The 288,358-nt window shown below is 44.6% G+C and overlaps 1 protein-coding gene across 2 annotated transcripts; it reads right to left on the bottom strand.

The window, feature by feature from the left end:
* Window positions 1–78,285: 78,285 nt before the first annotated feature.
* HSPD1 (heat shock protein family D (Hsp60) member 1) lies at window positions 78,286–238,923 on the bottom strand. 2 transcript variants are annotated; one of them, XM_040439679.1, is made up of 12 exons: window positions 238,787–238,923; window positions 237,264–237,439; window positions 209,896–210,148; window positions 208,068–208,150; window positions 194,952–195,047; window positions 181,245–181,338; window positions 142,735–142,903; window positions 141,584–141,683; window positions 110,200–110,445; window positions 92,941–93,115; window positions 91,501–91,679; window positions 78,286–78,713 (listed from the first exon to the last, which is right to left on the bottom strand). In XM_040439679.1, exons 2-12 carry the CDS (start codon window positions 237,435–237,437, stop codon window positions 78,564–78,566), a joined length of 1,719 nt encoding a protein of 572 aa, XP_040295613.1. In that variant the 5' UTR covers window positions 237,438–237,439; window positions 238,787–238,923; the 3' UTR covers window positions 78,286–78,563. The 2 variants fall into 2 exon arrangements, with proteins under 2 accessions (XP_040295613.1, XP_040295612.1); XM_040439678.1 differs by having other exon boundaries at window positions 238,778–238,918.
* Between the last annotated feature and the right edge of the window lie 49,435 nt (window positions 238,924–288,358).

Below are 288,358 nucleotides of genomic sequence, written 5' to 3'. Positions count from 1 at the left end.
ACTTGCTTGAAATTGGTTATGCTATTTTTTTTCTGTGTATTCAAGTAAGCAAGAGTTCACATCTCCATTTCATTTTCGGTTCTTCTGATCCGTCAGAAGAACAGAAAAAAAGGATCCTGTAAACAAATGGATCCCATTGCATCCATTATGCACATTTGGCATCCGTTTGAGCCATTTCTACCTGAGATCCGTTTTTTTGGACAGAAAGAAAACTCCTGTACGCAGTACTTTTTTCCGTCTGATAGAACAGATCTCAGAAATGGCTCAAACAGATGCCAAATGTGCATAATGGATGCAACAGGATCCATTTGTTTACAAGATCCTTTTTTTAAATTTTTTATTACAAGATACATCCAGGTTTTTTTTTTTTTCCGTTCTTCTGACACATCAGAAGAACGGAAAATGAAACGGAAATGTAAACTCTCCCTAATTATATTTATTGGCATTGTATAGTGTGTATAGCTGTAATATTGTGAAAGGCAGGAGCGTACCTATAGTGGAAGCAGGGGACGCAGCTACTGCGGGGCCTGAACTCAAAAGGGGCCCACCTGAGATGAGGACTAAACTGTAAAAGGGCCCCCACAATAGTATTATATACAGTGACATAATATGCAGTATATGTGTGGGAAACGGACGAAGTCGCAGCAGGGCCTGGTCTGAGTGAGTGATTTTGACTAGCTGCAGGACTGGGGCCCATGAGGGGGGAGGGGGGGGGCATTCAATAATTTGGTGTGGGGCCCAGTCAGTTCTAGTTACGCCACTGATTGACTTTATATTAGAAGAAACCGGTCAGGTCACCAGATCCGACCATTCATAAATTTGTGGGGGATTATTATAGAGAGCCCCAGGCGACAAGGGCAGGGGTTGGGTTCTTCTCTCTGTCTGACTCTGCTGCTGAACTGTGGCCTGGGGCCATCACTTGCCACATTTACTAATCTTTGCTCAGGGGGGCCCTCATGGTGTGGACTGGACTGGTCATTTTCACTAAGGAATAGTTTAACCATTTATGTGCAAAAGAGAAAATAAGAAGTCAGCTCCAATCAGATATCTGCACATAGACCAAGACTCTTGGTCTATGTGCAGATATCTGATTGGAGCTGACTTAGTGACCTCTTTTTTTCTCTTTTGCACATAAATGGTTAAACTATATTCCTTAGAAAAAATGACCAGTCCACACCATGAGGGCCCCCCTGAGCAAAGGTTAGTAAATGTGGCCCCAGGCCACAGTTCAGCAGACAGACAGAGAGAAGCCCTTATGTCTCTCGTCTCTCTAATAATCCACCAGTAATTTAAATAACCCCATTAGTGGGGGATTATTATAGAGACGGGAGACATAAGTGGTTGGGTTCTCTCTGTCTGCTGAACTGGGGCCACCCGGCCGGCCACATTTACTAACCTTTGCTCAGGGGGGCCCTCATGGTGTCGTGTGGACTGGTCATTTTTACTAAGGAATATAGTTTAACCATTTATGAGCAAAAGAGAAAATAAGAAGTCACTAAGTCAGCTCCAATCAGATATCTGCACATAGACCAAGAGTCTTGGTCTATGTGCAGATATCTGATTGGAGCTGACTTAGTGACTTCTTTTTTTCCTCTTTTGCTCATAAATGGTTAAACTATATTCCTTAGTAAAAATGACCAGACCACACCATGTGACATGGTGTGGTCTGGTCATTTTTGCTAAGGAATATAGTTTAACCATTTATGTGCAGAAGAGAAAATCAGAAGTCACTAAGTCAGCTCCAATTGGATATCTGCACATAGACCAAGACTCTGGGTTGATTGGAGCTGACTTAGTGACCTCTTTTTTTCTCTTTTGCACATAAATGGTTAAACTATATTCCTTAGAAAAAATGACCAGTCCACACCATGAGGGCCCCCCTGAGCAAAGGGTGACACCAGCCCTAGCAACGCCAATGCCTCTATCTGTAAGTCGCTGGAGTGCACGGCAGGCTCGCTATTCTGAAGGAAGTGGAACTGTGAACTGTCTGAACTCTGAACGGCTGTACAGTCGGTAGTGGCATGTGACACATGTGGCAATAATAATGTGTCTGGTAAAGACCTGTGTCATGTGTGATGTGCATCCCAATTATGCCATACATACGTGTACAGATACTGGTCCTGTACTCCTGTGAGGCTGCAAGGCAGGGGTGTGGTGTCGACCACTCCTGAGACTGCATGTGCTTAGGCCTCATGCACACGGCCGTTGTTTGGGTCCGCATCCGTTGCTCCGTTCCTTGGCCCTGCCAAAAAAAATAGAACATGTCCTATTCTTGTCCGTTTTGCGGACAAGAATAGGCATGTCTACAATGGGATACCCGTTCCGTTACGCAAATTGCGGAAGGCACACGTGCGGCTTATGTTTTTTGCGGACCGCAAAAAACGTCACAGTCGTGTGCATGAGGCCTTACAGTCCCTAAATAAATAATACTGCAGTGATTAGCAACCATACACTACTGCTGCTCAATGTGCACATATAATATGTTGTGGTGGAGGGCGTGATTGCATGCTAGGGTGTGGGAAGGCAGGATCCAGGGGGCCCAAGGAAATCCTTGCCCAGGGTCCAATCAATATTAAAGACGGCCCTGCCTAGAGACGCTTATACAGGCAATTAGACAGAACAGAAACATTAAGGGTCTAGTGGTAGGGCCAGTGACCCACACGGTAGCAGCCTTCGCTGATGACATGCTACTGTTCTTGACTGCCTGGGTGGTAGCTTTCCCAGCTATTCTTCAACTGTTTGACGACTATGGACACCTGTCCAATTTCAAGATAAACCTATCCAAATGCACAGCCCTAGGCATTAAGGTACCCACCAAAGTAATCTCCATCCTCTCTAAGAAATTTCCTTTCCAATGGGCCACCTCCCATATCAATTATCTTGGGGTAAACATCCCCAGCGACCCTGCTATGTCTTTCAAATTAAACTACCCTGAGCTCCTTTCCAGCATCAGACTACAAGTTAATGACCTAAACCTATGTGTCATGGATAGGAAGAATGAATCTTGTAAATATGTATTTACTTTCCAGACTGCTCTACACAATGCAATCACTCCCCATAGTCCTTCCAGATTCATATTTGCTGTCTATCCGCAGACTCAGTTCCTCCTTCGTGTGGAAACGGGCAAGACCTCGTCTGGCCTACTCCATACTGTCATTGCCCAAACATAAAGGCGGATTTGGGATGCGGATGTCAAGTCTTATTACCTATCTATTCTAATGAGACTTCACGCTGAACTCACAAACCCTCGCATCACAAAATTAGGCTGCCAAATTGCCCGGGTAGTGATTCCCCCTACAGAGCTAGCCAACCTATGGAGGGTGAACACTGGGCCGTTGTCGGGCATTGGTGTCCCCCCCCCCCACGCAGGGGCCTCCTCTCTACCTGGTCCAAATTATCCTCCCTTTTTAATTTCCCTAAAGGTCCCTCACCTTTTATGCCCATGAGGCTTCTCCCCCTTCTTTTTACAAAAGGTTTATGTTGATAACTTGGGCATGTGGCCTGCTTTTGGGGATCACACGGTAGAAGATACGCTAAAGGGCAATGTGATCCCTTCTTTGAGTACCCTTCAGGAATCGCTCAGTATCTCGAAATGGTCGTCTATTCCTTACTCTCACTTCTACTCATTTTGCCAGAAATATTTGGCCATTGTTCAGAGTCATTTTACACCTTCTTGGTACGATGCTATTCTGGAGTCTCCAAATCCAAGGAAAAAGGATTATATATAACAAAATACACTGCTCAAAAAAATAAAGGGAACACCAAAATAACACATCCTAGATCTGAATTAATTAAATATTCTTCTGAAATACTTTGTTCTTTACATAATTGAATGTGCTGACAACAAAATCACACAAAAAAAAAAATATGGAAATCAAATTTTTCAACCCATGGAGTTCTGGATTTGGAGTCACACTCAAAATTAAAGTGGAAAAACACACTACAGGCTGATCCAACTTTGATGTAATGTCCTTAAAACAAGTCAAAATGAGGCTCAGTAGTGTGTGTGGCCTCCACGTGCCTTTATGACCTCCCTACAACGCCTGTGCATGCTCCTGATGAGGTGGCGGACGGTCTCCTGAGGGATCTCCTCCCAGACCTGGACTAAAGCATCTGCCAACTCCTGGACGGTCTGTGGTGCAACGTGACATTGGTGGATAGAGCGAGACATGATGTCCCAGATGTGCTCAATTGGATTCAGGTCTGGGGAACGGGCGGGCCAGTCCATAGCATCAATGCCTTTGTCTTGCAGGAACTGCTGACACACTCCAGCCACATGAGGTCTAGCATTGTCTTGCATTAGGAGGAACCCAAGGCCAACCGCACCAGCATATGGTCTCACAAGGGGTCTAAGGATTTCATCTCGGTAACTAATGGCAGTCAGGCTACCTCTGGCGAGCATATGGAGGGCTGTGCGGCCCTCTAAAGAAATGCCACCCCACACCATTACTGACCCAATGCCAAACCGGTCATGCTGGAGGATGTTGCAGGCAGCAGAACGTTCTCCACGGCGTCTCCAGACTCTGTCACGTCTGTCACATGTGCTCAGTGTGAACCTGCTTTCATCTGTGAAGAGCACAGGGCGCCAGTGGCGAATTTGCCAATCTTGGTGTTCTCTGGCAAATGCCAAACGTCCTGCACGGTGTTGGGCTGTAAGCACAACCCCCACCTGTGGACGTCGGGCCCTCATATCACCCTCATGGAGTCTGTTTCTGACCGTTTAAGAAGACACATGCACATTTGTGGCCTGCTGGAGGTCATTTTGCAGGGCTCTGGCAGTGCTCCTCCTGTTCCTCCTTGCACAAAGGCGGAGGTAGCGGTCCTGCTGCTGGGTTGTTGTCCTCCTACGGCCTCCTCCACGTCTCCTGATGTACTGGCCTGTCTCCTGGTAGCGCCTCTATGCTCTGGACACTACGCTGACAGACACAGCAAACCTTCTTGCCACAGCTCGCATTGATGTACCATCCTGGATAAGCTGCACTACCTGAGCCACTTGTGTGGGTTGTAGACTCCGTCTCATGCTACCACTAGAGTGAAAGCACCGGCAGCATTCAAAAGTGACCAAAACATCAGCCAGGAAGCATAGGAACTGAGAAGTGGTCTGTGGTCACCACCTGAAGAACCACTCCTTTATTGGGGGTATCTTGCTAATTGCCTATAATTTCCACCTGTTGTCTATCCCATTTGCACAACAGCATGTGAAATTGATTGTCACTCAGTGTTGCTTCCTAAGTGGACAGTTTGATTTCACAGAAGTGTGATTGACTTGGAGTTACATTGTGTTGTTTAAGTGTTCCCTTTATTTTTTTGAGCAGTGTATTAGAAACCAATGCTCCCACTAAACTGCATTTCATTCAAAAATGGGAAAAGGAGTTGGGATAGTCATTGTCTGAAAGTGACACTTCTAAGATTCTCAAAAATTCGCATGGAGCTCTGAGGTGTATCCGGTTACAAGAAAATTAATTTAAGCTAATCACACAATGGTACCGAACCCCCTCTCTATTGCATAAGATAAACCCCTCTTTACCCTCAGTCTGCTGGAGATGCCACATCAATCCTGGTACAGCATTCCATATCTGGTGGGCATGCCCAAAAATAACTCAATACTGGGAGGAGGTGTCAAAGGCTGTACAGCACATATGCTCTACTACTACCCCCCCTATCGCCCGTACTAGTGCTTTTAAACTTACCCTCAGTACATTACCCATTGAGTAGGCATGCACTATCTACTGACCTAATAGCTGCAGAAAAACTCATTCCTCTCCATTGGTTATCCGATCGGACCCCCTCTATATTAGACTGGACTTAAGTTCAGGAAATATATAGGTTAGAGGAGTTGTCCATTTAGGAAAATTTCTCACATGATCGTCATCTCGACTTCTGGTCCTCCTGGTCTCTAGGAGCAAGAATACCTGCCCTTCTTCCCCTCTTCATTCAATTCCATTGTCCTAAATGCTTCTGTTTTGCTTGCCTCCAAGTTCTGTAAAACGCATTCTTTATTCAACCTACCCATTATACTGCCATTTGTAACCGCTGACGTGATCCTAGGCTTGTGGCCTTTTGTGTTACGTTTACCAAAATATGATATCTGTAATCTACACATCATTGTAAAATTTATACCTTTGTCTTTATGAAAACCAAATAAAGATTTGTTAAAAAAAAATATTCAAATTGTTGTGTATTGTCAATCATATGAAATCGATATTATGAAGTGATGTACTAATAAAATATATTTTTTTATATGTATATGGTGTTGATATAATTCTTTACATGGAGACTTGGGTGTTTTTTGTAGGTTGTGTAGATCTATAACAAAGTCGATGGGGCATCCGGAACAGAAGAGGCAACAGCCCCGGTGGTTTGGTCCTGGAGACTTTATTCTGAGCACAGACGGTGCAGGCAGACACGTAATCACATCTATCCTTAGGCAGTGTGGACCACCAGTAGTGGCGAGACAAAAGTTCTAAGGTCTTGCAGATCCCTGGGGGAGCAGCCAGTTTGGAGTTGTATTCTAGTTTGGGGGCACATCTTCTCTTGACAGATAGCACGAATGTTCTCCTGGGAGGGATGTCTTTGACCAAGACAAGAGCCACTGTGATCATGCGTGCAGGAACTACAATGTACTGGGGCTCCTCCTGCTGGTTGGACAAATCAAATGACTGAGAATGAGTATGCGCCTTCTCGGCTGGGCAAAGATGAAGCTCAAAATTAAAACAGGAGAGGCGTGGGTTGAGACGCTGTGCCATCTGCAGATACGTAAGGTTCTTGTGGTCGGTGAAGATTATTACCGGAAGCTAGGCCCCCTCCAATAGATAACCCCAGTCCTCCAAGGCTAGTTTTATGGCCAGTAGCTCTTTATCTCCTATACAGTAATTCCTCTCGGCAGGGGAGAAGAGCTTGGAGAAAAATTCACAGGTAAACATCTGGCCCTTAGAAGCTTTCTGTAGTAAAACCGCACAGGCTCCTATGGAGGAGGCATCCACTTCTAAAAATAATTGGCCGGAGACATGCGGATGATGCAAAACAGGTGCAGAAGCAAAGGACTCCTTTAATTGGATCAAAGCAACTTCAGCCTCAGGAGTTCAGACTGTGGCGTTCACCCCTCTCTTAGTAAGAGTGGAGATTAGGGATGTAAGAGATGAAAAATGAGCAATGAACTGGGGATAAAAGTTAGCAAAACCTAGGAAGCGCTGCATAGTGCGAAGACCCTGTGGACGGGGCCAGTCCAATACTTCAGTCAGCTTTTCAGGATCCATATGCAGGCCGGCATCAGAGATGATGTATCCGAGAAATATAAAATAAGACTTCTCAAAGATATATTTCTCGAGTTTGGCATAAAGATGATTCTCTCTCAACCTCTGTAACCTACATGCCTACGGTGAGAGGTCAAATCTGGAGAATAGATCAGTATATCATTCAGGTACACAATCACGCAGACATAGAGCAGATCCCAGAAGATGTTGTTTATCAACTCCTGGAATACTGCGGGAGCATTGCACAGATCGAAGGGCATGACGAGATACTCGCATTGACCGTCATGGGTGTTGAATGCATATAAGGTTGTATGCACTGAGCAGGTCTAATTTTGTGAAGACCTAATTCAGACCTCGATAGTCGATACAGTGCCGTAAGGATCCATTTTTTTCTGCACAAAGAAGAACCCGGCACCGGCTGCTGAAGATTTCCGGATAAACCCCTTCTCAAGATTCTCCTTGATGTAATCAAACATCGCTCGTTTCTCAGGAAGCAAGAGTGGGTAGACTCGACCACTAGGAGGAGTGGCACTAGGCACAAGGTCAATCAGACAATCATATGGACGGTAATGAGGCATGGTCTCGGCCTCTTTCTTACTGAAGACATCCGCAAATCTGGCATATTGATGCAGAAGTCCAGGCAGGTCTTCATATACTGTAGGCAAGGAAGAAGGTCAGACCTCCGATAAGCAGGTGGACTGACAGGATGATTCCCAATGCAGAATCTGACCGGAGTGCCAGTCCAGAACTAGACTGTGCTGACGCACCCAGGGAAGATGGAGGATGACCGGATTCACGGACACTGGAAGCACAGAAGTAGATCATCACTAAATACAGAACTCCTATTTGCAACTTAAGGGACATAGTATTTTTTAAAGGACACAGTTTTTTATTCCCGTCAAGTGGGGGAAATTGGCTTTTACCTCACAGTTTTTTTTTTTGCCTTCCTCTGGATCAACTTGCAGGATGACAGGCCAAACTGGATGGACAAATGTCTTTTTTCGGCCTTATGTACTATGTTACTAGTAACAGAAAGCAAAGGTTCGGGAAGTAGTAGCCCATCTAGAGAGGTATTTCTAGACTGATGGTAGGGAGCAAGTACTGATGGACCAGAGCCTGCTGAATGAAGTTACCGGCTGAGCCAGAGTCCAAGAATTCAGGAACAGACAGTGTGACTCCCTTGAGAGAGAGAGAAAGCGGAACTGAAAGTTTCGAGGAGGACTTCTCCTTGTCTAGGACCACCTCTCCAACTGATCCTAGACATTGGCATTTCCTGGCTTCTGTGGACAGTCACGCAAAGTGGGTCTTGCCTCCACAATACAGACAAAGGTTCTCTGTTTTGCGGCTTAGACGTTTCTGGTCAGATAATCGCAGGCGCTCCATTTGCATGGTCTCTTCAGATGGGGTGGACACTAGAGAAAGAACTGGCCTCCGGAAGGATGGAGCCAAGCGAGGTGGTCTTCTAGTGCATGTGACCTACTTAGAACGTCCCCTGAAACACATTTATTCTTGTGGCCCGGTGTTCAGGTCATTCAGAGTAGACGAACAGTCTCGACTAGCTAATTCATCCTTAATCCAATCAAAAAGGCTAATTGGGCACAATGTGGCCTTTTTTACTTACGGGTGTACTCACTCGCTTTCGTTGCCAATGGTTTAAACATTAATCGCTGTGTATTGAGTTATTTTGAAGACACACCAAATTTACAAGCTGTACTCTGACTACATTGTATCAAAGTGTCATATCGTCAGTGTTTGATTTGTTCAGTTTGATTGGTACTATTTTGGGGTGCATGGGACTTTTTGATCGCTTGGTACACTTTTTGTGATGCAAGGTGACAAAACTAAGATTTAAAAAATGGATATAGGTGGCTCAACCAAGATCCCTGAGAATGACCAGGTGCACACCCCACGGTACCCCCAGTAACGGAATAAAAGAAATATAGTATTATATACAAGGTCTGGTGCTATGGTGTCGTTACATAGATGACATTATCTTCATATGGCAGGACCAGGCAGAATAATTAAACAGTTTTTTACAGGATATTAATATTAATTATAGGAATCTCAGATTCACCTTAACTATTAGTAATACTAATGCACAGTTTTTAGACATTAATATAAGGGTAGAAGAACAAAAACTTATATGTAGCACTTACCTTAAACCGGTGATGAGGAATAGTTATATCTTATATTCCAGTTGTCACCTTCCACGATGGTTGACAAATATCCCTCTAAGTCAATTTAGGAGACTTAAACGTAATTGTACCCACGACAAACAGTTTGAAAATGAGGTCAGGGACCTTAAGTTACAATTTTTGGATAAAGATTACCCCGTACATATTCTTGAAAATTCATGGGACAAGGTGAGGACGATAAATAGAAAATGTTTCATCCCTAAACGGGAGGTCAAATTGGATGAGTCCTTAAGAATGATTATGCCGTTTCATTCCCAACACAAAATAGTAGAACAGATTAAACAGCATTGGTATCATTTACTTAATGACAAAGTCATTGGACCCATACTTCCAAAGACTCCACAAAATACATATACGAAAGTTCCTAATTTGGGCCTAAAGATAGCTCCGTCGATTAAGAGGAAGATTAAGACCACTAAACGAAATTGGTTGTCATTTAAGGGGTTTCACAGATGTGGTAGATGTGTCAATTGTATGATCACCGCGTTCCCAAGAAAAATATTAAAAGTACATTCTACACAAAACGCATTTTATTTAGATATTAAGGAAGGATTAACATGCGACTCTACTGACGTTATTGATTTTTTACAGTGTCCTTGTCAAAAACAATATGTGGGCAGAACCAAAAGGAAACTAAAAAAGAGAGTAGCGGAACATATGTCAAATATCAGAAAGGGTTGTGAAGCACATTCCCTCTCCAAACAATTTAAAGATCATCATGACTGACCCCTCCTCACTCCTATATATGGCTTTAGAGAAAGTAAGAAAACCTTGGAGGGAGGAAACCACATTGCACACATGTCTAGGCGGGAGTCCAAGAGAACTTTCGATTTCGACACTTTGATCCCAAGAGGATTAAATGCTGAGATGGAGCTGTTTAGATTTTAGTAGAAGTACAGGGGCGTCGGGCTATCGGGGACGGGACATCGGCGTCCGGCTGTTTTTCAACACTCTAATTTCCCCTCCCTGGTAGGCTAAGGCCTCTTTCACACTTGCGTTGTCCGGATCCGGCGTGTACTCCACTTGCCGGAATTACACGCCGGATCCGGAAAAACGCAAGTGTACTGAAAGCATTTGAAGACGGAACCGTCTTCCAAATGCGTTCAGTGTTACTATGGCACCCAGGACGCTATTAAAGTCCTGGTTGCCATAGTAGTAGTGGGGAGCGGGGGAGCAGTATACTTACAGTCCGTGCGGCTCCCCGGGCGCTCCAGAATGACGTCAGAGCGCCCCATGCGCATGGATGACGTGATCCATGTGATCACATGATCCATGAGCTTGGGGCGCCCTGACGTCACTCTGGAGCGCCCGGGGAGCCGCACGGACTGTAAGTACACTGCTCCCCGCTCCCCACTGCACTTTACCATGGCTGTCAGGACTTTAGCGTCCCGGCAGCCATGGTCACCACTCTGAAAAAGCTAAATGTCGGATGCGGCAATGCGCCGAAACGACGTTTAGCTTAAGGCCGGATCCGGATCAATGCCTTTCAATGGGCATTAATTCCGGATCCGGCCTTGCGGCAAGTGTTCCGGATTTTTGGCCGGAGCAAAAAGCGCAGCATGCTGCGGTATTTTCTCCGGCCAAAAAACGTTCCGTTCCGGAACTGAAGACATCCTGATGCATCCTGAACGGATTTCTCTCCATTCAGAATGCATTAGGATAATCCTGATCAGGATTCTTCCGGCATAGAGCCCCGACGACGGAACTCTATGCCGGAAGACAATAACGCAAGTGTGAAAGAGCCCTAACACCCCCATTTTCCCTCCCTTATATTATTCCCCTTCTGGTATACTTTATACTATTCTCTTTCTGGTATACTTCTTATAGGAATATTTTTAACGTACCGAGGTTCCAGAGACCAAGATGAACATTTTGACATATTACACATGCACATTCAGGCATGTTCGTATGGGTGCTGAGGAAGAAGCATCATGCATTCAATATGTGAGAGACAATCTGTGCGGCAAAACCACCTAGGCCCTGGGCCCAGTGAGGGCGCTGTGTAGCTGCTGGGTCCCGTTGCCTGCTGGTGCGGTGTGGGGGCGCGATGGTCGCTGCACAGTGCCGCGCCAAAGTTAGAGTAGGTCCCCACTTGAAGAGGCAATCTTGTCGTGGTAAGTGGGCCTATGCTCTTTGATCAAACTGTATACCAATGCCTCCTAATAGTGCATAGCATAAGGTCATATTTATTGATAATAGTGCTATATAGCCATGTTTTATCATGCTGGAAATAAAAACAGTTGTTATATCAAAAGCATAGTAATGAAGATGTGCGATTTAGATTCCCTCTCACATATTGAATATATTGTATAGCCTTTCCTTTCCCCCCCTTCTGGATCAGCACTCCTCCCCATTCGGCTCAGGTGCTTTTAATTAGCAGAAGTCTGCAAAGGGTTTATAAATTCCTACCACCTCTCAGTTGGTGTTCCTGAGAGGCTGTGAACAGGTGAGCTCTTTGCACCTGTTCACATTATGCGGTGCTGGGCGGTGGCCGTTGCTGCTTTTGTGCTGTGCTGGTGGAGTGATTGGGCCCAGGGCCTAGGTGGCTTTGCCGCACAGTGAGGGCGCTGTGTGGCTGATGGGTCCCTTTGCCTGCTGGTGCGGTGTGGGGGGGCGCGATGATCGCTGCACATTGCCGCGCCAAAGTTAGAGTAGGTCCCCACTTGAAGAGTCAACCTTGTCGTGGTAAATGGGTATATGCTCTTTGATCAAACTGTATACCAATGCCTCCTAATAGTGCAGAGCATAAGGTCATATTTATTGATAATAGTGCAGTATAGCCATATTTTATCATGCTGGAAATTAAAACAGTTGTTATATCAAAAGCATATTAATGAGGATGTGCGATTTAGATTTTCTCACATATTGAAGAAGAATCATGCATTTATATATATAATAATATACACAAAGACATAAAAAGATATAAAAAGATAAAGACAGAAAAAGATAAAAGAAATATGCATTTTAGGTGCCTCAAGACTTTTATTTAGAGCATATTTATATGGTCTTGATAATGTTTTTATTAAAAAACAGCATCAAAGACGCATTGAGTACGCATATGCGTTTTATATGTAGTAACGTATTCTTTGGACTGTAATGCATCCATTTGTCTTCCATGTGCCTTTTGTGGAACAACTAACTTGTTTACCAATTTGTTTACATGTGGAGCTATTTTTTATCCTTGTGTATTTTTTATTTATTTTTTTAGATATATTTTTATTAATAATGCATCATCTCGTAGAAAAATAACATGCATGTTATATATGAAGCAAAACAGGATGCATTGTGTTTTCAAGTATATAAAGAAGGCATAAATCAAATACAAAATATTTGACATAGTTGAATACATGGCATATTCAAGATAAAAGAATAAAGGAACAATATTCCCACCCTCCCTACCCCACTAACACTTCCCAAAAGGATGTCTGCTCAAATTCCTCCCTCCCCAACCATTGAATCACATGTAAGCAGCTTCATGATGACGCTACCACTGGACAAGAACCCTGAGTCCTCAATTCTAGTTTTCCCAAGTTCCCCTTCAGCATCGACGTAGAGTACCATTCTGTGTATTTGAAAGCTGACATGAGCTAGTTAATGTCCGTCCGCGTGAGATGTTTTTCAATAAAGATCTTCCATTTACGAAAGAAACCTTTTTTTTTTTTCCTTCTGTTGTTCAGTGTCTAGTTTGTCTATGTACATAAATTGAGACATCTGGGATATCAGATCTCGTACCTGTGGGGTATTTGGCTTTAACCAATTGTTTAAGAGACCGCGGAGGGACACCAACAAGGCCACGTCTATTATCAGTTTTGGTTTGGAAGACTCATCAAATATATGAAACAACAATCCGGAGTTTGAGTTAATGTGTCCCCCCATGTATCTTTGATCCATTTGGAGACTGATTTCCAGAAAGTCTGAACATGCTCACAAGACCATATACAATGTACCAGATCTGCCTTATCAGACCCGCATTTCGAACATGCTGTAAGGTATTCTTTTACACTCGACTTTCTTGAAACATTGAACGCATATATTGCAGAGTGCATGAGGCAAAAATGTGATTCCCTCCACTTCTCTCATGGCACCGCCCTACACACTCTCATCCAACCCTGCAATACATCACTAACTTGTAATGTAATATGCAGTTTTTTCCCCCCATTTTTTAAACAAGTCAGCTTCTGTTTTTTTGTCCCTATGAGCTAGTGAGAATGCCAGTGACTGAGTCATGCACTCGCGGGATACATCCAACAATCTCGGTTTACAAAAGTGAATGATTTGTTGGTAAACCAGAAACTGGGACTCACCCAAGTCATATTTATTGCAGATCTCTGGAAATGTGAGATAATGGTTTCCAGAAACCTGCAACAGGTCCAAAAAGGTGTTTACTCCTCGATGTCTCCATTCCATGAACATCTTGTTTTGCGTACCCTGAGGGAATTCCGGGTGCCGCCATAGTTCCATGCCTCTTGATACTAGGAACGGCCTCTTAGCTAGTTTGCGCATCTCCTTCCACGCCACTATCGTGTCTCTCAGAACAAGTGAATGTTTTAGGTGAGGTGCTTGTCTCCTAGTATGTAATAAATTTATTAACGGCCATCTTGTGGACAGTTGTTGTTCTAAGGGGTAGTTTGAGTAGTACTGAGTCTTGTGTGTCCAATCTATGCAATGTCTAAAAAGACAAGCAAGATTGTAAAGTCGCAAGTTTGGCATATTAAGACCTCCCCTGTGCCTGGGTAACATTAATTTAGATAAAGCTATTCTAGGTTTCCTACCTGACCAAAGGAATGATGTGAAAATGGATTGGAGATCTCTAATGTCAGAGTGTTTCAAAAGTAGCGGTAATGTCTGTAGGGGGTAGAGTTTCGGAAAGCAAATCATCTTTATAAGATGACTCCTACCCGTTAATGACAGTGGCAGGTTTTTCCATGTCTCCAAATCCCTTTTAATGGCTTTAAATAATGGGATATAGTTCAACTTATTCAGCGACTGTTTTCCCTATCTTAATTCCTAAGTATTTAATATATGAGTCAGCTATCATAATTTGGCTACAAGATTTTGGTAGTTTAGGTTTGAATGCAGAAGTGCCCAACGGTAACAACATACACTTGTCAAGATTTATCTTGAAGCCAGAAACTGGGCCAAACGCATTCAACAGCCGCAACACCTTTTCTAGATCTTCCACCGTGTCTGCTAAGAAGAGAAGATGATCATCAGCAAATAGAGATGTTCTTACCTCCTGATTCCCTATTCTAATGCCCCGAAATACACTGCTCAAAAAAATAAAGGGAACACTTAAACAACACAATGTAACTCCAAGTCAATCACACTTCTGTGAAATCAAACTGTCCACTTAGGAAGTAACACTGAGTGACAATCAATTTCACATGCTGTTGTGCAAATAGGATAGACAACAGGTGGAAATTATAGGCAATTAGCAAGACACCCCCAATAAATAAGTGGTTCTGCAGGTGGTATCCACAGACCACTTTGCAGTTCCTATGCTTCCTGGCTGATGTTTTGGTCACTTTTGAATGCTGGCGGTGCTTTCACTCTAGTGGTAGCATGAGACGGAGTCTACAACCCACACAAGTGGCTCAGGTAGTGCAGCTTATCCAGGATGGTACATCAATGCGAGCTGTGGCAAGAAGGTTTGCTGTGTCTGTCAGCGTAGTGTCCAGAGCATAGAAGCGCTACCAGGAGACAGGCCAGTACATCAGGAGACGTGGAGGAGGCTGTAGGAGGGCAACAACCAGCACTGCCAGAGCCCTGCAAAATGACCTCCAGCAGGCCACAAATGTGCATGTGTCTGCTCAAACGGTCAGAAACAGACTCCATGAGGGTGATATGAGGGCCTGACGTCCACAGGTGGGGGTTGTGCTTACAGCCCAACACCGCACAGGACGTTTGACATTTGCCAGAGAACACCAAGATTGGCAAATTCGCCACTGGCGCCCTGTGCTCTTCACAGATGAAAGCAGGTTCACACTGAGCAGATGTGACAGACGTGACAGAGTCTGGAGACGCCGTGGAGAACGTTCTGCTGCCTGCAACATCCTCCAGCATGACCGGTTTGGCATTGGGTCAGTAATGGTGTGGGGTGGCATTTCTTTGGAGGGCCGCACAGCCCTCCATGTGCTCGCCAGAGGTAGCCTGACTGCCATTAGGTACCGAGATTAGATCCTCAGACCCCTTGTGAAACCATATGCTGGTGCGGTTGGCCCTGGGTTCCTCCTAATGCAAGACAATGCTAGACCTCATGTGGCTGGAGTGTGTCAGCAGTTCCTGCAAGACAAAGGCATTGATGCTATGGACTGGCCCGCCCGTTCCCCAGACCTGAATCCAATTGAGCACATCTGGGACATCATGTCTCGCTCTATCCACCAACATCACGTTGCACCACAGACTGTCCAGGAGTTGGCAGATGCTTTAGTCCAGGTCTGGGAGGAGATCCCTCAGGAGACCGTCATCCACCTCATCAGGAGCATGCACAGGCGTTGTATGGCGGTCATACAGGCACGTGGAGGCCACACACACTACTGAGCCTCATTTTGACTTGTTTTAAGGACATTACATCAAAGTTGGATCAGCCTGTAGTGTGTTTTTCCACTTTAATTTTGAGTGTGACTCCAAATCCAGACCTCCATGGGTTGAAAAATTTGATTTCCATTTTTTTATTTTTGTGTGATTTTGTTGTCAGCACATTCAACTATGTAAAGAACAAAGTATTTCAGAAGAATATATAATTAATTCAGATCTAGGATGTGTTATTTTTGTGTTCCCTTTATTTTTTTGAGCAGTGTATATCTCCCTCCTCCAGCAATCTTATCAAAGGCTCTAAGGCCAGGTTGAACAGAAGTGGCAAGAGGGGACATCCCTGACGTGTTACCTTTGCCAGTGAAAGGGGTGCAGATAAGAAACCAGGAATCGAGACCCTTTAGGAGCGCTATATAGTGCAGATATAAAAACTCTAAAGGGGCCAAGGATTCGCATCCTATCCAAAACCCTTTCTAACCAGTCCCATCTCACATTATCGAATGCCTTTTCTGCGTCAAACGCCACCAATGAGGGTGATATGAAGTTATCAATTTTCCAGTGTACTGCGTCAAGTACGGTCAGCACTTTGCGGATATTAGATACTGCTGCTCTGCCTTTAATAAAACCCGACTGGGATGGGGACACTAGATCAGGCATGATAAATGAAAGCCTATCCGCCATTATTTTTGCTATCAGTTTCAGATCAACATTGATCAGTGAGATAGGACGGTAAGAAGAAGGCTGCAGCATATCTTTCCCAGACTTAGGGATCAATTTGATATACGCCACATTATCCGTCGATGACAGAGGAATTCCTGTTCGGAAGCCGTTAAAGACCTCCGTGAGTGGTTCCGCTATCTCCCCTCCCAGGAGTTTGTAGAATTCACTCGAGTACCCATCCGGGCCTGGGGCTTTATGTAATTTTGAATTCTTTATGGCACTAATCACTTCTCACTCAGTAATTGGGGCATTTAAGCTCTCTAGCTGGGTTTGCAATTGAGATGGAAGAGAGGTACACTTTAGAAAAAATTCTAACATAGGATCCACCGGACCCGGGTCCTTATACAACGTGGCAAAGAAACCTCGTAATACAGATACTCTGGATTTTTATGGATTCCTCCCTGGGGGTCAGCTATGGTTGTTATGTCTTGCTGACGTTTGGAGTTTTTCACCAAAGTCGCTAGTAGCCTACCCGCCTTGTTACCTCCTCTAAAGAACTTTGCTGCTGAATGTGTCATATCCATTCTCGCCTTCCTCTCGTACCACAACTCATACACTTCCCTCGCCTCTTGCCACCTTCGTTTAGCCTGCACCGACGGTGAAGTCAAATATGCGGTGTATGCTGAACGAAGCGCTTGGCTATGACCCGGTAGTTCTTGCGCCACTTTCTTTTTTAGACCCTGAGTATACGCTAGTATCCGCCCTCTCAGGACCACCTTCGCTGTATCCCAATAAATGGAAGGAGAGTCCAAGTGTGTGCTATTATCCCCTTTAAATTCCCAATACCAACCCTTTAGGAGATCTGCGAAGTTCTCATCATTGTATAAGTAAGAGGGAAAGCGCCACAAGAAGTCTGTGCCTCTGGGCTGCTGCTCCAAAAGTGTCATTGAAAATGAGTTTCTTGTAAGAGGGTTATGTCAGCGCTGTCATATATCTTCTATATGAAAAAGAATCTTCATATAAAAGAGAGGATAAAAAAATATAAAAATATATTATCCTTCAGGCGGACATAAAAAAACGCCTCTAAGTTCTTTTTATCAAGTATCTTAATTTGATTTGTGCAAGCAGTGAAACAAAGGAACAATTGTATATGCAAAAATATATAATCGTTTATTATAAACACAAAGAATATAAAAACAATACAACTGCAAAACAAATGATGAAGTTACAACGTAACATCCAAAATGTACCACACGGTGGTGTTAACACACCCCTATCTGATCAGCACAGTATGATTTATTGATTTATGACAACCAGTGTCATACTTTTAACAAACGGACTCATATACCAAGAGAAACTTAGGATCTTCTGTTATCAAACAGGCTATAACAATAAAACATGGATTTACAGGAAAATAACTGTTATCCCTTGACTCTGTTTTCATATGACCAATCAAAAATATATGATATCAATATGATAAAATATTCAACTCGGCAATCAGACTAAGGAAAATAACTTTCCAAGGGTTTAGTCCTCTTTTCAAATAATGACAGATCTTCCATTAACAATATGCATCTTTACTAAGAGAATAATCAGCATTATGGAGGCACCTAACACTATGTATTCCCCCAATATATTGGAACTCTTGGCTATATACCGAGAGAAATATCTTATTAATATCACGAGTAGTAGACAAAATATACGTTACCGGGTCAAAGGTAGACAGAGTTCAGATGGGACCAGTTCTGAAGAACTTTCCTAATATTCCAAAAAGAATAATTCAAGTTTCTTCTGGTAAAGTTTTTCTTTTTTTTTGAATGAATGGACGGATCAATGGATATATGGATCAATGGATATATGGATCTTTTTCTCTAGCCTCTTTTTTTTCTCTTGCTAACTTTTTCATGCTACCCCGCACACGAGTAATTATTCCCCCCTTATCTAAGAATCATCCCCTTTAGATTATGGATTCCCAATCAGGTAGGGTGGGTGTATTCGCATGCTAATAACCTCATGACGTTATCTCAACTCCTAATATGGTATAGAACAAATAATGAAATAATATAATGTTGCCCATCTGCCTCCATATGGCACTGCGGTACTGTAGATGAACATCCCAACTTTCAAGCATAAAATTAAATATCGAATAATATGTTTACATGACTTTGTTGACCTTTCTTACCATAAATCATTGAGGAAGGTCTTTTCCTGACACTTTTAATTACCTATATCCTGGACTTGTTGGAGTTGACTGTCTTCTCCTATCTTTTTGAAATATAGTTTGACTTGATGAAAATTTAATATAGCGGCTTTGATGCTATGTACATTTCACTTATCTACGTCCATGAATAACTATTATTTTGAAATGGCATTTACTTCTCCCAGAAACCCAATTAACATAAACTTACTTGTTTCTGTATCTTCTACAATATCTTCTAAATGGTAAATACATGGTATAACATATATATAAATCGATACATTGTTACACATAGATAACACATTATATGAATTATTGATTAACATATGTTGTAAACTAAATATACCATACAGAGATATATATATAATATAATTATGAATATATAAATTGAACCTCATACAGCAGGTGTGTGATACGGACATGAGTCCTTATCAAATAACCTTGTTCCCTGCAGACAGACATGTTTTAGGGAGTTGACTTACTCCTTAACAGATGGTCTCATATCTTTAGCACTAACTTTTAATACAATGTTCGTTTATGTTCACAATTATAATTTTTTTATATAGACTGAACTTGCCATGAACTCATCTTGGCTTCCTCAGCCATATAATATAACTTTGGTTCAGGCTGATCTTATTCTTAAAGGCAATGAGATGAGAGTTCATTTTGATTATACTGTCATTAGATAATATTGTATACGTATGAAAATGCACAACAAATCCCCCTTCATTCCAAAATGTTCCATAACGTGTGAATGTGTTTGGAATGCATAAAAGGGCTTTTCATATGTCTTCTTCTAAATGTTGGGTGCGTGAACCTTGTTTGTACCATAACTTGGCCAAAATCTTTTTGAAGAATCTTATCCAACGCACCACTTGGATGGTCAATAAATTCAACCATCCCAGGATCCTGCAAAACAGTATATAAGTTTGATAAATGTTTGTTTTGATTCTCCATCTCCGCATGAATGTTTATTAGGTTCCTTTTCAATGAACCAATTTCAAGTTCCAATGTTTTGATAGAGATGGAATTGGCAACTGTTACACCTGTGGCAATGACAGCGCCTATTACGCTAAAAATTATAGCAGCTACGATTGCAGAAATGAATCACTTTGGTCTTTGGTTTGTAGAAAACGGCTCTCTGGTCAAAGTCTTTCTCGCTTGCTCCAAGATTTGTGTAATCCGTTCTTGGGAATATCCGATGTGCGTCTGGTACCAGGCTTGGATTTCCGGCGACATGATCTCAGACACGTTGAATTGTCTTTCAACGAAAACGCGTGGATCCAGACTGATGTAGATCTTTTGGGATAGAATCCTCTTGTTCGTCAGTATGAATCCTGCGGTATCCTGCAGCATGATCCCGGATGAAGGACCTGGCACAGCGTGGAACTCCTTCCCCAAGATTAGGATGATATAAACGATGGCGATCATCTTAGTCGGCATCTTGTACCTATAAAATTGTATGACACATATGAATACATACATCTTTCACTTTTTATCCTGCAAGAAAAGAGTTAATGCTATCATGTATCTTTGATTGGCATAGGTTCTTTTCTTGAACAGAGCAAGTTCTCAGTTTTTTAGAGATAAGTTAAGAGATGTTTAGTTACGGAGGAAACACACATGAGGATGGTTAGTACACATGTTTGTTCATACAATACCAAACCTGGTTTCCGTCTTTAGCTGGAACCATAAAATCTCTTCACCTCTCTTCATCCAACTCCTTCTATCTCGCAAAGTCGTGAGCTAGGATGACAAACACGTAACTGGTTAATGTGCACCCATTTTTCCACAATTTCATCTCCCTTAGGGATTTTTATCTTGTAGACCACAGGTGACAACTTGTCAGTGATGACATAAGGTCCTTTCCAGGAAGGTAAGAACTTTCTCTCCTTCACTTGATCCCGAGCGAAGTTATAGAGATAAACCTGATCGGAAATTTGATACTCCTTTTGTGTAGTCTTCAGATCGTAGTACGTCTTAGCACTTATTGCGGCTTTCTCTATATTCTTCTGGGCGAATGCAAAAGCATGCTGAAGGTGCTTGCATAGATTTTCCACATATTGATGAGATGTCGTAGCATTTATTAGATTGTGGTCTGTCGTCCGGTATAGCAAATGTTGGGGTAACACCATCCTTCTTCCTGTGATCATTTCGAAGGGAGAAAGTTTGGTTGCTGCGCTTGGGGTGGCTCTGATGGCCATAAGAACCAAAGGCAATTTGAAATCCCAGTCCTTACCGGATTCATTAACAAACTTTTTTAGAATGTTCACAATGGATTGGTTATAGCGTTCCACTCCACCACTAGAGGCTGGCCGATAAGCTATATGTAGCTTCCTTTTTACCCCCAGTATCTCCCACATCTTTGTCATCACCTCACTAGTGAAATGACTTCCACGATCGGACTCGATGCGTTGGGGAAGACCAAACCTGGAAAATATGTGGTTAATGAGAAGAGATGCACATACGCTTGAACTGCATGTTTTACAAGGCAAACATTCCACCCATTTTGTGAACAAGCAAGTCACGGTTAGCATGTATCTGTTGCCTTTTGATGAGGTTGTTACTGGTCCGATGAAGTCAATTTGGATGTCTGACCATGGCATGGACATCCCCCTTTTCATCAGCGGCGCTCGATGAGTGGGTGTCTGTGGCTGGAATTGAGGACAGATTAGACATCCTTGACAATACGTGCGAACATCTTGCAACATATGTGGCCAATAAGCGTAGTCCTGTAACAATTCGTACGTCAACTTCTCACCTCGGTGACCAGCTGTCGGGGCATCATGGGCGTGTTGTAGCATCAAACCTCGGTATGTTGCGGGCACTACCCATTGCGTGATACCATTCTTCGAGGTCCTAATTAACAATCTATCCTGCAACGAGAATTGGCACTTACCCTTCATCAAAATCTGCAGCTCCTCTTTGCCATCGCAATCTTCCGTATTTATGGGACAATTCTGTGGATCTTAAATGTGTTTATAAAAAGCACCAATAATTGGATCCCCCTTTTGGCTCATGATGAGATCCTCACTAGGGGAATCTTGGCTCCATTGCAACACATTGGCTTCAGTTCCTTTTTGGGCCTGACTTATTGTTGTTGCATCCACTTGAATAGTTCCCATGAGATCATCCACATCCAAAACTTCTCCATTGATGGCTGCTTGTTTAGCGAGGGAGTCTGCTAGGTCATTTCCTTCCTTGTCCATACCTGGATACTTTGAATGACCCTTTACCTTCTTCCAGTAAATTGTAAGACTGTGGGTAATAACCATTTCATCGATTTCACAAAACATCTTACCATGCTTGACTGGCTTGTTATTACTTCTCATCATGTTGGATCTTTTCCATATGGGGAAGTATTCCACAAAGCTATTACGAATATAATCAGAATCTGTGATTATGGAAAACTCTTTAATATCATATTTGATAGCCATTTGTACGGCTTTGTACACAGCAGTGAGTTCTGCGACTTGGCTACTTTTGGGGCCAATTTTGTATCCGACGGATATGTCCGGGAATATATTATTCCATGCAATTCCGACACCTGCAACCAGTGTACGCTCATTTCCTACATCCGTATGGAAAGAACAGCCGTCTACATATACATATGGTAATGATTTGCAGTACTCCTCTTCATAAGATTTATATGGGGATGATGATTGTTCCTCCAAGAAATCATTTTCTGGTGACTTACCTCAATGTTCTGCATTGGAACAATCATGTAGTTCAGCTAATCCTTGAGCAACTGGGTTCTTATTATTTTGTTTATACCTGATCTCCAATGGCCATCCCATTAAGGACATCGTCCAGGCGGTTATCCTGCTGTTTGACAGATTTCCATCCTTGATCCTGTCACTTTGCAAATATTGCAGTGGTTGATGTGCAGTTTCCACAATGATCTTTTCACCTTGAATGAAGCTCCTGAAATATTGTAAGGCCCACACAGTTGACAGTAATGCTTCCTCACAACTGTTGAATTTTACCTCAACCGGTGATAAGGATTTGCTGGCATAGGCGATGATCTTGTTTAGGTTTTCCTTTTTCTGGAAAAGGACTGCACTCATGCTTTTGTCGGTGAAACCTGTTTCCACGAAGAAAGGTTTTCCACCCTCTGGATATGCAAGGCATGGGGCCTGGACAAGCTTGGCCTTGAGTTCATTCACAGCTTGCTCATGACGCTCACTCCATTCCCATTTCACTCCTTTCTTCAGCAACTGCAAAAGAGGTTTTGTAATTTCGGCATAATTATCTATAAACTTACGGGAATAGTTCATCATGCCCAAGAAGGATCTCAACTCCTTGAGATTAGTAGGTGACTTGGTGTTGATCACTGCTTCCACCTTCTTCTTCTGTGGGTTGATTCCATCAGCAGTGATTTCATGACCTAAGAAATTTACCTTGGCACGACACCACTGAGCCTTCTGCAAAGAAAGTTTCACACCAGCTTTTCTAAGTTGGGTTAGTACATGCTTCAGTTCTACAATGTGTTCCTCAAAAGTTGTGCTTTTGATTAGAATGTCATCCACATAGGATAAGTTACCTCTTTCAGTGGCATCAGGCATTGCCTTATGCATGAACACAGCAAATTCATGGCCTGCATTTATGTACCCGAAGGGTAGTCGGGTCCATGCATATTGTGTCTTTCCAAATGTAAAGGCCAGTTTGTACTGATCCCTTTCGTCCACTTTAATCGTCCAATATCCTTGTGCACAGTCAAGGGCGGTGAAAATTTTGGATCCTTGAATTTGCGCCAAGCACTGGTCAATGTATGGCACGGGCGATCCGGACATGTAAACACGTTTGTTCAATTGTCTTAGGTCCGAGCAAAGACGAAATTGACCGTTGGGTTTGAGGACTCCAAGTATAGGATGGTTGAACGAGCTATGTATCGGACGGATGATGCCCCTCTTCTCCAGGTTTTTGACGATTTCCGATAGGGACTCGTAAGCCGCCAGTGGAAGTCGGTATTGTTTGACAAAGACAGGGGGTGCATCAGGATCTGTCTGGATTCTTGCGACATGCAGGTCTGTTTTCCCACAATCATAAGAATCCTTGGCAAACATGTCCTGGAATTCTGTGAAGAGCTCCTTTAGCTGTTGACGCTCTGACTCATTGGAGCACGCGTTAGCTATAGAGATTTGCTCTTCCACCCGTTCCTGAAATTCTGGAAAGATTTCAGGCTGACTTAACTCGTAAGTTTCTTCAAGCTCACTGGTTAAATCATTTTGGGTATAGCGTACTTTATCCTTTCCTTGTTGGCATGACTCGTACTCCTTTTCATCGATCTCCTGGTTGAAAACCAATGATGACTCTTCGATGTGGCATGTACCTTCTTCAGAACTGAAAGGATAAACAGAGTGGATATTGAATAACCCCTCAGGTGTTGAGGAAAAACATTGTTCCAATATTTGTTCTTCTGTTAGGTATTCATCAGGAATAAGTCCAATTACATCATTCTGGAACCCAAAAGTATAATATTCCGAATCCATAGCTAGACCAATCACTGTGTTTTTCTGCAGGGATATGCTATGGGGAGCCATGTTATGGATTATCATGTGCAATGGATCCTGATGGATGTTAATTATAGGAGTGGGTTTTACCTGTAGGCCGAGTTTCTGCATCCGGTTGGACAAACAGATCAAAGCGTCTGCGTTCTTCAGAGTTTGTCCCTTTTTCACTTGAATGGAAAGAAGAAATGGTTTACATCCTTCAGGGATTTTAACCTCCTCGGCAACCATGATACTCACGGCATAGGGCATCTGTTGTCCCACTCTCAAGGCTTGCTTCACATCCTGGAATCCCTCTGGGTCTCCCAGTAATCTGGACCAGAGGGTATTATTTACCAGATCCATCTATACGGCAAATCGGTGCAGAAGGTCATTACCCATATACATCTGATGCCGTGGTTCATTCAACACGATGAAAACGTGTTCTGTAGTCCTACTTCCTATGGAGATAGACAAAAGGCATTTTGCAATCACATTATGACTCTGGGAATCTCCATCCAGATCATGAACCCATTGTTCCTGTGGAGAGGAAATTTTTATCATTTTAGGATTGGTGACCTGTTTTAAGAGTCCTAAGCTTACGTAACTGGCTTCGGATTTCAGATCCAACTTGGCATATTTCACCCGGGCTATATTGTTTACCTGTATGGGAATCAATAAATTGTCATTGACCCTTTCAATCTGTACCATGGATTGAGTATATTTGGCCAGGTCCGCGACTTTGTGACTTCCCCCTTCAAGGGAAATAGTCAATACATCCTCATCCAGGGTTATCTTCTCGATTCTGTCCTTCTGGATAGTAATGATATGAGCGGCACCGTTGACGGCTTCCTTGGGATTACCATTTTTCAGGATCGTGACATCCGGCGTTTGACTGTTCCTAAAATGAACTTCAACAGAGTTAGGCCTTTCTTCAATCACATGACAACTACGTTGGGTTTGTGCATTGCAAGAATAATCATAGGCAATGGGTGCCTTTACCTGAGTCCAGACTGCTTCATTAATGAAGTCTATTATGGAGCTTAACCTTTTCAGAAGGTCAATTCCTATGATCAGCCGATCATATGGAAGGTCCACAATCAGTGTAGGGTGTTTAATTGTCTTCTTGCCAATTTTGAATGTCAACCATGAGGTACCTTTTACCTGCAAAGTGTCTCCACCTACACTTATCAGAGAGCCATCGAATGATTTCAATCTCGGTCTCTTTGCTGTTAAATTCATAACCTGTTGGAAATAACTATGTGATAAGATAGTTGCCTGTGATCCTGTATCAATTAAACCCCTGATCGACCCGATATGTTCATCTTGAAGGTAGGAGTCCACGAAATATCGGCCTTTGACCTGAAACAAATCACATAAGAAGTTAGGGTGAGTGTTCTTTTCCTGTTTTCTGAGAGCGTGACCTCTCTGCAGCGTTGCGACCTCTGGTGAATCCTTCACATTCCTGCTGCAGGGAGCAGGAGTAGTAGCCCCCACCTTAGGGGAAAGCTGGACTAAGTCACAGTTTATAGACGGTTCACAGCCTGACGCTGATACGATAGGATCACTTGTTGGAGAAGACATAGGATTGTATGGATCAACAAGATTAGTCTGCAAAATAGATAACATATTAGACACCTCCTCCCTGGCCCCAACTTTAGGGTCAGGAGCACTGCAAGGCAAAATATGATTAGAAGTCAATTTAGATTCTTCCTCAACCACCTTGATTACCTTGCGTTGGCCTGGGCTCTGACCCTGCTCTATTTGTTTTATGGGGCTGAGCTGGGACCTGGAGTTGCCCCTAAAAAAGGTTCAGGCTGTTTTCCTTGGGACCCCTGGGCCAACTTACTTACAATGTCATACAGCTGGGTCATTTGTTCAGCCAGTTGATCAAACCTGTTTGGTTTGCGTACATTTTGATTTTGTGGGGCGGCCTGGTTATTGGTGGGTGACCTACTTCTAGGTGAACTTGAGGGTTCCTGCCTATCTTCCCTTTGTTGTCTGGGCCTGTTGTTCCAGTTCCTGTACCCCTGGGAATTTCTATTGTTAAAGGGCCTAGATCCCTGGGGGCCTCTATTGTAATAGGGACGGTAGTTAGACCTTTCAGCACCAGAATTATCTCCCTCTGACCCATTGAGGTTTTGGGGTTTTATCTGTTTGGGTCCTACCTGTTGTTGCTGGGTTTGTTGGACAGGTCCTGTTGATTGAGGGTATTTACGTGGCTGCGTTTCAAATCCCAAGCTAGGGTTTACCTTAGCTTCAGCTACATTTTGCTCTGGGGACTTTTTGAACCTCCTCTCACCTGTTTCATGGCACTCACTGATATTATACATTGTGGTGGCAGCCGTCACCAACCTATCCAAGGGAGCTTCAATATCAAGATCTCTAGCTAGGCTAAGTTTGATTTGGGTTGGCATTGCATAATAGAACAGCTGCTTAAACTCTTCAGATTCCCAATTTGGGGACCTATATGCTAACCCATAGGCATTTTTAAGGACAGAGAGGAATTCACGGGGACTCTGATTGGGCCTACATGTAAGCTTATATATCTCACGTTTTGCAGCAGTAATGGTTCGGTAAGGTCCGAATTCTAGTTTAATTTCATGCAAAACATCTTGCCAATTTTGAATTCCTCTATCCCTAAAGGAAGTAAAATAATGACGGTACCTATCATCAAATGCCCATGGTAGGAATCTGATCCTGTCAACATCAGAGTACAACTTTAAAGAATCCATAGTGGATTCATACAGTTCTAAGTGGTTTGCTATTTGAGGAGAACCTTTCTTAGAGAACTTGGGTACAGTGGCATTCAGAAACTTAATGATGCTTGAGGAACTCTGATCTTTTTCTGAATACTGAGGATTTTTCTTCCTAGAGACCACTTCAGCATATGTTGGTCGCCTGGGACCCTGATCTTTCTTATGGGCAAACTCATGCTTGCATGGTAGGGAATAAGACACACGCTTTCCCGTATCACTGTCAGAATTATATGCACTTTGATCACTTCCATGAGACAAATATGGCGCAGGGGACTTAACCCTTGCATCTCTCTCCAGGGGAATGTGTGGAGAGAAACTTCTAGGGGCTTCTATATCGCTGGCACCTAGTAAGGTGGTTACAGTTTGGAATGCCCGTTTTAATTGGGTTAATGCCTCCTGTCTAATCATGCCATCATTTCTTGGTGGCTTGTGGTCTGGAATGCAGTCTACTTTAAGAGCATATGACGACATGTCTAGATGTTTGGGGCGTAAGATTTGGGGGGTCTGGAAATCCCTCAATATCAGACGGATTTTGATCAATATCAATTATAGTATGGCTTGATTTGTCTGCCTGCTGAATTTTGGAATGCCGGAGATAAGTCACTTTTTGCCCTTTGATATGCATCATGGCTAAGATCAAGGTTGTATTTTAAGTCCTTAATCTCGGTCTCTGCGACTCTGAGATTTGCTTCTAGCTGGGCTACATAGATCTCCATTTCCTGCACAGATTCACATCTCTTTTGTGAATGAGTACTGACCGCCAGTAATGCATATAATACAGGTGGCAATGTGCAAAAAAGGTGTTGGTCCTTTTTGTTTTTATCTTGCAACACATCAATATATGTCAGATATCTTTCAACCATGCCACCTAACTGCCATATATCCCCACGTTCTTCCTTGGCTTTTTCCTGTAGCTCATTAATCCATTCATTTATATCTTTATCAATTTTGTTTCGTGAGTGTATATATTCAACAACATTATGGATAAGCTGCGTTGGGCTGGGTGGACTACCTGCTGTAGCATAGTCACTACCCGGGTCACTGCCTGTAACACCCATCTTTCTGATCACTAATCAATACACAGATGTAACACCACACTGGCTAGCCAAGAAGAAATGTGGAATCTTTCACTATTTGCACAATCAATTAAAGAATTACTCGATCTCGGTGCGGACCTCCATTTATGTCATATATCTTCTATATGAAAAAGAATCTTCATATAAAAGAGAGGATAAAAAAATATAAAAATATATTATCCTTCAGGCGGACATAAAAAAACGCCTCTAAGTTCTTTTTATCAAGTATCTTAATTTAATTTGTGCAAGCAGTGAAACAAAGGAACAATTGTATATGAAAAAATATATAATCGTTTATTATAAAAACAAAGAATATAAAAACAATACAACTGCAAAACAAATGATGAACTTACAACGTAACATCCAAAATGTACCACACGGTGGTGTTAACACACCCCTATCTGATCAGCACAGTATGATTTTTTGATTTATGACAACCAGTGTCATACTTTTAACAAACGGACTCATATACCAAGAGAAACTTAGGATCTTCTGTTATCAAACAGGCTATAACAATAAAACACGGATTTACAGGAAAATAACTGTTATCCCTTGACTCTGTTTTCCTATGACCAATCAAAAATATATGATATCAATATGATAAAATATTCAACTCGGCAATCAGACTAAGGAAAATAACTTTCCAAGGGTTTAGTCCTCTTTTCAAATAATGACAGATCTTCTATTAACAATATGCATCTTTGCTAAGAGAATAATCAGCATTATGGAGACACGTAACACTATGTATTCCCACAATATGGGAACTCTTGGCTATATACCGAGAGAAATATCTTATTAATATCACGAATAGTAGACAAAATATACGTTACCGGGTCAAAGGTAGACAGAGTTCAGATGGGACCAGTTCTGAAGAACTTTCCTAATAATCCAAAAAGAATAATATTCTTCTGGTAAAGTTTTTCTTTTTTTTTTAATGAATGGACGGATCAATGGATATATGGATCTTTTTCTCTAGCCTCTTTTTTTTCTCTTGCTAACTTTTTCATGCTACCCCGCACACGAGTAATTATTCCCCCCCTTATCTAAGAATCATCCCCTTTAGATTATGGATTCCCAATCAGGTAGGGCAGGTGTATTCGCATGCTAATAACCTCATGACGTTATCTCAACTCCTAATATGGTATAGAACAAATAATGAAATAATATAATGTTGCCCATCTGCCTCCAGATGGCACTGCGGTACTGTAGATGAACATCCCAACTTTCAAGCATAAAATTAAATATCGAATAATATGTTTACATGACTTTGTTGACCTTTCTTACCATAAATCATTGAGGAAGGTCTTTTCCTGACACTTTTAATTACCTATATCCTGGACTTGTTGGAGTTGACTGTCTTCTCCTATCTTTTTGAAATATAGGTTGACTTGATGAAAATTTTATATAGCGGCTTTGATGCTATGTACATTTCACTTATCTACGTCCATGAATAACTATTATTTTGAAATGGCATTTACTTCTCCCAGAAACCCAATTAACATAAACTTACTTGTTTCTGTATCTTCTACAATATCTTCTAAATGGTAAATACATGGTATAACATATATATAAATCGATACATTGTTACACATAGATAACACATTATATGAATTATTGATTAACATATGTTGTAAACTAAATATACCATACAGAGATATATATATAATATAATTATGAATATATAAATTGAACCTCATACAGCAGGTGTGTGATACGGACATGAGTCCTTATCAAATAACCTTGTTCCCTGCAGACAGACATGTTTTAGGGAGTTGACTTACTCCTTAACAGATGGTCTCATATCTTTAGCACTAACTTTTAATACAATGTCCGTTTATGTTCACAATTATTTTTTTTTTTATATAGACTGAACTTGCCATGAACTCATCTTGGCTTCCTCAGCCATATAATATAACTTTGGTTCAGGCTGATCTTATTCTTAAAGGCAATGAGATGAGCGTTCATTTTGATTATAATGTCATTAGATAATATTGTATACGTATGAAAATGCACAACAGCGCAGAGATGTTTTAAGTGCCTGAGGACCTTATTGCGCTTTTGAGGAGAGTGCAAACCTTTAACGTTCCAGGATACTATCCTCATGGTAGATTTCCATGACTTGATATCTGATCGTGAAAACGAGGATTGGCAGACAACTTAAAAATACTTGCAATATCAAAATTCCCCTTAACAACCTCTAACAAAAAAAACCCATAAAATTAACAACTGAGCTCTAGGCACTTCAGATGACCCCAACGGCCACGTTTGAGCTCTACATGACTTCACTTTTTTCCGCATGTAAAAAAGAGTGATTTTGACACTAAATTCGCTGCTCTCGCCAACTGCCTAATTAACGAGAACAGAGCAGAGCAGGCCATAGTTATTACAACACATCATGACATAATAATGGACCGGACTCACCATCTAGGTTCGGGAAGCCAGGGCCCCGGGGAGTATACTGAACCATCTGCAAAACAGATACCCCTGCAGGAGAGAAAACGCCCCTAGCTTCCCCAACCCAGACGGCGATCCCCATTATGTACCATCCTTCACCACTTGTAGTCTACTCTTTTATCCGGACTCGTGTAGGAGGTTCTGCAAAATATCAGTCCTGAAGGTTCAGCGGCGCCATATTGTTGACCTTGACCGTCACGGCTGACAAATGGTCCCTCTTGCGCCCTTGGTGATACAGACTTCCCCACATAGTCTCGGATTCCTGGGCTGCGGTGCTGTAGCTATCCCCCTGGCCTCTGTGGAGACATTGAGTTGTTTTCAAGTGTACCAGATGCTTCTTCTGGGGTGTGGAATAATGAAGTTGAGCCACCTGGGTGATAAATTCTGAGGGAGGCCGGATAAATCAAGGAAAATCTGACGTTTCTGCGATGTAACTGCGTGCATATAGGTGAAAAGGCTTTCCGCCTCTTGGTAACCTCCGCAGAATAGTCCCCAAAAAGTAGTATCTTCGTCCCTCGTAATGTGATAGGACCTTTGCGTGCTTTAAAGACTCTGAGAATGGCTTCTTTATCAGAATAATCCAGGAACCTCATAATAAATTGTCTAGGTCTGCTTGTCTGGCGGTTATCACCGCGATCTTTGGGTCCCACTCTGTGTGCGCGTTCAACTTTGCAATGGCGCAAAATCCCTAATGCATGGGGTAGCTGTTGTTCACAGATATTTAACAGTTCTCCTGCCGGAATCGATTCTTGTAAACCGACTAGCCTCAGGTTATTGCGCCTGGAGCGGTTCTCTAAATCTTCCATCTTGTCCCAAAGTCACTTATTCTCTGTTAGGACATTCTGCAACTTGTATAAAATAGATTCTGTGGTATCCTCCACCACCTGTATTCTGCTACCTCCAATCGGGAGTCATGCTGTTGCACTGTTTCTTGTAGCTGCTGCATAACATTCGTAACGGAGGAAGCTAGAGTCTCCCGGAGATCCGGGGCTAAATGCGTGGCGACTTCCACAGCCAACGCCTTGTAGTCGATGTAGTTGACCAGGGATTCTGGTGTGGGGATTTGTGCCCCTTTCATATCTGCCACCAACACTGGCGGGTTCCGAGTCCCTTTACTCTCCGCCGTCCCTGGGTTTGGCGCCATGTTGGAAGACATTTTATCCTCCTGCAGTGGTGACTATATCACTCTGCTCTTGAGTTTTTTGCCCATGCTAAAAAGGTACCGGTCCATACACCGCTCCCGGTTCAGGTGTTCCCCCTTCTTATTCCGGAGGAGAGCGTGCACGGGCAGTATGTCACAATAAGTGTTAGGCAGCCGTGCAACTTTACATGCCGGCGCCGGAAGTCTATCCTTGTGTATTTTTAATTGGGTATTGTTTTTAGTGAATGGAAGCACTGTATGTCACTTTATGTAGGGATTTGAAGGTGCAGCCTAGATAGAATTATGTACTATAACTGCAAGCCTGACACCCCCTTTAGAGGATAGTGGAACCTTATCCTTACTAGGGTTGTTTTTGTGTATCGAACTTTTGATACCCAATCGGTACTTTTAGCCCGGAATCGATACAATACCCTGATTTGTCTTTTATCGATACTAGGCTGTGCTACTGCACAGCCCAGTATCAGAGAATATGGATTGCGTGGCTTTCAGCAGCACAGGGAAGAAGGAAGCAGTCTCTCCCTCCCCCTGTGCTGCTGCCTCCAATGAGAGCGCAGAGGGGGAAGGGCTGTGGCCACTGCGCCACCAATGATAACTAACGTTTAATACATTACAAATACAGGCGGCGGCAGAAACACATTGCCTACACTCTGCCTCTGACAAGGTGCTGCGATCAGCGGCAATTAACCCCTCAGGTGCCGCACCTGAGGGGTTAACTGCAGCTGATCACAGCGCCCTGTCAGAGGTCGGGTGCCAGCAATGTGTTTCTGCCGCCGGCTATATTTGTATATTAAACGTTAATCATCGCTCCGTTCTCCTGCTATGACCCCCGGTATCTTCGCTGACTTGGTAATACCGGGAGGAGCCTGCCCTTTTTCTCCTGGGCATCTCCTTCTTTCAGGCTATAGAGCTGTCCAATCGCAGCGCAGAGCTCACAGCCTGGGAGAAAAAAACCTCCCAGGCTGTGAGCTCTGCGATTGGACAGCGCTACAGCCTGGAAGAAGGAGACGCCCAGGAGAAAAAGGCTCCTCTCAGTATTACCAAGTCAGCAAAAATACTGGGGGACATAGCGGGAGAACAGAGCGGCGCCCCGGAATAATAGTTAGTGCAGTGAGATCCCGGGGCGCCACTCTACACAGCCTGATAGTTATCTTACAATGTTTGGACCGATGAAAGGTCCTCTAAGAATAATATGGTCATCTAAGACTTTTAAATATGGTTCTGCAACTGACAGGGCCTGAATCTCCCCTATTCTAAGGGCTGTGGTTATAGCCACCAAGAAAATGGTCTTGAGGGACAAAAATCTACCCGATATCTCCCCTAGAGGTTCAAAAGGTGGATCACACAGAGCATTTAAGACTATATTTAGATCCCAGGGGGAGAAATTCTGCCTTAACCTGTACCGATACGTCATGTTGTCCCGGTAGTTAACCACCTCCGGTCCGCCTAACGCAGGATCGCGTTCCGGAGGCGGCAGCGCTGCGCAGAGTCACGCATATACGCGTCATCTCGCGAGACGCGAGATTTCGCTCAAAGCCGGCCCGCGCATGCGCATCGCGGGCCGGCAAAAGTTAAAGGACAATTTCGTCACCAGCCTGCCAGCAACGATCATTGGCTGGCAGGCTGGCGATTTTCAAAAAAACTAATCACAAGCCATATAACAGATCATATTAGTAAATATGATCTGTTATATGGCTTGTCTGCTCCTCTGCTGGTCCTTTTCGTCGGTTGGATCCAGCAGAGGAGCAGGCTTCACAGTGAGTAGCACCAACACTACACTTTAGCCCCAGATCACCCCCTGCACCCCAATTAACCCTTTGATCACCCCTTTGATCGCCCCTGTCAATCACTAGTGAAAGGAAAAAAGTGATCAGTGTAAACTGTCACTTTCTTTTTTTACTAGTATTGGCTGTTAGGTTTTAGGATAGTTTAGGCCCCTTGGTTAGGTAGTTAGCGATTGGTTAGCGCCCAGCCCACCGCACCGCAGTCCCTTATTCGCTGTTTAGCGTATCGCTAATCAGCATTTGTACTTTTATAGTATCTGTAAGTGATCAAAACTGATCACGGTCAGATCTATAATAGTATTAGTGTCACTTTAGTTCGCCCTCCACCCAAAACGCAGTGTTTGCCCGATCAGGCCTGATCGGTCGCCCACACGCGCGTTCACCCACGCCCGCCCCACCACAGTGACAAAAAATATATTTTTTTTAATCAGTGCACATTCACTTTACAAGCACTGCGGCGATAAAAAAATCAGTTTTGATATTTTTTATCAACCGCAGCAGCCTCCGGTACTTCGCTAGCCTCCCCTTTGGAAGACAGGCTTACTTTTCTTCTTGGGTAGTCTCAGGGAATACCCCTAAATTTAGTAGTCCAAATGTCAAACAGGGGGTATTCTTCTGAAGAGGCCTACAGGATTCTGACCCAGTCGGATGAGGAATGGGAACCCTCATCTGACGAATCTAGCGGGTCAGAATATGAACCTATAGAAAGCAGTGGCTCTCTGACCCAAAGTTCGGACGAGGAGGCTGAGGTCCCTGATAGCACCAGGCGTACCCGGCCCCGTGTCGCTAGACCACAGGTTACGCAGGATCCGCTTCAAGAGCAGCAGAGTGGGGTTGGCACTGCCGGATCACGTGGTGAGGCATACACCAGCAGCGCAGCCCTCCCTGGACCTAGTACCAGCACTGCCGTACAACATGGTGACGTGGGGAGCACCAGAAGGGCAGTTGAACCTGGTACGGTGGCACGTGCAATAGTTACCCCGTCGCAGCCACCGCACAGACATGCCCGTAGAGCCCCTAGAATCCCTGAGGTGCTGGCAAACCCTGATTGGCAGTCACCAACTTCAGCCGCACCAGTAGTTCCCCCTTTCACCGCCCAGTCTGGAGTTCGGGTTGAGACGGCTCAGATCGGTTCGGCCCTGGGATTTTTTGAGCTGTTCTTGACTGCGGAGCTCTTGGACTTAGTCGTGGCAGAGACAAACCGGTATGCTACACAATTTATATCCGCCAACCCGGGAAGCTATTATGCCCAGCCTTTCCGGTGGAAACCAGTCCAAGTTTCCGAAATTAAAAATTTTCTGGGCCTTCTCCTCAACATGGGTCTAACTAAAAAGCATGAATTGCGGTCATATTGGTCCACGAACCTGATTCATCACATGCCCATGTTCTCTGCTGCTATGTCCAGGGCACGATTTGAGGCCATCCTGCGTTTCCTGCATTTTAGCGACAACACCAGCTCCCGTCCCAGAGGCCACCCAGCTTTTGACCGGCTCCACAAAATTCGGCCCCTCATAGACCACTTCAACCAGAAATTTGCAGATTTGTATACCCCCGAGCAAAACATCTGCGTAGACGAGTCCCTAATACATTTTACCGGGCGCCTTGGCTTCAAACAATACATCCCAAGCGAGCGTGCCCGGTATGGGGTCAAATTGTATAAGCTCTGTGAAAGGGTCACAGGCTATACCCACAAATTTTGGATCTATGAGGGAAAAGATCAGACCCTGGAGCCGGTCGGTTGCCCTGACTACCTGGGGAGCAGTGGGAAGACAGTCTGGGACTTGGTGTCACCCTTATTTGGCAAGGGGTACCATCTTTATGTGGACAATTTCTACACAAGTGTGGCCTTCCTAAGGCATTTGTTTCTAGAACAGATTTGCGCCTGTGGCACCGCGCGAACTAGTCGCGTGGGCTTCCCCCAACAGCTCGTTACCACCCGTCTTGCAAGGGGGGAGAGGGCTGCCTTGTGTAACGAAGAACTGCTCGCGGTGAAATGGAGAGACAAGCGTGACGTTTACATGCTCTCCTCCATTCACGCAGACACGACAATACAAATTGAGCGAGCAACCCGTGTCATTGAAAAGCCCCTCTCAGTCCACGACTATAATTTGCTCATAAGAGGGGTGGACTTCAATGACCAGATGTTGTCTCCGTATTTAGTTTCCCGACGCACCAGACGCTGGTATAAGAAGGTGTCTGTATATTTAATTCAATTGGCTCTGTACAATAGTTTTGTTCTCTACAGTAAGGCTGGGAGAACATGATCCTTCCTAAAATTCCAGGAAGAGATAATCGAGAACCTCCTGTATCCAGAAGGTTCCGTGGCCCCATCCACCAGTGTAGTTAGCCGTCTACACGAGCGACATTTCCCCAGTGTCGTTCCTGGTACCTCAACCCAACCGTCACCCCGAAAAAGATGTCGTGTCTGTAGCAGGAGTGGAATAAGGCGTGACACCCGCTATTTCTGTCCTGACCACCCTGCCCTATGCTTTGGAGAGTGTTTCCGGAAGTACCACACACAGGTACACTTAGCATAGGGATTGCATCTCACAGGACAGGCACACAGGGCTATTAGGGCCCTTTTACTCACAGCTGCTGCAAACCTCTCCTTTCACCTGGGATAAAGTGCATAACGTACTTCGCCACATCTTTGGGCGATTTGCGCTTTGCACATTGTCCCATGGGGAAGGAGAGGTTTGTTCTATAAAGGTAAAAAAAAACTAAACAAAAAAAAAATTACCGGTAAGTAAAAAAGTTAACGTTCAGTTAAAAAAGTTAAAAAAAGTTTATATGTTCTGTTCAAAAGTTAATAAATTTATTGCGTTGCAGCCTGTTTTTTTCTTTTTTGTTTTGTTTTTTTTACCTTCCAGGTGGACCAACCGATCGACTAGCTGCAGCACTGATGTGCATTCTGACAGAAGCATTGCGCTGCTGTCAGATTACACGCAAGTCAGTGTATGCGCCGCTGCAAGACGAGATTTCTCCTCTGCAGTAAAAGATACGTTTGCCGAGGCATATGAGCTGAGGAGGTGGCGGTGTTCATATACTTTGGCAAAGACTTTGTATATATAAAAAAAAAAATCCCGGCAAGGATTTATTCATCCACATCGATTGATGTGAATGGAGAAATCTGGTTTGCCAGGGCATACGAGCTAATTGGGTATGGATGTTGGGCGGAGCTCCTATGTCCTGGCAGACGCCTTTCCCCTCCTTTTTCTTTTTTTGGCAGAGATTTTTTCATCCACATTGATCGATGCGAATGAAGAAATCTATGCCGTTCATTTTTTCTTTCAGCCCAGAGGCTGAACGGAAAAGAAAAATCTCATTACCCGTATGCTCAATATAAGGAGAATAGCAGAAACTCCTAATGCTGGCCATACATGTAATGATTGCAGAGACCCTCAAATGCCAGGGCAGTACAAACACCCCACAAATGACCCCATTTTGGAAAGAAGACACCCCAAGGTATTCGCTGAGGGGCATATTGAGTCCATGAAAGATTGAAATTTTTGTCCCAAGTTAGCGGAAAGGGAGACTTTGTGCGAAAAAACAAAAAAAAAATCAATTTCCGCTAACTTGTGCCAAAAAAAAAAAAATTCTAGGAACTCGCCATGCCCCTCATTGAATACCTTGGGGTGTCTTCTTTCCAAAATGGGGTCACATGTGGGGTATTTATACTGCCCTGGCATTTTAGGGGCCCCAAAGCGTGAGAAGAATTCTGGTATCCAAATGTCTAAAAATGCCCTCCTAAAAGGAATGTGGGCCCATTTGCGCATCTAGGCTGCAAAAAAGTGTCACACATGTGGTATCTCCGTACTCAGGAGAAGTTGGGGAATGTGTTTTGGGGTGTCATTTTACATATACCCATGCTGGGTGAGAGAAATATCTTGGCAAAAGACAACTTTTCCCATTTTTTTTTATACAAAGTTGGCATTTGACCAAGATATTTATCTCACCCAGCATGGGTATATGTAAAATTACACCCCAAAACACATTCCCCAACTTCTCCTGAGTACGGAGATACCACATGTGTGACACTTTTTTGCAGCCTAGGTGGGCAAAGGGGCCCATATTCCAAAGAGCACCTTTCGGATTTCACCGGCCATTTTTTACAGATTTTGATTTCAAACTCCTTACCACACATTTGGGCCCCTAGAATGCCAGGGCAGTATAACTACCCTACAAGTGACCCCATTTTGGAAAGAAGACACCCCAAGGTATTCGCTGATGGGCTTAGTGAGTTCATAGAAGTTTTTATTTTTGTCACAAGTTAGTGGAATATGAGACTTTGTAAGAAAAAAAAAACAAAAAACATCATTTTCCGCTAACTTGTGACAAAAAATAAAAAATTCTAGGAACTCGCCATGCCCCTCACGGAATATCTTGGGGTGTCTTCTTTCCAAAATGGGGTCACTTGTGGGGTAGTTATACTGCCCTGGCATTCTAGGGACCCAAATGTGTGGTAAGAAGTTTGAAATCAAAATGTGTAAAAAATGACCGGTGAAATCCGAAAGGTGCTCTTTGGAATGTGGGCCCCTTTGCCCACCTAGGCTGCAAAAAAGTGTCACACATGTGGTATCTCCGTACTCAGGAGAAGTTGGGGAATGTGTTTTGGGGTGTCATTTTACATATACCCATGCTGGGTGAGAGAAATATCTTGGCAAAAGACAACTTTTCCCTTTTTTTTTTTTTATACAAAGTTGGCATTTGACCAAGATATTTATCTCACCCAGCATGGGTATATGTAAAATGACACCCCAAAACACATTCCCCAACTTCTCCTGAGTACGGAGATACCACATGTGTGACACTTTTTTGCAGCCTAGGTGGGCAAAGGGGCCCATATTCCAAAGAGCACCTTTCGGAATTTCACCGGCCATTTGTTACAGATTTTGATTTCAAACTCCTCACCACACATTTGGGCCCCTAGAATGCCAGGGCAGTATAACTACCCCACAAGTGACCCCATTTTGGAAAGAAGATGCCCCAAGGTATTCGCTGATTGGCATAGTGAGTTCATAGAAGTTTTTATTTTTTGTTCAAGTTAGTGGAATATGAGACTTTGTAAGGAAAAAAAAAAAAAAAAAAAAAATCATCATTTTCCACTAGCTTGTGACAAAAAAGAAAAAGTTCTATGAACTCACTATGCCCATCAACGAATACCTTAGGGTGTCTACTTTCCGAAATGGGGTCATTTGTGGGGTGTTTGTACTGTCTGGGCATTGTAGAACCTCAGGAAACATGACAGTTGCTCAGAAAGTCAGAGCTGCTTCAAAAAGCGGAAATTCACATTTTTGTACCATAGTTTGTAAACGCTATAACTTTTACCCAAACCATTTTTTTTTTACCCAAACATTTTTTTTTTATTAAAGACATGTAGAACAATAAATTTAGAGAAAAATTTATATATGATGTCGTTTTTTTTGCAAAATTTTACACCTGAAAGTGAAAAATGTCATTTTTTTGCTAAAAAATCGTTAAATTTCGATAAATAACAAAAAAAGTAAAAATATCAGCAGCAATGAAATACCACCAAATGAAAGCTCTATTAGTAAGAAGAAAAGGAGGTAAAATTCATTTGGGTGGTAAGTTGCATGACCGAGCAATAAACGGTGAAAGTAGTGTAGGTCAGAAGTGTAAAAAGTGGCCTGGTCATTAAGGGTGTTTAAGCTATGGGGGCTGAGGTGGTTAAGGACACATGATGTACCGGTACGTCATGTGTAGTTCCGATCACCGCTGCACGGTGGGCGGTGATCGGAACTGGGTGCCTGCTCAAATCATTGAGCAGGCACCCTGGGACAGTGCGCAGGGGGGGGGGTCCTGTGAATTCTCCTGTGAAGTGGTCCTCAATACAGACCTGCGGTTTGCTGCGTTTTACGGGTTATTCCGGTCTCTGGGGACCCGATAACCCGGAACAAGATGGTGATCGGTGGTGTGATAACACACCACCAATCACTATCCTAAGATCCTGAGAGGTGATGGTGACATCACCTCTCAGGATCGGCTCTGATTGGCTGCAGGGACGGGCGGTTCAAATTATTGCAGCGCTCCTTTCTGTGTCCGGGAGCGCTGCATCGATCTCCTGACCCAGCACCCCCTTCTGACCCTCCACAGTGCCATCTGGCACTAAAAGGTATTTAGGGAAAGGTTAGAGAAAGGTTAGGTTAGGCAGGGATATTCAGGGAAAGTTTAGTGAAAAAGAAAGTTTTTGGTTGCATCACCCTAAATCGGGTGTCTGGGGTCCACAGCACAGTGTGACCCTAGACCCCCCCAGGGGTGCTGCAGCTTGCCCCCCTTGCCCCACAAATTTTTTGGGGGCGCAAGAATTTTTTTTTTGTTGCGTACGCTGAATGTAGCCGGCACTCTTAGCGTCCGGCCACTGTTAGCGCATCGCACACCCCACCGCTGATCAGCTTCGGACGGCTGATCAGCGAGTTAGAATTTTTGTAAAAAATTTAACATTTTTGGGCCTTTTTATTTATTTTTTTCTGTTAGTTTTAGGGTAAATACGTGAACACCCGTGCCCCCACACACACGCACACCAAATAAAGATTTCCACGCACCCACACACACACACACACACTCCCCTATGGCCCGCCGGATGTTCTCAGCCGAGGAGGCATACGCCCAGCTTTCCTCTGAGTCCGAGAGCCCCAGTGAGGACGAGGATGACCCCACTTTCCTTTTGTCATCCGCATCCTCCTCATCTAGCGATGATGATGAGCCCCCAAGGACGGCGGAGACGCCACTAGGCGGAGCAAGGGGACCGCCATGCTAGGGACCCTGTGGCCCACACTAGTACAAGCAGCTCTGGGGCTCGTACTAGTTTTCCGGCCCACCAGTTAAGTCCACCGGAGCCCCCTACCGGTGAATTTGTATGGTGTACCCCAGAGCATTTTGAGCCTGCGATTCCTGATTTTGTTGGCCAACCAGGAATCCAGATTCCCACAGTGGGCTTCACTGAATATGACTTTTAGTCTTTTTTTAAGTGACCACTTTGTGAACCTGATGGTGGAGCAAACAAACCTGTATGCCCAACAGTTCATTGCTCAACACCCGGGCTCCTTTCTGGCTAGGGCCGGTGGCTGGACTCTGGTCAGTGCAGCCGAGATGAGGACATTTTGGGGCCTCGTGCTGCACATGGGCCTAGTCAAAAAACCCTGTGTCAGGCATTACTGGAGTGGGGACGTCCTCAACCAGACCCCACTTTACAGTACGGCCATGACACTCTCCCGTTTTGAGGCCATCCGGAAATGCCTGCATTATGCTGCGTATGACCACCTGTACAAAATAAGGACTGTCATCGATCACTTTGGGGCCAAATTTTTGGAGGCCTATGTACCTAGAAGGGAGGTCACGGTTGATGAGTCTCTCATTGCTTTCAAGGGGAGACTCATTTTCCGCCAGTATGTTCCCTCTAAGCGGGCGAGGTATGGCGTGAAGCTGTACAAACTTTGTGAGAGTAGCTCAGGGTACACTTACAAGTTTTGTGTGTACGAGGGGCGATATTCCCATATTGAACCCCCAGAATGTCCCCCCACTCTGGGTGTTAGCGGGAAACTCGTGTGGGACCTTATGCACCCACTGCTAGATTAGGGTTACCACCTGTACATGGATAACTTTTATACTAGTATCCCCTTGTTCCAGTCCCTCGCCGCCAGATCCACGTCAGCTTGTGGGACTGTGCGGAAAAATCTACGCGGCCTCCTTACCCTCCCCCTACAGGTACCTATCCCCAGGGGTGAGACCCGTGCCCTTACCAGTGGAAACCTGTTGCTGTTCAGATATAAGGACAAGAGGGATGTCCTTGTAGTGTCCACAATTCACGGTAACGGCATCACCCATGTCCCTGTGCGAGGTACCGCGGCAACGGTCCTCAAGCCCGATTGTATCGTCGACTACAATTGGTATATAGGAGGAGTTGATCTCTCTGATCAAGTCCTCAAGATCAAGTCCTCAAGCCATGCAAAAAACCCGGGCATGGTACAAAAAAGTTGCGGTCTACTTGGTACAGGTTGCCTTGTACAACTCTTTTGTGCTGTCCCAGAGCGCTGGCAACATAGGGAAATTCCTGCAGTTCTATGAAGCCCTGATCTTTTCTGACCAGGAAAGAGCAGGCCGGAGTACCTCGGGAACTAAAGGCGCCCGGATCGTCCCTGGCCAACACTTTCCAGGTGTGGTCCCCCATACTGGAAGGAAGGGACGGACCCAAAAAAGGTGCAGAGTGTGTCACAGGAGGGGGATACGGAAGGACACCACCACTCAGTGTGACACGTGCCCCGATCATCCGGGCCTCTGCATTATTGGTTGTTTCAGGGAGTACCACACTTCCATGGAGTACTAAATTTATAATCTCCTTCCCCAATTTTAATTCCATTTAGACACTGACAATCGGAAAAAATAACTATAGTTCTCAGACTTGAGACACTAAAACAAAATAAAAAAAATATATATATTTTGTAAAACTAAAATAAATAAAAAAGTTGACATATTAGGTATCGCCGCATCCGTAAGAATCTGCTCTATAAAAATACCCCATGCCCTAACCCCTCAGATGAACACTGTCAAAAAAAAAAAAATAGTGTAATAGCAAGCGATCAAAAAGTCATATGCCCCCCCAAAATAGTGGCAATAAAACAGTCCTCTCATCCCACAAAAAATGAGCCCCTACCTAAGATAATCGGCGAAAAAAAAAAAAATGACTCTTAGACTATGGAGATACTAAAATATATATATTTTTTTGTTTATAAAAGGATAATATAGTGTATAACCTAAATAAATGTAAAAAAGTAGACATTCGGTATCGCCGCGTCCGTAAGAATCTGCTCTATAAAAATACCCCATGACCTAACCACTCAGATGAACATGGTCAAAAAAATAAAATAAAAACTGTGCCAAAACAGCTATTTTCATTTTAAACAGTTTTTTTCAATAAGAAAGCAAGGGTTAACAGCCGAACAAAACTTAATATTTATTACCCTGATTCTGCAGTTTACAGAAACACCCCATATGTGGTCGTGAATCGCTGTATGACCAAACGGCAGGGTGCAGTAGGAAAGAAACGCCATATGGTTTCTGGAAGGCAGATTTTGATGGCCTTTTTTTTTGGCACCATGTCCCATTTGAAGAACCCCTGATGCACCCCTAGAGTAGAAATTCCATAAAAGTGACCCCATCTAAGAATCTACACCCTTCAAGGTATTCAAAACTAATTTTACAAACTTTATTAACCCTTTAGGTGTTATTGTTATATATGGCCGACGTAGCCAGTTTATAACTTTACTGTAACGTAGATAGTACTTTATCCAAGAAGCCTTGTCTTTTTAAAGAGGGTTTCTGTCAGCAGAAAAATAGGTATTAACCTGACTGACATTAGTGATGTGCTACTAATGTCAGCTGAACATAACTATATTAGCCCTATTTCATTATGTGCTGCCGTTATTTAGAAAAAATAACTTTTATAATATGCAAATGAGCCTCTAGGTGCCGGGGGTGGGGCGTTGCTCCTGCTCTTAGAGTCTCCGTTCTCCCACCTCTGGCCACTCCCTGCTACACTTGATTGACAGGGCCAGGCAGCGTTCACGTCCTCCTGCCTGGGCCCTGAGTTCGGATGAAATCTTCAGTAAGGAAGTCCATAGCCGGCGAGCATCCCTTCTTCACTACACCTGCAACACATACTAACTGGCTGAAGACTTCATCCGAACTCGGGGCCAGGCAGGAACGCTGCCTGGCCCTGTCAATCAAGTGTAGCAGGGAGCGGCAAGAGGGGGTAAAACGGAGCCTCTAGGAGCAGAAGCAACCCCCCCCTACTCCTAGAGGCTCATTTGCATATATTAAAAGTTATTTTTCTAAATAACGGCAGCACATAGTGAAATGAGACTAATATAGTTATGTTCAGCTGACATTAGCACATCACTAATGTCAGCCAGGTTAATGCCCATTTTTCTGCTGACAGAAACCCTTTAATGTCTGCCTCTCAGGATCCAAGCAGTTAGATTCAGCTTCTCAGGGAAGGGTGATTTAACGGACCCTGGAGCAGGAGATCCTGTCTCTTTGGCAGGGACAAAGGCTCTCCGATCGACATGTCCTTTAACATTGGAAACCAACTCCGTTTTGGCCAAGCTGGAGTTATCAAGATCAGTTTTACTGAGCTCCTCAACTTTTTTTTAGGACCGCTGGTATCAGTGGATAAGGGGGGGGGGGGGGGGGAACTCCTATCCCAGATCCATTCCCCATTAATGAGAAAATGCATCCAACCCCACCTCTGGCAAATCTGATCGAACACTTCACTGTTGAGCATCCACTCCCCTGGGTCGAACTTGTGATGGCTTAGAAAATCTGTTGTGGTATTGTGTATTCCTTTTAGATGCACTGCTGAAATGGATAGCTCATTATGTTCTGTCCAAGTAAAAATCTGATCTGCTAGGTCCTGGAGAAGGGGACTCCTTGTCCCCCCTTGACGCTTGAGATAGAAGACCGTAGTCATGTTGTCTGACAGAATTTTCAGATGCCTCCCAGACAACAGATGCTCTGCGGTCTTGTGTGTTTCCAGAACTGCTTTTATAGTTCTCTGAGGTTGGATGATCTGATACTGTCCTAGACTGACCACCTCCCTTGAAAAAAAGGAATGCCCTCCTGGCTGGAGTCTGTGGTGATTACTGCCACCGGAGTCATATTCCAGAGGATACTCCTCTGAAGGTTCTCTGGATTCAACCACCAAACAAGAAAATTCTTCACTCTCTGGAAGGATTATTTTTGAGTTTAGACGGTGAAGGTTTCGATCCCATCTTGATAGGATCGTTTGTTGGAGTCCTTGAGTTGTATTGAGCCCATGGGACTACCAGAATACAAAAATGCATGGTACCTAATATTTGCATGGACTCTCTTCAAGGATACTTTCCTTTTTGTTCTGAAATACATAGATTACACTTTGGTAATTCATTTTCCATGAGCCCATGACAGCACCTGAGAGAGATCCTCCTCCTTCCGGACAGGAATTAGGAACTTACCTGACCTTTAAAAGGGATCCTCCTCCCTCCACTCCTCAGTTTGTGACAAGATCCATAGGACTGATATAATTGTATATACAAGTGAAGCATTCACTTCTATTGCATACATGTGCCTAAATCTGCATGCTATATATATATAGAAGAAGGAAAGACACCGCAGCACATCCGTAGGTGAAAAATAGTGGATCTTTATTCACCCTTGCGACGTTTCAGTCCACTAGCTGGGACTATTATCAAGCTTGATAATAGTCCCAGCTAGTGGACTGAAACGTCGCAAGGGTGAATAAAGATCCACTATTTTTCACCTACGGATGTGCTGCGGTGTCTTTCCTTCTTCTATATCATACACCTTGGTAAGGTGCTTCCACCGCTGGCACCCATCTGTTTAACTTCGGGTGTGCTAACAAACAAGTGTGAATCAACTGAAAATATGTCATATTCTAGGTTCTTCAAAGTAGCCACCTTTTGCTTTGATTACTGCTTTGCACACTCTTGGCGTTCTCTTGATGAGCTTCAAGAGGTAGTCCCCTGAAATGGTCTTCCAACAGTCTTGAAGGAGTTCCCAGAGATGCTTAGCACTTGTTGGCCCTTTTGCCTTCACTCTGCGGTCCAGCTCACCCCAAACCATCTCGATTGGGTTCAAGTCCGGTGACTGTGGAGGCCAGGTCATCTGGCGCAGCACCCCATCACTCTACTTCATGGTCGAATAGCCCTTACTTTCAATGTTTTCCTAATTTTTCGGCTGACTGACTGACCTTCATTTCTTAAAATAATGATGGCCACTCGTTTTTCTTTACTTAGCTGCTTTTTTCTTGCCATAATACAAATTCTAACAGTCTATTCAGTAGGACTATCAGCTGTGTATCCACCTGACTTCTCCTCAACGCCACTGATGGTCCCAACCCCATTTATAAGGCAAGAAATCCCACTTATTAAACCTGGCAGGGCACACCTGTGAAGTGAAAACCATTTCAGGGGACCACCTCTTGAAGCTCATCAAGAGAATGCCAAGAGTGTGCAAAGCAGTAATCAAAGCAAAAGGTGGCTACTTTGAAGAACCTAGAATATGAAATATTTTCAGTTGTTTCACACTTGTTTGTTATGTATATAATTCCACATGTGTTAATTCATAGTTTTGATGCCTTCAGTGTGAATCTACAATTTTCATAGTCATGAAAATAAAGAAAACTCTTTGAATGAGAAGGTGTGTCCAAACTTTTGGTCTGTACTGTATATATATATATATATACATATATACAGTACAGACCAAAAGTTTGGACACACCTTCTCAAAGAGTTTTCTTTATTTTCATGACTATGAAAATTGTAGATTCACACTGAAGGCATCAAAACTATGAATTAACACATGTGGAATTATATACATAACAAACAAGTGTGAAACAACTGAAAATATTTCATATTCTAGGTTCTTCAAAGTAGCCACCTTTTGCTTTGATTACTGCTTTGCACACTCTTGGCATTCTCTTGATGAGCTTCAAGAGGTAGTCCCCTGAAATGGTTTTCACTTCACAGGTGTGCCCTGTCAGGTTTAATAAGTGGGATTTCTTGCCTTATAAATGGGGTTGGGACCATCAGTGGGGTTGAGGAGAAGTCAGGTGGATACACAGCTGATGGTCCTACTGAATAGACTGTTAGAATTTGTATTATGGCAAGAAAAAAGCAGCTAAGTAGAGAAAAACGAGTGGCCATCATTACTTTAAGAAATGAAGGTCAGTCAGTCAAAAAATTGGGAAAACTTTGAAAGTAAGGGCTATTTGACCATGAAGGAGAGTGATGGGGTGCTGCGCCAGATGACCTTGCCTCCACAGTCTTTTTTTTATCAGAGCAATTCCTCTTTCTGCAGTATCATTGACCACCTTAAGAGCATTCACATGGCTTCTTAGAGAATCACTGCAATATTCTGTCACGTTGTGGATCCCAAACAATTCAAAGAACGTCTTTGTTTCATTAGTAACAAAATGGCTTAGGTCTTTTCCTTCAAAAACAAGGTTTTTACCCTCTAATCATTTCATTTCCTTTTTCTTTGCAGGCTTGGTTTCAATTTTTTTTGTCAGATTTTCCTTAACAGCCGGAGTAATAAGTTCGTCCAAAAAAGCCAACCCTACATTTGTTTCTGACGGATACCAAATGTGTCTCTTAGCAACTGTGAGAACACTTTTTTTTACGTCTGCATCTCTGTAAGTGCTCAGAAGCTGTAGCATATCCAAATCATTCTTTGGAGCCATACATTGACTTACACTTGACACGTGCAAAAAGCGAACATATATGAGGCTGACAAAATGTGCAACCCGTTTCATTCCTTTCAATTCTCGTTGAGGAATATTCAACTGTTTAGTGAAGAGGACAATTTTAAGTGCATATATTACCAACCTCCTCGGTACAGGAGTAAGATTAGCAATAAAAATGATCAATGGTGGGCATATATATCTTTTACATCACTGAGACTCGGGGCGTAAGCAAAGTCATATGAAAATCACAACTTTGGAAATATGAAACTGTAATATAAATATAAATACACTGCTCAAAAAAATAAAGGGAACACTTAAACAACACAATGTAACTCCCAGGGCCGGCCTTAGGTGTTCAGGCGCCCTGTGCGAGCTAACCTTGTGGCGCCGCCCCCCCCCCCCCCCAAAAAAAACAAAAAAACACTGTTGCTGGCATCATGGCATAGGCTGGCTGACTATCCAACCAAGTAGTTACCAGCCCACACACCCCAAAGGCCGGTGTAATGTTATACTTCCCTACTTCGTGAGATTTCCCTACCCTCGTCACTTCCAGACGCACCGGACATGACGTGAGGAGGTGTGCAGCGCCGCGCAGGCGCACAACGACAGGTTAGGGAAGTTTCACAGCAGAGTGCGCATGCGCCAGGAGCCTCACCAGCGGTTAGGGAAGGGAAAAATTACGTACGGGCCAGTGCTTTTTCCCTACCCTAACCGCTGGTGAGGCTCCCAGCGCATGCGCAGTGTCGGCCGGTGTCCAGCTGAGAACATCCATCCGATCACCGCACCTGTGCACTGGCCCATAATTTTTCCCTACCCTAACCGCCGGCGAGGCTCCCAGCGCATGCTCACTCTGCTGTGAAATTTCCCTAACCCATCGTTGTGCGCAGTGCGTCCCCCCAATATAATAAACATTGGCGCAGTGCGCCCCCCCAATATAATAAACATTGGTGGCGCAGTGCGCCCCCCCAACACCCCAGTATAATAAACATTGGTGGCGCAGTGCGCCCCCCCAACACCCCAGTATAATAAACATTGGTGGCGCAGTGCGCCCCCCCAACACCCCAGTATAATAAACATTGGTGGCGCAGTGCGCCCCCCCCCCAACACCCCAGTATAATAAACATTGGTGGCGCAGTGCGCCCCCCCTCAATATAATAAACATTGGTGGCGCAGTGCGCCCCCCCAATATAATAAACATTGGTGGCGCAGTGCGCCCCCCCTCAATATAATAAACATTGGTGGCGCAGTGGGCAGTGCCAATGAGGGTTAAAAAATAATTAACTCACCTCCTCCAATTGATCGTCTTCTGTTCTTTCTTCATGACCTGTCAAAGGACCTGTGGTGACATCACTGTGCTCATCACATGATCCATCACCATGGTAATGGGTCATGTGATGAGCTCAGTGACGTCACCACAGGTCCTGAAGAAAACAGGAGACCGGCAGCTATGCGATCAACTGGAGGAGGTGAGTTAATTTTTTTAAATTATTTTTTAACCCTCACTGGCACTTCCCACTGTGCCACCAATGTTTCTTATACTGGGGTGTTGGGGGGGGGGGGCCGCACTGTGCCACCGTTTCTTATACTGGGGTGTTGGGGGGGGGGGGCCGCACTGTGCCACCGTTTCTTATACTGGGGTGTTGGGGGGGGGGGGGGGCGGTGCCCCCGTTTCTTATACTGGGGTGTTGGGGGGGGGGGGCGCACTGTGCCACCAACGTTTCTTATACAAATACAGGAGGCGGGTGCCGGAATCAAATAGCGGCACCCGACCTCTGTGACAGGGAGCTGCGATCAGCGGCAGTTAACCCCTCAGGTACCGCACCTGAAGGGTTAACTCAACTGCAGCTGATCGCAGCTCCCTGTCACAGAGGTCGGGTGCCGGCTATTTGATTCCGGCACCCGCCTTCTGTATTTGTATTCAGGTCAGTTATCTTCATTGGTGGCGCAGTGGCCACAGCCCCTCCCCTCCTCCTCCTGTCTCTTCTTATTGGCAGCGGCGGGGACAGCAGGCAGGTCAGGCACAGGGGAGGAGGAACGAATCAGGTCAGACAGGGGAGGGGGAGATGGAGGGGGCGCCCCGAGGGAGAACACAAGTTCAGCCTCGCCTGCCGCATATTACATTGCGAGCTGTCGGCCGCCCAGCGCCCCTGTTACTATGGCGCCCTGTGCGGCCGCACAGCCCGCACACCCCAAAGGCCGGCCCTGGTAACTCCAAGTCAATCACACTTCTGTGAAATCAAACTGTCCACTTAGGAAGCAACACTGAGTGACAATCAATTTCACATGCTGTTGTGCAAATGGGATAGACAACAGGTGGAAATTATAGGCAATTAGCAAGACACCCCCAATAAAGGAGTGGTTCTGCAGGTGGTGACCACAGGCCACTTCTCAGTTCCTATGCTTCCTGGCTGATGTTTTGGTCACTTTTGAAAGCTGCCGATGCTTTCACTCTAGTGGTAGCATGAGACGGAGTCTACAACCCACACAAGTGGCTCAGGTAGTGCAGCTTATCCAGGATGGCACATCATTGCGAGCTGTGGCAAGGAGGTTTGCTGTGTCTGTCAGCGTAGTGTCCAGAGCATGGAGGCGCTACCAGGAGACAGGCCAGTACATCAGGAGACGTGGAGGAGGCCGTAGGAGGACAACAACCCAGCAGCAGGACCGCTACCTCCGCCTTTGTGCAAGGAGGAACAGGAGGAGCACTGCCAGAGCCCTGCAAAATGACCTCCAGCAGGCCACAAATGTGCATGTGTCTGCTCAAACGGTCAGAAACAGGCTCCATGAGGGTGATATGAGGGCCCTACGTCCACAGGTGGGGGTTGTGCTTACAGCCCAACACCGTGCAGGACATTTGGCATTTGCCAGAGAACACCAAGATTGGCAAATTCGCCACTGGCGCCCTGTGCTCTTCACAGATGAAAGCAGGTTCACACTGAGCACATGTGACAGACGTGACAGAGTCTGGAGACGCCGTGGAGAACGTTCTGCTGCCTGCAACATCCTCCAGCATTACCGGTTTGGCATTGGGTCAGTAATGGTGTGGGGTGGCATTTCTTTGCAGGGCCGCACAGCCCTCCATGTGCTCGCCAGAGGTAGCCTGACTGCCATTAGGTACCGAGATGAGATCCTCAGACCCCTTGTGAGACCATATGCTGGTGCGGTTGGCCCTGGGTTCCTCCTAATGCAAGACAATGCTAGACCTCATGTGGCTGGAGTGTGTCAGCAGTTCCTGCAAGAAGAAGGCATTGATGCTATGGACTGGCCCGCCCGTTCCCCAGACCTGAATCCAATTGAGCACATCTGGGACATCATGTCTCGCTCTATCCACCAACGTCACGTTGCACCACAGACTGTCCAGGAGTTGGCAGATGCTTTAGTCCAGGTCTGGGAGGAGATCCCTCAGGAGACCGTCCGCCACCTCATCAGGAGCATGCACATGCGTTGTAGGAAGGTCATACAGGCACGTGGAGGCCACACACACTACTGAGCCTCATTTTGACTTGTTTTAAGGACATTACATCAAAGTTGGATCAGCCTGTAGTGTGTTTTTCCACTTTAATTTTGAGTGTGACTCAAAATCCAGACCTCCATGGGTTGAAAAATTTGATTTCCATTTTTTTATTTTTGTGTGATTTTGTTGTCAGCACATTCAACTATGTAAAGAACAAAGTATTTCAGAAGAATATTTAATTAACTCAAATCTAGGATGTGTTATTTTTGTGTTCCCTTTATTTTTTTGAGCAGTGTATATATATATATATATATATATATATATAGAAACTGTATGGCAGCACCAATTCACAATGATAGTCACGGGTGCTATGTCCCAGGGTGTAACTGCTTACCCAAAAATGTAGAAGGAAACGGACAGCACTTCCAAATAGAAAATCGTGATTTATTCAGCCACAGTGGCACAGTGAGGCAACGTTTCGGCTCGAACACAGAGCCTTTCTCAAGCATAAACCATAAGTGTAATATAAGCATGATTAGGGGGTGGATCAATCAATATAATCATTACAGTATAAATATATAAAAAAGTGAATACAATGTGATGTAACATGATACAGTGTATAGCAGTAGTAATACAACACATTGATTATTTGTAAATTACAAAAATTGATAATAAAGTGCAAGCAATGAATAAAATCCATAAATGACACCAATATAAGTCAGCTGCTGTGTATCATAATTAAATTAAAATAATAATTTTATTTTAATTTAATTATGATGATACACAGCAGCTGACTTATATTGGAGTCATTTATGGATTTTATTCATTGCTTGCACTTTATTATCAATTTTTGTAATTTACATATAATCATGTGTTGTATTACTACTGCTATACACTGTATCATGTTACATCACATTGTATTCACTTTTTTATATATTTATACTGTAATGATTATGTTGATTGATCCACCCCCTAATCATGCTTGCCTATTTATACCTTGTATTACACTTATGGTTTATGCTTGAGAAAGGCTCTGTGTTCGAGCCGAAACGTTGCCTCACTATGCCAATGTGGCTGAATAAATCACGATTTTCTATTTGGAAGTGCTGTCCGTTTATATATATATATATATATATATAAATATATATATATATATATATATATATACACTGCTCAAAAAAATAAAGGGAACACTTAAACAACACAATGTAACTCCAAGTCAATCACACTTCTGTGAAATCAAACTGTCCACTTAGGAAGCAACACTGAGTGACAATCAATTTCACATGCTGTTGTGCAAATGGGATAGACAACAGGTGGAAATTATAGGCAATTAATTAGCAAGACACCCCCAATAAAAGAGTGGTTCTGCAGGTGGTGACACAGACCACTTCTCAGTTCCTATGCTTCCTGGCTGATGTTTTGGTCACTTTTGAATGCTGGCAGTGCTTTCACTCTAGTGGTAGCATGAGACGGAGTCTACAACCCACACAAGTGGCTCAGGTAGTGCAGCTTATCCAGGATGGCACATCAATGCGAGCTGTGGCAAGAAGGTTTGCTGTGTCTGTCAGCGTAGTGTCCAGAGCATGGAGGCACTACCAGGAGACAGGCCAGTACATCAGGAGACCTGGAGGAGGGCAACAACCCAGCAGCAGGACAGCTACCTCCGCCTTTGTGCAAGGAGGAACAGGAGGAGCACTGCCAGAGCCCTGCAAAATGACCTCCAGCAGGCCACAAATGTGCATGTGTCTGCTTAAACGGTCAGAAACAGACTCCATGAGGGTGATATGAGGGCCCTACGTCCACAGGTGGGGGTTGAGCTTACAGCCCAACACCGTGCAGGACGTTTGGCATTTGCCAGAGAACATCAATATTGGCAAAGTCGCCACTGGCGCCCTGTGCTCTTCACAAATGAAAGCAGGTTCACACTGAGCACATGTGACAGACATGACAGAGTCTGGAGACGCCGTGGAGAACGTTCTGCTGCCTTCAACATCCTCCAGCATGACCGGTTTGGCATTGGGTCAGTAATGGTGTGGGGTGGCATTTCTTTGGAGGGCCGCACAGCCCTCCATGTGCTCACCAGAGGTAGCCTGACTGCCATTAGGTACCGAGATTAGATCCTCAGACCCCTTGTGAGACCATATGCTGGTGCGGTTGGCCCTGGGTTCCTCCTAATGCAAGACAATGCTAAACCTCATGTGGCTGGAGTGTGTCAGCAGTTCCTGCAAGACGAAGGCATTGATGCTATGGACTGGCCCGCCCGTTCCCCAGACCTGAATCCAATTGAGCACATGTGGGACATCATGTCTCGCTCTATCCACCAACGTCACGTTGCACCACAGACTGTCCAGGAGTTGGCAGATGCTTTAGTCCAGGTCTGGGAGGAGATCCCTCAGGAGACCGTCCGCCACCTCATCAGGAGCATGCACAGGCGTTGTAGGGAGGTCATACAGGCACGTGGAGGCCACACACACTACTGAGCCTCATTTTGACTTGTTTTAAGGACATTACATCAAAGTTGGATCAGCCTGTAGTGTGTTTTTCCACTTTAATTTTGAGTGTGACTCCAAATCCAGACCTCCATGGGTTGAAAATTTGATTTCCATTTTTTTTATTTTTGTGTGATTTTGTTGTCAGCACATTCAACTATGTAAAGAACAAAGTATTTCAGAAGAATATTTAATTAACTCAGATCTAGGATGTGTTATTTTTGTGTTCCCTTTATTTTTTTGAGCAGTGTGTATATATATATATATATATATATATATATATATATATATATAATCTCTATCTATCATGGGGAATAATGTAGGTGCTGTCATGGGCTCATGGAAAACGGATTACCGGAAAGTGTAACCTACGTATTTCTATCACGCCCCATGACAGCACCTGTGAGAGACTATAATAGATGCCTGGGGGGGGGGGGGGGGCCACTACAGCCTGCAGAACTTTTATTCCGAAGACCAAGTCCTGACTCGATGAAAGGTCTAACCTGTAATGTTTATAAAAAGTGTTTGGAGAGCTCCAAGTCGCAGCCCTACACATCCAATCAATGGAGCCACAGACTCTCTCTGCCCAAGATGATGCTAAGGCCCTTGTGGAATGCGCAGAGAACCCCGTAGGGACCTTGAGACCCACAGAATAATAGGCTAACCCGATCGCTGTCATAATCCACCTAGCAATCGTACAACTTGGGACTTTCAGACCCCTATTTGGATCCTGAAATTGAATGAACAACTGAGAGGCCTCCCTCCACTCCTTAGTTGACTAAGTATTTGCAAACACAACTTCTTACATATAGTTTATGGACCGAAAAAAAGGTGAAAAAAAAAAATGCCGGATCTATTTTTCCAGATGACACCGGAAAGACGGATCCGGCATTTCAATGCATTTTCTGACCAGGCATTTTTAAGACTGATCATGATCCTGATCAGTCTTACAATTGCCGTCAGTTGGCATATGTTTTGCCGAATCACTCTGCAGACTGCAGAAAAAAACACAGGTTATAAAAGTGGAACAGGAGGAGGATGGAGAAACCATGCAAGTCCCAATCATAACACAATACAGTGAAAGAGAAAGGATCTTTAACCACCTCAGCTCCCCTAGCTTAAACACCCTTAATGACCAGGCCACTTTTTACACTTCTGCACTACACTACTTTCACCGTTTATTGCTCGGTCATGCAACTTACCACCCAAATGAATTTTACCTCCTTTTCTTCTCACTAATAGAGCTTTCACTTGGTGGTATTTCATTGCTGCTGACATTTTTACTTTTTTTGTTATTAATCGAAATTTAACGAAATGTTTGCTAAAAAATGACATTTTTCATGTTCAGTTGTAATTTTTTTTTTAAAAAAACGACATCCATATATAAATTTTTCTCTAACTTTATTGTTCTACATGTCTTTGATAAAAAAAAAATGGTTTGGGTAAAAGTTATAGAGTTTACAAACTATGGTACAAAAATGTGAATTTCTGCTTTTTGAAGCAGCTCTGACTTTCTGAGCACCTGTCATGTTTCCTGAGGTTCTACAATGCCCAGACAGAAGAAAAACACCACAAATGACCCAATTTCGGAAAGTAGACACCCTAAGGTATTCGCTGATGGGCATAGTGAGTTCATAGAACTTTTTATTTTTTGTCACAAGTTAGCGGAAAATGATGATTTTTTCTTTTTTTTCTTATAAAGTCTCATATTCCACTAACTTGTGACAAAAAATAAAAACTTCCATTAACTCACTATGCCCATCACGAAATACCTTGGGGTGTCTTCTTTCCAAAATGGGGTCACTTGTGGGGTAGTTATACTGCCCTGGCAATTTAGGGGCCCAAATACGTGCGAAGTAGTTTGAAATCAAAATCTGTAAAAAATGACCTGTGAAATCCTAAAGGTGCTCTTTGGAATGTGGGCCCCTTTGCCCACCTAGGCTGCAAAAAAGTGTCACACATGTGGTATTGCCGTACTCAGGAGAAGTTGGGCAATGTGTTTTGGGGTGTCATTTTACATATACCCATGCTGGGTGAGTTAAATATCTTGTCAAAAGACAACTTTTCACTTTTTTTTTATTCAAAGTTGGCATTTGACCGAGATATTTCTCTCACCCAGCATGGGTATATGTAAAATGACACCCAAAAACACATTCCCCAACTTCTCCCGAGTACGGCAATACCAGATGTATGACACTTTTTTGCAGCCTAGATGCGCAAAGGGGCCCACATTCCTTTTAGGAGGGCATTTTTAGACATTTGGATCCCAGACTTCTTCTCACGCTTTAGGGCCCCTAAAATGCCAGGGCAGTATAAATACCCCACATGTGACCCCATTTTGGAAAGAAGACACCCAAAGGTATTCAATGAGGGGCATGGCGAGTTCATAGAATTTTTTATTTTTTTGCCACAAGTTAGCGGAAATTGTTTTTTTATTTTTTTTCTCACAAAGTCTTCCTTTCCGCTAACTTGGGATTAAAATTTTAATCTTTCATGGACTCAATATGCCCCTCAGTGAATACCTTGGGAGGTCTTCTTTCCAAAATGGGGTCATTTGTGGGGTGTTTGTACTGCCCTGGCATTTGAGGGTCTCCGCAATCATTACATGTATGGCCAGCATTAGGAGTTTCTGCTATTCTCCTTATATTGAGCATACGGGTAATGAGATTTTTTTTTTCCGTTCAGCCTCTGGGCTGAAAGAAAAAATGAACGGCACAGATTTCTTCATTCGCATCGATCAAAAAAAAGGAGGGGAAAGGCATTTGCCAGGACATAGGAGCTCCGCCCAACATCCATACCCACTTAGCCTGTATGCCCTGGCAAACCAGATTTCTCCATTCACATCAATCGATGTGAATGAATAAATCATTGCCGGGATGTTTTATTTATTTTTTATATACAAAGTGTTTGCCAAAGTATATGAACACCGCCGCCTCCTCAGCTCATATGCCTCGGCAAACGTATCTTTTACTGCAGAGGAGAAATCTCGTCTTGCAGCGCCGCATACACTGACTTTTGTGTAATCTGACAGCAGCGCAATGCTTCTGTCAGAATGCACATCAGTGCTGCAGCTAGTCGATCGGTTGGTCCACCTGGAAGGTAAAAAAAACATAACAAAAAAGAAAAACCAGCCCGCAACGCAATAAATTTATTAACTTTATAATAACTTTTGAACAGAACATATAAACTTTATTTAACTTTTTGAACTGAACATTAACTTTTTTGCTTACCGGTGTTTTTTTTTTTTTTTTACCTTTATAGGACAAACCTCTCCTTCCCCATGGGACAATGTGCAAAGCGCAAAGCGCCCAAAGATGTGGCGAAGTACATTATGCACTTTATCCCAGGTGAAAGGAGAGGTTTGCAGCAGCTGTGAGTAAAGGGGCCCTAATAGCCCTGTGTGCCTGTCCTGTGAGATGCAATCCCTATGCTAAGTGTACCTGTGTGTGGTATTTCCGGAAACACTCCCCTAAGCATAGGGCAGGGTGGTCAGGGCAGTCAGGACAGAAATAGCAGGTGTCACGCCTTATTCCACTCCTGCTACAGACACGACATCTTTTTCGGGGGTTACGCTTGGGTTGAGGTACCAGCAACGACACTGGGGAAATGTCGCTCGTGTAGACGGCTCACTACACTGGAGGTTGGGGCCACGGAACCTCCTGGATACAGGAGGTTCTCGATGATCTCTTTCTGAAATTTGAGGAAGGATCCTGTTCTCCCAGCCTTACTGTAGAGAACAAAACTATTATATGCAGCCAATTGAATCAAATATACAGACACCTTCTTATACCAGCATCTGGTGCATCAGGAAACTAAATACGGAGCCAACATCTGGTCATTGAAGTCCACACTTCCCATGAGCGCATTATAGTTGTGGACTGAGAGGGGCTTTTCAATGACACTGGTTGCCCGTTCAATTTGTATTGTCGTGTCTGCGTGAATGGAGGAGAGCATGTAAACGTCACGCTTGTCTCTCCATTTCACCGCGAGCAGTTCTTCGTTACACAAGGCAGCCCTCTCCCCCCTTGCAAGACGGGTGGTAACGAGCCATTGGGGGAAGCCCCGGCGACTAGGTCGCACGGTGCCACAGCAGCCAATCTGTTCTAGGAACAAATGCCTGAAGAGGGGCACACTTGTGTAAAAATTGTCCACATAAAGATGGTACCCCTTGCCAAAAAAGGGTGACACCAAGTCCCAGACTGTCTTCCCACTGCTCCCCAGGTAGTCAGGGCAACCGACCGGCTCCAGGGTCTGATCTTTTCCCTCATAGATCCAAAATTTGTGGGTATAGCCTGTGGCCCTTTCACAGAGCTTATACAATTTGACCCCATACCGGGCGCGCTTGCTTGGGATGTATTGTTTGAAGCCAAGGCGCCCGGTAAAATGTATAAGGGACTCGTCTATGCAGATGTTTTGCTCAGGGGTATACAAATCTGCAAATTTCTGTTTGGAGTGGTCTATGAGGGGCCGAATTTTGTGGAGCCGGTCAAAAGCTGGGTGGCCTCTGGGACGGGAGGTGCTGTTGTCGCTAAAGTGCAGGAAACGCAGGATGGTCTCAAAACGTGTCCTGGACATAGCAGCAGAGAACATGGGCATGTGATGAATTGGGTTTGTGGACCAATATGACCGCAATTCATGCTTTTTGGTTAGACCCATGTTCAGGAGAAGGCCCAGAAAAGTTTTAAATTCGAAAACTTGGACTGGTTTCCACCGGAAAGGCTGGGCATAAAAGCTTCCTGGGTTGGCGGCTATAAATTGAGTGGCATACCGATTTGTTTCTGCCACGACTAAGTCCAAGAGCTCCGCAGTCAAGAACAGCACAAAAAATCCCAGTGCAGAACCGATCTGAGCTGTCTCAACCCTAACTCCAGACTGGGCGGTGAAAGGGGGAACTACAGGTGCGGCTGAAGTTGGGGACTGCCAATCAGGGTTTGCCAGCACCTCAGGGACTCTAGGGGCTCTACGGGCCTGTCTGTGCGGTGGCTGCGATGGGGGAACTACTGCACGTGCCACCGTACCAGCTTCAACTGCCCTTCTGGTGCTCGCCACTTCACCATATTCTACGGCAGTGCTGGTACTAGGTCCAGGATGGGCTGCGCTGCTGGTGTATGCCTCACCACGTAATCCGACAGCGCCAGCCCCACTCTGCTGCCCTTGATACGGATCCTGCACAACCTGTGGTCTAGCGACACGGGGCCGGGTACGCCTGGTGCTATCAGGGACCTCAACCTCCTCGTCCGAACTTTGGGTCAGACTGCCACTGCTTTCTACAGGTTCATATTCTGACCCGTAGATTCATCAGATGAGGGTTCCCATTCCTCATCCGACTGGGTCAGAATCCTGTAGGCCTCTTCAGAAGAATACCCCCTGTTTGACATTTGGACTACTAAATTTAGGGGTATTCCCTGAGACTACCCAAGAAAAAAAGCAAGCCTGTCTTACAAAGGGGAGGCTAGCGAAGTACCGGAGGCCGCTGCGATTGATAAAAAAATATCAAAACTGATTTTTTTAGTTTCAAAGTATTTTATTCACAATGATAGAAATCGTGAACATCTTACAGCATACATAAAATGGCACAGAAATAACATGCTTCACGGAAATCAGATCATATATGCTGAGTAGATACCATTATATCCATACAGAATATGATAGAGAACAAATAATGAATAAAACATAAAAGAAAATAAATAAAATAAAATAATGCAACAATAACATGCGGAGATCACACCTGGGAGCCAAAGTAGACTAATTTAGTGCCTAAACATATTTAAAGACACACAATAACCCTCAGACAGGTACTATCAAGATATGTGCCCTAAGATTCGCAATCAGTAATAAGTCAAGTTACGTTGTATAGCCGTTGAATATGAGGAGGACATCCAGGGTTCCCACAACTTCTCAAAGGCTTCATATGTGTCTTGGCGGATAGCGTTTAGTCTCTCATAGAGCAATATTTTGTTAATTCTATCAACTACTGCTTGAAAGCTAAGATCCGCTGATCGCCATTTATACGCAATATGGATCCTGGCTGCTAATAACATGTGCTGAGACAGTTTAAATTTGGAATACGACATCCTTGAAGATTTGTCGCCAAGGAGGCACAAGGTGGGAAACAGAGGGAAGGCACAATCCAGCACAGAGGAGATCAGGTCACGGATCTTACTCCAAAATCTCTGCACAACTGGGCAAGACCACCAAATGTGGTAGACCGTGCCGTCCACTCCGCACCCCCTGAAACACAAAGGAGAGACTTCCGAATAGATGCGATGAAGTCTATATGGAACTAAGTATGTCCTATGAAGAACCTTGATTGAGGTTTCCGCTAAAGTAATTTGCCAAGAGGTCTTAGTCAGGGTCTGCGAACATTGATGCCATTTTGCAATAGTAAGGTCTTCCTGGATGTCCCCCTCCCACTCTAACATATATGGCAACTTAAGTCCCTCCGGTAATGTGTTTAGCAAACCATAAATCCTAGAAAGCAACCCCTGCTTGTACAGCGAGTAAGTAACAAATCTCTCAAAGGGTGTAAAATCCAGTTTCGTGTTATTAATCTTCAGGGATTGAAGGCATGAGAAGATTTGCAAGGCATTAAATGATTCACAATCTGGTAGATCGTATTTGGTTTTAAAGTCTGCTATGGACATAAGTTTCCCCCTAATCAAAAACCTATAAAGAGTGGTAAAGTTATTGGAAGTCCACCACCGGAATGTCCCTATCCGGAGGCCAGGGTGGAACAATGGATTACCAAATAAGTGAAAAAGCGGCGTATGTTTGGATTGGAGGCCTGCTTTAAATCTAACAGACCGCCATAGAATCAGTGAATGATGTGACAATGGTGAAGCTGTTCGTATGGCCGATGGCAAGGGAGTGGTATTCCATAGCAAGGATCTCCAGGTCCAGGGTGCACAAAGGGTCTGTTCTAGAGATACCCACAGGGGGAAGGCCTCCGGTTTTAAGTGGGTCAGGTATAATTGAGCCAAACCTGCTGATTTGTAATACTTGATGAAATCTGGAACAGAGAGACCTCCCTGAGATTTGTGTCTACACATTGTGGACCTGGAGATCCTGGCCCGCTTACCAGCCCATATAAATTTCATGGTATCCGCCTGCAAATTTCGGAGATCTTTGATGGGGACATGAACCGAAAGGGTTCGAAATAAATAGAGGATGCGGGGCAGGACCACCATCCTAACAATATGTATTCTCCCTATCCATGAGACTGGTAGTGCGCCCCAAGTTTTGTAATCCTCTCTAATCCTACGGTAAAGTGGGAGGTAATTGAGTTTGTAGGTTGAGGACAGCTTCGCAGGTATTGAAGTTCCTATTGAATATGGGTAGTTAGTTGGGAGAAGGGAAAATTTGGGGAAAGTGAAGATTGAAGGAATGGGGGAGAGTTACACAACAGAAGTTCCGACTTCTTGTGGTTAATTTTGAGCCCTGAGGCTAAGGAAAAGGCATTTAGCAGCTGTAGTAGGTTTGGAAGCGAGATAAGAGGGTTGGTCAGGGATAACAGGAGGTCATCGGCAAACAAACTCAGTTTATAATCAGTGTTTCCTATCTTAAGGCCTGATAAGTTGGGATCGTTCCTAATAGAGATAGCGAGGGGTTCCATGGCCAAGGCGAATAAAGCGGGGGAAAGGGGGCAACCTTGTCGAGTGCCTCTAAGAATTTGAATTGGTGAGGGGTGAGTTGTTGGGAGTTTAAGATATGCGACAGGTGCTGAATATATAGCGTGTACCGCTTGTAAGAAAGGGCCTTTGATGCCCATATTGAGCAACACTTTATACAAAAATTCACAGCTAACAGAATCAAAGGTCTTTTCTATATCCAGTGCTAAAATGGCCAGGGGGATCTTTCTAGTGTTCGCTACCTGAATCACATTAAGCACCTTTCTGATGTTATCTGGTGCTTCTCTGTCTGGGATGAATCCCACCTGGTCCTTATGTATAAGACCAGGGAGAAGAATTTGGACACTAAACTATTCACATCTATTTTAGCAAGACGCCTTAGTCTTGCTAAAATAGATGTGAATAGTTTAGTGTCCAAATTTAACAGGGATATCGGTCTGTAGTTAGTAGGAGATAAGTGGTCTTTTTTAGGTTTGGGCAGTACAGTGATGTTAGCAAAAAGAAAATCAGGATGGGGGGTACGGCCAGACATTAAATGGTTGCAGAACTGTACAATATGTGGGATTAAGATTGAGGAATATTTTTTGTAGTACATAGCTGACAGCTCATCCGGGCCCGGAGCCTTCCCCAGTTTCAAGGAGTTAATTGCATAGATTACCTCCTCGGAACTGACAGCTCTACTTAGATCTTGTAATGCTTCGGGGGTCACCTGGGGGAGTGGTATCGACGACAGAAAGTCATCTCTAGCTGGGACATGTCCATCATCCGGTCCTTTATAAAGCTGTTGGTAAAAAGCGTGAAACGTATCGTAGATGGTTTTAGGGTTAGAAGTTATATGACCTGAGCGTGAGCGGATTTGGAAAACCTGGTTGATTTTCTGTTTAGCCTTCAGTTGGCGAGCTAACATTTTATCAGGTTTATTAGCGTATCTGTAGAAATACGATGCAGTCCATCGTAGGGCTTTTTCCGTATCGTTTGACAATATTAGGTTTATTTGCATCTTGGTATCCTTAACTGCCTTAAGTAGGTATAATGAGGCTGACCTCTGATGCGCCTATACTAGTCTACTCAGTTTAGATTCATGCGTCAGGAGGGCCGCCTGTCTCCCCCTCTTTAGTTGCGAAGCTTCCTTAATTAGTCTACCCCGCATGTAAGCCTTGTGCGTAAGCCATGTAAGCATAGGGTCTATAGCCGGGTGTACATTTTCCGCAAAAAAACACTTCATGTCCTCCCGAAGCCTATCACGAACGGCTGGTCTCGTCAATAGTGACTCGTTAAGTCTCCAAGAGAATAAACGGTTTGTAGGTGTGTTTGGAGTCATCTCAATCATTACCATGTCATGATCGGACCAGGAGGACACGATATGCCTGCTATATGCCAGAAAGGGGAGCATAGAGATAGACAGCAATATGAGGTCAATACGGGAGTAAACACTGTGGGCCGGCGAATAATAAGTGTATCCCCTCTGCCTACCGTTATGCTCCCTCCACGAATCCGCTACTAAAAGGGACTCCAGAACTTTCCTGATGGTGACCTTACATGAGGCCGTACGTGATGTAGTGGGTGGAGCAGAACAGTCCAACACAGGGTCCATCACAAAGTTAAAATCCTCGCACCAAACTATTTTGTCGTAGGTAAGGGACTCAAGTTTACGCCGCATATGAGAGAAGAACATAATTGACTCAACATTAGGGGCATACATATTGACTAGACACCACACCTCACCGCAAAAATCACCCAGTAGTATGACAGAACGCCCATCCTGATCCACTATGGAACGAGTAACCTGAAGTGGGAAGTTATTCTTAAGCAGGATCATGGTCCCTCTGCATTTGGAATGAAAAGTGGACGAATAGAATCTAGTGTACTGAGGATGAAAGTATTTAGGGTGGGAGGTTGCGGTGTAATGGGTCTCCTGAAGACATATGACATCCGGTTTATTTCTACAATAGGATGAAAATGCTGTTTTACGTTTCCTCGGGGAGTTAAAACCCCGAACATTATGTGTTAGAACCTTGCACATGTCTTACTACAAAACAGGGTATGGTTAAAGCAGGTCATAGTGTGCAGTGTCATGTATCTCACTAGGCTCGAAGTAGGATCTCCAACAAAAATAAAAAAAGACATAACGATCATAGGAACTAATGCACTATGGAGTGCAGCATAACACAGTTCAAATGGGTGAATTGTGGTCATCAGGAGGAGATAAAACAATCCTGACTCCACAATAAACAATTGTCCCATAAGGACGGGCAACAAGCATGTCCGATCCACCGCGTCCCTTCATATAAACATGTGGACCATGAAGGGGAATTTTAGTGCGAGGAACATAAGCAGGAATAAAAGGAGAGGTCGCGAGTTACCCAGATTCAACAAGACTCTGTTGATCCGGCGCTTCAGCGCCCGTCTAAGGCATAACTATCAGGTCATCGATGATCTGGTTCCTGAAGGTGCAGCCGAGACGACCTTTGTCCATTCCCTCGCCGGGCGTTGGGGCCTAGGGCGCACGGAGGGGCCCTCTGGACGGTCTAATTCGATGCCGGCCTTCTGCAGAACCTCAATCCCTTCAGCCGGCGTTCGAATGGTATGGCTGCGTGTGTTCAGCTGAAAGGAGAGGGCGAAAGGGAATCCCCATCTGTACTTCACCTGCGCTTGTTGAAGGGCCTGTTTCACAGGTCTCATCTCCCTACGTTTCCGTAGCATGGACGGAGCCAAATCCGCGTAGAGATGTACCGAGGAGGGAAGTCCAGGTAAGTTGGACAGGTTCCGTGCGGCATTTAGAATTTTATCCCTCATTTCGGGGTGGTGCATACGGAGAACCACATCTCTCGGCATATCTGGTATTCTTGGTTTCCCCAAGGACCTGTGGACTCTGTCCATCTTCAGTTGGTCAGACTCAATGTCCGGCAATAATTCCGCAAATAGGGACCCCATTGTCGCAGGCAAATCTTGAAAAAGTTCAGGTAGTCCTCGAACTCTAAGGTTACCTCTTCTGGACCTATTTTCTAGGTCCTCAATTTTAAGTTCGAGTTCCTGCAGCTGGGCCGTATGCGAATCGATGTCCGCTCTGTCTGCTCGAATGGCGTCTGCTAGTTCATCGGCTCTAGACTCCATGTCCGACACCCTGTTGCCCAGGTCTTGTATCTGCCGAGTAAATTCAGCCACCGCTTGCGACAACTCGGTTCGGAATAGAGCTGCGATATTGTTATAGAGGTCAGTCGGATCTGGCTGAACCTCTTCTGGGACTGGTCACTGTCCACTATCAGTGGAGGAGACAGGGCTTGCCGGGAACGCGGACTGGTCCGCCATGATGGATTGGCGCGTAGACCTGAAATTCTCCGGTATTGTCTGGGACGGAGCGGGTGTAGCCGGCAATCTAGTCTTCCCTTTGCCGCGGGATGTTTGCTGCGTCCCCTGCATGACAGCACTTTTGCAGTGGAGCCATGATGACGGCGATTATAATGGGATTAAGACGGCGGTCGGTGCGGAGCTCACACAGGCATGTCCTCCCAGCGACATGCGCCCCCCAAAACAGATTTTTTTTTTATCGCCGCAGCGCTTGTAAAGTGATTGTGCAGTGATCAAAAATAAATACATTTTTTGGCACTGTGGTGGGGCGGGCGTGGGTGAACGCACGTGTGGGCGACCGATCAGGCCTGGTCGGGCAAACACTGCGTTTTGGGTGGAGGGCGAGCTAAGGTGACACTAATACAATTATAGATCTGACTGTGATCAGTTTTGATCACTTACAGATACTATAAAAGTACAAATGCTGATTAGCGATACGCTAATCAGCGAATAAGTGACTGCGGTGCGGTGGGCTGGGCGCTAACCGACGCTAACTACCTAACCAAGGGGCCTAAACTATCCTAAAACTATCAGTCAATACAAGTGGAAAAAAAAAGTGAGTTTACACTGATCACTTTTTTCCCTTTCACTAGGTGATTGACAGGGGGCGATCAAGGGGTTAATTGGGGTGATGGGGGGTGATCTGGGGCTAAGTGTGGTGTTGGTGGGTACTCACTGTGATGTCTGCCCCTCTGCTGGAACTAACCGACCAAAAGGACCAGCAGAGGAGCAGAGAAGCCATTTAACACCATATATTTATAAATATAAGGTGTTAGATGGCTTGTGATTTGATTTTTAAAAAAATCAGCAACCTGCCAGCAACGATCATTGGCTGGCAGGTTGCTGACGAAATACTCCTTGAACTTTTGCCCGCCCGCGATGCGCATGCGCGGGCCGGCTCTGACCGAAATCTCGCATCTCGCGAGAGGACGCGTATATGCATCCAGGAGGAATGAATCGACCGCCTCCAGGACGCGTCCCTGCGTTCGGCGGACCGGAGGCGGTTAAACAAATTGTTAAAAGACATTGAGACATCCTCAAGCAGGACAAAATTATAGGGGAAAAAATAACTACATACCCCATTTTCACTTTTTAAAAAAGCATGTAATTTGGCCAATTTAGTAGTCCCATCTGTACGTATAAGTCAAACATCAAAATTGAATAATAAAAATAAAAAAGGTTTTTTTCCCTGCAAAATGTTTAACAACTGCAGACTAGTAAAAAAATAAAAGGATGATTACAGAAATCAGGGATGGTCCAGATCAATATCAAATTGAGGACCATATAACATGCAACACAAAAGAGTAATAGATTACATAAAATGCTCCTGCAAGAAAATATATGTAGGGCGAACAAAAAGGGCCCTAAAAATAAGAATAAGAGAACACAAAAAATATACAGAAAAAACATGACGGCCACCCCATATCACGCCATTATATGGAGTATCATGGAGGACAGTTTTTAGGGTCTTCATTTGGAGAAATCAAAAAAAAATTTATGGACGCGAGTGGGGGTGACTATATAAAACAAATGTCACGTTGTGAAAGTAGGTGGATTTATAAGCTTAATAGCCTGACACCCAAAAGCCTAAACCAAGAAATTGAACTGTTTACCTTTTATTACTGTATTTCTGTTCTTGTGGAATAACAGATGAAGGGAAAACATTCAAGGACTCTACAATAATATGATTATCTGAAAAATTGACTGCTGGAGAAATTGGTGGGAATAAACAAATAGAGGCAGGTAAAGGGTCAATTCCATTGAATCATGCAGGAGTTGTCATGGGAACGGGACACACTTGGTCTTCTTGCTTACCCTCTTCTGCCCATTCCGCTCCGGCCAGCAGCTGGTGTACGTGCGGGGAAGCAGACAGGAGTTAGTCCGGGAGCATTCCCGTGTGACGTCACACTTGCAAGTACGGATGCCTCCAAGGGTCAAAAAACCAACCAACGCGTTTCGGAACATGCCTGTTCCTTAGTCAGGGATAGGAGGTAGTATCCTAGTCCTCCTGGACTAACTCCTGTCTGCTTCCCCACACGTACACCAGCTGCTGGCCGGAGAGGCATGCGCAGGAGAGCGTAAGCAAGAAGACCAAGTGTTTTTACACATAAACTCTGGAGGGAATAAGAAAATTACCTGCACTGTATCACCAACGATCTTAGGAACAGCAGTGACAGGTGAGAACTCATAATACACTAACTTTAACTAAATATATCCATAGGAGAAAGTAACTATTTATAATACATGAATGGTAATACCATATACCAATAGAAGGAAGTGTCTTTCAGTGCGGGGACCCAGTTAACTCTTTATTCTCTGTATGCATAATTTGGATTTTGATGCAATGTCCCCTTTCCACCCCTTTAACCATGGGGATCTTCTGGCGGAAATGGACAGAGCCGCTGCTCTGTCTGACAATCTTAACGCATCAGCCAATGAGTCTGAAATCAAATTAACTGCTTTCAGCATAGTAGGGATTTCTTCCAGCAGTTCTGTGTTTTACTAGCCATGTGCGATTCTAACTCCCCCAACCAAACCTTAAGTGACCTAGCGAAGGATGTCATAGCAATATTAGCTTTAAAGGAGGAAGTGGATGCCTCCCAATTTTTTTCTAAGATAGGTGTCAGCTCTTATCCATTAGGTCTTTAAGAGAACCCAAATCCGCAGATTTTTTTTATTGACTTTTGCCACAGGGGCATCCACCCGCGGTACATCTTGCTAGGCCGCTACTTCCTGATCATTAAACGGATAGTTCCTTTTAACTGATCTAGGAATAAAAAAAACTATCAGGCTTGTTCCATTCTCTTTTTTATCAATTCCTTAACAAAGTCCTGTATGGGAAACACCCGCTTTCCTTGGTCTCAGACTTTCAAACATTAAATCCTGTCTTGACCTGGATTCTTTTTAATCTTCCACTTCCATAGTAGATCTTACTGCTCTTAATAAAAGGTCTGTATCCTCTACCTTAAATAATGGCCTTCCGGCAAGGTCCTCAGAGGAAGAATCAGAATTTTCTATTAAGCCTTCTTCCTCCAAATTTGACTCAATAGAGTCCGATTCTACAACCTGAACTTCCCTCTGCCTAGAGGAGCTAGGAAGTGATTTCTTAAGCTGTTCTACCGAAGAATGGACTTCCATTTTGACCAGGTTTTGAATGTTCTGGAAGAGAGATGGGGATTTTTCCGCTACCACTCTGTCCAAACATGCTTGACAACAGGCTTTGGGGTATGATGGGTTTAACTTCTTAACTTTTGCAAATCCCACACACTCTGCCTTTTGTCTTGTAGGTTACCTTCTTTGGGGGCTCCTCAACCTGCATTAACACATAGCCCACAGTGAATAACATAAGAAACAATAATCTCCTAGCCAGGAGATAATGGGGTACAACCCCTCTTACCCCCCAGGAGTACCATGCCAGATTCGGAGTGCTGCTCCTGCCGTTCAGTGCGCTATGGTCCATCCCCCTCTTCCTGCATAATCATCAGTGGAATTACAGGCGGACTATGGAAGAGCACAGGTCCCCATACAGCAACCTGCCACACTGATGCTGCTCCCTTCCATGATAGCCGGCATCTCCTTTAGAAGGGTGCACACCAGCTCAACACGCACCGGAAACAGGGCCTGCTAGTACACGCCGTGCCAAAATGCAGGGAGATGACAGATTCCACCCCCCCTCCGGCACATCGCCCGGCCACAGGTAGAAGGGACATGAGGAAGCCAACAGGAATCCCACCCATGGCACAGAAAAGGAGACAGCACAGGCTTCACAGAGGCTCCTAGTAGAGTCTTAAGACATCAGGTACCCTCCACTAGGTACATAATTCAATCCTAGAGGTCCTGCAGTCTGCATAATCGATCCGGAAAAGATCCATACCCCTGTCCTATGGACAGGAAACAGTAAAAAAAATGAGGAGAGGAGGATCCCTTTTAACCGCCTCTGGACCGCCTAACGCAGGATTGCGTTCCGGAGGCGGTCGATTCATTCCTCCTTGATGCGCCGATTCGTCATCTCGCGAGACGCGAGATTACGCTCACAGCCGGCCCGCGAGGCAAAAGTTAAAGGACAAGTTCGTCATCAGCCTGCCAGCCAATGATCGTCGCTGGCAGGCTGATGATTTTCAAAAAAACAAATCACAAGCCAGTTAACACATTATATTTATAAATATAATGTGTTAAATGGCTTCTGTGCTCCTCTGCTGGTCCTTTTCGTCGGTTGGTCCCAGCAGAGGAGCACACATCACTGTGAGTACACACCAAACACTTCACTTAGCCCGAGATCACCCCCCATCACCCCAATTAACCCCTTGATCACCCCTGTCAATCACCTAGTGAAAGGGAAAAAAGTGATCAGTGTAAACTGTCACTTTTTTTCCCACTGGTATTGACTGTTAGGTTTTAGGATAGTTTAGGCCCCTTTGTTAGGTAGTGTCGGTTAGCGCCCAGCCCACCGCACCGCAGTCACTGATTCGCGTATCGCTAATCAGCATTTGTACTTTTATAGTATCTGTAAGTGATCAGAACTGATCACAGTCAGATCTATAATAGTGTTAGTGTCACCTTAGCTCGCCCTCCACCCAAAATGCAGTGTTTGCCCGATCAGGCCTGATCGGTTGCCCACACGTGTGTTCACCCACGCCCGCCCCGCCGCAGTGACAAAAAAAACATTTTTTTTTGATCACTGCACAATCACTTTACAAGCACTGCGGCGATAAAAAAAAAATCTGTTTTGATATTTTTAATCAATCGCAGCGGCTTCCGGTACTTCGCTAGCCTCCCATTTGTAAGACAGGCTTGCTTTTTTTTCTTGGGTAGTCTCAGGGAACACCCCCTAAATTTAGTTGACCAAATGGCAAACAAGGGGTATTCTTCTGAAGAGGCCTACAGGATTCTGACCCAGTCAGATGAGGAATGGGAACCCTCATCTGACGAATCTAGCGGGTCAGAATATGAACCTGTAGAAAGCAGTGGCAGTCTGACCCAAAGTTCGGACGAGGAGGTTGAGGTCCCTGATCGCACCAGGCGTACCAGGCCCCGTGTTGCTAGACCACAGGTTGCGCAGGATCCGCTTCAAGGGCAGCAGAGTGGGGCTGGCGCTGTCGGATTACGTGGTGAGGCATACACCAGCAGCGCAGCCCATCCTGGACCTAGTACCAGCACTGCCGTACAACATGGTGAAGTGGCGAGCACCAGAAGGGCAGTTGAAGCTGGTACGGTGGCACATGCATTAGTTCCCCCATCGCAGCCACCGCACAGACATGCCCGTAGAGCCCCTAGAGTCCCTGAGGTGCTGGCAAACCCTGATTGGCAGCCCCAAACTTCAGCCGCACCAATAGTTCCCCCTTTCACCGCCCAGTCTGGAGGTCGGGTTGAGACAGCGCAGATTGGTTCGGCACTGGGATTTTTTGAGCTGTTCTTGACTGCGAAGCTCTTGGACTTAGTCGTGGCAGAAACAAATTGGTATGCCACTCAATTTATAGCCGCCAACCCGGGAAGATTTTATGCCCAGTCTTTCCGGTGGAAACCCGTCCAAGTTTCCGAAATTAAAATTTTTCTGGGCCTTCTCCTCAACATGGGCCTGACAAAAAAGCATGAATTTCGGTCATATTGGTCCACGAACCCAATTCATCACATGCCCATGTTCTCTGCTGCCATGTCCAGGACACGATTTGAGACCATCCTTGCGTTTTCTGCACTTTAGCGACAACAGCAACTCTCGTCCCAGAGGCCACCCAGCTTTTGACCGGCTCCACAAAATTCAGCCCCTCATAGACCACTTTAACACCAAATTTGCAGATTTGTATATCCCTGAGCAAAACATCTGCGTAGACGAGTCCCTTATACATTTTACCGGGCGCCTTGGCTTCAAACAATACATCCCAAGCAAGCGCGCCCGGTATGGGGTCAAATTGTATAAGCTCTGTGAAAGGGCCACAGGCTATACGCACAAATTTCGGATCTATGAGGGTAAAGATCAGACCCTGGAGCCGGTCGGTTGCCCTGACTACCTGGGGAGCAGTGGGAAGACAGTCTGGGACTTGGTGTCACCCTTATTTGGCAAGGGGTACCATCTTTATGTGGACAATTTTTACACAAGTGTGCCCCTCTTCAGGCATTTGTTCCTAGAACAGATTGGCTGCTGTGGCACCGCGCGACCTAGTCGCCGGGGCTTCCCCCAACGGCTCGTTACCACCCGTCTTGCAAGGGGGGAGAGGGCTGCCTTGTGTAACGAAGAACTGCTCGCGGTGAAATGGAGAGACAAGCATGATGTTTACATGCTCTCCTCCATTCACGCAGACACGACAATACAAATAGAACGAGCAACCAGTGTCATTGAAAAGCCCCTCAGTCCACGACTATAATTTGCTCATGGGAGGGGTGGACTTCAATGACCAGATGTTGGCTCCTTATTTAGTGTCCCACCGCAACAGACGCTGGTATAGGAAGGTGTCTGTATATTTAATTCAATTGGCTGCCTATAATAGTTTTGTTCTCTACAGTAAGGCTGGGAGAACAGGATCCTTCCTCAAATTTCAGGAAGAGATCGAGAACCTCCTGTATCCAGGAGTTTCCGTGGCCCCAACCTCCAGTGTAGTGAGCCGTCTACACGAGCGACATTTCCCCAGTGTCGTTGCTGGTACCTCAACCCAAGCGTAACCCCCGAAAAAGATGTCGTGTCTGTAGCAGGAGTGGAATAAGGCTTGACACCCGCTATTTCTGTCCTGACTGCCCTGACCACCCTGCCCTATGCTTAGGGGAGTGTTTCCGGAAGTACCACACACAGGTACACTTAGCATAGGGATTGCATCTCACAGGACAGGCACACAGGGCTATTAGGGCCCTTTCACTCACAGCTGCTGCAAACCTCTCCTTTCACCTGGGACAAAGTGCATAATGTACTTCGCCACATCTCTGGGCGATTTGCGCTTTGCACATTGTCCCATGGGGAAGGAGAGGTTTGTCCTATAAAAGGTAAAAAAAAAACTAAAAAAAAAATCACCGGTAAGCAAAAAAGTTAATGTTCTGTTCAAATGTTATAAAAACTTAATGTTAATAAATTTATTGCGTTGCGGCCTGTTTTTTTCTTTTTACCTTTTTCTGATGAACGAGCTGCAGCACTGATGTGCATTCTGACAGAAGCATTGCGCTGCTGTCAGATTACACAAAAGTCGGTGTATGCGGCGCTGCAAGATGAGATTTCTCTTCTGCAGTAAAAGATATGTTTGCCGAGTCATATGAGCTGAGGGGCGCGGTGTTCATATGCTTTGGCAAACACTTTGTATATAAAAAAAAAAATCCCGGCAATGATTTATTCAACCATAGCGGGTTTGGATGTTGGGCGGAGCTCCTATGTCCTGGCAGACGCCTTTCCCCTCCTTTTTTTTTTGGCAGAGATTTTTTCATCCACATTGATCGATGCGAATGAAGAAATCTGTGCCGTTCATTTTTTCTTTCAGCCCAGATGCTGAACGGAAAAAAAAAAATCTCATTACCCGTATGCTCAATATAAGGAGAATAGCAGAAACTCCTAATGCTGGCCATACATGTAATGATTGTGGAGACCCTCCAATGCCAGTGCAGTACAAACACCCCACAAATGACCCCATTTTGGAAAGAAGACACCCCAAGGTATTCGCTGAGGGGCATATTGAGTCCATGAAAGATTTAAATTTTTGTCCCAAGTTAGCGGAAAGGGAGACTTTGTGAGAAAAAACAAAACATAATCAATTTCCGCTAACTTGTGCAAAAAAAAAAAAAATATATATGAACTCGCCATGCCCCTTATTGAATACCTTGGGGTGTCTTCTTTCCAAAATGGGGTCACGTGGGGTATTTATACTGCCCTGGCATTTTAGGGGCCCTAAAGCGTGAGAAGAAGTCTGGGATCCAAATGTCTAAAAATGCCCTCCTAAAAGGAATTTGGGCCCCTTTGTGCATCTAGGCTGCAAAAAAAAGTGTCACACATGTGGTATCGCCGTACTCAGGAGAAGTTGGGCAATGTATTTTGGGGTGTCATTTCACATATATCCATGCTGGGTGAGATAAATATCTCGGTCAAATGCCAACTTTGTATAAAAAAATGGGAAAAGTTGTCTTATGCCGAGATATTTCTCACCCAGCATGGGTATATGTAAAGACACCCCAAAACACATTGCCCAACTTCTCCTGAGTACAGCGATACCACGTGTGACACTTTTTTGCAGCCTAGGTGGGCAAAGGGGCCCACATTCCAAAGAGCACCTTTAGGATTTCACAGGGCATTTTTTACACATTTTGATTTCAAACTACTTCTCACGCATTAGGGCCCCTAAAATGCCAGGGCAGTATAACTACCCCACAAGTGACCCCATTTTGGAAAGAAGACACCCCAAGGTATTTCGTGATGGGCATAGTGAGTTCATGGAAGTTTTTATTTTTTGTCACAAGTTAGTGGAATATGAGACTTTGTAAGGAAAAAAAAAATAACATCATTTTCCGCTAACTTGTGACAAAAAATAAAAAGTTCTATGAACTCACTATACCCATCAGCGAATACCTTAGGGTGTCTACTTTCCGAAATGGGGTCATTTGTGGGGTTTTTATACTGTCTGGGCATTGTAGAACCTCAGGAAACATGACAGGTGCTCAAAGTCAGAGCCGCTTCAAAAAGTGGAAATTCACATTTTTGTACCATAGTTTGTAAACGCTATAACTTTTACCCATTTTTTTTTTTTACCCAAACATTTTTTTTATCAAAGACATGTAGAACAATAAATTTAGAGAAAAATTTAAATAGAAATGTAGTTTTATTTGAAAAATTTTACAACTGAAAGTTTGCAAAAAAAAATAAAAAATTCGGTAAATTTCAATTAATAACAAAAAAAGTAAAAATGTCAGCAGCAATGAAATACCACCAAATGAAAGCTCTATTAGGCTACTTTCACACTAGCGTTCGGGGCTCCGCTTGTGAGTTCCGTTTGAAGGGGCTCACAAGCGGCTCCGAACGCATCCGTCCAGCCCTAATGCATTCTGAGTGGATGCGGATCCGCTCAGAATGCATCAGTCTGGCGGCGTTCAGCCTCCGCTCCGCTCAGCAGGCAAGCGGATCCGTCCAGACTTACAATGTAAGTCAATGGGGACGGATCCATTTGAAGATGACACTATATGGCTCAATCTTCAAACGGATCCGCCCCCATTGACTTTCAATGTAAAGTCTGGACGGATCCGTTCAGGCTACTTTCACACTTAGAATTTTTTCTAAGTTATAATGCAGACTGATCCGTTCTGAACGGATACAAACGTCTGCATTATAGGAGCGGATCCGTCTGATGAAACATCAGACGGACCCGCTCTGAACGCTAGTGTGAAAGTAGCCTTAGTGAGAAGAAAAGGAGGTAAAATTCATTTGGGTGGTAAGTTGCATGACCGAGCAATAAACCGTGAAAGTAGTGTAGTGCAGAATTGTAAAAAGTGGTCTTGTCATTAAGGGTGTTTAAGCTAGGGGAGCTGAGGTGGTTTAAGATCTGGGAAGTTCCTGTTTCTTGTCCGGAAAGGGGAGGATCTCTCACAGGTTCTGTCATGGGGCGTAATGGAAAAAGGATATTTTGTTAAATCAATTTTTCCTGTTTTAGAAGAGGGAGAAAGGATCTCTGCTGAAGAGTTCCCAGAAAAATCTTTATGTCTGGATACAGATCAGATTTTTTGTAATTTATCATCCAACCTAGATTCTTTAGTTGAGATAAGGTCTCCTAAAGATGATTTTCTAGAAGGCCATTATCTCCAAAATCAGCTTAGTAAAAATTTGAGGGGCAGATGATATCCCGAATGGCAAGCATTGAAATTGGTAGTGAAATATTCCTTCCTTCGTTCATATGGCCAATTTCAGATATTGATAGTACTGTTGAATGGGTACATGGTAATATGCATCTTTTAAGTCTATGGTGCATATGAACCCCCCCCCCCGGACTTATCAGCGGATTGTTGATTTGATTGACTCCATTTTGAATTCGTGGTAGTAGATCCACCTGTTCAGATATTTTAAGTTTATAATGGTCCTGAATGACTCATCTGGTTTCTTTATTAGGAACAGTCTTGAATAATGTCCTTTGAACTCCTGTGCCTGGAACTATTGCTTACATTTTTGTACATCCCCTACCAGCTTTCTTGTAGCAAGGGGGACTGAAATTCTGTTATCTGGAATTTGTGAGGGTGAGAGGATCAAAACTCAAGCTTGAATCCTTCTTTAATTAAAGAGGACCTTTCACTAGAATAAAAAATGTAAACTAAGCATACAGACATGGAGAGCGGCGCCCAGGGATCTCCCTGCACTTACTGTTATCCCTGGGCGCCGCTCCGTTCTCCCAGTATAGGCTCCACTATCTTCATATGTTCGGCTCAACTGGGTGGAGCCTGCCGGCGTCTCCTTCTCCCAGGCTGTAGCGCTGGCCAATCGCAGCGCTCATCTCATAGCCTGAGAGGGTTTTTTTTCTCTCAGGCTATGAGCTGAGCGCTGCGATTGGCCAGCGCTACAGCCTGGGCGAAGAAGACGCCGGCAGGCTCCACCCAGTTGAGCCGAACATGTGAAGATACCGGAGCCTATACCGGGAGAACGGAGCGGCACCCAGGGATAATAGTAAGTGCAGGGAGATCCCTGGGCGCCGCTCTCCATGTCTGTATGCTTAGTTTAGATTTTTTATTTTAGTGAAAGGTCCTCTTTAAGTCAGTGATCCATTGATTTTTGGTAATCTGCGTCCATTCTTGCCAGAAGAAACAAAGTCTTCCCCCCACCGGCCTGGCGTCATCGTTTTCCTGGACTGCAACTGGAGTTAGGGTTGAGGAGGAAGCCTCTTACTCTACCGCCTTTGAGGTAACTCCATCTAGGGGTGGGCGATATAGACGATATGAATCTGTGCAACGATACAGATTTTGTCCATATCGCATATATCGCCAGACCACGATATGACCAGGAGCGGTAGTGACCTTCTCACCGCTCCGTGGCTCTGGCTTCCGACTCCGCACCGCGCTGTACTGTAGTGGCCAGGGCCTGGCGTGCACACAGCGTCAGCCCCCTGGCTGATGCTGTGTGTGACGTCAGGTCCTGCAATGCATGCTGGGAAGAAGACGCGACACCTGCGGACTGCCGACTCACCGAGCACCCTGCAGGAAAGTTAAGTATAGCGGTTCTTCTGGGGGGGGGGGGGGGAATCTATTTGCAAAGGATGGCCATCGGGCTGATGGCACTGGCTCTGGGGGACATATGGCAGGCAGATGATGGCAAATGCCACATGGGGCCGTTGGCACTGGCTCTGGGGACATATGCAGATGGCAAATGCCACATGGGGCTGATGGCACTGGCTCTTCTGGAAGACATATGGCAGATGATGGCAAATGCCACATGTATTTTTTGTATACATACAGAAGAAAATATATCGCAATATATTGCACATGCTTCAATTTATATTGCAATATAGATTTTAGGCCATATCGCCCACCCTTAACTCCATCTACCAGTTTTTCCTTTCCCCCTGGTCGCCGGATTCTGAAACTGGAGGGTTTCCAAAAGGGTTGATGTTTTTTTGGTTCGTCTTCCGAGAAACCTTTCTTCTTAGCTGCTCTCTCCAAAATAGTATCCAAAACTTGGCCGAAAAGACAAGATCCAGAAAAGGGAATTGCACATAGCTTATTTTTTGATGCAATATCCCCAGACCAGGACTTTAGTCATAGAGCAAGTCTTGATGGATTAGTGAGTGTCATACCTAGCTGAAAAAGGTTTCAATTCGGTATCTGCCATGAACGCCGTAGCTATCTTTAACAGCGGTAAGGATTCTAAAATTTCCTCTTTTGAGGTCTTTAGTCTGAGGTGATTTTCTAATTGTTTCAGCCAGAGACCCATTGCTCTGGCTACTGAAGTGGCCACGATGTTCGTATTTATGGAAATCGCTGCAGTTTCCCATGCTTTCTTCAATAATCAGTCTATTTTTCGGTCCATTGGATCCCTCATCTGAGAGGAGTCCTCTAAGGGGATTGTGGTCTTTTTTGCCACCCTAGGAATTTCATCCCAAAGTTTTGTTTCTTCTGAGTTGAATAATAGACGGCTCTTAAATTCACGTGGTAAGTATAAGGTCTTCTCCACGTCCTCCCACTCTTCTTTAATCATCTCTCTGAGATTTAGATTAACTGGAAATAGTATTTTCTTTTTCGCTTTTAGGCAAAATATCTCGTCCTGTATGGTTTTAGTCTGATCATCTTCCTCCACTGCCATAGTTTGTCTGACCGCAGATAACTGGGAATCTAGATCTTCATTAGAGAACAGGTATTTCTTTGCTTCCTCTGCTAAAATGGACGGAGATACAAAGTCGTCTTACTATACCTCACCTTTAGAAAACAATGAACCGCCCTTGTCCTGAGAGTGATTCCATCTGATCCTGGACCTCTTCCCTTATCACTCTTAAATTGGACAAAAAAAGAAGACTGTTCCTCTAAGGATTTTTGCAATACAGTCTGAGCAAATCTGCTTCTTGTAAAATTCCAGCAGTTTCTTTGAGCAGGTTGCATATTTCGTAGCTTTCTTTTTTGCCTATCTTTGGGGTCATCTGAAGGCAATTGTCTATGCTGTGAAGATACGAGATGTGCAGCACCTGAAACTACGGATACTTGAAGCCTGTGCTAGCATTTCTCCTGCAGTATTGCTATCAGTGTGTGAAGAGTGGGAGAAGCGGGTTGCATTGACAATCCAACACAATGGGCAGCACATTGAACACATTTTATAAGTGGTCAGAAACTTGTAAATAACTCATGAAAGAATAAAGTTACGTTAAAACCAAGCACACCATTGTTTTTCTTATGAAATTCCCAATAAAGTTTAATGTGTCACATGACCCTCTTCCTATTGAAAAAACAAAAAGTTGGATTCAAAATGTCCAACTTCAAAATGGCCACCATGGTCACCACCCATCTTGAAAAGTTTTCCCCCCCTCACATATACTAATGTGCCACAAACAGGAAGTTAATATCACCAACCATTCCCATTTTATTAAGGTGTATCCATATAAATGGCCCACCCTGTAGTTCTCAACCCTGGCCGTTACTGCTTTACTGGTCCGTGTCACCAGCCTGCACACAAAGTAAGCAATCCCCTCCCATTCTGTAACTTGAGCTCGCATCTGATTAGTCGGTAGAGTTGTCTGGCCTTCTGTTCTCAACAGTGGCTGTGATTCGCTATGACTCACTTCCAAACAGACTTCTCTTCCCAGACAACGGCACCTGTGATCAGTTTTTATGGAAACCTGGTGTAGGATCTGCGAGCTACTACTGGCTGATAAGGGACATGTGACCGTGGGTATGGCATTAGGATTTAAGTGAAAGGCAGCAGGTCATTTTTTAGGAATATCTCGGGAACGGTACGTCCTAGAGAGCTGAGACCACCACAAGATTTCTTTGCTGGTAGCAAGGGATGTGTATACCAAGTTTAGTTGAAATGGATGATTGCGTTTGAGTTTTCGCAGAACATACACACATGTATACATCCTTTTTTATATATTCACTCTTTATTATGATTTTTTTGTATTAATTGGATTATAATCATATAAATTGCACAGTAATTTTGTATGCTATATAAGCACCTGTGTTTGCACTGAATGTTATGGCTTGACAAAGGCTCCATAGAGAGCTGAAACATTGTCTTCACATGGGTGAATAAATACCCTCTTTTTTTTCACGGATACCTGTGTGCTGCCTTGGTTTCTTCTATACATATTTAAATCGGATCAAGTCCGTGGTCTGCTCCAAGGAATTGCACCTATTGAAAGAGAAGTGTGTGTGCTGCTCATCTATTTTTTTGATATATATATATATATATATATATATTTATTATGTGTTATGGGAAAGTTTTTTTTTTTACTTAAAAAGAAATTATATTGTTTCATTACTTCCTACTTTTGTCCCACTCTGGGACTTCAACTTCTGGGGGTATGATCCTCTTTCACAGTTGCCTGTGTATGCAGCAGGTGCCCAGCTGTCAGTGACTGCCGGGTCCATGCCGATGATCGGCAGCTCCTGCACCCGCCCGCTGTACATGTTCGGCACTGGTTCTTAAGTCACATCCACCAGTGCCGTACATGTACAGAGCGGGTCCTCTATGGGTTAATGTTGATGTGCATCACATAAATGAGCTTGTGTAACAATATTAAAAATTTTCTCCTTTTACCATAAGAGTATAATTTAGTGGAAAAAAAAAAGACAAAAACAATTTACATTTATAGAACAAAAGTTTATGCAGTAATGATATAGGTTTACAACACACATTAAAAGATTTTAATTCAAACAGCCATTCATTGTACAGAAGCAGATTTTATTTGGCTATAAATACAAATATTCACTTGACTATAATAGGGGTGGGGGCGTAGTTCCAGCGGCAGCACGGTGAGAGGCAGCCGGACTAAAAGTACGACATGCAGTACTTTTAGTCCGGCTGCCTCTCGCCGGGTGCTGCCATCGGAACTCTGCCCCCGCCCCCATTATAGTCAATGGGGACGGAGCGGCAGTCCGGGGGCACACGTGAACTAGCGGCAGGATGGAACCGACAGGCTGTTCACCCGCCGTTACAGCCTGCCGGACTCCCCTGCTGCTAGTGTGAAACTAGCCTTACCTATGTAAATTTAGAGAAAAAAAAATATATAAAAAAAATAATCGTACAAGCACCTATATCTAAGGAATGTACAAAGAGGTTTTGAAAAACATAAAATTATGTAAAGAGCATGAATAACAATGAGACACTTGCAAAATTCGATACACATTTTCAAGTCAGACTTCACTGATCTTGTACCAACTATATAATATTCCAAATCGACTTTTAGAACATTCCTCCTCCCATGCCACCCATGCCTCCCATACCACCCATTCCAACATCTTTCTCTTCTTTTGGAATTTCCGTAACGACAGCTTCTGCTGTTGTCAACAATGATGCTACACCAGCAGCATCCATTAAAGCAGTTCTTACAACCTAAAAGGAAAAATAAACTAAAATAAATGAATGAACTCTTAAAGGGGTTATCCCAATAGTTTCTTAAAAAAATAAAAATATCTGTAGTAATGCACAGTTATTTTAACTACATAAAGAACAAAAATGCTGCTGTACAGTTCAATTTCCACCTTTTTCTTTTTAGGCCTCATGTATCCGTTTTGCACTGCACAAATTGCAGATCTGCAAAATACTAATGCGGTCCGTGTGCCGTCCGCATTTTACTTGCAAACACATTGTTTTTATGATCTGTGTGCTTTCCGTTTCTGTACGTCCGTTCCACACAAGTACAGAACATATCCTATACTTGACTGCAAAATGCGGACAGTGGACCGATTGAAGTCATTAAATCAACAAAAAATGTGCAAAGCATCTATATTTTGGTGATCTATGATTTGCAGACCGCAAAACCGATACAAACATGTGCATGAGGCCTAACATTATCTGGAGGTTTTCCCACTTTCATTTCTGTGGCAAACAGCAGCTTGTAACACCAATCAAGCACTACATCGCCCAGCTGCAATCAGCCATTAACCACTTCCTCTCTTGCATAGAAAATAGTTCCTCACATACAGCCCCAAAGATGCATATGATATGCGTTGCTCCAACAATTTCCTGCTCCATTGTCTAGAAAGATAGAAATAAGTTTATATGAAGTAGAAATGAATTGTGTCTAGTCTAGGCAGATTCACTAAGATCACCAGAATTTTGGATGCAGAAGAAACTGCAGAGGACTTCCAGAGAAAATGCAATGTACATAAAAAAAATTAAAAAAAATCTATATTTTTGTCACATATGTGTGGATAATTCCTTTTAAATGCCATATTCATTGCAAAGTAATACCTTTTGTGGGATAAATAAAACAAATCTCCTTTTGGGTGATTTTACAGTTTGCAGAAGCTCCCCCCCACCAAAAAAAATAAATAAATAGGTTTTTGCAATCAGAAGTGGATCCAGCAGAAAGAAAAAGTACCAATCTTTTATATTTCTCATTCCTTTTAAATACTCTTTTTAAAAAGTCGCAGTTTATATGAAGTTATGTGCAAAATAATAGCAGTTTAACATCACTAATGTGTTTAACTACTGTTTTTGTTAGAAAAGATAATACAACATGGGAACAAATTAATGACTAGGTGTAGCTGAGTAATGGGCAAATAACCGAATCAACAGTCATGACATGCACACTACTACTTGTGTGTAACTGACATTTAATAAAGGGTGGGGGGTGGGTTCAAATTAATAGCAGTGTGGAGTTCAATTAGTGAGGTCATTCATTCTGTTTAGAAACTGGTGTCAATTATGGCCCTTATTTAAAGGAGGGCAGCAAATTTACCTGCTGGTTTTAGCTCTTGCTTGGTGAGTAAAATGGGTCGTTCCAAACATTGTAAAGAAAAAGTAAGAACTTTGATCAAGAAGTTGATTGGAGAGGGGAACACAGAAGTGCAGAAAATAATTGGCTGCTCAGCTAAAATGATTTTCAATGCTTGAAAATGGCAAAGAAGCATCCAAAGATAAGCTACATAGAAATCAAAGATCTTCAGTTACCTATGAGTAGAAACATAGAACATAGAATGTGTCGGCAGATAAGAACCATTTGGCCCATCTAGTCTTCCCAATATACTGAATACTATGGATAGCCCCTGGCCCTATCTTATATGAAGGATGGCCTTATGCCTATCCCATGCATGCTTAAACTCCTTCACTGTATTTGCAGCTACCACTTCTGCAGGAAGGCTATTCCATGCATCCACTACTCTCTCAGTAAAGTAAAACTTCCTGATATTACTTTTAAACCTTTGACCCTCTAATTTAAAACTATGTCCTCTTGTAGCAGTTTTTCTTCTTTTAAATATAATCTCCTCTTTTACCTTGTTGATTCCCTTTATGTATTTAAAAGTTTATATCATATCTCCTCTGTCTCGTCTTTCTTCCAAGCTATACATGTTAAAGGGAACCTGTCACCGGGATTTTGTGTATAGAGCTGAGGACATGGGTTGCTAGATGGCCGCTAGCACATCCGCAATACCCAGTCCCTATAGCTCTGTGTGCTTTTATTGTGTCAAAAAACCGATTTGATACATATGCAAATGAACCTGAGATGAGTGAGAGCTTGAAAATATGACTCTTCTCTGGTCACACAAGTAAGATATGACTCTTTTAGGTTAATTTGCATATGTATCACATCGTTTTTTTTACACAATAAAAGCACACAGAGCTATGGGGACTGGATATTGCGGATGTGCTAGCGGCCATCTAGCAGCCCATGTCCTCAGCTCTATACCCAAAATCCAGGTGACAGGTTCCCTTTAAGGTCCTTTAATCTTTCCTGGTAAGTTTTATCCTGCAATCCATGTACTAGTTTAGTAGCCCTTCTCTGAGATCTCTCCAAAGTATCAATATCCTTCTGGAGATATGGTCTCCAGTACTGAGCACAATACTCCAAATGGAGGTCTCACTAGTGCTCTGTAGAGCGGCATGAGCACCTCCCTCTTTCTACTGGTAATGCCTCTCCCTATACACCCAAGCATTCGGCTAGCATTTCCTGCTGCTCTATGACATTGTCTGCCTACCTTTAAGTCTTCTGAAATAATGATCCCTAAATCCCTTTCCTCAGATACTGAGGTTAGGACTGTATCACTGATTTTATATTCTGCTCTTGGGTTTTTACGCCCCAGGTGCATGATCTTGCACTTATCAACATTAAATTTTAGTTGCCAGATTTTTGACCATTCCTCTAGTTTTCCCAAATCCTTTTTTATTTGGTGTATCCCTCCAGGAACATCAACCCTGTTACAAATCTTTGTCATCAGCAAAAAGACACACCTTACCATCGAGGCCTTCTGCAATTTCGCTGATAAAGATATTAAACAATATGGGTCCCAGAACAGATCCCTGAGGTACCCCACTGGTAACAAGACCTTGGTCTGAATATACTCCATTAACTACAACCCTCTGTTGCCTGTCCCTCAGCCACTGCCTAATCCATTCAACAATATTGGAGTCCAAGCCCAAAGACTGCAATTTATTGATAAGCCTTCTATGTGGGACAGTATCAAAAGCCTTATTGAAGTCTAGATAAGCGATGTCTACTGCACCTCCTCCATCTATTTTAGTCTAACAATGTAGAGAAGCTACACCAGCAACCTACTGGAGCCCAGTCTTTCAGTTACCAACTGAAAACCAAGTAAATTCATAAAAAAACAATCAGACTGGCTCACAGTATTTTTGCATTTATTAAAATTTATTTACCCAATAAAATATTATACATATCCCAATTGCATATCAACATAAATACATAGGTACTTTTAATGCAGAGCTCACGCATATACCTAAATAACGGGAGTACTCCAAATGTGACCTCTTACTTTGCTATATGGTGTCCGTCTGCTACGTGTTATAGTTAGATCAAATGTTCGAATGGTTGTCTGTTAATTTGCCGGTGATCTGAACATAAGTTGTTCAAAAGATGTTCAGTTTTGGTCGCTGGTAAGTGGTCTCAGCATCCGAATATTACTTAATGTTACATTTAGACCCCCTTCAACTGGTGTTGGTTTCCTACCTCCTGGCTCCGCATTAGAAGTACCTATGTATTTATGCTGATATGTTGATATGCAATTGGGATATGTATAATATTTTATTGGGTAAATAAATTTTAATAAATGCAAAAATACTGTGAGCCAGTCTGATTGTTTTTTTTTAAATTATTTTAGTCACCCAATCAAAAAAATCTATAAGATTAGTTTGACATGATCTCCCTGAAGTAAACCAATGCTGTTTTTCATCTTTCAATTCATGGGATTTTAGATGTTTCACAATCCTCTCCTTAAGTATGGTTTCCATTAATTTCCCCACAATTGATGTCAGGCTTACTGGCCTATAGCTGCCCGATTCCTCCCTACTACCTTTCTTGTGAATGGGCACAACATTTGCTAATTTCCAATCTTCTGGGACGACTCCTGTTGCCAGTGATTGGTTAAATAAATCTGTTAATTGTTTTGCTAATTCACCGCTGAGCTCTTTTAATAGCTTTGGGTGTATCCCATCAGGCCCCTGTGACTTATTTGTATTAATTTTAGACAGCTGACTAAGAACCTCTTCCTCTGTAAAGACACATGCATCAAAAGATTCATTAGTCTTCTTTCCTAACTGAGGTCCTTTTCCTTCATTTTCCTTTGTAAAAACTGAGCAGAAGTATTCATTGAGGCAGTCAGCTAGTTCTTTATCTTCTTCCATATACCTTCCTTCTTTTGTTTTTAATTTGGTAATTCCTTGTTTTTATTTATGTATCTGAAGAATGCCTTATCGCCTTTTTTCCCTGACTGAGCTAATTTCTCTTCTGCCTGTGCTTTAGAAGCTCTTATAGCTTGTTTGGCCTCTCTCTGCCTAATCTTATAAATTTGCCTTTCATCCTCGTTTTTTATAATTTCTAAATGCTATCTTTTTGTTTTTTATGATTTTGGCCACTGCTGCTGAGTACCACAGTGGTCTCTTCCTTTTTTTGCTTTTACTGACAAGCCTAATGCAATTTACTGTTGCCTTCAATAGTGCCACTTTTAAGTAGTCCCATTTCTCCTGGACTCCAATGAAACTGTTCCAATCTGATAAGGGCTCGTATACCACTAATCTAATTTTAGAAAAGTCTGTTTTTCTAAAATCTAAAACTTTTATTTTTGTGTGGTGTGACTCAGTCACTGTACTTATAGTAAACCACACTGACTGGTGATCACTAGATTCTAAGCTTTCCCCTACAGTAATATCATATACCAAATTCCCATTTGTGAATACTAAATCTAAAATTGCCTCCTTCCGGGTTGGCTCCTCAACTACTTGCTGTAGAGATAATCCCAGTAGGCAATTTAGAATATCTGTACTCCTGGCAGAACTAGCTATTTTGGTTTTCCAGTTCACATCTGGAAGATTGAAGTCTCCCATAATGATAACTTCCCCCTTCAATGTCATTTCAGCTATTTCCTCAACTAGTAGATCATCTAATTCTTTGACTTGGCTAGGTGGTCTATATCACACCTACACGAGTTACCTTATGATTATCAAGCTGCAAGGTAACCCAAACTGACTCTAAATTGTTCTAGCTAACGTATCAAATTAGGGCTCTTTCACACTTGCGGCAGGACGGATCCGACATGCTGTTCACCATGTCGGATCCGTCCTGCCGCTATTTTGCAGTGCCGCCGCTCCGTCCCCATTGACTATAATGGGGACGGGGTCGGCGCCCCGGCGCAGCACGGCGGAAGCCGCCGGACTAAAAAGTCCTGCATGTCCGACTTTTTAGTCTGGCGGCTTTTGCCGTGCACCGCCGGAGCTCCACCCCGTCCCCATTATAGTCAATGGGGACGGAGCGGCGGCACGGCAAAATAGCGGCAGGACGGATCCGACGTGGTGAACAGCATGTCGGATCCGTCCTGCCGCAACTGTGAAAGAGCCCTAAGATTTTATGCTATCTTTCACATACAGGGCCACCCCTCCCCCTTCTCTTGCCTTCTCTGTCTTTCCTGTATAGAGAGAACCCTGGTATTGGCCTCCAGAGGACTGGATCGGGCCCGATGTACTACAGTGACTGCACCAGGGCCCGCTGTGAGTTGTCTCCAGGCCCCCCTCCCTCCCCGCACTGTGACTGATGTATCGCCGGCCACACTGTGCAGCATAGCGGCCGGCGATACATCCGTGTCAGCCCTGTAAAAAAAAGTCAACCATCGTTTTATAAGACGCACTGTCATTGTCCCCCCTCTTTTGGGGGGGAAAAAGTGCGTCTTATAAAGCGAAAAATACGGTATTTTTTTTTTTTGCATTCACACACACCTTCACATAATTTTTTGGCCTATATGTGGGCCTGTATGTACATATTCCTACATATATTTATTCATATACGTGATTAGGGTGGGAAACCTGTCTAGCCGAATCTTTTTTAGGACCCTGGGAATTAATTGAAAAAGGGGGAAGGCTTAAGCTAGTTGAAAATCCCATTTTTGGGACCGTGCATCTACCCCTATGTTTCCGTCGAACGGATTCAGAGAAAAAATGTTTTTTAGTTTTGTGTTTGAGGCTGAAGCAAAAAGATCTACTTGTGGGGTTCCCCACAATTTTGTGATTTGGAGAAAGACTTTTCTTTCTAGGCTCCATTCTGTTTTTAAGGAGGTTCTGCTTAAAAAGTCTGCTTCTATGTTTAGGGATCCTTTTAGATTGATTGATAGGGATCTTAAATGAATCTCTGCCCAGGAGAATATTTTTTCTGTTAGTTTGCCCAATGCTAAGCTTCTTGTCCCGCCTTGATGGTTCAGGTAAGCGACGACTGTTGTATTGTCCGTTCTTACCTGAACGTCTTTGTTTTGTACAAGGTGGGCAAACGCCTTTATCGCTTCCCAGACTGCCGCGAGTTCTTTTTGATTTGACGACAGATTTTTGAGTGCCAGACCACTCTCCTTGGGAATAGAGATGAGAACAATGCGCTCCCCATCCCCAAAGACTTGCGTCCGTGGTGATAACGACTAAGTGTTCGGGGTTCCAAGGAGCGACTGAAACACTGGTCCGGGAATTTGAATTATTTCCTCTAGAGACTCCGGGCTCCTGTTCCAACTCTCTAAAATCCATTGTTGCAGGATCCGGGTGTGGAACTGAGCCCATCTTACGGCCGGGATGCATGATGTCAGAGAGCCCAATAGTTTCATTGCTTCTCTGACCGTACATACAGGTTGATTTCGGAAATTTGTTACCTTTTCGCTTATCCCCATTACCTTCTGGTCTGTAAGAACTGTCTCTTGGTGGATCGTATCTAGACGAACCCCCAGGAAGGTTAGGTTCTGGAATGGGCAAGGATTTGACTTTTTCCAATTTATTAGCCACCCTGTATGGTACAGAGTTTGGCAAGTCAAAAACAGATTGTTTTTGAGATCTATCTCTGAATTGCCTACGATCAACAGGTCGTCTAAGTAAGGGAATATCAGGATATTTCGTCTTCTTAAGTGGGCCACTACCTCCAACATTACCTTGGTAAATACCCTTGGTGCGGAGGTAATTCCAAATGGGAGCACCTGAAACTGGAAATGACAATTTTTTTCCTAAGAAAACCGCTATGCGGAGGAACTTTTGGGATTCCTTGCAAATTGGGATATGGAAATAAGCGTCCTTTAGGTCGATTGATGCTAAAAAAATCTCCTTTTAGTAGGCTTATTATGGACCTTATTGTTTCCATTTTGAACCGGACTTGTTTTATTAATTTGTTTAATTTTTTTTAATTATTAGTCGCGATTTTCCATCTGGTTTTCTTACAAAAAAAACACGGTTGTATAATAACCTTTCCTCTGTTGAGAGAGGGGAACCGGGACAATGGCCTTTTGGGCCAACAAATCCCGAATCCCCCCTTCCAAATCTTTCTGTAACACAGCCGATCTTTGGATGGGGGTTATTCTGAATACAGTTGGGGGAGGAGGAAGGCGAAAGGTAATATTGTAACCTTTTGAAATGATGTTTAACACCCAGGGGTTTGTTGTGATATTTTCCCATTCCTTTGAAAATAACTTCAGTCTTCCTCCTACCTCTCTGGCGTCATTGTTTAGTGGAATCTGTATTTCTTGGGGTAAGTAAGAACCCTTTGTTACCACTTTTTTTTTTTCCCCTTTTGACCAAGGAGTGTTCCTATAGGTTCTCTTGGCCTGGAAAGAACTCCCTTTTTTATTTCTACGAAAGGGAAACTTCCTTTTATTTGTATCTTTGGGAAATGATTTTTTTGAGTCCGCGGCCTTCTCGAAGCTGGATTCAAGATCTTGGCCGAACAGTAGGTTCCCATGAAAGGGCAAACTACAAAGCCTTGTTTTTGAACCGGTATCACCGGACCAGGATTTTAACCAGAGAGCTCTCCTAGCAGCAACTGCTAGGCCCGAGGTCTTAGCGGCCATTCTGACTGACTCTGCCGTGGAGTCTGACAGGAAATCAACTGCTTTCACTAATAGGGGAAAGGAGTCTTTTAAAGTATCATAAAAGGCTCCTTATTTCAGGAGAATCTCTAACTGTAAGCCACTGTTTTAAAGACCTTGAAACAGATGTGGCCGCCAGATTAGGCTTGAATAGTGCTGTGCTGGCCTCCCAGATTTTTTTTTAAGGACCTGATCAGTTTTTTGTCCATGGGATCCCTTAAGGTCCCCATATCTTCAAATGGGAGAGCATTAGCCCCTTTCACTAGTTTGGATAAAGATACATCCACTTTGGGGCAAGTTGTTAATAGGGCCTCGTCTTCTTTACAGGATGGGAGGCGACGTTTCATAGTTTTTGGGACAAATCGTTTTTTATCTGGGGATTTCCATTCTCTTTTATTTAGTTCCATCATGTTTTTATGGACCGGAAATACCCTCTTTTTCCTTTGTTCTAGACCGCTATACATTTGGTCCTGGACAGACCTCTGCACTTTCTCGTCTGAGAGCCCCATAGTAGCCCTAATGGCTTTTACTAACTCCTTTGTGTCCTCAGAGGAAAAAAGGAAGTTTTTATACTCCGAATCAGACCCGGAAGAGATTCCGGAATCTTCATCCTCTGAATCAGACTCAGGCTCTGAGTCAGAGGATGGCACGGAGATGCTCAATTTAGGATCTCTGTGTTAAGAGCTAGATGTCCCAGGAGTAACGACCGGACTTTCTGCCATAGCAGATCTCATTTCTTCCCGTAGAACATCTCGTAGCTCCTCTCTAATTGACGGAACTAAGTCCTTCACCATATTAGAGGTACATTTTTTGCAAAGTTTTTTGTTATAATAGTCGGGCACAACACATTTTTTAGTTTTTGGACTAGCTTTTTTCTGAGCTATATCCTTATCACTCTGCATTCATACAGGGAGAGCCATAGAAGGGGAGAGAGAGAGATGAGAGGCACATACTGGGGTTAGCAAGGTAATACAACCAGCACTCACCCAACCCCCAGGACCTTACTTACAATAGAGGGTCCCTCAGAGGTTTCCATCTGGCCAGGTTGTTCAGACAAGTTGCAGCAACCTTATCTACAAAACCCCCCTTAAATACTCTCACCTGTAGACCTCAGATCAGTGGGCGACTTCCGCCATGATCAGCGTGCTGATTTGCTGCTCCGCCCCCACCGCGTGCGTTCCACAGAGCGGAAGTTCCGGTTGGAACGCACGTGAACCGCATAGGACTTCCGGTTGCGTTCCTTGCGAGAGCCAAAACTATCGGATCGCAATGCGGAGCTGTTGGACAGACCGGAGGGACTCCCTGAGTGTCCGGTCACACATGGACCTCCACGCCTGACACGCCATGCGGGAGGTAAGGAGCAGGGGTCCTGACAGTCTTTACAGCCCCACAATACCCAACTAGGGCACGGGTGCTGCCTGCTTCCCTCATGTGCTTAACCTCTTCAGGACACATGACGTACCGGTACGTCATGTGTTGTTCCGATCACTGCCGCCCGGCCGGCTGTGATCGGAACAAGGTGCCTGCTCAAATCATTGAGCAGGCACCTCGGCTAAATGCGCGGGGGGCCCCGTGCGATCGCAACAAACCGCAGGTCAATTTAGACCTGCGGTTTGCTGCGCTTTCAGCAGTTTCTGATCAGAAACTTTATATGCCTAAAATATTTTTTTCAACCCCCCCTGCACCCCTGAATGATTTTATGGTGGCGGGAAGTGCAGGGGGGGGGGGGGGGAGAGGGGGTTTGCGGGCGGTGCGGGAGGCAGAATCGCGATCCCCCGCCCGCCTCCCCTTGAATAATCATTGGTGGCCAGTGGATATACCAGGGTGTCAGCACATTGCTGACACCATGGTATAAACGGCTGACATCTGTGATGCGATGCCAGCCGTTTAACCCTTTCCATACCGCGGTCGGTACGGACCGCGGTATGGAAAAGCAGAGGTTAACAGTCGGGAGCTCCCTCCCTCTCCCATTGGGGGGCTGCTGTGCCTTTGCAGCCCCCAGACAGGATGGGGTGACAGAGGGAGGGAGCTCCCCTCCTTACCCAGTCTGCGCAGTTGTGGCCACAACTGAGCAGACGGGGAAGGTTCCCATGGCGACAGGACGCCTTCTCAGGCATCTTGCTGTCCATGGTGCTGAACAGATCTGTGCTAAAGGCATAGATCTGTTCAGACAAAGTAAGTAAAATACAGTACAAAACACTATATAGTGTACTGTACTGTATTATACTGACATCAGACCCACTGCATCTTCAAGAACCAAGTGGGTCTGGGTAAAAAAAAAAAATGTGAAAAAAAAGTGAAAAAAAAAAGTGAAAAAAAAAAGTAAAAATCAAAAAACACATTTATCACTGATTAAAAATGAAAAAAAAAATAAAATTTCCTACAAGTTTGGTATCGCCGGATCTCATCCCACAAAATGAGACCCTACTTAAGATAATCGCCCAAAAACTGAAAGAACTATGGCTCAAAAACGAACAGGAGACAAACTTTTTTTGTTTTAAAAAGTAAATCATTGTGTGGGACAGGAAGACACTGAGGAAGAGCTGGAGGAGGGTCTAATTTATACTTCCTGTCCCTACCTGGTTGGAGGCGGGTCATCTCTCATGGTATGCAGTCATGGAGGATGAAAGGGAAAATATGGTATTTCGAACAGCGTAACAGAAAAAAAATTATCAAAACGGCAAATTGTCATTTTTTTGTTGCGTCACTTGCCAAAAATAAAAAGTGATGGACCGCTGGCGGGAATAATAGCTGTAATTAAAAGGAGGTGATGGATCCTAAGTGGTGAGCTCTGCCCGGGGACATGGGCGAACATGGCGGCAGTGCAGCTGAAGTGGATTCAGGTGTGTTGGATAACTGCAGCCCAGCACAGACATGCAGTTTGATGTGTACTACAAGGTGTAACACCAAAAGAGAAAGAGGCTAGCACAAACGGCAATTAATATAATCTTTATTATAATCTCAAAAAAAGAGACAGAGAATCCGATAAAATACAATGAAAAACAATACAATGGTGGATGAAGGACACACAGGATACAAACGGACCACCACTAGGCAATGTGTACACCAATACTGGCAAGGTCAAAGAGATACTAAGTAATAAGTAAATAACCCAAAGTGGGCATATATAATACATGGACCCAGTCAGAGCCGTCAACACAATACTAAAACCAGATACAGTACATCAGTATAAAGTGCAAAGTACATGGTACAAGGATAATATAATGAACGGTTACTGAAAAAATAATGACAAATACCAGAGTGGTGATCCAGAGAGCCCCGACGCACGTTTTGCGTAAGCTTCCTCAAGGAAGCTTACGCGAAACGTGCGCCAGGGCTCTCTGGATCACCACTCTGGTATTTATGTCATTTTTTCTGTAACCGTTCATTATATTATCCATGTACTTTGCACTTTATACTGATGTACTGTATCTGGTTTTAGTATTGTGTTGACGGCTCTGACTGGGTCCATGTATTATATGCCCACTTTGGGTTATTTACTTATTACTTAGTATCTCTGTGACCTTGCCAGTATTGGTGTACACATTGCCTTGTGGTGTTCAGTTTTTATTTTGTGTGTTCTTCATCCACCATTGTATTGTTTTTCATTGTATTTTATCAGATTCTCTGTCTTTTTTGAGATTATAATAAAGATTATATTCATTGCCATTTGTGCTAGTCTCTTTCTCTTTTGGTGTTATACTTGGCGTGTAGGCTTAGCACGCGTACTCACGCTGTGAGTCATTTATTATTGGCGTCTATGTGTACTACAAGGTGACAGCGCAGCATGTTATATATAGATGTGTGTGATATAGGTAGTGCAGTGTGTGGTTTATGGATTTGCGTAATGTATGTACTGCAGTTTGTAGTGAGTACAGCAGGCTATTATAGCCAAGTGATAAAGTACAGGGAAGATGCACTATATTGCACTGTACTTTTATCACTTGGCTATAATAGCCTGTGGTGCATTCACTCGAGACCTTACTCAGGGGCTTATTTACCCTATGCTGGAGGGCGAGGAGTGATGTTATTTACATGGGACTTTATGTTGGAGGGGAGAGAAGTTATTTAGACTAGTAATGGGTCACATGCATAAATAACTCTTATAACATATCAACACCATTTATTTCTGCATTTAAGGCTTTTTGTCAGAATCTGTGACAGAGGCCCTGAATGTAGCCTCCAAAGCAGATGAACAAACCCTTATTATTTAGGCTTACGCATTATGCATTTGAATTACTGCAACTTTCATACTCCTCGGCTAAAAATACTTCTCAAAAACGAACAGGAGTACTTTTAATCTTCCAGAAACAATCATGTGCGGCCTCTGCTCACCCCAAATTGCATCAGTAAAATCTACAAATTGTAGAGCTCTCACACAGCTACATAAATGTAAATATAAAAATAGTTATGTGGGTCAGAATATGGCAATAAAAAAAAGAAATTTTTTTTTCCCCCCAGTATTCAAACATAAGAACAACTACACAAATATGGCATTGTTCTAATAGTACCGACATAAAACGAAGGTTATGGGTCAGTTTTACTGCATAGGAAACGCCATATACTGGCGATATGACCCCATTGTCTGAGATGGAAAGACCCCTTCAAGTTTTTTGCCGCATTTTCAACCTTTAGATTGTTTAGTTATTGGCACTGGTGATCTGTCCACAACCAGTTTATCATTAGGTTGTATTTTCGTTTTTTTAAATCAAGCGAGGCACAACTAAGTATGTATCGGCAACTGCATGTCAATTTTGCTTACTTATATCAATAAAAATGTTTTACAAAGCAAAACAAACTTCTTACTGCATAGAAAATAAACCTGTAAACACTCATTTTACCTTTGTGGGATCAATAATTCCCTTTTCTACCATGTTAACATATTCCCCAAGCATAGCATCATATCCAATTTCAGGATCACTCTGCAGAATTTTTTCCACCACCAATGAACCTTCTACGCCAGCATTCTTTGCAATTGTCATGGCAGGAATTTTCAATGTTCTTCTAACTATTTCAATTCCTTTAAAGAAAATAAAAATATATATTTTTAAAGATATATATATAGATATATATATATATATAGATATGTATATATATATACACACACATACACAAACATATATACATACACCTATACAGTCGTGGCCAAAAGTTTTGAGAATGACACAAATATTAGTTTTCACAAAGTTTGCTGCTAAACTGCTTTTAGATCTTTGTTTCAGTTGTTTCTGTGATGTAGTGAAATATAATTACACGCACTTCATACGTTTCAAAGGCTTTTATCGACAATTACATGACATTTACAGTACAGACCAAAAGTTTGGACACCTTCTCATTCAAAGAGTTTTCTTTATTTTCATGACTGAAAATTGTAGATTCACACTGAAGGCATCAAAACTATGAATTAACACATGTGGAATTATATACATAACAAACAAGTGTGAAACAACAGAAAATATGTCATTCTAGGTTCTTCAAAGTAGCCACCTTTTGCTTTGATTACTGCTTTGCACACTCTTGGCATTCTCTTGATGAGCTTCAAGAGGTAGTCCCCTGAAATGGTTTTCACTTCACAGGTGTGCCCTGTCAGGTTTAATAAGTGGGATTTCTTGCCTTATAAAATGGGGTTGGGACCATCAGTTGCATTGAGGAGAAGTCAGGTGGCTACACAGCTGATAGCTGCTTTTTTCTTGCCATAATACAAATTCTAACAGTCTATTCAGTAGGACTAAGTAAAGAAAAACGAGTGGCCATCATTACTTTAAGAAATGAAGGTCAGTCAGTCACCCGAAAAATTGGGAAAACTTTGAAAGTAAGGGCTATTTGACCATGAAGGAGAGTGATGGGTTGCTGCGCCAGATGACCTGGCCTCCACAGTCACCGGACCTGAACCCAATGGAGATGGTTTGGGGTGAGCTGGACCGCAGAGTGAAGGCAAAAGGGCCAACAAGTGCTAAGCATCTCTGGGAACTCCTTCAAGACTGTTGGAAGACCATTTCAGGGGACTACCTCTTGAAGCTCATCAAGAGAATGCCAAGAGTGTGCAAAGCAGTAATCAAAGCAAAAGGTGGCTACTTTGAAGAACCTAGAATATGACATATTTTCAGTTGTTTCACACTTGTTTGTTATGTATATAATTCCACATGTGTTAATTCATAGTTTTGATGCCTTCATAGTCATGAAAATAAAGAAAACTTTGAATGAGAAGGTGTCTCCAAACTTTTGGTCTGTACTGTACATACACACACACATAACCATACACATAATTAAACTGAAAATACCTATTTTCTGGTCTTCATTTGAAGGAGTCAAAGAATCCAGTGCTGGGATGCAACGTAATAAGGCACAACCACCTCCCAACACAATACCTTCTTCTACAGCAGCTCGGGTTGCGTTTAATGCATCAGTTACTCTGTCTTTTTTTTCATTAACCTCAACATCACTGGTTCCACCAACCTGTGGTACAAAAATGTGTATATAAAGCTAAAGAAATATGCAAAATATTATGGGGCATTTATTAAGACCCGCATTTAATAAGGCCCTGCGCTGGGGGTGGATCTAAAGTTATGTAAAGGCACCGGCCTCCACATAACTTTGGCAGGTCAACCACTGCTTCTAAAAGGTAAGACAGCTTCCTAGCTGGCTTACATTTACACAATTTTCTATGCCTAAAATAGGCATAGAAAATGGTAAATGGGACAGGCCTACTGGTCCATGCCGTACACCGACTTTTTTAGACCTGGTGTGAGCATGTAAAAGTCTCAGTTCCCAGCGCAAAGGATTTTTGCTCAGTAAACTGCGCCAGAAATACACCTAATTTAGGCACATTTCTGTTTAATAAATGACCACTATGACTTTAAACAACTATTAAAACTAGAATATGGCTAAAAGTAAAGAATAAATGCTTTCAAACAACCGGCTCTATGCAAAAAATTCAGGGAGCAGGATGAATTGTTTAACCCCTTAAGGACACTGCCATATTTCACCTTAAGAACCAGGCCATTTTTTGCAAATCTGACCAATGTCACTTTATGTGCTGATAACTTTAAAACGCTTTGACTTATCCAAGCCATTCTGAGATAGTTTTTTCGTCACATATTGTACTTCATGACACTGGTAAAATGGAGTAAAAAAAATTAATTTTTATTTATAAAAAAAAATACCAAATTTTTAAGTTTCAATTTCTCTACTTCTATAATACATAGTAACAGCTGCAAAAATAGTTATTACTTCACATTCCCCATATGTCTACTTCATGTTTGGATCATTTTGGGAATATTTTATTTTTTGGGGATGTTACAAGGCTTAGAAGTTTACAAGCAAATCTTGAAATTTTTCAGAAACCCTTAATGACCAGTTCAGGTCTGAAGTCACTTTGTGAGGCTTACATAATAGAAACCACCCAAAAATGAACCCATTTTAGAAACTACACCCCTCAAGGTATTCAAAACTGATTTTACTAACTTTGTTTACCCAGAATTTCCCATTAATTCTTGTGGAACACCTAGAGATACAATTTCAAAATTTCACTATTTTGGCAGTTTTTCATTTTAATATCTTTTTTCCCCAGTTACAAAGCAAGGGTTAACAGCAAAACAAAACTCATTATTTATGGCCCTGATTCTGTAGTTTACAGGAACACCCCCATATGTGGTCGTAAACTGCTGTACGGGCACACGGCAGGGCGCAGAAGGAAAGGAATGCCATCCGTTTTTGGGAAGGCAGATTTTGCTGGACTGGTTTTTTGACACCATGTCCCATTTAAAGCCCCCTGATGCACCCCTAGACTAGAAACTCCAAAAAGTGACCCCATTTTAGAAACTACGGGATAGGATGGCAGTTTTGTTGGTACTACTTTAGGGTACATATGATTTTTGGTTGCTCTATATTACACTTTTTGTGAGGCAAGGTAACAAGAAATAGCTGTTTTGGCACCGCTTTTTTTTTTGTCATTTACAACATTCATCTGACAGGTTAGATCATGTGGTATTTATTTATTATGTTTTACACAATGATTTCATTTTTTAAACAAAAAAAACAAATCATGTTTTAGCGTTTCCATAGTCTGAGAGCCATAGTTTTTTTTGTAGTTTTTGGGCGATTATCTTGGGTAAGGTATGATTTTTGCGGGATGAGATGACTGTTTGATTGGCACTATTTTGGGGTGCTTATGACTTTTTGATCATTTGCTAATACACTTTTTGTGATGTAAGGTGACAAAAAATAGCTTTTTTTTTTTTACAGTATTCACTTGAGGGGTTAGGTCATTTTTATAGAGCATGTTATTACGGACACGGCGATACCCAATATGTATCCTTTTATATTTGTGTAAGTTTTACACAGTATCATTTTTGAAACAAAAAATAAATATCATGTTTTAGTATCTCCATAGTCAGAGCCATAGTTTTTTCAGTTTTTGGGCGATTATCTTAGGTGTCATTTTCTGTGGGATGAGATGACTGTTTGGTTGGCACTATTTTGGGGTGCATATGACTTTTTGATCGCTTGCTATTACTTTTTGTGATGGCTTTTTTTTTTTTAAATGGTGTTCATCTGAGGGGTTAGGTGATGTGATATTTTTATAGAGCAGGTTAATACGGATGCGGCGATACCCAATATGTATACTTTTAATTTACTTACGTTTTACACAATAACAGCTTTTTAAAAAATAAAATAAAAAAAAAGCCATAGTTTAAATTTTTTGGGCGATTGTCTTAGGTAGGGATTAATTTTTTGCGGGATGAAGTGACTGTTAGATTGGTACTATTTTGGTGGGCATACACCTTTTTGATCGCTTACTGTTGTACTTTTTGTGATGTAAGGTGACAAAAAATGGTTTATTTAGCAGAGTTTTTATTTTTTATGTTTTACGGTGTTCATCTGAGGGGTTAGGTCATGTGATATATTTCTAGAGCCGGTCGATACGGACGCGGCGATGACTAATATGTCTATATGACTTTTTTTGCTTTTTATCTTTTACTTGAAACTTAATTTTTTGGGGGGGGAAAACTTTTTTTTTTTTTACTTTATTTTTTGTCCCACTTTGGGACTTCAACTTTTGGGGTCTGATCCCCTTTACAATGCATTCCAATACTTCTGTATTTCGAGATTTATAAGCAAGATTTCGCTCCAAGCCGGCCCGCGCATGCGCATCGCAGGCCGGCAAAAGTTACAGGACAAGTTCTTCATCAACCTGCCAGCCAATGATCGTCGCTGGCAGGTTGATGATTTTCAAAAAAACGAATCACAAGCCATCTAACACCTTATATTTATAAATATAAGGTGTTAAATTGCTTCTCTGCTCCTCTGCTGGTCCTTTTGGTCGGTTGGTTCCAGCAGAGCAGCAGACATCACAGTGAGTAGCCACCAAACACTACACTTAGCCCCAGATCACCCCAATTAACCCCTTGATCACCCCCTGTCAATCACTAGTGAAAGGGAAAAAAGTGATCAGTGTAAACTGTCACTTTTTTTCCCCACTGGTATTGACTGTTAGTTTAGGCCCCTTGGTTAGGTAGTTAGCGATCGTTTAGCGCCCAGTCCACCGCACTGCAGTCACTGATTCGCTGATTAGCGTATCGCTAATCAGCATTTGTACTTTTATAGTATCTGTAAGTGATCAAAACTGATCACAGTCAGATCTATAATAGTATTTGTGTCACCTTAGTTCGCCCTCCACCCAAAACGCAGTGTTTGCCCGATCAGGCCTGATCGGTTGCCCACTGCACAATCACTTTACAAGCTCTGCGGCGATAAAAAAAATCAATCAGTTTTGATATTTTTTTATCAATCGCAGCGGCCTCCGGTACTTCGCTAGCCTCCCATTTACAAGACAGGCTTGCTTTTTTTCTTGGGTAGTCTCAGGGAATACCCTTTAAATTTAGTAGTCCAAATGTCAAACAGGGAAGTATTCTTCTGAAGAGGCCTACAGGATTCTGACCCAGTCGGATGAGGAATGGGAACCCTCATCTGACGAATCTAGCGGGTCAGAATATGAACCTGTAGAAAGCAGTGGCAGTCTGACCCAAAGTTCGGACGAGGAGGTTGAGGTCCCTGATGGCACCAGGCGTACCCGGCCCCTTGTTGCTAGACCACAGGTTGCGCAGGATCTGCTTCAAGGGCAGCAGAGTGGGGCTGGCGCTGTCGGATTACGTGGTGAGGCATACACCAGCAGCGCAGCCCTCCCTGGACCTAGTATCAGCACTGCCGTACAACATGGTGAAGGGGCGAGCACCAGAAGGGCAGTTGAAGCTGGTACGGTGGCACGTGCAATAGTTACCCCGTCGCAGCCACCGCACAGACAGGCCCATAGAGCCCCTAGAGTCCCTGAGGTGCTGGCAAACCCTGATTAGCAGTCCCCAACTTCAGCCGCACAATTAGTTCCCCCTTTCACCGCCCAGTCTGGAGTTTGGGTTGAGACAGCTCAAATCTGTTTGGCACTGGGGTTTTTTGAGCTGTTCTTGACTGTGGAGCTCTTGGACTTAGTTGTGGCAGAAACAAATCGGTATGCCACTCAATTTATAGCCACCAACCCGGGATGCTATTATGCCCAGCCTTTCCGGTGGAAACCCGTCTAAGTTCCTGAATTAAAAAAATTTCTGGGCCTTCTCCTCAACATGGGTCTAACCAAAAAGCATGAATTGCGGTCATATTGGTCCACGAACCCAATTCATCACATGCCCATGTTCTCTGCTGCTATGTCCAGGGCACGATTTGAGGCCATCCTGCGTTTCCTGCACTTTAGCGACAACAGCACCTCCCGTCCCAGAGGCCACCCAGCTTTTGACCGGCTCCACAAAATTCGGCCCCTCATAGACCACTTCAACAACAAATTTGCAGATTTGTATACCCCTGAGCAAAACATCTGCGTAGACGAGTCCCTTATACATTTTACCGGGCACCTTGGCTTCAAACAATACATCCCAAGCAAACGCGCCCGGTATGGGGTCAAATTGTATAAGCTCTGTGAAAGGGCCACAGGCTATACCCACAAATTTCGGATCTATGAGGGTAAAGATCAGACCCTGGAGCCGGTCGGTTGCCCTGACTACCTGGGGAGCAGTGGGAAGACAGTCTGGTACTTGGTGTCACCCTTATTTGGCAAGGGGTACCATCTTTATGTGGACAATTTTTACACAAGTGTGCCCCTCTTCAGGCATTTGTTCCTAGAACAGATTGGCTGCTGTGGCACCGCGCGACCTAGTCGCCGGGGCTTCCCCCAACGGCTCGTTACCACCCATCTTGCAAGGGGGAGAGGGCTGCCTTGTGTAATGAAGAACTGCTCGCGGTGAAATGGAGAGACAAGCGTGACGTTTACATGCTCTCCTCCATTCACGCAGACAAGACTACAAATAGAACGGGCAACCAGTGTCATTGAAAAGGCCCTCTCAGTCCACGACTATAATTTGCTCATGGGAGGGGTGGACTTCAATGACCAGATGTTGGCTCCTTATTTAGTTTCGACGCACCAGACGCTGGTATAAGAAGGTGTCTGTATATTTGATTCAATGGGCTGCCTATAATAGTTTTGTTCTCTACAGTAAGGCTGGGAGAACAGGATCCTTCCTCAAATTTCAGGAAGAGATCATCGAGAACCTCCTGTATCCAGGAGGTTCCGTAGCCCCAACCACCAGTGTAGTGAGCCGTCTACACGAGCGACATTTCCCCAATGTCGTTGCTGATACCTCAACCCAAGCGTAACCCCGAAAAAGATGTCGTGTCTGTAGCAGGAGTGGAATAAGGCGTGACACCCGCTATTTCTGTCCTGACTGCCCTGACCACCCTGCCCTATGCTTTGGGGAGTGTTTCCGGATGTACCACACACAGGTACACTTAGCATAGGGATTGCATCTCACAGGACAGGCACACAGGGCTATTAGGGCCCTTTCACTCACAGCTGCTGCAAACCTCTCCTTTCACCTGGGACAAAGTGCATAATGTACTTCGCCACATCTTTGGGCGATTTGCGCTTTGCACATTGTCCCATGGGGAAGGAGAGGTTTTTCCTATAAAAAGGTAAAAAAAAAACAACACCGGTAAGCAAAAAAGTTAACGTTCAGTTCAAAAAGTTAAATAAAGTTTATATGTTCCGTTCAAATGTTTTTATAAAGTTAATAAATTTATTGCGTTGTGGCCTGGTTTTTTCTTTTTTTTTTTACCTTCCAGGTGGACCAACCGATCGACTGGGTGCAGCACTGATGTGCATTCTGACAGAAGCATTGCGCTGCTGTCAGATTACACAAAAGTCGGTGTATGCGGCGCTGCAAGACGAGATTTCTCCTCTGCAGTAAAAGATACGTTTGCTTAAGCATATGAACACCGCCGCCCCCTCAGCTCATATGCCTCGGCAAACACTTTGTATAAAAAAAAAAAACGGCAATGATTTATTCATCCACAATGATTGATGTGAATGGAGAAATCAGGTTTGCCAGGGCATACGGGCTAAGTGGGTATGGATGTTGGGCGGAGCTCCTATGTCCTTGCAGACGCCTTTTCCCTCTTTTTTTTTGGCAGAGATTTTTTCATCCACATTGATCGATGCGAATGAAGAAATCTGTGCCGTTCATTTTTTATTTCAGCCCTGAGGCTGAACGGAAAAAAATAATCTTATTACCCGTATGCTCAATATAAGGAGAATAGCAGAAACTCCTAATGCTGGCCATACATGTAATGATTGCGGAGACCCTCAAATGCCAGGGCAGTACTAACACCCCACAAATGACCCCATTTTGGAAAGAAGACACCCCAAGGTATTCGCTGAGGGGCATATTGAGTCCATGAAAGATTGAAATTTGTGTCCCAAGTTAGCGGAAAGGGAGACAGAAAAAAAAAAAAAAAAAAAAATCCATTTCCGCTAACTTGTGGCAAAAAAAAAAAATAAATTCTATGAACTCGCCATGCCCCTCATTGAATGCCTTGGGGTGTCTTCTTTCCAAAATGGGGTCACATGTGGGGTATTTATACTGCCCTGGCATTTTAGGGGCCCTAAAGCGTGAGAAGAAGTCTGGGATCCAAATGTCTAAAAATGCCCTCCTAAAAGGAATTTGGGCCCCTTTGCGCATCTAGGCTGCAAAAAAGTGTCACATGTGGTATCGCCGTACTCAGGAGAAGTTGAGGAATGTGTTTTGGGGTGTCATTTTACATATAGCCATGATGGGTGAGATAAATATCTCGGTCAAATGCCAACTTTGTATAAAAAAATGGGAAAAGTTGTCTTTTGCCGAGATATTTCTCTCACCCAGCATGGGTATATGTAAAAAGACACCCCAAAACACATTGCCCTACTTCTTCTGAGTACGGCGATACCAGATGTGTGACACTTTTTTGTAGCCTAGGTGGGCAAAGGGGCCCAAATTCCAAAGCGCACCTTTCGGATTTTACAGGTCGTTTTTTACACATTTTGATTTCAAACTACTTCTCACACATTAGGCCCCCTAAAATGCCAGGGCAGTATAACTACCCCACAAATAACCCCATTTTGAAAAGAAGACACTTAAGGTATTTCGTGATGGGCATAGTGAGTTCATGGAAGTTTTTATTTTTTGTCACAAGTTAGTGGAATATGAGACTTTGCAAGAAAAAAAAAAATATATAAAAATCATCATTTTCCGCTAACTTGTGACAAAAAATAAAAAGTTCTATGAACTCACTATGCCCATCAGCGAATACCTTAGGGTGTCTACTTTCCGAAATGGGGTCATTTGTGGGGGTTTCTACTGTCTGGGCATTGTAGAACCTCAGGAAACATGACAGGTGCTCAGAAAGTCAGAGCTGCTTCAAAAAGCGGAAATTCACCATTTTTGTACCATAGTTTGTAAACGCTATAACTTTTACCCAAATTTTTTTTTTTATCAAAGACATGTAGAACAATAAATTTAGAGAAAAATTTATATATGGATGTCGTTTTTTTTGAAAAATGTTACAACTGAAAGTGAAAAGTCACTTTTTTGCAAAAAAAAAAACAAAAAACGTTAAATTTCGATTAATAACAAAAAGTAAAAATGTCAGCAGCAATGAAATACCACCAAATGAAAGCTCTATTAGTGAGAAGAAAAGGAGGTAAAAATCATTTGGGTGGTAAGTTGCATGACCGAGCAATAAACGGTGAAAGTAGTGTAGAAGTGTAAAAAGTGGCCTGGTCATTAAGGGTGTTTAAGCTAGGGGAACTAAGGTGGTTAAGTACCAGGACATCTGGGCGTACCTTTACGCCCTATGTCCCTAACAGGTTAAGGGGTTAATGTATGAAGTATTGCTTAGGGACATGGCACGGCTAAGGATAGTGAGTGGCTGCAGTGATACATAAGCCCCTGTCCAGAAGTTTACACACCGCGACAGGATGTTAAGTGTTGGAATGGAGAGACTAACAAAAATTAGGGTTGAGAGCGGAAAACCCCTTGAAAAAGGGGTATGCCACGATTTGTCACTGATTGCCTAACCTCAGGGTAGGCCACAAATAACCAATTAAAAGGGGTTCAATAACAAACCCCCGCCAAATCGGCAGTTAGTCTTTTTATTGCCCTTTTTCTGCATATTTTTTTATTTAAAAAGGGGTTGTCCCACAAAAATTATTCCACAGTCCTCAAACCAGTACCTGGATCTGAATACTTTTGTAATTGCATGTAATTAAAATTTAGCATAGCCACAGAGTTATTCAATAAAATGCATCTGTATAGCTCCACCTGCTGTTTTTTTTTTTTTCTTATTTCTTTGTAATACTTACAAAGCTCAGTTTCATCTTTCAACTGTCTCCTGAGTTGTGATAGGGAGAGAGCTACACAACAAAGACACGCCCCCTGAGAAAAGACACTACCCTTGAGCTGCAAGCTTGATATATACCCAGCATAACAATGAATGAGATCTCTGGATCCATGTGAGGTACAGGGCCGGTTCTGGCTTTGTTGGAGAGAGATAGTCATGTACTATATGATTTCTGAGTTTCATTTTTTACATTAATCATGGGATAACCCTTTTAAGTTATTTTTTGCTGAAAAGAACACCAGCTCCAAGAGGTTAGCTGAAAGTCTATGAGGAATAAGAAATGCAAGATTGTTTGCAAAAAGAAATGCAATTTTTTTTAAATGTCTTATAAAAATATATATCTCTGCTCTAGTTTTTATAAGTTTGTTAAAATATGTGAATGTTGACATTGGCATAAGTGTCATGTAGAAAGTGAAGATCTTTAAATCACTTTTTATTTATTTATGCTAGTACTTACTCTTCCTAAATTTTTAATTTAACTCCCTTAGATTGTGAACCCCATTGTGGAGAGAGTGTGATGCTAATGTCTGTAAAGCACTGCTGATTATATAACTTCCCTATCAGTATTTCTATGGAAACCCACGCAAAAAGGGGAGTACATACAAACTCCATGCAGATGCGGTCCATATTCAAACCTAGGACCCCAACGCAGCAAAACACCAGTGCTAACCACTGAGCCACAATGCTGCTCCAATTCTTCCAAACAAAATTGTTGATGCATATCAAGATTACAAAAACACAATTAGAAAGAATAGAATTAGAGTTTTAGAATAATCTACCCATATATTTCGTTTATAACTGACTGCAATAAATAAAATTTATAATCTTAACCTCTTAGGGACACAGGGCGTACCTGTACGCCCTGATATCCCGGTACCTAAGGACACCGGGCGTACAGGTACGCCCTTGTGTATTTCCTGTGCAAGCGGCAGGGCCCGCCCTCCCTCTCATTTTTAGGATGGCCAAGCTTGTAAAGCAGAGTGTCAGCACGTTGCTGACACTCTGCTTGAAACTTCTGAAATCACACAGATGTCAGCCATTTAACCCCTTCCATGCCGCAGTCCGTAGGGGGTGGGACCGCTGTATGGAAGGGGTTAACAGGGAGGGAGCTCCCTCCCTCTCCCATCGGAGGCTGCTGTGCCTATTTAGCCCCCGATTCTTGATGGGATCACAGATGGAGGGGGCCTTCTTCCCTTCCCATCACCCGCTGCTCTGTTGCAGCGGGTGATGGTTACCATGGCAACCGGACACAGGCTTCCGGCTTTCCATGGTGCTGATCAGACTTCTGCTAAAGGCAGAAGTCTGATCAGACTAAGTGTAAAGTGAAAATACAGTAAACTATATAGTGTGCTGTATTGTATTACACAGACATCAGGCCCACTGGATCTTCAGGAACCAAGTGGGTCTGGGGAAAAAAAAAAATCAAAAAACCCCCTCACAATTTGTCACTTATTAAAAAATAAATATAAATTTGATATCACGTTTGATATCACCGCGTCCGTAACGACCTGATCTATAAAACGGTCATGTTACTTTTCCCGCATGGTGAACGCCATAAAAACTATTTTTAAATTTTGACCACCTTACTTCCCAAAAAAGGTAATCAAAGTGATCAAAAAAGTCATAAGTATGCCAAAATAGTACCAATCAAAACAGTCACCTCATCCCGCAAAAAATGAGCCCCTACATGTCTCACGGCCCAAAAAATAAAACTATGGCTCTCAGACTAAAACATGATTTTTTTGTTTCAAAAATAGTGCCAATCTAACCGTTATCTCATCCCACAAAAATGATACCAAACCTAAGACAATCGCCAAAAACTGAAAAAACGGACTCAGACTATGGAGACACTAAAACGTGATTTTTTTTTTTTGTTTCAAAAATAGAGTAAAACTTAAAAAAAATTCAGAAAGTATATACGTATCGTTACGTCCATAATGACCGGCTCTATAAAAATAAAATAGAGCCGGTGAACAGTCAAAAAGATAAAATAAAAAAAAAATGTAAAAATAAAAACTGTGCTAAAAACATGTGTTTTATCACCTTGTCACTAAAAGTGCAACACTAAGCGATCAAAAAGGCGTATGCCCCCCACAATGGTGCCACTCTAACAGTCACCTCATCCCGCAAAAAAATGATACCCTACATAAGACAAACGCACCAAAAATTTATGGAGACAAACATTTTTTATTTTGTTTCAAAAATGATATTATTCAAAACCTAAACAAATTTAAAAAAAGGTATACATATTAGGTATTGCCACGTCCGTAGGAACCTGCTCTAAAAAAATACCATAATGACCTAACCCCTCAGGTGAACACTGTAAAAAAAAAATTATAATTTAAAAAACTGTCAAAATCTATTTTTTGTTACCTTACATCACAAAAAGTGTAATAGCAAGCGATCAAATAGTCATATGCTCCCCAAAATAGTGCCAATCTAACAGTCATCTCATCCCGCAAAAATTATATCCAACCTGAGACAAACGCCTAAAAACTGAAAAAAACTATGGCTCTCAGACTATGGAGACACTAAAACATTATTTTTTATTTTGTTTCAAAAACGATAGTGTAAAACCTAAATAAATAAAAAAAAAACGAGATTTTGGTATAACTTAACAGTAAAATCTCTTTCTCACTCTTCATTGGGGGACACAGGAGACCTTGAGTATAGCTCAGCTCCCTAGGAGGCGTGACACTAAGTGAAAACCGTTAAGCCCCTCCTCCAGCAGCTATACCCTCAATCTGGAGAGAGAGACTACCAGCTGCGTGTCCAAGTAGTGAGAAAAAAGGCAATGACCAACAAAGTGGAAACCAAACAAGTCAATAACCCGACAGGGGCAACCAAACTGTAACCTGTAGAATAAACAATGATGGGTGGGTGCTGTGTCCCCTTAAGGAAGAGCGAGAAAGAGATTTTACTGGTAAGTTATACAAAAATCTCGTTTTCTCGCCCATTTCCTTGGGGCACACAGCAGACCTTGGGACGTCCGAGAGCAGTCCAAGAAGGAAGGGACCACAGCCCAAGGCGAAGCCACCGTAGGCATCATGAAACCGCCGCCTGCAAGACCAGGCCGCCCAAAGCAGCGCCCTCCAATGCATGAGTGTGCACCCTGTAAAACTTGGTAAAGATGTGCAAAGAAGACCAAGTGGCCGCCTTGCACAATTGTTCAGCCGAAGCCCGATGTCTCTGGGCCCAAGAGGCACCGACCGGTGGAATGAGCGGTGGAATGTCTCTGGTGGAATGAGCGGTGGCAGCGAAAGGCGGAACCCTGCCCTTAGCGCGGTAAGCCTCAGCAATAGCTAATTTGATGAAACGGGCAATAGCCACCTTGGAGGTCGCCAATTCCTTGCGCGGACCCTCTGGAACTACAAAAAGTCTGTGCGACGAAAGGGGTCGGTGATCTCCAAGTAAATCTTCAAGGCCCTAACCACGTCCAAGCGGTGAAGTTCCCGGGGGTGGGAACGTGAGCTTCCGCCCAGAGGAGAATGCGGGTAACCTCTCGCATTGCCCCCTGGTGGTTTATGTATGCCACGGCCGTGGCATTATCCGATTGGACATGGACGGGACGGCCTTTTAGCAGGGGAGTCCAGTGTCTGAGCGACAAGATCACCCTCAATTCCAGGACGTTGATCTGAAGCTTGGACTCCGATAGAGACCAAATGCCCTGGACGGACCGGGGAGGAAACTCACCTCCTCAACCCTGCAGACTGGCGTCGGTGGTAACCACCTGCCATGTCATTGGAAGGAAGGATTTCCCCTGGAGAGGGGTCCGCAACCACCAGCGGAGGGAGGCCCGAACTTGGGGAGGTGGTGGTGAAGAAGACTGCAAACCGACCGGTGGAGGGCCAGCCGCTTGTCCGTTGGAAGACGGACCTCCGCCGCCTCCGTATCCAGCATCATCCCCAGGAAGATCAACCCTCTGGAGGGAATCAGGGAGGACTTGGGAAGGTTGAGAAGCCAACCGAACAGTCCCAGGGTCTCCAGAGTGAGGTCCACGCTGGCGGACGTCTGAGGAAAGGAGGGCGCCTTGATGAGGACGTCGTCCAAGTAAGGCAGCAGAAAAACACCCTGGAAGCTAGGACAGGGGCCAGGACCTTGGTGAACACCCGAGGAGCCGTCGCCAGGCTGAAGGGAAGGGCGACAAACTGATCGTGAGCCACTGCAAAGCGAAGGAAACGATGGCGACACCGAGCGACCGGAACATGGAGGTAGGCATCCTGAATGTCGATTGATGACAAAGTCCCCCTTCTCCAGGGAGGCCACCGCGGATCGGAGGGACTCCATCCAGAATCGCAGAAGGCGGAGAAAACGGTTTAGCCGTTTTAAGTCTAGGATCGGCAGCACCGAGCCTTCTTTTTTGGGGACCACAAAGAGGTTAGAGTAAAACCCCTTGAATCGGTCCGCCGGGGGCACAGGGACGATGACTCCCTTGTCCAGCAGGGTGTGAACGGCTGCGGAGAAGGGGGCTGCGCACCCAGGGGGTCCCGCGGAGAACGGGACCGAAAGAAACGATCTGGGAGGGAGAGAAGCTACCTCGATTTTGTATCCGGATGATACAATTTTGAGCGCCCAGGCATCGGAGACGTGAGCCCGCCAGACGTCCCTGAAAAGAAGGTGGCCCCCCACCCAGGTGGGGGCGCACCTTCAGGCAGGGGGCTGCTTGGCCGTGGAGGGACGGGCAGCCTGTGACTTGCGCTAGGTGGGCTGAGCCCAAAAAAAGGGCTTCTTGCACCTATCCTGAGATGGGCTGTGAATCTAGACCTGGAGGACCGAAAACGAGACGAGCCAGCGCGACCCCGAGGGGTGCCTTTGGTTCTTCCAAATAGGTCCCGTGAATGGTAGCCCAGTAAGAGAACGGTTGGAGGCGGCGTCCGCCGCCCAAACCTTCAGCCAAAGTTCCCTTCTGATGGAAACGGCTAAGGCAGATGAGCGTGCTATGAGGGCACCCGCATCGAGAGAAGTCTCACAGATAAATTTTCCTGCCTGAACTATCAGTTGAGACAAGGATTGAAGGTCCTGAATGGGGATGTCAGATCCCAAATCCTGTTCAAGCTGGGAGCCCCATTCGGAGACCGATTTGCCCACCCAGGCGGAGGCAAAGACCGGTCTGAGGGCTGAACCCGAGGAAGCAAAGATTTAGAGACCACTGAAGAGAAGTCGGCGTGGAGAGGAAAAACCTTGGACGCCTGTTTGGAGTGGAAAAAAAAGACACGCCGGCCTGATCAGTGCTGGGAGGGTCATCGTGTATCTTAAAGGTATCACGAATGTTTATGATGAGGTGACCCACTGCAGAGGCTAGTTTGGACGGTAGTGCCAAGTCCATGTCCGAATCCGCCGGATCTCTCTCAGAGGGCGTGTCCAGATGGGAGGAGAGGCCCGACTGAGGAGGATGCACACTCTGTCCTGGAGCGCTTCTGAGAGTGCCGGGCCCTGTAAGATTCGCTGTGTGCGAGTGAATCAGTGGGGGCGGCAGAAGCGGTAAAGCCACAGGATGCGTGGCAGTCTGCGGGGTAGGCGATTTATCAACCAGGCGGCCTACTATGTGGGTGAGACTTTCCACGCCCTAGGACAGGGATCTGGCCCAGTCAGGCGGACCAGAGGGAATGGGGAGCAGCACGGCCGGTGGCGGACCCTGCATTGGGGCCTGGCATGCAGAACTAAGCGGATCGGATTGCCCACGTGGAAAGGGTTCTTTACAGGCGGTACAGGCATGATACCAGGGCTTAGATGCTCCTGTGGGATCCAACATGTTAGTCATGAGGGGTAGTAACTCAGGAAGAAAGGCCTAAACCCAGGCTAGGGCCACTGGCGCTGGAAGGGGGTTAACAGTCCTACCAGAAGTCAGGAGGAAAAATCTAGGAGCAGCAGGAGCGGTAGCACCGAGCGTTTTCTGTGCTGCTCATGCGGTCACAGATGAGGATGTAGAGGAGCGGCGGGAAGAATAGGCCCTGCACCCCGCTGCTGGGAAGTGGCACATGCACGCAGCCAAAATTGACTGACCCCACGCAGGCAAGCGCCGGGGCTGCGGTGGCGAAGAGCAAGCCCGTCGGAAGTCTCAGTGGAGTTGTGGAGGGGGGGGGGGGGGGGGGGAGGGCGCTCGACCGTCGCAGGGGGAGGCTGTAACAGGAGACAGAGCACTGAGGCCAGAGCTCCACGGCGTCTCCCTCCTGGAGTGCGGGGCTCCTATTGTAAAGACTGCAGAGGGAGAGAGAGATGCAGCCCCCCGCAGCGCCGGAGTTCCAGAGGTAATCTGCGGCAAATAGTTGGAGCATATTAGGTGCCGGCCAGTGGAAGATCCCAGGAAAAAGAAAAAAAAAAAAAAGGGAGAGGGGAATTAAAGGCCCCTAGGTTTAAGTGCTCCCTTATTCGTTTATATGTGCTGCCGGCCAGTGCTCCCTTATTCGTTTATATGTGCTGCCGGCCAGTTGAAGAGAAGGGGGGGGGGGGTTGGGCTGGAGCAGCAGCCACCTCTTAACGTCCTGCAGTTTTCACCCTTGGTCTATTCCAGCAGGGTCGCCCCTTCAGCGACTGGCACCGCAGTGGCAGTACGCTGGAAGAGGGACTTGGCGTGCTGGCGACCCTTACGCTGGCGGGATGCAGGGGAGCTAGGCTGCCCTGGTCCACCTTGTCTTCTGTGGGGGAGGCAGCAGTGCGGATGACTGGCACTGGCACAACTCGAACCCGGGAGAAACAGAGGTCTAGGGGTCTCTGTTGTCCCTGAAAAAATTTAAAAAATCTGTATTAAAAATAAAAAAAATTAAGGAGAAAAAACAGCCCTGCAAAGCAGGGAGTGTCTTGACTCCTTGGACACTAAGCAAATACTGGTAGTCTCTCTCTCCAGGCTGAGGGTATAGCTGCTGGAGGAGGGGCTTAATAGTTTTCAATTAGTGTCACGCCTCCTAGGGAGCTGAGCTATACCCAAGGTCTCCTGTGTCCCCCAAGGAAATAGGCGAGAAAAGGTACACATATTAGGTATCGCCGCATCCGTAAGAACCTGCTCTATAAAAAAAAACATGATCTAACCTGTCAGATGAACGTTTTAAATAATAAAAACTGTGCCAAAACAGCTATTTTTTTGCAAATTTTCCATTTTAATCCATTTTTTCCCGTAATAAAGCAAGGGTTAACAGCTAAACAAAACTCAATAGGTGGTCGTAAACTGCTGTATGGCCACACAGCAGGGCACAGAAGGAAAGGAACACCATATGGTTTTTGGAAGGCAGTTTTTGCTGGACTGTTTTTTTGACACCATGTCCCATTTGAAGGCCCCCCTGATGCACCCCTAGAGTAGAAACTCCAAAAAGTGACCCCATTTAAGAAACTACACCCCTCAAGGTATTCAAAACTGATTTTACAAACTTTGTTAACCCTTTAGGTGTTCCACAAGAGTTAATGGCAAATGGAGATGCAATTTCAGAATGTCTATTTTTTGTTACTTTGCCTCACAAAAAGTGTAATATAGAGCAACCAAAAATCATATGTACCCTAAAATAGTACCAAAAAAAACTGCCACCTTATCCTGTAGTTTCCAAAAATGGGGTCAATTTTATCAGGGGGCTTCAAATGGGACATGGTGTCTAAAAACCAATCCAGCAAAATCTGCCTTCTAAAAACCAAATTGCGTTCCTTTCCTTCTGCGCCCTGCTGTGTGCCCGTACAGCAGTTTACGACCACATATGGGGTGTTTCTGTAAACTACAGAATCAGGGCCATAAATAGAGTTTTGTTTGGCTGTTAACCCTTGCTTTGTAACTGGATTTTTTAAAAATTAAAATGGAAAATCTTCCAAAAAAGTGAAATTCAAATGGGACATGGTGTCTAAAAACCAATCCAGCAAAATCTGCCTACCAGAAACCATATGGCATTCCTTTCCTTGTGCGCCCTGCCATTTGGTCACACAGCAGTTTACGACCACATATGGGGTGTTTCTATAAACTATAGAATCAGGGCAATAAATAGAGTTTTGTTTGGCTGTTAACCCTTGCTTTGTTACTGGAAAAAATTGATAAAAATAGAAAATTTGCCCAAAAATTTAAATTCTGAAATTTCATGTAAATTTGCCAATAACTCTTGTGGAACACCTAAAGGGGTTAACAGTTTGTAAAATCAGTTTTGAATACCTTGAGGGGTGTAGTTTCCAAAATGGGGTCATTTTGGGGTGGTTTCTATTATGTAAGCCTCACAAAGTGACTTCAGACCTGAACTGGTCCTTAAAAAGTTTCGGAAAATTTCTGAAAAAGTTCAAGATTTGCTTCTAAACTTAGAAGCCTTGTAACATCCCCAAAAAAATAAAATGTCATTCCCAAAATGATCCAAACATGAAGTAGACATATGGGGAATGTAAAGTAATAACTATTTTTGGAGGTATTACTATGTATTATAGAAGTAGAGAAATTGAAACTTAGAAATTTGCAAATTTTTCCAAGTTTTTGGTAAATTTGGTATTTTTTTTTATAAATAAAAATGATTTTTTTGGACTCCATTTTACCAGTGTCATAAAGTACAATATGTGACGAAAAAACAATCTCAGAATGGCCTGGATAAGTAAAAGCGTTTTAAAAAGTTATTCACACATGTGACACTGGTCAGATTTGCAAAAAAAGGCCTGGTCCTTAAGGTGAAAATAAGCCTGGTCCATAAGGGGTTAAATATTAATTGTCCCAGCTGTCCATGGCATAAAACCTGCAGAAAAATATCAGTAATTAAATAATGGAAGGGAAGGGAAGGGGGGGGGGGGGGGGGGGGGGGGGGAGGTGGTCAGAATAACGAAAAGATAGCTACCTTTACAACAGCTACACCATCAGAAAGCTTAGCCAGTCTCTCATTTAACTTTTCCTTTTCATAGTCACTATTTGTAGATTCTAAATGCTCTTGAATTTCTTGAATTCGTTTCTCTATTTGAGACTTGTCACCTCTTCCTTTTAGAAGCATAGTATCATCTTTAGTAACAATAACTTCACCCACGTTTCCAAAGTCATGTGGTTGAATGTCTTCAATATTCAAACTTAAACCATCTTCTCCAAATACCTAATGGAAAAAATTTTGACAAGGATCATTTAATTTCATTGTTTAATTATACTTTGTATAGATGTAGCTACTTTACCAAAGTGGAAAACAGCACTCTTAAAATAAGGTCTTAAACTACTCAAGTCATTACATTAAAAGCTATGGACACATTTGACAAGGAAAATTAGGTTTTTGTTCTCATCTGTTAAATCTGTTTTCTCGCTCGTGTCATTGGGGGATGAAGATGACCGTGTTGCATAGCTGCTGCCACTAGTCGGTGACGTTAAGTGAAAAAAAGTTAGCTCCTCCCATCAGCTATACCCATCTTGCAGATATTCCACTAATCTGTTTGCACCCAAGCAGTACCCAGCTGAAGGTAAAATCGCAGAACTAGAGAAAAACTTCAGATGAAGTCAGAACCACAAACTGTGGGACGCATCCAAAGAAACCAGCAAAATAGGGTGGGAACGTTGTCCCTTAATTAATGTAGCAAAAAGATTATTTTACAGGTTAGAACGAAAATCCGATTTTATCACTCACATCATTGGGGGACAGACACAGAGGGATATTCCAAAGCAGTCCTGGGGGGGGGGGGGGGGGGGACGACGACGACAAGACTATAGCCTATCCAGTAAATATGGGAGCAGAGCCCAGGAACCTGGATGTATCTAGAGACGAGAGGATCCAAAAAGAAGAGGAGGTGGCCAGATTGGGGTCTAACAAATGTATAGAGTGGAATAATGAACAGCAGGCCCACAAGGATAACACATGCAGAACCATGCCTACTAAGCTAAGGAGATCAAATGCCGGCGTGTGTGTGATCCAGCCCAGGGTGCCTGTGGCTGGCGCACGCGTCCGGGTGGTGAAAAGCTTCTGGCAGCCCCAGCTTTGGAGTCCTGACACTGTGGCAACTCCTGACATAGGCGGTTGATGTTGGGGGTGCTGTCACCAGGGGAAAGGAGCTATGCAGTGCTGAGGGTGCTGTGGAGACCTCCCTGATGCTGGTGTTCGTGGGTTTGCTAAATTGGAGTGGCGGTGCCTGGTTGAAGATTGGAAATCCCCAGAGGTGGTGTCTGGTATGAGGTGGTGTCTGCAACTGCTGGATGGGCTGCTCTTACAAGTTTTCCTGGTCTGCTGCGGACTGCGAGGAGTGGTGAAATCCAGCTATACTGGTGTTGCGTGGTCTGCTGGCGTTTATTATCTGCATGAATATACAGCGAGGAGAGCGTGCTGAAATGTGTGCTGGTGATGCCAGGAAAGGGTGAACACTGCAAAAAAAAGTGGAATGCTATTGTTTCCTGGTTACTAATCCTGGATAAATTAGTGCCTTATTTGAAAGGAACTAATCTAATTAACCCAGTAACCAACAACTAATATAGCCCAGATAGCTAAGAGACCCAAAAGGTTGAATTTTGATATAGTAGAAAACCTTAATGATCTAATTGGAAACCTCTTGGATTAACCCTGCTAACTGATGTAATCTGCTCCTAAACCATTACAGTCTGTTATAATATATTGGATTTGGGTATAACCCCCAGCCATGTATCGTTTTGTTAGACATTTCTTGGGGTCCATCTCATGTTTTAAGGAGACCTATTGTGGCAATAGACAAGAAGGACGATAAAGAGAAAATGTGGGAGCAGAGGCGGTCAGGAGCATATGGTTCCACGAAAACAAAACTTGTCTAAAACAAAGGTGGATCAGGAAAATAAACTGGATAAATTTCTCCAAACCTCGACTACCGCAATAAATAATTGCCATGTAAGATCTAATACACAAAGTAAAATCGGGGCTGAGATTAGTGCTATTGAGGACACAGAGGTCTTGGAGGGTATGACACCAACTCAGACATCTCACAATCTTCCACATTAGAAGATATTACGTCAGCTATGAATAAACCTAATAATGTGTTGGAAATGATAATGAAGCAGATGGGAGAATTAAAATCTGAAGTGCAGCTGAGCTGATTAGAGATGATTGCAGGAAAGTCAGTGAGAGAGTAAATAAGTCTGAACAAAGAATAAGTGACCCGGAGCAGGGCTGTGGAGTCGGTAGATAAATGGTCCGACTCAGACTCCTCAGGTTTTTGGTACTTCCGACTCCTCTGTTTTTAATATGCAAATGTATTTTATACATTCCTTGAAGGAAAGAAAGGCAACATACATGTCATTACCACAGAACTACTGGCTAGGAAGCTGCTGCCTTCTCCTTTGTGTGCTGATCTTCTGCTGAAGATACGGCAGTGAGAGGATCCAGGAAGGGGCATTTATTTTAAAACATGATTTCCCTAGTAGAATCCCATAGTCATGTATAAAGTTTAAGCTAACAATCTGAGTTTATAAGCTTTTATAGTCTTAGCTGAATGACAGCAGTTTTTCAAATGGTTTACAGCTTCAGTCTTGAGCTATTGACTATCCATTCCCTTCACTTATACAAGTGTCTAGTCCTGCAAAAAACATATTTACTTAATCAGTTATCAGTGAGAGGCTAGGTTAACCATGGGCGTTGCGTTCCCTGTAACAGCGGAACACAACACAATGGAAAGTATAAGTATTGCCGCTCCTTAACTGTGCGATGCGTGCCATATAGTGAAGCATATGAAAAGCATGCTTCTTCACGGTCACTTAACGTGTTCGTTTTGTGGTAACGTGACGCACTGCATGCATTGACCTTTATTCTTACAGTAGAGAAGTACCGTGTTTTTTCGCAAAAGTGGGGGGGAAAAAAGCAGTACGTCTTATGGGGGGCAAATGCTGTGACCGTCCGGTGAATAGGCTGAGAGGGAGGAGGGGCTGGGGGCCGGCATCTGTTTCTGTAATGGCAGCAGGGCCCGATGCAGTCACTGTATTCTACTACACCAGGCCCCTCTAACTTGTGGGTATTGTTAAAGTAGTCCAATCATCTTAAATCTAGCGCTGTACTACTGACTACTAACTTCTCGGCAGTCAGGAGCCCGGGTGGGCGCTCGTAACGTAGCTCATTACGTCACGCGCCTGCTCCACCCACTTTATTAATGAAGCAGGCACCGGGCCCCGCTGCCATTATAGAAACAGATGCCGGCCCCCATTCACTACACAGGGACCCCGGTTTAGGGGGGGGGATCTGTGGATAACACATAAGATAAGATGCTATGTGTCATCCACAGATGCCCCCACAATGATCCCCCATAAGTGCCACCCACAGACCACAATTAGTTCAAAACCCACCAAAAGCACACCTTTTGGTTCAAAATATTTTTTTTCTTATTTCCTCCTCAAAAACCTAGGTGCGTCTTATGGGCAGGTGCGTCTTATAGGGCGAAAAATACGGTAATTAATTATAACTTTGTGAATTGTGACATTTAAACTTGCTTTTTTTTATTTATTCCAATTTAAATCTAGTAGGAGTCTGAGTCGGTTCATTTTTTGCCGACTCAGGCTCCAGGTACCCAAAATTGCCTCCGACTCAGAGACTCCGACTCCACAGCCCTGACCTGGAGGATCAGGTTTGTGAAGTTATAAAAGATCTAAAAGTTCTGAGAGTGGAGAACATTGCCCTTAAGAAAATTACAGATTTGGAAGATAGGGACAGGGGGTCAAATGTTAGGTTGATAGGAATACCTGAAAATATGGAGGGTTTAATTATACGCTTTATATTCATAACTGGATTACTGAGGTGATGGGGGTAGAAAACTTATCCAATCTGTTCAAAGTTGAGAGCACTTGGGATACCAGCTAGAAACTTGACGGGTAACTCTCCACAGACAATAGCGAAAATTATGCAGTTTAAAAAGGACAGAGATACTATCATGAGCAAAATAAGATCAATGGATTTTGTGGAAATTAACGGATCAAGGGTGTTAATATTTCCAGACTATTCTACTACTACTACTCAAAAGGAGAGAGAGAAGTTTGTTGATGTAAAATAGACGTCGCAGAGCTGACATTGCTGTTGTATCCTGACAAACTAAGAGTGGTGCATAAGAAAAGGACTTAAATGACTGAAATCATTGGGCAATTTCCTGGCTCTCCTTTATAATATTTAGTGGAAAGCAGTAAAGGGCAGTTATCGTCTATAGGTGCAATCTTGGTGGGGGTGGGGCGGCGGACCTCACACTAGGATATTAGGGTGTTAAGATTCCAAGGCTTGCGATCAGTACACTAAGGCCGAATGCACACGGCCGTCTTCCGTGGCCGAGAGCGGTCCGTGGTATGCCGGGCTGGATTCCTGTTCAGAGCAGGAGCGCACGGCGCCATTGGTTGCTATGACTCCATGCGCTTCATGCCGCCGCTGCTGTACAGTAATACACTCGTATAGTGTATTACTGTACAGCAGCAGTGGCATGAAGCGCATGGTGTCATAGCAACCAATGACGCCGTGCGCTCCTGCTCTGAACAGGAATCCAGCCCGGCATACCACGGACCGCCCTCGGCCGCAGAACACAGCCGTGTGCATTCGGCCTAAGTGGGGATTGGGGAAAGGGTGTATGGGTAAAAGAATGCAGTAGTTTTTTTTTTTTTTTTTAGGTTTAATTATAAATGAAGAGTAACAAAAAGAAAATATCTGTCATGGAATGTAAGAGGGTTTGGAGATAAAGGTAAAACATTTTGCTGTTTTTAGAGTTATTGGTAAATATCTCCCAGCTATAATATGTTTATTGAAGACTCGTTATGACAAGAGAAACTTTGTCTATTTAGAAGGAAATGGATAGCTCACCAATTCCACTCTGCTCACAGTGGTTACAGCTATACTTATTCATAAAGACATATTATGTTCATTAATCTCTCAAAAAGTGGATGCAGAGGGGCGATATGTCTTTCTGTATGGGCAGTTTTAGAGTATAAAATATGTAATTGCAGGGGTTCATATTCCACCACCTTACTTGCATGATGTGCTGTTGAAACTATACAAGTTCTTACAGGATAAATCTAATTGCCCAATTATTACTGATGGGCGATTTCAACTGTACTATGGATGAGGAATTCGATAGATTAACAAAAAGTGATAGATTGAGAACGGGAAAAACTCCATTAAAGAGGTTGGTGCAAGAATTTGGGTGAGGGATATATGGAGGATCCATAATCTGTTAAACAATTCTCTTACTATAGTAAATCTTATGATTCCTTTTCCAGGATCAATTTGGAATTCGGTAATTGGGCGACTCTTTGAATTAAAGTGGTGATCTCTTATGAGCAGAGAGGCATCTCAGACCATTCCCCAGTTTTGTTAAAAGGTATGTCTAAGTGTAGAAGGGGACAATGCTGCTCGTAAAAGCTATTTGATTAACCCTATATGGTTTGATCTAATGGAGCAAAAAGTTAAAGGTTTCAAGAGAAAGGAGAATGATTTAGCGACAATAATGGCAAAAGCCAAGCACCGGATGATTAATGAAAAAAACCTGAGGAAACAAGAGAAGCCTGGGTGATGGCAGCCAGTAACCATGATAATTATTTTACGGAAAAAGAGCAGAATATGGATTTATTTAATAAGTCTAAAAGATATTGGGATTGTGGTAGACCAGGTAAATACCTGTCTAAAACAGCTACAAATAAGGACGTGATCGCAAATATATCTTTGATTCGAGATACTGAGGGAATTATACAAAACGATCCAGATAAGTTAGTGGGCGTCTTTAGAGAATACTATAAGAATCTGTACTCCCCACAGAAACAGATGGATTATGGGAGTCTGTTGGGATTTTTGGGAGATATTAAAGGGGTTGTCTCATCAGACAATGGGGGCATATCGCTAGGATATGCTCCCACTGTCTTATAAGTGCGAGTCCCACGGCGAGAACAGAGCCCCACAAGGTGGTGGCTGGAGGACTCCGGTCTGGCCACCATCAAGCCGGCTCCCCCATAGAAGTGAATGGGAGCGCACCGTGCATGACTGGCCACCACTCCCATTCACTTCTATGGGCTCGACGGAAATAGCAGAGCAAGCGCTCTGCTATTTTCGCTGGCCCCATAGAAAATTAAGGGCGGCTGCGCATGCATCCTAGCGATATGCCCCTATTGTCTGTCATGAGACAACCCCTTTAATATTCCTAAACTTAGTACTATAGTATTATTCAAAAGGTGGAATTGCATCAACCTATCTCAATGAAGGTGGTATTATCGGTAACAGCTGAAACCCCATCAGGTAAAGCAGCGGGTCCATATGGCCTACTTGCAGAACTATATAAAAGAGTTTTGGGCAAAAAGGTTATTGGAGGTTTTCCTACAGGCAAAGGAAGTGGAACAATTACCTGTTTTGATGGGGGAAGCAACGATTATTTTAATCCCTAAGGAGTGTAAGGATAGTTTGGATCTGGGTTCATATAGCCCGATTTTGTTAATATATAATGATTGTAAGATACTGGTTAGAATATTGGTGAAGACTGTTAGCAATTTATTCATAACTTCTAGTTGAAATAATAAAGGAATGGCAACAACAGAGTCATAAGAATAAATGTTCCAGAATTGTTATTACATGGGGGATGCCTGAAGCAATTAAAATAGGCCTGTCAGGAGTGGTGAAAGGTCATCTTAAAGAAATGGAGAACATGTTTAATGAGTTATTATGGTCAGGTAAGAAGGTTAGGAAAAAGTTACTATGGTTTACAAGGGGTTATGATCAAGGTGGCTTGGAAGTACCTGATGTGAAATTATTATGTGGTGTCCAATATTGCATTCATTATGAATTGGGAACGGTTGGACTTTTTACGATATTTGGTGAGTAATAATGTGGGTTTTTTGCCTAATATTTTTGCACTACTTGAATCGGATTAGAGAGTAAGGGAGAGTATACGTTTCCAATGGTGAAATTATTGGTGGTGGTGTGGGGTAAAATGAATTATTTGCTTTTGGGGGGGAATAAAACTGACTCCCTTATGGTATAAACAAATCACTGGGGTAAGCTACATTTCTGGGTGAGCCACTGAGGAAGGTGGATAACCTTCGAAACGCGTCTGGCGTGGATGAATTGGACCTGACAATAAACCGGCTATCTTTAACTGCAACAGTTTGCCACTTGATGTTGGATTAAAGAAAGCGCTTTCTAGGATAAAGGAATTACGGCCTTCTAGCAGCCATATACGGGTGAGATCGCACCACAGACAGGTGGAACACTCATTCCAATTAAGGAAATCCAAGGTGAACCTGCAGTGGGACAGAGCAAACATTACAAAGCACCTCTACTCACAGTCGGACCTGACAAATCATAAGACCACACCTCACAGGACTTTCACCTAACAGCTAGGCAGCTTCTCTGTTTGCTGCCCAGGGGTAAAACTTACCCTGAATCTCTACTACGTGGGACGCCACGGTGAGGATAGTAGAAAGTCCGTACGTGAGTAACAAATCAATTCTATTATATGTGCATATATTGCTGCTTAACCGCTTCATTGCATATCTAATGAACTATTGCCACTGCAATCAAAGCCCGCTTTAACCAGAGATTTGCTGGACTATTGTGCAACATAGTACATTTCCTGGATCCAATATTGGAACATTAAGCTGATTTCCAGGAGCCTTTGCTACATTATTGCAGAAAGACTGAACTCTAGGATTAATCTCCACAGACACTTTTCACGGATACGTACGCTTCACATTCTCAACTAACACTCCAAATACATGTCCAAGATGCGGAAATAGTGACGCGGATATTATTCATATGTGGTGCCGTTGTCCTAAGATACACCATTTTGCCAGAACTTGATACAAATGAAAGGTGATATTTTTAGATTTAAATTAACTCCCATCGATTTTTATATGCCTGTTAGGGGAGCTTACTCAATTTGACAAAAGATAGCGAGTTTATGGTGCATAAACCCCTTTTTTGGCTTGATTAATTGCTAGAAAGTGGACGAGAAATTCTGTACCCACTGTGAAAGAGTGGATAAATCTAATGAATTTAAATAGAACGATTAAAAAATAATAATAATAGGTTATATTAAGCAAAACAAAGCGCACATTCATAGGAGGCTATGGCGCAAATGGGAGATCTTTATCCACAGGTCTTCAGATGCCTATCCTAACATAGGGAACAATAGTAGGCCTAAATTACAAGAGGGAAGCAGTAGTCTGTAGACAACAAAGAGGTCTCTGGGCACACATCCTACTATGACCAAGAGAGAAGAAAGATACCGGTAATCCAAATGGAGACTAGAAGTCTGAATAACAAAGGCCTGTATTCCTGAAAGATGGGAGCTAGCAGACCTGAACTTTGAGAGATATACTGGCGGCAAAAGAAACAAACCTTGCCGCTGGGACCAAGTTCTCTCCTGGGTACTGGGCTTTACGGGAAGCTAAGTGAGTAGACTCATACAGATAAACAGATTGTGCTCAGACTGATGCCAAGGAATGAGAGTAGATGGGTGCCTAAATGACATACTGGAACCAGGCAAAGAAAAAGAAAAAATAATAATAATAAAGCACGTTGTCTAATAAGGGAATATACTCTACCAACAACATGAGTACTACATAACAGTAAGCGATAATATAGAACATACCTGACAGTTATAGTGGTGTGTAGGCAGGTGATTCAAATTTAGGTTGGAACCTGGTTCAAGCCAGCAATGCTTTCCGAATTAGACCAGAAGAAAAATCATCCCTGGTTAGCTACAACACGTTAGATATATTGACAGCATGGCACCAGCAATTGTCCATTGTAATGGACTAAAAGAACTGGTAGTCCATGTGTTGCTGCCCTCTTGTCACGATGGTGCCAGAGCGTATCCGTGGCAATTATTTCAAACAAACATGTCCAGGTCAGCACATCATCCATAAAAAAAATCCAATCTTATTATTTCATTAAAAGGCAATACAGGGTAGTTCAGTCAACACGTTGCAGACAGTCACGCTCTGTCCTTACTCATGACTAGGTTTGATCGAGACGAGCTACGGATCAGACATTCAAGGTCAATTCATTCAAACATTTTGGTTTTAATACGGTCTGAGACCTGTCTCCGTACAGCATTAAAATGTATTGTCTCATATAGGCAAAATTCGTTTCACCCAAATTCGCGCGATACTTTGGTGAATTAATTCGGTATTCACTTCTGCATCTTTAAAAATATTTATAATTAGGAATAGAGTCGAGTTTGGACTACATTATTTTGTAGTCACCCGCCCTATAATAATATATCCCTGTAGTTCTATATCCAGGAATGGCATAGTATTGGCATTCAAACTGTGTGAAAACCTGAAATTGTCCCATTTATATACAGTTGTGTTCAAAATTATTCAACCCCCAATGCTGTAAAGGGTTTTAGGGAATTTAGTGTACATTTGTAATTGTGTTCAGAATGAAATCTTACAAGGACTTTTTAAAGAACCAAATGCAACTAAAATGACAATTGTTTTTGTAATACAGTATTAAATGTTTTTTTTTGTGATTTCTTCATTGACAATTATTCAACCCCTTAAAGACTACCACTCTTAAGAACAGAGGTTCATTCAAGTGTTTTCAATCAGTTATTGAAAACACCTGTAGATGTCAAGGAGCAGCAATCAAGCATAATAAGCACCAATTAGGCAGATTTAAAAAGGACTGTGATACTCAGCTCCTTCTAGACATTTACTGGTGTGTTTACAAACATGGTGAAGTCAAGAGAATGGTCCAGGAAGACAAGAGAAGAGGTGATTTCTCTTCACAGGAAGGGCAATGGCTATAAGAAGATTGCAAAGATGTTAAACATACCAAGAGACACCATAGGAAGCATCATTCGCAAATTCAAGGCAAAGGGCACTGATGAAATGCTACCTGGTTGTGGCAGAAAGAAGATGCTGACTTCGACTACTGTGCGCTACCTGAAGCGCAAAGTGGAGAAAAGTCCCAGTGTGACTGCTGAGGAACCTAAAGATTTGTCAGATGTGGGTACTGAAGTTTCAGCTCAGACAATAAAGGCGCACACTGCGTAATGAAGGCCTCCATGCCAGAACTCCCAGGCACACCCCCTTGCTGTCTCCAAAGAATAAGAGTCGACTGCAGTATGCCAAAAGTCATGTGGACAAACCACAAAAGTTTTGGGATAGTGTTCTGTGGACTGATGACACAAAATTAGAACTGTTTGGGCCCATGGATCAACGCTAAGTTTGGAGGAGGAAGAACAAGGCCTATGAAGAAAAGAACACCTTGCCTACTGTGAAGCATGGCGGGGGGTCAATCATGCTTTGGGGCTGTTTTGCTTCTACAGGTACAGGGAAGCTTCAGCGTGTGCAAGGTACCATGAATTCTCTTCAGTACCAGGAGATATTGGATGAAAATGTGATGCAGTCCGTCACAAACCTGAGGCTTGGGAGACGTTGGACCTTTCAACAGGACAATGATCCCAAGCATACCTCCAAGTCCACTAGAGCATGGTTGCAGATTAAAGGCTGTAACATTTTGAAGTGGCCATCGCAGTCACCAGACTTAAATCCGATTGAGAACCTCTGGTGGGACTTAAAGAAAGCAGTTGCAGCGCGCAAGCCTAAGAATGTGACTGAACTGGAGGCTTTTGCCCATGAAGAATGGGCGAAGATACCCGTAGATAGCTGCAAGACACTTGTGTCAAGCTATGCTTCACATTTAAAAGCTGTTATAACTGGAAAAGGATGTTGTACTAAGTACTAAGATTGAATGTCACTTGGGGGTTGAATAAAACTGATAATGATGTGAGCACAGAAAAGACATTTGTGGTCATTTCATTATAAATGTTATATTTGTCTGACTTACAAGTGCCTCTTTGATTTAATTGTAAACAAGATGACTGAAATGGGTATCGTATGGGACGTAAGATCACTTGTACGCAACATGAGGAGTAGTTTACAGAGGGGAAAGTTTTCTGTCTAGCTGCCTTGTAATATTTTCATGATGCATCCCCTCATATAATTGGTTCACAGATGTTTAATAGTTAGAGATGTTGGGACTCACCCGGTGACACCTGCACTGGGATAACACCTGAATACACCGTGCAGGTCCCCAAGTATACGGCCATGATTGTTGCAGACCTCGAGTCTGCCAAGTATGTGCATGTAATGTTCCTGATGTTAGTTATGTGTTTGTTTGTATGTTTATCATGGTGGTACATTGACTTCTCCTGGATGCAGATGAGAAAAAAAATCTGTGGAGTGGTGGGCATAGGTGGGGGAGTCGGAATATTATTTAAAAGAGAAATACGTATATGTTTACTTGTGCCTGACCTAAAATGGCGGAACTAACAGTTATGTCATGGAATGTGCGGGGACTGGGAGGACCGAGGAAAAGGATCGCAGTATTTTCCCATGTAAGTCTGTGCGCTCCACATATCCTAGGCCTACAGGAGACCCACTTAACACCCGAAACGGGCACCAGAATTAATAAACCCTGGGTACAGTGGAGTGCCAGCGCATATGGGAATTCATACTCCAAGGGAGTGTCAGTCCTTGTACACAAAGGGCTGAGGTGGGAAACTCAAAAGCTGGTTATAGATCCCAACGGACGATATGTATTTGTATTTGCACATATTAACTGTACCCCATGGGTAGTCGTCAATGTATACAATCCCCCGCCAGCCAGTGTCTCAGTGTTGCAAGCAGTGGTAAGCTTTGTAGTGCAGTACCCGAATGTCAGGCTGCTTTGCATGGGGGACTTTAATATGTTGATGAACCCTGAATTAGATCGCTTCCGGACCTCAGCGGGTGATGGAGTGGGGGTTTCTTCCACCTCAGTACTTTTTAAGATAGCTACCGAGATGGGCTGGTTGGATCTATGGAGGGAAAGAAATCCCCTAGTGATACAGTATTCCTGCTTCACCCCCTCTAGAGGGGCCTTGTCTAGAACAGACTACTTAATGGGAAACGCAATAACCCTTACCGAGCTGTAAAGTATTGAGTACTGTCCACAGGGTCCCTCTGACCACGCGCCACTACTAGCGAAATTTTCAATGCTGGGACCGGGTGAAAGAGGGAACAAAATGCGTATACACCCTGTAACGGACAGTTTCAGCAGACAAGGGGTTAAAATCCGTTTAGGCGATATGCCCCTTTCTGAGAGACAGGCACAGCTACTGCAGAACACCAAACTCCCGAACTGGATACCAAATAGCACTCCAAACTGGAACCTCACGAATAGCTGCTAGCAGACGAACAGGAATCAGCTTACACTCCTGGCAATCAGTCTCTAACAGCATACAGTAAATCCCCCCCAAGAACGAGACAAGGCTCCGTGTTGAGGGTCAAGCAGTGGTCTGAGGTGCTGTAACACCCAGCCTGTTCTTTATTACAGGTGTTGCAAATACAGGTTCGCCCACAGGGAGGTATAAAACAACCAAGCCCATCTAAGGTGTACATGCCCCTAGGGGACCAGAAGGAAGACTGGGACACAGGACAGATATGCAGCACTTCAAGATACACAGAGACAATACATCCCCAAAATATCCAGCAACGATCTTTGAAATATCAAAAATCAAACTAAGAAGTAACGCGAACACAATGTGAATGGATACCTATCTAACGCAGCGGATTTGCCAGCAGAGTTTTTTCCGCATTGTCCCTCTTCTTTTCATATTTTTTCATTTTATTTGTATGATATGCAATTTTTTATATGTTCGAAGAGTTAATCTGTACGTATAGAAACAAGCTTGTTTTTAAAGTAACTTTATGTAAATCTCTGTATGTCAGATATTCGATTGGAATGATTCTGATGCTCCAGGTGATAACTATTTGAGACATGTGTTGCGCAAAGAGGAGGAATTTCAATTGCCCCATGCTAACCTTTCTCCCCACCCTGTGCACAGTCACAGGTGGGAGTGACCATAGCGCTAATTATACACATTTGAGCTCCTACTTATACCTGAGAACACCAGACGCACACCACTGTTACGAATAAGAATCTTTCGAAACGCGTCAACAGCCTACACCAGAGAGAATTTGAGTCCTGTATTGTCTGTGCACAATTGCTAAATAAAGACGGAGAACTTGACACTTCAAAAAAGTGAGTGCTGGAGTCTGAATCTTTCCATTATTTCACAATACATCCCCACAATGCATCATGGTTTCCTCCTCTGTCCTGGAGACAACCGAGGAGCAATCCAATTATCTCTCAGGACAAAGGGAAATCGCCAATACACATGTGAGAACAACAGGACAGACATCACCATTTAAACACACAATGGGACAATGGCACAATGGGACAATAGAAACACACCCAGCATATTCCTCCCCTCTGTCTATCCACTCAACTATCTCCCAAGCTGACAAGCTATACTTATTATAAATTGTTACAACTTTGTGAGTTTACATTGTCCATACATATAACTTACATCAATTTAACCAGTATAACCTGGGGACAAACCTACCCAAAATTCACTTGAATAGGTTCAGGGGTTTAAAAAAAGTTAGTATGGGCCATAATCCTGAGGCAAGAGGCCAGCAGCCAGGCCCCTCCAAAACCCAGTGGCGAGGTTGGTTTCGCCACACACCCCTTCTGGCTTTCCCTCATGAAGTCCAATGATAGGATCCCGGATCAATTAAACATGTTTTATGAGATCCAGGGTGACAACAGACGAGCTGTTGCTATGGGAAACGTTAAAAGCCTACCTGAGGGGTTGCATAAAGTCATCCATAGCATTCATCAAAAGAGGCCCACCGTTGGGAGGAGGAGCTCCAAAACTCATGCAGAATAGCTGAAAATACCTTTACCAGTGATCCCACTGAATCCAACAGGCTGGAATGGCTCCTTAGTGGTAGACAGTATATGCATCACTTAAAGGAGAAGAGCAACAGCAAATTATTTTTCCTTAAGCAGCGGTACTTTGAGGTAGGAGGACAAGCAGGCAAGTTACTAGCGAATATATTGCCCGAAACAACGCCTCGGCGCCCCCGGTTATACGCATTAGAGGGGCGGATGAGGGCATAATAGAGACAGTGCCGGGCATCATGTCCAGATTCCAGGAATTTTATCAAGAACTGTATAGTTCAGTAGTACGCTATTCTACCAAGGAGCTAAGGTCATACCTGCAGGAGGTGACATATCCGCGCCTGAGTGATGAAGACAGGGCAATGCTAGAGAGCGACTTCACAGAGGAAATCCAGGATGCTACGGCTGGTAAGGCACCTGGCCCTGACTGTGTTCCGATTGAGGTATACACCAGATACATTAATATCCTAGCCCCTAGAATGGAAAAAATGCTACAGTCGGCTAAGGTTCAGCAGAGATTACCAGACTCTTTCTATGACGCCACCATAGTGGCGATACTAAAACCAGATAAGGATCCCTTGTCGTACAGACCCATATCTCTGTTGAACCTTGATTATAAAGTGCTCACGAAAATAATAGCCAACAGATTGAATAAAGTCGTAGGATCCATTGTGCACACAGATCAGTCCGGATTTATTCTGGGGAGGTCAACTTCCACCAACATTAGGAGAGCGCAGGTTATTACACAGGTAGGTGGAGCCCTGGACAAACCGTGGGCCTTGGCCTTTTTAGATACGACCAAAGCCTTTGATTCGGTTGAGTGGCCATATCTATTGGAAGTGTTAACATGCTTTGGATTTGGCACAGTATTCGCCCAATGGGTGCAGATGCTTTATAGGCAATCTAGGGCGAATATTTTAGTGAATGGTTCACACTCGAGCCAGTTTAACCTCGGCAGGGGAACCAGACAGGGATGCCCTCTGTCGCCCCTCCTATTTGCATTGGCGATAGAGCACCTAGCCCTTAGACTGAGGAGAGACGAGGTATATAAGGGAGTATCCTTAGGAAGTAGGGAGGATAGGATCGGCTTATATGCTGATGACCTAATACTTTTTATGGATGATGCATTAACTGGACCAAGTCAGCTCTGATGCCTCTTAAACCAACGGATTGGCCCGCGATATACTGTAACCTCCCAGTTGTAGATCGGTTTAAATATCTGGGATCATAATAACCAGAGATCCTTCCTTAGCATATACCTTGAACACTGAGCCCCTTATATCAACATTTGCTGGGAAATTTGCAACATGGCAATCCCTCCCCCATCTCGATTATGGGACGTCTGAACCTATTAAAAATGGTTCTTCTGCCTAAAGCGTTATACATACTAGAGCACGCCAGTACTACAATCCCGCGTAGGTTCTTTGATCGACTTCACTCAATGATGTCGGCCTTTATTTGGGGGAAAGCTAGAAGGAAGTCGGCGCTCCCGGACCGGTTCTTATATTTTTTGGCAGTTGCGCTACCTATCAACCTGGATGTCTTCACAGCCTCTCCCCAACGCAGAATTCTTTCTGCAACATTTCCTGCAGCTCCACTCGCTGTGGCCAGTGCTGGAGGATATTGGTTTGTTCTCTGGCAGAACTCTCCAATTGCATAAATTAGCCAGCCAGGTCTGGGAAGCAGCTAAACTCAAAACCTATAGGGACCTACTGGACGCAATACCCTTGTGGGAGAACCCCATGCTCCAGCACCTGGAACAACATGACGGAGTGGTGATGTGGAGGGATCATGGGGTCCTGACCTTGGGAGACATCTATGACCGGGGAGTTTTGAGGTCCTTTTCTCAACTTCAGGACAAATTTGCTATCCCGAGACACATGTTTTTTTAGGTATCTCCAAATTAGACATGCCCTTTCTGCACAGTTTGGAAGGAGTACCAGACAGATATCCAAATACCCATTGATTGGAGTCTTGTCTACACAGGGCCCCAAGGGTCTCATCTCGGCTGTTTACACATACCTCATTACTGCAAAGATTGACGCTTCTCCAATACGTGCAGAGGGCAAATGGAAGGAATGCATTCCCTCGCTATCTGAGACAGAATGGGAAGAAGACAGCTCCTACGAGAGTTTCTCCCTCAGTCAACAATAAGTTAGTACAGTTGCATATTCTCCACAGGAGTTATCTTACTCCCACCAGGTTATTTAAAATGGGTAGAATTGAGAGCAGTAGATGTCTCAGATGTCACCAAACTGATGCTAACTTTTGGCACATGATTTGGGACTGCAGACTTATACAAAAATTCTGGAGAGATGTAACATCCTTCCTGTCGGATTTAGTACCTGGAACTATCTCTCTCTGTCCCAAAATGTGTGTCTTGGGAATAGTAGAGGATGAGCAATGGTCCCACTACCATAGGATATTCCTAGAAGAGACCTTATTCCTTGCTAGGAAGTCGATAGCACTTCGATGGATGGCCGAAAGGATGCCCACTCTAAACCAGTGGAAAATGATAGTGAATCAGATAATACCAATGGAGAAAATGATTTACAAGCATAGAGGCTGCCCACAGAAATTCCAGAAGGTATGGGGAGACTGGTGTGCGTCCACAAATACGCTTTCTATCCGAACTGCCCCACACATCCCCTGAGTATGATAGGAGTTATATATCCCCTCACGGTTTTGTGATCCCTAGACTTAATCCCCTGAATTGTCATGCCTACCGCTGCGAGAAATACGCCTTTTTCTTTGTATAATGGAAACCCTGCTGCGTACAGGGATAAACTACTATGTACCATGTCTTTAGTTTTGTTCAATTTTTGATTTTAGTTTCTTTTTGCTTCTAATGTCAAGTAATATATGGCATGTATTCTGCTATCTGCACTATTATACTTCAATAAAACGAGTTTAAAAAAAAACAACAAATTTCCAAATTCTCTGCCGAAGCCTCCAACCTATCCAGATCTATCTATAGCAGTATACTGTCCTCTTGTGTGTTAACTACTTTACACAGTTTATTATCTTCAACAAAACTGACCTACTAGTGACTATGACCCAATATAACCAAGTATTCACCGTTCATAACCATCCTCTGTTTTCTATCAAGGAGCCAGTTACTTACAAAACATACACACATTTTCCCACAGGTCAAGCAGTCTCATTTTATGTACTAACTTTTTACGTGGCACTGTACCAAATGCTTTTGAGAAGTCAAGATATATGACATCCAACGACTCACCCATTCCAGTCTTGAACTTGCCTCCTCATAGAAACTGATTTTGTTTGAGAGGACGATAGCATCTCTTAGAAAACGTTCAGTTTTTTTGTTTACCCACAAAAGAGGTTAGACAAACCAGTTTATAGTTTCCAGACAGTGTTTTTGACCCCAGGGGCTGTCTATTACATTACTTGATTCGCTTAGAATATTGGGGTGTATTCCCAGTGATTTGTCTATTTTAATATTTTTTTAGACACTGCTGTACTTCTTCCTGGGTCAGGCAGGTCACATTTAAAGAGGACCTTTCACCACTCCGGACATGCCTGTTTTTATAGCTTCATGCATTCCTCATGTAATAATTCTGGATCATCTATTCTTATGGCTCTGTGTTGTTTCCTATGTTATTTCCTTTGTTTCCTTTATTATTTCTACTAGAAGTTATGAATGAATTGCTAGCAGTCTGCAGTAAGGTCACAGAGGGGTGGTAACCAGTTAGGGGTGTGTACCTGCACAGACTCACTATCCAATCAGTGCTGCCATTTTCAGACTATGCAGCCACACACCCCAACTTGTTACCACCCCTCTGTACCCTTACTGCAGACTGCTAGCAATTCATTTATAACTTCTAGTAGAAATAATAAAGGAATTGCACAACAGAGCCATAAGAATAGATGTTCTAGAATTGTTATTACATGGGTAATACATGAAGCTATTAAAACAGGCATGTCAGGAGTAGCGAAAGGTCCTCTTTAATGGGGAGTTTACTTTGAAAATCTACATTTCATTTTCTTTATTGCTCTCTACAACTCCCCCTCATCAAGCCTTAATGTGCCAACACTAAGGTTTAAACTCTTTAACCATTTATATCACTGAAGATTTTAGCGTTAGTTTTACTCTTTTGGCAATGAGCCTCTTTCTCCAGCTTAGCTGCCTTTATCTGCCTTATATATTCTATTTCTCCTTGTAGTTTTTTTCTTTTAGCACTTCTTCACTACATTCCTGTTTTAGTAATGTATATGCTTTCTTTGTCATTTATTGCCTCCTTTATATATTTGTATTTATCCACATTTTTTACTTTGTTCTTGACCCTTTTAATTCCTATAAGGTATGTATCTCTCACGATGAGAGTTTAGAATGCATTAAAAAATATTCCATTTTTTGGCTGTATTTTTATTTTTAACGGACATTGTCCTAGTTAGTGAGGCTTGTCAAATTTAGCTTTTCAGATGTTCACTGCTTTTGTGGCTCCTTTTTGAATGACAACTGGAAATTATTTATATTATGGTCACTACTTCCCAGGTGTCCCCCAACCTGCTTGTCTGTTGTTCTGTCAGGTCTATTAAGTTAGTACCAAGTGCAGTACGGCCGTCCCTCTAGTCCGATCCTGTATGGGTTGGGAAATAATTCTGTTTAGTTTTTGACAAGATCCACAGGTTTCATTTTCCCAGTCTATAGCTGGGTAGTTGAAGTCCTCCATAATAACAACCTCATTATGATTTGCCACCTAATCTAACCTTACTAGTAGATTTTCTGTGGACTGTTATATTAGGTGGCTTATAACAACTTAAACTCAAACCCCATCCCCTTTCTGTTTTTAAGATCCTTTCTAAACAGACTTACAGTTAACAGCCCAGCCATAGCCATCATCTAGCCATGTCTCAGTTATTCCCCCTATGTCATAGTCCAACTCTGACACTACAAATTCCAGTTCACCAATTTTATTAGTCAGGCTTCTGGCATTCATATACATACAATTAAGATGTTTTTGAATAAGGTTTTTATTCTAGTTTCTACCTTCATTCCAACCCCAGGATGCCAAATTTAAATATTCAACAGTTCTCCCTCCTAGCAAGTGAACCCAGTTTGTTTGGATGTCCTGAGGAGATCACTTCAAGGGGAGTTATGGTTAACAGGTTGGGATTGGATTTATGGTGGATAGAAAAGTGCCTGGACGCACTGTGCTTATTTTATTTTGCTCCTATAGCCCCTTTCACACGGCGAGTATTCCGCGCGGATGCGTGAGTTGAACGCATTGCACCCGCACTGAATCTGAACCCATTCATTTCTATGGGGCTGTTCACAAACGGTGATTTTCACGCATCACTTGTGCGTTGCGTGAAAATCGCAGCATTCTCTATATTCTGCGTTTTTCACGCAATGCAGGCCCCATAGAAGTGAATGGGGTTGCGTGAAAATCGCAAGCATCCGCAAGCAAGTGCGGATGCGGTGCGATTTTCACGCACGGTTGCTAGGAGACTATCGGAATGGAGACCCGATCATTATTATTTTCCCTTATAACATGGTTATAAGGGAAAATAATAGCATTCTGAATACAGAATGCATAGTAAAATAGCGCTGGAAGGGTTAAAAAAAATAAAATTATTTAACTCACCTTAGTCCACTTGATCGCGCTGCCCGGCATCTCCTTCTGTCTCCTTTGCTGAACATTCATTACAGGTAAAGGACCTGTGGTGACGTCACTCCGGTCATCACATGATCTTTTACCATGGTGATGACCGGAGTGACGTCACCACAGGTCCTTTACCTGTAATGAATGCTCAACACAGGTCCTGTTCAGCAAAGGAGACAGAAGGAGATGCCGGGCAGCGCGATCAAGTGGACTAAGGCGAGTTAAATTATTTATATATATTTTTTTAACCCCTCCAGCGCTATTTTACTATGCATTCTGTATTCAGAATGCTATTATTTTCCCTTATAACCATGTTATAAGGGAAAATAATAATGATAGAGTCTCCATCCCGATATCTCCTAGCAACCGTGCGTGAAAATCGCACCGCATCCGCACTTGCTTGCGATTTTCACGCAACCCCATTCACTTCTATGGGGCCTGCGTTTGGGTACCAAACATGTGCAATTTTTCTCACGCGAGTGCAAAACGCATTACAATGTTTTGCACTCGCGCGGAAAAATCGCGGGTGTTCCCATAACGCACCGGCACATTTTCCCGCAACGCCCGTGTGAAAGAGGCCTATGTGTATTGATAAGCTCTCGCAGGGATGGAGATAGGTTTGGGCGATATACCGGTTTTTCGATATACCGCGATATTAAAAAGACTGCGATATCGCCGTTTCCTAATACCGCGGTATATTTCGTGACGTCATAGCTTTAAAAACTGAGTCCGCGGCGCCGCTGCCCTCCCCCATCATTATCTATATCTACCAACGGCTCCTCCTGCTTGCTCTGAATGTGCTGCGACTGTCTCCGCCGACCGACGTCTAACGCCGGAATCAGGTGACGCCCCCAGGCTGGGACTAGAGCAGCGCAGTACATACGTACTACAGCAGCGAGTGGTAAAAGGTTTGTAATGTCACTCCAGTCCACTCTGCCTATTACCCCAGTTATATGTCTTGGCCCACAGCCCACTCAGTCCATCATGCCTGCCAGTGGCTGCATGCTCCGCAGTGAGCCATCATGAGTCCCGCGACTCCCTCCAGTACCTCCCGGCTCCCCCATGACATGATAAGCATGACCAACAAGAAGGTTATGGTGGTGGCAGCCTGGTAGGCAGGTGACAAGTCACAGTCACACAAGTGGCCATAAGACATGGGGGGGCAGCTGCTGCCCCCCAACCCCATACTCTAAGTAATGTCAGCAGCTGCCACCATACTGTATGTAATGTCTCCTTGTGGCTGCCCCCATACAGTGTAACGTCTCCTTGTGGCTGCCCCCATACAGTGTAACGTCTCCTTGTGGCTGCCCCCATACAGTGTAACGTCTCCTTGTGGCTGCCCCCATACAGTGTAACGTCTCCTTGTGGCTGCCCCCATACAGTGTAACGTCTCCTTGTGGCTGCCCCCATACAGTGTAACATCTCCTTGTGGCTGCCCCCATACAGTGTAACGTCTCCTTGTGGCTGCCCCCATACAGTGTAACGTCTCCTTGTGGCTGCCCCCATACAGTGTAACGTCTCCTTGTGGCTGCCCCCATACAGTATAATGTCTCCTTGTGTTTTTTTTTTCTTTAAAACTGGTATTTATCACGATATACAGTCCGGTCCATAAATACTGGGACATCGACACAATTGTTAAATTTTTGGCTCTATACACCACCACAATGGATTTGAAATGAAACGAACAAGATGTGTTTTAACTGCAGACTGTCAGCTTTAATTTGAGGGTAGTTACATCCAAATCAGGTGAACGGTATAGGAATTACAACAGTTTGCATATGTGCCTCCCACTTGTTAAGCGACCAAAAGTAATGGGACAATTGGCTTCTCAGCTGTTCATTATTCCCTCATTATCCCAATTACAATGAGCAGATAAAAGGTCCAGAGTTCATTTCAAGTGTGCTATTTGCATTTGGAATCTGTTGCTGTCAACTCTCAAGATGAGATCCATAGAGCTGTCACTATCAGTGAAGCAAGCCATCATTAGGCAAAAAAACAAAAAACAAAAAAAAACACATCAGAGATAGCAAAAACATTAGGCGTGGCCAAAACAACTGTATGGAACATTCTTAAAAAGAAGGAACGCACCGGTGAGCTCAGCAACAACAAAAGACCCAGAAGACTATGGAAAATAACTGTGGTGAATGACCGAAGAATTCTTTCCCTGGTGAAGAAAACACCCTTCACAACAGTTGGCCAGATCAAGAACACTCTCCAGGAGGTAGGTGTATGTGTGTCCAAGTCAACAATCAAGAGAAGACTTCACCAGAGTGAATACAGAGGGTTCACCACAAGATGTAAGCCATTGGTGAGCCTCAAAAACAGGAAGGCCAGATTAGAGTTTGCCAAACGACATCTAAAAAAGCCTTCACAGCTCTGGAACAACATCCTATGGACAGATGAGACCAAGATCAACCTGTACCAGAGTGATGGGAAGAGAAGAGTAGGGAGAAGGAAAGGAACTGCTCATGATCCTAAGCATACCACCTCATCAGTGAAGCATGGTGGTGGTAGTGTCATGGCGTGGGCATGTATGGCTGCCAATGGAACTGGTTCTCTTGTATTTATTGATGATGTGACTGCTGACAAAAGCAGAAGGATGAATTCTAAAGTGTTTCGGGCAATATTATCTGCTCATATTCAGCCAAATGCTTCAGAACTCATTGGACAGCGCTTCACATTGCAGGTGGACAATGTCCCAAAGCATACTGCAAAAGCAACCAAAGAGTTTTTTAAGGGAAAGAAGTGGAATGTTATGCAATGGCCAAGTCAATCACCTGACCTGAATCCGATTGAGCATGCATTTCACTTGCTGAAGACAAAACTGAAGGGAAAATGCCCCAAGAACAAGCAGGAACTGAAGAAAGTTGATTATGTTTATATTGTGGCTCACCCGTATCTGCTAATGTGGTTAAGGTGCTCTGTTTTTGGATGATTCACCTATTCATCCGATGTAACAAATGTAATACAAATGAGAAGAAAATAAAAACAGGCACTCACCAACTGTTATGTCTATAGTAGATTTATATAATAATAAAATCCCACATAAAATAAATATAAATGTAAAACACAGTATATCATAAAACAATATACACTGGGATCAGTGGTCTTGGTACATGTAGCTGACACGTTTGATATATTGCTAGATAGCGGTATACTTCAAAGAAATAAAGCTGTGCATATATAAGTGAAGATGAATAAAAACAATATATGTTCTATATAAGGAATAATATCCTGTGAAAAATATATAATGAATGTCCTGTGAAAAAATGAAGGTAGGATTAGATATCCTGTGAGAAATTCTGTGAAGAAAACTTGCAGAAACTTAATATCTTCTTATGGAGATATTGTATCCATACAATATAGCGCTAATGTAGCAATAGATTTGGTTTTCTTACATAGGAACTGTGTCCAATATCATGTAGCGCTGCTATGGCAATACAAATCCACCGATTTCACCAGCATGCAGAGTCCGCACTCAGGGTTCAGTAAGGCATATATTAGGGTATAAAAGGAAATCGGGTTTTATAAATGGGGCGTCCCCCTATTCGTCAACCCTCTTACCTTGCCTTCAGAATGCCTCTCGCAGTCTCGCGATAGCTTGAGCCAGTTTCTCTTTCACTGGCGTCCGGATCAACATAAAGATCTTATATTGACCGATAGTAAATAGGTCTTTGCTCGGGTTCAGGTGGGTAGTTTGTTGCTTGCAGGACCAGCCAGACGCGTTTCGAGGGGTCTCCCTCTTCCTCAGTGGCTCACTGAGGAAGAGGGAGACCCCTTGAAATGCGTCTGGCTGGTCCTGCGAGCAACAAACTACAGCAGGGGGCAGTCATGTACACAGTTCTTTTAGTATATTCTAACCTGAAGCGTCCCCATCACCATGGGAACGCCTCTGTGTTAGAATATACTGTCAGCTCTGAAAAAGCTTTTATGCAGACGGATCTTCGGATCCGTCTGTGTTAAAGTAACCTACGGCCACGGACACGGATGCCAATCTTGTGTGCATCCGTGTTCTTTCACGGACCCATTGACTTGAATGGGTCCGTGAACCGTTGTCCGTCAAAAAAAATAGGACAGGTCCTATTTTTTTGACGGAAAGGATACACGGATCACGGTCTCGGCTGCAAAACTGTGCATTTTCCGATTTTTCCACAGACCCATTGAAAGTCAATGGGTCCGCGAAAAAAACGGAAAACGGCCACGGATGCACACAACGGTCGTGTGCATGAGGCCTAAAGCTGACCGTCTGCAGTTAAAGCACATCTTGTTTGTTTCATTTCAAATTCATTGTGGTGGTGTATAGAGCCAAAAATTTAAGAATTGTGTCGATGTCCCAATATTTATGGACCTGACTGTATATCGTTATCACGATAATTTTTTTTATATCGTCTGAATATTTTTGATATCGTCCAACCCTAGATGGATATGCACATCCTACATACTAAAGTCCACATCGGCATTCTAGTACATACGCCCCATATTCTGAGAAGCAGTTTTCCTGCAGCAAAGGCATTTAGACACATTCATGGTGCTCCTTCTGTTTCTCAATTGCACCCTCAGAACAAACACTACATATAATTATCACATTATTTCTCTCATTGTGTTAAAAAAAAAAAAAAAAAAAGCCAGTGGGTTGTCTATATAATCATACTGATCCCCAGAAAACATCTTATTGTGACCTCTGTACATAGCCTTTAACATTCCCCATATGTCTACTTTCACACCTGCGTTTAGGTTGGATCCGTCTGGTATGTGCCCAGACGGATCCGCACCTATAATGCAAATGCTTAGATCCGTTCAGAACGGATCCGTTTGCATTACCATGAACAAAAAAAAAAAAAAAATTTTTTTTTTTTTGTTCATGATAATGCAAACGGATCCGTTTTGACTTTACATTGAAAGTCAATGGGAGACGGATCAGTTTGAAAATGGAGCCATACTGTGTCAACTTCAAACGGATCCGTCCCCATTGACTTACATTGTAAGTCTGGACGGATCCGCTTGCCTCCGCACGGCCAGGCGGACACCCGAACGCTGCAAGCTGCGTTCAGGTGTCCGCCTGCTGAGCGGAGCGGAGGACAAACGGAGCCAGACTGATGCATTCTGAGCGGATCCGCATCCATTCAGAATGCATTAGGGCTGGACAGATCCGTTCGGGGCCGCTTGTGAGCCCCTTCAAACGGAACTCACAAGCGGAGCCCGGAACGCTAGTGTGAAAGTAGCCTTATCTCGACCTCATTTGGTAAATGTCAATTTTTATTTTTTTAGGAAGTTAGAAGGCTTAGAATTTAAAGGTGAGAGAGGATAATGGGAATAGCTCACTCCTATGTGGCAGGGACCAGGTTCTCTAGTCCAAAAAATCTGTATCACCCGTACAGAGAAAGATATTGGAAAAAAAAAAAAGATGATATGGACTGGCACTCTGTATGTGTGGATACAAATCAAAAATATATACAATGTAAAGTGATCACACTCGTTTAATATCCTAGACAAAAACTAAAAAAACACTATATAAAAAAAAACATAAAAAACATATGTATATAACATACTATAAAGCTTGATGGTGGTAAATTAGGCCCCTTTCACACGAGCGAGTTTTCTGCGCGGGTGCAATGCGTGACGTGAATGCATAGCACCCGCACTGAATCCTGACCCATTCATTTCAATGGGTCTGTGTACATGAGCGTTGTTTTTCACGCATCAGCTCTGCGTTGCGTAAAAATCGCAGCATGTTCTATATTCTGCGTTTTTCACGCAGCTCTGGCCCCATAGAAGTGAATGGGGCTTCAGTGAAAAACGCATTGCACCCGCGCGGAAAAAACTGAACGCAATTGCAGACAAAACTGACTGAACTTGCTTGCAAAATAGTGCGAGTTTCACTGAACGCACCCTGAACGCATCCGGCCCAAAAACATGACGCCCGTGTGAAAGAGGCCTAAATGAGGGTCTGTGGTTTGGATCAGACGATCAGAACGCAAAAACAATCCAAGTTCCTTTTGAAACAAGTAAAAAAGACTTTATTGGGCAGTGGAATATAACACGTATATAGTTCCTCTAATCAAGATAAAGTGCGCTTGATTTGAATAAATGGTATTTGGTCATGTGTTTGTAGCTGACCTGCTACCAACAGACAAACTTAAATGGGGGTAAGTAGTCCTGTGTTTCGTTTACTGCTAAAATGTCCGGACCCGATTACTGTAAGTGGTAGCAGATGGAGTGCTGGTATGCACTATATGAAACAATGCACGGGTCTTACCTTCTCCTTGGTACGTAGCGGTATAGTGTATCCAAGATTACGGCTTTACATACCTGGTGATGCAGTCGCTGCTGTGTTTGATATCCCCAGCTCATTCAGATGCACGCCGGCATGTCACGTGATCTGTAACGGGATTCAAGCTTGTAATTCACAGCAGAAGTATCGCGGGAACTTGTGCCGAAGATTGGATGTGGAAGTCAATATTCTGTTTGGAGCGCTCCAATTATTCGAAAGTTATTAGAATTTTTTTTTGCAGATTTTTATGATAGTCCATGTAGAGGCCTTTTAAGTCCGGTGAGAGTTAGAAGCTGTTCACGCCAAACGCGTTTCGGGGACCTCTTACCCCTACCTCAGTGGCTGCCACTGAGGAAGGGGTAAGAGGTCCCCGAAACGCGTTTTGCGTGAACAGCTTAGGCTACTTTCACACTTGCGTTAGGAGCGGATCCGTCTGGTGTCTGTACAGACGGATCCGCTCCTATAATGCAAACGCTTGCATCCGTTCAGAACGGATCCGTCTGCATAACCAGATCAGATTTTTCACTTAGTGAAAACTCAGATCCGACAGTATATTCTAACACAGAGGCGTTCCCATGGTGGTGGGGACGCTTCAAGTTAGAATATACTAAAAGAACTGTGTACATGACTGCCCCCTGCTGCCTGGCAGTGCAGCCGGCCCCCCTCCCTCCCCTGTAGTTAACTCGTTGGTGGCCAGTGGGCCCTCCCCCCCCCCCCCCCCCCCCCCCATAATTAAAATCTCCCCCCCCCCATCATTGGTGGCAGCGGAGAGTACCGATCGGAGTCTCCCCCCCCCCCCCGTTTTTAAATCATTGGTGGCCAATGCGGCCGGCCCCCCCTCCCTGTTTTTAACTAATTGGTGGCCAGTGCGGCCTCCCCCCTCCTAATTAAAATGACCGACCCCCCATCATTGGTGGCAGCAGAGAGTTCCGATTGGAGTCCCAGTTTAATCGCTGGGACTCCGATCGGTAACCATGGCAACCAGGACGCTGCTTGGCTGCCATGGTTACTTAGCAATTTTAGAAGCATTATACTTACCTGCGATGTCTGTGACCGGCCGGGCGCTCCTCCTACTGGTAAGTGAAAGGTCTGTGCTATAAGCAATGCTCCGATCGGAACTCTCCGCTGCCACCAATGATGGGGGGGGTCGGTCATTTTAATTAGGGGGGGGGGGGGGGGGGGGGGGGCCGGCCGCACTGGCCACCAATGAGTTAAATGCCCCCTGCTGCCTGGCAGCACCTGCCAGGCAGCAGGGGGCAGTCATGTACACAGTTCTTTTAGTATATTCTAACTTGAAGCGTCCCTATCACCATGGGAACGCCTCTGTGTTACAATATACTGTCGGATCTGAGTTTCACGATCTAACTCAAATCCGATGGTATATTCTAACAGAGGCGTTCCCATGGTGATGGGGACGCTTCAAGTTAAAATATACCATCGGATTGGAGAAAACGCCGATGGTATATTAATAGGGACTCCTGACTTTACATTGAAAGTCAATGGGGGACGGATCCGTTTGCAATTGCACCATATTGTGTCAACGTCAAACGGATCAGTCCCCATTGACTTGCATTGTAAGTCTGGACGGATCCGTTTGGCTCCGCACGGCCAGGCGGACACCAAAACGCTGCAAGCTGTGTTCAGGTGTCCGCCTGCTGAGCGGAACGGAGGCCAAACGGTGCCAAACTGATGCGTTCTGAGCGGATCCGCATCCACTCACAATGCAGTGGGGCTGTACGGATCCGTTCGGGGACGCTTGTGAGAGCCTTCAAACAGAACTCACAAGCGGAACCCCGAACGCAAGTGTAAAAGTAGCCTTATAACTCCCACCGGACTTAAGAAAGAGGCCTATACATGGACGATCATAAAAATCAGCAAACATTTTTTCAAACAACTTTAGAATAATTGGAGCGCTCCAAATAGAATATTGACTTCCACATCCAATCTTCGGCACAAGTTCCCGGGATACTTCTGCTGTGAATTACAAGCTTGAATCCCGTTACAGATCACGTGACATGCCGGCATCCGTCTGAATGAGCTGGGGATATCAAACACAGCAGCGACTACATCACAGGGTATGTAAAGCCGCAATCTTGGATACACTATACCGCTACCTACCAAGGAGAAGGTAAGACCCGTGCATTGTTTCATATTGTGCATACCAGCACTCCATCTGCTACCACTTACAGTAATCGGGTCCGGACATTTAGCAGTAAACGAAACACGGGACTACTTACCCCCATTAAAGTTTTTTTTTTTTTTTTGTAATATCTTTTTATTAAGTTTCGTGAGATTCATACAGTGTCAAAGAAATAGCATGTCATAAAGCAATTAGGAAGTGTTACATTCTCTTCCATTCAGCATTGCATTAAATCAAATAAAGCAAAGATAAAGCAAATCACATATTACAATTGGAATCTCATTTTCCATTTTCGCCCCCCCCTTTAATCCCCCCATTGAAGTTTGTCTGTTGGTAGCAGGTCAGCTACAAACATGACCAAATTCCATTTATTTATTCAAATCAAGCGCACTTTATCTTGATTAGAGGAACTATATACGTGTTATATTCCACTGCCCAAGAAAGTCTTTTACTTCTTTCAAAAGGAACTTGGTTTGTTTTTTGCGTTCTGATCGTCTGATCCAAACCACAGACCCTCATTTATTTACCACCATCAAGCTTTAACGTATGTTATATACATATGTTTTTATGTGATTTTATATTGTGTTTAGTTTATTTGTCTAGGATATTAAACGAGTGTGATCACTTTACATTGTATATATTTTTGATTTGTATCCACACATACAGAGTGCCAGTCCATATCATCTTTTTTATTTCCAATTAGAATTTAAAGGGCCTATTCAGTTTGAGGGGCTTATATAATAGAAACCACCCAAAAATGACCCGGTTTTGGAAACTACACCCTTCAAATTATTGAAAACTAATTAAAAAAATTGAAGAAAGAGATATATATCACCCGTAGGTGATATAGGACAGATAGCGCTGGAGTACACAGTCAAGACAGCTAATCCTATAGATGGTAATATTAGTCAGTGCTGGCCCGAGTGACTAAACGGCTGGCTCTGAAAATGAGTACTGTGAAGGTATGTTTATATATTTGTTGGCATTTAGGCAAAAAAAACAGCAAACAAAAAACAAACCTGGTATAAGTAGAAATAGCGCTGTAGCTACCTTATTGTTCATCCAAAATTAGTCCTTCAGTTAGTGGTCCAAGTGTGGCAATCACTATGGGTTGGTTGCTGTAAAGTTCTTCTGGTTGTCCTGTTCTTTTAAAATCGCGGCGTCCTCCTGGCTCACCTACCAGCAGCAGCGCGGCCCCGGCCGGAAGCACGCGCAGCGCGAGGGAGCTTGTTGGTCTGTTGCCTGGGAAACCGCTTGTGGTGACGTCACCGTTCAGAGTACAGGAGCCTCCGTAGGACAAAAACTACCTACGCGTTTCGGAGCCTATCGGGCTCCTTCGTCAGGGTTAGTCTATTAGCTGTACCTAGGAGGTTTAAGTAGCTCCTCCGGTTCCCATGGCAACAAGCAAACATAGGTTTTATAAAAGGTGGAGATATCAATATGTTTCCATATATTTAAATGAAATTTTTTCTGCTGGTTTGTCTATATAGTTCTACAGTTGTTTATTTGGGTATATGTGAATAAGGTCGGATAATGGTGGATGAGTAGAGATAACGAGAAGGGGGCGGGGCTTATGATATCTTGGATTTGCTAAGTGTCCATTGGGCATGGTAAATACAATGTTTAGTTATTGTTAGTTATTTATTATTGGAATGCGAATCGTTCTATTTCTTGGTTTAGTCCTATTGGGGCCAGACTGTTACATCTAAATATCCATTTGCTTTCTGTTCTTGACATGGTTTTGATGTAGTCACCACCCCTCTTAAGACAATCGGCAACCAAATTCCTAATAACCCCACATTCATTTATAAAAAAGCCCCAAACTTGGCGAGTTTGGTGGCCCCTTCTATCAAGAAAGAGAAAGCGGACTCCAAAATATGTACCAAAAAGGGCTTCTTTCCTTGCAGACTATGTAATAACTGCAAAACCTTGAGGTACCATGTCAAACCCACACTTGAAATAGAAACCAAACAAGGCAAATATATAATAAAGGATTACATTACCTGCCACACCAAAGGAGTCATCTACTATATTTTGTCGCATGGGCACTTAATGTATGTGGGACGAACTAAAAGAGAACTCAGGGCGAGAATAAGGGAACATAACAACATAAATAAAAATAAAAAATCTGAAAATCACCCATTGTCCCGTCATTATACTGAATTTCACCAGGGAAAGTTTTCGGGATCAAAATTTGGGGGCATAGAGAAAGTCAAGGAAGATAAGAGGGGTGGTGACTACATCAAAACCATGTCAAGAACAGAAAGCAAATGGATATTTAGATGTAACAGTCTGGCCCCAATAGGACTAAACCAAGAAATAGAACTATTCGCATTCCAATAATAAATAACTAACAATAACTAAACATTGTATTTACCATGCCCAATGGACACTTAGCAAATCCAAGATATCATAAGCCCCGCCCCCTTCTCTTTATCTCTACTCATCCACCATTATCCGACCTTATTCACATATACCAAAATAAACAACTGTAGAACTATATAGACAAACCAGCAGAAAAAATTGCTTTTAAATATATGGAAACATATTGATATCTCCACCTTTAAAAAACCTATGTTTGCTTGTTGCCATGGGAACCGGAGGAGTTACTTAAACCTCCTAGGTACAGCTAATAGGCTCCGAAACGCGTAGGTAGTTTGTCCTACGGAGGCTCCTGTACTCTTAACGGTGACGTCACCACAAGCGGTTTCCCGGGCAACAGACCAACAAGCTCCCTCGCGCTGCGCGTGCTTCCGGCCGGGGCCGCGCTGCTGCTGGTAGGTGAGCCAGGAGGACGCCGCGATTTAAAAGAACAGGACAACCAGAAGAACTTTACATCAACCAACCCATAGTGATTGCCACACTGGACCACTAACTGAAGGACTAATTTTGGATGAACAATAAGGTAGCTACAGCGCTATTTCTACTTATACCAGGTTTGTTTTTTGTTTGCTGTTTTTTTTTGCCTAAATGCCAACAAATATATAAACATACCTTCACAGTACTCATTTTCAGAGCCAGCCGTTTAGTCACTCAGGCCAGCACTGACTAATATTACCATCTATAGGATTAGCTGTCTTGACCGTGTACTCCAGCGCTATCTGTCCTATATCACCTACGGGTGATATACATCTCTCTCTTCATATTAACCTGAGGAGAACAATAGCTCCTCACCAGACAGTAATCTTCCTATCCAGGTAGATCTACTCAGTTAAACAACAGGAGCGCAGGGGGGTCCTTTTATCTTTCTAATGAAAAAAATTATCCCCAGAAAACATGCATGATCCTTGTAGCCCCTCCACCAATGGGAAACTATATTCTCTAATATGAATGTGGTGTACAAGAGGTAAAGAACTCCATGAATCAAACATTGTATAACCTTTTCTGTGAATAGGGGATTTAGTGAACTACAGCTCCCAGCATGTCCAGTAAGCCCAATACTTTTTTCATAAAGAAAAAAAAAAGGGTAATGTGTACCCAAATTTAAAGATAACTTACAACTCCACCAGAAGAAACTGCCATGTCCTTTAACTGATTCTTTCTGTTATCTCCAAAACCTGGGGATTTCACAGCAACCACTTGAAGACCAACCTTTAATCTAAAAAGCACAGTAAAACACCATCACACAATGCATACAGGTATGGTTACTTTCACACTCACGTTTTGGGCGGATCAGTCCTTGATCTGCAAAAACGGATCCGTTACAATAATACAAACGCATGCATCCGTCATGAACGGATCAGTTTGTATTGTATTATCTGTAACATTGCCAAAACGGATCCATCATAAACTCCATTGAAAGTTAATGGGAGACTGATCAGTTTTCTATTGTGTCAGAGAAAACGGATCCGTCCCCATTGACTTACATTGTGTGCCAGAACGGATCAGTTTGGCTCAGTTTCGTCAAGCAGGCAGCAAAACGCTGCAGGCAGCGTTTTGGTGTCCGCCTCCAGAGCAGAATGGAGACTGATCGGAGGCATTATGGCAAAACTGATCCGTTTTGGACAGCTTCTGAGAGCCCATCACGGATCTCACAAACGGAAAGCCAAAACGCAAGTGCGAAAGTAGCCTATGAGCTGTGTAATATTTCTGCATATTTAAAATATATTTATGGATTAATACACTAAAACAGTATTACTTATTGCACAGTGTACAGGTTTTCACAGAGAATAAATTTTACATTATAACAGACACTGTTAGGCCCCTTCCAGACAATTCCAGTGTGGCAGCATTTTAGCTTTGAATCTGGTTCAGTAGAGCTTGCTGAATGAAGTTCCAGGTACGGGGGGCCATAATAGCACTAAATGCTGTTGCAGTCTTAAAGTGACCTTAAAGGGGCAACAAATTACTGAACTGCACTGTGGTGTGTTATTGTGTGAAGGACAATTTTTACCATTGCCAGGCGCGATATCCAGCAATCCCACAGAAAACGCATAGAGCAATACACACATGCTCAACCTGCCACAACATTCAGACAGGGGAACAGGATTGGTGGGGATGCAACAGGTCAGACCCCCACAGACCAGATAGTTAGCCCTCAACCTGTGGATGGTGTATAACTTAAACTTTGCATAACTCCTTTAAAATATTCAGTAACTAAAGTCGTCAAAAAATGAACATACGGTATTTGATTTTATGGTGATCTTTACCTGTTTAATACTAGGGTACTCAAAGCTTCCCCATCAACATCTTCAGCGATTATAACCAAGGGTTTGCGGTGTGCATTTGCAATCTCAAGAGCAGGCACTATTGACTGCACGCTGGAGATCTTTTTTTCACTAAGTAAAAGATAAGCATCCTGGAATTCACATTTCTGACCTGAAAACAGACAATATTCAGATTAAAACATAAAACACACACCTGAAAAAGTAAGTTAGATACAGCCCAGAACCAGAGGCTGTATGACCAATTTCTCTCCTTGTCACAGGAAAATGTTCAATTAGTTGATGCCCCGATTAGGCTTGAGATCACAGTGTGGCTAATGGTAAGGCCTCTGCCCCAGATTGTTTACCCCTGTAAACTATACCAACAACCCGATGACTATTTAGCACTTGTGCCACTTGCGTACCTATGTATGATGAGTTAGGCTACTTTCACACTAGCGTTCGGGTGTCCGCTCGTGCGCTCCGTTTGAAGGGGCTCACGAGCGGCCCCGAACGCATCCGTCTGGCCCTAATGCATTCTAAGTGGAGGCGGATCCACTGAGAATGCATCCGCCTGCCAGCGCTCAGCCTCCGCTCAGTGAGCGGACACCTGAACGCTGCTTGCAGCGTTCGGGTGTCCGCCTGGCCGTGCGGAGGCGAGCGGATCCGTCCAGACTTATAATGGAAGTCAATGGGGACGGATCCGCTTGAAGATGACACCATATGGCTCAATCTTCAAGCGGATCCGTTCCCCATTGACTTTCAATGTAAACGGATCCGCTCAGGCTACTTTCTGACTTAGAAAATTTTCTAAGTTATAATGCAGACGGATCCGTTCTGAACGGATGCAAACGTCTGCATTATCGGAGCGGATCAGTCTGATGAAACATCAGACGGATCCGCTCCGAACGCTAGTGTGAAAGTAGCCTTACTTATTTAAACGCCCAAACCACCTTGAAGGGGTTGTCTCACTTCAGCAAATGGCATCACAAAGCGAAAGTTGACAAAGCATTTACTAGTGTACCGAGATTGTTTCTAGCCAGCAAAGGAAGCAATATGGACATTTTTGTGTTGACATTATGTGATATGTTACAATCATGACCTGTTGAATAACAATGTGTGTGTATTTAACCATGCAATTCATGGAGTTTCAGTATTGTCTTAATATGGATTGTGCTGCATGTGGAGTTTTATTCATTCAAATCTGTATCTGGTTCCTTATAAAGATTTATAAATATCTAATGTGACCTTTGGTGTGCATCTACTTGGGCATGCACTTTCTTGCTTTTCTTTTGGTACTACAATTGCATGCAGTCTGCACCCACAAATATTTTAGTGGTACCCAGTGTTTTTCACTTACCTATCGTCTGCATAGGACATCAACATCAGATTGAAGGGGGTCTGACTCCCGCCACCCCTGCCGATCAGCTGTTTGAAGAGAAAGCAGCACTTGTACGACCCTTTTAAAGTGAATAGGAAAGTGCTATTCCGTTTAAGTGCATGGGATGGCTTAGGTGTAGGTGCAGCTCACTGCTGCAGTTCTGATGGCGAGCAGGTAAACAATTAAGAAAAGGCAGCGCTCATATAGGGTAGCTTTTCTTCAACCAGCTTAGCAGGGGCTGCCAGGTGTCGGCCCCACTCCGATCTGATACTGATGTCCTATCCTCATGATAGATCATCAATATTAAAAAAGCGCACAACCCCTTTAATAACACAATCATTTTAAAACCAGACAAAATCACGGAGGAGTGTTAGGCTACTTCCGTCAAACTCCACTGAAAAACAACGGTGATGGATCAGTTTTCTATTGTGTCAGTTTTGCGCCGCATTCCATGAAGGAAAGAAAACCACAGCATGCTGCGGTTTGCTCTCCAGTATGAGAACGCAATCAAACGGAACGGAATGCATTTTGGAGCATTCCGTTCAGTTACGTTTTGAGTGGGGACAAAACGGAAGCATTTTATTTATTTTATGACAACACCCATGGAGAACTAACAACTTAATATCCTAGGGAGCGGGGGGAACTACTGCCTGCAGGACTTTCCGCCCGAAAGCAAAGTCCTAGCTGGCCAACACATCTAGTCTGTAATGTCTGGCAAAAGTTAGGAAGTTAGACCAGGTTGCAGCCTTGCAAATCTGATCAATTGTAGCATCTGCCTTCTCTGCCCAGGAAGTTGCCATGGCTCTAGTAGAATGCGCCTTCAAATTTAAAGGACAGGTTTTCTCCTGAAGTCTGTATGCTTCTTTAATCCACCGTGCCAACGTCTGTTTTGAAGCTTTCAGGCCTCTATTCTTCCCACCAAATTGGATGAATAAATTACTTGATCTTCTCCAGGTACTTGTTCTGTCAAGATAGGCTAGAATCGTTCTAACATCCAGGCACTGGAATCTCTTCTCCTGTATATTTTTGGGAGAGGAACAAAATGAAGGGAGTGTTAGCACTTGCTCTCTATGAAAGGTTGAGACCACCTTAGGTAAAAATGCTGGATCTAGCTTCAGGATTATGCGATCATCCAAAATCCTTAAGTATGGTTCTTTAATAGATAACGCCTGAATTTCTCCTATCCTGCGAGCTGTGGTTATGGCCAGGAGGAATACCGCCTTGAAAGAGTAATTTTTGAGATATAAGATAGATTGGCTCAAGGGGGGGGGGGGGGTCACATAAACCTTCTAAGACTACATTTAGACTCCATGGCGGAATAGACTGTCTCAAGGTGGGTTTCAACCTAGAAGCTGCCCTTAGGAAACTCCTAATCCAGCTATGTTCTGCAAGGGGTGTATCTAGACAACAGCTGAGTGCCGAGATCTGTACTTTAAGCGTGCTGGGTTTTAGTCCTGCATCAAATCCCTCCTGAAGAAATTCTAATATGCAACCCTCCGAAGGAGATCTGGTATCCACCTGATTTTGCGACAACCAGGCCGAAAATTTCTTCCATATTTTATTATATATAGCTCTCGTGACAGGTTTGCGGCAGCCTTGTAGAGTTGAGATTACCTTATCTGAAAGTCCCCTGTTTCTTAACGTCTGCCTCTCTGGATACAGGCTGTAAGATTGTCTGTCCAGATTGGGATGTAAAAGCGGTCCTTGTGACAGGAGATCCTGTCTTTTTGGAAGGGTCATCGGTTATCTGATGGACATGATCTTTAGAACCGAAAACCAGGCTCTCTTGGGCCAAGCTGGTGCCACCAAAATCAGCGTAGTTGAACTCGCTCTCAACTTCTTCAGGATTAACGGTATAAGGGGAAGTGGAGGAAATGCGTAAGCTAGACTCATGTCCCATTTTTGGGATAGAGCATCTACCGCCAACGGTCTCCCTCTTAGGTCTAGCGAGAAGAAAAACAGTCCAGCTGAGTATTTCTGCTGGACGCAAATAAATCCACCTGTGGTCTTCCCCATTCCTGACAAATCATCTGGAACACTTCCTTGTTTAATTTCCACTCCCCTGGTTCGACTCTGTGTCGACTGAGGAAGTCCGCTGTGGAGTTGAGGGTCCCTTTCAGGTGCGTGGCTGTAATGGATAAGACTTTCTTTTCTGCCCACTTGAAGATAAGATCTGCTAACCACTGAAGTTCAGGGTTCTTTGTCCCTCCCTGTCGTTTTATGTAACAGACTGTCATATTGTCCAATGAGACTGACATGATGACCTATGAGGAGATGTTCTGCGGCTTTCAGAGACTCCCAAACAGCTTTCAGCTCTTTGTAGTTTGAGGATCTTAGGGAGTCTGTACTGGACCAACTGCCCTGAAAGAACCGATTGTTTAAATGAGCTCCCCAACCCCGGCTGCTTGCGTCCGTGGTTATTATCCTGAGAGGTATCATGTTCCAGGAAACCCCCCTTGACAGGTTCTCTGCTACCAATCACCAGGAGAGGGAGTCTACTGCTCTGTCCGAGAGAACTATAACGGAGTTTAATGATCAGTGATCTTTGTCCCAGGTAGAGAGGACCTCCCCCTGGAGAGTTCTTGAATGGAACTGGGCCCAATGTACTGTCGCAATGCACAAGGTCATTAGACCCAGGATCTGCATGGCCTCTCGCAGTGTCTGCTTTTCCTTTAATCTGAAGAGCTTATTCTTTCCCTTATGTTGATCTGCTTGTCCTGAGGAAAGAAAGAATGCTGAGCTACCGAATCAGAGAGTTCCCAGGAACTACTTCTTTGTTGCTGGCTGTAAATCCGATTTTTCCTGGTTTATCTTCCATCCCAGATTTGTGAGCAAAGAGAGTCTTTTTGTGATGCTCTAATTCCTGTTCTGACTCTGCAACAAGTAGAAAGTAGTCTAGGTATGGGATTATAGTTACCTGCCTCTGTCTTAGATAGGCCACTATCTCCGTCACTACCTTTGTGAAGATTCGGGGAAAGGGGGGGGGTTGCGGGGGGGTGACGACATCCCAAAAGGAAGGCACTGAAATTGGTAATGCAATATCTTCCCTCCTTTCTTAATCGCAAATCTCAAGTACTGCTGAAACTGATTGTGAATGGGGATGTGGTAATAGGCATTTTTTTAGATCCAGGGTGCACAGAAAAGCACCTGGACCTATCAGTTGAATCGTAGATTTTATTGACTCCATCTTGAAATGATCATGTGTTATCCATTTGTTTAAGAATTTTAGGTTGATGATGGTCCTTTTGGATCAGTCAGGTTTTGTTATGAAAAAAAAAGTTTTGAATAGTGACCCTTGAAGTCCTCTGTAGGAGGGACCTCCACTATTGACCCCATTTTCAATAGCTTTTGGACATCTGGGTAAAGTTGATCCTGAAGCGAAACTGACTGGAAATCTGTAGTCTGAAACAGCTGTGGTGGAGGGAAGTGAAACTATTCTGAACCCTTTCTGGATGGTCTCCAGAATATACTGATTCTTGGTTATTTGGATCCAATTTTCCCAAAAGAACTGGAGTCTGCCCCCTACTGGCCTGGCGTCATCCTCTCTCTGTCTTGGTATTGTGATTAAAGAGAAACCCTCCTCTGCCTTTTCCTCCTTTCGGGTAGCTCCATCTTCCCATTACTCCTAGGAGTGTTTTGGAAACTGCTGGCCGGCTTACGAAAGGGCAATGGTTTCTTGCTTTTCTCCTCCGGGAACCCTTTCTTTTTATCCGCCGTCTTTTCCAGAATTTCATCTAATACTGGGCCGAAGAGGTGGGATCCTTTAAGAGGTATAGCTTATTTTTAGAGGCTATATCCCCTGACCAGGATTTTTGACACCACGCTCTCCTAGCTGTATTTGTCAAGGAATCTGCCTTTGCTGAAAATCTTATGGACTCAGCTGAAGCGTCTGCCATAAAAAACGCGGCTAATTTAAATAAAGGTAGCGAACCCAGGATCTCTTTCCTAGAGGTGTCCTGTTTAAGATGCTCCTCCAGCTGATTCACCCATAAACACAGAGACCTGGCTACAGAGGTAGCAGCAATGTTAGTATTGATTGTGTTGGCTGATACCTCCCACGCTCTCGAGTAATCCGTCAATCTTTCTATCCATTGGATCTTCTAATTGAGCCGAATCTTCAAATGGTAGTGTGGTTCTCTTAACCACTTTTGCTACCTGGATATCCACCTTAGGGACCACATCCCACAGTTTTGTATCCTCAGGGTTGAAAAGTAACCCATTTTTAAATTCACGTGGTATATATAACTTCTTATCAGCATCAGCCCACTCGTCGATCACCAAGTCCCTTAAATTTTCGTTTACAGGGAACAACTTTTTCTTTGCTTTTAACCCGCCGAACATTTCATCCTGAACTGAACGAGTCTGCTCTTAGGCTACTTTCACACCTGCATTCGGGTGTCCGCTTGTGAGCTCCGTTTGAAGGGGCTCACAAGCGGCCGCGAACGCATCCGTCCAGCCCTAATGCATTCTGAGTGGACGTGGATCCGCTCAGAATGCATCAGTCTGGCAGCGTTTAGCCTCCGCTCAGCAAGCGGACACCTGAACGCTGCTTGCAGCGTTCGGGTGTCCGCCTGGCCGTGCGGAGGCAAGCGGATCCGTCCAGACTTACAATGTAAGTCAATGGGGACGGATCCGTTTGAAGATGACACAATATGGCTCAATCTTCAAACAGATCCGTCCCCCATTGACTTTCAATGTAAAGTCTGGACGGATCCGTTCAGGCTACTTTCACAATTTTTTTTCAAACTATAATGCAGACGGATCCGTTCTGAACGGATACAAACGTCTGCATTATAGGAGCGTATCAGTCTGAGCAGACATCAGACGGACCCGCTCTGAACAGTAGTGTGAAAGTAGCCTTATTCCTCAATATCCTGTCTTACTGCCGACAGAAGGGGGTCTAAATCTTCTTGTGAAAAAAGATCTCTTTTGATCATCTGCAAAATATGACGAACACTGATCTTCTTCCATCTCTTCTGAACGATACAACCCCTCTTCCTCAGACTCTGACTCCATTAGAACTCTGGGTCATTTTGCAGGAGGGGAACCAGCGCACGGTTTCTGAACCATATTGGAACTGGCCGCCTGGATCTCCTCTTTCACAATCACTCTTAAGTCTGACAGAAGAGACGACTGCTCCTCTCTGAGAATTTTCGCCAGTCACTACAAAAAGCTTTTTTATTTGACTCTGGCAACTTTTTTGAACATATAACACATCTTCTGGCTTTTTTAGGTTTTCCCAGAGATTTAACTGTAGAGCAGTGGCGTTGCAAGGGGGGGTGCGGACCGCACCAGATGACACCATTGATGGGGTGACACCAGCAGGGGCCGGCAGTTACGAGTCATTTGTATTGCCGTCCTCAGGAGAGGGAAAGATGTGTCTGGGATTTGAACCCCTGACCTTCTGTCAGCGATGCGATGCAGCCTCTTCCTGTGTCCCGCCCTGTATGTCCATATATGGAGTCAGTGCTTGTGTATTCTAATTTAGCCTGTATTTCAGAAAAGTTTCTGCTGGGATTCGAACCCACGACGTTCTGTATCAGAGGCAAAGCACTTACCCACACAGCTATAAGATAAGCCTTGCTACTGACTGAAAAAGTATGAGACTTCTACTGTTATAGCTGGATAAGCATACACATGACAGCTGCCCCAACACACCCAGCACTGCTATATCTCTATATGATAGCTGCCCCAGCACACCCAGCTCTGCTACATCTAATACACATGACAACTGCACCAGCACACTCAGCTCTACTATCCCAGCTCTGCTACATCTATACACATGACAGCTGCCCCAGCAAACCCAGCTCTGCTACATCTATACACATGACAGCTGCCCCAGCACACTCAGCTCTGCTATATCTCTATATATCTATCTACTGTATAGCAATACTTAGAGATATATAGATGTAGCAGAGCTGGGTTTGCTGGGGCAGCTGTCATATATAGAAATATAGCACTTTTTTGTGTGGGGGGGGGGGGGGGGAAAGGAGAGAGGCACTTTATACTGGCACTTTGGCATCATATATGATAGCTGCCCCAGCACGCCCAGCTCTGCTACATCTATACACATGACCGCTGCACCAGCACACTCAGCTCTGCTACATCTATACACATGACAGCTGCCCAAACACACCCAGCTCTGCTACATCTATACACATGACAGCTGCCCCAGCACACTCAGCTCTGCTATATCTCTATCTACTGTATAGCAATACTTAGAGATATATAGATGTAGCAGTGCTGGGTGTGCTGGGGCAGCTGTCATATATAGAGATAAATTAGAGCTGAGTGTGCTGGTGCAGCTGTCATGTGTATTAGATGTAGCAGAGCTGGGTGTGCTGGGGCAACTATCACATATAGAGATATAGCAGAGCTGGGTGTGCTGGGGCAACTATCATATATAGAGATATAGCAGAGCTGGGTGTGTTAGGGCAGCTGTCATGTGTATAGATGTACACTTAGCCAGCTATAATAGTAGAAGTCTCATACTTTTTAGTCAGTAGCAAGGCAGATCTTATGGCTGTATGGTTAAGTGCTTTGCCTCTAAAACAGAAGGTTGTGGGTTCGAATCCCAGCAGAAACTTTTCTGAAATACAGGCTAAATTAGAATACACAAGCACTGACTTCATATATGGACATACAGGGCGGGACACAGGAAGAGGCTGCATCGCATCGCTGACATGGAGGTAAGTGTTGTTTTTTTTTATACCCGACTGTTACTGCCATGGGGGGGAGGGGGGTTGGCACCTGATACTGGGACATGGGGGGGGGGAAGAGAGAGAGGCACTTGATACTGGCACATTGGGGGGGGGAGATGGCACTATGATACTGGCACATGGGGGGGGGGGGGGGGGGGGAGAGGCACTATGATACTGGGACATGGGGGGGGGGGGGGGAGAAGAGTGTCACGGCGGACGTGCACTCAGACTAACAGATAAACCACCAACCAGGCTCTAGGCGAGAGGCAGGGGAAAAGTCACCTCCTAGCTAATCCCTGACCTCTCTCCCTGCACTGCTCAGCCCACATGCAGACCTTGGTGGTAGGTATGTGTCGTCCCCGTGCCTGGGCTGAAACACCCTAAATTCCCTGAGATGAAGAGGGGAAATAGGAGCAGCCTGCTCGCACAGAACCTGGATGGGAGAGATGACACAAAACAACCAAACTTGAAACCACACTTATCTTTCTGAGCTGGAACAGACAACCTTCCTTCCTAGCTTCCTAGACCAAAGTGATTCCTATAATCCGCTCAGAGCACTGGGATGGAGTGCTATTTAAACTAATGACCCCACCCAGTGCACCTGATGAGAGGCGGATCCAGAACGAAACCAAAACAAAACCCTAAACTCGTGCTGCTATTCTGGCCGACCTCCGCACATAGTCAGGACGGGGCAGGACAGGGAGAGAGGCACTTGATACTGGCACATGGGGGGGTTTGGCACTATGATACTGGCACATGGGGGGTGGGAAGGAGAGAGGCACGTGATACTGGCACATTGGGGAGGGGGGGGGGAGATGGCACTATGATACTGGGACATGTGGGGGGGGGGGGGGGAGAGGCACTCGATACTGGTACATGATGGGGTGGGGTCTATGGGGACACTTACTGGCACATTATTGGGGGGGCCAGGGCTCCAGATGGCGACCAAAACGGTCGCCAATGCGCCTTAAAATTTGCAGATGGCGACAAGACTTTTTAGTCTTGTCGCCATTTGCGACTGTACCGCCGCTCTCCTGCGCAGCCTAAGTTCCCTTCAGTAGCACACCGCACAGTGGAGAAGGAAGGAGTCCCTCCCTCTCCACTGTGACGCGGCCGCCACTACCACCAATGGGGATATAGCAGGGAGGAGGAGGGGAGGAGCTGTCGCCACTGCGCCACCAATGATTGTAAAACATAAGTATAGGCAGCGGTATCACAGACCGGGCATCCGGCCTCAATAACAGGGCATGCGATCCGCGGCCATTAACCCCTCAGGTGCCACAAATCACATGCCCTGTTATTGAGGCCGGGTGACGGGTCTGTGATACCGCTGCAGACAATTGTATGAAAGAGGACCTTTCGTGGGTCCAAAGAATAAGAACTTATCAGCAGGCTGCATAGAGCAGCGCCCAGGGATCTAAGTGCACTTACTACTATTCCTGGGCGCCGCTCCGTTCGTCCTCTGTGGCCCCCGGTATTTTCAGCATTCAGAGGAAGGAGGAGACTCCAGTGTCTCTCCGTCTCCCTGACAGCAGCGCTGTCCAATCACAGCGCAGAGCTCAGAGCCAGGGAGGTTTTTTTTCTCCCTGGCTCTGAGCTCTGCGCTGTGATTGGACAGCGCTGCTGTTATGGAGACGGAGACACACTGGCGTCTCCTCCTCCTTCCTCTGAATGCTGAAAATACCGGGGGCCACAGCGGACGAACGGAGCGGCGCCCAGGAATAGTAGTAAGTGCACTTAGATCCCTGGGCGCCGCTCTATGCAGCCTGCTGATAAGTTCTTATTCTTTGGACCCATGAAAGGTCCTCTTTCATACAATTGTATGAATTGTATGAATAAATAATCAAGGGATATTCCAGTTACAACATGTTATCCCCTATCCAATGAATAACAGATCGGTGGCTGTCTGCCCACTGATCACGAGGGTCCTGTGTGCCCTCGTATGAATGGAGCAGTTGGACTGCTGGAAATAGCCCAAGACAGCCATTAAGAATACAGACCGACCAAACAGTGTGGTCTCATTAGACCTCGCCGTGCTCAAGTGCCACACGGTGGTCATACCCTTTATCTGGTGCAGCCTAAATTTACACCATCATATAAGCAAAAACGCCTCAAAAACACTAAAAAAATTCTGACTGAGTCAGGCATTTTCTGAGGTATTCTTTGGACCCACGAAAGGTCCTCTTTTTAATTACATTCATTGGTGGCGCAGTGCTCCCCCCCCCCCCCCAAAGCCTCTGCCCCCCTTCCCCATTATCACTGGCCACAAGTAGTCACCCCCCCCCCCCCCCTCCTTCATTGTTATATGGTGGCCACAGGGTCCCATCCCCTCCAGTGGTAGCAGTGGCAGATTACACTGCTGGGGCTCAGATCGTTACATGGCAGCCAGGACGCTACTGAAGCCCTGGCTGCCATGTTCAGCTCCCTGCTGCTATGTGCACAGAGCCCAGGGCAGCAGGGAGATTCACCCCGATAGATCTCTATCAGGGTGAATAGGACAAGGGAAGAAAAGATCCAGGTTCTAGTCCCTAAGGGAAGAAATGGTTATTAAAAAAAAACAAAAAAAAAAAAACACCAAAATACTAAAAGTTTAAATGGCCCCCTTCCCAGTTTTACATATAAAATGTACAAACAATAAAGAATAAACATATTACATATCGCCATGTCCCAAAAAATGTGAGCTATTAAAATATTAAAAAATATTCCCGCTCTGTGAAGGCCGTAACAGAAAAAAAACTCTAAACCACGCAATTCGCCATTTTTAGTCACCTTGTCCCCCAGAAGATGTCCCTGGATGTGAGAGGCATGTGGTGCTGTTTTTTCCTATATGTAGTGCACCTGCATCTCATCTTCTCAAAGTCCTTTTTTTAAAATTAAATGCATTTTAAATTTGGCGACTAAAAAATTTAATTTGGCTCCTAAATTTTTTAGTTTAGGAGCCAATGGCTCCTGGTAATTTTTTTTTGTCTGGAGCACTGGGGGCATTATGGGGGACACTAGGCCGGCAGCCTATCAAACGCGGGACACTGAGGGCATCTACTGGGGCACTATATATGGGGCATTTTATACTGGTACATTATGGGGGGCACTAGCAGGAAGGGGGGAGAGGAGCACTATGGGGGAATTTACTGGGGGCACTATATAGGGGTATTTTATACTGACATTATGGGGGCACTATGGGGACATTACAAGGGGGTATTTTTGCACTGTCACATTATAAGGAGAATTATTTCTACTGGGGGGGGGGGGGGGGATTATGGTGGGCTTTATTACTCCCCCATGGTATGACCCCCTAGTAGCAGCGCCAGCCTCTCTCTGCTCTGCTATCCCTTTGCCCCTTCTCCAAATCTTTATTATGAAATCTTTCTCATTAGGAAAAAACAAATCAGCTCCGCGAGCCCCGGCCAAAGTGTTGAAGTGGCGTCCGAGATCCCCAAGGCTCAAGCCAAGTAACTAAGTTTCATGTGGAATATGTTTGTAATACACATAGCATACACTGTGCCACACAATATACACCTCTACACTGTGCCGCACAATATACAGTATACCTCTACACTGTGCCACACAATATACAGTATATGATAAAACCGAAAAATACAGCGGCTCACCCCCTCACCGTATGGATAAGGTGCTCACCCTCTGGACCACAAAGAACAAATGAGGTGTAAGCAAATATGAAGGGGCACACTCAGGTGTTTCCCTTCTGAGTGTACCCCTTCATATTTGTTTACACAATATACAGTATACCTCTACACTGTGCCACACAGTATACCGCTACACTGTGTAGTCTGTTCTATAAGCACCATTGTTTTGTGGCGGCGGACAGAAAATAATCTGGAAGTGCCCCTCCCGAGACCAGGCTCTGACTGCTAGGGGAAGTCTGCTGAGCTAACGGATGCTCCCTATGGCAGTAGCACCACCATAGCCCCCATATATGGCAAAAAAAATTATTGCTTTGGGGAGGGGGGGGGTGTGACACCATTTTCTACTGCACCGGTTGACACCAGCCCTAGCAACGCCACTGCTGTAGAGTCTCTCTCTCCCTACAAGAGGAGGAGAGAGTCCATTAGCTGAATATGCACTGCATAAAAAAAAGGTGATATGAGCCACCTTACAGGTATTTACAAGACTCTGGACAGGGATATCTGCGCTAGTGTCCTGCATAGCTGACATCTGGACCTCCATGCCTCACACAAAGCTGGCCTCACACAGACAAAGCTGACCTCACAATTTATGTCCTACCTGGTCCATCCTGTCGCCGCCTCCTCTCTTCCTGGGGGGACTCATTCAAACGAAGAGTCAACCCCTTCTGCATGCAACCGCCATCCCGGTCTCTAGCGTTACCTGGGCGCCGCCATCTTCTTCCAACCATGTGATCGCGACTTCAGGTCACATGATCTTCCGCCCGCACGCCGAACAGGAGAAGTGCAGGAGCCGCAGCCAATCCCATAGCTCCCAACCGGAAGAAGCGGCCTCGGTACAGCGGCAAAAGAGGTACAGGGGTACAAGGTATTGGGGTCAGCTAGGGGACCTCTACCCCGAGAGGTGCTAGCGTTAGGCTTCCTGAATCTGAAGAGGAGAGGAAGGACCCCCCGACCAGATTCGGCCTAAATCCTTCTTATTCCCCAGAGCAGGGAACAACACCTTTTAATCTCTCTCGCTTCCTGTCCCTACAGAGACCAATAAGACAACCTCCATGGGTGCAGTCATGGAGGGACATCCTGAAAAAGGCGTATGCCCACCAAATAGTACCAATCTGTCACCTCATCCCGCAAAAATGAGCCTCTACTTAAAGAGGGCCTTTCACCAGAGGAAAGCCTCTAAACTAACTATACAGAAGTGTAGAGCGGCGCCCAGGGATCCCGCTGCACTTACTGTTATCCCCGGGCGCCGCTCCGTTCGCCCGGTATAGCCTCCGGTATGTAAGTAGTTAGGCTCCACCCACTTGATCCTGCCGGCGTCTTCTTCTCCTATGCTGTAGCGCTGGCCAATGGCAGCGCTCAGCTCATAGCCTGGCTATGAGCTGAGCGCTGCCATTGGCCAGCGCTACAGCATAGGAGAAGGAGACCGCGGCAGGCTTAACTGGGTGGAGCCTAACTACTTACATACCGGAGGCTATACCGGGCGAACAGAGCGGCGCCCGGGGATAACAGTAAGTGCAGCGGGATCCCTGGGCGCCGCTCTACACTTCTGTATAGTTAGTTTAGAGGCTTTCCTCTGGTGAAAGGTCCTCTTTAAGACGATCGGCCAAAAAATAAAAAAACTATGGCTCATAATATGGAGACACTAAAAATATTTTTTAGGTTTTAAAAAAAGCATAGCAGATAAGGCCGAAAAAAGACATTTGTCCATCCAGTTCGGCCTGTCATCCTGCAAGTTGATCCAGAGGAAGGCAAAAAAAAAAGAAAAACAAAAACAAAAAAAACACTGAGGTAGAAGCCAATTTTCCCCCATAAAAAAATTTCTTCCCGAGAGTTCCATAGTCTCACTGCTCTTACCGTAAAGAATCCTCTTCTATGTTTGTGTACAAACATTCTTTCCTCTAGACCAGGCATCCTCAAACTGCGGCCCTCCAGCTGTTGCAAAACTACAACTCCCAGCATGCCCGAACAGCCTACAGGTATCAGCCTACAGCAGGGCATTGTGGGATTTGTAGTTTTACAACAGCTGGAGGGCCGCAGTTTGAGGATGCTTGCTCTAGATGCAGAGGATGTCCCCTCGTCATAGTCCTGGGGATAAATAGATGATGGGATAGATCTCTGTACTGATCCCCGATATATTTATACATATTAATTAGATCTCCCCTCAGTAGTCTTTTTTCTAAAGTGAATAACCCTAATGTTGATAATCTTTCAGGGTACTGTAGTTGCCCCATTCCAGTTATTACTTTAGTTGCCCTCCTCTGGACGCTCTCCAGCCCTGCTATGTCTGCCTTGTTCATAGAAGCCCAGAACTGTACACAGTACTCCATGTGTGGTCTGACTAGCGATTTGTAAAGTGGTAGGACTATGTTCTTATCACGGGCATCTATGCCCCTTTTGATGCAACCCATTATCTTAATGGCCTTGGCAGCAGCTGCCCGACACTGGTTTTGCAGCTTAGTTTGCAGTTATTAAAATTCCTACATCCTTTTCCATGTCAGAGTTACCGAGTTTTATCATTTAGTATGTATGGGTGACTTGCATTATTCCTTCCCATGTGCATAACTTTACATTTATCAGTGTAAGGCTACTTTCACACTTGCGTTGTTCTTTTCCGGCATAGAGTTCCGTCACAGGGGCTCTATACCGGAAAAGAACTGATCAGGTATGTCCCCATGCATTCTGAATGGAGAGTAATCCGTTCAGTTTGCATCAGGATGTCTTCAGTTCAGTCGTTTTGACTGATCAGGCAAAAGAGAAAACCGTAGCATGCTACGGTTTTATCTCCGGCTAAAAAAACTGAAGACTTGCCTGAATGCCGGATCAGGCATTTTTTCCCATAGGAATGTATTAGTGCCGGATCCGGCATTCAGAATACCGGAATGCCGGATCCGTCCTTCCGGTATGCGCATGCGCAGACTGAAAAAAAGGTGAAAAAATAAATGCCGGATCCGTTTTTGCCGGATGACACCGGAAAGACGGATCCGGCATTTCAATGCATTTTTTCGACTGATCAGGCATTTTTAAGACTGATCAGGATCCTGATCAGTCTTACTAATGCCATCAGTTAGCATACATTTTGCCTGATCCGGCAGGCAGTTCCGGCGACGGAACTGCTTGCCGGATCTCTCTGCCGCAAGTGTGAAAGTAGCCTTAAACCTCATCTGCCACTTGTGTAAAACGTAAGTAAATATATAAAATAAAAAAATAAAAAAGTATACATATTTGGTATCGCCGCGTCCGTAATAACCTGCTCTATGAAAATATTACATGACCTAATCCTACAGTAAAAAAACAAAAACAATAAAAACGCAGTGACAAAAAAAGCCATTTTTTGTCACCATGCATCTCAAAAAGTGTAATAGCAAGCGATCAAAAAGTAATATGAACCCCAAAAAAGTGCCAAACAGTCCTCTCATCCTGCAAAAAATGAGACCCTACCTAACATAATTGCCCAAAAACTGAAAAAAATAAACTATGGCTCTCAGAATATGGAGACACAAACATGATTTTTGAAACAAAAAAAATCTTATGTAAAACTTACATTAAAAAAAAAGAGGAAACATTAGGTATTGCCGCATCCGTAATAACCTGCTCTATTAAAATATCACATGACCTAACCCCTCAGAGTTCGGAGACGTGAACGTGTATCTGACCATCAGGCGACCTGCTACCCCAGGTCCCCTGTTGTTGTGTGTCTTGTTTGTCTGGTAGGGGTTCTCTTCCCATCACTGGGACTTTTAATAACCCTAATAAAAAAAAGTTAGGTTTTAATATGTTACTACCCCTTTCTCTCACTTAGTTTCAATTAACGAGTAGTTTTTGGGGGGTGCCCGCGCACCACCCCTAAGGGACCACCCCTTCTATTTATTCATCTAACCTGTAAGATGAATGTTAAAAAAAAAAAAAAATAAGAAAAGTGCCAAAACAGCTATTTCTTGTCACCTTGCCTCACAAAAAGTGTACTATAGAGCAACAAAAAATCATAAGTACCCTAAAATAGTACCAACAAAACTGCCACCCCATCCCGTAGTTTCTAAAATGGGGTCACTTTTTTGGAGTTTCTACTCTAGGGGTGCATCAGGGGGGCTTCAAATTGGACATGGTGTCAAAAAACCAGTCCAGCAAAATCTGCCTTCCAAAAACCGTATGGCATTCCTTTCCTTCTGCGCCCTGCCGTGTGCCCGTACAGCAGTTTACAGAAACACCTCATATGTGGTCGTAAACTACAGAATCAGAGCCATAAATATTGTTTTGTTTGGCTGTTAACCCTTGCTTTGTAACTGGGAAAAAAATATTAAAATGGAAAATCTGCCTAAAAAAGTGTAATTTTATCTCTATTTTCCATTAATTCTTGTGGAACACCTAAAGGGTTAACAAAATTTGTAAAATCAGTTTTGTATACCTTGAGGTGTGTAGTTTCTAAAATGGGGTCCTTTTGGGGTGGTTTCTATTATGTAAGCATAAATGACCCCCAATGTTTTATTTGGCTGAAAGACACTTTGTGATGTCAGTGTGCCCTATCTGACAATGTGCACATATGATGGGTGCACTCTGAACAACCCACTCATCAGGGTTTTCTACTAGCATGTCCCATTGTCTATGGAAGTGTCAGAAATAGCTGATCACCGTCATCTCCAGCACTCCCATAGAGAATGAATGGAGCAGCAGGGCGTATGCCCAACAGGCCGCTCCATCAGATTGGGGGGAAATACAAGACGGATCCGTCTCTCCGCATGGCAAACGGCGAGACGGATCCGCACTTGCAATGCATTTGTCATGCGGTGTGACGGATCCAGCGGGACGTTACAGCCTGCCGGATCCTCACAACGCAAGTGTGAAAGCACCCTAAGTGCGTTTTTTTCCTCACAGATTTTCATACGTATAAGCCACAGCGTAATACAGTACCACCAGAGTGTAAATGAGATTACTCAAATTTCATTTACACTCTGCTTTAGGTGCAGAAATTGACCTAATCTGCACCATGTCGAACCACATACAAACTAAAAAAAAAAATCCCCAAAAGTGTAATAAACATCCTCCCCATTCACACAAGACTACATAAATATCAAAATGACCAACACAGAATAGGGAATCTATTTTAATTATGTATTATAGGGCACCTACAGATTTTGTGGCAGAAAATTCCTTGACTGAAAACCAGTTCCACCTGAAGTCATGGAAAAATCCATGTGCTTGCCGCCCCATTGAAATGAATGGAACTGATTTTCAGTCGCAAAATTTTCTGCCACAAAATCTGGCGCGTTAAAGCACTGTTAGTGTCAATTTGCAAGCTATGGGTACTTTCACACCTTCGGCATGGCTATCCGCCGGATCCGCCATGCCGCAATTACCCGTTCACTGCTGTGCTGCCGCTCCGTCCCCATTGACTATAATGGGGCGGGGGCGGAGCTATGGCGCAGCACGGCAGTGATCGCCACACTAAAAAGTTGGACATGCAGGACTTTTAGACCAGCAATCTGTGGCCGTGCCGTAGCTCCGCCCCCTGCCCCTATTACAGTCAATGGGGACGGAGCGGCAGCACACGGGCACTTGCGGCATGGTGGATCCGGCGGGCTGTTCACCTGCCAGAACAGCTTGCCGGATAGCCATGCCACAGGTGTGAAAATACTCTAAAAGACATTAAAAATCCTTTGGTCTTCCCCCCTGCAGGAAAAAAATAAATCTGTGATAAAACTTAATAACAAAGAAAGTGTCACAGAAAATTGAGTCATATAAAAATAAAAAAAACTCCAACATTATTTTGGCATCCCAAAAAATAAAAGTGGCCCCTATTACACCACCAAATCGCTAAATCACAAAAAAGTGTCTGGCCATTAAATGGGCTGTTCAGTTTGAATAGGAAACCAGACAACACTTAGGAATAGGATGCAATAAAGAACAGAGCAGTACCTACCTAGAAAATCCAGCACTGCTGTTCTGGTTCTCCCTACTAGGCTCTGTTTACTTGGGTGCAACAGCAACTTCACAAGTGACCGCTGCAGCCAAGAGGCCAGCTTGGCTGCAGTGATCACATGTTATGGACATGACATCACCATCGCAGCTGAGAAAACAGAACCCAGATTGGAAAACTTGAGCGCCAGTTCTAGAGTTGCAGGGTAAGTACCATTCTATTCTTTATTCAGGCTAATCTTCAGTGTTGTCCGGATACTTTCTGAAACTGTATAGAAAAGAAAATCTGTGCATCACTCCAATTAGACAATGTGGAACAGGTGCTCTTGGTCTAAGTGACCCACCCAGCCACAAAGGGGTTGTAAAAAATTTATAAAGATAGACCAGGCACTCTATATATGTAGCCAACAAGCGAGATATTTATTAAATATAAAACAATCAATTCACAAAATGACAGCATAAAATAGCAGTAGCACAATAGATAATAAATAGCAATAATATAGCAGCAACAGACAACAATATAGCAGCAATAATTGGCAGCAACAAGTGTCAGCAAATGTCAGCAGCAAAAGTATCGTTTAGTGGCAGTAAATTAGAGCAAGGGCAATGATGTGTTAAAGTCCATCCAGATGAACCACAAATACAAATCGGAAGCTCCTTTTAAACTGCAGTAGTATACTGCCAAAGTCTTTCTTTCAAATAGTAGTTGTATCACCCGAAGGTGACGTGAGACACCAGCGCTGGAGTGGCAAGACCCGACCGCTATCTCCCTCTTTGTCTTAGAGGTAGAAGTAAGTATAGGGGGGGAAAAAGGAAGGGGGGAGAGGGAACAGATGACTATACCAAGGCCACAGAGGGGGCAATCCGTAGCGCTCGCTGTCTATGCTGTAGGGATGCAAAGAAGGCAAGCACATTCGAATAATGGTGCAAATTTCCAGTGTGCAGTATAAAGTATAATGTGTACCTGGTATGTTCCTGCTTTATTAAATTCAGTGATGTGTCTTTTTCAATTATTTTTTTTTCTCCGTTCCTGTAAGTGTACTGCAATAAGTCCGTCCTCCTGGCTCACCTGCTAGCACAGACGCTGCCCCGGCCGGAAGCAAGCGTGGTGCGAGGGAGCTTGTTGTTACGGTCGTCCTGGAAACCGCTTCGGTGACGTCACCTCTGTGGATACCGTAGCCTCCGTAGGACAAAAAACCTCCAACGCGTTTCGGGGCCTGTCGGGCTCCTTCGTTCCCTGACGAAGGAGCCCGACAGGCCCCGAAACGCGTTGGAGGTTTTTTGTCCTACGGAGGCTACGGTATCCACAGAGGTGACATCACCGAAGCGGTTTCCAGGACGACCGTAACAACAAGCTCCCTCGCACCACGCTTGCTTCCGGCCGGGGCAGCGTCTGTGCTAGCAGGTGAGCCAGGAGGACGGACTTATTGCAGTACACTTACAGGAACGGAGAAAAAAAAATAATTGAAAAAGACACATCACTGAATTTAATAAAGCAGGAACATACCAGGTACACATTATACTTTATACTGCACACTGGAAATTTGCACCATTATTCGAATGTGCTTGCCTTCTTTGCATCCCTACAGCATAGACAGCGAGCGCTACGGATTGCCCCTCTGTGGCCTTGGTATAGTCATCTGTACCCTCTCCCCCCTTCCTTCCCCCCCCCCCCTATACTTACTTCTACATCTAAGACAAAGAGGGAGATAGCGGTCGGGTCTTGCCACTCCAGCGCTGGTGTCTCACGTCACCTTCGGGTGATACAACTACTACTTAGATTATAATTTCAAGGAGGACAACAGCTCCTTTTTTGACACCTAGCCGCGGAATCAGCCAGGCTTGGCTGATTTTTGCAAACCCACACGCCGGGAGCGCAAGGAGGTCTATTTCTTATTATAGATCTTTCTTTCAAATAGATTACCCAAATGGTGAGTCAGAATAATGTCTCATATTAAAATTCCACTCCTGGTTAGTTCACGGTATAACGGGAGAGACTAGAGGGTACAATGTAAACAGCAATGTGGCGTCTCACACAATTGTATTTGCTTATTCACTGTTACCTTACTCGTTTCATTCCAGTCTCTGAATACCGACTCGTTGATCTCAGCTGACTTTGTCCGGGGTCGTCAGCGATTCAGCGCTCGTTGAACTCTAGTGCCGTCAGGGTTTTTCGTTCCAGGAACTTAGTCTCCCCTGGATTTAACCTTTCTGCCAGCATGCCGGTGTAAGGTATAGACCACACGCATTTCGGGGACGTGGCCCCTTCCTCAGTGGTTACCTTACACCGGCATGCTGGCAGAAAGTCTCCCCTGGATTTAACCTAAGTTCCTGGAACGAAAAACCCTGACGGCACTCGAGTTCAACGAGCGCTGAATCGCTGACGACACCGGACAGAGTCAGCTGAGATCAACGAGTCGGTATTCAGAGACCGGAATGAAACAAGAGTAAGGTAACAGTGAATAAGCAAATACAATTGTGTGGGACGCCACATTGCTGTTTACATTGTACCCTCTAGTCTCTCCCGTTATACCGTGAACTAACCAGGGGTGGAATTTTAATATGAGACATTATTCTGACTCACCATTTGGGTAATCTATTTGAAAGAAAGACTTTGGCAGTATACTACTGCAGTTTAAAAGGAGCTTCCGATTTGTATTTGCGGTTCATCTGGATGGACTTTAACACATCATTGCCCTTGCTCTAATTTACTGCCACTGAACGATACTTTTGCTGCTGACATTTGCTGACACTTGTTGCTGCCAATTACTGCTGCTATATTGTTGTCTGTTGCCGCTATATTATTGCTATTTATTATCTATTGTGCTACTGCTATTTTATGCTGCTATTTTATGCTGTCATTTTGTGAATTGATTGTTTTATATTTAATAAATATCTCGCTTGTTGGCTACATATATAGAGTGCCTGGTCTATCTTTATAAACTTTCTGAAACTGGACAACCTTTTTTATTTGGTTCATTGGAGATGTTTAAAATGCAGTATGCTCCAAGTCATACTTTTTGACATTTTTGACATATCCGTTGTAATAGAAATGCAAGAACACATAAAAAAAACTAAAAAAATTTGTGAAAAACACGTGAAATCCATGGGATTCGCGAACCAAAAATAAAAACCACTAGAAGCAAGTGTGTATTTTTAATGGAGACCTTAGTGTACTATTATCTCATTCTGTTGCAATACTTAAAGGGCTTCTGTCACCCCACAAAAGTCTTTTTTTTTTTTGGATAGTTACATTCCTTATAGCGCGATATAGGAGAATATAATCTTATCACTTACTTTCATGCGGCCGTTTCTTTAGAAAACAAAGTTTTATAACATGTAAATCCGGTCTCTACCAGCAAGTAGGGAGTCTACTTGCTGGTAGCCGCAGCAGAAAACCGCCCCCTCGTCGTGTTAATTGACAGGGCCAGCCGCGATCTCCTCCTCCGGCCGGCCCTGTCAGTATTTCAAAAATCGCGCGCCTCTGTTCATTCGGCGTAGGTGCTCTGAGATGAGGAGGCTCGTTTCCTCAGAACTCCCTCAGTGCGCCTGCGCTGATTACGTCTTCTCTTTAGGTGATGTCAGAGGCGCGCGATTTTTGAAATACTGACAGGGCCGGCCGGAGGAGGAGATCGCGGCTGGCCCTGTCAATCAACACGGCGAGGGGGCGGTTTTCTGCTGCGGCTACCAGCAAGTAGACGCCCTACTTGCTGGTAGAGACCGGATTTACATTAGGGGTGGGCGATATGGCCTAAAATCTATATTGCGATATAATTTTAAGCATGTGCGATATGCGATATATATATTGCGATATATTGTTTTCTATATTTGGGGGGGCGTGTTTAAACTTTTTTTTACTTTTTATTTAATAACTATTAGTCTCCTTAAGGGCTAGAACGTAGAACCCTTGTCATATTCACCCTAACAGAGCTCTATTAGGGTGAATAGGACTTTACACTCTCCCTGCTGCCCTGTGCTTTGTGCACACAACAGCAGGGAGCTGATCCCCCTCCCCTAAATGGTGCCATCCACAGATCTCCCCCCCCCTCCCCTAAACGGTGCCATCCACAGATCCCCCCCCCTCCCCTAAACAGTGCCATCCACAGATCCCCCCCCTCCCCTAAACAGTGCCATCCACAGATCCCCCCCCCTCCCCTAAACAGAGCCATCCACAGATCCCCCCCCCCTCCCCTAAACGGTGCCATCCACAGATCCCCCCCTCCCCTAAACGGTGCCATCCACAGATCCCCCCCCCCTCCCCTAAACAGTGCCATCCACAGATCCCCCCCCCCCCCCTCCCCTAAACAGTGCCATCCACAGATCCCCCCCCCCCCTCCCCTAAACGGTGCCATCCACAGATCCCCCCCCCTCCCCTAAACAGTGCCATCCACAGATCCCCCCCCCCCTCCCCTAAACGGTGCCATCCACAGACACCCCCCCCGCCCTAAACGGTGCCATCCACAGATCCGCCCCCCTCCCCTAAACGGTGCCATCCACAGATCCCCCCCCCCCCCCCCCTCCCCTAAACGGTGCCATCCACAGATCCCACAAATCAAATTGGCTTCTCAGGAGATATATATGTTAAAGGCATCTCATTCAGTAGTACTGCCTATATATGCCTTTAACATATATATCTCCTGAGAAGCCAATTTGATTCTAAAGGGTTAATTTAATTCATCCTGTAATGTAAACTCTGTGTCATCTGTCCCTTCTCTTATCTCTCTGCTCCTTATCACTGCTGCAACAAGAGCCGACCGCCTCAGTGTAATGTAACCTGTTCTACAGTCTGACTCTCGGCTCTTCTAACTCAATGAATGGAATGAGTCACTGACTGAGTCGGATCTTTAGATTCTTGTGACTCATTCGATTCATTTAGACTCCCTGACCCTGCACTACTCCGAGGACTCGAGTCAGAGCTGCTACTGTGCTGTGCTGGCCTCGCCCCCTCAGCTCTGGTCGGTGATTGGTTGGTGGGCGGGGAGGGGTGGGGCTGGCAGAAGCAGCTTCCACTCTAAGATCATATTACTGACTCCTCCCCAGTCCCTCCCTCAGGCTCCTGCTGCCAGCGTGAGGTCTGTCTGCTGGGACTGAGAAGAGCCGTTTCAAACGGATCGGATCATTCAAGTGAATCGACTCCTCCGGTTCACTGAACTGAATCGATTCAAATGAACGATTCGTTCATGAACCGGACATCACTAGTTACCGGAGCTAAGACCTAGTAAGGTAATACAGTAAAGAGATCACCAATTAATAAAGTTAAAGTTACTGATTAGTTTTTAAATGTTCTACTGTCAGCGGCGTGGCCCTGTATGTTCTAACCCCCAGGCAAGCGTCCCTGTCACCATGGGAACGCCTGGGGGTTAGAATATACCATCGGATTTGAGTTTTCATGCGCTCACTGAGATCGTGAAAACTCAATGATTTACTGTCAGTCCCTCCCCGCCTCCTCTTGTCATTGGTGGTCAGCGGCAGCCGCGCAGTGGGGAGGGAGGGACTCTCTCCTTCTCCACTGTGCCGGCTCAGGATCATATCGCGGTCCGGCGATATAGGCGATATGCTCAAAATCCATATCGTGGCACAAATTTATATCGCATATCGCCTATATCGTCTATATCGCCCACCCCTAATTTACATATTATAAAACTTCGTTTTCTAAAGAAACGGCCGCATGAAAGTAAGTGATAAGATTATATTCTCCTATATCGCGCTATAAGGAATGTAACTATCCAAAAAAATAATGACTTTTGTGGGGTGACAGAAGCCCTTTAAAGATCAACAAAATTTTATTTTTAGGTCATATCATCCAGCCCTAGGCTTATGAGGGAGAGGATGTAGCCTAAGATAGAACACCAACGCTCAGACAGAAGGAGCAGGAAAGTTTCAGAGTAGCACAGTGCTTCCAGAGGGAGCAGAAGAGTATCAGAGTGCTGCCAGAGCGAGCATCAGAGTGCTGCTGGGGGGGAGCAACAAAGACAAGACAGCTCAGGAAACAACTTGAAAATCTAGCAGCAGGTCTGTAGGAGACAACAATTGTTGCCTAGTTGAGCCAAGCATTGCCCTACCAGTCAGGCCACACACTGGCTGAGGAGACTGGTATCCTCCAGCCATACATCACTGCCCCAGGCAAGATAGACACCACATTTGTCCACTGTTACAAACACAATATAATAAGCGATGGCTAGCACATCAAAAAAAAGAAAAGTAAAGTAGACTCAGAAAAATCGAGATTTCAAAGATGAATGGACTGCAAAATATTGTTTCATTCTTATGAATGTTGCCAACCCAAAGCCAATGTGTTTAATATGCAACGAAACAGCGGCCCTTATAAAAAGTAGTAATGTAAAACGACATTATGAAACAAAACATAAAAGTTTTGAACAGAATTATCCACAAAATTCTGAGATACGAAAAAAAAAAATTGCTTCGTTAATTGCATCATATCAAGCGTCTTGTTAGTTCAATGTCCCAGCAGGAAAAAACAACTGAATCATCACTGAGGGTTGCTTGGATTTTAGGAAGACACAAAAGACCATTTTCAGATGCAGAGATTGTTAAAGAATATATGATTGAAGTTGTAGACGCCATGTTTGAAGGTAAACAGAAAGAAGAATGTCAAGGGAAAAAAAAAAAAAAATCAAACAAATTCCCTTGTCTGATTCCACGGCAGCACGCCGAACTGAAATAATTTCAGAAGATCTGCTCTCCCAGCTTGAGGTGAAAATGAAAAAGGCAGATTGCATTTCATTAGCTGTGGATAAATCATGTGATGCAACTGATAATGCCCAGCTCATGGTATTTGTTAGATTTTATGACACACAAATAGATTTTTGTGAAGATCTACTTGGCATGACTGCCCTCCATGCTCACACAAGAGGTGAAGATCTTTATGGAGCAATTACAGAATTGCTGAAGAAAAGGGACATTAACTTGAATTCAGTTATTTCGGTTGTAACGGATGGAGCTCCTGCTATGGTAGGAAAAGAGAAAGGGTTGGTGCCACGCTTGAAAGTGCTCAATCCTAGTTTGATTTCTTACCATTGTATAATACACCAGTCTATCTTGTGTGCTAACCTTGGAGAAAAATATGCAAAGGTCATGGAAAATGTTATGAAGCTGATTAATTTTCTCCGAGCCTCTTCAGCACTTCAACATCGTCTGCTGAAAGACTTTAACTGATGTCAATGCTGCCTTCAGTGATCTACTTGTCCACAACAATGTAAGGTGGCTTAGTAAGGGCAGAGTTTTAGAACGCTTTTGGAGTATTCGGAAAGAGCTGGAAAAGTTTTTAACTGAACAGAAGACAGAAAAAGCAAAAGCATTTTTGACATTTATGAGTAACAAAGACAAAATGGAAATCGTTGCTTTCCTGGCAGATATTACAAGTCATTTAAATGCTTTAAATATAAAACTACAAGGCAAAAATCAAACTATTTTTGACCTTGTGGAAGCAGTGAGGGCTTTTCAGAAGAAATTAGAAGTTTTTCAGAGTGATCTTAAAGAGAACTTGCTTCATTTTCCAAAGCTTGATGAATATAGCCAACAAGAAAATACCAAAGAAAGTGTATTCTCCAACCATGGGGACTTCATGCAAGGCCTAATTGACAATTTTAAAAGTCGCTTCCAAGACTTCACAATTGTCCAAGAAGTTTTGCTATGTAATAAAAATCCATATCTGGTAAAAAACATTGGCCGTTTTGCTACTGAGGCCCATCATGCTTTTACCTGGGCAAATTCTGCTACCCTACAGATGGAGCTAATTGATCTGCAAGAAGATGCTGTTTTAAAAGTTCAGTTGAATGATTGTGACCCCGTTTTCTTCTGGACAAAACTGGTTATTCCAGCTAAATATCCACTTATACAAAAAATAGCAATCCATGTCCTTACTACGTTTGGTTCTACATACACTTGTGAATCTGCATTCTCCACTATGAATCTGGTGAAGAACAGATACCGCACTCAGATCACAGATGAGCATTACCAGTGTGTTCGAATGGCAGTCACCCCCTTTGTACCGAATTTCAAAGGGCTGGTGAAAGAGAAAAAATGCCAATTTTCACACTAAAAACAATTATAAATCTGAATGTAAATAGTTCTACAAAGTTTGCAAGACATTAAAAAGATGGCATCTTTACTGTTGGCGTTCAGCTCGGACCTTCACCTGACTGCAGACCCAGGTATGTGGACCTTTAATAAAACTAGTTGAGTACCCCTGCTTTAGGTGTTCCACAAGAATTAATGGAAAATAGAGACAATTAAAAAAATTTCAAATTTTTGGTAGATTTTCCATTTTAACCACTTCAGCACCCCTAGCTTAAACCCCCTTAATGACCAGACCACTTTTTACAATTCTGCACTACACTACTTTCACGGTTTATTGCTCGGTCATACAACTTACCAACCAAATTAATTTTACCTCCTTTTCTTCTCACTACTAGAGCTTTCATTTGGTGGTATTTCATTGCTGCTGACATTTTTACTTTTTTTTTTTTATATTAAATCGAAATTGACCGAAATTTTTGCAACAAAATGACATTTTTCACTTTCGGTTGTAAAATTTTTCAAATATAACTACATTTCTATATAAATTTTTCTCTAAATTTATTGTTCTACATGTCTTTGATAAAAAAAAAAATGCAATAAGTGTATATTTATTGGTTTGGGTAAAAGTTATAGCGTTTACAAACTATGGTGCAAAAATGTGAATTTACGCACTTTGACTTTCTGAGCACCTGTCAAGTTTCCTGAGGTTCTACAATGCCCAGACAGCAGAAACACCCCACAAATGACCCTATTTTGGAAAGTAGACCCCCTAAGGTATTCGCTGATGGACATAGTGAGTTCATGTAAGTTTTTATTTTTTGTGACAAGTTAGTGGAAAATGATTTATTTTTTTATATATTTTTTTTTCTTACAAAGTCTCATATTCCACTAACTTGTCACAAAAAATAAAAACTTCCATGAACTCACTATGTCCATCAGCGAATACCTTGGGGTGTCTTCTTTCCAAAATGGGGTCACATGTGGGGTATTTATACTGCCCTGGCATTTTAGGGGACCTAAGGCGTGAGAAGTAGTTTGGAATCCAAATGCGTAAAAATTGCCTTGTGAAATCGTAAAGATTCTCATTGGAATTTGGGCCCCTTTGCGCACCTAGGCTGCAAAAAAGTGTCACACGTGGTATCGCCGTACTCAGGAGAAGTAGGGCAATGTGTTTTGGGGTGTATTTTTACATATACCCATACCGTGTGAGATAAATATCTCTGTAAAAGACAACTTTTCCCATTTTTTTTATACAAAGTTGTGTGACACTTTTTTGCAGCCTAGGTGCGCAAAGGGGCCCAAATTCCAATGAGTATCTTTTAGGAGGGCATTTTTAGGCATTTGGATTCCAGACTTCTCACGCTTTAGGGCCCCTAAAATACCAGGGCAGGATAAATACCCCACACGCGACCCCATTTTGGAAAGAAGACACCCCCCCAAGGTATTCCGTGAGGGGCATGGCGAGTTCCTAGAATATTTTTTTTTTGGCACAAGTTAGCGGAATTTTTTATTTTTTTTTTCTCTCTTAGAAAGTCTCATATTCCACTAACTTGTGACAACAATTTTACATGAACTCGCCATGCCCCTCATTGAATACCTTGGGGTGTCTTCTTTCCAAAATGGGGTCACATGTGGGGTATTTATACTGCCCTGGCATTTTAGGGGCCCTAAAGAGTGAGAAGAAGTCTGGAATATAAAGGTCTAAAAAATTTTATGCATTTGGATTCCGTGAGGGGGTATGGTGGTTCATGTGAGATTTTATTTTTTGTCACAAGTTAATGGAATATGAGACTTTGTAAGAAAAAAAAAAAAAAAAAAAAAAAAAAATCTATTTCTGCCAACTTGTGCCAAAAAATAATATTCTAGGAACTCGCCATGCCCCTCAAAAGTGATCTTTATAGCGCCACAGCGATTTTACGGTGTTTTTGCAGTGATCAGAAAAAAAATAATTCTGTCACTGCGGTGGGGCGGACTGAACGCAAGTGTGCGCACAAGATCAGGCCTAATTGGGCAAACTTTTTTGTAGAGCCTATAGAACATGTCCTATTCTTGTCCGCAATTGCGGACAAGAAAAGGCATTTTCTATATAGTTCTGGCAATGTGCGGATCCGCAAAATGCGGAAAGCACATTGCCGGTGTCCGTGTTTTGCGGATCCGCAACACATACGGACGTCTGAATGGAGCCTTACAGGGGGGTGATCAATGACAGGGGGGTGATCAGGGAGTCTATATGGGGTGATCAGAGGTTAATAAGTGACGGGGGGGTGTAGTGTAGTGATTGGTGCTACCTGTGTCCTCTGGTGGTCGATCCAAGCAAAAGGGACCACCAGAGGACCAGGTATATCAGACACTGTTAACAAAACAGCGTCTGATATACCTTTCAGGGGTTAAAAAAAAAAATAAATCGCATCTACAGCCTGCCAGCGAATGATCGCCGCTGGCAGGCTGTAGATGAACTCGTTTACCTTCCGATCCTGTGAACTCGCGCTCCTGTGTGTGCACGTTCACAGGAAATCTCGCGTCTCGCGAGATGACGCGCCGATGCGTCCAGGAGGAATAACCCGGCCGCCTGCAGGATGCATCCCTCCGTTAGGCGGTCGGGAGGTGGTTAATAATTTTTTTTCCAGTTACAAAGCAAGGGTTAACAGCCAAACCAAACAATATTTATGGCCCCGATTCTGTAGTTTACAGAAATACCCCTTATGTGGTCGGAAACCGCTGTACGGGCACACGGCAGGGCGCAGAAGGAAAGGAATGCCATACGGTTTTTGGAAGGCAGGTTTTGCTGGACTTTTTTTTGACACCATGTCCCATTTGAAGCCCCCCTGATGCACGCCTAGAGTAGAAACTCCAAAAAAGTGACCCCATTTTAGAAACTACAGGATAGGGTGGCAGTATTGTTGGTACTAGTTTAGGGTACATAGGATTTTTGGTTGCTCTATATTACACTTTTTGTGAGGCAAGGTAATAAGAAATAGCTGTTTTGGCACAGTTTTTATTTTTTGCTATATACAACATTCGTCTGACAGGTTAGATCAGGTGATATTTTTATATACACACCAGGTTGTCACGGACGCTGCAATAAATAAAGTATACATATTAAGTATGTAAGTTTTACACAATGATTTCATTTTTGAAGCAAAAAAATAATAATCATGTTTTAGTGTTTCCATAGTCTGAGAGCCAAAAATTTTTCAGTTTTTGGGCGATTACCTTGTGTAGGGTATGATTTTTGCGGGATGAGAACGGTTTGATTGGCACTATTTTGGGGTGCATATGACATTTTGATAGCTTGCTATTACACTTTGTGATGTAAGGCGACAAAAAATTGTTTATTTAGCACAGTTTTTATTTTTTATGGTGTTCATCTCAGGGGTTAGGTGTTATGTGATATTTTTATAGAGCCGGTCGATACGGACGCGACAATACCTAATATGTATAGTTTTAATTTTTTATGTAAGTTTTACACAATAACACCTAAAACAAAAAAAAAAACGACACTAAAACATCATCATTTTTTTTTTTTAACATATTCTGAGCCATAGTTTTTTTTTTTTTTTTTTGGGCAATTGTCTCAGGTAGAGGCTCATTTTTTGCAGGGTGAGGGGACTGTTAGATTGCCCACCAAAATGGTACCAAACGCCTTTTTGATCGCTTGCTGTTGAACTTTTTGTGATGGGGATTTTTGCGGGATGAGATAACGGTTTGATTGGCACTATTTTGGGGTGCATCTGACTTTTTGATAGCTTGCTATTACACTTTTTGTGATGTAAGGTGACAAAAATATTGTTTAATTTAGCAGTTATTTTTTATGGTGTTCATCTGAGGGGTTAGGTCATGTGATATGTTTATAGAGCCGGTCGATATGGACAAGTAATATGTATAATCTTTTTCCCCCTACTTGTTACCATTTTTTTACTTTATTTGGGGAAAATGACGTTTTTGTTTATTTTTACTTGAAAATTTTTTGGGGGGAAAACTTCATTTTTTTCAACTTTCTTTTTCACTTTATTTTTTGTCCCACTTTGGGACTAACTTTTGGGGGTCTAATCCCCTTTACAATGCATTCCAATACTTCTGTATTGGAATGCATTGGCTGTATGAGTAATACTGTGTGTATTACTCATACAGATTACGGCCTGTGAGCTGCCTTCCATGCCATCGGGTCCCCCCTACAGCCGCATGGGGAGGGACCCAATGGCACCGCCGATCGCTGCAAGCACAGGTAAAAACCGCAGGTCTGAATTGACCTGCGGTTTGCTGCGATCGCCGAAGCTTGGGGGTCACATGACCCACCCCCGGCGTTGTGACAGGATGCCCGCTGAATGATTTCAGTGGACATCCTGTTCTGATTAACCTCTGCGGCGCCACAATGTAGTTTTAAAGTTAGGACATATCGGTACGTCATGGGTCCTTAAGGACTCGGCAAACATGGCGTACCAGTACGTCCCAAGTCCTTAAGGGGTTATCCTATCTTAGACAATAGGGGCATCTTGCTAGGATATGCCCCCATTGTCTGATGGGTGTGGGTCCCACTTCTGGGACGCGCACCTACAAGGAGAACGGAGCCGGGCAGAGTTGTGGCTGGAGGACCCCTGGTTTCCCCGGGTCTGTCCGCCACCAGGCGCAGTTCCCCGCCTCTCCCATTGAAGTGAATGCAGCCACCGCTCCCATTCATTTCTATGGGACAAACGGAAATAGACGATTTTTCGCGGCTCCATAGAAATAAATGGAGGACAGTGCCCTCCTCAACTTTCTCCGCTCCGTTCTCCTTGTAGGTGTGGGTCCCAGAGGTGGCACCCGCACCTATCAGACAATGGGGGCATATCCTAGTGATATGCCCCCATTGTCTAAGATGGGATACCACCTTTAAGGGGTTAAAGACGCCGGAACTCTTGCAAAACGTCAGTTCCTGCCCCCGGCAGAAGCACAGCCTCAGTCTTTGTTAAAAATATTGAGCCGTTCTGTCACAAAGGGTTAACTGTTTATCTAGCTGTATGAATAGTACTTTACTTTCACTTTGTGCTGGTGATCTACTACACCTTATCTCTAATTTACTAAGAGCCTAATAGGTCATAAACACTTAAAGGAAACGGGTCACCAAAAATTGTATCTAACAGTAAAAATCAGATAGTAGCACATGTTTCTTTAATCTGTTTTTATTTTCTGAATACCGGTAGAAGTTTAATTTATTTCCTGATTATTATTTTGGAGGCAGCTATCTTGCCCGAGCTGTTCTTAACAGTATTTACAAAAGCATAAAAAAAATTGCTTTACGGCAGCCCCATGGGCCATACACACAATGGACAGGAGGGGACCCTATCGACTTACATGGCAAAGTTTTCTAGGCATGCTCTGTGACAAGGAAAGACTAAATAAAGCTTTGACCATCGCCTACTGTGAATGGTGGATCCTGTCTTATCTACACCCAAAGATAATATCATTACAGGCAGTATTAGAATTAGTTAACTGCAGTAATCTGTACAAAACAAGAAGTGGCACCAATTGGTAGAAGTAGTGTCCAGTGCAAAAAACTGCAGGATTTTTGGTTTTAGTTTAAATAAATAAAAAAGTGACATGGCAAATTAAAAACATCATACATTTAAAAATATGTTAAAGCGATTTAAACAGCAGGTCATTTTCTGGTGGCATTTCCTTTAAGCCACATTCTTATCAGCATAGTGCCCTTTACACGGGCTGAGAATCCCAAAGAAAACGGTTCATAGGAACATTAGTTAGCGATTATCTGGCGGTGTAAATGTACAGCCGATTACCATTGTACAAGTGAAATGCTCTTCATCAGGTAATTTGTGTATCCAGACACAAAAACAATCTGCTGCCAGCAAATGAGTCAGTATGGGAAAGAGCAATGGCATTAGTGACTGTTCCTCCCCATACTGTGGAGAAGAACGCTGCATGTAAATGCAGCACTCTCCTCTGCTGACGAGCAGGCGAACACTTCCTTCCCGACAATCTGCTGTTCTGTCAGTCCATGTACAGGAACCGTAAAGTAAAAACTGAGCTTTAACCGCCTCCGGACCGCCTAACGCAGGATCGCGTTCCGGAGGCGGCAGCCCTGCGCACAGTCACGCATCTGGCAGGCTGGAGATGTGCTTTTTTTAACCCCTAACAGGTATATTAGACGCTGTTTTGATAACAGCGTATAATATACCTGCTACCTGGTCCTCTGGTGGTCCCTTTTGTTTGGATCGACCACCAGAGGACACAGGTAGCTCAGTAAAGTAGCACCAAACACCACTACACTACACCCCCCCCCTGTCACTTATTAACCCCTTATGAACCCCTGATCACTCCTGATCACCCCATATAGACTCCCTGATCACCCCCTGTCATTGATCACCCCTCTGTAAGGCTCCATTCAGATGTCCATATGATTTTTACGGATCCACTGATACATGGATCGGATCCGCAAAACGCATACGGACGACTGAATGGAGCCTTACAGGGGGGTGATCAATGATGGGGGTGATCACCCCATATAGACTCCCTGATCACCCCCCTGTCATTGATCACCCCCCTGTCATTGATCACCCCCCTGTAAGGCTGCATTCAGATGTCCGTATGTTTTTTACGGATCCACGGATACATGGATCGGATCCGCAAAACACATACAGGCGTCTGAATGGAGCCTTACAGGGGGGTGATCACCCCATATAGACTCCCTGATCACCCCCCTGCCGTTGATCACCCCCTTGTAAGGCTCCATTCAGACGTCCGTATGATTTTTACGGATCCACTGATACATGGATCGGATCCGCAAAACACATACGGACATCTGAATGGAGCCTTACAGGGAAGTGATCAATGACAGGGGGGTGATCACCCCATATAGACTCCCTGATCACCCCCCTGTCATTGATCACCCCCTTGTCATTGATCACCCCCCTGTAAGGCTGCATTCAGATGTCCGTATGATTTTTACGGATCCACTGATACATGGATCGGGTCCGCAAAACACATACAGACATCTGAATGGAGCCTTACAGGGGGGTGATCACCCCATATAGACTCCCTGATCACCCCCCTGTCATTGATCACCCCCCTGTAAGGCTCCATTCAGACATTTTTTTGGCCCAAGTTAGCGGAAATTATTATTATTTTTTCTACAAAGTCTCATATTCCACTAACTTGTGTCAAAAAATAAAATCTCACATGAACTCACCATACCCCTCACGGAATCCAAATGCGTAAAAATTTTTAGACATTTATATTCCAGACTTCTTCTCACGCTTTAGAGCCCCTAGAATGCCAGGGCAGTATAAATAACTCACATGTGACCCCATTTCGGAAAGAAGACACCCCAAGGTAGTGAGGGGCATATTGAGTCCATGAAAGATTGAAATTTTTGTCCCAAGTTAGCGGAAAGGGAGACTTTGTGAGAAAAAAAAAATATATATAAATTTCCGCTAACTTGTGCCAAAAAAAAAAAAAAATTCTATGAACTCGCCATGCCCCTCATTGAATACCTTGGGGTGTCTTCTTTCCAAAATGGGGTCACATGTGGGGTATTTATACTGCCCTGGCATTCTAGGGGCCCTAAAGCGTGAGAAGAAGTCTGGGATCCAAATGTCTAAAAATGCCCTCATAAAAGGAATGTGGGCCCCTTTGCGCATCTAGGCTGCAAAAAAGTGTCACACATCTGGTATCGCCGTACTCAGGAGAAGTTGGGCAATGTGTTTTGGGGTGTCATTTTACATATACCCATGCTGGGTGAGATAAATATCTTGGTCAAATGCCAACTTTGTATAAAAAAATGGGAAAAGTTGTCTTTTGCCGAGATATTTCTCTCACCCAGCATGAGTAAATGTGAAAAGACACCCCAAAACACATTGCCCAATTTCTCCTGAATACGGCGATACCACATGTGTAACACTTTTTTGCAGCCTAGGTGGGCAAAGGGGCCCACATTCCAAAGAGCACCTTTCGGATTTCACAGGTCATTTACCTACTTACCACACATTAGGGCCCCTAGAATGCCAGGGCAGTATAACTACCCCACAAGTGATCCCATTTGGAAAGAAGACACCCCAAGGTATTCCGTGAGGGGCATGGCGAGTTCCTAGAATTTTATATTTTTTGTAACAAGTTAGCGGAAAATGATGATTTTTTTTTATTTTTTTTCTTACAAAGTCTCATATTCCACTAACTTGTGACAAAAAATAAAAACTTCCATGAACTCACTATGCCCATCAGCGAATACCTTGGGGTCTCTTCTTTCCAAAATGGGGTCACTTGTGGGGTAGTTATACTGCCCTGGCATTCTAGGGGCCCAAATGTGTGGTAAGGAGTTTGAAATCAAATTCTGTAAAAATTGACCTGTGAAATCCGAAAGGTGCTCTTTGGAATATGGGCCCCTTTGCCCACCTAGGCTGCAAAAAAGTGTCACACATGTGGTATCGCCGTATTCAGGAGAAGTTGGGGAATGTGTTTTGGGGTGTCATTTTACATATACCCTTGCTGGGTGAGAGAAATATCTTGGCAAAAGACAACTTTTCCCATTTTTTTATACAAAGTTGGCATTTGACCAAGATATTTCTCTCACCCAGCATGGGTATATGTAAAATGACACCCCAAAACACATTCCCCAACTTCTCCTGAGTACGGCGATACCAGATGTGTGACACTTTTTTGCAGCCTAGATGCGCAAAGGTGCCCAAATTCCTTTTAGGAGGGCATTTTTAGACATTTGGATACCAGACTTCTTCTCACGCTTTGGGGCCCCTAGAATGCCAGGGCAGTATAAATACCCCACATGTGACCCCATTTTGGAAAGAAGACACCCCAAGGTATTCAATGAGGGGCATGGCGAGTTCATAGAAATTTTTTTTTTTTGGCACAAGTTAGCGGAAATTGATATTTTTTATTTTTTTCTCACAAAGTCTCCCGTTCCGCTAACTTGGGACAAAAATTTCAATCTTTCATGGACTCAATATGCCCCTCACGGAATACCTGGGGGTGTCTTCTTTCCGAAATGGGGTCACATGTGGGGTATTTATACTGCCCTGGCATTCTAGGGGCCCTAAAGCGTGAGAAGAAGTCTGGAATATACATGTCTAAAAAATTTTACGCATTTGGATTCCGTGAGGGGTATGGTGAGTTCATGTGAGATTTTATTTTTTGACACAAGTTAGTGGAATATGAGACTTTGTAAGAAAAATAAATAAAAATTCCGCTAACTTGGGCCAAAAAAATGTCTGAAGACAGCCTTACAGAGGGTGATCAATGACAGGGGGGTGATCAATGACAGGGGTGGTGATCAATGACAGGGGGGGTGATCAATGACAGGGGGGGTGATCAATGACAGGGGGGGTGATCAATGACAGGGGGGGTGATCAATGACAGGGGGGGTGATCAATGACAGGGGGTTGATCAATGACAGGGGGGTGATCAGGGAGTCTATATGGGGTGATAACCACAGTCATTGATCACGCCCGTGTAAGGCTTCATTCAGACGTCCGTATGCGTTTTGCGGATCCGATCCATCTATCAGTGGATCCGTCAAAATCATGCGGACGTCTGAATGGAGCTTTACAGGGGGGTAATCAATGACAGGGGGGGTAATCAATGACAGGGGGGTGATCAGGGAGACTATATGGGGTGATCACCACAGTCATTGATCACGCCCCTGTAAGGCTTCATTCAGACGTCCGGATGCGTTTTGCGGATCCGATCCATCTATCAGTGCATCCGTAAAAATCATGCGGACATCTGAATGGAGCTTTACAGGGGGGTAATCAATGACAGGGGGGTGATCAATGACAGGGGGGTGATCAGGGAGTCTATATGGGGTGATCACCACAGTCATTGATCACGCCCCTGTAAGGCTTCATTGAGACGCCCGTATGCGTTTTGCGGATCCGATCCATCTATCAGTGGATCCGTAAAAATCATGCGGACATCTGAATGGAGCTTTACAGGGGGTTGATCAATGACAGGGGGGGTAATCAATGACAGGGGGGTGATCAGGGAGTCTATATGGGGTGATCAGGGGCTAATAAGGGGTTAATAAGTGACGGGGGGGGGGGGTGTAGTGTAGTGGTGCTTGGTGGGACTTTACTGAGCTACCTGTGTCCTCTGGTGGTCGATCCAAACAAAGGGGACCACCAGAGGACCAGGTAGCAGGTATATTAGACGCTGTTATCATAACAGCGTCTAATATACCTGTTAGGGGTTAAAAAAAACACATCTCCAGCCTGCCAGCGAACGATCGCCGCTGGCAGGCTGGAGATCAACTCTCTTACCTTCCGTTCCTGTGAGCGCGCGCGCCTGTGTGCGCGCGTTCACAGGAAATCTCGCGTCTCGCGAGAGGACGCGCCGGCGCGTCCACCCAGAAGAGCAGGGCCGCCGCAAAGACGCAATCCTGCGTACGGCGGTCCTGAGGAGGTTAAGCTAAGGGGGCTGAGGTGGTTAATGAGTGTTTATAATGCAAGAGAGAAGAAGAGTTAAGAAGCCCAGGTGAGCTGGCTGATAGAGCAGAGAGAAAATTCAGATGCTACTACTAGAGCACCTCAACCACATACAGAAAAAAGGGATTGATATTTTTAATAAATACCAATAAAATAAAAAGATTTTTAGCTCCAAACGAGTACAATATAATAATACTAAAAACTGCCCACAAAAGGTGTACATTGCCCAAGTTATTATTTTATGTGGTATCACTAGCAAGCTTTTAAGAGGACCTTTCATCTGGCAAAACATTGTGAACTAAGTGTCATGATCTGTAGAGCGGCGCCCTGGGATCTCACTGCACTTACTATTATCCCTGGGCGACGCTCAGTTCTCCCGCTATGCCCTCCAGTATGTTCGGTCACTTGGTTATAGTAGGAGGAGACTGCCCTTGTTCTCCTGGGCAAAAATAACACATCCTAAATCTGAATTAATTAAATATTCTTCTGAAATACTTTGTTCTTTACATAGTTGAATGTGCTGACAACAAAAATCACACAAAAATAAAAAAATGGAAATCAAATTTTTCAACCCATGGAGGTCTGGATTTGGAGTCACACTCAAAATTAAAGTGGAAAAACACACTACAGGCTGATCCAACTTTGATGTAATTTCCTTAAAACAAGTCAAAATGAGGCTCAGTAGTGTGTGTCGCCTCCACGTGCCTGTATGACCTCCCTACAACACCTGTGCATGCTCCTGATGGATCTCCTCCCAGACCTGGACTAAAGCATCTGCCAACTCCTTGACAGTCTGTAGTGCAACGTGACGTTGGTGGATAGAGCGAGACATGATGTCCCAGATGTGCTCAATTGGATTCAGGTCTGGGGAACGGACGGGCCAGTCCAAAGCATCAATGCCCTAGTCTTGCAGGAACTGCTGACACACTCCAGCCACATGAGGTCTAGCATTGTCTTGCATTAGGAGGAACCCCTCCTACGGCCTCCTCCACGTCTCCTGATGTACTGGCCTGTCTCCTGGTAGCGCCTCCATGCTCTCGACACTACGCTGACAGACACCGCAAACCTTCTTGCCACAGCTCGCATTGATGTGCCATCCTGGATAAGCTGCACTACCTGAGCCACTTGTGTGGGTTGTAGACTCCGTCTCATGCTACCACTAGAGTGAAAGCACCGGCAGCATTCAAAAGTGACCAAAACATCAGCCAGGAAGCATAGGAACTGAGAAGTGGTCAGGTCACCACCTGCAGAACCACTCCTTTATTGGGGGTGTCTTGCTAATTGCCTATAATTTCCACCTGTTGTCTATCCCATTTGCACAACAGCATGTGAAATTGATTGTCACTCAGTGTTGCTTCCTAAGTGGACAGTTTGATTTCACAGAAGTGTGATTGACTTGGAGTTACATTGTGTTGTTTAAGTGTTCCCTTTATTTTTTTGAGCAGTGTATTAAGTGCAGTGAGAACCCTGGGCGACGCGCTACAGATCATGACACTTCGTTCACAATGTTTTGCCAGATGAAAGGTCCTCTTTAAAATCAGAGAAAATTAAAATTTTGAAAATTGCAAGTTTTTCAAAACTTTCTGTACATTTTGGATTTTAAGAATAAAGTGAAACATTGCGAGTCAAATTTACCACTATTATGAAGTACAATGTGTCATAAGAAAACAATCTCAGAATGGCTTGGATAAGTAAAAGTGCTCCAAAGTTATTACCACATAAAGCTAATTTCACACTAGTGGCACGGACCTCCAGCAGGCTGTTCCGGCGGGTAAACAGCCTGTTGGATCCGTCCTGCCCCTAGTGACCGTGTGCCTCCGGACTGCCGCTCCGTCCCCATTGACTAAAATGGGGGCGGGGGCGGAGTTCAGGCGAGGCACAGCAAAAGGCTGCCGGAATAAAACTACAACATGTCGTAGTTTTATTCCGGCAGCCTTTTGCTGTGCCTCGCCGGAACTCCGCCCCCATTTTAGTCAATGGGGACGGAGCGGCAGTCCGGAGGCACACGGTCACTAGGGGCAGGACGGATCCAACAGGCTGTTCACCCGTTTGAAAGTAGCTTAAAACGACATGTTAGATTTCTGAAGGGGTTAATAACAAAAAATACTTTCTGCATACCTCCCTTTCTTCTATTTTTCCCCTCAAACTTCCATCTGCCATTTTAGTAGTGGCTATTAAAAATTATACTGTTCAAGAAAGCAATAACTACCAGTGGTGATAGACCTCGATGAGCAGCCTTTTAAAGATACCTACTCTACATTGTTGTCTGACCATTAGAATATTTCATATGCAACACCTCTAATGTATCACCACTCATTTGATGTAATTGTAAGTTTCTATTTCCCCTTTGTTTTAACACAGTTAATAAACAGTTGCTGTCAAATTCTAAATCTGAGAATTTAAAAGGACTTACCTTTACTTGTGTTTATGAAGTATGGAGAAATGTAGCCTCTGTCAAACTTCATTCCCTCAATAATTTCTAGCTCATCATGAAGAGTTTTGCCATCCTATAAAATATTTAAAAAATAAAGTTACTAGTATGCCAACCTTTGCACAAGTTGTTTCTTGTACAGGTTCCCAAGCAGCTCAAAAAACAGCTGCTTTGAAATTGTATAACCTGGAACCCTTCCCTCTGTAAAAATATTATACTGATGGGACTCATGATGACCTGTATATTATTCCCTAATGCCTGCTATGAGAGATCAAGTGCCATCACCATGTGCAGTGCAGCTTGCAGGCAGGGCAATGGTCACAGAAGACATCGCACAGGGCAACCTTTATTTGTGACACCCGGGCCGTTAGTTTCTCACTCCTCTTCCCCCACCTTGGCTTGGACATTGACTGCTGACTGACTTTACCCGCCTCGCTCCTGTGCTCGGTCAATATCTGATTCCGACAGACGTCGGTAGGCGGAGACTTGAATATGGGAGCGAAGAGGAGCTGAGGGCGGCTGCTGCAGGAAGGGATATGTTATGTATAGTATGCATATGCACGATGGAGGTGGCCGGATGCAGATTTAGAAGAAGTGGTCAGCACACGTGACCGCTATCATGTTACAAAACAACGCGGTTATTAGGAAACAGTGATATCGCCATTTCTTAATACCATGGTATATCGTTGACACCGGTATATCGCACAACCCTAGGCTATTCCATGAATAATGTAAAAAGATTAGAAGAAAGAAATCACACTAAGTACAAGGCAATCTCTTTCTAACGAATCCAGAACCAGCCCTGTACCTCACATGGATCCAGAGCTCTCTATTCATCTGCTGTATTTCAAGTTGTGAAATACATATGCTTTAAAAAGGATATGTACACCTTCGGGGGCAATTTTTTTAATGACTGCATTCTACTAATTTTGGGGTAAAAATTATTTTTAATTGGTCTTTAATAAAAATATTGAGCCATTCTGTTACAACAGTTTAGCTGTGTGAATCATACATTCACTTTGTGAAAACCACATCTCCAAAGGGTGTAACAAAGCCTTTAACCACCTCCGGTCTGCACGTTGACTATAAATATCCGCTTCCTGGCGCTTCCTGTTCCGGCCGTCATGTGACCGCCGGGGCCGGGAGAGTGCAGGAGCTGTCGGGTCTTTCACAGACCTCAATCAGTCCTGCACTGAGGCTGCACAGCCCAGTATACCGCTGTACAGCCTCTCTGGGGGGTGTATTTCCCCTGTAACAGCCCCAGTTACAGGAGAAATCAATAGTGAGGAAAAAAAAAAAAAAAAGTAAGGAATTTAAAAAAAAATTAAAATTAAAAATAGAAAAAATAAAAATAGACATATTTGGTATTGCCACTCTATAAATATATCACATTATCCACCCAGTCTGATAAACACTATAAAAAAATAAAATAAAAAGTAAAAAAGCCATTTTTGTCACCTTACATCATAAAAAGTGCAACACCAAGTGATCAAAAAGGCGTATGTCCCACAAAATGGTACCACATTCCGGAAAAAAATAGCCCCTATATAAGAAAGTAGCTAAAAAAAATAAAAATTCTAAAACTATAGCTCTCAGAACATGGACACATTAACCACCTCCGGACCGCTGTACGCACAGACGCGTCCTGGGAGGTGGTTGATTCATTCCTCCTGGACGCGCCGGCGCGTCCTCTCGCGAGACGCGAGATTTCCTGTGAACGCGCGCACACAGGAACGGAAGGTAAGAGTGGATCTCCAGCCTGCCAGCGAACGATCGCCGCTGGCAGGCTGGAGATGTGTTTTTTTTTAACCCCTAACAGGTATATTAGACGCTGTTTTGATAACAGCGTCTAATATACCTGCTACCTGGTCCTCTGGTGGTCCCCTTTGTTTGGATCGACCACCAGAGGACACAGGTAGCTCAGTAAAGTAGCACCAAGCACCACTACACTACACCCCCCCCCCCCCGTCACTTATTAACCCCTTATTAGCCCCTGATCACCCCATATAGACTCCCTGATCACCCCCCTGTCATTGATTACCCCCCTGTCATTGATCAACCCCCTGTAAAGCTCCATTCAGACGTCCGCATGATTTTTACGGATCCACTGATAGATGGATCGGATCCGCAAAACGCATCCGGACGTCTGAATGAAGCCTTACAGGGGCGTGATCAATGACTGTGGTGATCACCCCATATAGACTCCCTGATCACCCCCCTGTCATTGATCACCCCCCTGTCATTGATTACCCCCCTGTAAAGCTCCATTCAGACGTCCGCATGATTTTTACGGATGCACTGATAGATGGATCGGATCCGCAAAACGCATCCGGACGTCTGAATGAAGCCTTACAGGGGCATGATCAATGACTGTGGTGATCACCCCATATAGACTCCCTGATCACCCCCCTGTCATTGATTACCCCCCTGTCATTGATTACCCCCCTGTAAAGCTCCATTCAGACGTCCGCATGATTTTTACGGATCCACTGATAGATGGATCGGATCCGCAAAACGCATCCGGACGTCTGAATGAAGCCTTACAGGGGCATGATCAATGACTGTGGTTATCACCCCATATAGACTCCCTGATCACCCCCCTGTCATTGATCAACCCCCTGTCATTGATCACCCCCCCTGTCATTGATCACCCCTCTGTAAGGCTCCATTCAGACATTTTTTTGGCCCAAGTTAGCGGAATTTTTTATTTTTTTTCTTACAAAGTCTCATATTCCACTAACTTGTGTCAAAAAAATAAAATCTCACATGAACTCACCATACCCCTCACGGAATCCAAATGCGTAAAATTTTTTAGACATTTATATTCCAGACTTTTTCTCACGCTTTAGGGCCCCTAGAATGCCAGGGCAGTATAAATACCCCACGTGACCCCATTTCGGAAAGAAGACACCCCCAGGTATTCCGTGAGGGGCATATTGAGTCCATGAAAGATTGAAATTTTTGTCCCAAGTTAGCGGAACGGGAGACTTTGTGAGAAAAAAATAAAAAATATCAATTTCCGCTAACTTGTGCCAAAAAAAAAAAATTTCTATGAACTCGCCATGCCCCTCATTGAATACCTTGGGGTGTCTTCTTTCCAAAATGGGGTCACATGTGGGGTATTTATACTGCCCTGGCATTCTAGGGGCCCCAAAGCGTGAGAAGAAGTCTGGTATCCAAATGTCTAAAAATGCCCTCCTAAAAGGAATTTGGGCACCTTTGCGCATCTAGGCTGCAAAAAAGTGTCACACATCTGGTATCGCCGTACTCAGGAGAAGTTGGGGAATGTGTTTTGGGGTGTCATTTTACATATACCCATGCTGGGTGAGAGAAATATCTTGGTCAAATGCCAACTTTGTATAAAAAAATGGGAAAAGTTGTCTTTTGCCAAGATATTTCTCTCACCCAGCAAGGGTATATGTAAAATGACACCCCAAAACACATTCCCCAACTTCTCCTGAATACGGCGATACCACATGTGTGACACTTTTTTGCAGCCTAGGTGGGCAAAGGGGCCCATATTCCAAAGAGCACCTTTAGGATTTCACAGGTCATTTACCTACTTACCACACATTAGGGCCCCTGGAAAATGCCAGGGCAGTATAACTACCCCACAAGTGACCCCATTTTGGAAAGAAGACACCCCAAGGTATTTCGTGAGGGGCATGGCGAGTTCCTAGAATTTTTTATTTTTTGTCACAAGTTAGTGGAAAATGCAGATTTTTTTTTTTTTTTTTTTTTTCATACAAAGTCTCATATTCCACTAACTTGTGACAAAAAATAAAAACTTCCATGAACTCACTATGCCCATCAGCGAATACCTTGGGGTCTCTTCTTTCCAAAATGGGGTCACTTGTGGGGTAGTTATACTGCCCTGGCATTCTAGGGGCCCAAATGTGTGGTAAGGAGTTTGAAATCAAATTCTGTAAAAAATGACTTGTGAAATCCGAAAGGTGCTCTTTGGAATATGGGCCCCTTTGCCCACCTAGGCTGCAAAAAAGTGTCACACATCTGGTATCTCCGTACTCAGGAGAAGTTGGGGAATGTGTTTTGGGGTGTCATTTTACATATACCCATGCTGGGTGAGAGAAATATCTTGGCAAAAGACAACTTTTCCCATTTTTTTATACAAAGTTGGCATTTGACCAAGATATTTATCTCACCCAGCATGGGTATATGTAAAATGACACCCCAAAACACATTCCTCAACTTCTCCTGAATACAGAGATACCAGATGTGTGACACTTTTTTGCAGCCTAGGTGGGCAAAGGGGCCCATATTCCAAAGAGCACCTTTCGGATTTCACAGGTCATTTTTTACAGAATTTGATTTCAAACTCCTTACCACACATTTGGGCCCCTAGAATGCCAGGGCAGTATAACTACCCCACAAGTGACCCCATTTTGAAAAGAAGAGACCCCAAGGTATTTCGTGATGGGCATAGTAAGTTCATAGAAGTTTTTATTTTTTGTCACAAGTTAGTGGAATATGAGACTTTGTAAGAAAAAAAAAATCATCATTTTCCGCTAACTTGTGACAAAAAATAAAAAGTTCTATGAACTCACTATGCCCATCAGCGAATACCTTAGGGTGTGTACTTTCCGAAATGGGGTCATTTGTGGGGTGTTTGTACTGTCTGGCCATTGTAGAACCTCAGGAAACATGACAGGTGCTCAGAAAGTCAGAGCTGCTTCAAAGCGGAAATTCACATTTTTGTACCATAGTTTGTAAACGCTATAACTTTTACCCAAACCATTTTTTTTTTTACCCAAACTTTTTTTTATCAAAGACATGTAGAACAATAAATTTAGAGCAAAATTTCTATATGGATGTCGTTTTTTTTGCAAAATTTTACAACTGAAAGTGAAAAATGTCATTTTTTTGCAAAAAAATCGTTAAATTTCGATTAATAACAAAAAAAGTAAAAATGTCAGCAGCAATGAAATACCACCAAATGAAAGCTCTATTAGTGAGAAGAAAAGGAGGTAAAATTCATTTGGGTGGTAAGTTGCATGACCGAGCAATAAACGGTGAAAGTAGTGTAGGTCAGAAGTGTAAAAAGTGGCCTGGTCTTTCAGGGTGTTTAAGCACTGGGGGCTGAGGTGGTTAAAACATTTTTTGGTTTCAAAAATGCTATTATTGTGTTAAAGTCAAATAAATAAAAATAAGTACACATTAGGTATCGCCGCGTCCGTAACAACCAGCTCTGTAACACCATAAAAAAAAAAAAAAATGTCAAAAAAAGCCATTTTTGTCACCTTACATCACAAAAAGTGCAACACCAAGTAATCAAAAAGATGTATGTCCCACAAAATGGTACCAATAAAACAGTCACCTCATCCCGCAAAAAATTAGCCCCTACATAAGAAAAGCATTTAAAAAAATAAAACTATAGCTCTCAGAACATGGACACATTAAAACATAATTTTTTTGCTTCAAAAATGCTATTGTGTAAAACAAATTAGAAAAAGCATACATATTAGGTATCACCACGTCCGTAACAATCTGCTCTATAAGAATGTCACATGAGCTCAGGTAAACGCTGTAAAAATAAATAAAAACTGTACGGGTGCATTAGGGGGGCTTCAACCAGTTAAGCAAAATCTGCCTTCCAAAAACCACACGGCACTCCTTTCCCTCTACGCCCTACCGTGTGCCCGTACAGTAGTTTACGACCACATCGTTTCTAAAAACGACAGAATCAGAGCAATAAATATAGAGTTTTGTTTGGCTGTTAACCCTTGCTTTGTTACTGGAAAAAAAATTATTAAAACGGAAAATTGAGTGAAACACAGCTGAAAATAAATTATATTCAATCCTCCAAGGGGAAGAGAGCTTATCGGGCTGAGGGCTTTGGTCAGGTCTGCAGACCTCCGGACGCTGTCCGAGTCACCTGGAGTAGAGAGTAGACATCTTACAAGTGCTTCTTTCTCCCCGGAAAGACTATGGGAATTGCTTCTTCCCTCTCTTTTTTTAAAGCGCTCGTTTCCTAGGGGAAGTATATCAGCTACAGAGGCTCATGATATCTCGAGCCCACTGAGATCTCGTCTGAACACGTGACCCGCCCGTCCTATCGCAATGACTCGCACGGATACTGCCCGGGTCTGCCTCCACCAGAGGACTTATGCCAGAGAAGCAGGAAGGGCTGCACCGCAAGCCCTGCGACCCTCTTCTCCGCTCAGCACACTAAGAAGTGCTCCTTGGAATAGTCAGCTTGGCGTCCAAGAAAACTCCTGCCGATGCATGCCCTTTACAGGAGGATCTCCACACATCCCAGAGGGACAGGAAACTGGAGCTGGTAAGGGGAAGGGGCTATTTAAAGATCTCCACATTGTTTCCTGTCCCTAGGGGAGGCAGGGTAACCTTTTGTGAATCCGTGCCGCTGTGGAGCAGTTTGGAAAATTAGAACGGATATATGCTGACCATACTTCAGCTTAATTTTTTAAATTTGGCAACAAATCAGGAAAGCTCTTGGACAGGTTGGAAAAAAGGCTGAAGACCACAACAACTTAGGTCGGCCTCGGGAGTGATAGAAGAGGATCCTAGAGACACCCTACAAATATTCAGACATTACTATAAGACACTGTACACTCAGGACCCGTATAACATGCAGCTAGGGAAAGACTTTTAGATGCTATAGACCTTCCATGAGTTGCAAAAGAAAATCTAGCCACTCTGAACAGGAAATAAACCTGGTAATTTAAAAAACAACAAAGGGAAAACCATGGGACCAGATGGGTTCAATGCTGAGTTTTGCACGGAAATAACTCCCACCCTAATGTTTTATGTTGTTTAATTCTATTCTACAGGGTCAAAGTATCATGCCATCAGGCAAAGTAGCTCACGTTAAACTACTGCCTAAACTTGATAAAGATCATATAGGCCAATTTCCCCGATTTAAAGATTTTATCCAAAATAATAGCTAACAGATTGGCACATATACTTCCAAAACTAGTGAATTGTATGTTTAAATCAGTCGGCACTGCAGGTGAAATTAGTGGTGCACGTGCCCTAGGGTCGGCGTCCCACACAATTATAATAAAAAAGGACCGGGACTCATGTGCATTTTTATGGCCACAATCCGTGTCTTTGTCAGATAGTAAAGACTCCCGAATACAAACACACTTAAAGAGGACCTTTCACCTGGAAAAACATTGTGAACCAAGTATCCTGACATATACAGCGGCGCCCAGGGATCTCACTGCACTATTATCCCTGGGCGCCGCTTCGTTCTCCCGTTATGTCCTCCGGTATCTTCGCTCAGTAGGTTATAGTAGGCGGAGACTTAGGACTCTAGGTTACAGTAGGCGGAGTCTACCCTTGTTCTGCTGGGAGTCTCCTCCTCCTAGGCTGTAGCGCTGGCCAATCGCAGCGCAGAGCTCACAGCCTGGGAGGTTTTTTTCTCCCAGGCTGTGAGCTGTGCGCTGCGATTGGCAAGCGCTACAGCCTAGGACGAGGAGACGCCCAGCAGAACAAGGGCAGACTCCGCCTACTATAACCTACTGAGCGAAGATACCGGAGGACATAACGGGAGAACGGACCGGCGCCCAGGGATAATAGTAAGTGCAGTGAGATCCCTGGGCGCCGCTGTATATGTCAGGATACTTAGTTCACAATGTTTTTCCAGGTGAAAGATTCTCTTTAAATAGCCCGCCCAACAACCTTATGATGATGTCACGTAACCGTGACGACCAAATAAACATTCTCATGGGAAAAAAAAAGAAAAAGAAAACAGAAAAAACATCTAGAATGATTAGATTGCTTAATGTCCCAGATAATGTCCATATACGTGGTACAGTTAATATTGCTTTAACGCCGCTGTTGGAGATATTATAAGTTAACCCCTTCAACTCCGGGCCTGTTTTCAGCTTCCTGCCCAGGCCATTTTTTGCAAATCTGACATGTGTCACTTTATGTGATAATAGCTTTGGAACACTTATTTATCCAAGCCATTCAGAGAATGTTTTCTCGTGACACATTGTACTTCATGATAGTCAAACTTGAGTCAATATATTTCAGCTTTACTTGTGGAAAAATCCCAAATATTTTGAAAAATTCCCAAAATTTAAAATTTCTCTACTTTTATAATAGAAAGTGATACCTCATATAATAGTTATTACTTTACATTTTCCATATGTCAACTTCATGTTTGGATCATTTTGAAAATTACATTTTATTTTTTGAGGACGTTAGAAGGCTTACAAGTTTGGAAGCAAATCTTGAAATTTTTCGGAAAATTTCCAAAACCCACTTTTTAAAAGACCAGTTCAGGTCTGAAGTCACTTTGCGAGGCTTACATAATAGAAACCGCCCAAAAAGGATCCCATTCTAGAAACTACACCCCTCAAGGTATTCAAAACTGATTTTACAAACTTTGTTAACCCTTTAGGTGTTCCACAAGAATTAATAGAAAATGGAGATGAAATTTCAGAATTTAACTTTGGCAGATTTTACATTTAATCCATTTTTTCCAGTAGCAAAGCAAGGGTTAACAGCCAAATAAAATTCAATATTTATTACCCCGATTCTGCAGTTTACAGAAACACCCCACACGTGATCGTAAACTGCTGCACGGCCCATACGGCAGGGCGCAGTAGTAAAGGAACGCCATATGGCTTTTGGAAGGCAGATTTAGCTGAACTGGTTTTTGGATGCCATGTCCCATTTGAAGCCCCCCTGATGCACCCCTACAGTAGAAACTCAAAAAGTGACCACATTTTGTAAACTATGGTATAAGGTGCCATTTTTTTGGGGTACTATTTTGGGGTACATATGATTTTTAATTGCTCTATATTACCTTTTTTGTGAGGCAAGGTAACCAAAAAAATAAAATAAACTGTGCCAAAACATTTATTTAATTTTTAAACAAAATTTATCTGACAGGTTAGATCTATTTTTATAGAGCAGGTTGTTACAGACTCAAGGATAACAAATATGTCTACGTTCTATGATGTTTGTTTCAGTTTTACATGAAGCATTTTTGAAAACAAAAATTAGGTTTTTGTATCTCCATTTTCTGAACACCCTATTTTTTTTATTTTTCTGCTGATTGTCTTGTGCAGGGGCTCGTTTTTTGCAGGAAGAGTTGACATTTTTATTGGTACCATTTTTGGGTACTTATGATTTTTTGATCATTCATTATTACACTTTATGCGGCAAAGTTACCAAAAAAATTGGTTGTTTTAGCGCAGTTTTTATTGATTTTTACAGCGTTTACCTGAGGAGTTAGGTCATGTGTACTTTGTCTTTATTTTAAGTTTTACACAATAGCATCTTTGAAACCGAAATAATATATTTTAGCGTATCCATAGTCAGAGCCATCGATTTTTTATTTTTTGACCAATTGTCTTCTTAGGTAGGGTCTCATTTTTTGCGGGATGAGGTGACTGTCTGATTGGTACCATTTTGGGGGGCATACGCCTTTTGATCACTTGCTGTTGCAATTTTTGTGATGTAATGTGACAAAAAAAGCTTTTTTTTACACCTTTTTATTATTCTAATTTTTTTATTTTTTACGGTGATCACCTGAGTAGTTCGGTCATGTGATATTTTTATAGAGCTTGTTGTTACGGACGTGGCAATACTTCACTTTAGCACAATAATAGCAGTTTTGAAACAAAAAATTAATTTACAAAATGATGTTTTATTGTCTCCATGTTCTGAGAGCTATATTTGTATTTTTATTTTTGACCAATTGTCTTAGGTAGGATCTAATTTTTTGCAGGATGAGGTGACTTTCATTGATACCATTTTGTTTGACATACGCCTTTATCGCTTTTGTGATTTAAGGTGACAAAAAAGGCTTTTTTTTATGGTGTTTATCGGACAGGGTGGATCATGTGATATATTTATAGAGCCTGTCATTAGGGACGCTGCGATACCTAATGTGTGTTTTTTTATTTTCTATTTTAGATTATAAAATAAGGTGAAAGTTTTTTTTTTTTCTTGACTTTATTTCTGATGTTCACTTTTGGGGGTCTGATCCCCTCTGCAATGCATTACAATACATCTGTATTGTAACAGGTTGCCTAGGAGACCCAGCCTGAGGCTGGATCTCCTCAGCATCCGTAGAAGGCAGGTCCCGATGCTGTGCAAGGCACCGGGCTGCCTTGTCACGTATCGGGTCCCCGTCACAGCAGCGCTGGGACTCTATGCGCTCACTCACCCGTCACAAACCCTTTCTGTCGCGGTCAGCACGGACCGTGGCATAGAAAGGGTTAATCCGCCAGCATCGGCTTTTACAGCGATGCCAGCGGATACAGCAGGGGACCGGCTACCAGGGACTGCCGGGCACTTGAAGTGATCGCGCGCCCGCACCGCTCCAGTGCCCGCCCTATCACCATGACGTATTATTACATCAAAATGCGGGAACACAGTGGTTTCCATTACGTAGTAATAAGTCATGGGTCGGGAAGGGGTTAAAGATAAATCAAACATTAATGAAAATAAAGAAAAATGGGAGAGAGAAAAAAAATATATATTTAACTCATAATTACGATTGAGAGCCATCGGCTCCAAGGTCTGAAGCCGATGGATGCAGAAAGCCTCACATTTCATTAACATTTTGATCCTGTCACCACCATGACGTGGCTGTGACACTCAATAATCTGAAAACTTAACTGAGCAATTGTATGTTTTGGTGAAAATGATAGGGTATAGGTAATAAATTGCCTTTCCTGATAGTAGATTTGTGTTTACAAAATCTGTCCTTCTGCGGGGGGATGTCTCACCCATATACAACAAGCCGCACGGACACTTAAGGATGTAAATAACAAATTTTCTATTGCATGTGAAGAAACCGCATATTAGTATTTTTTCGCCTGTGTAAGGATGAGTCATATGAATGCCCTTGATGGCGCTAGAACAATTAATACAACGGTGATTATGAGTTAAATAGCTTTTTATACAGTGTTTTCTAGGATATATTTTTTTTCTTTCCCTTTTTCTTTATTATTATTTCCAACAGCGGAGTTGAAGCAATATGAACTGTACCACGTATACAGACATTGTCTGGGACATTAAAGAGGACCTTTCACCAGAATAAAACATCTAAACTAACTATACAGACGTGTAGAGCGGCGCCCAGGGATCCCCCTGCACTTACTGTTATACCTGGGCGCCGCTCCGTTCTCCCGGTATAGCCTCCGGTATCTTCATAGTTAGGCTCCACCCAGGGGAACCTGCTGGCGTCTCTTTCTCCTATGCTGTAGCGCTGGCCAATCGCAGCGCTCAGCTCATAGCCAGAGAGAAGAAAAAAAAAACTCTCAGGCTATGTGCTGAGCGCTGCGATTGGCCAGCGCTACAGCATAGGAGAAAGACGCTGTCAGGTTCCCCTGGGTGGAGCCTAACTATGAAGATACCGGAGGCTATACTGGGAGAACGGAGCGGCGCCCAGGTATAACAAGTGCAGGGGGATCCCTGGGCGCCGCTCTACACATCTGTATAGTTAGTTTAGATGTTTTATTCTGGTGAAAGGTCCTCTTTAAGCAATCCAATTGATCCTTCTAGATGTTTTTTTATATTTTAGTTTTTCAGTTTCATTATTTTAATGAGAATGTTTATCTGGTCGTCACAGTTACGTGATGTCACCACAAGATTGTTGGGCGGACTATTTAAATGTGTTTGTATTCGGGAGTCTTTACTGTTTGACAAAGACACGGACTGTGTCGAAACGCATCACAGAATGAATATGTGGCAATAAAGAAATACTTTGCAAGACGCTACATGTGAGTGCCGATCCTTCTTTATTATAATACTTGCAAAACTAGTCTGTCCTGACCAGGTGGAATTTGTTAAAGGGTCGTCGGCTACCACCAATATACAACTGTATTAGCAGTAAAAGACTGGGTAGAACGAAAGGGAGGTGGGATGACCAGCGCTTTTAGTATAGAGCATAATTTAGCAGCTTTATTTAGGCACATTAGAGACTAGGTCTGGGGTATATACAATTTTTTAAACAGGGATCTGGAACAGGAGCTGGTTGCGCTATATGACTTAAATATAGTAATCTGCCCATGTATATAATCGGCATACATGCCCCTATGGTCGCTCCCAATCTTCCAACAGAGCTCCACAAACAAACTATTTTGAGAATGGAGACAGAGGGTAATTCTGACACTTAGGGCTCATGCACACGACAGTATTTTGAGTTCAGTATACGGAACATATACTGAACCATTCATTTCAATGGTTCAGCAAAAAATACTGAAGTGTCTCCGTGTGCATTCCGTTTCAGTATTTCAGTGCCGTGAAAAGATAGAACATGTCCTATTGTCCGCAAATCACGGTGCTTGGCTCCATTCAAGTCAATGGGTCCGCAAAAAAAAACTGAACACATACGGAAATGCATCCGTATCCGTTCCGTTTTTGCTGAACCATCTATTGAAAATGTTATGCCCAGCCCAATTTTTTCTATGTAATTACTGTATAGGGCATACGGAAAAACGGAAAGGAAACAAAAAAACGGAACAACGGATCTGTAAAAAACGGACCGCAAAACACTGAAAAAGCAATACTGTCGTGTGCATGAGGCCTTAGGGACATACTGGTGAAATAAGGGGAAAAGATGCTTTCCTGGACTTACAGAATAAATTCCAGCTTTCACCGAAACATTACTTGCAATATCTACAAGTTAACTCACTCTGCACTTCCGAGGCAAGTTCCTTTTGGGGAGAGGGAGGGGGGAAAAGTGAGGATCTGATACGTTTTGATAGCTTGATGGGCACAGCAGATAGAAGGGATTCACTTTCTTATATCTATAGGAGAAATTGCAACAATCAATTTGAGGGTATAGCGCAGACATTCTTTAACCTCTTCAGGACACAGGGCGTACAGGTACACCCTGTGTATTTCAGATTACCGCCGCGCAGGCACCTCGGCTAAATACTAGGTTTATAAAAAGAACTAGCCAATAGCTTGGGAAAATTGGCTATATGATCCATTGGTCTGGGGACCCCACAGTGAAAAGGGATGGGATTTAAATAAAGAAAAGGGGTCAGGATATATGGTTTTATAGTTAAAAACAGTGGTTATGATGATAGAATGTCTTCTGAAAAAAAACCTTTGGTGGATGATATAATTTGTATGACTTGTAAAATGTATACTATTTATGTGCTGTTTCAATGTGTGCATCCAGATCCGAATAAAAGTAAAAGAAATAAATAAAACCCGAACCCAGAACTTGTTAAACACATGTTCACTCATCCCCATCGAGTCATCTCGAGTCTATTGTGGCTCTGGCCCATGGTAAATACTGTACATCTCTCTAAATCAGGGATCAGCAACCTCCGGCACTCCAGATGTTCTGAAACTACAACTCCCAGAATGCTCTATTCACCTCTATGGAAGTTTTGAGAACAGTCAAGCATGTTTGCATGCTGGGAGTTGTAGTTTTACAGCAGCTGGAGTGCCGAAGGTTGCTGATCCCTGCTCTAAATAATGATAACAGCAAAGGCAAGATGGTTTTCTAATTGTATATTGCCAAGGTACAACCCACTTTATGACACAGGTCAGCACTACAATGAGCTTACATTATTTTAGTAATCCCTTCAAGTGTTTTGCCCATAATTGTTTTTAAATCCACAATCTTTTTATGTATTGCTCCCATTTAGAACTACTTTTTCAGTAACTATCACAGATGTTCACATATCTTTCAAATGTGCTTTTTTCAGTTTTAAAGGCGATACAAACCTTGACAGTTATAACTCCTTTACGGCCAACTTTTTTCATTGCATCTGAGATAATTTTGCCAATTTCTTGATCTCCATTAGCAGATATTGTGGCAACCTGCATATTAAAAACAAGCAATTGTGAGGAGAGGAAATAATGAGGTTAGACATAACCTTCTGATGTCCACAGCCAAGCAACTTTAAGGCAACTTTATTTTTTTGCAGGACAAGTTATAGTTTGTACTGACACCACTTGGTAGATATATTTATCTAGTAAAGCATAGTTCACAAGTCAGTCAGTGTTTAGGTGAGTGATTTTTACCACAGATTGATTGTTAGCCAAAACCAGGAGTAGAGCTTAACGCGATACCATATGTTCTGCTTGATTATTCGCTACTTCCCTTGATTTGCGTCATTTTAACGCCAAAGGCTCTAAAATGCGACTTTTTAAAACTAAAATGCGCCATTTCACCACCCCCTGCCAGAGCACACTTGAGACTTTTGAAACATATTTGCAACATTTTTACTGGTAAATTGAAACTTTTGTCTCACACTCGAGGCATTTTTGATATTGTTGAATGTAAATTTACTGACAAAACCCTGTTTAGTGAATTTATATTAGAAAAAAAACAAACGCATCCAGTTTTAATAGTTACATCACTGTTTTCACTAGGGATCGACCGATATTGATTTTTTAGGGCAGATACCGATAATTTGTGAACTTTCAGGCCGATAATTTATACCGATATTCTGGGAATTTTCATTTTTGAGAGAGAAAAAAATTTCCTACACAAATCTGCTGAAAATTAATGTTTATTGTTAATGTGTATTTTTTATTTTTTTTTGTAAATCTTTTTCATTTATACTTAATATTTTTTTTTCTAACTTTTAGCCTCCTTAGGGACTAGAACCATTGTCCCATTCACCCTGATAGATCTCTATCAGGGTGAATAGGAGCTCACAGTATCAATAGCAATGGGTGAAAGATAGACCGCCAACAATAAATTAATGGCAAGAGTAACAGACTTTGAGTGCATGAAACGGCGTGGGACGAGTTATATTACAGAAATAGGTTCATAGGCAGGGGAAATGGCGAGAAGAAATATATTACCGGACTGGAACTGATGACCCCCCATTCTCTGTGGCCATGCCCTCATATAAATAAACCTTCAATAACCTCTAAATAATTAATAATCATTATAACTAGTTCACATTAAATCGGATCTGCCCCTAGGAAGGCCCGAATCGACAGAATCGACATTAATTTAGGGTGTCTTTTGATTTAGATGCCCTTGTATGTATGTACGTTGCCCGGCATCAAAGTGATATATTGCTTAAATGTACTTGTCATATGTGCCTATTCTCTGTGACCAGATATCTTTTTGCATTGTTTTTATTTAAGAAAAAGCAATAAAGACATTTATAATAATTAAAAAAAAAATACTGGGGGGGGGCGCACTGCGCCACCAATGTTTTTACTATTGGGATTGGGATGGGGGTGGGGGGCGCACTGCGCCACCAATGATTAATACTTGGGGACTTGGGGGGGGCGCGCACTGCGCCACCAATGAAGATAAGTCTCTCAATCATTCATATACAGGAGGCAGGAGCTGGCTGCAGAATCACATAGCCGGCTCCCGACCTCTATGAGCGGTAGCTGCGATCCGCGGCACCTGAGGGGTTAACTACCGCGGACCGCAGCTATTGCTCATAGAGGTCGGGAGCCGGCTATGATCTGCAGCCAGCTCCCAGCACCCGCCTCCTGTATATGAATTAATGAAAGACTTATCTTCATTGGTGGAGCGGTGGCACAGCCCCTCCCCTTCTCGTCTTCTGTCCTCTTATTGGCGGCAGCAGCAGCACAGGGGAGGGAGACACTGCTTCCTTCTCCCCTGTGTTGCGGAGGGAACACAGAGAGCGCTGAGAGCAGCGCGTTCTGTGTTCCCAATACGTTATCGGTATATCGGCAAAATAGATGCCGATACCGATAACGTTCAAAAGCCTCAATATCGGCCGATAAGATCGGCAAAACCGATAATCGGTCGATCCCTAGTTTTCACGCCATGAATGCGACTAACAAAAAGTAGCATCTTATGCCATAAATGCGACTTTTTACACAAACCAGCACAAACTGCCTTAATTATCTGCAACAATGAGCCATTTCTGCCAAGAGGATGATAAATGAGGTGTAATATGCGCCAATTTGATAACGCCACCTACTATGACATTTATAACTCATTTCTGCCGTGATGCATTCTTTATGGTGAAAATACTCGAGAAAACAGTTGATACATTTGGCACAAATCTAACCACCATTCTATTTGGTGCATTTTACATCATAATTCTGGTGCAACATGCTTAGTAAATGTCCCCCAGTAAGTTTTTGTTTGTTCCTTTAAAACAGGGAGGCTCAACCTGCCGCCCTCCATCTGTTGTAAAACCACAACTCCCACCATGCTCTGCTGTAGGCTGTTCAGGGACGCTGGGAGTTGTAGTTTTGCAACAGCTGGAGGGCCGCAGGTTGAGCATGCCTACTTTAAAAGACTTAAAACACTGATCAGCTGTTCTACAATAAACGTGGAACAATGCCAAGGAACCACAACTGGGTTCTAACCAACACTGCCAGTATTGTTGTGGCCGGACAACAATACTGGGTGGGTGCTGTGTCTCCCAATGAAGAGCGAGAAAGATTTTACTGGTAAGTTATACAAAAATCTCCTTTTCTCGCCCATATTCATTGGGGGACACAGGAACCGTGGGATGTCCAAAAGCAGTCCACAGGGAGGGAAAAACCACAGACCCATGGAAGCAAGTGTCCCTGCAGGCATCCTAAGAAACTGCCGCCTGCAAGACAGTGTTGCCAAGCAGCGTCCGCCGATGCACAAGTATGCACCTGGTAGAATTTGTGAATGTGTGCAAGTAAACCTAGCCACCTTGCACAGCTGTGCGACCGAAGTGTGATCCTCCGAGCCGAAGCGCCCACCTCTCTGGTGGAGTGAGCCGTGATACCTAGGGGCAGAACACTGTTCCGGGCACGGTATGCTTCGGCCCTTGCAGACCGAATCCAACGTGTAATTGCCACCTTGGAGGCCGCCAATCCCTTTGCGAAGACCCTCCGGATGACAAAAAAGGGGTTCCGTAAGCCGGAAGGGACTGGAGGCTGCCAAATAATAATCAGAGCCCTGACAACGTCCAATGATGAACTCCCTTCCCTAAAGTGGGAAGGAGGGACAGTGAAGGAAGGACAATTTCTTCATTGATATGAAAGTCAGAGACAACCTTCGGGAGAAGGAATGGACCGGAGAACCGCCTTATTATCCTTCTGAAGAACCAGGAAGGGTTCTCTGCAAAGAGCGCCCGCACCTCGGACACCCGTCTGATGGATGTGATAGCCACAAGAAAAAAAAAGAAAAAATAACTTTCAGGACAAGAATCCTGAAGGAAGGCTTTCATGGCACCAGGGGAGCCAGAGGACGCTGGAAGCTGTGTCCCCTAGGATAGAAGCGTCAACACCTGACCCATCAAGGAACTAAGTGCTAAACCAAGGTCAACCCTGATTGTAGAAAGGATAGGACCGTGGGGAGAGAAAAAACAGTGAGGATGTCCCGGCTTTCACAGAAGCCCAGGAAGGACCTCCAGGTCCTACAATAGATCCTGGACTATGCAGGCTTACTCGCCTGACTCATAGTGCGGATGACGTCCGCCGAAAAGCCTTCTGCAGAATGGCGGTTTCAATAGCCACGCCGTTAAATGAAAAGACCTGAAATGCTGATGTAAGACCGAACCCTGAGAAAGAAGGTAGTCTCTGAGTGGCAGTGACCAAGGGACGTCTCCAGAAGGAGAACAAGGTCAGCGTACCATGCGTCCAGAAGGAGAACCTGTTGAGACCTATATTGAACTGGTCAGCAGGGATATTAAGACACACATAGATGGCATCAAGAGGGGTGAAATGCGGTTTACATCTAACATCACACCAGAAGAAAAGATGGCTATTAAATCATTAATGGAAGACAAGAGAATTGTTGTGAAGCCAGCAGACAAAGGGGGTGCTATTGTCCTTAGGGATAGGACAAAATATGTGACGGAGGTGTATCGTCAACTTTCAGATTGTGATACATACGAAGTGTTAAACACAGATCCAGTTTTTTGTATAAATCGTAAAATAATGAAAGTTGTGGATCACTTTACTGCATTGGGTGTCCTGGACAGTAATATGCACACCTTCCTGGTCAACCAAACACTGATAACACCTGTTTTTTACGTACTCCCTAAAGTACATAAAACTTTGAATGACCCCCCAGGTCGCCCTATTGTGGCCTCGGTGGGATCCATTTTGTCTCCCTTGGCAATAGTGCTTGAGAAAGTCCTTACTCCATTAATAAGAGGTATTCCATCATACCTGGCAGACGCACAGGACTTCCTGAACACTATTGCGCAATTGGGTCCAGTTCCACTGGACAGTCTACTGGTGACGATTGATGTGATCAGCCTGTATACCTCCATAGAACACAGTGGAGGTGTGCAGGCTGTCAAGTCATTCCTAGAAAGGAGTGATTACTCCCTTATAGAGCGAGAATTTTTTGAAGAGCTGCTCCACCTCGTCTTATATGAGAACTATTTTATGTTTGAGGATTCTTATTATTTTCAAAAGCGGGGGACCGCGATGGGGTCTAATGTGGACCCGCCCTATGCAAATGCATATATGTCTCAATTTGAGGATAATTTTGTATACAGCAGTCAGTGGCATCACAACCACATTTTAGTGTGGAAAAGATTTATTGACGACATCTTTTGCATATGGGCGGGGTCACAGGAAACCCTCGCGGTATTCGTTTCATACCTGAACCAGGCATGCACCAGCTTACAATTTACAGTCACAAGTGACAGTCGGATGGTTAGCTTCCTGGATACAAGGGTTATCAAGGACTTGAACGGTAATCTTTCAACTGATTTGTTTCGGAAGTAGACAGACAGAAATAGTATCCTCCACTTTACCAGCGCCCATCCACCTGCTCTTAAAAAAGCCATTCCAAAGTCCCAGTATCAGAGGGTTAGACGGATCGTCTCTGATGCCTCAGTACTGGGTTCTAGAATAGAAGAGATGACCACAAGATTTGAAGAAAGAGGGTACCCACCATCCATCCTAACAAACACCTTAAATGAGCTAGAAACTCCCCGTAGCCCTGAGAATAAACAAGACAAAAGTTTACGAGTGGCACTGATTCACAAATTCCACCCATTTAATTCTAAATTAGATAACATTGTGAAGAAACATTGGTGCCTGTTAGGTAAAGCATACCCCCAAATCAGGGAATTCCAAAATCCGCCCCTTATCTGCAACAAAAAAAACCCTAGTTATAGAGACAAGCTAGTGCGTGCGGATATTGGGAGTACCCGTGGTACTCTTAAACAGGGGGTCCTGGCTACACAGCGGAAGGGCACTTTTCCGTGCCTCCATTGTTTCCAGTGCTCCAATGTCATCAAAGGGCCTAATGTTTACCACCCACATACTGGACGCTCATATGCAGTTGATAGCTTTTTCACATGTGAATCAGCCAACGTTATATATCTAATAAAATGTCCCTGTGGGTTGTTATACATTGGCGAAACTATGCAGAGTGTCAAAGACCGCATTAGAAAACACAAATCCACTATTAGGACAAAAAAATTTACTTTTACCAGTTCCCTCCCATTTCGATAAGTTTAACCATACTATCGCTCAATTGAAATTCCAGGTCATAGAACAGATTTCTAGACCTAGGCGGGGTGGCGATATCAAAAAATTACTTTTGCGCCGGGAGGCGTACTGGATTCATACCCTTGATACCCTTTATCCGAGAGGCCTTAATCGCGACTACGAAATTATGCATATCTGATTTCTATTAGTGCTATTTTCTGTTCATTTTATTTATACTAATTTTCATAATTTCTTGCATTATTTTTTTCTAGACATCTACCATATAAATGAAAGGAGTACATCAGCTGTTTTGGTATTTAACATAATTATTTCATTGTGATTGACATGTATTTTGATACCTGTTGCGCTTTTGATTTTTTGATTGATTACCTTGATTTTGTTACCATGTGACTATGCATGTACCGCCCCTATTTTGGGCGTTCACGTCACTGGGAGGTTCCTTTCCTTAATCATTGATACGTGTATATATATATATATATATATATATATATATATATATATATATATATATATATATATATATATATATATATATATATATATATATATGAGCTGCTGACCATGTATATTTATCTGTTGAGAAAGGCAATTGAGCCGAAACGCGTCCTTTGATGGACTATTGTTACAGGCAATAAAACTTTGAAAGCATTGAAGACTCGTCTGCTGGGATTTTTCTTTTCAGCGTACCATGCGTGACGGGGCCAATCCGGAGCTATTAGGATTGTCGGAACGCCCTCCATCCCGATCTTCCATAGAACCCTGGGTAGGAGGGGGAGGGGAGAAAACACGTAAGGAGGGATTACTCCTGTGAAGATATCAGGGCGTCCACGCCGCATGCTTCCGGATCTCTTGCCTGGGAGAGAAAGGTTGAAAGCTTTAGTGTAGATACAGTTAGCACACCCGGGAACAACAGAAGGAATCCCTGTAGAGGAGAGATGTAGTGGGCGCCCCAGCCCACCAGACGAGACCGGAGCGCCACAAAACTAATACCCAATGCAAATGCAGAGATAGAAAGTTAGTAATGTAGGAGCTACCAAGGCTTGCAGGGTGGCTATGAACCAGAGGAGGAAAAAGACAGGAGAATAACAGGCTAGGTCTAAAGCCCATTCTCCATCTGAGACCGGCGCTATACAGAAGTAGCCAAGGATTAAGTGGCTGTGCAAAAAAAAACTCCACCTGATGAGGAAGCCAGGCAAGGGGAGTCACACTGTATTGCTAGCCCCATACCCCAGCAGGAGGAGAGGGCCACCCGCAGAGGCCACCGAATTCAGTGCTAGAAGAGTCCACCACCTGAAGAATGAGCAGCAGAACTGAAGCATGTAGTGGTAACGCCACTCCCACAGTAGTAGCCAGCGCTTGCCCATCAGCGCAAAACTGAGGGGGAGGCCTGAGACTATCCGTAGAAGCCACGTACAATACTGCCCCTGTTAAGTAGAGCTAACTTAAAAACTCTACCTGGAAGGGCGCTGAACAGGTGCAACTGCCAAAGCTAGCGCCAGGGTAGGGCCCCTAACTGAGGGGGATGTCCCACTGCAGCGACTACGAACTCAAGCATTAGCAATAAAGCTGCACTTTGGGAAAGTGGTTATGCTGGCACTTTTCCCCGAGAAGGAGGAGTGGTGGATAGAGAATACAGGGTCAGTGAAACACTTGACTCGCTGGATGGAACGTACTCACCAAATATGTGCAATGGTGTACACACTACGCATTGATGCGGACAATATCATGACTGACAGAAATGGTGGAGGCCCATGGAGATTTGGGGGGGGGGGGGGGGGAGGGAGGAAAAGGGGTCTCTGGGACACAAGTGATGCTAGGCAACCCCCTGAAAAGACAGGATTAGCATGTCCAAAGGCACGCCAAAAGAAAGAAGGAATAGCCACCGTAACCACTGGCGGCACCTGTATACCACTAGAGTAAGTGTACCGACTGTTGCCACGCCCCCTTGTGAAAGCGAAGGCACCTAGAGCCATGGCGTAGTTGAATTGCAGCATCCCAAGATGTTTAGTTATTCCCCGCTAGTGGATCACTCGCGGAAGGAGTTAATGCAACAGGAAGCACAGTGAAGGGCAACACTCAGCCTATGGAAAGGGATAGCGCGACAGTCGGGACCGTATGCAATGGTAGTGCAATTACTCTACCTTTGGAAGGTGGAATGCAAGTACTTAAGCCAGTGGTAGGAAAAATACTCCACCTATGAAGGGGAGGTTAATGCCCCACAGCGGGAACTAGTGGATATGGAGAGTCCTGTACCCCGTGGGAGTGCAATTATTGCACCTAAGTAAAGGGGGTAATGCCTACAGCACACAATGTAACCAGAGATAATGTCATCGTGCCACCTATGGAAGGGGCTAATGCATACGGCAGGTACTGAACCCAGTGGAGACACAATTCCACCACCTACAGAAGGGGGAATGTATACGCCCGGCACTGAAACCAGTGTTCTGGTACTTAGTCCACCTATGGCAGGGGACAATGTATAAAGCAAGTACTGTATGCCAAAGTAGTGCAATTACTCCGCCCATGGAAGGGGGCAATGCATACGACAAGTACTGCTGGCCACCGTAGACGCAATCCTGGGAGATAGCTTCAGATTTATGTCAGACTGACCCTCTCCGGGGAGGGAGGGCGTGCGAGCATGACCCAGGGAGGAAGAGTGGGGGTGCGGAGATATTCGAGGAGAAAGATGTCCTGCTGGACCGCTTGCACGTAGGTCTACCCCTCAGAATCTCGCCCCTGGTAGTTGCGGACTGCGCAGGTGGGGACTTATCAACCAAACTGCCCAGGGGTTGTAGTGGAAACTTCTAGAGGTCCGTTCACCGGATTGCGCAGGCGGTGCATTATCAACCAAACAACCCTGGGAGGGAGGATTAGGAAGTTCCAGAGGTCCCCCACTGGATTTCACAGGTGGAGAATTATCAACCAACCGACCCAGAAGGGTGGATTGGGAATCCTTCATATCAAACGACCCGGGATTGGGAATGTCAGAGGTCCTCTATTGAATTGCTCTGGTGGAGAACTAATCAACCAAACGACCCAAGAGAGTGCATTGGGAATGTCAGAGGTCCTCAGTGATTGCGCAGGTGGAGGATTGTCAGCCAATGGCCACGGAGGGCGTATTGGGAATCCTTCAAGGTTCCCTGTATTGCGCAGGTGCATGCAGAATCATCAACCAAGCAGCCGTGTAGGGCACTTGGTTGATGAGGTCCTCCTGTGACCGGGACAGGGTACAGGCCCAGTCTGGTAACGCACGGTTATGATGTGTGCTGAGGGGGCCGGGGCCCATATTAAATGTTTTTTATTTTATTTAAATACGACTGGAGAAGTGTATGAAGGGTTACTTCTTGAATAGTAAGTAACTGCACTGTTTATCTAACCAGCACTTTCCTGCTGAAAGATAGCCAGTCCTTAGAGTTCAAATCTAATCTGTAGTGGTGGAAAAAAAATAAATAAAAAAAATGTACATGGAGGCTGCTACTTCCAGGTAGCAGCCCTACAAATTTGTTCTAGAGATGCATTAGCCCTCTCTGCCCAAGAGGTAGAAATGGATCTGGTTGAGTGAGCACCAAATTGCAAAGGGGAGGGGGGGGGGGGGTTAGATCTAAAAAAACTGACTCCACAGCTTCCTTGTCAGATGGAGGATAATCCACTACCAGTTAAGCCTGCTGGCTGGGTTTTATATCCCTAACCAAAACCTGGACTGGAACGTGAGGAACAGCTACCCATCCGGTACTTTGGCTGCTCCCAGTAAGAGCCAGCGCGGATTGGCTTTACAGCCACACTAAATAACCAAAAGGGTCAGTCAGCACTAGCTGCCGCTGACACTTAAAATTACCGGCTCTTACCTCAACGAGGCCACGAACCTCTGTGACACATATCTTACGTCAATGATGGCCCCTTGCGCTTTTCTACACCATTGACTAGTGACCCAAGTATTCAGACAGACATCTTTTAACGTCTAGACAATGGAGCCTCCTCTCTTTCTCGTTCTTAGGGGACTGAAACAAGGATGGAAGAACAAGGTCTTGGGTTCTATGAAACTGGGAGACCACTTTAGGTAGAAAAGGAGGATCTGGTTTAATGAGCAGTCTATACTCCAGGATGTTAGTATAAGGCTACATGCACACAACCGTGCTGTTTTTTGCGGTCCGCAAAAGACTGAAGCCGTCCGTGTGCCTTCCGCAATTTGTGGAACGGAACGGGCTGCCATTTTAGAAATGCCTATTCTTGTCCGCAAAACGGACAAGAATAGGACATGTTATATTTTTATTGCGGGGCTACGGAACGGAGCAACGGATGCGGACAGATGTCCGCATCTTTTGTGGCCCCATTAAAGTGAATGGGTCCGCATCCAAGCGGCAAAAAACTGCGGCTCGGATGCAGACCAGAACTACGGTCGTGTGTATGAGGCCTTAGGAGAGGTTGAAAAGGAAGAAATCTCCCCCACGCGCCTGGCAGAGGTAATCACCACCAGAAACATGGTTTTAAAAGACATTTTTAATAGATAAATTCTCTAGTGGTTTGAAAGGAGGCTCCATCATTCTAGACAAAACTAGATTAAGATCCCACGGGGGAACTGAGGGTCTGATCACAGGTTTAGGCTCCATTCACACGTCCGCAAACGTTCCGCAATTTTGCGGAACGGGTGCAGACCCATTCTTTTTTTTTATGGGGACGGAATGGATGTGGACACCCGCATTTGCGGAGCGTGGCCCCGATCTTCGGGTCCGCAGCTCCGCAAAAAAATAGAACGTGTCCTTTTCTTGTCTGCAGCTACGGAAAAGAATAGGCATTTCTATAGGGGTGCCGGGCAGGTGTGTTGCGGATCCGCAACACATCACGGACGTGTGAATGGAGCCTTAATCCTAATTTAACCACTTCACATCTGGGCCATTTCCCCCTTCCTGACAGCCATTTTTTGCAAATCTGCCATGAGTCACTTTATGTGGTCGACCGAAACTCCTGGCAGTAGTGCGCATGTCCGTGCGCGTGTCTCCGCAACTACTGGTGGTGACGTCATGCCGTGACCGGACGCTTCTGGCGTCTGCGCATTGCCTGTTTCCGAACGCCGGATCTAGCGGCATGCGACATGTTTGATACGATGAACGGCGCTGGGTATGTCAACACTTTCTCTCTTCTTTTGCATCATTATTCTTGTTCCTCCCACTTTTGTGTACACCTGTCCCTAATCACCTCTCTGTAGGTTATAATATATACACTATGTATTATATTTTTGATTTATCACTACAGCGATTTTTCGCCTATGGGTATTACACATGTATATCTGTATTTGGATATTGTACATGCACTTCAATTTTTTAACTTTATTGTTGATTGATTGTATTATGATGTAATGGGGGTTGGACTATATATAGCCCAGCATACACTGTGTTCACTGCTTGAAAAAGGCTCTTGTTTGAGCTGAAACGTTGCCATCTGCATGGGTGATTAAAGACCACTACTTTTTTTACTTGGAGTGCTGTATATATATATATATATATATATATATATATATATATATAAAGAAAAGACACCGCAGCACGTCCGTAGGTGAAAAATGTGGATCTTTATTAACCCTTATCATACACCTTGGTAAGGTGTTTCCACCGCTGGCACCCATCTATTCATCACCAGGAGTGCTGCCCTGATTCTACATACATGTACATACATACATACATGTATACATACATATACACACACATACATACACACACGTTCAATTTTCTCAATTCATCTCCTAACAAATAAACAATTGAAATCTCTCTCGCATTGCAGAGATGACAAAAGGATGGCAGTATAATTTCCTGTGAACAGTGGAGTCTAGAAACCACCATGAGTGTGAAGGCTGGATCATGTTTCAGGATCACTATCATCTCTAAACCCTGTATGACAAGGCCTGTAACTCCCCTACTATTCTAGCCGAAGTGATGGTCACTTAAAAAATAAATAAATTTATCCCAACAGAGGCACTTTAACACCATATTAAGATCCCATGTGGGCACCCTAGGAGGGAGAGTAATCTGAGATCTGGAAACAGCCTTAATAAATCAACCAAAGGTTCATCATATATTCTTCTTTGGAAAAGAACACTCACTGCTGACACCTGTACCTTTAAAGTAGAGCGAGACCCTTATCTGAACCTATTACAAAAATTCAAAAACTTGGAATTTTATCATTAACTGTACCAGAACATTTTAGAAAGGTGTTCCAGACTCTAAGGTAGATTGCTGAAGTAGCTGGTTTTCTACTTTAACAGTGTAGACACCACATTTGAAGACAAGACTCTACTTTCTAGTATTGACCTTGTATTATCCATGCCAAGAGGTGTAAATGTTCTAATTCCTGATGATTTACCAGGCCCAGAAACAGATCTGGGCCACAAAGGACCTACTAGAATGACCTTCGTGGCTTATGGCTTCTCTTTAGGTATACTACCAACAGTAATACCAGTTCCTTTTCTACCAATAGGAAAATCTGTTCCGAAATTTCCAGAAGAAAATGTTTAGATGGGCCACAGCTGTGGTGTTCTGACAGAAACGTGACACTCACCTTTCACGATCTGGAGTGCAGATATCAACACTTATTGCTTAGTAGTTCTTTCGCACTGGAGCTAAGATATTTTTCCTTCTCCTTGAAAAAAAAATATCTTTTCTTTTTTGTCACCAAATTCTGACCCCTATAACTTTTGCAATTATGTGTACAGAGCTGCGCCAGGGCTCTTTTTGAGGGGGTTATCCAATCTTTTCATGGATACCTTTTTGATCATTTTTAATTCATTTTCTTGTGCGAGGAGAAGCAAAAACGCTGAATTTGCCATTTTGATGGGTTAAATATTTTTATATTTTAATAAATGCACTTTTGCATACGGCGATGGCAACGTTCATGTATTTTTATTTTGGGAACTATAACAAGCAATCAGATCACTTTGCTAATAGACATAAATGCATTATCCACAACATGCACTTTTTGTGCAGCAAATCAGTGCATTTCACACTTTGCAATGCAGTATGTTGAAATCTGCAGCCAAATTCTGGATTCAGTCAAATTTGCATCTTAAATTACCTGACACGTGAATTTAGTCTTAGGGCTCATGCTCACGACCGTTGCCCCATCACTTGAATGGGTCCCCAAATCCGGAGATGCGGAATGGAAGCATTACGCAGTGCTTCCGTGGGGTTACGCTCCGCAAAAAAGTAGTGCATGCACTACTTTTTTGCAGTGCGGACAGACGGATGCTGATCCCATTCAAGTGAATGGGTCCACGATCCGTATGCGGCTGACCCGTGGTCGTGCCCGCGCAAATTGCGGTCCGCAGCACGGGCAATGACCGCTTACGCTCATGGGCAATTACAGTCATACATAACATGCTCAAGCAAAACAGAAGAAGTAGTGGGTCACCATAAGTATTTTACAGACAGATATTCATAGCAACATACTTACTTGAGCAATCTCTTCAGGAGTTGTAACTGGTTTTGATAGTTTTTTCAACTCTTTGATGACTGTATCAACTGCCATCATCACACCTGCAGAAAACACAATCTATTCAGTCAAAGAACCTTTAGGCCTCTTGCCCAAGACCGTATACCCTCCGAGAGATATGGTCTGTGAGCAGGTCATATGTCCTGGAGCGGCATTGATCATGCGCGCAGCATCATAGATAACAATGATGCTGTGCACGTCGGGCCGTCTGCAGAGCTATTGTCCCGACGTGCACAGCATCATTGTAATCTATAATGCTGTGTGCTCCCGAACAATGCCGCTCAGGGACACATGGCACGCACACAGACCGCATATCTCGGAGGTGACCTCTGTGCTATATATAGGTTGTGATATAAACAAACATAGTAAGGCTACATTCACGCGACCGTGGTGCAGACAGCAAACTGCGGGCACCTGCCCTGTGAACTCCACATCGCGGTGCAGACCCATTGCCTTCTAAACCATAACAGAACTCCTAGGCTAGATAGTGATAGTCCTGTTGACAAAGACCACACAGAGTGACTTACAGGGGATAATAACCATTAGATAGGTGGTGGTCCAATTTATAAGACTCAAACCAATCATGAGAATAGGGGCTCTGCACACTGCTGCTCCCCATAAACACAAATTGAGCGACAGTGTGTATGCTTGAACTGCCAATCTAATCATTTTTGGGGCACGGGTCCCTCCTTCTCTTAATCAATTGGTGTCCCAGCCATTAGAGTGAAACTATCAGATCTGAGTGCAAAAAGAAGTTTAAAGGAATCCAGCTCCACTTGGATAAAGGAATATGCGTTTATTCAGCTTGCGGTTAAAAACTCATCCATGAATTACAAAATTAGCAGTCTTGTCTACGCGTTTCGGGCTACCAGAGACAATTCCAGCCCTTCTTCATGAAGAAGGGCTGGAATTATCTCTGGTGGCCCGAAACGCATAGACAAGACTGCTAATTTTGTAATTCATGGATGAGTTTTTAACCGCAAGCTGAATAAACGCATATTCCTTTATCCAAGTGGAGCTGGATTCCTTTCAACTTCTTTTTGCATTTGCTGCCCGCACCTGACAAGGGCTATCCGTACTCACAATTAAAGGAAGGGCAGGTGAGAGCTGCTACACTTCTCTTTTTCCTTATCAGATCTGAGTGGATCTATCTTATCTGTCAGCTATTTTCCTCCCAATAAACTTCTAAAATCACATTAGTTACAGACTGATGTGGAAAAAAAGGAAGTTAGTTGGCCAGCCCCGGATCAGAGTTACTATTCAATAATTCTTCCTCTGGCTTTCTGTAAGGCTATATTCACACCTGCGGCATGGATTCTGACAGGCTGTTCCAGCAGAGAACAGCCTGCTAGAATTCTCAGGATACTGGCACTGCCAGATGCTATCGGAATGTCTGGGGCCCATGAACTATAATGGCGTTCGGCGTAGCTCTGGCAAATATGCAGAGAATATGCAGGACACAAATCACTGCACACTGTGGGTCTAACAGCCAGACAATTACATTTTTCTTCTGATCCAACAGAACTAAGCAAAACTAAAAAGGTAAAATAACATCCTGATTCCTATGAAAATCAGATACTAACTTGAGATAAAAGGGCTGCAAAGGCCTAATGGTGACTTATTTAAAGCTGATTTTGCATGGGAAAACCTGATAACAGAGCTAATCATCGTACAGAACTGCAACGCAAACTGCAGTATACTTGCACAGAAGTTTAACAGTCAGTCTTGGAAACTCACTGAACTGCTAGGAAACGGGTGAACAAGGCCATAGCAAAAAGAAAAAGCTTACCCCTTCTAATTTCTACTGGATTTGCACCTTTGCTGATTTTTTCAAATCCTTCTTTGGCAATAGCCCTAGCAAGGACAGTGGCTGTAGTTGTACCATCACCAGCTTCCTCATTAGTGTTATTAGCTACATCTTGAACCAGCTTGGCACCTATATTCTTGTACTTGTCTTTCAGGTCGATTGATTTTGCAACAGTGACACCATCTTTGGTTACTTTAGGACTTCCCCAGCTCTGTTCAATGATAACTGTTCTTCCCTAGAAAATAGTACATCACATAACTAGAGGTGAGCAAAAACGTGAATTAAAATTACAGTAAATCATATCGACAACTGTTACAATAAAATATAAATGTTTTTATTTTAACCTCTTAAGGACACATGACGTACCGGTACCCAGTGCCTGCTCAAATCATTGAGCAGGCACCTTGGCTAAATGCCCCCCGCCCCCCACCCCCCCCCCCCATGTATGCGATCGCAGCAAACCGCAGGTCAATTCAGAAATGCGGTTTGGGAAGTTTCTGATCCCCGCGGTCTGTGACCGTGGGGATCAGAAACTTCAAATAAGATTTTAATGTTTAACCCCCCCTGCTGCCCTCTTTGTTATCTGCCGGCGGGCGCAGCGGGTGGCGTGCGGGGAGTGCGGCAGGGAGGGCGGTGCTTTTATGCATGCGATCATCCGCCCGCCCCCTCTCAGGATAGCCGAGCAGTTTGCAGAGTGTCAGCACATTGCTGACACTCTGCTTGAAACGCCTGACATCTGTGCTGGCACAGATGCCATGCGCTTAACCCCTTCCATGCCGCGGTCCATAGGGACCGCTGCATGGAAAAGATTAAGAGGGAGGGAGCTCCCTCCCCATCAGCCACTGCTCTGCTGTGGCAGGTTGTGATTGTTACCATGGCAACTGGATGCCTTCACAGGTGTCCGGCTGTCCATGGTACCGATCAGAGGCGGTCCATGGTGCTGATTAGACTTCTGCTAAAGGCAGAAGTCTAATCAGATTTGTAAAGTGAAAATACAGTACAGTACCTAGTGTACTGTATTATACAGACATCAGACCCACTTGATCTTCAAGAACCAAGTGGGTCTGGGTAAAAAAAAAAAAAATGCATTCCCTACACGTTTGATATCATCGCGTCCGTAACGACCTGATCTATAAAACGGTGATGTTACTTTACCCGCACGGTGAACGCCATAAAAAAAAACAGAAAACAAAAAACTAAGATGAAATTTAAATTTTGCCCACCTTACTTCCCAAAAAAGGTAATAAAAGTGATCAACAAAGTTGTATGTACACCAAAATAGTACCAAACCGTCACCTCATACCGAAAAAAATGAGACCCTACCTAAGATAATCGCCCAAAAACTGAAAAAACTATGGCTCTCAGACTATAGAGACACTAAAACATGATTTTTTTTGTTTCAAAAATGAAATCATTGAGTAAAACTTACTAGGGATCGACCGATTATCGGTTTGGCCGATATTATCGGCCGATATTGAGGATTTTGAACGTTATCGGTATCGGCATCTATTTTGCCGATATACCGATAACGTATGGGGAACACAGAACGCGCTGCTCTCAGTGTTCCCTCCGCAGCACAGGGGAGAAGGAAGCAGTGTCTCCTCCCCCTGTGCTGCTGCTGCCAATGAGGGGATAGAACATAAGAGGAGGGGAGGGGCTGTGGCCGCTGCGCCACCAATGAAGATAAGCCTTTCATTCATTCATATACAGGAGGCGGGAGCTGGCTGCAGAATCACATAGCCGGCTCCCGACCTCTATGATCAATAGCTGCGGTCCGCGGTAGTTAACTCCTCAGGTGCCGCGGATCGCAGCTACCGCTGATAGAGGTCGGGAGCCGGCTATGTGATTCTGCAGCCAGCTCCCGCCTCCTGTATATGAATGATCGAGAGACTTATCTTCATTGGTGGCGCAGTGCGCCCCCCACCCCCATCCCAATCCCGGCCAATAGTAAAAACATTGGTGGCGCAGTGCGCCCCCCCCCCCCACCCACCCAGTATTAATCATTGGTGGCAGTGGCCACAGGATCCCCTCTCCCCTGCTCCTCCGATCGGAGCCCCAGCTGTGTAAGCCTGGGGCTCCGATCGGTTACCATGGCAGCCAGGACGCTATTGAAGCCCTGGCTGCCATGTTCAGCTCCATGCTGCTGTGTGCACTATGCACAGAGCAGCAGGGACAGTGTGAGATCCTATTCACCCTGATAGAGATCTATCAGGGTGAATAGGACAAAGGTTCTAGTCCCTAAGGGGGTTAAAAGTTAGTAAAAAAAAAAAAAAAAAAAAACACAAAAATATTAAGTATAAATGAAAAAGATTTATAAAAAAAAAATACACATTAACAATAAACATTAATTTTCAGCAGATTTGTGTAGGAATTTTTTTTTTCTCAAAAATGAAAATTCCCAGAATATCGGTATAAATTATCGGCTATCGGCCTGAAAGTTCACAAATTATCGGTATCGGCCCTAAAAAAAAAATCAATATCGGTCGATCCCTAAAACTTACATAAATAAAAAAAAAAAAAAAATTGTATACATTTTAGGTATCGCCGCGTCCGTGACAACCTGCTCTATACAAATATTACATGATCTAACCTGTCAGATGAATGTTGAAAATAACAAAAAATAAAAAACGGTGCCAAAACAGCTATTTCTTGTTACCTTGCCTCACAAAAAGAGTAATATAGAGCAACTAAAAATCATATGTACCCTAAACTAGTACCAACAATACTGCCACCCTATCCTGTAGTTTCTAAAATGGGGTCACTTTTTTTTTTTTTTTTTTTAGAGTTTCTACTCTAGGGGTGCATCAGAGGGGCTTTAAATGGGACATGGTGTCAAAACCGATCCAGCGATGTCTGCCTTCCAAAACCGTATGGCATTCCTTTCCTTCTGCACCCTGCCGTGTGCCCGTACAGCGGTTTACGACCACATATGGAGTGTTTCTGTAAACTACAGAATCAGAGCAATAAATATAGCATTTTGTTTGGCTGTTAACCCTTGCTTTGTTATTGGAAAAAATGGAAAGTTTGCCAAAAAAACGAGATTTTTGTATAACTTACCAGTAAAATCTCTTTCTCGCTCTTCCTTGGGGGACACCGGAAACCTTGGGTATAGCTCATCTCCATAAGAGGCGTGACACTAAGTGAAAGACTGTTAAGCCCCTCCTCCAGCAGCTATACCCTCAGCCTGGAGCGAGCGACTACCAGTTATGTGCCCAAGTAGTTAAAACAAAGGCAAGGATCAACCAAATTAACACCAACAAGTCAAAACTCCCGTCAGGGCAACCAAAACAATGGGTGGGTGCTGTGTCCCCCAAGGAAGAGCGAGAAAGAGATTTTACTGGTAAGTTATACAAAAATCTCGTTTTCTCGCCCAATTCCTTGGGGGACACAGGAAACCTTGGGACGTTCAAAAGCAGTCCACAAATAGGGAGGGACCACAACCCAAGAAGAATTAAAGCACCATAGGCATTAAGGCACCGCCGCCTGCAAGACCAGGCGGCCCAAAGCAGCATCCGCCGATGCATAAGTGTTCACCTTGTAGAACTTGGTGAAAGTGTGCAAAGAAGACCAGGTGGCCGCCTTACACAATTGTTCAGCCGAAGCTCGATTCCGCTGAGCCCAGGAAGCCCCGACCGCTCTGGTAGAATGAGCGGTAACACCAAAGGGCGGTTCCCTGCCCTTAGCACGGTAAGCCTCAGCAATAGCCATCTTGATGAAGCGGGCAATAACCACTTTAGATGCCGCCAGCCCCCTGCGCGGACCCTCCGGAACCACAAATAGAGAATCTGAGCGCCGAAAGGGTCTAGTTACATCCAAGTAGATCCTCAGAGCCCTAACATCCAGACGGTGAAGATCCCGTTCCCGAGGATGAGACGGGGACGGGCACAGAGAAGGAAGGACAATATCTTCATTCAGGTGAAAAGCGGACACCACCTTCGGAAGGAAATCCAGAACCGGGCGGAGAACCACCTTGTCCTGGTGAAAAACCAAGAGGGGTTCTACGCAAGAAAGTGCCGCCAATTCAGACACACGCCGAAGAGACGTGATGGCAACAAGGAAAAAAACTTTGCAAGACAACAAGCGAAGGGAAACCCTGCGCAAAGGCTCGAAAGGAGAAGATTGGAGAGCCGTCAGCACAACATTAAGATCCCAAGATGGAACGGGAGCGCGATACGGGGGAGCATAGTGAGCAACCCCCTGAAGAAAAGTCTTAACTGGACCGAGCGGAGCCAGAGGTCGCTGAAAAAGGATCGAAAGCGCTGAGATCTGACCCTTTAGGGTACTGAGACCTAAACCCAAGTCCAGACCAGACTGCAAGAAGGATAAAATCGTGGGGAGAGAAAACCGAAGGGGATGAACATCTAAGGTCTCGCAGAAATTCAAATAGGCCCGCCAGGTTCGGTAATAAATCCTGGACGATGCCGGTTTACGCGCACGAATCATGGTACGGACCACGTCAGCAGAAAACCCCCGCCACGTTAGGACCGCGGTTTCAATAGCCACGCCGCTAAACGTAGCGACCCTAAATGCTGGTGGAAGATCGGCCCTTGAGAGAGGAGGTCTTCTCTTAGAGGCAGAGGCAAGGGGGCGTCTGCCAGGAGCAACATAAGGTCAGCGTACCAAGGACGACGAGGCCAATCCGGGGCTATTAGGATCGCAGGCGTGCCCTCCACCGCGATCTTCCGAAGGACTCGTGGAAGAAGAGGCAGGGGCGGAAAAACGTAGAGGAGAGAGAACTCCGTCCAGGGAAGGACGAGCGCGTCCGCGCCGTAAGCGTCCGGATCCTTGGTTCTGGCCATGAAGGTGGGAAGCTTGTGGTTGAATCTGGAGGCCATGAGATCCACGTCCGGACGACCCCAACGGAGGCAAAGAGACTCGAAGACGTCGGGGTGCAGAGACCACTCGCCCGGGTCGATCGTCGTCCGGCTGAGGAAATCCGCCGCCCAATTGTCCACCCCCGGGATGTAAATGGCCGAAATGGCTGGAACATGAATTTCCGCCCAGCGAAGGATTAGAGACACCTCCCTCATCGCCGCCGCGCTGCGAGTGATCCCCTGATGATTTATGTATGCCACAGCCGTGGCATTGTCCGATTGGACACGAACAGGGAGACCCTGAAGCAGCGAAGTCCAATGCCGGAGTGAAAGGAGAACCGCCCTCAGCTCCAGAACGTTGATCGGCAGTTTGGACTCCGATGGAGACCAAGTGCCTTGTACGGACCGAGGAGGAAACACCCCCCCCCCAACCCCGCAGACTGGCATCGGTGGTAATCACCAACCAAGTTATCGGCAGGAAGGACTTCCCTTGGAGAGGGGTCCGTAACCACCAGAGGAGAGAGGAGCGAACCTGGGGGGGAAGGGGAAAGTGCTGATCCAGACTTTCCTGGGACTTGTCCCATGCGGACAGAATGGCAGTCTGAAAGGTGCGGGAGTGATACTGCGCGTAGGGGATTGCTTCGAAACAGGACACCATCTGTCCCAAGACCCGCATGCTGAACCGGAAGGAAGGATGGCGGTGGGTCAGAAGGCTCCGAACCGACCGATGAAGGAGCTGGCGCTTCTCTGACGGAAGCCGAACCTCCGCTGCATCTGTATCCAGCAGCATCCCCAGAAAGATCAGTTGCCTGGATGGAACAAGAGCGGATTTGGGAAGATTGATAATCCAACCGAACCGGCGTAAGGTTTGTAGCGAGAGGTCCACACTGGCGGATGTCAGTGACAGAGAGGGTGCCTTGATAAGGAGATCGTCCAAATATGGAAGAAGAAGAAAAACTCCCCTGGAACGAAGTAAGGCGAGGACAGGGGCAAGGACCTTTGTGAAAACGCGAGGGGCCGTCGCCAGCCCGAAGGGGAGAGCAACGAACTGGTAGTGGTCGGACCCCACTGCAAAGCACAGAAAGCACTGATGACACCGAGCGATTGGAATATGAAGGTAGGCGTCCTGGATGTCGATAGAGGCCAGGAACTCCCCTTTTTCCAGAGAGGCCACCACCGACCTGAGAGACTCCATCCGGAATCGCTGAAGACGAAGGAAACGGTTTAACCGTTTTAGATCCAGCTGGGTCCGAAAAAAAGGTTTCTTACGTCTGTCTTGGACAGAGCTAGGGGATGGACCTGAAGAGGTGCGAGGTGCGGGAGCCCTGCGGGAAGACCTGAAGCGAGAAAAAGTGGGACGGCCTCGAGTGGTGGTCCTAGTCCTAGATTGAGGAAGATGCGTACTCTTCCACCCCGTGGCTTCGGATATGATTTCATCCAAGCGGGTCCCGAACAATCGAGAACCAGTAAAGGGAAGGCCAGTAAGAGACCGCTTTGACGTGGAGTCCGCCGTCCAAACCTTTAACCAAAGCTCCCTCCTGGCCGAAACGGCCAGGGCAGACGAACGGGCTATGAGAGCCCCCGCATCAAGGGATGCTTCACAGACAAATTTGCCGGCTTGAACGATAAGTTGGGCTAGAGCACGGAGGTCCTGAATAGGGACGTCGGATTCAAGCTCCTGATCCAGCTGAGAAGCCCACTCTGAAACCGCTTTTCCAGCCCAAGCGGAAGCAAAGACCGGCCGGAGGGCGGAACCGGAGGCTGCAAAGATACCTTTGGTAATGGCCTCTATACGGCGATCCTCAGTGGATTGTAAGGAAGAGCCATCAGCAACGGGAATAGCCGTGCTTTTTGCCAAACGGGCCACCGGGGGGTCGACTTTGGGTGGTGACGCCCAGTTTGTAATGCAATCCGCCGGGAATGGATAACAGATATCCAACTTCTTAGGCGGGGTAAAACGGGCATCAGGGCGGGCCCAGGCCTTGGAAACCACCGACGAGAATTCAGTGTGGAGGGGAAAAACTGCAGACGTCTGTTTTTGGCGAAAAAAGGAAACACTTTTTTTCAGAATTAGGAGGATCATCGTGAATCTTAAAGGTATCACGAATATTGTTAATAAGATGGCCCACAGCAGAAGCCAGTTTTGAAGGCAAGGCCGAGTCCATATCACAATCTGAATCAACTAGTTCCCCTTCAGAGGGCATATCCTGTATCGAGGAAGGGCCCGACTGAGAGCGCACCCTTGGGGGTGATACTGAAGCATCCGAGGATGATAGGCGCTCCGCCCTAGACCGCTTCTGGGGTTGACGGGCTCTGGAGGTGTCGCCTGGAGAGAGGGACTCAGACGGGTCAGCTAAGATAGCGGACCCGGAGGGCCCAGCAGGAGAAATATCCGGCTGCGATAAGGGCAATACCTCTGCAAGGCGGCCCACAACGTTAGAGAGGCTGACCACAGCCTGGGAAAGGGATCTAGCCCAGTCTGGGGGATCCAATAGGCCAGGGGGTGACACAACAGATGGCGGACCCTGTAATGGGGCTTTGCAAGCCGAGCAATGCGGGTCAGGCTGCCCTTGAGGGAGGGGCGCCTTACATGCGGTGCAGGTGTGATACCAAGGACCGGCCGGCGCTGAGGGGTCAGACATGTTGGCTGAAGTAATATAAAAGTGTCCAGGCCAGAGGGCTGCAGAGCTAGAAGGGGTCAACAGTCCTACCAGGTCACAGTGGGAGCGGACGACAACAGCAGCGACAACACCTGAGGTAAAAACGATCCGTCCTGAGAGCAGGCACGAAGAGGAGGCGGGGCCAGCGAGGAGCGGGAAGAAAGACGTCCGCCCCCCCCGACTGAATGTCTAACATGTACAGGAGAAGCGGAACGAAGCTCCGCCCCCCGCTGGAACTTTCAAACAAACATGCCGCCGAGAAAATATTGCCCCCCGACCACCTCCTTATACACCGGCGGCGAATGACACACCGGTAGCCGGCAAGAGAAGTCAGCCAGCAGCTGAACACAGCGGCAGCACTGGCCGAGATAACAAAAGGCAGCCCCACAAGGCCGCAGCACCTGAGGTAAACTTGTGCAGTAAACCCTCCCCCACGAGCACCGCTCCGTCCTGCTCCACACACAAAGGGGGGAAGCCGACAGTAAGCCTTGTAATGTGACAAGGCTAGGCAGAGGGAACACAGAAGTTAGAACCCTAACGGGGGGGGTTGGAACGGCTGCATAGCCACCTCACCAGTCGACGTTTTCACCCTCAGTCCATCCAGCAGGGACGCCCCTTCAGCCACTGGCACCGAAGTGGCAGGAAGCTGGAGAGGGGCATGCAGGCGGGCGACCCTTGTGCTGGCGGGATGCAGGGGAGCTGGGCTGCCCTGGTCCTCCTTTTCTTCTGTGGGGGAGGCAGCAGTGCGGATAGCCGGCACTGGCGCAGCTCAACCCCGGGAAAACAGAGAGGTCTTTGCGACTCTGTTGTCCCTGTTGAAAAAAGGAAAAAAGTTGAAAATAATAAAAAGAGAAAAAATAAAATCTTTAGCAAAGACAGCTCTGCAGTGCAGAGAGTGTCTTGCCTCCTTGACACTAAGCAAAAAACTGGTAGTCGCTCGCTCCAGGCTGAGGGTATAGCTGCTGGAGGAGGGGCTTAACAGTCTTTCACTTAGTGTCACGCCTCCTATGGAGATGAGCTATACCCAAGGTTTCCTGTGTCCCCCAAGGAATTGGGCGAGAAATCTAAATTCGGAAATTGTATCACCATTTGCCATTAACTCTTGTGGAACACCTAAAGGGTTAATGACATTTGTAAAATCAGTTTTGAATACCTTGAGGGGTGTCGTTTCTAGAATGGGGTCATTTTTGGGTGGTTTCTATTACGTAAGCCTCACAAAGTGACTTCAGACCTGAACTGGTCCCTAAAAAGTGGGTTTTTGAAAATCTATGAAGAATTTCAAGATTTGCTTCTATACTTCTAAGCCTTGTAACATCTCCCAAAAATAAAATATCATTCCCAAATTGATCCAAAACATGAAGTAGACATATGGGGAATGTAGAGTAATAACTATTTTTGTAGGTATTACTATGTATTATAGAAGTAGAAAAATTTAAACTTGGAAATTTGCAATTTTTTACAAATTTTTGGTAAATTTGGTATTCTTTTATAAATAAAAATGATTTTTTTTTTAACTTCATTTTACCAGTGTCATGAAGTACAATATGTGACGAAAAAACTCTCTCAGAATGGCCTGGATAAGTCAAAGTGTTTTAAAGTTACCACCACTTAAAGTGACACTGGTCAGATTGTCAAAAAATGGCCTGGTCCTTAACCAGTTGCCGCAACTGTAACGCCGAAAGGCGTCATCGCGGCGGCTCCCCCAGGCTACGCTTACGCCGATTGGGCGTCATCTCGCGTGAGCCGAGATTTCCTGTGAACGCGCGCACACAGGAACGGAAGGTAAGAGAGTGGATCTCCAGCCTGCCAGCGGCGAACGTTCGCTGGCAGGCTGGAGATGTGATTTTTTTTTAACCCCTAACAGGTATATTAGACGCTGTTTTGATAACAGCGTCTAATATACCTGCTACCTGGTCCTCTGGTGGTCCCCTTTGTTTGGATCGACCACCAGAGGACACAGGTAGCTCAGTAATATGTTGCACCAAGCACCACTACACCACACCCCCCCCCCCTGTCACTTATTAACCCCTTATTCACCCTTGATCACCCCATATAGACTCCCTGATTACCACCCTGTCATTGATCACCCCCTTGTAAAGCTCCATTCAGACGTCCGCATGATTTTTACGGATCCACTGATAGATGGATCGGATCCGCAAAACACATACAGGCGTCTCCCTGGAGCCTTCCGGGGGGGGGGGGGGGGGGTGATCACCCCATATAGACTCCCTGATCACCCCCCTGTCATTGATCACCCCCCCTGTCATACTGCATTCAAATGTCCGTATGATTTTTACGGATCCACGGATACAGGGATCGGATCCACAAAACACATACGGACATCTGAATGGAGCCTTATAGGGGGGTGATCAATGACAAGGGGGTGATCACCCCATATAGACTCCCTGATCACCCCCCTTTCATTGATCACCCCTCTGTAAGGCTCCATTCAGACATTTTTTTGGCCCAAGTTAGCGGAAATTATTATTTTTTTCTTACAAAGTCTCATATTCCACTAACTTGTGTCAAAAAATTTAATCTCACATGAACTCACCATACCCCTCACGGAATCCAAATGCGTAAAAATTTTTAGACATTTATATTCCAGACGCTTTAGGGCCCCTAGAATGCCAGGGCAGTATAAATACCCCACATGTGACCCCATTTAGGAAAGAAGACACCCCCAGGTATTCCGTGAGGGACATATTGAGTCCATGAAAGATTGAAATTTTTGTCCCAAGTTAGCGGAAAGGGAGACTTTGTGAGAAAAAAATAAAATAAAATCAATTTCCGCTAACTTGTGCCAAAAAAAAAAAAAAAAATTCTATGAACTCGCCATGCCCCTCATTGAATACCTTGGGGTGTCTTCTTTCCAAAATGGGGTCACATGTGGGGTATTTATACTGCCCTGGCATTCTAGGGGCCCTAAAGCGTGAGAAGAAGTCTGGGATCCAAATGTCTAAAAATGCCCTCATAAAAGGAATGTGGGCCCCTTTGCGCATCTAGGCTGCAAAAAAGTGTCACACATCTGGTATCGCCGTACTCAGGAGAAGTTGGGCAATGTGTTTTGGGGTGTCATTTTACATATACCCATGCTGGGTGAGATAAATATCTTGGTCAAATGCCAACACATTGCCCAACTTCTCCTGAATACGGCGATACCACATGTGTGACACTTTTTTGCAGCCTAGGTGGGCAAAGGGGCCCACATTCCAAAGAGCACCTTTAGGATTTCACAGGTCATTTACCTACTTACCACACATTAGGGCCCCTGGAAAATGCCAGGGCAGTATAACTACCCCACAAGTGACCCCATTTTGGAAAGAAGACACCCCAAGGTATTCCGTGAGGGGCATGGCGAGTTCCTAGAAGTTTATGTTTTTTGTCACAAGTTAGCGGAAAATGATGATTTTTTTTTTTTTTTTTTTCTTCCTTACAAAGTCTCATATTCCACTAACTTGTGACAAAAAATAAACACTTCCATGAACTCACTATGCCCATCACGAAATACCTGGGGGTGTCTTCTTTCCAAAATGGGGTCACTTGTGGGGTAGTTATACTGCCCTGGCATTCTAGGGGCCCAAATGTGTGGTAAGAAGTTTGAAATCAAAATGTGTAAAAAATGACCTGTGAAATCCGAAAGGTGCCCTTTGGAATATGGGCCCCTTTGCCCACCTAGGCTGCAAAAAAGTGTCACACATGTGGTATCTCCGTACTCAGGAGAAGTTAGGGAATGTGTTTTGGGGTGTCATTTTACATATACCCATGCTGGGTGAGAGAAATATCTTGGCAAGACAACTTTTCCCATTTTTTATACAAAGTTGGCATTTGACCAAGATATTTCTCTTACCCAGCATGGGTATATGTAAAATGACACCCCAAAACACATTCCCCAACTTCTCCTGAGCACGGCGATACCACATGTGTGGCACTATTTTGCAGCCTAGGTGGGCAAAGGGGCCCACATTCCAAAGAGCACCTTTCGGATTTCACCGGTTATTTTTTACACATTTTGATTTCAAACTTCTTACCACACATTTGGGCCCCTAGAATGCCAGGGCAGTATAACTACCCCACAAGTGACCCCATTTTGGAAAGAAGACACCCCCAGGTATTTCGTGATGGGCATAGTGAGTTCATGGAAGTTTTTGGTTTTTTTGTCACAAGTTAGTGGAATATGAGACTTTGTAAGAAAAAAAAAAAAAAATCATCATTTTCCACTAACTTGTGATAAAAAATAAAAAATTCTATGAACTCACTATGCCCATCAGCGAATACCTTAGGGTGTCTACTTTCCGAAATGGGGTCATTTGTGGGGTGTTTGTACTGTCTGGCCATTGTAGAACCTCAGGAAACATGACAGGTGCTCAGAAAGTCAGAGCTGCTTCAAAAAGCGGAAATTCACATTTTTGTACCATAGTTTGTAAACGCTATAACTTTTACCCAAACCAAATTTTTTGCAAAATTTTGCAACTGAACGTGAAAAATTTAATTTTTTAGCAAAAATTTCATTAAATTTCGATTAATAACAAAAAAAAGTAAAAATGTCAGCAGCAATGAAATACCACCAAATGAAAGCTCTAATAGTGAGAAGAAAAGGAGGTAAAATTCATTTGGGTGGTAAGTTGCATGACCGAGCAATAAACCGCTAAAGTTGTGGAGTGCCGATTTGTAAAAAAGGGCCTGGTCTTTAGGGGGGTATAAACCTGTGGTCCTTAAGTGGTTAAGGTGAAATAAGGTGTCCCAAAGGGGTTAAGCAAAAAAAATAATAATTTTGTGACTCCTTTCCCTTCAAAGCTCAAACCTGGAATTTTAGCAGATACATGTATGGGGGTGTTATGCTTCAAATATCAGCATCTGTCAGGGGGGGGGGGGGGGCAGGAAGGATCAAGCCTGATTGATTTCAATATGTCCTTGTTTATATATTAAAGGGGACCTGTCACCAGGATTTTGTGCATAGAGCTGGGGACATGGGCTGCTAGCACATCTGCAATAGCCAGTCCCCACAGCTCTCTGCGCTTTTATTGTGTTAAAAAACCGTTTTGATCAATATGCAAATGAACCTGATATGTGTCCCGTGTCCGGAGATGAGTCCAGCGGAAAGGAGCCCAGCACCGCCTTGCGTCCTCCGAATCTCCTCCTTTCTGGCTGACGTCACAGAGCTGAAATCTCGCGATGCGCGAGCTAGCGCATGCGCAGTGTCGGCATCATGTTCATTCCGTGCTGGCATCAGCACAGGGAACGAACTACGCATGCGCTAGCTCGCGCATTGCGAGATTTCGGCGCTCCAGCTCTATGACGTCAGCCAGCAAGGAGGAGATTCGGAGGACGCGGGGCGGTGCTGGGCTCATCTCCGGACACATATCAGGTTCATTTGCATATTGATCAAAACGGTTTAACACAATAAAAGCGCAGAGAGCTGTGGGGACTGGGTATTGCAGATGTGCTAGCGGCCATCTAGCAGCCCATGTCCCCAGCTCTATGCACAAAAATTAGATTTTTTGTACTCACCGTAAAATCCTTTTCTCGTGCATGGCATTGGGGGACACAGCACCATGGGTATATGTCCAACTACCACTAGGAGGCACTAGACACAAAAAGTGTTGGCTCCTCCCCGTTGGGCTATACCCTTTCCACAGGCACAAGGCTATTCAGTTTGTACCAAAAGCAGTAGGAGAGAGAAAAAAAGCAAGGAACCAACAACTCCCGTACCGGGAAAGATCAAGAGACCAGCCCGGAAAATCGGAAGTAAAAACATAGGGTGGGATCTGTGTCCCCCAATGCCTACTACGAGAAAAGGATTTTACGGTGAGTACAAAAAATCCAATTTTCTCGTGCATGGCATTGGGGGACACAGCACCATGGGACGTCCAAAAGCAGTCCCCGAGGGTGGGAAAAGAACAGCCATGCCACCGGTTGGGTATACAGGTGCAGGAGAACCATGTGACCCAACCGGAGAAAACACGGAATGGGCAAGAGGTTCCATAACAAGGAAGAAACCTCAAGGAAGAATCAGTGAAGACTGACAGCAGCCCAGGAAAAATGCCTGGAAGAAAATCCCAAATGCAAGAAGGCGGCAAAAGGGAACACCGAGCTCAGCCAAGGGCTGGAGAAAAAATTAGGACAGCACCGCGTGTTGGGACTACCTAACGCTCTAAATTGTCTCAGACCCAAAGAGCGAAAAAAACCTGTGGCCAACCCCTGACAGGCCAAGGGAGAAAGGAAACAAGGAAGTACTGGAAGCCAAACAAGTGAGTGAAGCCATAGCAAGGCTCACATGTGAAGGGAGCAGGTCTCCCCTCACCGCAAGGCAGGTGATGAAGTTAAGCACCCTATTTAAAAGGCGAAAAACCCAAGGCTGCTAGAGGAAACCGCCAACCCTTGGAGAAGGAGGGGGTTGTAGGTAAAAACCAGGAAAAAAAGAGTAAGACCTGCGTCCCAAAAACAGGAGCCTCTGAAAACAAGATATCACTGTGAAGCGCAAGTCCAGAGGAAACTCTGGGCATGTGAAGCATCAGGGAAAAAAGGAACCAGATAAAGGCCCAGGAAATCTCAGCAGGACACACTGGACTGAAAGACATGGAAGTAGAAGGAGAGTACTCCAACAGCCTAAGGAGGAAAGGTTCTACAACATGAGGAGGTCCCTCCCGAAGGAGACCATACGGCGGAATTGCAAACCGTAGCGCTAAACCACTCAATACCAGGTACTTGACGTGGGAGGATGGGAAAAGAGACACGAATCCCAAGAAGACCACAAGGCTATTGGAACCCATAAAGGGAACAATCAACCCAGGCCCCGACCCCCCCAAAAAAACGATTGTCATGCAGAACCTGAGTGGTCAAATGAACGGGGACAGGGACTCCAGAAAGGAGTACCCGGAATGGGCTCACAAGGAACCAGGAGCTGAACCACCAGAAGACAACGCAAGCCAGAATATCCAGGAAAGGAGAAGAGAAACTACCATAGGGGAAGGGACATTGGCCATGGACAACTAGCCATTCCAAGAACAGTGACTAGCAAACTGTATACATTGTCCCAGAGAGGGCAAATACAGCAGCTCGGGATGTACCACTAAATTGACAGACATCCATAAGGAATGCAGAAGTCGCCATGAAAAAGCCGGGTGAGACTACACAGAAATGTAGAAACCAGCTGCGACCGGCGTACTGAAAACTCCCAGGGGGGAGAAAGTACCTGACAGGTGCAAACGACTGACATGTAGTACAACTAAGCAGAGAATATAAGGGAATACCGAGAACACCTGGACCCAGAAGGAACTACGGGACCCTGTCCGATGCCAGAGCAATCAGCTGAAAAAAAATTACCTGCCAGGCAGGTGTGTGGCGCTCAGTGGTCCTGTCCCTGACCCGTCAGGGAGGACGTCCAGCGACGAAAAATGCCGATGACCCCAGAAGGATTCCATGTGGCGGAGGACATCCAGCGATGACCGAAAACTGCTGCAGCGGCCGATGCTCACCAGCTACGTGCCCCAACAAGGTAGAAGATCCAGTGGAGATCCCTGTACTCCACCAGGAATGGGCCACTCTGTAATAGGAAACAACGCGAGTACTCCTCTATAACATGGGGTAACGCGAAGCGCAGCATACCGTAGTACCTTATAGAGATGGCAAGAGCAACCCTAGCAAGGAGGAGGGGCCGGGAAGATCGTGGCCTAGCAGGCCCAAAAGCCGGGGCCTCGATTTATGAGGCGGCCGGGAATGGAGCGAGGGGGGCGGGGCGAATGGCGGCCGACCGAGGAGCCTCCGGACCCACAAAACTAGGTGAGGAGGGTAGGGGGGGGGGGGGGGGGGAGCGACGCCTGGGGGTGGGCGGGCGGAACAGGGCAAACAGAGCACCTGGGAGCCGGGAACGGGCCATGGAGGATGAGGCCTAGTCCCTGCAAAAGCCGGGGACTAAAGTAGCGGGGAAGGCCCAGGAGAAGACTGTGTGGCCAGGGAGGAGAGAAAAAACCAACCAAGGGGGAAGAGAAAGGTGGAGGAAGATGGAAGCTTCCCAGGACCCCCAGCTAAGGTGGATCCCACCCCCCTGGCCACAGGAGGGAACCTAACCCTGGGGCAGGGACACAGGGACAGGGGAATATACTCACCATCTGATGTCTTCGGGCGCCGCAAGGTCACCCCTTCGGCAGACTCAACACGGGAACCGTGGGAATGCCGGCAAGCCACTGCGGATGCAGTCTGTGGGGACTGGGTGACCGGCGATGGTACAGAAGTATGCGCCCGCAGGGAGGGGGCAACTAAAGTGGAACACGATGGAGCCCCAGCCTGCAGCAGGTATAACGGTGGAGATCACCGAGACCTGCAGAAGAGAGAAAAAAAGAATAAAAAATAAAATAAACAGCAGGACCTGCAAAAAAAGCAGGACAGGTCTGCCTCCTACGGACACTAGACAAAAACTGAATAGCCTTGTGCCTGTGGAAAGGGTATAGCCCAACGGGGAGGAGCCAACACTTTTTGTGTCTAGTGCCTCCTAGTGGTAGTTGGACATATACCCATGGTGCTGTGTCCCCCAATGCCATGCACGAGAAATCCTGGTGACAGCACCATGGGTATATGTCCAACTACCACTAGGAGGCGACACTAGACATAAAAAAAAGTGTGGGCTCATCCCCGTTGGGCTATACTCTCTACACAGGCACTAGGCAGATCAGTTTGTACCAAAAGCAGTAGGAGAGAGAAGAAAGGTAAGGAACCAACAACTCCCATACCAGGAAAGATCAAGAGACCAGCCCGGAGAAGCGGAAGTAAAAAACATAGGGTCGGATCTGTGTCCCCCAATGCCTACTATGAGAAAAGGATTTTACGGTGAGTACAAAAAAAATATATATTTTCTCGTGCATGGCATTGGGGGACACAGCACCATGGGACGTCCCAAAGCAGTCCCCGAGGGTGGGAAAAAAACAGCCATGCCACCTGTTGGGCATACAGGTGCGGGAGAACAATGGGACCCAACAGGAAAAAAAGCACGGAATAGGCAGGAAGCCTCATAACAAGGGAGAAACCCCAAGGAAGCCACCGTGACGACTGCCAGCACCCCAGGACAAATGCCTGGGAGAACAACCCAAATGCAAGAAGAAGGGAAAGGGGAACACCCAGCTCAGCCGAAGGCTGGAGAGAAAGTAGAACAGCATCGCGTATTGGAGCTACCTAACATTCTAATTGTCACAGGCGAAAGCACAAACACCCTGAGGCCAACCCCTGACGGGCCAGGGAACATGGAATCACTGAAGGCCAAGCGAGTGAGGGAAGCCATAGCAAGGCTCACTGTGAAGGAAGCAGGTCTCCCCTCACCGCCAAGCAGGTGAAGAAGTTAAACGCCCTATTGAAAGGAAAAAATCCCAAAAGGCGCTAAGGGAAACCGCCAACCCTTGGAATGGGAGAGGGTTGTAAGTAAAAACTAAGAAAAGAAAAGAGAAGACCTGCATCCCCAAACCAGGAGACGAGGAACGAGCCTCTAAAAAACAAAATATCGCTGAGAAGCGCAAGACCGGAGAAACTCTGGCCAAACGAAGTATCAGGGAAAAAAGGGGGACCAGATGCAAGCCCAGTAAATCTCAGCAGGGGCACACTGAAGTGAGGGAAGCCATAGCAAGGCTCACATATGAAGAGACCAGGTCTCCCCCCCACCGCGAAGCAGGATATGAAGTTAATCATCCTATTGAAAGGAGAAAACTCCAAAGGCGCTAAGGGAAACCGCCAACCCTTGGAAGGGGAGAGGGTTGTAAGTAAAGGCCAGGAAAAAAGAAAAGGTAAGATAAGCCCTGCATCCCAAAACCAGGAGACGAGAAACGAGCTGAAAACAAAATATCGCTGAGAAGCACAAGACCGGAGAAACTCCGGCCAAATGAAGTATCAGGGAGGTGCAGGCCCAGGAGACTGAGGGACATGGGAGAAGAAGGAGAGTACTCCCAACAGTCTAAGGAGGAATGTTCTACAAGCAGGAGGAGTCCCTCCCGAAGGAGACCATAAGGTGGAAATGCAAACCGGAGCACTAAACCACTCAACAGCAGGTACTTGACGTGGGAGGATGGACACGAATCCCAAGAGGTCCACAAGGCTATTGGAACCCACAAGGGGAACAATCAACCCAGGCCCCTCCCAAACAACGATGATCATACAGAATCTGTGTGGTCAAATGAACAGGGGCAAGGAATCCAGAAAGGAGTACCCGCTATGTGCTCACAAGGAACTGAACCACCAGAGGACAACAAAAAACAGAATATCCAAGAAAAAAAATGAAAAGAACCACCATATGGGAAAGAATTGGCCATGGACAACAAGCCATTCTAAGAATAGTGGCTAGCAATCTACATTGTCCCGGGGAGGGCAAGTACAGCGGCTTGGGTTGTACCACTAAAACAACAGGCACCCATATGCATAAAGAATGGCGAAGTCGTTATAAAAGAAACGGGAGTGACTACACGAAATGTAGAAACCAGCTGCGACCAACATACAGAAGACTCCCAGGGGGAGAGAGTACCAGACAGGGGCAGACAATAGAGAGGTCCCAGGGGACTGCCCTCTGTTAGATAGTACAACTAAGCAGAGAATATAAGGGAACACCCGGACCCCGAAGGAACTTCGGAACCCTGTCCAATGCCAGAGCAATCAGCAGAAAATTCACCTGCCAGGCAGGTGTGTGGCTCTCAGTGGTTCTGTCCCTGAATCATCAGGGAGGACGTCCAGCGAGGATATAGTCGCTGACCCCAGAAGGATTCTGTGTGGCGGAGGACATCCAGTGATGGCCAAAAACTGTTGCAGCGGCCGGTGCTCACCAAGCTACGTACCTCAACACGGAGAAGATCCAGTGGAGATCACTGTACTCCACCAGGAATGGTCCGCCCTGCAATAGAAAACAATGCGGGTACTCCTTTATAATATGGGGAACGTGGAGTGCAGCAGACAGTAATATTTGATAGGGATGTCAATAGCAACCCTAGCACAAAATCCAACAACCACCTGGCCATCGTGTAGGGAGCGTGGTTGTATGTGGACCACCCACCAGATCAGCCATATACTGGGTACACCAGAAGTAGCAATAGACCGACAAGGTGGAGGTGGGGGTTGGGCTGGTCCACCCCTGCCAGATATGGTTACCATGTACATGCTGAACTAGGATGGCCTGTTGTGGACAGTGCCTTGAGAAGTACAAGGAGCACGACAGTAACGGAGTGGCAGATGTATGGAAGAACCAAAAAGGATGAAATAAAGGATGGTCCCTAAGGGGAGAAAGTGCGGAAACACACTCCCGGGATGTACTGCTCTGTGACTAGAGAATTTAAGAAAAATAAGGGGCAGTAACGTGTTAAAACCTAGAGTTTATTAGGACAATTAAGATCCCAAACAGGGAAGAGAAAGTCCCTTGAAGGACTTTGAATATATCCATTATACTAGTTCCCCATACCCTGGTAGCTCTTATACTAATAGGACCAATCTCCTTGTCCCAACAGGGCTATTTAGGGTTCATTTATTAGGGTTAGGTTCCGGACGGGGCCACCCCTTGCGGGGAAAGGACCCCGTGTTAGGAGGTTACCTTAGGGATTCATAGGCCAAGTAGGGCATTAACAGGGACAGTTTTTCACTGTTGCCCTTTGGCACCAAGGTACAACCGACCGGAGGACGTTTTTTCAAGCACGAGAATCTCCTCCATCTCCCGTGTATTGGACTACCTGGTCCTGATATGTACCACCGGTAAGATCTACCCCTTTTTTTCGCCTTATTGGCATAATTACTAGTCTATGGTATTCCGCCATAGACTCAATACAGTGTCTCTATTTTGGTCAGTACCGCCTTCATACATTGCTTGTTAGTGGACTTGACCTATAGGTGACTCACTCACGTGGGTCCCGCATCGCTGTTTGTTTAGTTTGTCTGGTAGGGGCTTTCTCTTCCCTGTTTGGGATCTTAATTGTCCTAATAAACTCTAGGTTTTAACACGTTACTGCCCCTTATTTTTCTTAAAGAACCAAAAAGGGAAGTAACCAACATCCGCAGCACAGATTAGAGCCCGGGGAAGGAAGCACCCAGTAATACAGAAACTGTATGGGCCACAGATTGCACCATAGGGCCCAGCACGTGGGTACTAAAAATACACGCCTAAAACCGAGGTAAAGTTGCTGCTTGTTGCACTCTAAGGAGGGTGGAACAAAGCTCCAGCATCCGGGAATGCGACCGCATTTGGAGGGTACAGATCTACCTGTAATGTTGAAATACGGCTGTGTAGTGTAGAGATACAACCAGAGAGGTGCAATGGGTACAGCATCTGGAGATGGTAGAGGTACTAGATTTAAGATTAGAGCGATGTGGCCGCATGGTGCACCCTAGGACCAGAGAAGTGCAACGGCTGCCATGTTACCAATGGTACCTATATTCCGCTCGGGAAGGGGAAAATAGGGCCGCACGGTACCACAAAGAACAGGTGCACACAACAATTAAGTAAGCGCAATGGCAACTGAAGGAGGCCCTCTATTTCACCTAAAAAGAGGGAAACAGGGCCGCATAGTACACCATAGAGCCAGACAGGTGTAATGGCTGCAGCATCAGAGACGGTGCAGGAACTCTACCTAGGAAGGGAGTAAGATGGCTGTTTTGTGCACACTATGATGAGGTAGGTGCATTGGCCCGTGCAATACAAGTTGGCCTCAATATCTCATCCGGTAAGGGAGAAATAGTGCCGCAAGGTACACCATAAGGCCTTCTGCACACGACCGTATGGCTTTTTTTTTGTGTTTTGGGGTCTGTTTTTCACGGATCCGTTATTCCGTTTTTTGTTTCCGTTGCGTTTCCGTTTCTCCGTATGGCATATACAGTATACAGTAATTACATAGATAAAATTGGGCTGGGCATAACATTTTCAATAGATTAGTCCGCAAAAAAACGGAACGGAAACTGAAGACATACGGATACATTTCCGTATGTGTTCCTTTTTTTGCGGACCCATTGACTTGAATGGAGCCACGGAACGTGATTTGCGGGCAATAATAGGACATGTTCTATCTTTAAACGGAACAGAAAAACGGAAATACGGAATGCATACGGGAGTACATTCAGTTTTTTTTGCGGAACCAATGAAATGAATGGTTTCGTATACAGAACGCAAAAAACGGCCAGTAAACGGGGGGAAAAAACGGCCGTGTGCAGGAGGCCTAAGGCCAGACAGGAGCAACGGCAAAAGTCTCTGGAGATAGTGAAGGTACTTAACCTATGAAGGGAACAAGGTGGTAGCCTGGTGCCCACTAGAACCAAACAGAGGCAATTGCAATAGCAATTGAGAGTGGCCTCTATATCTCGCCGGAAAGGGAGAAATAGTGCCACACGGAACACAATAGAGCCCGCCAGGGATATTGGATACAGCATCAGGAGATGGTGTAGGTACTCTACCCATGAAGGGAGCAAGGTGGCCTGAAACAGACAGGTGCAATTGCTACGGCAATTGAAGGCGGCCTGTACATCTCGCACGGTAGGGGGAAATAGTGCTGCATGGAACACCATAGAGCCAGTCAGGAGTAATGGCTACAGCATCTGGAGTAGGTGTAGGAACTCTACCTATGAAAGTAACAAGGCAGCTGGAAACAGACAGATGTAATCGCCACGGCAATAGAAGCCATCCTGTATTCTCTGGTACAGGCACTACAAAAGAACCTTTAGAGGCCGAGAAGGGTTACCAACCCTACAAGAGGCGTTTGCCTGAATTATCAGCTTGCCTAGAACATAGCCCCTGGATAGGGGAACCAGGAAGGTCTGTCGTGTACAGCCTACGAGGGCGTACGTACCAGAGACACCGCGTAGGTGTCCCAGTTGCTAAGCACGGTGACGGCTGCCTTACCTGTGCAGGCAGGAGAGCGCGATCCGAAAGTCCACTAGAGGGGCACCAAACCCGGGTACCACCATGCAGTTTGACTTGACCACACAGAGGAATTCTGCATGGTGGAAGATCGCCTGAAGCTCTGTTCCGAGGGAATCGGTGCAGAGGTGTCCCCAGAGGCAACTGACAGAAGGCTTCGTCACCAGCCTCAGGCCTGTCCAGGGGTGACCCGAGGATGCCGAGGAGGGGTGGAAGCTAGTTGAGACCACCCGAGGATGGTCCGTGGGCTACTCCTTGCGTGACCCTGTATCTGAGCGTGGCCCATCTGCAGGGAGGACCCTGGGGGGGCCAGACCGCAATTTGTAGGTAGCGCTCCAGCGACTCCGCCAGGGATTGGGCGAGTCAGGCAAGGTTCCCTTGGTTCGACATGGAGGGAGCCCATTCAGGGGGAACCTACACACAAAAGGGTGAGAGGGGGGACAAGGCGACCACATGGAAACCTCCGTAGACAACGGACGCACGTGAAATATGTGGCGATCCGATAGGGAGGCTGGGAGAGGAGGTCCTCATAGAGCAGCAGGGCTGTCCTATCTGTCCCCAGATGCCACTTTCCCAAGAGGTGCAGCAGCAGCTATAGAGCAGGTGGCAGGGCTGCAGGAGAACGCAGCAATCGAGAGGGGGGAAAGGAGCCTGCAGAGCAATTCAGCCAGAGGCTACCTACCAGACCCCAGGAGCTGTGCAGCGCACCCCAAGCAGGAGAGAGAAGATGGCGATCCGGAGAGCGCAGGAGCCAACAGCTGAGAGAGAGCAGCGAACCTGGGGCTGGATTGGCAGGCAGGAGAGGCCCCTCCCAGGCTCCCCCCACGGAGGGGAGGTGACTGAGTAAGCCCGGGAAGGCCAGAAAGTGGGCGGGGAGTTGCGGCCTAGTAGGCCCGAAAAGCCATGGCCTAAATTAGTGGAGCGCGGCCGGGAATGCGCCCAGACCCGGGGAGGAGACCCTAATCTAACATACTCACCCTCAGACGTCTTCAGGCGCAGCAGTAACCACCCCCTCAGCGGACTCAACACGGGAACCGTGGGACTGCCGGAATTCCACTGCGGAAGCAGATTTGGGGACTGGGTGGCTGCCAGGTACCCGAGACCGCGTCCGCAGGGGGGGCAACTAAAGTGGAACACTATGGAGCCACCCCTGCCGCAGGGCGGAACCTGCAGAGAAGAGAAGAAAAAATGATTGAAGAAAAAAAATAAAAAAGTAGCAGGATGACCTGCACAAAAAGCAGGTCAGGTCTGCCTCCTACGGACACTAGAACAAGACTGATCTGCCTAGTGCCTGTGGAGAGTGTATAGCCCAACGGGGAGGAGCCAACACTTTTTTATGTCTAGTGTCGCCTCCTAGTGGTAGTTGGACATATACCCATGGTGCTGCGTCCCCCAATGCCATGCACGAGAAATGGGCATTACTATTCTCCTACACATGGAAAATCTCCTATAGGTGCACAGAATATTAGACGGCATAGGGAGACTTCTGACCAGCAGGGATGGTGATGACTAGCTCTAAACTGAGGCCCAGATTTACTAAAGTCACTGGGGTAGTTTATTTAGCTGAAATATGCTTATGTTAGGCATATTTCAGGCGCAGATATGGTGGGCAGGGAAGGGGATGGGCCGGTAGACCTGTCTCAGGCGTAGAAAAAAGTTCTAAATGTAAGACAGCAAGCAAGCTGTCTTACATTTAGAACTGAGGATCCACCGAAGCTATGGAGAGGTCTGCACCTCTTCATAACTTCAGCGGAATCATCGCCAGCTTAGGGGGTTTATTAAGACCAGCGTCTAAAATGCCAGTCAATAAACGTGCCCCTCTGTCTAGAATCTGTCTAAAATGTAGTGCAAATTGGTGCATTTTGGTTTCAACGCTTTTTTCTGATTTGCCTGGTTTGGTTGTACACAGTGCAACCAAACCAGGTAAGTAGCACTTACTCACCCTGGTTAGGAGTAAGTAGTGTTGTCTTGTTCACCGTTACCTATGAGGCCATCTAATTGCAATAGTTGCTTTAGAGCAGGTGGTCGGCAACCTCCGGCACTACAGGTGTTGTGAAACTATAACTTCCAGCATGCACACTTGCTCAGCTGTTCTTGGAATGAATGGTGATGCATGCTGGGAGTTGTAGTTTCACAACAGCTGGCATGCCGGATGCTGCTGATCCCTGCTTTAGAGTTAGACAAAACTTTATCTCTGCACCATATGTATCATCCAGCTTGTGTCACTGTGATAAGTCTGTTGCAGCTCTATTCAGCCTAAAGGCTTACACTGAAGAGAGTGAAGACTGTCAGGAAGAAGACAATTCTTCCTGCAATTGCTTGATCAGTGGAGGAGAAAGCTGCATTCACATCCAGCAATCCTCACCACAGCATGGGGAGGAGCGATAGCTAATTCTACCACTCGTCCCCATACAGAATTATTGTTTGCCGGCAGCAGAATGCTGTTTAGACAGCACAATCTGCTGCCAGCAAATGATGATTTAGGTCACTGAATAAACTATCCAATTGCCCATAGTTGATAGGTGTGGGACCCGCACCTACAAAAGGAGAACGGAGCCAGGGAGAGTCATGGATGGAGGACCCCGGGTTTGCCGGGATTCGTCCACCACCAGGCGCCTCTCCCATTGAAGTGAATGGGAGCACAAAGCGCATGCGCGGCCACCGGTCCCATTCATTTCTATGGAGTCGACAGAAATAGCCGAGCCAGCGCTCTGCTATTTTCGGCGGCTCCATAGAAATGAATGGAGAGCGGCTGTGCATGCACAGTGCGCCCTCCTCAACTTTCTCCTTGTAGGTGCGGGTCCCAGAGGTGGGACCTGCACCCATCTAACAATGGGAGCATATCCTAGCGATATGCCCCTATTGTCTAAGGCTAGTTTCACACTTGCGGCAGGACGGATCCGACATGCTGTTCACCATGTCGGATCCGTCCTGTGGCTGTTCGCCGTGCCCCCGCTCCGTCCCCATTGACTATAATGGGGATGGGGGCGGAGCTCCGGCGCAGCACGGCGGTGCACGGAGAAAGCCGCCGGACTAAAAAACCTGACATGCAGTAATTTTAGTCCGGCGGCCTTAAGCCGTGCACCGCCGTGCTGCGCCGGAGCTCCGCCCCCATCCCCATTATAGTCAATGGGGACGGAGCGGCGGCCCGGCGAAACAGCCGCAGGACGGATCCGACATGGTGAACAGCCTGTCGGATCCGTCCTGCCGCAAGTGTGAAAATACCCTAAGCTGGGATAATCCCTTTAATATTTTGTTGGGTTTTGCCATCACATACAATGGGGTAGGGTTGATTCGGGTATCGAACTTTCGATACCCAGTCGATACTTTTGTCCCAGTATCGATACGATACCGGGATTTGTCTTTTATCGATACTAGGCTGTGCTAATGCACAACATGAGCGCGCTGCTCTCAGCGTGGCCATGTTCCCTCAGCAGCACGTGGAGAAGGAAGCAGTCTCTCCCTCCCCCTGTGCTGAGGCTGCCAACAATGAAAGCTTTGGCTCAGTTTGGCTCTGTTCCGCCTCTGCTTGCAGCGTTTTGGTGTCCGCCTGGCCGTGCGGAACCAAATGGATCTGTCCAGACTTACAATGTAAGTCAATGGGGACGGATCCGTTGGACGTTGACACAATATGGTGCAATTTCAAACGGATCTGTCCCCCATTGACTTTCAATGCAAACTCAGGACGGATCCGTCTGACTAACAATTAGACTTAGATTTTTTTTCAGAAATATAATACAGACGGATCAGTTCTGAACGAATACCGTCGTTTGCATTATAGCTGGTATCTGCACAGACGGATCTGCACCGAATCCAAGTGTGAAAGTAGCCTAATACATTACAAATACAGCCGGCGGCAGAAACACATTGCCGGCACCCGACCTGACAAGGTCCTGCGATCCGCGGCAATTAACCCCTCAAGTGCCGCACAGTTGGATTTGTATATTAAACGTTAATTATCATTGGTAGTGCAGTGTAACCCCCCCCCCCCCCCGTATTAAAAACATTGGTGGTGCAGTGACCCTCAAACCCCCCTCCACAGTATCAAAATCGTTGGTGGCAGTGGCTACAGAGTCTCCTCACCTCCTCTCATTTGTGGCAGTTCTAATCGGAGCCCCAGCAGTGTAATCCTGGGGCTCCGATCGGTTACCATGGCAGCCAGAACGCTATTGAAGCCCTGGCTGCCATGGTCAGCTCCCTGCTGCTGTGCGCACAGAGCAGCAGGGACAGTGTAAGATCCTAATCACCCTAATAGAGATCTATAGGACAAAGGAATAATAATAATAATAATAATAATAATAATAATAATAATAATAAAGTTTCTACCCCTAAGGAGGGAAAATAGTTATTAAATAAACTGGAAAAAATAAAAAAAATTACACCAAAATCAACCCCCTTTAACAATTTTACATCTAAACAATAAATAAAATATTACATATCGCCACGTCCGAAAAGTCCAAATTATTAAATGAACACAGTAAAAGGAAAAAAAAATATGAAAAACTGCGCAATTCGCCATTTATTTATTTTTAGTCACCTTGTCGTCGTCGTCCCCCCCAAAAAAAAAAGATAGGATAGGACTGTTCTATTATGGGCTGGACATTCCATAAAATGTTTTATTTTTTTCGCATGGCATCGAATGGTATCGAGTATCAAAACAACCCTACAATGGGGGCAAATCACTATGATATGCCCCCATTGTCTGATAGGTTCGGGTCACAGAAGTGGGAAGTAGCTTTCCCGAGGTCCGTCCACCACCAAGCTCTTCTCCCATACAAGTGAATGTGACCCGAACCTATCAGACAATGGGGGCATATCCTAGCGATATGCCCCCATTGTATGTGATGAGAATACCCCTTTAATAACTATTAGCCCCCTTAAGGGGCTAGAACCTGGGATCTTTTAATCCCTTGTCCTATTCACCCTAATAGAGATCTATTAGGGTAAATAGGACTTCACTCACTCTCCCTGCTGCCCTGTGCACACAGCAGCAGGGAGCTTACAATGGCAGCCAGTGCTTTAGTAGCTTCCCTGCCATGGTAACTGATCGAAGCCCCACAATTACACTGCTGGGGCTCTGATCGGAACTACCACAGTGAAGAGGGGAGAGGGGACCCTGTTGCCACTGCCACCAATGTTTGGAATACTGGGGTTGGGGGGGCGCACTGCACCACCAATGTCTATAATACTGGGGTTGGAGCACTGCATCACCAATGTTTATAGTGCTGGGTTGGGGGCGCTGCGCCCCCAATGAAGAGAGTTAACATTTTAATACAAATAAAGGCGGCGTGTGCCGGCAGCAGAATCACATACCTGGCACCCGACATCTATGACAAGGCCCTGCGATCCTCATTAGTCAACCCTTCGGGTGCAGCACCTGAGGTGTTAACTGCCGCGGATCGCAGCGCCCAGTCATAGAGGTCGGGTGTTGGCGGCAGTATCACATACCCAGCACACGCCTATATTTGAATTAATGGGTTAGTTATCTTCATCTGTGGCACAGTGGCAACAGCCCCTCCCGTCCTCTTCCCCTCTCACTTCTCATTGGTGGCAGCTGCATCACAGTGGAGAAGGAGGGAGGGACTGCCTCCTACTCCACTGTGCTACTGAGGAGAACATGGCACACGCTGAGAACAGCCCGCGCCATGTTCTCTGATACTAGGCGCAGCCTAGTATCGGTAAATGGCAAATCCTAGTATCGATCGGGGTACAAAGGTATCCATTAGGTATCGAGAATTCGATACAACCCTACTGCTAGGCGGAAGCCTACTCCTAGCATAGTGTTGTGAAGCCTGGTATGTCTCCGACTCACAAACATGCTTTGCGATGCAGCCAAAGGGTAGCATTGAAGAAAGGAAATGCTCCTCTCATACATGCTAAGTGAATACAGAAAAGGGGATATCCAGGTTCAGCCTTGAACCTGAGCAACCACTTTAAATACAATATAACTCTGCAGCTACATGGGAGAATGACATTCTGTTCTATTAATAAAATGGAGAAGAAACCAAATACCTTTGGTCCCATTGTGACTGCAACAGCATCGGCCAAAAGATCAACTCCTTGTAGCATAAGTGCTCTAGCTTCTGCTCCAAACTTTACATCCTTTGCATAGGATCGATAGAGAGGTGAGATCACTGTGCAATAAGCAGGTCGCACTTTTGGAAGAAGAGCTGGTAAACGAAGCATTTCTAAAATAAGGGAAATACTGAGTCAATATTATTTAAATAGAACAGCTTAGGCTACTTTCACACCTGCGTTTGGTGCGGATACGTCTGGTATCTACACAGACTGATCCGCACCTATAATGCAAACGCTTGTATCCGTTCAGAACGGATCCTTTTGCATTACCATGAACAAAAAAAAAAAAAAAAAAAAACGCAAAAAGATCCGTTTTGACTTACACTGAAAGTCAATAATGGGAGGCGGATCCGTCTCAAATGACTTAGGCTACTTTCACACCTGCGTTCAGGTGTCCGCTCGTGAGCTCCGTTTGAAGGGGCTCACAAGCGGCCCCGAACACATCCGTCCAGCCCTAAAGCATTGTCAGTGGACGCGGATCCGCTGAGAATGCATCAGTCTGGCAGCGTTCAGCCTCCGCTCAGCGAGCGGACACCTGAACGCGGCTTGCAGCGTTCGGGTGTCTGCCTGGCCGTGCGGAGGCAAGCGGATCCGTCCAGACTTACAATGTAAATCAATGGGGGCAGATCTGTTTGAAGATGACACTATATGGCTCAATCTTCAAACGGATCCGTCCCCCATTGACTTTCAATTTAAAGTCTGGACGGATCCGTTCAGGCTACTTTCACACTTAGAATTTTTTTCAAACTATAATGCAGACGGATCCGTTCTGAACGGATACAAACGTCTGCATTATAGGAGCGGATCCGTCTAAGCAGACATCAGACGGACCCGCTCTGAACGCTAGTGTGAAAGTAGCCTTACATTGTAAGTCAGGATGGATCCGTTTGGCTCAGTTTCAAGCAAGCAGCGTTGTGGTGTCCACCTCCAAAGCGGAATGGATGCTGAACAGAGGCAAACTGATGCATTCTGAACGGATCCTTATCCATTCAGAATGCATTGGGGCTGAACTGATCCGTTTTGGACCGCTTGTGAGAGCCCTGAAACAGATCTCACAGGTGGACCCAGAAACGCCAGTGTGAAAGTAGCCTAATGCGAATAATAGCATGTTTGAGTGATCCAAAAGACAAGTATGAGAAGCCACTAGTGTTGAGCGAACTTGTGGTTTAAGTTCAGGTTATCGAAGTATCCCGTTATAGATTTCGCTACCACGGATCATAACGGAATTTAGAATCCATAACAGTATACTTCAATAACCCGAACTTTAGACGCCAAACTTAAAACACAAGGTCGCTCAACACTAGAAGCAACATCACAAAGGGTACTTACACAAGGTCATCAAAGAACCAGTAAGAGCATACATTACTTGATATAAAAAATAATCAATATTTATAACCCAGTTACAACGCATTCAGTAACGCAAAATCATCAGAGAACCCACATCTTACCGCACTGACCGTTCAGATCACCAAGATGGTCGCTGCTATCAGACACGTGCCTGCAAATGGCTAGAAAAAAAAAGGGGTTTAAACCTGGTAGCGGCTGACAAAGTCACGTGTGCAAGTCATCACCGGAAGAACATTCACCCGGGAATTAGCACACCTCCAAGCGTAGCCCCGCCCACTACAATTCACTCCAATGGTAAGCAAGCTAAGCGAAATCACGCCGAGGTCAGTGGAGATTATAGCTCATGCTAGTTTCGGGGACTAGTTTCCAGAACGTTCTGGAACAAGTTTAGCGTTCAAGGTTAAAGGTAGGAATGCTGTTGTTCCCGGAAGTACTTTTTCATTGCCTCACAGTCCGTGTATTCTGGTGATTTATTTTCATTAATAAATTGTCAATATCAGGACTCCTGGGAACTCTGACGGTGGTTAGCGGGTTGCACCTGACTTTTTTTTTTTTTTTTTTTTTAGAAGGGTGAACAATTGAAGGTCAATAACGCCCATTTTGGGTGACGCAGGCGCGCTAAACCTTTGTATTCACGTGGGCACAAACAAGTCTTTCTGTTCAGACAGTGCTGGCGAACATAGTCATGGTAAGTGGTGTCTTTTCTTTTCTTTTCGTTGTTTGTGTATTTCTGTAAGTAGTATGTGGCTGTCTTGTATAAGGTGTTTGAATCTCATGAATTCTGATCAGGGAACCGACTTTTTCTCCTGTGATCTTTAATCTATCTGTCATAGTGAATTAGGCATGTAATTGCAGCAACCTAGCCACTTCATGCAATTTGCATTCTGTGGCCAGTGGGACAGAGTGTGGAGACCCCAGTGCTAGAGAATGTGTAGATGTGGTTCCCAGTGGTGTGTACCCTATGGAAATGGTATAAATGCTTATGTAGACGAAAAATAACCTGTAACCAGAGCTTCCTCTTTACATCACGTGAATTTTATTATAAAAGGTAATAAAAACTTAAAATACCCATATAATGGTATGCAGTTTTGGAAAGTCTATAATGACCTGTTTCAGGGCTTCTGGGGTGCCCTGGCTCTCATACCATAAAAATGGATCAAGAAAAAACATTTGGCTGCATTTGGTCCCAGCTACTCACAACTAAGGTCTATTTATTTAATTCAAAATGCTCATGGGGCAGATTAATCATTTAGATATGCCACTTTTGCGTCGTGAAAACTAACTTCAGCAAAAGTTTTTGTGTAAGGGTTGTTTCTCCAACCTTGACACTTTCCTAAAAAAAAAAAAAGGACGTAGGGAAGGAGGCGGGGCCAGCGGCTAAGCCACATTTATCACAGTAAACAGCAGTTTTCTGGCATAAAAGAACACTGAAATGTACGGTACACCAGCCAGGGGTTGGCGTATACAGTCAGGTCCATAAATATTGGGACATCGACACAATTCTAGCATTTTTGGCTCTATACACCACCACAATGGATTTGAAATGAAACTAACAAGATGTGCTTTAACTGCAGACTGTCAGCTTTAAAGGGTTTCTATCACTTCGTATGACATATTTAGGTGTCAGACACTAGCGATCCGCTAGTGTCTGCTCTAACAAACCATCCTAATATGATAGGTTTTGGGGCAGCCGTTTTGCTAAAATAACAACTTATATCTATATGCTAATGAGCCTCTAGGTGCTATGTGGGCGTCATTAGCACCTAGAGGCTCGGTCTACCTTCATAAACTGTCGCCGCCCAGCGCGTCCCTCCAGCCCGCCCATCTCCTGCTGAATGCGATCCTCTCCGTGCGCGTCTCTGTTCTGCGCATGCGCAGTGAATGTCTGACCGCTTCCCTGCTCAGACATCTCCACTGCGCCTGTTCCTCGGAGCACTATGATGTCATCGGCGCAGGCGCAGTGGAGATGTCTGAGCAGGGAAGCGGTCAGACATTCACTGCGCATGCGCAGAACAGAGACGCGCACGGAGAGGATCGCATTCAGGAGGAGATGGGCGGGTTGGAGGGACGTGCTGGGCGGCGACAGTTTATGAAGGTAGACCGAGCCTCTAGGTGCTAATGACGCCCCCATAGCACCTAGAGGCTCATTAGCATATAGATATAAGTTGTTATTTTAGCAAAACGGCTGCCCCAAAACCTATCATATTAGGATGGTTTGTTAGAGCAGACACTAGCGGATCGCTAGTGTCTGACACCTAAATATGTCATACGAAGTGATAGAACCGCTTTAACAGATCTGGACCCATTCATTTTCAATGGGTCCTGAAAAAAAACAGACAGCTCAATGTCTGATTTTTTTTTTTTTTCAGGACCCATTGAAAATGAATGGGTCCAGATCTGTTCAGGAAAGAAACAACGGACGTGTGAATGGACCCTAAGGACATAGGGCGTACGGCTGTGCGGCTGGCAGTGATCGGAACCCGGTGCCTGCTCAAATCATTGAGCAGGCACCTAGGCTAAATGCGCAAGGGGGTCCCGTGACCCCCCCCCATGTCGGCGATCGCGGCAAACCACAGGTCAATTCAGACCTGCGGTTTGCTGCGATTTCTGCATTTTCTGGACCGCGGGGATCAGAAACTTTATATGCCTAAAATAACGTTTTATTCATCCCACCCTGCACCCTCGAATGATTTTATGGTGGTGGGAGGTGCAGGGGGAGGGTTGCGGGAGGCGGGCGGTGCGGCAGGCGGGATCGCGATCCCCTGCCCGCCTTCCCTTGTATAATCGTTGGCTTCTAGTGGGTATACCAGGGTGCCAGCACATTGCTGGCACCCTGGTATAAACGGCTGACATCTGCGATGCGATGTCAGCCGTTTAACCCTTTCCATACATCGGTCCGTACGGACCGCTGTATGGAAAAGGTTAACAGCGCAGGGAGCTCCCTCCCTCTCCCATCGGGGCGCTGCTGTGCCTTTGCAGCCCCCCGATGGGGAGGGAGAGAGCCCCCAGACAGCCCCCTGACAGATCCCCCTCCTTACCCTTCCCCGTCTGCGCAGTTCTGACCAGTACTGAGCAGACGGGGAAGGTTCCCATGGCAACAGGACGCCGTCTCAGGCGTCCTGCTGTCCATGGTGCTGAACAGATCTGTGCTAAAAGGCATAGATCTGTTCAGTGTAAGTAAAATACAGTGCAGTACAATATATATTGTACTGTATTATACAGACATCAGACCCATTGGATCTTCAAGAACCAAGTGGGTCTGGGTAAAAAAAAGTGAATAAAAGGGAAAAAAAAGTAAAAATCAAAAAACACATTTATCACTGATTAAAAATGAAAAAAAAAAAAATTCCCTACACATGTTTGGTATCGCCGCGTCCGTAACGACCTGATCTATAAAACGGTCATGTTACTTTACCCGAACGGTGAACGCCATAAAAATAAAAAATAAAAAATAAAAAACTATGATGAAATTGAAATTTTGCCCACCTTACTTCCCAAAAAAGGTAATAAAAGTGATCAAAAAAGTTGCATGTACGCCAAAATTGTAACAATCAAACCGTCATCTCATCCCGCAAAAATCATACCCTACCCAAGATAATCGCCCAAAAACTGAAAAAACTATAGCTCTTAGACTATGGGAACACTAAAACATGATTTTTTTTTTTTTTTTTCAAAAATGAAATCATTGTGTAAAACTTACATAAATAAAAAAAAAGTATACATATTAGGTATCGCCATGTCCGTATCGACCGGCTCTATAAAAATATCACATGATCTAACCCCTCAGATGACCACCGTAAAAAAATAAAAATGGTGTAAAAAAAAGCCATTTTTTGTCATCTTACGTCACAAAAAGTGTAATAGCAAGCAATAAAAGTCATATGCACCCGAAAATAGATGCCAATCAAACCGTCATCTCATCCCGCAAAAAATGAGACCCTACTTAAGATAATCGCCCAAAAACTGAAAAAACTATGGCTCTTAGATTATGGAGACACTAAAACATTTTTTTGTTTTAAAAATGAAATCATTGTGTAAAACTTGCATAAATAAAAAAAAATTGGATACATATTAGGTATCGCCGCGTCCGTGACAACCTGCTCTATAAAATTACCACATGATCTAACCTGTCAGATAAATGTTGTGAATAACAAAAAAAAAGGTGCCAAAAAAGCTATTTCTTGTTACCTTGCCGCACAAAAAGTGTAATATAGAGCAACCAAAAATCATATGTACCCTAAACTAGTACCAACAATACTGCCAACCTATCCCGTAGTTTCTAAAATGGGGTCACTTTTTTGGAGTTTCTACTCTAGGGGTGCATCAGGGGGGCTTCAAATGGGACATGGTGTAAAAAAAAAACAGTCCAGCAAAACCTGCCTTCCAAAAACCGTATGGCATTCCTTTCCTTCTGCGCCCTGCCGTGTGCCTGTACAGAGGTTTACGACCACATATGGGGTGTTTCTGTAAACTACAGAATTAGGGCCATAAATAATGAGTTTTGTTTGGCTGTTAACCCTTGCTTTGTAACTGGGAAAAAAAATATTAAAATGGAAAATCTGCCAAAAAGTCTCTATTTTCCATTAAATCTTGTGCAACACCTAAAGTGTTAACAAAGTTTGTAAAATCAGTTTTGAATACCTTGAGGGGTGTAGTTTCTTAGATGGAGTCACTTTTATGGAGTTTATAATCTAGGGGTGCATCAGGGGGGGCTTCAAATGGGACATGGTGTCAAAAAACAGTCCAGCAAAATCAGCCCTCCAAAAACCAAATGGCGCACCTTTCACTCTATGCTCCGCTGTGTGGCCGTACAGTAGTTTACGGCCACATATGGGGTGTTTCTGTAAACAGCAGAGTCAGGGCAATAACGATACAGTCTTGTTTGGCTGTTAACCCTTGCTTTGTTAGTGGAAAAAATGGGTTAAAATGGAAAATTAGGCAAAAAAATGAAATTCTCAAATTTTATCGCCATTTGCCAATAACTCTTGTGCAACACCTAAAGGGTTAACGACGTATGTAAAATCAGTTTTGAATACCTTGAGGGGTGTAGTTTCTTAGATGGGGTCATTTTTGGGTGGTTTCTATTATGTAAGCCTCGCAAAGTGACTTCAGACCTGAACTGGTCCCTAAAAATTTAGTTTTTGTAAATTTCTGAAAAATTTCAAGATTTGCTTCTAAACTTCTAAGCCTTATAACATCCTCAAAAAATAAAATATCATTCCCAAAACAATTCAAACATGAAGTAGACATATGGTGAATGTAAAGTCATCACAATTTTTGGGGGTATTACAGAAGTAGAGAAACTGAAACTTTGAAATTTGCAAATTTTTTCAAATTTTTGTTAAATTAGGTATTTTTTGGTGCAAAAAAAATAATTTTTTTGACTTCATTTTACCAGTGTCATGAAGTACAATATGTGACGAAAAAACAATCTCAGAACGGCCTGGATAAGTCAAAGCGTTTTAAAGTTATCAGCACTTAAAGGGACTCTTGTCAGATTTGCAAAAAGGGGTTAAGGGGTTAAAGAGGACCTTTCACCGATTATTACACTATGAACTAACTATACAGATATGTAGAGCGGCACCCGAGGATCTCACTGCACTTGCTATTATCCCTGGGCGCCGCTCCGTTCTCCTGCTATGTCCTCCGGTATCTCCGTTCCCTAAGTTATGGTAGGCGGAGTCTGCCCTTGTTCTTCTGTAGTGCTGGCCAATCGCATTGCAGAGCTCACGGCCTGGGAGAAAATAACCTCCCAGGCTGTGAGCTCTGCGCTGCGATTGTCCAGCGCTAGAGCAGAACAAGGGCAGACTCCGCCTACCATAAATTAGTGACTGGAATCTCTGCCTACTATAACTTAGTGAGTGGAGATAACGGAGGGCATAGCAGGAGAACGGAGAGGCGCCCAGGGATAATAGTAAGTGCAGTGAGATCCCCGGGCGCCGCTCTACATGTCTGTATAGTTAGTTCATAGTGTAATAATCGGTGAAAGGTCCTCTTTAAACTCTTTGGGTGCTTTTGCAGTATGCTTTGGGTCATTGTCATTCTGCAATGTGATGCGCCATCCAATGAGTTCTTAAAGGGATTCTGTCACCTCCCTTAACCGAAAATCCGATTTTAAAGCATTCATGTAGCACAGCTTACCTTGAATAGGCTGTGCTCTTTTATCTTCTAATCCGTCCAGTAGTTTTTGATAAAATCGACTTTTATCTTTATGTAAATTATCCCTGAAGGTGCCCAGAGGGGCGTTATGTTTGCTTTAGTGTGCCCAGCACCGCCCCTCATTCGGTTCGCAAAACGCCTTTCTTCTGACTTGCTAACCGTCCCACAGCCTCTCCTCCCTCTCCTCTCACGGCCGAACGTACTCTCGCGCAGGCGCAGTACCCTCTGAGGGCTGTGCCAGTGCGATCTGCAGGAGACTGAGGGCATGAGCTTTATCTTTGTCACTGGGCATGCGCCGAGCCCAGTGACGTCAGACGCTCGCTCTTCCCTCAGTCAGCCTGGTGAGGACTGGCTGACTGAGGGAAGAGCGAGCGTCTGACGTCACTGGGCTCGGCGCATGCCCAGTGACAAAGATGAAGCTCATGCCCTCAGTCTCCTGCAGATCGCACTGGCGCAGCCCTCAGAGGGTACTGCGCCTGTGCGGGAGTACGTTCGGCCGTGAGGGAGGGGGAGGAGAGGCTGTGGGGCGGTTAGCAAGTCAGAAGAAAGGCGTTTTGTGAACCGAATGAGGGGCGGTGCTGGGCACACTAAAGCAAACATAACGCCCCTCTGGGCACCTTCAGGGATAATTTACATAAAGATAAAAGTCGATTTTATCAAAAACTACTGGACGGATTAGAAGATAAAAGAGCACAGCCTATTCAAGGTAAGCTGTGCTACATGAATGCTTTAAAATCGGATTTTCGGTTAAGGGAGGTGACAGAATCCCTTTAAGCATTTGGCTGAATATGAGCAGATAATATTGCCCGAAACACTTCAGAATTCATCCTGCTGATTTTGTCAGCAGTCACATCATCAATAAATACAAGAGAACCAGTTCCATTGGCAGCCATACATGCCCACGCCATGACACTACCACCACCATGCTACACTGATGAGGTGGTATGCTTAGGATCATGAGCAGTTCCTTTCCTTCTCCATACTCTTCTCTTCCCATCACTCTGGTACAAGTTCATCTTGGTCTCAGAGGATGATCTTGGTCTTGTCCATAGGATGTTGTTCCAGAACTGTGAAGGCTTTTTTTAGATGTGGTTTGGCAAACTGTAATCTGGCCTTCCTGTTTTTGAGGCTCACCAATGGTTTACATCTTGTGGTGAGCCCTCTGTATTCACTCTGGTGAAGTCTTCTCTTGATTGATTGACACACATACACCTACCTCCTGGAGAGTGTTCTTGATCTGGCCAACTGTTGTGAAGGGTGTTTTCTTCACCAGGGAAAGAATTCTTCGGTCATCCACCACAGTTGTATTCTGTGGTCTTTTGGTGTTGCGGAGCTCACCGATGCGTTCCTTCTTTTTAACCACTTCAGCCCCCCTAGCTTAAGCCCCCTTAATGACCAGACCACTTTTTACAATTCTGCACTACACTACTTTCACGGTTTATTGCTCGGTCATACAACTTACCACTTAAATGAATTTTACCTCCTTTTCTTCTCACTAATAGAGCTTTCATTTGGTGGTATTTCATTGCTGCTGACATTTTTACTTTTTTTGTTATTAATCGAAATTGACCAAAATTTTTGCAAAAAAATGAAATTTTTGTACTTTCAGTTGTAAAATTTTTTCAAATTTATATAGAAATGTAGTTTATTCTCCATTTATTGTTCTACATGTCTTTGATAAAAAAAAAAGCAATAAGTGTATATTTATTGGTTTGCTCAAAAGTTAGAGCGTTTACAAACTATGGTGCAAAAATGTGAATTTCCACATTTTGAAGCAGCTCTGACTTTCTGAGCACCTGTCATGTTTCCTGAGGTTCTACAATGCCCAGACAGTAGAAACACCCCACAAATGACCCCATTTCAGAAAGTAGACACCCTAAGGTATTCGCTGATGGGCATAGTGAGTTCATGGAAGTTTTTATTTTGTCACAAGTTAGCGGAAAATGATTTTATTTTTTTCTTACAAAGTCTCATATTCCACTAACTTGTGACAAAAAATACAATTTTACATGAACTCACCATACCCCTCACCGAATACCTTGGGGTGTCTTCTTTCCAAAATGGGGTCACTTGTGGGGTATTTATACTGCCCTGGCATTTTAGGGGCCCTAAAGCATGAGAAGAAGTGTGGAATCCAAATGCGTAAAAAATGCCCTGTGAAATCGTAAAGATACTCTTTGGAATTTGGGCCCCTTTGCGCACCTAGGCCAGGGCTTGACAAATTTCCTTGGAATCTAGGAGCCAGCTAAAAAAGTTAGGAGCCAGGCGGAGCCGCGTCATAAAGCCCTTAGTAGGTGCCCCCCCCCCCCCCCACTTCTCCATAGAGCCCCCCCCAATAATGCTGTATACCATGTTACATATACCGCCGCTCCGTCCCCGGACCCTATTGACTATAATGGGGACGGGGGTGGAGCTCCGGCGCAGCATGGCAGTTCGCGGTGAGAGGCCGCCGGACTAAAAAGTTGGACATGCAGTACTTTTAGTCCGGCGGCCTTTCACCATGCACTGCCGTGCTGCGCCGGAGCTCCATCCCCATTATAGTCAATGGGGACGGAGCGGTGGTCCAACGAAACAGCGGAAGGACATATCCGACAGGGTGAACAGCCTGCCAGATCCATCCTGCCGCAAGTGTGAAAGTACCCTTAGTTATATAGCTACTGAATGAGACAGAAGAAGGGATGCCTTTTAACATATAGATCTCCTTGAGATGCCAATTTGATCCTAAAGGGTTAATTCAAACTGTAATCTAAACTCTGTCCTGTCACTTCTCTAATCTCTCTGCTCCTGTCCCTTAATCTTATCACTGCTGCAAAAGCATCAGCGACAGCCTCAGTGTAATGTAACCCGTTCTAGAGTCTGACTGACTGTTCTTTTAACTCAAAGAATCCAATGAGTCACTAACTAATCAAATCTTTAGATTCTTTTAACCTGAGACTCATTCGATTCTTACTTAGACTCCCTCCTGTACTTGTGTCAGTGACTCAGACTCAGAGCTGCTAGTGCTTGCCTCGCCTCAGCTCTGATTGGTTGGTGGGCGGGGAGGGGAGGGGCTGGCAGAAGCAGCTTCCACTCTAGGATCAGATTACACTCCTCCTGAGCCCCTCCCCTCCCTGCTGCCAGCGTCTCTGCTATTGTGTGCTGTGACCGAGCTGTTTCACACGGTGCTGCCTCCGGACAGAACGGCAGCTCCGCACCCATCGCCCGGGCACCTTTGAAAACGGGCTGACAAATACCCAAGCGCCAGGACTAAATTCCTGGTCGCCATGGCGACCTGGCGCCTGGGATTTGTCGAGCCCTGACCTAGGCTGCAAAAAAGTGTCACATGTGGTATCGCCGTACTCAGAAGAAGTAGGGCAATGTGTTTTGGGGTGTATTTTTACGCCTAGATAAATATCTCTGTAAAAGACAACTTTTCCCTTTTGTATAAAAAAAAAAAAAAAAAAGTTGTCATTTTAGAGAGATATTTCTCTCACCCAGCATGGGTATATGCCCAACTTCTCCTGAGTACAGCGATACCACATGTGTGACACTTTTTTTGCAGCCTAGGTGCGCAAAGGGGCCCAAATTCCTTTTAGGAGGGCATTTTTAGACATTTGGATTCCAGACTTCTTCTCACGCTTTAGGGCCCCTAAAATGCCAGGGCAGTATAAATACCCCACAAGTGACCCCATTTTGGAAAGAAGACACTCCAAGGTACTCCGTGAGGGGCATGGCGAGTTCCTAGAATAAATATATATTTTTTTTTTCTCGTACATTCCATTGGGGGACACAGACCATGGGTATAGCTTAGAGATATTACTAGGAGGGACACTATGCAAAAAAAGAAGCTCCTCCTCCTCGGGCTATACCCCCAGGCACCTCCAGGAGGACTTCAGTCTTTGCTTAGTGTCCGTTCAAGGAGGTTGATGCTTATTCTTCTCCTGTTTTGTTATTTTTTTTTCTGTTTTCAGATGGGGACGCAGGTCAGCATTGCGCTTTCCTGGCCCCCGGGGAGGATCTGCCATTGTCTTATGACTTTCCTGGCTACCTCCCATTCCCCCACAGAAGAAAAGTGGATCCAGGCTCAACCTGTCAGCTCTGGCACCCCACCAGCTGCTGGGACACCTGCTGCCTACCCTTAACCAGAGCACTGTTCTCCTATGTTGGAGTCAGACGTCTGAAGAGGTGAATCCCTGCTGGTCCGGACATAGAGGGAGCATACTGAGCAGATAAGTATTGCCTGCTTTCACCTCTTCCCCCCCCCCCCCCCCCCCCCCCCCCCCCCTCTCTCTTCCTCCATGTCATCTGAGGCCTCCTGGGTGAGCTAGAGAAGGATCCTGCTGGGTATTTTTTCCTTTGGGGGGGGGGGGGGGGGCCTTCTGGGAAGGGCTGGGGATTCCACTTTTCGCTAGGCTGCTGCAAGCGTGAGCGGCAGCATTATATGTTTCCCCTGCCTGCAGTTATCGGCGCCCCTCTCATGGCGCTTATCATGTTTACTTAGACCATGGCCGCTGCGCTCTCCGCAGCTCCCGCCGGACCGCTCCTCCCTCTATTAACCCCCGCTGCGCCGTGTTGGGCGAAGGGGTGCATTTTAAACTGCGAGCGCGCTTATTTCGCGCCGCGATGACGCGTTCGAGGGGGCGGAGCCTCGGCGTCCCGCTCTGACTCTTCCTACGCCGGAGACTCTGCTGGATTGCGGCCGTGCAGCTACTCTATTCTCGGCACCGGAGACTTCTGCTGTTGCCTGGGTGGTAGGATTTGCAGCAACCTGGTAGGAAATCTTTTACTTGGAATCCTTCATGCCAATACCTGGGGCCCCTAAAGTCTTCTAAGGCCTCCTCTCAGGCTCCACTGGGGTCATGTAAGGTGTGCCTTCTACCTTTTTCTGTCACTGGTTCCTGTGACTCGTGCCCTGCTCCTGGACAGAATCAGCCTCCTTCTCTTGCTCAGCCCAGTCCTCCCTCTGCCCCTGCGGAAACAGCGGTACCCGCCTGGGCTTCCGCCATGTCTAGTGCGGCAGCGGATCTGGCCTTAGTTGCCAAGGCAGCCATGTCCTTCATGGAGCGCATGGCAGCTACTACTCCAGTGGTATCCACCACTCCATCTCCTCTCAGTGATTCTCACAGAGGGTGTCTGACATCTAAGAGGCAGCGTGAGCGGCAGCATTCCTCCTCGGATGGCTCCGCTTCTCCCCCCCACCTTGAGGCATGCCCGGTTGACTCTCCCCCTCTCAGGCAGCGCAAATCCGAAGGGGAATTGTCCGGATCGGTCGAAGTCACGGAGCAGGAACCCCTGCCTAAACTTTCCACCATGGTAACCGAATTGGTGGCAGCTGTCCGTGACACTTTTAATATCCAAGGGGATTCTCCTCCCTCCACTAGTCGGGAGTTCTCCCTTTTTTCCACCCAAAAAGCGGGAGTCCGCTGTGTTCCCCGTTCATGAGGAATTCACTGCAGTCATATCAAAGGCTTGGGACCGCCCCAATCAGAAATTTTCGGCCACCAAGCGCATGGATACGCTTTACCCTTTTCCCTCTAACACAGTGGAAAAGTGGACTTCTTCCCCTAAGGTAGATCCTCTGGTGGCCAGGTTAGCCAAGAACACGGCCCTTCCCGTCCTAGACGGTTCCTCTCTGCAGGATGCGGTGGACAGACGTCTGGATTCACTTTCCAAGTCAATCTTCTCCCTGGCAGGCGCTTCCCTGCGACCGGCCTTTGCGTCGGCTTGGGTCGCCAGAGCCCTTACGGTGTGGTTGCATCGCCACCATCAGGATCTGTCAGAGCAGGACGCCTCTGCAGACACTCTGGATTTTATCCTCCAAATGTCTCAGGCTTCTAAATATCTCTGTGAGGCTTCGATGGCCATCGGCTCCCTCTTTGCCCGTATTTCGGCCCTCGGTCATTTAGCGCAGGGAGGTCTGGTTGAAGGTGTGGGATGCTGATGCCTCATCCATGCGTTCCCTCGCTAACCTTCCCTTTGAAGGGTCCAGGCTCTTTGGGGCCCAATTGGATGAGTTCATTTCTGCCGCAACGGGGGGCAAGAGCACTCATCTACCTCAACCCAGGACCAAACACCCTTTTCGATCTCGGGCTTCAGGTTTCCGGGGCCAGTCCTTTCGTCGCTTCCCCACTGCCAAGACGTCGTCGTCCTCGTCAGCGGGGGGATCCCAGGACTCCCGCAAAAAGCCTTTCTTCAAGCCCCAGCCCTCTTGGCGGCCATGGGCGCAGTCAGCCCGTCCTCCTGCTCCCAAGCCGTCTGCTCTCTTTTCAGCAGGTTTGGAGGGCTCACGTTCAAGATGCCTGGGCTCTGGAAATTGTGACGTCCGGTTACAAATTGGAGTTCGCGTCCAGTCCGCCGGAACGTTTTTTCCCTTCTCGCGTTCCGGGGGATCCGGCCAGGGCCTCGGACCTCATTTCTGCGGTCTCCTCTCTTCTGGACCATGGTGTCATTTCCCCCGGAAGAACAAGGGACAGGTTTCTACTCAAACCTGTTCGTTGTTCCAAAGAAGGAGGGGTCGGTGCGTCCGATCCTGGATCTAAAACTTCTCAACAAGTTTCTACGGGTGCGGAAGTTTCGCATGGAGTCCCTTCGCTCCGTTATTGCTTCTCTGCTTCCAGGAGAATTTCTCGCGTCTGTGGACATTCAAGACGGCCTACTTACACGTCCCTATTGCAGAGTCCCACCATCGCTTTCTGCGTTTTGCCATAGGGGATCGTCATTACCAGTTCGTCGCCCTACCTTTTTGGGTTGGCGACCGCTCCGAGTTTTTACCAAGATTCTAGCGCCTCTCATGGCGCTTCTTCGCACCAGGGGCATCTCTTTGTTACCCTACCTGGACGACATCTTGATAAAAGCCCCGTCTCTTCCACAGGCCGAGGACAGCGTCCGAGTCACTGTTCAATCCCTAGAACGGTTCGGGTGGCTGATCAATCTCCCCAAGTCCTCTCTGCACCCCTCCCAGAGACTCTCTCTTTCCTGGGGATGATCTTGGACACCTCCGATTTCTCGGGTGTTTCTTCCAGATTCCAAGTCTTCCCAGATTCGACTGGCAGTGTCGCTCCTTCTACGCTCTCCACGTTCCACCATTCGGGAGTGCATGCGGGTTCTGGGCCTTATGGTCTCCTCCAAGGCGATTCCGTACGCCCAATTTCACACTTGTCCGCTACAACAGATGATCCTTGCCCTCTGGAACAAGACCTCTCGGGGTCTGGACGCTCCCGTTCGCCTGTCCCGGCAAGTTCGGGCGTCTCTCCCTTGGTGGCAGTCCTCCCTGAACCTATCGTCAGGAAAGTCCTTCCTTCCATTCTCCTGGACGATAGTCACCACCGATGCCAGCCTCATCGGTTGGGGAGGCGTTCTCCGGAACCTCACAGTTCAGGGGGTCTGGTTGACGGAGGAATCCCGTCTACCGATAAACGTTTTGGAACTGAGGGCGATTTTCCACTCCCTCTCCCACTGGACTCCTCTCCTTGCAACTTGTCCGGTGCGTGTTCAGTCGGACAATGCCACGGCTGTGGCTTATGTCAATCATCAGGGCGGAACCCGCAGTCGGGAAGTGGCGAGGATCCTCCTATGGGCGGAGTCTCATGTTCCAGTATTGTCGGCAGTGTACATTCCAGGAGTCGACAACTGGACGGCGGATTTTCTGAGTCGCACCAAGGTGGATCCGGGAGAGTGGTCTCTACATCCGGAGGTGTTCGAGGACATCTGCCACTGATGGGGCCGTCCGGACGTGGATTTGATGGCGTCTCGGCTCAACCACAAGGTGCCGGTGTATCTAGCCCGCGCTCGAGACCCGCGGGCGTGCGGGATGGACGTGCTGGTATCTCCATGGCAGCGATTCAGCCTCCTCTACGTCTTCCCTCCACTTCCTCTGTTGCCGAAGGTGCTGCGCAAGATCGAGGCGGAGGGGATACCGACCATTCTCATCGCCCCGGATTGGCCTCGCCGCGTCTGGTTCTCCCAACGTCGCTCGAATGCTGGCGGACGTTCTGTGGCCTCTTCCCGACAGAGAGGATCTACTGTCTCAGGGGCCGCTCTTCCACCAGAATTCACGGCAGCTGCGTTTAATGGCGTGGCTGTTGAGACCTCCATCCTGAGGAAGAGAGGCTTCTCTGATGCGGTGGTGAGAACCATGATCAGGGCTCGGAAGCCGGCTTCTTCTCGGATCTATTATTGCACCTGGAAGGCCTATCTGACCCTTTGTGAGAAATTGGGCTTTCCGCCCCTTCGTTTCTCTGTCCCAGTGGTGCTGTCTTTTCTCCAGTCCGGCCTCGAGGTGGGACTGTCGCTCAGTTCTTTGAAGGGTCAGGTTTCTGCCTTGGCGATCTTTTTTCAAAGGTCCATTGCCTTCTTGGGACCTGTGAGAACCTTCCTGCAGGGGGTGGCGCATTCGGTTCCTCCGTATGTTCCTCCCTTGCCCCCCTGGGATCTCAACTTGGTCCTGCGCGCCCTTCAGGCGGCACCTTTTGAGCCTCTGAGGGAGGTCTCTCTGGTTTTACTCACCTGGAAGGCGGGTTTCGGAGCTGGCCGCACTTTCCTGCCGGGAACCTTTTCTGGTCTTTCACCAGGATAAGGTGGTGCTCCGGCCGGTGCCTTCTTTTTTGCCCAAGGTGGTTTCTCCCTTCCACCTTAACGAGGATCTTGTCCTGCCCTCTTTTTGTCCTTCTCTGGCGAACCCCAAGGAACGCGCTCTCCACTCCCTGGACGTCGTCAGGGCTCTGAAGGTGTATCTGGGGGCTACCGCCTCCTTCCGTCGTTCGGACTCTCTCTTTGTCATTCCCGAGGGGTCTCGTAAGGGTCTGGCGGCTTCCAAGGTCACCGTGGCGCGGTGGATCTGTTCCGCTATTGCTGCGGCCTATTGCGCTCGTGGCCAGGTTCCCCCGTAGCGGATTACCGCTCACTCCACAAGGGCAGTGGGAGCTTCCTGGGCTAGATGCAATCGCGCCTCCGCCTCCCAGTTGTGTAAGGCTGCCTCTTGGTCATCCTTACATACTTTCACGAAGTTTTATCAGTTGCACTCGCTGGCCTCGGCTGATGCTGTCCTTGGGCGCAGGGTATTGCAGGCTGTGGTTCCTGTTTGACTGCTGGACGTTTACTCCTGGCGGTGTTGGATTTTTTTTCTTTTTTCCCACCCCATGGACTGCTTTTGGACGTCCCATGGTCTGTGTCCGCCAATGGAATGTACGAGAAAAGGAGATTTTTGTGAAACTCACCTGTAAAATCTTTTTCTCGTCTTTTCCATTGGGGGACACAGCTCCCGCCCCTTTTTTCATTTACGCCTCATGGTGTGCTGTGTGATGGTTAACATTGTGTTTTATTTCCATTCTCCTACTGCTTTTGCAACGACTGAAGTCCTCCTGGAGGTGCCTGGGGGTATAGCCCGAGGAGGAGGAGGAGCTTCTTTTTTTGCATAGTGTCCCTCCTAGTAATATCTCTAAGCTATACCCATGGTCTGTGTCCCCCAATGGGAAAGACGAGAAAGTTTTTACAGGTGAGTTTCACAAAAATCTCCTTTTGGCACAAGTTAGCGGAAATTTTTAATTTTTTTTTCTCTTACAAAGTCTCATATTCCACTAAGGCTTCGTTCACATCACCGTTCTGGCTTTCCGTTCTCCTGCTCCGTCTAGGAGCAGGAGAACGGAAAGGACGGAAAAGGCACATAACTGACGCCAAACTGAGTCAAACGGAGCCCTTAGGACCCCATAGATTATAATGGGGTCCGTTATGTTTCCGCTCAGAAGATGATTTTTAAGCGGCAACAAATGTCCTGCATGCATTTTAGGGGCCCTAAAGCGTGAGAAGAAGTCTGGAATATAAATGTCTAAAAAATTTTACGCATTTGGATTCAGTGAGGTGTTAATGTGAGATTTTATTTTTTGTCACAAGTTAGTGGAATATAAGACTTTTGTGTTTTTTTTTTTTTTTTTTATTCTTACAATTTCCGCTAACTTCTATGAACTCGCCATGCCCCTAAAAAAAAAAAGTGATCTTTATAGCGCCGCAGTGATCAGAAAAAAATAATTCTGTCACTGCGGTGGGGCGGACTGAACGCAAGTGTGCGCACAAGATCAGGCCTGCGTTTTTTGTAGAGCCTATAGAACGTGTCTTCTTGTCCGCAATTGCGGACAAGAAAAGGCATTTTCTATACAGTTCTGGCAAAATGCGGAAAGCACATTGCCGGTGTCCGTGTTTTGCGGATCCACGGATGGCCGCTGGCAAGCTGTAGAGCCACTGGCTTACCTTCCGATCCTGTGTGCGCGCGTTCACAGGAAATCTCTCCTCTCACTAGATGACGCGCCGATGCGTCTAGGAGGAATAAACCGGCCTCCCGCAGCACGCAATTCTGCATTAGGCGGTCGGGAGATGGTTAAGAATGTTCCAAACAGTTGTTTTGGACACGCCTGATGTTTTTGCTTTCTCTCTGATGGTTTTTTTTTTTTTTTTTTTCAGCCTAATGGCTTGCTTCACTGATAGTGACAGCTCTTTGGATCTAATCTTGAGAGTTAACAGCAACAGATTCCAAATGCAAATAGCACACTTGAAATGAACTCTGGACCTTTTATCTGCTCATTGTAATTGGGATAATGAGGGAATAACACACACCTGGCCATGGAACAGCTGAGAAGCCAATTGTCCCCTTACTTTTGGTTCCTTAACAAGTGTGAGGCACATATGCAAACTGTTGTACTTCCTACACCGTTCACCTGATTTTGGATGTAAATACCCTCAAATGGACCGCCTAACGCAGGATTGCGTTCCGGAGGCGGTTGCTTCATTCCTCGTTGACGCGCCGGCCCGTCATCTCGCGAGAGGCGAGATTTCCTGTGAAGGCGCGCATGTTTACAGGATCCGCAGGTAAACGAGTGGATCTACAGCCTGCCAGCGGCGATCATTCGCTGGCAGGCTGTAGATCCGATTGATTTTTATTTTTTATTTTTTTTACCCCTGAAAGGTATTTTAGATGCTGTTTTTTTGTTAACAGCATCTAATATACCTGCTACCTGGATTACTCTCCATTCAGAATGCATGGGGATATGCCTGATCCGTTCTTTTCCGGTATAGAGCCCCTGTGACGGAACTCTATGCCGGAAAAGAACACAAGTGTGAAAGTAGCCTAAGGGAAGCTCTACTTTCAGCCAAACAGCTGATAGGATATTCACGTGCTGTTTTCTTATCAGACAACACGACCCTGGTCTCCTACTTGAAACACCAGGGAGGTACTCTATCAAGGAGACTCCAGTACATCTCAGAGGAAATTTTCTCCTTTGCAGAGAAAGAGCTAAGATCATCTCAGCAATGCACCTGAAGGGATCCCAAAATCTAGAAGCGGACTTTTTAAGCAGACAGGTAATAGATCATACATAGTGGGCTCTGAATCTAGAGGTCTTCAATATGCTAACCCAGAAATGGGGGCTTCCTACAATAGACCTGTTTGCATCAAAAAGGAATATGAAGGTACAAACATTCTGCTCCCTAAATGCGGGAGATCATCCCTGGAGAATAGATGCCTTCTCCCTAAGAAGGTGTTGGGATCTAGTGTACGCATTCCCTCCATTGCCTCTCATCCCGAGGGTCATTCAGAAGATTCTGGAAGGAAGAACCACAGTAATATTGATCACCCCGTTCTGGCCAAAAAGGAGTTGTTCGCTCTGCTCCTAAAACTGGCAATAGACGAACCAGTGAGAATCCCACTCAGAAGGGACACCCTATACCAGGGTCCTTTGCTTCATCCTCATCCGGAGTTCCTGAAACTCACGGCTTGGATCCTGAGGTCTCCCTCTTAAAATCTCAAGGCCTGTCGGACAAGGTTATAGCCACCCTGAGATGCTCTAGGAAAAAAAGTGACATCTGCGATATACTTGAAGATCTGGAAAAGGTTCTGTTCATGGTCAGGTGAAAAGAATCTAAATCTTGAAGGGTCTGGATATAGGCCTCTCTCCATCTACTTTAAAGGTTCAAATTTCTGCATTAAGCTCCTTATTTGATGCCGACCTGGCAGACCATAGATGGATCTAACGATTTATAAGAGCTGCCCGTAGACTTAGACCCACCTTAAGATCCTGCACCCTGACCTGGGACTTAAATCTAGTACTCAACAACCTTATGTGTTCCCCATTTGAGCCGTTGGAGAACTGTTCAATTAAATTGCTTTCATTCAAGACCGCTTTTCTTATAGCAATCACCTCTGCTAAAAGATTAGGAGAGATCCAAGCCCTCTCTATTCGGGAACCATACCTTGCCATCACTAATGATAAGATTGTGCTTAAATTAGACCCAGGTTTCCTGCCAAAGGTAGCCTCAGACCGCAACTGAGGCCAAGAGATCTTCCTTCCATCCTTTTTCAACAATCCTAAGGATCAGGAAGAGGAGAAATTTCATTCCCTTGATGTTAGGCGTACAGTCCTTAGATATTTAGAAGCCACTAGGGACTTCAGGAAGTCTGACAGCCTACTTGTTCAATTTGCTGGAAAAAATAAGGAATCCAGGGTCTCAAAATCCTCCAATGCAAGATGGATAAAGGACACCATTACCCTATGCTATAAGAATCAAAATTTGGATCCTCCTTCCAATATTAGGACACATTCTACCAGAGCTGTCTCCACTACTTTTGCTGAAAGAGCAGGGGCCTCCTTGGATGATATATGCAGGGCCGCCTCCTGGTCTAGTATTCACACATTTGTGAAACATTACAGTTTAGATTTATCTGGAACCTCTGGCCCTCCTTTGGTCGGAAGGTTCTAAAAGCGGTTGCCCCCACCCATAAAAAATAATTTTATAACTCTCCTTGTGGCCGTCATGGTGATATGGGAAAACCGGAATTAGACTTACCGGTAATTCAGTTTCCATGAAATCACCATGACGGCCCATATATTCCCTCCCTTTCTTTTGTTTGAAGTTCTTTCACCGGTATTTTTCTGGTATGATGTAATACTGGGAAATACTAATACACCTCTGGCATTTGATATCTTTGGAACACTGAGGTGTAGTGGTGGGAGGGGGCAATTTAACCTTCTGTTTCCTGCCCCCACAGAAGTCATGGGTCAATCTCCTTGTGGCCGTCATGGTGATTTCATGGCAACTGAATTACCGGTAAGTCTAATTCCGGTTTTTCATACCTCATCCAAAGCATTGAACTATTTCACTCTTTTTGGCAGCAGAGAGGTCCTTTTTTCCCCAGTCGTCTCCATGACACCAAGTCCTGAGATTGACTTCCTTCTGATTGGACAGGAAAAACACAGAGGTTAAAACCCCCACCCCCTCCTCACATCACCAGTGTTTTTCCTGTCCCATCAGGATAGGAAGCAGGAGAGGTGCACGGAGCTCGTTTGGGCTCACCTGGAGTTATTTTTCATCTGCAGGCCGAGGTCGGATCTGCAGTGCAGCTCTCCCTCCTCCGTTCGGTTAGGCCTGGGCTCGGGCGCATAGGTAGTGCCCCTGCGAAGATTCCCTCTGCGGCAGTCCCGGGGGGCTTGGTGCAGAGGGAAGGAGGAACACGGCGGATCGGCACTGTGATGTGTCCCTTCTGGCGAATGACGTCAGACGCCGGGGGCGGAGCTAAGCGCGCTGACGTCATCAACATGCGCCACAGGTCCTGCAGCATGAGAAGCACATGGAGACGCTATAAAAACGCTCAGGACCTGTGTAACGGCGCCCTGCATAGCGCGGCTCTCACATTTGGTGAAGCATCTCTGAAGCGGTCGGGAGTCAGGATGAGCACCCCCCTCACGCCGGGCTCTGGAATCGAGCCTGCATCAAACCCTGGGACAGTGAGTAACCTGTTCTCAGGTACATGCTTTGTATGGTGGGTTCAGTCTGCTCATCCTTTCCTCCCTTACCATTTCAGGGAGAAAAGGATTCGGCTTCTGCAGCTAAAAAAACTAGAAAATTTGGTATTTGCTGCAAAAGATTGTCTAACACTGGATCCAAGCCCCTGTGTAAAGAATGTACCGCCAATGTCATCAAGGCCGAGTCTTCTAGTTTAATTGAAGACATTAGAAAAGTGGTAAAAGAAGAGGTTCAGCTAGCCTTAACTACCAGAGAACCTACTCCCCCCAAAGTTCCCCCCACTCAGGACTCACGTAGTGTTAAATCACTTATCCTGGATTCCGACTCTGAGGGGCTGGCCGTCTCAGACTCTGAATCTGTCCAAAAACACCCGGTATCTTCAGATGAAGAGGGTGAATATAAGCGCTTCCTGTTCAATCCTGAAGATATTGATGAACTCATCAGGGCCACCATTCAGATGGAGATGCCTAAAGCTCCTAAGTCTACCCAGCAAGAAATTTTTGGGGGTCTAGGTGAAAGGAAGAAGGCTGTTTTTCCAGTCCCTGATAGTGTCCAAAAATTAATTCGGTCAGAATGGGAAAAATCGGATAAAGGATCCTTTATCCCAAGGGGAATTAAGAGGCGCTACCCCTTTAGCCAAGAGGACTGTACGGATTGGGAGACCATTCCAAAAGTAGACGCGCCAGTGGCCAAGGTAGCAAAACATACGGCCCTACCGTTTGAAGACTCAGCACAGTTGAAAGATCCTCTAGACAGGAAAGCGGAGAGTCTCTTGCGAAAGACCTGGGAGACTACGGCGGCCCTTCTCAAACCAGGCGTTGCCTCTACATGTGTGGCCAGAACACTAAACCTTTGGCTAGACCAGCTGGAGATACATCTGGTCAATAAGACACCACGGGATCAAATTCTAGAGAGCTTGCCTCTATTAAAGATGGCAACCTCCTTTCTAGCAGACGCAGCAGCTGAATCAGTTAAACTATCCGCCCGTGCAGCTGTTCTCTCAAATACAGCGAGAAGGGCACTATGGCTTAAAGCGTGGTCAGGAGATATCACATCTAAAAATAAATTAATCGCACTCCCCTTCCACGGTCAGTACATTTTCGGAGAAGATTTAGATAAAATCCTAGACAACGCGACAAATAAAAAAAGGGGTTTTCCAGATGATAGATATAAACAAAAAAGGCAGCCCTTTCGTGACCGATTTTTTTTTTTTTTTTTTTTTTTTTTTTTTTCAGCCCGAGAATAAAAAAGATAAAGGGAAGACTGGGAGGTGGAGCTATGCGAAGGGAGGCAGGGGGAGAAGTTTCCTCTTCAACCCAAATCGGGCTGAAGCCTCCTCATCCAACAGCAAACAATGACGCCATACCAGTGGGGGGAAGACTCAGCTCCTTTCTAAGATCTTGGGAGCACGTAACAAACAGCCGGTGGATTTTAAGTATTATACAAGAGGGTTATCTGATAGATCTTCTCTCTTCCCTTCCAGAGAAATATGTGATCACTACCCTTCCCCCCCCCATCTCAAACTGCGACCTTAAAAAATGACATAAAAAACCTATTAACCTTGGCCGCCATAGAGCCCGTCCGAAAAAATCAGACAGGACTGGGATTCTATTCCCGCCTCTTCATTATAAAGAAACCAAACGGGAAATCCAGGGTAATTATAAATCTGAAACATCTAAACAAATACGTAAGATATCAAAAGATCAAAATGGAGACCCTGAAGTCAGCAGTGAAGCTCTTAAAAAAGGATGCAGTGATGGCCACAATAGATTTAAGCGACGCCTATTATCATGTCCCAATTCACAGGTCGTCAAGGGAATTCCTAAGGTTCGCGATAGAATTGGAGGGAAACATTCAGCATTTCCAGTTCAGGGGTCTCCCCTTCGGGATCTCTTCTGCCCCAAGGGTTTTTACCAAAATAATGGCGGAAGCCTTGACAACCTTGAGAGAAAAGGCAATTTGTGTGATCCCCTATCTGGACGACCTTCTGGTAGTGGCAGACAACATAGAGACCATGGGAATCCATCTCGGGTTAGTCCTGGATCATCTACAGAGCCTAGGTTGGCTCATCAATTGGGAAAAATCGGATTTAATCCCATCCAAACGGAAGGTTTTTCTGGGCATTACTTTAGACAGTCTCCCAAAGATCCTTTCTGCCACCTCAAAAGATAGTAAAACTTCAGACAGCTTTGAGGAAGTTCAAGAAGACAGGCCATGAAGGTACTAGGGAGTCTGTCCGCTTGCATTCCAGCAGTTGCCTGGGCACAGTTCCATTTAAGACCACTCCAGAAGTTCATCTTAGACAAATGGAACAGATCGCAATTAACCCTAGAGAGGAAAATATTCTTAGATGCAGAGACCAAAAAATCACTAACTTGGTGGCTCAGCAAATCGAACCTAGAAAACGGGATTTTCTGGGCACAAGATCTCCCTCTAGTGATCACAACAGATGCCAGCCTCCACGGGTGGGGAGCGGTCGTCCAGGGGAACTCCTACCAGGGAACATGGGGGAATTACGTGAGTCAGCAATCCTCAAATTTCAAGGAGCTGAGGGCAGTGTGGGAAGCACTGAAACACACGAGTCAGCTGGCAGAGGGTCGTCGCGTCCTAGTCTACTCAGACAACGCTACAGCCGTAGCCTTTATCCAACACCAGGGAGGCACAAGGCATCGCCTGCTACAGAACCTGGCAAACAATCTTTTCCTGGGCAGAAGGCAACATTCAATCTCTTTCAGCGGTTCATCTGAAGGGAGTTTTAAACATTCAGGCCGATTTACCTAAGCCAGCACAGACTAGACCCAGGGGAATGGATGTTAGCTCCAGAAGCCTTCCATTTAATCACAAAGAAATGGGGCAGGCCGACGATAGACCTGTTTGCATCCAGGAGAAATCATCAGCTAAACCAGTTCTTCTCCCTCAACCCCAGGGATCATCCTCGGGCAGTAGACGCCTTCAACCAGAGTTGGACAACAAACTTAGTCTACGCCTTCCCCCCATTTCCGCTTATCCCCAGAGTGTTACAGAAGTTCCTAAATGAAAATTGTACACTAATCCTGATAACCCCCTTCTGGCCCAAGAGAAGTTGGTTCTCCCTCTTGAAAGCCCTCAGCGTGGAAGCTCCTCTCCTTCTACCTCAGAGGCCGGACCTTCTAAGTCAGGGGCCCATTACTCACCCAGACCTGAAAATACTAAAGTTAACAGCCTGGATTCTGAAGAATCCAACTTATTAAACTTTTGGTTTATCAAAAAAAGTAGTGAACACCTTACTCCTTAGTAGGAAACAGAGTACCAACGACAAGTACCAAAAAATATGGAAGAAATTTGCTGATTGGTCTAGAACCTCCTTCAACCAGTTTAGAGCCAACATCTCACTAATCCTGGATTTTCTTCAAGAAGGGCTAGATTTAGGTCTATCCCCCAATACCCTTAGGGTCCAGGTATCGGCTTTAGGAGCACTGTATAATGCCAAGCTAACGGAACATCCCTGGATATCCAGATTCCTTAAGGCAGCAGATAGGATCAGACCTACGATTAGAAACATGGTGCCACCATGGAACCTTAATACGGTACTAGGGGGTCTAACCTCCGATCCATTCGAACCTCTGGACTCTATTCACATCAGATGGCTTACCATTAAAACGATTTTTCGGGTGGCAATAACCTCAGCCAGAAGGGTCTGTGAGCTGCAGGCCTTGTCCATCCAAGAACCATTCCTTGCAATATTTGAGGACAAATTAATTTTAAAATTAGATCCGACTTTCCTCCCCAAGGTAGTCTCGACCTTCCATAGGTCTCAGGACATTGTTCTCCCCTCGTTCTGTGACTATCCGAAAAACGATCAGGAAATCACTTACCACACATTAGATGTCCGGAGAGCGGTCTTAAAGTACCTGGAAGCTACCAGTCTTTGGAGAATAGACAAAAATCTGTTTGTCCAATTTTCAGGTCCTAACAAAGGGAAGAAAGTGGCAAAAAGTTCCATCTCCAGATGGATTAAGATGGCAATCTCCGAAGCATATAAAGCTCAGGGAAAAGACGTCCCTGCTTCCCTAAAAGCACATTCGACGAGAGGCATGGCTGCCTCCTGGGCGGAAAAAGCCTCAGCCTCCTTACCACAGATTTGCAGGGCAGCAACATGGAAAAGAGTTCATACTTTCACTAAACACTACAGACTAGATGTAGCTGCTAATGATGACCTAAGATTTGGACGTAAGGTCCTGTCGGCAGTCGTCCCCCGCCCTAATTGTATCTTTGATATTGTCTCAGGACTTGGTGTCATGGAGACGACTGGGGAAAAGAGTATTACACTCACCGGTAATCCGGTTTCCTGGAAGTCTCCATGACACAACATATATCCCACCTTTTTTTCTGCTATTAGCTATTATCCTTTCATCCTGGGGTTCTTCGTTAAAATACACTGGTGATGTGAGGAGGGGGTGGGGGTTTTAACCTCTCTGACTTCCTTCTGATTGGACAGGAAAAACACAATCTCAGGACTTGGTGTCATGGAGACTTCCAGGAAACCGGATTACCGGTGAGTGTAAGGCTGCGTTCACACGGGCGAGATTTCCGCGCGGGTGCAATGCGGTAGGTGAACGCATTGCACCCGCACTGAATCTGGACCCATTCATTTCAATGGGGCTGTTCAGATGAGCGATGATTTTCACGCATCACTTATGCGTTGCGTGAAAATCGCAGCATGCTCTATATTCTGCGTTTTTCACGCAACGCAGGCCCCATAGAAGTGAATGGGGTTGCGTGAAAATCGCATGCATCCGCAAGCAAGTGCGGATGCGGTGCGATTTTCACGCACGGTTGCTAGGTGACAGTCTATACACTGTATTATTTTCCCTTATAACATGGTTATAAGGGAAAATAATAGCATTCTGAATACAGAATGCCTAGTAGGTGATCAATTGAGGGTTAAAAAATAAAAAAAATTAACTCACCTTCTCCTCTTGTTCGCGTAGTTCTCCCGGTCTTCAGTTCTTTAAAAAGATGAACTATGGGCTAAAGGACCTTTGGTGACGTCAGATCACATGCTCCAATCACATGGTACATCACCGCGGTGATGGACCATGTCATTGGAGCATGTGATCTGACGTCACCAAAGGTCCTTTAGCCCATAGTTCATCTTTTTAAAGAACTGAAGACCGGGAGAACTACGCGAACAAGAGGAGAAGGTGAGTTAATTTTTTTTATTTTTTAACCCTCAATTGATCACCTACTAAGCATTCTGTATTCAGAATGCTATTATTTTCCCTTTATAACCATGTTATAAGGGAAAATAATAACATCTACACAACACCGAACCCAAACCTGAACTTCTGTGAAGAAGTTCGGGTCTGGGTACCACAGTCGGTTTTTTATCACGCGCGTGCAAAACACATTGCACACGCGCGATAAAAACTGAACATCGGAACGCAATCGCAGGCAAAACTGACTGCAATTGCATTCCTACTCGCGCGGGTTTGCCGCAACACACCGGGACGCATCCGGAACTAATCCGGACACGCTCGTGTGAACCCAGCCTAATACTCTTTTCTTCCCTATATTGCTTGAAAATGGTGCTCTGCTTAATTATGTGGAACACCCTCCTTTAGTAGTTTTTCCTTAAATTGGGCTCACCTGCCAATCTAATTATCACAGGTGTCCGAGATTGTTTTCAGTGAACAAAAGAGCCCTGAGACACAATGACATCCATGAGTTAAACTGATAAACAAAATATTTAATCTTTGTCATTCTTAAATAGAATTTGCATAATAATTTGGAACAGGATATATATATATATATATATATATATATATATATATATATATATATATATATATATATATATATATATATATATATATATATAGAGTTTGGAAAACGAGGAAGCAGCACACTGTAGAAGCGTGGGGTGCACGTCCGGCCAGTGAGGACCAGCACCTAGGTCCAATGAACTAGAGATAAAAAATCAGCCAGCAGCACTCCAATATTGCAAGGAAAATCGTGTGGTTTATTGACCCAAAGTCAAGCGACGTTTCGACAGCTTGTTGCTGTCTTTATCAAGCCTAGTGCACAAGTGTTACAAGCGTGCTTTATATAGGGACATTGATCAACTAATAATATAACACCAATTGATAAAACATGATGAAAAATTGATATATATATAGTGATACAAACAGTTACATAGATATATGAAAATCACTGTCATGATCTGACAAGTATAGTGAGGATAAATGAAAATTCATTATTACAACATCCTTTACGTTGTGTACAGAAAGTCTTAATAGGTGCAGGTGAAAACAATAATTGCGTGAAGTTAAAAACACTCACTGTCAGCTGGGTGACTGTATGTAGTTCAAATCATGTGCTCCGCGGCGTTCCCATTCACTAACCGCGCATGCGCGGGACAAGCAAATATCGCGTTACTTCTGGCGTCTAGGAACACACTGGCAACCACAATCAGGATGGCCGAGACAGCCTCACAAGTGATATGCGCATGTCAAGATAGCAGTAGGAGCCGCCCATCAGTCACTACGTGACTACCATGTAGATCACGGGCTGTTAGTGTCCTAGACCTTACCTCCTATATAAGCTTCTTTATCACATTATATTTCCACAATTCCGTTCCCTATACCCAGTTAATCATTCATGTATGCGACTACGATCACGTAGTGACTGATGGGCGGCTCCTACTGCTATCTTGACATGCGCATATCACTTGTGAGGCTGTCTCGGCCATCCTGATTGTGGTTGCCAGTGTGTTCCTAGACGCCAGAAGTAACGCGATATTTGCTTGTCCCGCGCATGCGCGGTTAGTGAATGGGAACGCCGCGGAGCACATGATTTGAACTACATACAGTCACCCAGCTGACAGTGAGTGTTTTTAACTTCACGCAATTATTGTTTTCACCTGCACCTATTAAGACTTTCTGTACACAACGTAAAGGATGTTGTAATAATGAATTTTCATTTATCCTCACTATACTTGTCAGATCATGACAGTGATTTTCATATATCTATGTAACTGTTTGTATCACTATATATATCAATTTTTCATCATGTTTTATCAATTGGTGTTATATTATTAGTTGATCAATGTCCCTATATAAAGCACGCTTGTAACACTTGTGCACTAGGCTTGATAAAGACAGCAACAAGCTGTCGAAACGTCGCTTGACTTTGGGTCAATAAACCACACGATTTTCCTTGCAATATTGGAGTGCTGCTGGCTGATTTTTTATCTCTATATATATATATATATATATATATATATATATATATATATATATATATATATATATATATATATATATATATATATATATATATATATATATATAAAATTTTTTTTTTTTTTTATGTACCATCATGTTTTATAAAGATCCATGATGAGAAAATACACTGCTCAAAAAAATAAAGGGAACACAAAAATAACACATCCTAGATCTGAATTAATTAAATATTCTTCTGAAATACTTTGTTCTTTACATAGTTGAATGTGCTGACAACAAAATCACACAAAAAAATATGGAAATCAAATTTTTTTAACCACTGGAGGTCTGGATTTGGAGTCGCCCTCAAAATTAAAGTGGAAAAACACACTACAGGCTGATCCAACTTTGATGTAATGTCCTTAAAACAAGTCAAAATGAGGCTCAGTAGTGTGTGTGGCCTCCACATGCCTGTATGACCTCCCTACAACGCCTGTGCATGCTCCTGATGAGGTGGCAGACGGTCTTCTGAGGGATCTCCTCCCAGACCTGGACTAAAGCATCTGCCAACTCCTGGACAGTCTGTGGTGCAACGTGACGTTGGTGGATAGAGCGAGACATGATGTCCCAGATGTGCTCAATTGGATTCAGGTCTGGGGAACGGGCGGGCCAGTCCATAGCATCAATGCCTTCGTCTTGCAGGAACTGCTGACACACTCCAGCCACATGAGGTCTAGCATTGTCTTGCATTAGAAGGAACCCAGGGCCAACCGCACCAGCATATGGTCTCACAAGGGGTCTGAGGATCTCATCTCGGTACCTAATGGCAGTCAGACTACCTCTGGCGAGCACATGGAGGGCTGTGCGGCCCTCCAAAGAAATGCCAGCCCACACCATTACTGACCCAATGCCAAACCGGTCATGCTGGAGGATGTTGCAGGCAGCAGAACGTTCTCCACGGCGTCTCCAGACTCTGTCACATGTGCTCAGTGTGAACCTGCTTTCATCTGTGAAGAGCACAGGGCGCCAGTGGCGAATTTGCCAATCTTGGTGTTCTCTGGCAAATGCCAAACGTCCTGCACGGTGTTGGGCTGTAAGCACAACCCCCACCTGTGGACGTCGGGCCCTCATATCACCCTCATGGAGTCTGTTTCTGACCGTTTGAGGAGACGCATGCACATTTGTGGCCTGCTGGAGGTCATTTTGCAGGGCTCTGGCAGTGCTCCTCCTGTTCCTCCTTGCACAAAGGCGAAGGTAGCGATCCTGCTGCTGGGTTGTTGCCCTCCTACGGCCTCCTCCACGTCTCCTGATGTTCTGGCCTGTCTCCTGGTAGCGCCTCCATGCTCTGGACACTACGCTGACACACAGCAAACCTTCTTGCCACAGCTCGCATTGATGTGCCATCCTGGATAAGCTGCACTACCTGAGCCACTTGTGTGGGTTGTAGACTCCGTCTCATGCTACCACTAGAGTGAAAGCATCGGCAGCATTCATAAGTGACCAAAACATCAGCCAGGAAGCAAAAGGAACTGAGAAGTGGTCAGGACACCACCTGCAGAACCACTCCTTTATTGGGGGTGTCTTGCTAATTGCCTATAATTTCCACCTGTTGTCTATCCCATTTGCACAACAGCATGTGAAATTGATTGTCACTCAGTGTTGCTTCCTAAGTGGACAGTTTGATTTCACAGAAGTGTGATTGACTTGGAGTTACATTGTGTTGTTTAAGTGTTCCCTTTATTTTTTTGAGCAGTGTAATTGCTGGCCAAAATACGAAATGCAGCTCCAATACCCAGGGTCTCTTCAGAGAGCCCCAGCCTATTGAAGCCAATTACCGGCATCTTCATTGACCGCAGTGGATGCCGGTAAGAAGCCAGGAATGCGCACTTCTGGTGGGTGGGTGTGTGTGGGTGTGTTTTTTTTTTTTTTTTTTTTTTTTTTTTTTTTTTTTTTGCTTTTAGAAGCAGTGATTACACTTTATCAAGGCTTTAATGACCATGATCAGCATTATTTCCGGTCGTGGTCATTTGAAGCGGTGGAGACCCACTGGCCTTTGTGCCTGCTGTACACGCGAGTGGGTCATATTTAGCCATCGCTCCAGCACCATACATGTACGGCAGCGGAAAGGGATAGGAGTTGTCCACTTTTTACTATAGATGACCTATCTTCAGGATAGGTCATCAATATCCAATCGGTTGGGGTCCCACTTCCTGCACCCCTATCAATCAGTTTAACCCTTTAAGGACACAGCCTTATTTCACCATTTTTTTGACAATCTGACCAGTGTCACTTTAAGTGGTGATAACTTTAAAACACTTTGACTTATCCAGGCCATTCTGAGATTGTTTTTTCGTCACATATTGTACTTCATGACACTGATAAAATGAAGTAAAAAAAAATAATATTTTTTATTTATAAAAAAAATACCAAATTTACCAAAAAAAATTGAAATATTGCAAATTTCCAAGTTTCAATTTCTTTACATCTATAATACATAGTAATACCTACAAAAATAGTTATTACTTTACATTCCCCATATGTCTACTTCATGTTTGGATCAATTTGGGAATGATATTTTATTTTTGGGGGATGTTACAAGGCTTAGAAGCAAATCTTGAAATTTAAAAAAAAAACACTTTTTAGGGACCAGTTCAGGTCTGAAGTCACTTTGTGAGGCTTACATAATAGAAACCACCCAAAAATGACCCCATTCTAGAAACTACACCCCTCAAGGTATTCAAAACAGATTTTACAAACGTCGTTAACCCTTTAGATGTTCCACAAGAGTTAATGGCAAATGGTGATAAAATTTCAGTATGTGTGTGTGTATGTGTGTATATATGTATATATACATATATACACTAAGAATTATTAGGAACACCATACTAATACGGTGTTGGACCCCCTTTTGCCTTCAGAACTGCCTTAATTCTACGTGGCATTGATTCCACAAGGTGCTGATGGCATTCTTTAGAAATGTTGGCCCATATTGATAGGATAGCATCTGGCAGTTGATGGAGATTTGAGGGATGCACATCCAGGGCACGAAGCTCCCGTTCCACCACATCCCAAAGATGCTCTATTGGGTTGAGATCTGGTGACTGTGGGGCCATTTTAGTACAGTGAACTCATTGTCATGTTCAAGAAACTAATTTGAAATGATTCGAGCTTTGTGACATGGTGCATTATCCTGCTGGAAGTAGCCATCAGAGGATGGATAAATGTTCTCACTCTGTTTACGCCAAATTCGGACTCTACCATTTGAATTTCTCAACAGAAATCGAGACTCATCAGACCAGGCAACATTTTTCCAGTCTTCAACAGTCCAATTTTGGTGAGCTCGTGCAAATTGTAGCCTCTTTTTCCTATTTGTAGTGGAGATGAGTGGTACCCGGTGGGGTCTTCTGCTGTTGTAGCCCATCCGCCTCAAGGTTGTGCGTGTTGTGGCTTCACAAATGCTTTGCTGCATACCTCGGTTATTTCAGTCAACGTTGCTCTTCTATCAGCTTGAATCAGTCGGCCCATTCTCCTCTGACCTCTGGCAATCACAAGGCATTTTTGCCCACAGGACTTCCGCATACTGGATGTTTTTCCTTTTTCACACCATTCTTTGTAAACCCTAGAAATGGTTGTGCGTGAAAATCCCAGTAACTGAGCAGATTGTGAAATACTCAGACCGGCCCGTCTGGCACCAACAACCATGCCATGCTCAAAATTGCTTAAATCACCTTTCTTTCCCATTCTGACCTTCAGTTTGGAGTTCAGGAGATTGTCTTGACCAGGACCACAACCCTAAATGCATTGAAGCAACTGCCATGTGATTGGTTGACTAGATAATTGCATTAATGAGAAATAGAACAGGTGTTCCTAATAATTCTTTAGGTATGTATGTGTGTGTATATGTATGTATGTGTATATATATGTGTATATATATATATATATATATATATATATATATATATATAAATTTTTTTTTTTTTTTTTGGGCAAATTTTCCATTTTAATTTTTTTTTCTAGTAACAAAGCAAGGGTTAACAGCCAAACAAAATGCTATATTTATTGCCTCGATTCTGTAGTTTGCAGAAACACCCCATATGTTGCCGTAAACTACTGTACTGGCACACAGTAGGGCGTAGAGGGAAAGGTGAGCCGTATGGTTTTTGGAAGGCAGATTTTGCTGGACTGGTTTATTTACACCATGTCCCATTTGAAGCCCCCTTGATGCACCCCTAGAGTACAAACTCTATAAAAGTGACCCCCATCTAAGAATCTACACCCCTCAAGGTATTCAAAACTGATTTTACAAACGTCGTTAACGTTTTAGGTGTTGCACAATATTTAATGGAAAATAGAGATACAATTAAAAAATTTAACTTTTGGCAGATTTTCAATTTTAATATTTTTTTCCAGTTACAAAGCAAGGGTTAACAGCCAAACGAAACTCATTTACGGCCCTGATTATGTAGTTTACAGTAACACCCCATATGTGGACATAAACTGCTGTATGGGCACACGGCAGGGCGCAGAAGGAAAGGAATGCCACACTGTTTTTGGAAGGCAGATTTTGCTAGACTGTTTTTTTTGGACACCATGTCCCATTTGAAGCCCCCCTGATGCACCCCTAGAGTAGAAACTCCAAAAAAAGTGACCCCAATTTAGAAACTACAGGATAGGGTGGAAGTTTTGTTGGTACTAGTTTAGGGTACATATGATTTTTGGTTGCTCTGTATTACACTTTTTGTGAGGCAAGGTAACAAGAAATGGCTTTTTTAGCACAGGTTTTTTTTTTTTTGTTATTTACAGCATTCATCTGACAGGTTAGATCATGTGGTATTTTTTCCATAGTCTGAGAGCCATAGTTTTTTCAGTTTTTAGGCGATTATCTTAGGTAGGGTCTCATTTTTTTTTTGTGGGATGAGATGACTGTTTGGCCCTATTTTGGGGTGCATATGACTTTTTGATCGCTTGTTATTACCTTTTATGGGAAGTAAGGTGGGCAAAATTTCAATTTCCTACAGTTTTTTTATATTTTTTTATTTTTATGGCGTTCACCGTGCGGGGAAAGTAACATGACCGTTTTATAGATGAGGTCATTACGGACGCGGCGATACCTAATATGTGTAGTGTGTTTTTTTTATTTTTAATCAGTGATTATATTTTTTTTTAAAAATTTTTTTCTTCTTTCTTTTGACCCAGACCCACTTAGTTCTTGAAGATCCAGTGTGTCTGATGTCTGTATAATACAGTACAGTACATTTATATAGTACAGTACATTTATATAGTGCAGTGTACTGTATTTTACCTACACTTTGTCTGGCCAGATCTATGCCTTTAGCACAGATCTGTTCAGCACCATGGACAGCAGGATGCCCGAGAAGGCGCCTGTTGCCATGGGAACCTTCCCCGTCTGCCACAACTGAGCAGATGGGGAAGGAGGGGAGCTCCCTCCCTCTGTGACCCCATCCTGTCTGGGGGCTGCAAAGGCACGGCAGCCCCCCGATGGGAGGGGGAGGGAGCTCCCTGACTGTTAACCCTTTCCATACAGCGGTCCGTACGGACCGTGGTATGGAAAGGGTTAAACGGCTGGCATCAGCGCACAGATGTCAGCCTTTTATATCAGTGTCGGCAACGTGCTGACACTCTGGTATACCCACTGGACACCAATGAATATTCAAGAGGAGGCGGGCGGGGGATCGCGATCCTGCCTGCCGCACCGCAGCACTGGCTGAGCTGCTGTCTGCCCTATGTTTCCCTCTCCCTGGATTCTTCCGGAAAAACTTTAACCCCTTCAGCAGTACATACTCGGCGCTGAAGACTTTACGGAGTAGCTGCAGGCAGTGAGGAGACAAATGCTGGGCACAAAGTCTAAGACTACAGGAGTTCTGCAGAGCATTGCAGAGGTAAGGGGGAGGTCCTGTGTGTATCAGCAGTGTCATTGTACTGCTGGGACTTGTAGTCCTACACATACAACATGCAGTCAGACATGTCACTCAGTGCAGCACTTGTATTCATTCCCTTTGCAAAGCGGGAGGAGGGACAGAGATTGTTGTTATTGCAGGTGAACAAAGGGCCAGTGAAGTAAGTGTGTGTGTGTGTGTGTGTGTGTGTGTATGGATAGATAGTAGAGATGTCATCCTCCTGGCACTCTGGAAGTTGTCGCTTGGAGTCGGGTTCCCACCCCGTATAGTAATGAAATGGAAAAACTCCAGCTCTGTGCGTCAAATGATATTCTGTTTATTTGAGGTGCGGCGTCAAAATGTGACGTATCAGCCTGGATGGCCTTTATCAAACTGTGTGACAATACAATTCAAAAAGTGACAATTATAATCGTGTAAAAGTATATATACCAACACATGGTGCAAATAATAAGCTTGGTATCCATAGGACAATTTTGCATACACCAGTCACATAGTACATATCTATTAATTGCAACCAAGTTCTTTGAATAAAAGGATACTTAGAATAAACATCAAAAACAAGGAAAAATTGGAGAAAGGAGAAAATAATCACAAAAGGAAAAGAAAAAATTAGCAGCATACTTAAGTCAACATCTCCAGTGATAGGAGTATATAGGACATATATGTTAAGGAAAAGAAACCTATGTTTGTGACAATGATATAGAGGTAGTGTATACAGTATAATCTCACGTACTAGTTATGTATGGGGGAAACCACAGGAGGAACAGACTAGTGGAGAGGTCCTGAAGTATCGGATTGTATGTCATCCTGAGTGAGGGTGGCTCTGGTATGGTGGGGCCAGGGTGATTGGTAGAGCCGACCTAGCAAATCTCTAAGCAGCCCTAATTGATATGTATTGTGGAGAACTTACCCACTGCCGCTGTTAAGTAGTGCTCCAGTCTGCGCTGCGCTTTTCAGGTAATGGCGTGTGTCCACACGCCTAGCTGGGAATGCGCTCTGGTGTCTACTCTGCGCGCCTCTATGTAGCGTGGGGGGGGGCGTGTCGCTTTGTGCCGAGAGCTCCTAGGCTCTCTTCCGGGTTGATGCGTTCCACCTTGCGTCTCACTGGTCACGTGACCGTGCGGATGTGGCGTGACGCATGGCCGGAAGGGCCATGCGTTCCATAGGAGTCCGGAAATGGTGCGTTCCACCACCTGCGTCTCGATGTGATGGTTCAAGCATTAATGCTGGCATGTTGGAGTACATTTGATTGAGAGAAAGATATTAGAATCAAAGTACATGGGGTGCATTTAATTTAATATGGCCTGACTTTTACATTAGTAGAGATATTAGAATCATGATATTTTGCCTAATATGAGGTGTACCTTTAATGAAAGGGGATATGCATTAGGATACTAATCCCAGAGTGTATAAAAGGAACAAAGTAAGGCTTATAGCTCTATATCAAGAAAAGGATATCAAACTATATGTCACAGCCCGACATTCATTATATAACCTGAGGTAAAAGGAAAAGGTATATGATTAGAAGTACATAATAATCCATGTTAAAAAATCGGTACTATTCTCAATGGAACTAATCCGTGTTTCGCCACGATATCATGTGAAACATTGTATCTCATAGTCTCTATTAAGTCCCTTTGGTTCCAAACAGTCCATTTTTTTGGATCCAGAAAGCTTCACGTTTTTTTTAATTGTGTGACCCGATCGTACCCTCTCCTGTGGGGTAGAATTTGTTCAATAACCTGGTATTTGAGTTGTGACAGGTTATGCCCGGCTGCTTCAAAATGGGACGGTACTGGGAGTAAGAGATTTTTGCGTCGAACCGAAGATTTGTGCTGACATATGCAATCTCGTATTTTTTGGGTCGTTTCTCCTATATAGATTTTACCAGATGGGCATTTAAGTAAATAAACCACAAAGGCCGAATCGCATGTGAAGAAGCCTCTTACAGGGAAACTTTTACCTGACTGGGGGTGATGGAAATGGGTCCCTTTTTAAGACATTGCTACATTGTTGGCAATGGATGCATGGGAAGGTCCCTGTTCTTTGTGTTGTGAGGAATCTCTGTTTTGGAATAGTCTGTACTGGGCCAATGTCGGCTTTGACTAGAAGATCTTAGGTCTACGGGTGCAGGCTAAAATGGGATTTCTGAATTCTTCAACTTTAGGAAAGGCTTTCTGTAGGATAGACCAGTGATTTTCTAATGCTATTCAGTATTTTTTTAGTAGTAGGGTGGTAGGTGTGGACGAATGGTATGCGGTTAAGTTTGGTTTTGGGTCTCCTGGGTGTGATGGTAATCTTCTCCCTGAGAAGGTGCTCTGGATACCCTCTCTCCTTGAATCTATCTTTCATTTCAGTGAGACGGGTTTGTAAATGGTCGCTAGATATAACAATGCGTTTGATCCGCGTGTATTGGGAGGTAGGGAGAGATTTTTTAGTATTCAATGCGTGGAAACTGCTGTAGTGTAACAAATTGTTACGGTCTGTAGAGAGGGTATCTGAGTCTTGGTGACTGTTGTGTCTATGAAGCTAATAGATACGGGATCGGAATGAATAGTAAATTGTAATTCTTGGTATATGCTGTTGAGATAGGTGTGGAAGTCGATCAGGGACTCCATGGGGCCCCTCCATACGCAGAAAATGTCATCAATGTAACGTTTCCAAATGAGGACATGTTCCGAAAAACGACTGTCAGGGTAAATGAAGGATTCCTCAAACTCTGCCATGTAGCAATTTGCATATGGAGGGGCCACATTGGACCCCATTGCGGTCCCCTGGCACTGTAAATAAAAGGAGTCTTCAAAAAGGAAAAAATTGTTAGTAAGAACAAGTTTCAGTATGTCCATGTAGAACGATATAGTATCTGGATTGTTGAAATTGGCTGTAAGGCATTTGAAGACAGCCTGTAGTCCCTTATTGTGTTGGTTCGATGTGTATAAGCTCGAGACATCCCAAGTGACCAGTAGTGTATCTTGTGGCAGTGGTGGGAGGTTGTGGATTATCTGTAGGAAATCTGATGTATCGAGTACGACTGATTTTGTTTGTTTGATCAACGGGGTGAGTGATATTTTTTTTTTTTTTTTTTCCAGTAAAATGGAAAGAGGTGAAAGTATAGAGTTAGTCGAGGCCACGATTGGTCGGCCGGGCGGCTTGTGTAGGTCTTTGTGGATTTTAGGTAGCGTGTATAGAACCGGGATGACCGGATTGTTGTTGGATAAGAACGTGACCGTGGCATTGTCAATGATGTTCAGCATCTGATATTGCTGCAAGATCTTGTGTATTTTGTCTCTAATCTGTGGGGTGGGGTCTGGGGTAAGTTTACGGTAAATGGTTGTATCTTGTAATTGGCGGTATATCTGTTTTATATTGGACTTTGTCCATTAGTACCAGTGCTCCCCCTTTATCAGATGGTTTTATAATAAGGTCTTTTCTTTTAGCTAAGGAGAGGAGTGCCTGTTTTTGGACATTATTGAGATTGTTTTGGTATTTGTACAATGTTTCACATGATATCGTGGCGAAACACGGATTAGTTCCATGGAGAATAGTACTGATTTTTTAACATGGATTAATATGTACTTCTAATCATATACCTTTTCCTTTTCTTCTCAGGTTATATAATGAATGTAGGGCTGTGACATATGGTTTGATATCCTTTTCTTGATATAGAGCTATAAGCCTTACTTTGTTCCTTTTATACACTCTGGGATTAGTATCCTAATGCATATCCCCTTTCATTAAGGTACACCTCACATTAGGCCAAATATCATGATTCTAATAGCTCTACTAATGTGAAAGTCAGGCCATATTAAATTAAATGCACCCCATGTACTTTTGATTCTAATATCTTTCTCAATCAAATGTACTCCAACATGCCAGCATTAACGCTTGAACTATCACATCGAGACGCAGGTGGTGGAACGCACCATTTCTGGACTCCTATGGAACGGCCATGCGTCACGCCACATCCGCCCGATCACGTGAGACGCAAGGTGGAACTCATCAACCCGGAAGAGAGCCTAGGAGCTCTCAGCACACAGCAACACGCCCCCCCCCCCCCCCCTCCACGATACATAGAGGCGCGCAGAGTAGACACCAGAGCGCATTCCCAGCCCGGCGTGTGGACACACGCCATTACCTGAAAAGCGCAGCGCAGACTGGAGCACTACTTAACAGCGGCAGTGGGTAAGTTCTCCACAATACATATCAATTAGGGCTGCTTAGAGATTTGCTAGGTCGGCTCTACCAATCACCCTGGCCCCACCATACCAGAGCCACCCTCACTCAGGATGACATACAATCCGATACTTCAGGACCTCTCCACTAGTCTGTTCCTCCTGTGGTTTCCCCCATACATAACTAGTACGTGAGATTATACTGTATACACTACCTCTATCATTGTCACAAACATAGGTTTCTTTTCCTTAACATATATGTCCTATATACTCCTATCACTGGAGATGTTGACTTAAGTATGCTGCTAATTTTTTCTTTTCCTTTTGTGATTATTTTCTCCTTTCTCCAATTTTTCCTTGTTTTTGATGTTTATTCTAAGTATCCTTTTATTCAAAGAACTTGGTTGCAATTAATAGCTATGTACTATGTGACTGATATATGCAAAATTGTCCTATGGATACCAAGCTTATTATTTGCACCACGTGTTGGTATATATACTTTTACACTATTTATAATTGTCACTTTTTCAATTGTATTGTCACACAGTTTGATAAAGGCCATCCAGGCCGAAACGTCACATTTTAACGCCGCACCTCAAATAAACAGAACATCATTTGACGCACAGAGCTGGAGTTTTTCTAATATATATCTATCAACACTGAGTGACAATCAATTTCACATGCTGTTGTGCGAATGGCAGAGACAACAGGTGGAAATTATAGGCAATTAACAAGACACCCCCAATAAACTAGTGGTTCTGCAGGTGGTGACCACAGACCACTTCTCAGTTCCTATGCTTCCTGGCTGATGTTTTGGTCACTTTTGAATGCTGGCGGTGCTTTCACTCTAGTGGTAGCATGAGACGGAGTCTACAACCCACACAAGTGGCTCAGGTAGTGTAGCTTATCCAGGATGGCACATCAATGCGAGCTGTGGCAAGAAAGTTTGCTGTGTCTGTCAGCGTAGTGTCCAGAGCATGGAGGCGCTACCAGGAGACAGGCCAGTACATCAGGAGACGTGGAGGAGGCCGTAGGAGGGCAACAACCCAGCAGCAGGACCGCTACCTCCGCCTTTGTGCAAGGAGGAACAGGAGCAGCACTGCCAGAGCCCTGCAAAATGACCTCCAGCAGGCCACAAATGTGCATGTGTCTGCTCAAACGGTCAGAAACAGACTCCATGAGGGTGATATGAGGGCCCGACGTCCACAGGTGGGGGTTGTGCTTACAGCCCAACACCGTGCAGGACGTTTGGCATTTGCCAGAGAACATCAAGATTGGCAAATTCGCCACTGGCGCCCTGTGCTCTTCACAGATGAAAGCAGGTTCACACTGAGCACATGTGACAGACGTGACAGTCTGGAGACGCCGTGGAAAACGTTCTGCTGCCTGCAACATCCTCCAGCATGACCGGTTTGGCATTGGGTCAGTAATGGTGTGGGGTGGCATTTCTTTGGAGGGCCGCACAGCCCTCCATGTGCTCGCCAGAGGTAGCCTGACTGCCATTAGGTACTGAGATGAGATCCTCAGACCCCTTGTGAGACCATATGCTGGTGCGGTTGGCCCTGGGTTGCTCCTAATGCAAGACAATGGTAGACCTCGTGTGGCTGGAGTGTGTCAGCAGTTCCTGCAAGACTAAGGCATTGATGCTATGGACCGGCCCGCCCGTTCCCCAGACCTGAATCCAATTGAGCACATCTGGGAAATCATGTCTCGCTCTATCCACCAACAGACTGTCCAGGAGTTGGCAGATGCTTTAGGAGGAGATCCCTCAGGAGACCATTCGCCACCTCATCAGGAGCAATCACAGGCGTTGTATGGAGGTCATACAGGGACGTGGAGGCCACACACACTACTGAGCCTCATTTTGACTTGTTTTAAGGACATTACATCAAAGTTAGATCGGCCTGTAGTGTGTTTTTCCACTTTAATTTTGAGTGTGACTCCAAATCCAGACCTCCATGGGTTGAAAAATTTGATTTCCACTTTTTTATTTTTGTGTGATTTTGTTGTCAGCACATTCAACTATGTAAAGAACAAAGTATTTGAGAAGAATATTTAATTAATTCAGATCTAGGATGTGTATTTTTTTTATTTATTTTTTTGTGTTCCCTTTATTTTTTTGAGCAGTATGTATGTATGTGTGTGTGTGTGTGTGTGTGTGTATGTGTATATGTATATGTGTGTATGTGTGTGTATATATATATATATATATATATATTATATATTATATATTTTTTTTTTTTCATAACTTGGACAACCCCTTTAAGTTAATGCCTCTCATCATGTCCAAGGTCATTTTGGTAATGCAAGTACATGGAGTCTGGAGATAGGTCACAACAGAGTTTATTTAATGTATTATACCATGTATAGACCTGGTAATTTTAAAGTTAGTATTGCATAAACAATAATAGTGTGTACACGAGGCATAACATTATCTCTAGTAATTATACAAATCATATATTGCTTTTTTTTTTTTTTTTTTTTTTTTAGTAGTATCTGCATGTTATAGCTTTTAGTTTACGATTATCTCTGATCTGGTTAATGGTACTAGCGCTCTCATCCACTGTAGAACTGACTTTGTTGCCCATATCAACCCCTTTTTCATTTTCCAAAGGAGCTGTCAAAATGAAAGGTGGAATATGGTTGCTGTGGGCAACAGTCAGTTCTACCTTACACCAGTTTCAGAAATGACCCACTAAGGCCTCTTTCACACGGGCGTTGCGGGAAAATGTGCGGGTGCGTTACGGGAACACCCACGATTTTTCCGCGCGAGTGCAAAACATTGTAATGCGTTTTGCACTCGCGTGAGAAAAATCGCGCATGTTTGGTACCCAAACCCGAACTTCTTCACAGAAGTTCGGGCTTGGGATCGTTGTTCTGTAGGTTGTATTATTTCCCCTTATAACATAGTTATAAGGTAAAATAATAGCATTCTGAATACAGAATGCATAGTAAAATAGCGCTGGAGGGGTTAAAAAATAAAAATAAAATTTAACTCGCCTTAGTCCACTTGATCGCGATGCCCAGCATCTCCTTCTGTCTCCTTTACTGAACAGGACCTGTGGTGACGTCACTCCGGTCATCACATGATCTGTCACCACAGGTCCTTGACCTGTAATGAATGCTCACCACAGGTCCTGTTCAGTAAAGGAGACAGAAGTAGATGCCGGGCATCGCGATCAAGTGGACTAAGGTGAGTTAAATTATTTTCAAAAAAATTTTTTTAACCCCTCCAGCGCTATTTTACTATGCATTCTGTATTCAGAATGCAATTATTTTACCATGTTATAAGGGAAAATAATAATGATCGGGTCTCCATCCCAATCGTCTCCTAGCAACCGTGCGTGAAAATCGCACCGCATCCGCACTTGCTTGTGATTTCCACTCAACCCCATTCACTTCTATGGGGCCTGTGTTGCGTGAAAAACGCAGAATATAGAGCATGCTGCGATTTTCACGCAACGCACAAGTGATGCGTGAAAATCACCGCTCATCTGAACAGCCCCATAGAAATGAATGGGTCTGTATTCAGTGCGGGTGCGCATTGTTCAACTCGCGCATCGCATTTGCGCGGAATACTCGCCCGTGTAAAAGGGGCCTAAGTGTGTATAAAGCACTTAGAGTGATGCAAAAACTGTTTGTTTTGGTGGTGCAGCCTCTTTGCCTGTCATGTCTCTGAGCTATGTCTCGCTCCCCTCTCCATTAAAGTGTATTAACCATCTGGATACCGGAGGTGGTTTTTCGTTTTGCGTTTTCATTTTTCTTCGCTGTCTTCCTAGGTCCATAATTTTTTTTAATTTTTTTTTCACATATCCATATAAGGGCTTTTTTTTTCTTTTTTTTTTTCTTTTTTTTTTGGCGGAACAAGTTGTAGTTTCTAATGCCACCATTTAAAGAGTCTGTCACCTCATTTTCACCAATATAACGAACACTGCCCCATAGAAGATTGCAAAAGCTTTCCAAGCTTAGTGTGTACTATGTGTCTGTATTCAATGTCCGGGAAAAGCACTTTTAGGCCTCTTTCACACTGGCGTGTGCCGCTCCGTGCAGGGCTGTGGAGTCGGTAGATAAATGGTCCGACTCAAACTCCGACTCCTCGGTTTTTGGTACTTCCGACTCCTTTATATTTAATATGCGAATGTCATTACCACAGAACTACTGGCTTCTCCTTTTGTGTGCTGATCTTCTGCTGAACATAGGGCAGTTGGAGGATCCAGGAAGGGGCATTTATTTTAAAACATGATTTCCCTAGTAGAATCCCATAGTCATGTTTAAAGTTTTAAGCTAACAATCTGAGTTTATAAGTTTTTATAGCCTTAGCTGAATGACAGCAGTTTTTCAAATGGTTTACAGCTTCAGTCTTGAGCTATTGACTATCCATTCCCTTCACTTATACAAGTGTCTCTAGTCCTGCAAAAAACATATTTACTTAATCAGTTATCAGTGAGAGGCTAGGTTAACCATGGGCGTTGCGTTCCCTGTAACAGCGGAACACAACACAATGGGAAGTATAAGTATTGCCGCTCCTTAACTGTGCGTTGCGTGAAGCATATGAAAAGCATGCTTCTTCGCGGTCACTGAACGTGTTCGTTTTGCGGTAACGTGACGCACTGCATGCATTGGCCTTTATTCTTACAGTAGGGAAGTACCGTATTTTTCGCAAAAGTGGGGGAAAAATAGCAGTACGTCTTATGGGGCGAATGCTACGACCGTCCGCTGAGAGGGAGGAGGGGCTGGGGGCCGGCATCTGTTTCTGTAATAGCAGCGGGGCCCGGTGCAGTCACTGTATTCTACTACACCGGGCCACGCTCACTGTAGTATACAGTAATCATATCTAACTTGTGGGTATTGTTAAAGTATTCCAATCATCTTAAATCTAGCGCTGTACTACTAACTTCTTGGCAGTCAGGAGGCCGGGTCGGCACTCGTAGCGTAGCTCACTACGTCACGCGCCTGCTCCGCCCACTTTATGAATGAAGCAGGCATCGGGCTCCGCTGCCATTACAGAAACAGATGCCGGCCCCCATTCACTACACAGGGACACTGTTATGGGGGGGGGGGGGGGAAATCTGTGGATGACACATAAAATAAGATGCCCCCATAACAGTGCCACCCACAGACCACTATTAGTTCAAAACCCACCAAAAGCACACCTTTTTGGTTCAAAATATTTTTCTTATTTTCCTCCTCAAAAACCTAGGTGCGTCTTATAGGGCAAAAAATACGGTAATTAATTATAACTTTTTGTGATTTGGGACATTTAAACTTGCGTTTTATTGAATTTTTTTTTATTCCAATTTAAATCCTAATATTTGGAGTCGGTTCATTTTTTGCCGACTCCAGGTACCCAAAATTGCCTCTTACTCCGATTCCACAGCCCTGGTTCCGTGGGCACTTCACTTGAATGGGTCCACAAATCCTGAGATGCGGAACCACGGAACGGAAGCACTACGGAGTGCTTCCGTGGGGTTTCATCCCGTACTTCCGTTCCGCAAAAAGATAGAACATGTCCTATCTTTTTTGCGGAATGGCAGGATCGCAGACCTATTCAAGTGAATGGGTCCGCAATCCGCTGCGGCTGCCCCACGGACTGTGCTCGCGTATTGCGGGCTGCATTTTGCAAATGCGGCCCGCATTTTGATGGTTACCATGGCACACGCCAGTGTGAAAGAGACCTTATTCTGCTAAAAACAGCTCCTAAGTGCTCAGCTGAAAGTGAAAGTAAAATCGGCTTTCACCCCTGACTCGATTTCTAACTGCTTCTGATATAATGCTGTGATTCTGATATAGTTTGGTTGGAATTCCAGCTTTCAAACAAGATAAAAGGAGAGTTTGAGGGTTATTCGGATCTAGATGAAGTAAATCCAGAAGACCTGAAAAACGTCAGGCGCCAGAGGATGGTGAGATGCACGTGAGGAAGAGATGGGGTGGGTGGGGTGAAATATGTGCAGAGGCTGCTCCAACTGTCAACCACCAGGCTACCGCGCTGCTATGGCAGAACCCGATGGTTACCATGGCAACCGGACGCCTTGCAAAGGCGTCCAGTGTTGCCATCTATCAGTGTAAAACTGATGGTATTATACTTTGCAATGCAAGAGCATTGCAAAGTATAATACAGCCATCAGCGCCACTGGATCTTCAAGTGGGACGTGATAAAAAAAAAAAGTGTGAAGATAAAAAAAAGTTTTATTTAAAAAAAAATAAAAAAAAAATTGCCTTTTACTATATCCGCTCATTTATTAAAGATTAAAATATGAAAAAATAAATAAACTACACATATGGTATCACCGCATCTGTAACCACCGGCTCTATAAATATATCACATGATCCACCCTGTCCGATAAACACCATAAAAATAAATAAAAACTATGTAAAAAAAAAAGCCATTTTTGTCACACTACATCACAAAGTGCAACACTAAGTCATCAAAAAGGTGTACGTACTACAAAATGGTACCAATAAAACCGTCACCTCATCCCGCAAAAATGAGCCCCCTACATAAGAAAATTGCTTAAAAAATAAAAAAAACTATAGCTCTTAGAACGTGGAGACACTAAAACATCTTGAACGCTGTAAAAATAAATAAACTGTTCCAAAAAAAACTATTGTGTAATAATGATCAAAAAATCATATGTAGCCAAAAATGGTACCAATAAACAACTTTCTGCAAAAAACGAGCCCCTGCACAAGACAATCGGCAGAAAAATTAAAAAAATAAAGCGTTCATATAATAAAGATACAAAAACATAATTTCTTAAAAAAAAAATGCTTTATCTAAAACTCAAACAAAGAATGTAGACATATTTGATATCGCTGCGTCCGTATAAACCTGCTCTATAACAATAGCCCATGATTTACCCTGTCAGATGACTGTTGTAAAAATAAATAAAACTGTTCCAAAACAGCATTTTTTTTTTTTTTTTTTTTTGGTTACCTCGCCTCACAAAAAAAAAAACGTAATATAGAGCAATTCAAAATCATATGTATCCCAAAATGGTACCAATAAAACTGGCACCTTATCCCCTAGTTTCCAAAATGTGGTCACTTTTTGGGAGTTTCTACTGTAAGGGTGCATCAGGAGGCTTCAAAAGGGACATGGCATCTAAAAACCAGTCCAGCAAAATCTGCCTTCCAAAAATCATATGGCACTCCTTTTCTTCTGTGCCCTGCCATGTGCCCGTACAGCAGTTTTAAGACCACATGTGGGGTGTTTCTGTAAACTTCAGAATCGGGTAAATAAATATAGAATTTTGTTTGGCTGTTAACCCTCAATGTGTTAGGGCTGTTTCACACGAGCGGGTCCATTGTGGGAATCGCGCTGTGTGTGTGTGTGTGTGTGTGTGTGTGTGATCCTCCACTCTGGACTTGTAGGAGCGCACGGCATTATCATGATTTATAATGCTATGTGTCTCTGCATGTTTTTTTTTTTCTTTCACAGAATCTAAAGAAGCTAACATAAAATAGACATATGCAGAATGTTAAGTAATATTTTATGAGGTATCACTTTCTATTTTAAAGGCAGAGAAATAGAAATTTAGAAAATTACGAATTTTTCTAAATTTTTGGTAGGTTTGGGATTTTTTTCATAAATAAAGGTGAAATATATTGACTCAAATTTATGACTATCATGAAGTACAATGTTTAACGAGAAAACGGTCTCTGAATGGTTTGGATAAGAAAGTATTCTAAAGTTATTACCACATAAAGTGACACGTTAAATTGGCAAAATTAGACTTGGTCACAGGGGTATCAATGACCCTTGGTCATGAAAGGGTTAATGGTCCCACGGACACTGATTCCCTGGGCACAAAGTAACGTTATATTTCACACACACACGCGCTCGACTTGGGTTTGGGTGAGACCCCTCCACCCCTAACCCGCCTATCTCCTCTTTTCTCTTGCATTAGCTTTCAAACAAGTTCAGGTTCATATTTCTAGCTGGTAATAATCCTAAGATATAAGCCGCTAAAGCAGCCTTCCCGTCTTCAGCCTGGTTTGGTTTGGGCACTTGGAGCAGCAGAGCTGGGCACTTAGGAGTTGTTTCCAGCAGAATTAGGCTACATGCACACGACCGTTGTTTTGGTCCGCATCCGAGACAGTTTTTGCGCCTTGGATGTGAACCCATTCACTTCAATGGGGCTGCAAAGGATGCGGACAGCACTCGGTGTGCTGTCCGCATCCGTTGCTCCTTTCCGTGGTCCGCAAAAAAAAATAATATATAACCTGTCCTATTGTCAGTTTTGCGGACAAGAATAGGCAGTTATATTAATGGCTGGCTGTGCCGTTCCGCAAATTGCGGAACGCACACGGACGCTATTCGTGTTTTGCAGACCGCAAAACACAGAACGGTTGTGTGTATGTAGCCTAAAAGTGCTCTCCTGGTCATGGAATACAGACACAAAGTGCACACAGGTAGGTTTGGAATGTGTTTGCTATCTTCTGTAGGGCACTGCTCTACATTAATTAAATTAATATATTTTTATTTTTTTATTAATTTATTTTTAGGTTTTGTTCAGGGTATGACTTTTGTCTCTGCTTCAAAAACCATCCCCTGAACAAAAAACATTAGTCTATGCGGTCCGTAGGCTCCGTTCGCTGAGTTGTCAAATCCGTTCTTTTCGTTGTTCTGCTGCTCAGTTTTAGGAGCAGAACAGAAAGGATAAACGCCAATGTGAACACAGCCTTATCTAGTGTCTATAATTTACATACTGACCTAGGCACACAGACTCCTTTACCAATGCATATGTGGCTCCCCCACTGATGGCAGCTCTCGAAGTTTTGTATAATAGTGACATCAGAGAGGCATATAGTGGTACCATTTTTAGAGGTAAATGTATGCCAAAATGTGTTTAGGGTTGTTAAGCCCTTAAAGAGGACCTTTCATGCGATTTTTATTAAGGGAGATATATAGCTGTACTTGCGGGGTACCGCTTTGAAAAAAATCTAAATTTTCTTTGCTTTGCCATATTCTGACCGCCATAACTTTGTTTATATTTTGCTCTAAAGAACTGTATGAGGGCTTGTTTTTTGCATAACAATTTTTTTTTTTTTTATTGGTACAATTTTAGTGGTCCATTCACATGTCAGGTTAAGGGTCCAGTCACATGTCAAACTGCGGATTATGGACACCACAAAAGGCGGAACGCACATGGCCGGACAGCACATGGCCGGCACTATAATAGAAATGCCTTTTCTTGTCCGTGGCTGCAGACAAGAATAGGACATGTTCTATTTTTTTGCAGGGCCGTGGAACGGAAGTGCAGATGTGAACAGCGCACAGTGTGCTGTCCGCATTTTTTGTGGCCCCAAAAAAAATGAATGGGTCTGCACCCATTCCGCAAAATTGCAGACCCATAATGCGGACATGTGAATGCACCCTTACACGGTCATATCGCTTGCAGAAGTCGTGCAGTATACTCGCGTTCACTTGACTCAGAGAAATACTTGTAATGACACTGCACCACTACTGCAAGCGAGATGACTCTTACTGTAATTTTGAAGCGGAAGCCTGTCTCCTATTCTTCAAACCGCTGATTGGTGGGGTTTCCTGGGTGTCTGACCCTTACTGATCAGATATTGATGACCTATCCTGAGGATAGTGCTGGTGTGTAATATACAGATATATATATATATATATTATATATAATTTTTTTTTTTATGTACTGTACAGGCAGGAAGAGCTTGTAAGAGCTTTATTCCTCTACTGAACAGAGTTCTTGTTGAACGGATTGCTCAAGAGACTGTAACCAAAGGAGGGATTGTGCTTCCAGAAAAATCTCAGAACAAGGTCCTGCAGGCAGTGGTGGTAGCAGTTGGTGGCGGATCTAAAGGAGAGGTAAATTTTATTTTATTTTAATTTTTTTATCTTATGACTATGTGTTTATATTTAGGAACAGGGGCTTCACTAGGTCAAAACATCTGGGGCTTTCCCTGAATGCAGACCTCAGGAGCTATCCTGGGACATCTGACACATGTTCTTCAATAATTTCTGGATCCTCCCTAGAGTAGGAAACCTACAGTTTTGTTTTTTTTGTAGCTTATCTGTGGCTCCTCCAGTGGATGGATTGCCTCAGGCATGGTCCGGTGGAGATGTAGAAGCGTGAACAGTTGGCACCTGACGTATCATCTAGGGATCGACCGATTATCGGTTTTACCGATAGTATCGGCCGATATTCAGTATTTTGACAGTTATCGGCATCTATTTTGCCGATATTACGATAACGTATTGGGAACACAGATCGCGCTGCTGTCAGCGCTCTCCGTGTTCCCTCAGCAGCACAGGGGAGAAGGAAAAAGTGTCTCCCTCCCCCTGTGCTGCTGCAGCCAGTGAGAGGAAGGAGGACAAGAGAAGGGGAGGGGCTGTGGCCGCTGCGCCACCAATGAAGAGAAATCTCTCATTAATTCATATACAGGAGGCGGGAGCAATAGCTGCGATCTGCGGTAGTTAACCCCTCAGGTGCCGCGCATCGCAGCTACTGCTCATAGAGGTCGGGAGCCGGCTATGTGATTCTGCAGCCAGCTCCTGCCTCCTGTATATGAATTAATGAGAGATTTCTCTTCATTGGTGGCGCAGTGCGCCCCCCTGTATTAATCATTGGTGGCGCAGTGCGCCGCCCCCCAAGTATTAATCATTGGTGGCAGTGGCCACAGGATCCCCTCTCCCCTGCTCCTCCGATCGGAGCCCCAGCAGTGTAATCCTGGGGCTCCGATCGGTTACCATGGCAGCCAGGACGCTATTGAATCCCTGGCTGCCATGGTAAGCTCCATGCTGCTGTGTGCACAGAGCAGCAGGGACAGTGTGAGCTCCTATTCACCCTGATAGAGATCTATCAGGGTGAATAGGACAAGGGTTCTAGTCCCTAAGATAAACATATTAATTTTCAGCAGATTTGTGTAGGAATTTTTTCTATTTTTTTCAAAAATGAACATTACCAGAATAACGGTATAAATTATCGGCTATCGGCCTGAAAGTTCACAAATTATCGGTATCTGCCCTAAAAAATCAATATCGGTCGATCCCTTCAGTAGAAGGTAGATGTTTCCAGTTCCTGGATGTGTTGTAGATGAAAGTATTTATCAATGGTCACTCCCTTACCTTTGTTTCAGGCATGAGCCGAAGTTTCGATCGCCCTATGGAAAGCCAGATGTTGCAACAAAACGGATCATTGGCAATCTAGAAGTGTATTCTCCTCGGAAAAATAGAGAATGTGCTTTATGTAAATGTGTTTTGTCTACGTATGACAAAAGATTGCCAATCATGTATTGATAACACTGGCAAAGGGGTTACCATCCTTTTTATGAAAACCTAAAGACTTTAACCAGATCTGAAGTAAAGCGCTTTCAGATCTACTAGGTGGGATAGGGATTCTCCATCACATGGTGATTCATCTGAATAGAATTTGTCTGTTATGGATAGTCTTCTTATCCTCATCCTGTGGTGAAGAGGGAGGGAGGCTTCCTTGTTTTCTGGCAGAGAACACAGATAAACTGACAGCGCTTATTTATACTGTCTACTCCCTCCACTGGCAGCAGCTATGTCGTCTAGTTACTGGAATAACAGACCAGCCTCCACAAGCAGGAGCGCCGGCCAATCGGAACACACTGGCGTCCAGCATAGAGACGTTGGACATGTCACATAACCAGTATGGCGATCTATTATAACCCTTTCCTGACGCAGCAATCTTCCATTTTTTTGTTTTTTGCTGTCTTTCCGGAGCCGTAACTTCTTTTTTTTTTTTTTTTTTTTCTGTTCACATAGCCATATAAGGCTTGTTTATTGTGGGACAAGTTGTACTTTCTAATGCCGGAGTTTAATTTTGTATACATTGTAGTGGGAAGCTGGGTTTTTATATCTCGAAATACTGTAAAGAAAAAGAAAAATTTAAACTTTTTAAAAAATATATTTTTTTATGGTGGCTTGTACAATAAAAAAAAATAAAAAAATACAATTCCTCCAGTTTTGTAGGTTTAGTTTTTATGGTTTTCACAATGCGGTAATACAGACTTGTGCCCTTCATTCTCCAGGTCAGCATGATAACAGATGTATAGTTTTTTTCTTGCGTTTTAATACTGAAAAAAGTTTTGTCATCGTCGTATTCTGACCCCCATAATTTTTTTTATAGTTAGGTCTGTGAGGGCTTATTTTTTGCGTGATGATCTGTAGTTTTTGTTAATACCATTTTGGGGTGTGTATGACTTATTGATTATATTTAAAAAAAAATCGGAACTAAAGTTAAGTGATACATTCCCTTACGTCATCCATCGTATAGGATTTTTTTTATATTGTAATAGTATGGGCGTTTTTGCACGCGGTAATGATTGAAGCAACTTCATATCTATGATCCGAAGCATGCTTCGCTTAACACCTGCAATTTCAGTCCCTTCCTGGATTTTCACCCAAGTGGTAACAGATATGGCCTCTTGCATTACAGAATAAGGCTTCATGTTCATTCCTTGTTTGGACG

The sequence above is a fragment of the Bufo bufo genome, chromosome 7, assembly GCF_905171765.1.
Source record: "Bufo bufo chromosome 7, aBufBuf1.1, whole genome shotgun sequence".
NCBI classification, from domain to species: domain Eukaryota; kingdom Metazoa; phylum Chordata; class Amphibia; order Anura; family Bufonidae; genus Bufo; species Bufo bufo.
This window is presented reverse-complemented; position numbering and strand designations above follow the sequence as displayed.

What these genes read in the sequence shown, in the direction of transcription:
- HSPD1 (XM_040439679.1), bottom strand. Translation starts at nt 237,437, where the DNA reads ATGCTTCGTTTACCAGCTCTTCTTCCAAAAGTGCGACCTGCTTATTGC. An exon ending in CTTCATAAACACAAGTAAAG is followed by an intron (nt 142,904 to 181,244) that starts GTAAGTCCTTTT and finishes GTCTGTTTTCAG; the next exon opens with GTCAGAAATGTGAATTCCAG. An exon ending in AAATGAAGACCAGAAAATAG is followed by an intron (nt 91,680 to 92,940) that starts GTATTTTCAGTT and finishes TTTTCTTTAAAG; the next exon opens with GAATTGAAATAGTTAGAAGA.